This window comes from Vipera ursinii (genome assembly GCF_947247035.1).
Source record: "Vipera ursinii genome assembly, chromosome: 2".
Lineage (NCBI taxonomy): Eukaryota > Metazoa > Chordata > Lepidosauria > Squamata > Viperidae > Vipera > Vipera ursinii.
This window is the reverse complement of record NC_139513.1, coordinates 173105013-173342336: the sequence shown is the minus strand read 5'-3', so window position 1 is coordinate 173342336 and position 237324 is coordinate 173105013. Positions and strand designations below refer to the sequence as shown.

Here is a 237324-nt window from a genome sequence, read left to right as displayed (position 1 = left end):
ACTAAAAAACCAATTAAAAACCCATATTCCCCCATCAGGCCAGACCAGCTAATTCAAATAAGTGGGTCTTCAGCCCGCGGCGGAAGGATCGGAGGTCTGATGCCATCCGGAGCTCAACCGGCAGTTGGTTCCATAATGCCGGAGCACCCACAGAGAAGGCCCTCCCCCTGGGAGATTTGATAGATAGAATCAAATCTCTGTTATGGTCATAGACCAGCATAAGTAATAATAGAAAGGGATAACTGGGGTTACAACGTGCTTCTTCTTGGTGGATCAAATATACTTTTCATGGGAACCAAACTCCCAAAAGGCATCATGGCTTTAATGGAAGTCTAAGAATATTTTGTGAGTCTGTCTGTGTGAACCAAATAATTCCTGGTGTAAAAGGAAAAGCAAAAATGGTCGCAAAGGTGAAATAACAGGAAAGCCTATCATATCTTCTTCTCATCACTGGAAAATCATTTCCTAATGCCTTCAAGCACTTTCACCGAGAGTAAGGCTTTTGGATGCTTGTCATATTTGTTCAATGTTTTCCTGCCCTCCCACACAGTCTTGGTTGTCCTTGACAAAGTCTAATATTTCTCCTCTATATTTGATTTTCATATAATGGAGCCACCTCCGTTAACAACAACTGGTCGGGACAGGTATATTACAGTGCATAGATTAGGCCTCACCTGGTTTGAAGGAGAAGAGACAAAAGCTGGGAGATGTTGTTATCTCTTTCAATTGCTGCGTCCTCTTCAAAATCATGATCCACAATTATTCCTAGTTCATACATAATTCATCTTATAATACTCTCTATATTAATAATACTATTCAGGTATTTTTATTAATGTCCAGTTGAATTGAAAAAGAATCACAGAAACAAAAAATTGGGAGGAGCCATGAGGCGATTGAATCCAGCCTCCTCTTCCTCCTCCTCAGTGAAGTTCATATTAAAGCTTCTCAGACAGTTACTCAGATTCCCACTTTTTCAGTAACTGGTTCCGTTGTCAAATTGCTCTTACTGTTGAGATTTTTTTTTCCTCACATTCAATCAGAATTTGATTTTCTAAAAACTTTTATCCATTGTTCTGTGTCCTACACTTTGGAAGAAAACAGGTCTACACTGTCTCTGTGGCATCTTTTCAACAATTTGAAGAGTGTAATCAATCGTTTTTCTTCAAGACTAATCATGCCAGTTCCTTCACAGTTTCCAGTCCTTTATCTTCATTGCCATTCCTGAAAACTGTTCCAATTTTCAAGAATCCTTCAAGTGCAGTATTTAAAACAGGATACAATACTGTAGATGTATTCAAGGCAGATAATAGAAAAAAATATGTCCTGTTATTTGGAAATGTTATTCTATTCAGGCAGTTAAAAATTGCATTTGGAACCACATTATATTGCTGGGTCTAAATTTTCTGGCTCCAAGGACAGGCAGCAGTGGCAGTGGGGAGGGGGATTGTTTTGTGCATGCAACCTAGGTCCCACGCATACACAAATGAAGTTTTGTGTGCTCCCCCACCACTTGCATAGCCCAGTTCCCAATGAGCCATGGATTGGTATCAGTCCGCAGCCCAGGGGGATGTGGACTCCTGGTCTAAATCACTTTGCAATCAACTATCTTTCCCCCCCCCTCTCAAATACTATTACAAAGCCAAGTGTTTCCCCATACTATATATGTGCATTTGATTTTGGTGAAGAACTCTGCCCTAGCTTCTACTAAATTACTTTTGGCCCATTTCTCCAACTCATCATGACGTTTCTATTCCTGTCTTGTAGGACATCAGCCATTCCATCCAACTTTATCTGCAAATTTGGTAGGTTTTCCCTTCTCTCCCTTCACTCAAACAATTAACGGAATTGGAAGGGGCCTTGGAGGTCTTCTAGTCCAAACCCCTGCTCAAGCAGGAGACTCTATAACATTTCAGACAAATGGTTATCCAATCTCTTCTTAAAAGCCTCCAGTTTTGCAGCACCCACAACTTCTTCATGAAGGCAAGCTGTTCCACTGATTAATTGTTGTCACTGTTAGGAATTTTCTCCTTAGTTCTAGGTTGCTTTTCTCCTTGATTTGTTTCCATCCATTGTTTCTACTCTTGCCTTCTGGTGCTTTGAAAAATGGATTGACCCCCCTCTTCTTTGTGACAGCCCTCAGATGTAGGAACACTGCTATCATGTCACCCCTAATCGTCCTCTTCACTAGACTAGACATACCCAATTCCTGCAACTGTTCTTTATATATTTTAGCCTCCAGCCCCCTAATCATCTTTGTTGCTCTTCTCTGCACATCTTTTTTATATTGCGGTGATCAAAACTGGATGCAATATTCCAAATGTGGTCTTACTAAGGCTTTATAAAGCAGTACACATACTTCAAATGATCCTGATTGTAACTGTCTGTTAATGCAGCCTAGGATAGCATTGGTTTTTTTGGCTGCTGCCAAAAATTAATGAAAGTGCTGGAGAGTAAAGGACTCAGGAGTGACTCTTGCAGAACTTTGCTTGGTATCTCTCTCTAACTTTGTAAGAAACCACTGATAATTAATTTTTAAGTAAAAGTACTATGAATCTACCCCTTCATGGATTACTGCCTTGTCGTGGCGAAGGGGCTTGCATAATTCAATGAAGCTATGAGCTATGCCGTGCAGGGCCACCCAAGACGGACAGGTCATAGCAGAGAGTTCTGACAAAACGTGATCCACTGGAGAAGGAAATGGCAACCCACTCCAGTATCTTTGCCATGAAAACCCTATGGACAGTACCAAAAGGCAAAACGATATGACGCTGGAAGATGAGCCCCTCAGGTCGGAAGGCGTCCAATATGCTACTGGGGAAGAGCAGAGGGCTAGTACTAGTAGCGCCAGAAAGAATGAAGCGACTGGGCCAAAGCCGAAAGGACGCTCAGCTGTGGATGTGTCTGGTGGTGAAAGGAAAGTCCGATGCTGTAAAGATTTTTTCTCCATAGGAACCTGGAATGTAAGATCCATGAATCAAGGAAAACTGGACGTGGTCAAACAAGAGATGACAAGACTGAACATTGACATCTTAGGTATCAGCGAACTAAAATGGACAGGAATGGGTGAATTTAATTCAGATGACCATCAGGTATACTACTGTGGGCAAGAATCCTTCAGAAGAAATGGAGTAGCCTTCATAGTCAATAAAAGAGTAGGAAAAGCAATACTGGGGTACAATCCTCAAAATGACAGAATGATCTCAGTTCGAATCCAAGGCAAACCATTCAATATCACAGTAGTCCAAGTCTATGCCCCAACCACCAGTGCTGAAGAGGATGAAATTGACCAGTTCTATGAAGCACTACAGCACCTTATAGAACTAACACCAAAAAATGATGTTCTTATCATCATGGGGGATTGGAATGCTAAAGTAGGAAGCCAAAAGATAACTGGAATAACAGGCAAGTTTGGCCTTGGAGTGCAAAATGAAGCAGGGCACAGGCTGATAGAATTCTGTCAAGAGAATACGATGGTCATAGCAAACACTCTTTTCCAACAACCCAAGAGATGGCTCTACACATGGACATCACCAGACGGTCAACACAGAAATCAGATTGACTATATGCTCTGCAGCCAAAGATGGAGAAGCTCTATACAGTCAGTAAAAACAAGACCAGGAGCTGACTGTGGCTCAGACCATGAGCTTCTCCTTGCAAAGTTTAGGCTTAAACTGAAGAAAGTAGGGAAAAGCACTAGGCCAGTCAGGTATGAATTAAATCATATCCCTGTTGAATATACAGTAGAGGTGACAAATAGATTTAAGGAATTAGATCTGATAGACAGAGTGCCTGAAGAACTATGGACAGAGGTTCGCGACATTGTACAACAGGTAGCAACCAAAACCATCCCAAAGAAAAAGAAATGCAAGAAAGCAAAATGACTGTCTGAGGAAGCTTTGCAAATAGCTGAGGAAAGGAGGAAAGCGAAAGGCAAGGGAGAAAAAGAAAGATACACCCAATTGAATGCAGAATTCCAGAGAATAGCTAGAAGAGATAAGAATGCCTTCTTAAATGAACAGTGCAAAGAAATAGAAGAAAACAATAGAATAGGGAGGACCAGAGATCTTTTCAAGAAAATTGGAGAAATGAAGGGAACGTTTAATGCAAAAATGGGCATGATAAAGGACCAAAATGGCAGGGACCTAACAGAGGCAGAAGAGATTAAGAAGAGGTGGCAAAATTACACAGAAGAACTATACAAGAATGAGCTTAACGTCCCTGATAATCACAATGAGGTGGTCACTGACCTCGAGCCAGACATCCTAGAATGTGAAGTGAAGTGGGCCTTAGAAAAGCTGAGCAACAACAAAGCTAGTGGAGGTGACAGTATTCCAGCTGAGCTATTCAAAATCTTAAAAGACAATGCAGTAAAAGTGCTACACTCAATTTGCCAGCAAATTTGGAAAACTCAACAGTGGCCACAGGATTGGAAAAGATCAGTTTACATTCCAATTCCTAAGAAAGGCAGTGCCAAAGAATGTTCAAACTATCGCACCATTGCACTCATTTCTCATGCTAGTAAAGTCATGCTTAAAATCCTACAAGCTAGACTTCAGCAGTACGTGGATCGAGAACTACCAGAAGTGCAGGCAGGATTTCGAAGAGGCAGAGGAACTAGAGATCAAATTGCCAACATACGCTGGATCATGGAGAAAGCTAGGGAGTTCCAGAAAAACATCTACTTCTGCTTCATTGACTATGCTAAAGCCTTTGATTGTGTGGATCATAACAAACTGTGGCAAGTTCTTAAAGAGATGGGAGTACCAGACCATCTTATTGGTCTCTTGAGAAACCTATATGCGGGTCAAGAAGCAACAGTGAGAACTGGACACGGAACCACTGATTGGTTCAAAATTGGGAAAGGAGTCCGGCAAGGCTGTATACTGTCGCCCTGCCTATTTAACTTATATGCAGAGCACATCATGAGAAAGGCAGGGCTAGATGAATCAAACACTGGAATTAAGATTGCGGGAAGAAATATCAACAACCTAAGATACGCAGATGATACCACTCTAATGGCAGAAAGTGAAGAAGAACTAAAGAGCCTCTTGTTGCAGGTGAAGAAGGAGAGTGCAAAACTTGGGTTGAAACTTAACATTAAGAAAACCAAGATCATGGCATCTGGCCCTCTCAATTCCTGGCAAATAGATGGGGAAGAAATGGAGGTAGTGACAGATTTTATTTTCCTGGGCTCCAAGATCACTGCAGATGGGGACTGTAGCCAAGAAATTAAAAGACGCTTGCTCCTGGGGAGGAAAGCCATGGCAAATCTAGACAGCACACTAAAAAGCAGAGACATCACCCTGTCAACAAAAGTGCGTATAGTCAAGGCTATGGTCTTTCCAGTTGCAATGTATGGTAGTGAAAGTTGGACCATAAGAAAGGCTGAGCGCCAAAGAATTGAGGCCTTTGAACTGTGGTGCTGGAGAAGACTCCTGTGAGTCCCTTGGACTGCAAGGCGATCAAACCGGTCAGTCCTAGAGGAGATCAATCCTGACTGCTCTTTAGAAGGCCAGATCCTGAAGCTAAAACTCAAGTACTTTGGCCACCTAATGAGAAGGAAGGACTCCCTGGAGAAGAGCCTAATGCTGGGGAAGATCGAGGGCAATAGAAGAAGGGGACGACAGAGAATGAGGTGGCTGGATGGAGTCACTGAAGCAGTAGGCGTGAGCTTAAATGGACTCCAGAAGATGGTAGAGGACAGGAAGGCCTGGAGGAATGTTGTCCATAGGGTCGCGATGGGTCGGACACGACTTCGCAGCTAACAACAACAACAACTATGAATCTATATGTCTTGCTAGCCAGTTCACAACAATCTAGTCAAAGATTTCAGTTATAACCATCCTTTACCATTCTTTTCCCACTCACTTGCCTATTGGAAGAAGTGCTCTATAGATGATGCACTTTCTTGTATGGTTCATCTTAGCTTGGCGCACCTGGAGGAGAAGAATACTCATGTGCAAATCCTGTTTGTTGATTTTAGTTTGGCATTCAACATAATCATTCCTCAGCATTTGGGGAACAAACTGGGCCTATTAGGTGTTAATACTCCTTTATGTAACTGGACACTTGATTTCCTTATTGATAAGCCTCAGTTTGTGTGAGTTGGAAGAAAAGTTTCCAATTCCATCTCCCTGAGTATGGGTTCCGCATAGGGCTGTGTCTAGAGCCTGCTACTGTTCACCTTGATGATCCATGACTGCTGTGCCAAGTCTGCTACGAATCATATTGTAAAGTATGTGGATGACACAGCAATGGTGGGTCTTCTCCGGGACGACAGTGAAAACTTTTGTAGGAGAGGTGAAGGCTTTGGTGGACTGGTGCAATAAAAATAACCTGGTTCTGAATGTTAATAAAACAAAAGAGATTATTGTTGATTTTAGAAAGAGCCAGCATAGTCATATTCCACTTTGTATCAAGGCTGCAGCAGTGGAGGTGGTCAACAGTATTAAGTATCTGGGGGTGCAGGTAACTAACAATCTGACTTGGTCTCATCATATATCATCTTTAGTGAAGCGTGCAAATTAGTGTCTGCATGTCCTGCGTCAGATGAGGAGAGCACATATTTTTCCTTCTGTCCTGGCCACTTTTTACAGAGGTACAATGGAGAGTGTTTTAAGAAACTGCATCACTGCATAATTTTTGGTCATGTTTATGTAGTGTATATTGGAGGTGGTTACTCTGAGAGCTGAATACAACAAAATTTCATTTTAATGTATGCTGATTAGTGTACATTTAAAGTGACAATTATTCTATTCTATTCTATTCTATTCTATTCTATTCTATTCTATTCTATTCTATTCTATTCTATTCTATTCTATTCTATTCTATTCTATTCTATTCTAAATTTTTGTTCTAGTTTTATGTCATCCATAGCTGTGGTGAATATATTTTTCATTCTTTCATTTAAAAATGTAAAAACTCATTCCTTCAACCTTCATGCGCCACACACCTGGATTTTCAAGTCTTTAGATTTTCACATAAGGTTTCTTGATATGTCAGATAGTGGAAGATATGAGTTTATTACAGGAAAAACCAGAAAATCAGATTTTTTCCCCTTGAATGCTAGAAACTGTAAAAGGAATTATGCAAGATACAGTGCTCCAAATGGAAGATCAAATTATTTTCTCAAAACAACTATCTTTTCAAACCTCAGCCCAAGGATGAGTAATCGATAGCCCCAATTATTTTGGCAGTCTCACCCAAGATCATACTACTGTGCTCTGGCAGCATTTAGCTGATTTTTAGTGTCATTTTTGTAATAAAAATGCATCAATTCCCTCCAAACTCTATTCCTAAATGAATCAATTGATTATTTCAGTTTTGCCCATCTTGAAGATATCACTGCATCACTTTAATGCTCCAATGGGCTTCACAGGCCTACAAAACATTCTTAATTTAAATAACATCCTTCCAAGACACAACTAATCTACCTCTCTCTGTCTTAATTAAATCTCAACTTCTCTCAACAAATTCAGAAAATGACAAAAGCAGACTTATCAGTTGGTCAAAAGGCACAAAGATATAGTGAGTACACTGCAAACTCAATCGTAGAGATTGCATGAAGTCTAGGTTATCCGTGATATTGAACCCGAGTACAAATTCCCCATTAACTTAGAAACAAAGTTTAAAGTGCATACAAGGATTTATTAAAAAGCATAAAATATTACGTGTCACATATGTTTGTGCTTGTGAACTTGCCGTCTAAATAATGCTTTTTTAATCCAAATTAAGTAAAATACAATGATTAGTAATGACACCACATAAGAATTGCAGTTAAACAAATAAGGTCATCACATTCATCTAGTAGCATTCAGCTCTTTATGACACGGCATTGGCTGGTATCTCGTCCAAAGTTTTCTGTATACTTAGAACACTCTTAACCATGGCATATAAAGTGCATAATCAAGCCCAAATTAGTCAAATGAATGAATGAATGAATGAATCTTTATTGTCAAAGTACAACCATGTATATATTGAGATTGGCTGAGCCTCCCTTCGTGCCCCCCCCACCTCAACTCACAGTGACAACAACAAACCCACCATCTTGTTACACCATGTGAGCTAATTGCACAACACACCGGCCTCGCAAGTCAATCATACATAAAATTATAAAATTATTTCCCATTCAAGAGCCTAACAGCCCACAGATAAAAGCTGTTCTTCAGCCTGTTGGTATGGCTGGCTAAACTCCTGTATCTCCTAGTGGATGGTAGGAGAGTAAAGACATACCGACCAGGGTGTGAGTCGTCCCCGAGAATTTTCCTCAGTCTTCCAAGAGGTACAAAATGTACAGAATGAGCCTGTAATCTTAGAGTAAGAAACTTCTAATTATAAAATAATTGGTAATCCTTTCTTTTCTATTTTTTTCTTTACTTTTTTCCTTTCTTGCACTTCTCTTTGATTTCTCTTTCTTTCCTTTTTAGTTTGAATTAGTTTTTGTTTTATAAAAATAATCATGTGTGTGTTTGTATGTGTATATAAATCTGCTGCACAGTTGAGCCTGAGAGTCAACAATCATATCTGCCTTATCTGAAGGACAAACCTGGTTTTTCAAATGACTAAATTCCAGTGGGGGGGGGGAGAAAACAGGCATAGAACAAGCAGCTGCACTGAATAATATCTGATTCCCCCCTCCCAGGGGTCTGGATTCAGATAGCATCACATAGCCCTCAATATTCATTACTTGATCCATATCTGGAAGCATTTTAAGAAAAAAAGTCAGTTCCCCACCTGTAATGTTAGACTTCAGACTTTTGATCAAAAACCATATTTTCTAAATTTATTTCCAAAGCAAATCTATCATTACTATTAAATTATGCATTATGCAATTTATACATTGGCCATTTAGAATTCTCAGAACTTTCAACATTATAGGCAGTAGTTGTGTTTGTTATATGCCAGTGTCAAACCCCTGTGGGCTTGCCACTAACGGCAGGGGGGAGGGGGGACAAGACTGTTGGATAGAGGTGTCTGGAGGCAGCGGATGGGACTAGAAGCAGAGATGGCAGCGACTGCCCTTTCCCTCCTTGTACCTGTATGCTGTATGCCGCCTTCCAGGTGGAGCCTTGGTAGAGGGGGCTGACTGTCAAGACTTTCAGCCCCCGTCCGACGAATCACCAGGAAGAATGAGTCCGGAACGAGAGCTGGTTCTCCTGAGCCACGTTTATTAACTTCACAAACAGACACTTGAAGACGATCGAAGTCAGCGTTGATTTCACAGCACAATCAACGCTGTTAAGTAGCCGGCAGAACCGACACCCACCACCACACCCTTAATTGCCTACCCACGCCCTCACCCTACTTAACTACCGCCCCCCTTGGCTCCTGCCTTTCGGCACCCGCCCCCAGGTACGTATCCTCCCCGTCCCCGTCCCACCACCACTGCAGCCGGTAAGCCACCCCCCAGCCCAGACCGCCCTCCTTTTCCCCTGAGCCCCACACGACCTTGCCTCCCCCCTCAGGTCCCCAAACCGCCGTGAGTTGCGCCGCTCGGACCATCTGCCGCTGGAGCCTATCACACAGTCCCTTAGCACGCAAGGAGGCTGGCAAAACAACGGAACGCGTCGTCTGCGGCTCTGCCGCCTCCTGGACCGCCCCGGCGCCCTTCCTCCGCCTGTTGCTCGGCCGCTGGGCAACTTCCGGCCACGTCTCCTCACGGCTGCTCCCCGGCCTTCCGGATGGCCCCGGGGCTGCTGGGCTCTCCCCCGGCTAGTCAGTGGGACGCAGGTGCCGGCGGCTGTTTCCGAGGCCTGGTAAGACGCCCTGCGGTCTCTCCAGGTGCGGGGCGGGTGGCCGTTGGGCCGACTCGGTGGCCGCGCTCCTCCCCGGCTCGACAGGAGAACGTTGGCGCTGTCGCCTGCTTACGTGGGCCGGCGGGTTGCTTCGCGGCCTCTCTGAATGACAGGCGGGTGGCTGCCGAGCCGTCTCGGCGCCTGCGCTCATCCCTGGCTCGTCGGGTGAATGCGGGCGCCGGCGGCTGTTCCTGGGGGCCGGTAAGTCGTTCTGCAGCCTCATCAGGCGTCGGGCGGGCGGCTGCTGGGCTGTCTTGCTGGCTGCGCCCTTCCCCGGCTCGTCGGGAGACTGCGGGCGCCGGCGGTGGGTCTCGGGGGCCGGCAGGTCGCTCCGCGGCCTCCCCGAATGTCGGGCATGCCGAGCCCGACAAAGACCCTGTGGGCTTGCCACTAACAGGAGGGGGAGGGGGGGACAAGACTGTCAGATGGAGGCGTCCAGAGGCAGCGGATGGGACCAGCAGCAGAGATGGCAGTGACTGCCCTTTCCCTCCTTGTACCTGTATGCTGGAAGGGGGACCCTGCGGAATGCAGTTGTGAGGCCATCCCACCAAGCAGCTGATCAGTGCGGAGAAATGGCGGGGAGCCGAAATCCTGCCTCGCTTCCTTGCCTTGCTGCCATACCGGCGCTCATGCCGGATGCTGGCTAAGTGGGTGGGGGGGGTGCAGCCAGGAGGCATCTATTTAGACCTCTGGGAGTCAGTATTGCTCCCAATGCTGACTTTGTTTGCTGTTTGTTTGACTACTGCATGCCGGAGCATTCTGTAAATAAACCGACCACCTGTGAACTCAACGGCTTGTTTCTTGTTGGAGCCAGGGGTGCGCCAAGGACCTCTGACAGAAAGTCAGCAGTCATTTCCTTCTGTCCCTACCCGTTAGCCTTGGTGTGCTGACAGTGTTCTGTACAGGTACCAGGGAATTGCTGAGGGCACGCAGGGGACGGCAACTGTGGGCAAAGGGGGAAAACCAGCTGTGGCTGGGGTGGGAGTGCCAGCATCGGATGCTGGGGACAGAGACACACAGCTGGTGGTGCGGCCCAAGGTGCATGAGGTCAGGGCCAAAGAACTGGCAAGCAAAACACAGGCGGTCCCAGGGATGGCGCAGGAGGCAGGAGCCTCAGGAGAGTGATCGCATAGCTTGGCTGTGATTGGCCCAGCAGCCAACCAACCATACACACTGGGAGCTTCGGGCCACCCATTGACTGAGTGGCAACAGAGGCGCCTAACGGACGATGATGAGGGGGAGTGGAGCTATTCTATGGTACTAGGTCGGCATATGATGGACATGTTGTGGGGGAGGTTTGGAGAGGCCAGGTTCCAAGATGCCCCCGTCGTGGTCACATTGGGAGGTTGGGGCTGAGACGGCAGCCTGGCAATGAACGGGACCCCAGCCAACCCAGACATCGTAGAACCGGTTCCGACTGGCCAGCCTGAAAACTGGATGCCAGACATGTCCGTGACATTCTGCAGGTGAAAGGCCCCACCCAGAGTGCATTCCTGACCATCCCAGCATGACAATCGCAGGCTGCATGGGATGGAAGATCGCTGTTGGCTCCAAGTGGAGGCCCCACCAGGTGTCTGGTTTGGTGGCCGGGTCAGCAGGGTACCGGTGTCGGGGATCAGTGCCCTCCGCTTGCTGGTGATACCCTGCAGGGTCCTGGATGGCCCATGGGGTTCTGGCCCCAGGGTATGTCCTGGGGTCCTCCGCCATTGCAGGCAATGTTCAACGGGAACTCAGACCATCTGGCATTGTTTCTAAGCCAGGTCATCAGTCATGTGGACCATTATGCCCGCCTTTATCCATCCCAATGGGCGATGGTGGTGGTGGTGACCGCAGTGTTGCAGTGTGAGGCTGCAGAGTGGGTGGCGGATCTGCATAGTGACCATACAAGGGAGCTAGCAGATGCCGGACTATTTCTGAAGGCTCTGTGAGCCCAATTTGAGGACGTCTCTTGTGTTCAATGAGTAGAGGGGGAGTTGTTGGCACTGAAGCAGCGAGGCTGGTCTGCAGTTGAATACATGCGGGAGTTCCAGTGGGTAGCCAATAGGTTGCGGTCCTGGCCGGAATGCCTACTGATCTACCAATTCTGGGTGGGTTTCGATTGTGACCTGCGCCAAGCATGTGTCTACCGTGGCATCCCAGGCAGGTTACAGGACTGATTCCATATGGTAGTGGACTTGGATGCAGGGCTGCATGAGTTCTGGTCCAAGGGGGATGGGGCACTGGGACCACGTAGGTCTGTGGAGAAACCAAGGGGCAAAGGAGAGGTAACCTCGGGCCCAGTGGTGGGTCCCTCCGCTGGCGCTCCTTACCCTTTGTTCATATGCTTTTGCTGCAATCAGCCGGGACACCGGGTAGCAGTTCCTGTTCCCACAGGGGAAACCAGGGACTTCTGGGAGAGCCGGAACCACAACCAAGAAGACCCCAGAGAAGTCGAGAGCTGTGCACCAGGCAGAGGCCCTACTGAAGGAGGCAGCGGCAACGGCAGTAACAAGATACCAGCTGGTCGCATACGATAGCAAGGAAGACGTAGCGGAAGACCCAATGGTTAGTGAACCCGTACGTCCATTTGTCATTCCTATTGCCTTGACGGGTCCACAGAGAGGCCACTGTGGGGAGTATAGGGCCCTGATTGATTCCAGCTGCACCCGTTGCCTTCTCAGTAGAACTGTAGTCACTGAGTTGGGGATCAGGGTGAGGAAACTAGCCAGCCCCATGAAATTTGAGCAGGTGGATGGTTCTGTTGGGAGGGGCTCCTGCTACCCATGTAATGGAGCCGGTACAGCTGGAGATGGGGGCCCATTGGGAGGTTCTCCAGTTTATTTTTTATTTATTTATTTATTTTATTTTAATCCCATTTATATCCCGCCCTTCTCCGAAGACTCAGGGCGGCTTACAATTTTAAGCACAAACCAATGTGCTTAGCAATAGCCTTCATTCTATGTATATGCCTGCTTATTTAGGGCTTTTGCCCCCCCCCCCAGCGGCATTACTACAAAGTCAGCTTATTGCCCCCAACAATCTGGGTCCTCATTTTACCTACCTCGGAAGGATGGAAGGCTGAGTCAACCTTGAGCCTGGTGGGATGCGAACCTGCACTAATTGCAGGCAGCTGGTTGTGGTCCCATCCATGACCAAGGCTGTTATCTTGGGGTTGGCATGGGTGGACAAGTGGGCCCTACAACCTGGTGGGGGGGCTACTGAAAATTATGAATAGGTATTGGTCCTCAGCCACCCCCCATTAAAAAGTGCAGAAAGGCATAGAGAGCAGAGGAGAGGAAGAAAAGGGGGAGGGAAGAACAGTGGGTACATCCCCCTTCCTGTCAGTGTACGCTGACCTTGCTGAGGTCTTCAGCGAATGGGAGTGCAACGTGTTACCTCCCATTGACCGACCAACTGTGCAATCAATATCCTACTGGGCGCCAAACTCCCAAAAGCCCAGGATGTACACGATGATGCCCAAGGAAATGGAGGAACTGTGTCATTACATTGATAAAAACCTAGTGCGGGGCTTTGTCCAACCTGCACGCTTACAGGTCGCAGCTCTGGTTCTCTTCAAGGAAAGGGAAGGACAGGACTCTATGCTTGTGTGTGGATTTCTGTGGCATCAGCAGTGTGTGTGTAGAGAACATATACCCCCTGCCACTAATGAAGGAGATGTTGGCCCCTCTGGCAAAGGGTAGGGTGTTCACCAAGCTGGATCTACATGAGGCATACTATAGGGTCTGTGTGAAACGAGGGGATCAATGGAAGACAATGTTTAATTGCTTGCTAGGGAGCTATTAGTTCCATGTGATGCCGTTTGGATTGTAGGGAGCCTCTGTGGTGTTCATGCAACTGATTAATGAGGTGTTGCATAAGCATTTGTACCATGGGACTCTCGTGTATCTGGACAACATCCTGATCTACACTACTAACATGACAGAATACATTCACCTAGTCCAGCAGGTGCTGGAAAAACTACTGAAGGCACACCTGTATGTAAAGCTGTCCAAATGTGAGTTCCACCAAACCCAATTGGACTATCTTGGGTACCGTACATCAGGTGAAGATGTAGAGATGGACCCTGCAAAAGTTAGGGCTACGCTAGAGTGGCAGGTGCCACAGATTCACCATCAGCTGCAGAGCTTCCTAGGGTTCGCTAACTTCTATAGACAGTTCATCCCCTTGTTTGCTAAGGTGGCCCTGCTCTTAACAAATCTGCTCCATATGAAACATACAGTGGGTAAACCACACCCCGGTCAGCCACTGGCAAGGATGTTAGCCTGCCAAATAGCCTTTGAAGACCTGAAGGCCCTCTTTGCAAGAGAGCCTGTCTTGCAACACCCCAACCCTCATCTGCCATTCGTCGTCCAGGCAGATGCCAGCAACATCGCGGTTGGGGTGGTTCTACTTCAGAAGAATGACCAAGGGATGCTACAGCCCTGTGCATACACCTCCCATAAACTGATGGAAATGGAATGGGCATGAGCGATATGGGAAAGGGGACTTTCGCTGTACGGTGGGCACTCTCGACCTGGCGGCATTTCCTGGAGTGGGCCAAATAACCGTTTGAGGTCTGGACAGACCACAAAAACCTTGAGGCTTTGCAGACACTGCGGCACCTATTCCCGAAGCATGTCCGATGGGTACAATATTTTCAACAGTTCCACTTTCACCTGAAATATGTGCGTCTTGGCGGACTCTGTCACGCGTGCCCCAGTACAATAGCAGGCAGGAGGAGATAGTACAGGCCATTATGCCTCCCTTCACGCAGTTGGCCGTTCAGATGGCTGCACGCAAACTAGCTGACAACTTGGTCCAGAAGCTGCAAAGAGCGAGCCAAAGTGAACCCTGGCTTCTGGAACATCAGGTCCTCCTGACTCAGAGGGAGGGGTTGGCATGGAAGGGTAACAGGCTCTACATCACACATGCGTTAAGGCCAAAGGTGCTACGGAAGTGCCATGATGTCAAACAGGCCAGTCACTTTGGGTTTCTCGAAACCCTGGACCTGGTGAGGTGCCAATTCTGGTGGCCTCAGATGAAGGCAGAAATTGAAACATAAGTACGGGACTGCCCCATGTGTGCTACCACGAAGCCTCGCATGGGGAGGCCGCCTGGGTTGTTGCAGCATGTGGCGGACCCGACGTGGCCGTGGGAGGACATAGCTATGGACTTCATTGTGAAATTACCAGAGAGCCACGGGTGCACAGTCATATGGACAGTGGTTGACCTATTTTCCAAGTAGGCCCATTTCATTCCATGCAAAGGGTTGCCATCCACTCGGAAGTTAGCAAAGATGTTCATCACACAGGTGTACTGCCTGCACGGCGTGCCCCAGCAGATAATTTCGGACCGGGGGGGTGCAATTCACCGCATGCTTCTGGAAGGCGTTTGTCCGCTCGATCGGCTCGTTCTAGGTACTCCATTCAGCCTTCCATCCCAGCACCAATTGGGTGGCTGAATGAGCCAATGCAATGGTTGAACGGTACCTGCAGTGTTACGTCTCATACCAACAGACAGACTGGATTGACCTGTTACCATTTGCTGAAGTGACATATAACAACACAGTCCACAGTAGCACTGGGTTTGCCCCTTTCCGGGTGGTTCATGGGGCGGAGTTTATCCTGATTCCCAAGTGCCCTCAGGAGGACCTTTCCCCCTGCCAGCCCCAGGACTGGATAGACCACATACAAGTGGAGGGGTGTCTGGGAGACTGTAAAAAGGGTGTTATAAAAAGCAGCAGAGGCCTATAAGGCTCAGGCCTATAAGAAACGGGCTCCCCAAAAGCCCTTTCAGGTGAGGGATATGGTGTACCTGTTGACTAAGCTGCCCCGTCTCTTGGGGAGGGTGCACTCGGTATTCCACTGCAGTTTACTGAAGCCGGTGGAAGGGTCCTCCTTTCGATCCATCAGGCAGGGACGAGGTCCTATCACAGAGGACCGATATGAGATAGACAAGGTGCTAGATTCCCAAATCCGCCGGGGTCACTTGCAGTACCTGATACAGTGGACGGGGTACCCTGTCACGGACGCATTGTGGGTGGGGGGAAAGGACATAAAAGCCCCATTTGCTGAAACTATTCCACCGACGGAATCCCTGTAAGCCGGTGGGGGGGGGAGGCTAACTGGGTTGACTGCCATAACTAATGACTAATCACATGTCTCTCCTTGCCTTCCAGGTGGAGCCTTGGTAGAGGGGGCTGCCTGTCAAGACCCTGTGGGCTTGCCACTAACAGGAGGGGGAGGGGGGACAAGACTGTCAGATGGAGGCGTCCAGAGGCAGCGGATGGGACCAGCAGCAGAGATGGCAGCGACTGCCCTTTCCCTCCTTGTACCTGCAGAACACAGCTGCGAAGCCATCCTGCCGAGCAGCTGATTGGTGGGGAGAAACGGCGGGGAGCCGAAATCCTGCCTCGCTTCCTTGCCTTGTTGCCATACTGGTGCTCAGGCCGGATGCTGGCTAGATGGGGAAGGGCAGCTGGGAGGTGTCTATTTAGAGTGCTGAGAGGCAGTTGCTCCCAGCACTGACTTTGTTTGCTGTTTGTTCGACTACTGCATTCCGTAACGTTCCGTAAATAAACCGACCATCTTTGAACTCAACGGCTTGCTTCTTGTTGGAGCCAGGGGTGTGGCAAGGACCTCTGACAGCTGGTTATTATATTCCCTCAATATTTCAAATGATATCCATTCCTTTAAATATATTATGTGCACATGACTTTTTCAAAAATTGTTCTGTTGACATAGTTTCCTGTCCACAGTTCTTTTCAAATGTTATTGGTTCAGTCATATTGGTAACTTTCTTTCACAGAGAGAATGGCTAAGCCATTGTGCTATACTAGAAACAATTTATTTTAAACCCATTAGATAAAAAGAAAAAAGAAAAAGAAAACAAAAAGAAATAAATGATTGATTAGCCTGATGTCCTGTGACGTGTATATTCCCGGACGTCCAATACCTTCATTACCCTTTCCTGGTTCCCCTCTCATTCTTGTGGGGATTCTCCTGATCAAGGCAATTCTGCACCCATCTCACTGCACTCAGTTTCAAAGCTGGCTGCTCAGAAATGAGGATGGGGGACTGTGGCTATGCTGAGTGGGGCAATTCATGCCAGAAATTGAAACCTCCTGTTTCCTCCTTGGCAACTATGGTTCAGCTATCGCAATATGAACAGGTAAACCTTCATTGACATCTGTTGCAGTTCTGGATAGTGGAAGCTCCATAGGAGTGGTCTCTAAAGGTGGCAAAGGCGTAGGTGGAAATGTTATACTTATTTGTGTGACAGAATGTGGTTCAGCTGTGAAAGGTAACTTTTTGGTGAAAGATTTTTTATGGGTTTCATCTTGGACCGCTGTAATAGTTAGATGTTTTGACTCTCTAGTATTCCAAAATGGCTGTTTTGTCGTGGACATTTCAACAATTTCTTTGCGTGTAGAAGAGATTACAGATTGAGACTGGTGTGCTTTTGTAGATATTGCAGGTAAAGGCTCTGTAAGTATAGAAGAGATTTTAGATGATACTTTTGTGGTTGTTGTAGAGGTTCTTTGGGTAACAAAAGATATTACAGGTGATGTCTGTTCTGCTGTTACATTCTCAGGCTTTTCAGTTTGGGGAAGGAACTCCCTTGATGTTGTAGATGTTTCGTTATTGTGGGCTTTTGTAAGAGATGCATATTTGGCCACTGGTAGTGATGTGGTTGTTTGAGAAATTGGGGCTGCTGTTGATACTTGCTGAGTTGCTGAAAGTGTCTTGATCATTGTTTTGGATGTGATCGATACACCTGGAGTAGCTAAAGGTAATTCTTGCTGAAGAGGATTTTCTAGGGAACCCTCTTGTATTAGCCATTTTAAGTGGGTTAAAAGCTGGGCAGCCAAAATAGGACCAGAACAATTGTGTAAACTCTGGCTCACAATGCCCATCACTTCCCATTTTGATATAGCTGGGTCATTGCAGATCACTGGAGTACCTACTGGCACCTGCAGTAGAAGAAGGCATGAAAATCAACTGGGTAACTCAAAGAGAGCTTAAAATACTTGCACTTGTGTGCTTTTTTTTTTTGCTGGTGGGTTGGCTAGCCAGCTGAGATTTTTAATCACTGACACTGTTGTAGCAGGGATGGGCTCAGCCAGCGTAACAGGCTTCTGACACATCCAATGATTTCTAAAAATAGATTTTCTTGGTTAGCAAATCCAAAATTTTCCAGCAAAGTTTCAGAACCTTAAAACATTAAAAACGTGGAAACTACACTGAAAACAGATTGAAAAGGCTTTACTCCCTCTTTGAAACAGTAAAATTCAGGTTTTAATTATGTGGATAAATAAGAGGGTCTTGGGATGAACATTATTTCAATGACCTTCATAGTTAAAATAGTGAAGGAAAGCAAAGGGAAAATTTATTCATCCATAGATTTGACCCTTAGTCCATTTATATAGGTTACCTTGCAATTTGCATGCCTAGGAGGTTTTTTTCTTTCAACACACAAGTTCCGTTCATTTGTAGATCCAGGCCAGTGCTTGGAACACTCTAAGACACTCAGACTCTCCACAATGGTTATCTTTAACAACAACTTTGTGCTTTCTACAGGGAGGGAGAAAAGATCCTCAGCTATCTGAACTGTTATGCTATGTCAAGGTTTCCTGCAATGTTTCTTTTTCCTTAATATATTTATGATTATATATGTGCAATATAATTCTTTAAATATTGGTACTCTTTTTTATTTTTAAATTATCAAATTCTGGAAAAGCTGCTTATCCTCTTTTCTGGTTTTTGCCCATATTTTCAAATATTTTCAAAGTAGCAAGAAGGATAAACAAGTCCCTAAAAATAATATTGATTTCATGTCAAATACTAGCTGCTATGCTTATCCGATAATTCTTTACAGCTATGCCAAATACTGTACACTGAATTCTGCCCTTAGTTAGCTGGTTTTTAAAATAACCTGAAGATATTTCTACTTGTGGCATTGATTCTAACACATTTTTCTGAGGTCCAAAAACCCAAATGGAATGCTCCCAAACTCACCATTATTACTTTGCTCCAAAATCCTGCATTCCTCTGTTATGTCATAAGGTTTTTGTTCTTTGGGGATACAAGCTGGCCACATGTCTTGCCTTCTTAAATCAACTGGCTGACCAAGCAAGATTAGTCCCAGGTCATTATTGGGTGCTTTATTCCAAGAACTGAAGCCCCGATGTAGCAGAAATTGGCTCACTGTATTGGTGGAGAAACGCCCATGAGATCCCGTCAACTCTACTTGGCTCGGATTCCTACAAGACATACATAGTATGAGCTAATCAAGTATGCTCAGAGGCAAGACTTTCCCATAGTCTGGAAGTTGTTTGGTATTATATTCCCTTGTATGCCAATCATTCCTGAAAGGAAAAAGTGTTCCAATTTCTTCCATTACTCACATCAATAGGAAGCAGTTGGCTGCCGTCAAGACCCACCAACTGCTCAGGATAACGCCCTGGCATCTCCTGCCATTGCCATAGATGTTCACAAGCCACGGTACTTCTGAGCTGTTATTATGTTCCGAGTGTTCATGTTTGTCTGATTTGGTCTGCATATGCTGAAGATCACAAACTGTAGGAGATCAGTAGATTATTGTAGGAAACTCTAATCTAAACGTCTTATCTGTGCAATATAACATACTCTTCAGTGATGGTAAGCTTTAGTTCTGGTCCCACAGAGATAACAAGTTTACCAAAACTAGAATTAGTGAAGAGATTATTCACTCACCAATATCCAGACAATTAAGGGAATAAATAGCAGAGCTTCATATAATTCTTTAACAAAAAATAAGAAAATCAAAATAAGGGTCTGGAAACAGAATTCCAGATTCTATATAATATTATTAATAGTAGTAACAGTAGTACATGAGGAGGATAAGAATAATAACAACATAATCATGGATAAAAATGTCAAATCAAGTCTGAAGATCTGGCTAACTGTGTGAGGAACCATAATAGACCCCTGTTGAGGCACTACCTTGGTGTGGTTGTGGGACTTATGTGCTCTGAGAGAGATGAAAGCTATACCAGAGGTTGAACCATATTGGAGAGATCGCACCACAGGAGCCAGATGAAGAGAGTCTCTCCCATAAAAAATATGGAGACATAATTTACAAAAATGCATACTACCTTAGTCATCACCCAGGTCAACAAGAACCACGCTAGGTGTGGAGTTCCTTGACATCTGGTAAAAAATGGGCTATAGGACTCAGGACTGTTGGCTGAGCAACCAGGGCCAACAGCTGCAAGACAACTGGAAGGAAAGACGTTTTACCCATTGCAAATCTACAGAGATTGAAAACAAAGAGGTTACAGATCACATCCCACGAGAAGAGGATTTTTGAAATAAATGCACCCGTCCTGGAAAAAAAACTACAAAAATCAGAAATAGTAGAAGGGAGGCTAGCAGATGAATGTTAAATTATCATACGAAATAAAGTATTCACAGAAAGAGAATTGGAAGAGCTGCAGAGGTCTACTCAGGACAAAGAAAACAAAGCCTCGAGAGAAGTAACTCAGACAGTTGAGGCGATCCAGGGGCAATCGGCAGTAGAAGCTGCCAGCACAGCTACTGAATATTTTTCATTCGGAAACCAGGCATCCTTCCTTCTGCCTCGGAAAGAACACAGCCCCTAACTAAAGAAGTAGAAAAATTGAAACAAAGAACAACCGAGCAGCTAAAACAGCAATAGAAAACAATAGAATAAGGTTGCTTGCACTGAAGCTCGTTCCAAAGAAAACGCTAGCATAAGTATTAACGGAACAGAATAACAGCATGGGAAAGGACCTTGGAAATCGTCTAGTCCAGGGGTGTCAAACTGCCGGCCCATGGGCCGGACAAGTCACCCAGAAGCCGCGCCCACCCCATTGCCAACAATGGCGAAACAGTCCCAATACGTCTCGCGACATCACGAGTTTGACACGTCCGTTCTAGTCCAACCTCCTCCTCAAGTTGGAGAGCCGCCCTATGCCATCTCAGACAAATGGCGGTCCAATCTCTTCTTAAAAACCTCCACTGCTGGAGTACCCACAACCTCTGGAGGCAAGTCTTTCCGCTGATTAATTGTTCCAACTCTCAGGAAATTTCATTTCCTTCATTGATTCATTGGTACCTGACAGATATCATTTACCTCAAATATTATGGGTTATTTTTTAATTGCTAGGTGTTTTAGATCTTTGCATACTGCCCAGTGTCACTTCATTGAAATGGGCAGCTACATAAATTATCTAAACAAAAAACCCAAAAGCCTTACCTATTATATCATTGTCTCAGAGTAGCCATGTCTACTCTGTCATGCTCAAGACTAAGCACCTGGAAATGCACCTCTAGGAAGTCAATTAATGAAGCAGAAAACAATAGAATACATGGAAGTTCACACTGAAAGGGGATTAGGCTAGCATTTGAATCCCAGGCTAGTCTTAATGATCTATGAAATGGCTATGAAATTTAGCTGCATCTCTTAAAGCTTTATATTCCAAGAGCATTGTGGATGCTTGGGATAACTATTTTCTAATTGGGCCTTTGAAAATATTGAAATTGCTTTTTTTTCCCCTTCCTGTTTTTTCTTAAATTATTTGAAGATCACAGTTTTTGCAGAATGTGACATTTCTTGAGAATATGAATATGGGATATGTAAAAAGCTATGAATAACTTTGAAGGATACTTTTTTTTAACAGACCTTCATATGTTGATACATTTTCAGCTCAAAGCCTCTGTTTTAATACAGAATCAAAGTGCTTAGCAAGAGTAACTGCAAATGCTTAATAATGAATTATGCCAACACTGTGGGCAGTCATTGTATTTATTTGCATCATCCTTTCATACTTGATTATCATAAGCACCAGCTCACTACAAGAAACTGACCGGTTGAATAAGAATAAAAAAGAAGTTGAAATGAAAGAACTTGTAATAACAGAAGAAATGGGAGAGAAAAAAAGGAAGGATGGTCAACAAATGATCAGCACCAAGTGAAGATAAACTACTTGAATTTTGGTTGAAATATCTTACTGGTCTACATTTACTCCTTGCCAAGCAATTAACACCATACTGTAAGGAGATGAGATTGAAGAGTGGTAACATCTGGCAAAACCTACCTGATAATGAAAGTTCCAGCAAAAAGGGTAGCAGTAGATAACTACAGGCCAATTACCTGCTTACCAACAACTTTCAAATTGCTAACTGGTCTTGTAGTTGATGGAGTTCAACAGCATCTAGTTGAAACAAGTTCTTTCCACCTGAGTAGAAAAGAAACCACCCAAACAACAGAGGAACAAAAGATCAACTCCTAATTCACAAGATGATTCTGGAAAACTGCAAGAGATGGAAGACCAACTTGAATGTAATATGAATTTATTACAAGGAGGCATTCAACTCCTGCTGTACGATTGGATAAACAAGTGCCTTGATATAACAGGCGTCAGCAAAAATATCAGAAGTTTTGTGCAAAGATCAGTGGTCAGAATGGAAGACACTATGAATGGTGATAGACTTGGAGATGTTAATATTAAAAGAAGAATCTTTTAAAGAGACTCGCTATCACCTCTACTATTTGTCATTGCATTGATTCCTCTGTCAATTACCCTGAATAACTCAGGCTATGCTATCAAACATCAAAAACATCTGCCATTTTTCCTATCCCCTTTACATGGATGATCTGAAGCTGAATGGAAAAACACCATCTGAAATAGAGTCACTGGTCAATACTGTCCATATAAACAGCCAAGATATTGCAATGGAGTTTGGACTGGACAAATGCGCCATGCTCACCATTAAATAGGGAAAAATAGTGAAAAACCAAAGGAGTCAAGATGCCCTATGGAAATGAAATCAAAAGTCTGCATGAAGATGATCACTACAAATACATAGGTATTCTTCAAACTGACATAATCAAACACACTGAAGTCAAGAAAAAGATTAGAAGTGAATACATCAAAAAAATGAAGATCTTAAAGTCCAGGCTCAGTGGAGGAAATAACATCAAGGCAATTAACATGCAGACAATTCCAGTCATTACATAGCTGTAATAATGGAGTGGGCTCAAGCAGAACTAAAAGCCATGGATAAGACTAAAAATAATGACAATTAATCATGCCCTTCATCCTCCAATGATGTTGACAGACTCTACTTACCAGAGAAAATAGATGGGTGTGGAATGTTTCAAGTACAGGAGATGATTGAAGAAGAAGAAAAAGGGCATTGGAAGAATATTTGAAGGACAGTGAAGAAGATGCACTGAAGCTACTAGTATACCATGAAGACTTACTGAGTACTGAGGTGTTGGGTATTTTGGTTTATTTAGGATGGTTGTTTACTTTTTCAAACACAAGTCTATTGAAAAACTACTCACACCAACCTAGTGCTTCACTGCCAAAATAACCACCAAACCTCCCATAAGAGAAGCTGTTTCCATTGCACAAACACATTGCAGCAACTCTGAACATCAGAAAAAAGAATCAGAGCATCTATACAAGGTCTTCCAACAAAATGGATACCCATGCAACTTTATCAAAAAGTGCCTGACTACTCAGTCTACAATAGCTCAACCAATACAAGCTGTGGAAAGGATAACATTGCCATATATCAAAAATATCTCAGAAACCACCAAGAGACCATTATGACCACATGACATCACTGTAGCACACAAACTAACTAAAGCCCTCCAAAGCATCCTAAGTAAACCATATAAGGACTGTAACAGCCATTATGTAAGACAGGGATGTCAAACTTGCAACGTCATGTGACATGTTGCGATATATCGTGACTTTTTTGCCATTGCCAGCAATGGGGTGGGCGCGGCTTTGCTATGATGCATCCGGCCTGTGGGCCGGCAGTTTGACACCCCTGATGTAAGACAAACAGGCAGAAGACTAGCAGAACACATCCTTTGAACATCAACTAGTAGTCAAGATATGATGAAAACCTCTTACTTTCACAACCCATGGACAGACTCAGCCACAGTTTCAACTGGGAAACTCTCAGCAACCTAGATCCAGCCAAGTCCCCAGAGACCAGAGAATTCCTGGAGGCCTGGCACTCAGACAAACCATCAACAGGCACAGAGATAAACAACATTTACATACCACTCAAAAGAGATAGTCAAAGAATGCAAAAGGAAACAAAAAACCCTAATGTACCTCCTCACCAGCAATCAATACCCATATAAGGAGAGAATAACCCCAACAATCTAGACCAACAGTCAAGAAGTAAACAATATCTCAGTCAAGCAATACCAACACAGACAAACAAATTAACAGTAAGCAAAAGCCTAATCAAGCAACCACTAAGAAAACTGACCAGTTTGATCGCCTTGCAGTCCAAGGAACTCGCAGGAGTCTTCTCCAGCACCATAGTTCAAAGGCCTCAATTCTTTGATGCTCAACCTTTCTTATGGTCCAACTTTCACAGCCATACATTGCAACTGGGAAGACCATAGCCTTGACTATACGCACTTTTGTTGGCAGGGTGATGTCTCTGCTTTTTAGTGTGCTGTCAAGATTTGCCATGGCTTTCCTCCCAAGGAGCAAGCGTCTTTTAATTACTAATGGTGATCATATGACCCTGGGACAGTATAACTACTAAATAAATGCAAGTTGCTAAGCACCCAATTTCGATTATGTGACCATGGGAATGCTGCAACAGTCGTGTGAAAAATGATCATGTCACTGTGAACAGTCACTAAACAAATGGCTGTAAGTCAAACACTACCTTAGTATATAAAAATAAGAGCAAACCCCACTTCCTTCTTTAACAGACAAGCACCTGCCATATGAGACTTAAGTTAACAATTGTTGATAAGTAAGACCAAATAACTATTGTGGCAAAATAAAGCAGAGATAGTATCAATAGTCATAGATCCCTTTGGGTGTAATCCCAAAAGATCTGGAATATCACTTGTACACCATTGGCACTAATAAAATCACAGTTGATCAATTGCAAAAGGTAGCTTTATATGAAACAGCTTACATCCTGCGACCATAATATCTTTAACACCATGAAACAACATCTGCCTATCCTAGGTCCTCAGGAGGACTGGATAGGTGGATAAAAATTCCAAATCCAGTCTAAATATCTGGCTGACTATGCAATGAACCATTATAATCTAATAAATTATAATAAATTATAAATATCTTACAGGATGACTCATTATTACCTTATCTGTTATTGTTATAGTCTCACTTTCAGTAATTTTGAAGAAAAGAAATCTTGGATACCAAACAGCAAAATAAAATGCTAATAAAATCTCTCCTTTGTTTTAGATGGACGTTCAGAAGCTTTAGGGCAGTGGTGGTGAACCTATGGCATGCGTGCCAGAGGAGGCACTCAGAGCCCTCTCTGTTGGCATGCACACTACTGCCGCCAGCAGCAGGTCCATCAGGCTGCTGCTGCCGCCCCCAGGAGCCGCCCGCAGGAGCCCCGCCCAGCACAAAGGAGGCGAAGTGGCTGATTAGCAAGCTCGAGCAAAGGTGGTAGAGCAGAGGTGGTAGAGCAGAGGTCACCAACCATTGTCGATTGGTGGATTAGAAGAAAAGGGAGGGGGAAGCATTTTACATGTGTGCGTAAGCGCACAGGGCTGCGAGCACCCACATGCTGCAAATGGGGCGGGGCTAGTGCCTGTGTGATACTCACTAGCCCTGCCCCGTTCTTGCGTGGTGCAGTGCCTTGTATCTGCACCCTGCGGCGCAGTGTTGGGCATTTTTGCGCCTTGCAGTACGGTGGCCCATTTTTGCACCCCCAGTTTTTGCGTGCCAGAGGTGGCACTCACAGGTGCCTCTCTGCCCCCCACCCCGAGGGCATCACAATGCTGATACGGCCCTGGCACTTTGCAATACATAAGTGGGTTCTGAGTTGCGGTTTGGGCACTCAATCTCTAAAAGGTTTGCCATGGCTTTGGGAAAATCAGATATCAAAACCTAGTAATTAAAAAACACTATTTTAAACATTAAACATAGATACAGCAATGCAATTTGACCTAGACAAATGTGTTACTTAATAATAAATTGGGATAAAATCACAAACGATATTGCAAATGAAATAGTGAATGCCCAAACCATCAGGAGACATCAGGATAAAGCCTACAAGTGTCTGGGCATTTTACAGTTGGATAATGTCAAGCATGGAGAAATTAAAAATGTGATTACTAAAGAATAGATCCAAACAGTGAGAAAAGTGCTAAACCTGGACTATACCTGTGTTACCATACACTGCTGGAAATATTAAGTAGACTCAAGCTGAACTGGACCAAAAAACAAGAAAATGGATAACTATTCACTATGCATTACATCCTGTAGCGATATTAATTAACTATACCTGTCCCACAGAAATAGAGGCAAAGGTTTATTTCGAGTCAAACAAACTGTCAAAGAAGAAAAGCATGCCTGGCTGATTACATAAAAGACAGCCCAAAACAAGCATTGATGCAATTTAAAAATTACTGAATGTGCAGGAAACAAAACATGAATATCCAAATAACGTAATAAAAACAAGAACAGCATGATGGCAAGGAAAAGTAATATATGGTCAATTTTTACAAAAGTGTGAGGCGAAAGTGGATAAAGTTAAAACCTGGCAATTGTCAGGGCTTACAAGTGGAATATTAAGAAAAAGAAACTGAAGACTTCGTTTAGGCTGCTCAGAAGCAAGCTATTCAAACTAAATAAATAATGCAATCAAGGCCACAATTGAAAAAAATCATCAAATGATTCAAAGCACAGATTGTGCCAAGAGGCAGAAGAAACAGGAGATCATATATTCAGCTCGTGCAAGAAGTTGCATAAACTGATTATAAACAAGAAAATACAGCTATCAAAATGATTAGCTGGAACATCTGTAAAAATTATCATGTGCCAGTACTGTTCTAAAAAGTTGTAGGAATATAGAGTTTAAAAAGCAGTCAAAAATGAGCAGGTCAAAATTTTGTGGAATTTCTGAACACCGATATCACAGAGTTAACAGTGTTAAAAAAAAGAAGAAATAATAGGAGATAATAGAATTGAACACAAAGAATTAGAGATCACAAATTATCCAGATCTGAAAATCAAAACCGAAAGATTATGGCATAAACTGGCTATGGTGGTCCCAATGGTTATCACACACTGTGTACCATACCAAAAAAACTTGGACAGCATTTAGAAAATCTGCATTGACAAAATTTCCATCTGTACATTACAGAAGGCCCCATTGCTTGGATCTCCACATATCCTATGCCAGTAGATTACAATATTCTAGGTTGTTGGGAAGAACTCAATGCATATGAAGACCTACATTAACTAAAGAATTGGCAGCTGTGAATTTACATTGCTGAGTATGTAATAATATAGTTCTAACTTCTAAATAATATATTGTTTCTTGAGTCTTCCAACTTAAATATATCACCTAACTCAAAAAATATGAATATTGAGGTTGCCTAGACCTCTCTCTCAGTCCTCCCTAAGAGGGAATAGGACTCAAGTCTACTACATTGGCTTGTTGTTGCTTACAGTGGGAAGAGGAAGAGGAAGACAGAAGTAGCTGGAAGATAACATACAGCCTGAATAGATGCCCTATCTTCATTTCTGTGGCTAAGGCCACTGAGAGAGAACCTAAGATATCAAGGATGGAATTTTTGAGCTCACAAAAGGCTAATCTGTGACCTCAACACATAAAGCTCTAATGTCATAGCACATAGTCTTCAGTATTATCGGTACCAATTCTTCTGATAATCCTTAGTCCTAAACTACCATAATTTGCATGCACATTTATTTCAAAGATGCTTCTATTACCAGCACAAGTGTTCTATATGTGTACTGTAAATGTAGTGCTGTGATAAAGTGACATTGTTGCACTATTAAAAATTGCAGATACAAATGATATTTTATGGCATTTGATAATTTAGCCTTTAAATGGCCTTTACCATTTAAAAAAGGCTTAGCTGGCACTATTGCTACATGAATACAATAATTTGTAATTTGTTGGAATTTGTAATTTATTGGAACGCTAGCAATAGAAAACAATCCAGTGTGTTAAACTTCAAAATATCTGACTTTAACAAACTTAGAAAGAACCTAGGAAAGATCCCATGGATGAAAATCCTAAAGGGGAAAACAACCCAAGAAGTGTGGGAAACTCTGAAAAACGAGATCATAAAAGCCCAGTTTACCACAAAACCACCCAAAAAGAAAAACAAGAAATTCAAGAAGAAACCAGCATGGCTGCACAAAGCTCTCTCTGACAAACTGAAAGACAAAAAGGACAAATACAAAAAATGAAAAGAGGGGCACATAACTAAGGCCGATTATCAGCAGACAGCCAGAATATGCAAAGATGAAGTCAGGAAAGCAAAGACTCAGAATGAACAAAAACTTGCAACAGAAATCAAAGATAATAATAAAAAAAATTCTTCCAACATATTAAAGAAAAAAGGCAAGGAAACTGTAGGTCCACTAAAGAGAGAAGATGGCAAGGAAATAACAGGCAACAGGGAGAAAGCAGAGATGCTTAACTCATACTTTGCATCAGTCTTCACACAAAAAGAAACTATAGCACAACATACCAAAAAAAACCCACTGCAAAACACAAACTAGAAACAAAAATTAAAATAAGCAAGAAAATGGTAAGAGAACACCTATCCGACCTTGACGAGTATAAATCACTGGGACCCAACAGATTACATCCCAGAGTTCTGAAGAAGCTGGTAGATGTTATCTCAGAATCATTGCACCATATCTTTCATAAATCCTGGAGCACCGGGCAAGTACCTGAGGATTGGAAAAGGGCTGATGTGGTTCCCATCTTCAAGAAAGGGAAAAAAACAGATTGAGGAAATTACAGACCAATCAGTTTAACATCAATACCTGGGAAGATCCTAGAAAAGATAATAAAAAAATAGATCTGTGAACAATTCAAGCAAACAAAGTTATAACTAGTAGCCAGCATGGGTTTGTTAAAAACAGATCATGATAAAGTGACTAAACTAGTAGACCAGCGAAATGCTGTGGACGTAGCATACTTAGATTTCAGTAAGGCAGTTGATAAATAGACCACAACCTACCCCTTTGTAAGCTAGAAAAAGGTTGAATAGACAACATCCCCACAAGATGGATCTGTAGCTGGCTTGCAAACCATTCTCAACAAGTAGTCCTCAATGGCACCACATCCACATGAAGAGAAGTAAGCAGTGGGGTACCACAAGGCTCCATCTTAGGCCCAGTACTCTTCAATATCTTCATCAATGACTTAGATGAGGCAATTGAAGGGGAACTCATCAAATTTGCAGATGACACCAAACTGACAGGAGTAGCCAACTCCCCAGAAGACAAACTCAGAGCAATAGAGCAACCAAGATGATCAAAGGTCCAGAGATTAAAACATATGAAGAACAGCTGTGGGACTTGGGTTTGGCTACTCTAAAGAAAAGAAGAAATAGGGGAGACATGATAGTAGTATTCCAGTATTTGAGGGCTGCCACAAAGAGGAGGTGGTCACGTTATTCACCAAAGGAGCAGAGGGAAGGACGAGAAACAATGGTTGGAAACTGATCATAGAGAGAAGCAACCTGGAATTAAGAAGAAACTTCCTGACAGTGAGGACAATTAACCAGTGAAACAGCTTGCCTCCAGAAATAATGGGTGCTCCATCACTGGAGATTTTTAAGAAGAGACTAGACAGTCATTTGTCTGAGATGGTACAGGTTCTCCTGCTTGAGCAGGGAGCTGGACTAAAAGACTTCCAAGGTCCCTTCCAGCTCTATTCTATTCTATTCTAGTTTCAAATTAGCATGCTAATTCAGAATTGGCAACTCTGAGCAGAAGTCTGGATGGAGAAACTTATTTACAAATATTGCTAATTCTCTTATGGGATTGATAGACAGTAAAATGATTGATCTTTTAAAAAACCACTCTATTTCAATTGGACAGAACAGAAAAGAAAGCATGGTGGTAGATGGTTTGACAAAAGCAGCAAATTACATTATTTTGGTCATTAGGAAACAAATCTCTCATAGTTATGAGTTGGTATTGCATATTCATACTCTAAATGCAGTGGATATTACACTGTATGGTAAATCATTTGATTATTGAAAGCAATTGTATTTTTTTAAAAATGCAGGAAGTCTTGTGCAGATTCTCCCCACTACCTGAAAGTGCAAATCACATTTTTCTCTTTTTTTAGCACCAGACTTTCCAATTACAAACATTGGGAAGAGAGACACCCCTACCATCATTTGAATTAGAATGGGCCTCACATATCATACTGAACCATAGTTTAGTTAACCATGACTTTTCAAATAAACATTTAGATGGATTCATCCTAGCATGCTAGGCCATTAATCATAGATATCAAGTCACAATGGTGGCATTTGAACAATCTGCTAAGGTAAACCAAACAGGCTATGTTTATTATTTATTTATTAATCAGATTTATAAACTCAACATTATATCACTTTGTACAATGATTACACTTACACAGATCTTAAAATCTTCATTGTTTTACTATAGTGGAATTTTGGATTTTCATGCTAATCCATATTGAAATAGGGTATGTTTGAGCAAATATTAATGCCATACCCAAAAATATTGGCAAGAAAACTGCATGGACTTGTCCACGTGATCACCAGGAGTCAATACAGACTCGAATGGACAAAAAAAAAGTTGTGCAGATTTTAGCTTCCTTTGTATCTAATTTACAAGCCTTCCCCGAGCCAGAGCTGCGTTGGACTACAATCCCCATAATTCCTAACCAGCACCGGCCAAGATGTTAGTCTAGCTCAGGGGTAGGCAACCTCGGCTCTTTTATGACTCATGGACTTCAACTCCCAGAATTCCTGAGCCAGCCATGCTGGCTCAGGAATTCTGGGAGTTGAAGTCCATGAGTCATAAAAGAGCCGAGGTTGCCTACCCCTGGTCTAGCTAGCGCAATGAAAGTAAAATAATTCATTTTCAGTATTTTAATTTAAAAATACAAGGGGTGACTAACAAAACAGAGGTTGCTGGAAGCCGTCATCAGTTTAACCGCCGCTCCGAAAATGATTTTGCTAGTCGCCATTTTACAAAAAAAGAACTCTTGGCTGTTGCTATGGTTTCGGTTGCTAAAACCTTTCTATCTCTTGTAACTTTGTCTCTATGGTCGTATATTTAAAAAGCGTTCGAGATGGGGGGGCATGATTTGTTCCCTAGATGGCCAATGAAAATGTAACCTCGCCCTAGAAATTTTTTATTCTCCGAATAGAGCTGAAGACTGACTTGATGGACAGACGAATAACCTATAGGAATCAAGAAGGTCGAAGATCATGAGCAATACAGCTGGGGAAAGAGGCGGGCAAATCGGGGAATATTTCCTGGTTGTGGAGTGAATGGAGCTGTATCCGGATTCAGGGTAAATATTCTAAGGGTGAGTGTTAGCCCTGCTTGGATGCTGGGCTCCGTTATTTGGGCTAAATTTGTCGGGAACGGCTCAGGCCCTTCCTTGGAGAAATGAGATGGCGTGCTCTTTGGAGGGGAGGGAGAAAACAAGGCTGCATGGTGGCGGGGGGGCGGGTTCCCGCGACTTCCAATTTTCTTTTGGCTAATCGTCCTCTACTTTCTAGGGAATAAGAGCCCCGTTCCACGAGCTGCACCTTCGTCATTATGGAGACTCTCATCCCTGTGATCAATAAGCTACAAGAGATTTTCAACACAGTGGGAGCCGAAATCATACAGCTGCCCCAAATTGTGGTAGTTGGCTCTCAGGTGAGATTCTGCCTCCACTTAAGAGCCTTATCCATGCCCATTCTAAATAGCGCGGCTTGAGTCTGTAGTAGAACAAATGTTGGTTAAACCAGTGTGTAAAACTTTTTGTCAGCTAAGCAAACTTCAATTTAAAGATAAGTGGGAGCTGAAAATATCATCTGCCCTATTAATGTGCAAGTTTGAGAGGATCTCATGAAAATGAATTTGTGAGTATGCAAGGAGGTAATCAACATTATATAATATGTTCTTCTTCTAAACAGGTAAGACACTGCTTTTTCTTTTTCCACCTGTAATGCTATTTGTTTTCACAGAGTAGTGGGAAGAGCTCGGTGCTAGAGAGCATTGTAGGTCGGGATTTCTTGCCACGTGGCTCTGGAATTGTCACACGGCGGCCCCTTGTCTTGCAGCTGGTCCATGTGCCAACCCTGGAGGAGAGGAGGCGGAAAGCTACTGGAGAAAGTGGTAAGGGAAAAGTTACTTCTCTTAGTGACAAAGTAAAACAGATGTGAGCATCAGAACATTACCTCTTTAACTCTGATCCAGAAGATGGAATATTATTACCTAGAAGGGGCTGACTTGATCTTTGCCTTCCCAATACTATAAATAACATCATTTGTTGACTGAAAAGGTTGATCACCTGGACCAGAGGTTTAGCCTTCTGAGCTTTCAGACTCGTACTGGAGCCAATCTTCGGGGAACTTCTCTCTAGCAGTTCTAGAAACTCCTTCTGCTAGTGAGAAGTTCCCTAAGGATGAGGTCCAGCATGAGTCCGAAAGCTTGGAAGACGAAACCTCTGGTCCCAGTGACCGACCCAGGTTAGATTCTGCAACATTATCCCGGGACAGGTATATTTGCATTCATTTGTGAAAAGGGTTAAGTTAGAATGAGTTAATTTTGTCATCTCAAGAGCTATATTGGCTTGAGAGTCCTGCATAGAAATAGTACTGTATGGGTATGGATGTCTGAAATGTTATCAAGCTGCTGCTGCGATTTATTTTTTATTTATTTATTTTAATTCCATTTATATCCTGCCCTTCTCCGAAGACTCAAGGTGGCTTACAAGCTTAGCATCAGACTTTGCAGTGCAAGTACATAATGCCATTGGTGTGCCTATACCCTCATTTTGTTGTTACCGCAGTTTGCTGCAGATGCAGCCACACGATGTCAGTGGACATGCCTAAGTTCCTTCCTCTTCCCATATCTTTTTCTTCAGAGGAATGATTTACTGAGGGAGAATATAAAGATTCTGCATTCCCAGTGAACATTAGTAATCCAAAACAGTTCCTTTGCATGATGACAGACAAGAATTGAGCAGCAAGCAACCTCTAGAAATGATTTCATTGAGTACAGGCTAAAAGGCTGGTGCTGCCTGATTCTGAATGACTATACTATCTAATGGGTGGAATGGGAATAATGGGTGGAATGTTGTTGCCTCATAGGGAAATAGTATGTTTGGTAGGATTTTTGCATCAGTGAGCTGTCAGTTTTTCACTGGCTCAACTGTACTAGCTATTTTATCTGACATTTTTGAGAGAAGCAAAATCAAACACCAGCAGACAACATAGGAGAATGGTTGTAAACATCAGAATAAGGCTATGGAGACACAGGTTCAGATCCTCGCTTAATTATAAAGTAAACTGACCAGGGCATAGTCTTGTAAGAAAATGGTACTGAAAAGAGTCTCATGTCTTTTGTTTTATTTTGTTTGTCTGCAGTTGCCCAGGCAGAGGAATGGGCCACTTTCCTGCACTGCAAGCACAAGGTACTGAGTGGGTGTGGTAAATGTGGAAATATTTATGGTTAGAGTCAGCTCGGGCCAATTGGCAGACTAGATGGGAAAAGACAATCTGTCTTTTCCCATCATACAATAACTTTGTTCTACGGGTATCCATTTTTCTCATTTTGTAAAAAACCTGAACATCTCAATCTTCTTGTAAGAAGAGATAAAATGAAATCCTTGGGGCAGCCCATATCAGGAAGAGGCATTCCCTCCTGCTACACACTGCAAGATCATTGAGGTGGAGAGAGAGAGAGAGAGAGAGAGAGAGAGAGAGAAAGAGTTACACTTATATGCACAGATTTGCTTTGTCCTACTCGTGCCTCTTTGTATGTTTGATGGCTGGATTCCTGCATCATGTTGAGTGACGGCTTTTAATGCTTGTTTGTTGAATAATCCATGTTGTATACACAGCCCATTAAGATAAGGGTTGGAAACGGCTAGAACGATGGGCCATGGGAGTGGCCGATCCTTTCTTCATTTCTCCGGAGAGCTGCTCCAAGGCGACGGGAGGGCTGCTGCCCTTCTACCATCGACCGGAGAGTCCTCTCCCCTGCTCATTGCCCCTCCTGGGTGACTTTTGACCCCTTTACAGCGGTCCCCCAGCAAAAGAAATACAAACAATGTGAGGAGCATTCTCTTTACACATCTGGCCATGCCGCGATCCAGAACCGGAAGGCTATTGTTGACTTTTTCCCTATGTATCTCCTGTTACTTGTGCCCATTCAGGGTTCCCCTTTCCTGTTTAATCATGGATTATAGGGCCAAAGAAGAGAGGACAAAGGCATGCATACAGTGAGTTTCTCTTAATTGGTGGAAGAATTCCTTCCTGTTACCAAAATATTTTTGTTATGTTATCTTGTACAAATATTAAGAAAATATCCCAATGGTGGATGCCAGGCAGAAGGAGACCCAAAAACTGGGGAGGGGAAATAGACATTCATTCCAGTCTTTCACTAAGCAGAATTTATAATGTCAAAAACCTTGATATGTTGGAGAAATGAACTGAAGATAGTGATAATAATATTACAGGCAAATACAAAGTTCTTCACTTACGAAAGTAAAAAATCTATAGACGTAGGAGATGATAGTGATATTTATGAAAAGGATCTTGGAGCAAACATTGTTTGCAAACAGAATGTGAGTCAGCAATGTGGTGTGGGGCTGCTGCAATAGAGAAATACAGCTTTTGGATGGATCAACAAAAATATAATTTGTAAATTACTGGAAATAATGCTTCTTAATTCTGAGTGGTCGGATCTTCACCTATTGCATCCAGTTCTGGGCACTATACTTTCAGAAAGAAAGAAAATGACTGCAGTGGGCCAGGAAGATAACCTGGGAACTAGAAAAATAAATTCTATGGCTAGAGATTGAAGGAGCTGAGTATATTTAGCCTTGAGAAAAAAGAAAAAAAACTGAGGAGAGTATGGTAGTGTTCTTCAAATACTTGAAAATATGTCACACAGAGAAAGGCTAAGGCTTATTCCAGAGCACAGGACTCAAAAGAATGCATTTAAATGATAAGAGGAAATCTGATTAAACGTTTTAATAGAAATCTCTTCCTTTCCCCTATGTTGAGTGTCTTCAAGTTGAGGCTGGATAGCAGTCTGTCTAGCGGGGATGGTCTTGATGGCTTGACTATCACCTTCCCATTACATGGTACTGAAGGGAGCAGCCAGAAAAGAAATTCTGTCTGAAAAGGAAATCCAGTAGTTATCTTTTAATGGTTTGCCTTTTCCACAGAGCTTTCTTTTGACTGCTTCACTTACTATTCCTGGAAAACAACTTTCTTCATCTCTCTCTTCTTTCTAAGGTATAAATGTAAATAAATACATAGAACATGTAGATAAGGATTTGTTATCTTCCAGATCTTACAAATTTGTTAGAATAAAGCCTGTCATACGTGTGCTTAGCGCTTACCTAAGTAAGTTGACTCATTTTGGCATGTTGTAACTTATATATGACTTATAGACACTCCTCCATGCCGTGCTAGGTGTTGATCCTCAGTCTACATCTTCAGATTTTATGGCCAACCAAAGGCATTGTATGTGTACACTGCCAAAAGCAGTGATTCCATTCTTTATGAAATTTATATATAAAAGTTTTATTATGATTTTCAGTCAGTCATGTTGAAAGACTTATCAACTTCTACACATTTTTCTTTTTAAATTAACTTCTTCCCAAGGTTGTGTCTTCTGTGCCTTTCCTAAAGCTCACTTGGAATTAAAGCCATTCTTTTTAACAATACGTTTATGGGATGGAAGCCTAGCACTTCCAAGCCCCACATCTCTCTTCTATTCTGCAGCTGCTGAATTTTTTTTTTTTTAAAAAAAATTTGCCAGTAAGTTTGGCGGGTTTTGTCTTTACTTTTTATGCAAAGCTATAACGTGATATATTTTATTATATTATGTATTAAAATCTTTGAGGTGGAGAACTTACGCTCTATTCTTTCTTGGTTTCTCCTCTTCCGCTGTCTATTCCCCGCTCTGGTTCTGCCACAAGCAGGAAAGATGGGTAGAAGGATCAATAAAAGAGCGGGAAAGCAAGTGCCCTTGCCTGTTCTCCTGCAGCTCTTTCTGTTTGTTCTCTTTCCTCAGACTTTTACTAATTTCAGTGAGATTCGGCAGGAAATTGAGATTGAAACCGAGCAGATGACTGGGACCAATAAGGTACTGACTCTCTTTGAGTCCTTCTCCCCTCTTGTGAGAGTCCCTTTAGTCCAAATGCCTTTTTTGTGTCTTCCTCTTAATAGCTTTTCTTGCTTCCAGGGAATCAGTCCAGAACCCCTGTACTTGAAGATCTATTCACCTCATGTGCTTAACTTGACGCTGGTAGATCTTCCAGGAATCACCAAGGTGAGACACTTAGAAATAGTGCTCTCCGTCGCCCATTTCTTAAGAGAGACCTAGAAGCTACTGATTATTAGTAGGCTTCCCAATGACCTTAAAGGCAGAACTTCATCAGCCATATCTGGGGAATGTGTAGCCCTGGGCACCAGTGCACCAAGTGATGGGTGGTCTCCCTCTTTTCTCTACCACTTTTCCCTTGGGAACGTTCCTTTTTAACCGTTTGCACATATTGGACCAGAAGAGCTGGGTTACAGTGATGGTGAGCAGAAGATAAAAGAGTGTAAATGAATAACAGATGTAGAATTGACTCTCCTTCGCACACCGTTGTATTAGATTCAGAAAAGAGTTTCAGTTGAAGGCCTGACCTTTCACAGGAAAACTCCCCAAATCCTCTGGCTACAACTGGAGGGTTGTGTGATTTGAGACAAAATGTCTCCCACAGGCTGGCATTTCGCACTATCGCACCACAGGCGATAGAAGCGATATTGGTAGCTTTGTTTTAGGTAAGAGTCAGGTTCAGTGGACAGGTGTGTTTACTTGAGGCAGCCTCAGTGTTTGCATAAATCTGGGCCTAGTCTGGAGCAAAAGAATCTCATTTCCCACGTGAATCTCCAAGCTTCTGCGTCTCACTGGTGTACATTTGTGCTTAAAATAAATATGTATTATTATTCTGCAGGCTATATAAAACAGATCAGCATTTGCGATGCTTTTGTTTAATTTGTTTTGCTTATGCTGAGTGTGGAGAAAGGGCATATAACAAACACCTCTCAGCCTTTTTCAGTTTAAACATTCCTTGACCTCACATGCCTAAATTTATTGTTGCTGCTAAATCAATTCTAAAGCATGTTTTGTTAGTTCCTAGATTCTAGGATAAGGTTCTGCACCCATGAGGACTAGAAACATGTCCTTCCTTTCAGTCTACAGAAATATTCCTGGATTAGAGGATATGGTCTTCGCTGAAGATAATACAGTTAGGAACTGGAAGGGCATATTTCTTAAATACATGCATCCATGTTTTTAGGCTACAGATATGAATTCAGGAGTCCTTTTGCATCTCAGACCTAGTTCTGTTTTTCCTCCTAGAGTGAGACATATGAGTCCTTGCTCCCTCTCTTGGGTGGAAACAGCAGTAAACAAGAGAGCTTAATATGGTGTGATGCAGTTAGTATTGCATTATTAGCCTTCTCAGTTCAGAATGGAAGTAAACATAAGGAAGTTTTCTAGGTTTGTCCTTTTCTAATTTCATAGTAAGTCTGATCTCTTAATACAATGTGTTATATTTTTTTACATTTTACTGCATAATATTTTAGATCTTGGGTGACTTATAAATCTCTCAAATCCAACCTCTGCAATATCACAGGTGCCTGTTGGAGATCAACCCCCTGATATTGAGAATCAAGTCCGAGATATGATCTTATCCTACATCTCCAACCCAAACTGCTTAATCCTGGCTGTCACTGCTGCCAATACTGACATGGCCACATCAGAAGCACTCAAACTAGCACGGGATGTTGACCCTGATGGTATGACTATATTTGTACTTGAGGAGGCGAAATCAGGAAAATGTGGAGAACCGTGGGATGTTATAAAATAGTCCTCTTTTTTTTTGAAGCTCAGGGGAGTTTGATTTAGTAATACCTGCAGAGCAGAACTGAATATTTATTTGCTGTCTGTTAAGATCCGTTCTTAACTGATGGGTGATTATCAGGAAGGGGAATAAAGCAGGAGGGTGAGCCGAGGGAGCGTTTTTCTCCCCTTCTTTACTCCCATTCTGTAAGATCCAACACAATAGATTTGCCCCAAGTTCCATCTGTCAGGTGAGGCCATCTGAGTGGCCTAGGAAGCCTGCCTCTCTGTTATAACACCTGCCCCCTGGAACACCCTCCCTGAAGACTTCTGATGCTCACTGTTTCCAGTCTTGAAAAATCTAACTTTCCCCCCCAGGCTGTGGGATAGAATGGGGGAAAAATATGAGTGGGTTCCACTCATTTATAGTGTCTGCTTATTCCTCCTATTACGATCATCTTGTAGTCTTTTTGGTTTAATGTACTACAGTCTTGTTTTTAATTTGTACATGACCCAGAATCTCTTAATGAGCTGGGCAGTCTTAGAAATCTAAATTATAAATGCATAAATTGAACGATTTCAAAAGATATGCAGCCTTGGGGGGGGGGAGCACACAAGGAATAAAGCAGCAGCTCCCAACCTAGATTGCTTCTGATATATTCTTGCACCCCTTACAAAAGTTGAAAATAATGAATTATACATATGCACTATAACTTTGAAACTTCTAAACCCATGTTCTTGCACCCCCTGGAATATCGTCTCGCACCCCCAGTTGGGAACCCCTGGAATAAAGGAACAGCCTGTGTCACCCCTCCCCCTTCTGATATCACTAACTGGAGAAGAGTTTCTCTGCAGGGCGAAGGACGTTGGCTGTGATCACCAAGCTTGATCTGATGGATGCTGGGACTGATGCCATGGATGTACTGATGGGCCGGGTTATTCCTGTCAAGCTAGGCATCATTGGTGTGGTCAACAGGTCAGTGGTGATGCATGCAGTAACCAAAGAACCTAGAGTGGGCTCCTATGTTAGATGGAGAGGGCAGCTGGTTGCAAAACCTCTTGTTTTGCCAGAGCAGGATGTTGCTGGTGGGTGAATCCATCAGGCAGATTTTGTTAATTAGATGGTTGTTTTTTTGCTTCCTGTGCTAGGAGCCAACATGATATCAACAGTAACAAGAGCATCAGTGATTCTCTGCAGGACGAGCAAGGATTCATGCAAAAGAAATACCCTTCACTTGCCAATCGCAATGGCAGTCGTCATTTGGCCAAAACTCTCAACAGGTGAGAAGGAACTGGGTGTGGTTAGGGGTTGATCAGGAAACCCCCAGGTAGAATGGGTCCCACTGCTTGGGGATGCTTATCTTCTATGTAGAAAAGAGCCACTTCTGTCCTTTACTCTGAAGATGAGAGCCTTAGTGGATTAGACTAAGACATCTCTATTCCCTCTAATAGATCTAATCGTTGTGACCTCGAGCACTGAAAGCCTCATATTTAGTTTTTTTAGGAAGAAACACACAGACAGCATCCCTGTGTCCCCAGGACTGACATATTCATTGGGCATATAGTGTCTGGTGCCTGTGAAAATGTTTAGCCCTGCACATGCCAGGCTTTAAAACAAAATCTCGAGTGTGGAGTCCTTAGTGCTCTCTGAGCATGGCTATTTGCTTGTAGATGATTTCATTACCCAGCTAGCTATCATCAGTGTGAGTGAGTGTGGGGTTCGCTCCCCGTTTATATATAATAGTTTGGCCTCCCAGTGTTGGTGGAGATGTACTTTTCTCCTTGGCAATTCCTTGATTAGGGTATTGTTTTCTGCTTGATTGATTGCCTAGTGTTAACCCCTGCTTATCTGGGTGAAAAAAACCACACGCTGCTACCCTTGCTGGTAAGGCAAGCTACCATATAGAAACAGGGAGCAAACCACACATCAGCAATGATGGTGACTAGGGTAATGAAAGGTCAGCAAGCAAATAACCAAGCTCATAGAGCACCCCTAGGACTCCACAGTTCAACCCTGAGCTACATTTACTCTCTTCTGTTAAAACTTCAGCTAGCATTAAAATCGCAGAGCGGAAGCTAGGAATTGTAAGACATATTCTGGACAGAAATACTGGGAGTTATTTTGAAGCCAGGAATTGTGTGTGAGCTCCTCTTTGCCTTGCCACAGCATTTGTACATGAAAGGAGAATCCCACAGAAGTGTTTTCAACCTGAGTTGCAACTTTCCAGAATACCATCCTTCCTGTTCCTAACATCATTACACCGCTCAGCAGTAGAGTACAAGTATAGCATAACAAATAGATGGTTGGAATCGATTCAGGTTTCCCCCAGCTTAAATGTTTTTTTAGCCAGGAAGTGAAGATTCAGCTCAAGTGAATGACAGGAGTCTTTTTTTTTGTTGTTGTTGTTGTTCACCTGAATGCTGGCCTGTTTGGCCTAGTACTGTCCTCTCCAGCACTTTCCCTTTGGTCATTTGGAATCGTATTCCTTGAAAGTAGGATGTTTCCCTTAAAAGGCCAAGTTGATGCCTTTCTACCTTCTCCAGGCTATTGATGCACCATATCCGCGACTGCCTGCCTGAACTAAAGACGCGAGTGAATGTGCTCACAGCTCAGTACCAATCAGTGCTACAGAGCTATGGGCAGCCCATTGAAGACAAGAATGCCACTTTGCTTCAGATCATCACTAAGTTTGCCACCGAGTATTGCAACACAATTGAGGGTACAGCACGCAACATTGAGACTTCTGAGTTGTGAGTGAAGCCTCTAGTGAACAATATGGTGATGGAGCTGAATGTGGGATAAATAAGCTGGCAGTGGGATGCTGGGGCTGATCTGCTTCTCTGCTGGCCAGATGCGGTGGTGCCCGGATGTGCTACATTTTCCATGAAACCTTTGGGCGCACTCTGGACTCCATTGATCCGCTGGCTGGACTTACGATGCTGGATATTTTGACAGCCATTAGAAATGCCACAGTAAGTTAATATGATCAATCGTGTACACCAATGGAAGGTTGCTTTATCCATTATCCTTCACTTCCACCCATGTTCTCCTTTTCCAGTTAGGCCCCAATTACGTAGGTATATTGCGCAAGAAAATGTTATAGTGTAGTAACAGAGGTGTTGGGAGTTCACATAAAATTTTGCTGCTCCTGTAATTTAAAAGGGAGATGGGTACAAGCCAAGTTTCCTTCCCCTGCCAACTGCAGTAATGGGTAATGAGATCTTGGCTTGGAGCATTGTAAGAATTAAGAGTGGTTGCCTATCCTACTGAAAGCATGACATTCAGTTGCAGATGCTGCAGGCAAACTGTTCATTCATGTAGCCAGAAGGACAAAATATTCCCAAAATATACATGCTTTGATAGATATCTGTGGATATTATCTCAGTATTTGTAGTTTCCAAGCAAACACCCAACCTATTAAAAGCCAGGCGATAGAATGGATCTTGTCTCCTGCTTCAGTAACAACAGAGGACTGGTAGAGGATTAACAGAATAACAGAGTTGGAAGGGACCTTAGAGGTCTTCTAGTCCAAATTCCTGTTCAAGTAAGAGACCATATACCATTCTGGACAAATGGCTGTTCAATCTCTTCTTAAAAACCTCCAGTGATGGAGCACCCACACCTTCTGGAGGCAAGTCATTCCACCGGTTGATTGTTCTGTCAGGAAATTTCTCCTAGGTTGGTTGTTCATCCAGTTTCATTCATCATCGTTTCTAACGATAGATGTTTTGGTCTACATCTAGAAGAAGGAAAATAGGGAGACTGAGTTTGTCTGTCCCCAACTTAGAAGTAGGATAGCCGAAGGCAACCATTCTATGTTTTCTTGGCAAATTTAATTTCCCCCAAGATGTCCAGTTCTATATTAAATCCCTTATTTGCTTCTGGAGTGTCAGATGTAGCCTTTCTCGTGCAGGTCTTCTTCTGTACTTTTGGTACATTATGAATTTGTCTCCTTGAAACCACTATGCTGGCTAAATTATAGAAGACGTCACTGCCTGAAGGACATTTTGTTGACTGGGCAATCCTATAACAATACTTTGGCTCCGTCGTGTGAGGCAGTAACAAAACGCATGGTAAAGTTAGCAACACTGGAAGCGTGTATTGGACGTCAACGCCAAGTTTGGGGAGACTGAGCTACTTAGAACATCAACTGACCCACGAGTCCCTCTTGTATAGGCTTTTCCCCCCTGCCACCAGTTTTTAAAGATGCTTCTCCATCTCTCTGGCAGGGTCCCCGCCCAGCTCTTTTTGTTCCCGAGGTCTCTTTTGAGTTACTGGTGAAACGTCAGATCAAGCGACTGGAGGAGCCAAGCCTTCGCTGCGTGGAGCTCGTGCATGAGGAGCTGCAACGCATCATCCAACACTGTACCACCTACAACACACAGGTACCGTCTCGCTGGGCTTAGGATCGGTCAGCCCCTCTGCCTCCGTCCCCAGAAGAAGGGCTTTCAAGTGGGCTCTGGACCCGCATTCCGGTACATGTGAACTCTCAAGGGCTGGTTGTTAACCTTTCCAAATGCCCAACACTCACAAACTTTTTAAGATAGCATCCTTCAGCGAGGGAAAGCTCCACTATACAGATGATCCTCAACGTAGGACCACTGTTGAACTCAACATCTTTGTTGCTAAGTGGGACTGTTGTTAAGTGAGTTTTGTCCCGTTTTTACAACTTTCTTGCTGCAATTGTTAAGTGAACCGCTGCGGTAGTTAAAGTTAGTAACACAATTGTTAATTGAATCTGGCTTCCCCATTGACTTTGCTTGTCAAACGGTGATCCCATGACCTCAGGACACGGCAGCTGTCATAAATATGAGTCAGTTGCCAGGCATCTGAATTTTGATCACATGGTCATGGGGATGCTGCAGTGGTTTAAGTGCTGAAAAACGGTTGTCACATTTTTCAGCGCCATTGTAACTTCCAACGAATGGTTGTAAGTTGAGGACTACCTATGTTCAGTTGGTCTTACAAGTAAGGAAAACGTATTTATCTAAATAAATACAATTTTCTATCAGATCAGTTGTCATAGAGGGAACTCTTTACTGGGTGGTCTGTAATGACTTCTCTTAAGGATCCATTGGTAATTTTGCTCTGCATTTATTTTCAATAAGTCGGTGTGCAATACAGTGATGCATTTCACACTGACTGTGATAATAACTCAGATAATAGTTTAGACATCTTGATTTTATAAGTGTGTGTGTGTAAAACTAAAAACAAAACAAAATCTTTAGGAGTTGCTGCGTTTCCCCAAGTTGCACGAGGCCATTGTGGAGGTGGTGACAGGAGTCCTTCGCCGGAGGTTGCCCATCACCAATGAAATGGTAATTGGGGCTTTTTTGCTATGAATAAAAGTGTGGAATGGTCCTTGCTGCTAACATTTCTTCCAGACGCTTTGAAGCTAGTGGCCGTATCTGGAACTTAAGAGTGTATAGTATATGCGCTCTCATATGGCAGCTGTTTCAGTAGACATGGCTAGTCTGAAAACACCTCACAGCGAAGTAATAAAGTTGCACTTTATTGCTCCCTCTACCTACTTCCTACTATGAGCCCAGGATGTTTTCTATCATTTCAGCTAACTGCAATGTTGTCTGGGGAGCTGAGTATACTTCCAAATGACATATTGGGTTATTTCTATTTTTTTATTAACTCTTCTGGGCTCTTTGTGAGGCCTAGTAGTAGTCTTGGAAATAAACATACTTAAGACTGATGTTTTTGCTTCAAAGATCTTGGGCATTATTGATCTTGGAACATTGAGCACACCGTCACCTCACCAGATACCCTAGGCCTAATAATGCTTCTCTTCTAGGTTCATAACCTGGTTGCCATTGAGTTGGCCTACATTAATACCAAGCACCCTGATTTTATAGACACAGCACTGGTCTCTGCCTCAGTGAGCAGTTCTAAGGTAACTTTTCACAGATAATCTCTACCCTGTCCCTAATGCCTACCTTTGTCTTAACGTGCAGCTTATTCTTGTATTTCTTCCAATCTAGAGTGACACTACTATAGATGGTACCTGGCGATGGAAAAGTGAGAAAGCAGAAGAACCTGCCACTGATGATAGGCCTAAGGGATCGTGCCACTCTTTGGTCTATTCTAGCCCCAGCTGGTCGCATGCAGTCAATCTACTGGACACGGTCAGCTGGGAGGAATAGGGAGGGAGAAAGCAGGTGGGCTGGCTAGAACTTAAGCTAGTTTCAGGAGCAAAGAATGTTGCAAGGAGTTGCATTGCAGAACTGGAAGAAGTGCCAGTATTTGCATACGAGCTACATGAGCTTACCGTTGGTTTATTGCTTTTTGGCCCTACTGTATAGACAACTTTGGTTTGTATTTATGTGGCAAGATGGGTTACTGCAAAATAAATCAGAATAACAGAGTTTGAAGGGACTTTGGAGGTCCTCTAGTCCAACTCCCTGTTCAAGCAGGAGACCGTATACCATGTTGGGGAATAGATATTTATCATCATCTCAGCCAAGGTGTAGAATCTTAAGTAGCTGCTCTCCCAGTTAAGCTGCTATTGCATTTGGTGAACACTGCTCACAGCCATTTCCCCTTCCTCTCCCTAGCCCATGCCAGCAACGAGGAAGCTAAGCCAGCGTGAACAACGAGACTGTGAGGTAATCCGGAGGCTTATCAAGTCCTACTTCCTCATTGTGCGCAAAAGCATCCAGGATAGGTAAGTGGTTGACAGGAAAATTAGGTTAAGCATTAACGACGTGAGCTGTGTCATCTGAATTTAGTACTCCTTCAGCAATGGATATTCTGCTTGTGGAGGTTTGAGAATAAGCAGTGACTAGCCTAATATTAACAATGGCAAAAATTGATTTTATGCAACTCCTTGTAGAAAAATTAAGACGTTAGCCATTTTTAAATGAGTGGACAGCCTTTCTTCCTCAACACTTAAAAGTTGTTGGGGGGGTGGGTTTGAGAAACTCCTGTTCTCAAAATTCTTGGTCAGTTTCTGACAAATTTTAATGTATGTGGTTTCTTGTTGCTGTAATCAGAATATTTCATTTTCTACAGGCACATCAGTTCCCATGATATGCAATTCAAAGTATTTTGAATAACAAAGCATAATTTCAGAAGTACTACAGGTGGAGATTATCTAAGTCAAAAGTGCTATAGTAACCTATTTCTGCTAGCAATAGGAAAGATGAAATTATACTTGAACGATAACTGTCAATAAAGAAATTGGTGACTTTCTTTTAAGAATTTGTGTGTCCAAATCAATTTATCTGCTTTCCATCCTGTAGTGTTCCCAAAACCGTGATGCACTTCCTTGTGAACTACGTCAAGGACCATCTCCAGAGTGAACTTGTGGGCCAACTGTATAAGCCCCAGCTTCTAGACACACTCCTAACAGAGTCCGAGGACATGGCTCAGCAGCGTAATGAGGCTGCCAATATGCTCAAGGTGATGGAGGGCAGGGTTGCTAGAGGTCAGCTCTGGTTCAGTGATGGCAAAAGGAAACTATGTTTCTGGCTCACCTGGAGCAGAATCAGTTTGCTGCTTTAAATCTTTCCTCAAATTGGAAGCAGCAAGAACCCGTTCCCCAAAGACTGAAAATGGCTGTGTTCCAACCTTTTAAAAGCCTTAAGCATCCCAAGTAGCCTTTTCCACCTTGGCTTCCTCCATGTGTTGTCTAGCTTCATTTCCGAGACTGAAGGTAGTGTAAGGTTGGGAAAGATCCAAGGAGCCTATTCCAAGTCCCATCACCATTACCTCCAGTCTTTTTTTTCAGATCATTGACAAAGCACCCACTTCTCAGCTACCTAGCTGACGAGTATTTTACCTTTGTGCATATACAGTGCGTTTTCAGTACCACACTTTAATGAAACTATTCCGTTCCCTAGGTTTTGACGTGCACTTGAGTCCTCAGCCAAGTCTTCTGCTCTTTTGCAGGCATTACAGAAAGCCAGCCAAACAATATCAGAGATCCGAGAGACTCAGCTCTGGTGAGATGCACTTAAAGCTTCAGAAGTTTCCATGTTGCAAGAACATTACTCGCCCAGAACCATGTAAATGTTCAGCTCTTGACTCCCATCTGAATCTTTACTGTTTCCCAAATGGGAAAGAAATTGTGTCCTCAGTGATCAAGTTCTAGTTTAGAACAAGAGTGTGTCCCTATTTTAACTGCGTTGAAATGTCCGTGGTACACGGATAGCATTTTGGAGCCTGCATATGGTGGCTCTCTCCTGCTACCTCATCTGTCTTCCGTATTTTTCCAATGTTGCTAGATTCGTCAGTATTAAATTCCTGCTTTGATTGTCAAGCTTGCATCCTTAGCACTTGCAGAATTTGGCCAGTCTTTCTTTATAGCAGATTTAATCTAGCTCTAAGTTCTACATATTTCCTGAATCTGGTGCATTTGGTACATGTACTGAAATGAAACCTCTTGTCTTGTGTTTGCTTAACTATTAGGAATACATTGTTCCGTATTTGGCCTTGTAAATGTCTTTTATTCTTGTAACTGCTCTACAGGTAAAAAGAGGAGCCTCTTTTGATAGATTAAAAATGCCTGAGTAATCTTGAATAAGATAAGTGGTGCCTGACACTAGAGGGATTCATCTACTCTGGCCCAAACAAGGCCCTGATAATGCTGGATCTCACGCTGGACTGTGCTTTCACAACACGTTTTACCCAAGAGTCATGTGTAATAGTGTCACTTGTGGGAACCTTAACCTGTTCCTGGATGCTTGATGGGTAGGGATGGGAATCTGAACAGTTCCAAGTTTGCACGTATCTGAGCCAAGCAGGGACCAGGTTTGGCTTGCAAATGTTCATGAAATAAACTGTGGAAGATTGTACAGTTGGTGTGTTCTGTTTTCTTTAAAGGCAGTCCAAAACAGATGATAATTGTAAGTTACTATTAGGGTGCCTGGATCCCGGCAACCATCCAAAAATACCAAGTGCCGTTGCCGGGCTTACGTTCTAGATCCCAGAAGAAAGGGCTAGAAAGCAAAAGGATTTGAACCGTCTTACAAAATGGATTTTGTAGAGGGTGGCATAGAAGTCAAAATATGTATCTGGGGAATCTGAATCAATTTGATTGACATGGATTGAGTTTTCCTTACACAAGTTGTCCAGGAATAAACAAGTCATTATTTAAAAAGGAGGATATCTGTAGCTCAGGATTGAAATGAGGCATCATAACCTGATGATCTGGTTCATTCATCATACAAATGCCTTTTCAACATTCAGCGGTTAGTTCAAATTGGTGTGCAAAATTTCTATGGCACTTGGGGGCTGGAGCTGCTACCCTAAGGCCCTATGTGGTCTTTTCTTTGTTATCTATCCCTTGAGCTTAAAAGGTTAGTTAACTGACACTGGAGTTACACAACCAGTTGCTGTGGTCTGCAGCACCCTCTGTAAACAGGTGGCTTGACGCTTCTGCCCTTCTGGATAGTAACCATTTCTGCTTGTAGATGCAGGTTCATTCCCAAGACATAGACTGGGCTTAGAAAAGCTGCACACATGTAAGGATTATTGTGAGGGGGATCCATCAATAGGTGCTGCTCTCCTACAGCCTGCAGGGGCATAATTTAGGTGGAAAATGCTAAAAACAAGCTCGCGGCTGGCATCCTGAAGGGTGGAAGGTCTGTTGAATCAAGTTTCACACACGCTGTCAAGTTGCTACGTGGCTGATAAGGTAGACAAATAATGGACAAGACAACGCTTTTTCACACAGCAAGGACATTTGATCAATTTATGAAGCATCAAATATACATTTTCATATATACAAAGTGGAACTGATTGGGTGAGGGGGGGTGAGAAGGAAAGGAAACAAAAATACAGTCAATCTGAGAGAAGGGGCAGAGGGAAAGCCCCATGCTATAGAAAATACATGGGCTGGAGAGACCACCCCCCTCGTAAAGGCTGGTATTTATAATATATATTATATACATAGAAATCTGTACAGCAACAAACCCAACACAGGAAGTGCAGTGCAGGGCAGGGACAAAGTGCATGCTCGGGGGTGGGGCACAGGGTGGGAAGACCTGACATGGGTTATGATGTGGGGGGGAGGAGGAACCCAGGACTTTGCAAGGTGGCACACGGGAGGCCTGAGCTGCCACCTGATAAGATTCCTGGCTCTCCTCTCAAGGCTGTGGAGCATAATTGGTTGGCAGAGGGCAATGAAGCCTAGTGCCTCAAATCTGTGGGAATCAAGAAACCCTAAGCCTCCTACCATTTGCTCCTCTCCCAGTCTTCCCCCTTCCTCAAAGGAGCGAGAGAAATCTCACCTCTCACTTAGCCGGCTCCCCTTAGAGCAGTCACTTCTGGAAGTTTAACAGGGCACTTGAGCAGAGCGTATACAGGCCACAGCAAACCATTAAGCCCCCGCCCCCTGACGTTCTCTGTACCACTGACTGAGCAATAATCTTCCTACCTCTGGCTGGGGAAGATGGCAGTTGTAATTCAGAGAATGAAGAGGGCAGCGGGTGCGGCCAGCTGGATGAAATATTTTTAGCTTGGGCAACCTCTGAGACTAGCCTAAATTTCTGCAGCCCAGTAGAGCTAACCTTCAGAGGTGCCTAGTCTGCATTTTAGTATGGGTCACTGCTCTACTTTCCTCTTCTAGGCTAGGGGGGGGGAGAAATAGTGTGCTTCTATTATTAGAAATCTGGGGAGCACCTCTTTGCATTGTATTAAGCAATAAAATAATTTCTTCCATCCAAAATCCATAGCATCTCCTTAAAAATATAAAAACAGGCACTGTTAATTCAGGCATCATTTCCTTACTTTCTGAAATGATGACTTGATATCGTTAATCCAGCCTTTTCTCTCTTTGTCCAAAGCTAAAGCAAGAAGACCCTAGGAGAAGCCCACCTCTTAACTTTACTAGGCAAGGTAGGTGAGTGGCAGGACAACGTAGCACCTCGAGAGAAGGAAGAAGGTGAGGTCTGGATGTGTGCCCCATAAACCTGATTTGGGACAGCAGAAACTGGACGCCATCTTTTTCTGGAAACGCAGCGCACAGGGATTAAAGTGCATCTAACTTCCCAAAGGAACTAATTGGGAGAGAATCCTACTCTACCTCCTCATTACCAGGCATCAATGCACTGAGTGGATGAAAAACCAATTTAGGAGAGAAGAGATCACAACAGTTTACTCTCCACTCTCCAATTCAATCAGGGGTGGGTTCAGAAAGCCCAAGAATATAGAAGTCTGTATCTTTAAAAACAGATTCAGTGCAAACCCCAGAGCAGGGGTGGGGAGAAGAAGGGAGTTAAAATAGCCCTTTATGAATAAGAACCGAGAGGGCAGGACACATTCCCTTCCCATATCCCAGAGTTCTCCATACTTTGGACTCGTCTCTTCCCCACAGATCCTTCACATCTCCCATCCGAATCTCTTTCCTTTCTCTACTTGAAACAGCAGAAAGTCACAAACTCTGCAAATTACCAAGACAGCCTCTCTTCATCACCTCCCCAAAAGAGTAGGGGGGGGCAAGGACTCGTCATCTCCACACACTGCAGATGACTGACAGATGTTTCTTTCTCTCTATGGAGCAAGTCAACAGGTAAGACAGCTTTGAAGAGGAAGAGCCTATTTTGTAAAATACAAAGTATTGTGGTCTAGTAATTGGTGACACTAGAAGGGCAAGAGAGGTAAGACCGATTGAAGGTATCGAGGACACCAAAACACAGAAGCATCTTTGAGGAGCAACCTGCGCAAGGGGCATGGTGATACCCACAGTGCTGAAGGAATGTGTAGGTAAGTGTAGATATTGCCTTTTCAGATATAATAAAGAACCTGCCTGAGGTGTTTTTTTTCCTGTGGTAATGAACCACCACCCCCTTGATAGAGACAGGAAGGCCTACTCCCACTAATATCAAAGTCAGAAGCTGCTCAGCAAAAACAGTTACTTAGCACTGCAGCAGTTCCATGTCACAGTTTGAAAGTGGGCATTAAATAAAACTGACTCCAAGTCATGGCAATAAAAACATTATAGGTGAGAATGGGCAATATGATCTTTTCCTTGCTTGCTTATTCCAAAAGGGGCTGCTTTTCCCCAAATAAAGACAGATGGTTGGGGAAAATGGAGGCTTATGAGGAGTTGCAAGGCGAAAATGGCAGGGCTAAACTACTTCTTCTGCACACACATTTTCTGTGCCACTTTGCAGAATTTGGCAGTGAACAAAGTAGTGTATGTAGCCCCAAAGCTTCACCTATTGTCTTTAGAACTCTCTTCCGTTTTCTGCATGCACTAGGGCTGTTTGCAATGAGGAAAAGTGAGTTCATGGTCCACAGGACCTATTAAAATCTAGGTTAATCAGACTGAAAACATGTTTGGGGTAAAAAAATGAGAGATTCTTCTTCAGTCATTCTTCTGAGTAAAAATTATCATTAGAAAGCAGGATTCATAAATGCCATTTGCGGTTTAAACATGACACACAGAAGGCAGCCAGAGGGACTATCTGCTACCTATTAAAAGTTTAAAAAGACAAAGATTTTCCTCTTATCAGCAAATTCTGAAAAGTCTTGTTTGGATTAGTGCTTTCTGGAGAGAGGATCTGAGCAGCTGAAAATACAAAGTCCTTTGCACAGCTTCCTCTGCACATTAGAAACCACCACACGGGGCAAAATTGCCTGGGAGACTAGCCAGTATCCCACATACAGCAGGTAGTATGGTCATCTCTGCCCACTTCTGACAATGGGAGCATGTAGCAAAATCATATGACTGATTGCTTCACCCCTTCCTTCCTTCCTTCCTTCCTTCCTTCCTTCCTTCCTTCCTTCCTTCCTTCCTTCCTTCCTTCCTTCCTTCCTTCCTTCCTTCCTTCCCATCACCCCAACATGATGCTATCAGAAAAGAATTTGCTGCTCCCAAACACACAAATGTGACTAAAAGTTGGGATGAAAAATTTTACCTGTTTGGCCATACTCCTAAGACAACACAAACAGAAACTTGCTTTCCACGACACTGCAGCTTATGCTTTTGCCGTCCACGGTCACCACAAAACTACCCTGCTGTCCACAGATGCTCAGAAAAAGATGGTAGGAGTGGGGACAGATGACCCACAAGGAAAAGAGGCAGAGCTCCCCAAAGCAAAGCCCATGTGAAGCTGTGCCCCCCTCAGGCCACGCACGGCGTTGCAGGTCCAGATTTTCTTCCTTTCCAAGGGATGCCCTCTCTCAGTTCTGGTCCTAGGAGAAAGAGGGACGGGATGTGGAGTGGGGAGGAGGAAAGGGAATGGCCATAAAACCTAGACACCCTCCTGACCTCCATCCTTCCCCATCACTTCAGCTGCAACAGGGGAGGCCCCAAGCTCTGTTATTTATATATTTATAGATCTGCTATCAGTTCCATTGTGGTGGCGGCTGCTCACACAACGGTGCTGATTCTGTTGACCGGCTTAGGCTTGGGATTTGGGGGCCCTGGAGCAGGCATGGCTGGAGGAACCCCCTGGTGCATGGGCATGTGCTGGGCCAGAGGGGACGTAGGAGCGGCCGGAGAGTGGGGGCTGAGAGGCGTATGGGGCGATGGAGGGGGAAGAGGTGGGTAAGAAGGGTGCGGGGGAATGGGAGAATGAGGTGGGGGCATTGGAGGCTGGCTGTGGTGTGGCTGATGGCCGTGATGCCCAGGATATGGTCCCATGCCAGAAGGCAGAGGAGGTCGCTGTAGGAGCTGTGCGGGATGATGGCTGAAAATAAAGTGCTTTGGGGCCTGCTGCCTGTGCAGGGTGTGCTGCCCACTGACCCCTGACTGATGCAGTTGCTGGGGGTAGGTGTGGGCCAGGGCATGCTGAGGGGCAGGGCTGTAGAGGGGCAGCGGCGAGGTGGGCTGGCGCCCATGAGGGAAGGGAGGGTGCTGGGAAGCGGCAGCAGCCATCTGGTGGCGCTTCTGTGGCCCAGGCCGACCGAGAGTGTAGTGGTGGTGGGGTTGCGGTGTAGGGAAAGCAGGCACTGCCTGCTTCTGAGGGGGAGCCGAGAGAGGAGGCTGCTGGGAATGGTGGTAGCGCGGAATCTGAGGGGGCAGAGGGTTGGAGGGCAGGGCCAAAGGTGGGGGTGGGGGAGCTGGCTGCTGGGGGGGCGGGGGCTGCTGGGGATAGGGGGGTGGGGGCTGGGCAGAGGTGCCATGGCAGTACTGGGCATGAAGTGCCTGCAGCTTAGACTGGTTGCCATCAAGGAGAGAGGGGTGGCTGTGATGTGGGTGGTGCTGGGGCAGATGATGGTGGGACGAAGATGCTGAAGAGGAGGATGCCGAGGCCTGGCCGGGGGGAATCTGGAAAGGGCCCTTCCCACGCTTGCTGCCAAACAGGGAGCCCAGGAAGGAGGACGAGTTCGAGGGGGGCCGAGGCTGGGGCTTGTATTCCTCTGGAGGAGGTGGTGGCGGCACCCTCTGATGGGGATGTGGGCTGCTAATGATAGACCCCTGGAGGCCACAAGGGATATGGGTGGAAAGGCAGAAGAGGAAGAGAGGAAGAGAAGGGAGAGAAAGACGGGGCATTAAACAACCGGTGTCTATAAGCCCCCCTAAGCCGACAGTCTGGGCTTTCCTAGATTTGCTCAGGCAGGTTTGGCTCAGATTAAACTAAAAAGTTCTGGGAAAGGAAGCCAAGGCTCCCACAGTAAGGGAAGGATGCACGTGGCCTTTGACCTCCCTCTGGAGGTGGACAGAAAAGAAGAGACAGAAGCTGCAAGGCAGAAAGCGGGAGAAGGACAGAGGGACCCCAGCTGCATCCCTCTCCTCCCTCCTCCACCCATCCTGGGCTGATCTTCCTCTAGCCCACTTACTTCAATTGTGCTGTCCAAGGATCCCACGCTGTTACGGCGGCCCCGCTTGCCTGCAACAGAGCAGGGATTAGCGAGACCTGAACTTCACCCCTTCCCTTTGCGCCAACCCTCCAATTCTGAAGGGGGGAGAAAGTACCCCCATCCCATCCCACCAAAGCAGAGCAGCAGAGCAAAGGCAGAGTTAGCAGAAGAAAAGAGGGAAAGAAGAGTGTCTTGCCCTCGTTCACCTCATTTTAGTACATAGCAAGCCTCTTCTACTGCAGTAAAATTACTTGGGTCGGGGTACACAAATATCGCGCACCCATCACCCCTGACCTCTGCATTCCTCCTGAGACTCAGAGTGCAACTACATTTCTTCCTCACTCAAAGTTTGGAAGAGAGAAAGATCCATCCATCCATTCATCCATTCACCAGCTATTGGATAAATTCTTACATTCCAAAATCCTTAGGATTTCTTATTCCTAAATCAGTTTTATGGAAGAGATGTAAATGATGGAAATCTTTTTCCAGACATAAAGGGTAGAGGGAGCCATAATAATTATATTTTGGAGATAAACTGATTTCTGGGATGGAATTAAGTTACAGTTTGAATGGAGCTGGGTTTTTAAGAGAGCTGTGACAGAGCCAGTTTTAACAAATTCAAGTGCTAAAACCTTTTCCTTGGCTGCATTGCTCCAGCTTAAAGGTGGTGATGGGTGCTCCATCTTGAAAAGCTCCCCTCATGCAAAATCTTCCTGCAAGTAGAAACCTAGGAAGCCAAGGGAGAAAGGTCCAGTCTGAATTTCTCCCTATTTTTTTTTTACTTGCAGGGATTTCTCTTTTTTGTAAGAGAGCACTGAAGTAAACAACCATTTAAAGCAGAGGTGGCCAATCAACAGCCAGGACCCCACAAGCCCACAAATGCTACCAAAACCTGGTGGCACACTAACACACCATTTTGAGGTAGCGTATGTATATTCATAGTTAGCTACAAAAGAGGCTTTTCATAGTTTTAAATAAGAACACTTTAAATCCCCCTCTGCCAATCCCAGAAAATCAAAAAAAAAGAAATCTCAAGTCTATTGATTTAGCCAAGAGCCACAGCTCTGCTCACTGTGGCCCTTGGCTTCCCCAAAATAGTTGTCCACACTCAATCCAAAACCTGAAGTAATACAGTTTAGGAACTGTCCCGGCAGGTCCTGTCTAATGCATATATTGGCTCAAATTCTGGAACCCAGAACCTGGATACCAGAAGGGCAACTAAGCATTGCCAGCTGCATTCCTAGAGAGGCCTCCAGGACACTGATGATGTCATCTGCTACATTCTGCCACACATTTCCGTTTCGTGGAATCTGGTGATATTCCTCTTAGGTTCTCCTCAGCATAAATGGAGAAATTCTGGTTCTTTCCTGATCTTCATCCCAGCCCTGAGCCTCCCACGGTCTCTTCTCCTAGAGCCATAGAGAGAACCTAGAGTCCTGAACCCCTGTCCCTCACCAGCATCAGAGAGGTCACGCAGGGAGCTATTGAGGGCACTTCTCTTCAGGCCCTCTCCCATAGTATAGGCATCCTCTAGACTGCTCCGGGTCAGGGTGCCATTCACGGTGTCCTTAGGCCCAGAAGAAGGAGAGGCGTTGGGGCGCATTACTCCTTTCTGTTTTTCAAGTTCCGCTGTGATGGAAGAATAAGACAGAAGAAGACTGATTATTTACAGATCTTAGGATGGTGCCTCAGCCTTGAGTGACAGAGCAACCACATTTCTGATTTATAATGATGCAATGCAAAGGCTACATTGGGAATAGACAAGTACCATGAATATTTGTGAAATATCATCCCAAATGGAAGGGCAATGACTTCTAAACACAGGAAGCTTATGCAATATTCCCACCTCAGTTCTAAGCTTTCGACTACTTGCCCATTTTCAAATACATTCCCTGTAATAGCAATCAACCCTGACTGCTCTTTAGAAGGCCAGATCCTGAAGCTGAAACTCAAATACTTTGGCCACCTAATGAGAAGGAAGGATTCACTGGAGAAGAGCCTAATGCTGGGAAAGATTGGGGGCAACAGAAGCAGGGGACGACAGAATGAGGTGGCTGGACGGAGTCACTGAAGCAGTAGGTGTGAGCCTAAATGGACTCCAGAAGATGGTAGAACAGGAAGGCCTGGAGGAACGTTGTCCGTGGGGTCATGATGGGTCGGACACGACTTCGCAACTAACAACAACAACAACAATAACAATCTGGCCCACAGCAGTTCCTCACTCACATTCCACACGGTATTTCTCCATCTCTTGCACTTCAGCGATGGACTCCCGCAGGTCACTTGTGAAGCGTAATCGGTCCTGCAGACTGGGGGCATTGAAGATGATCAGGACTTTTCGTTCCCCACCGGGGACAGCTGAGAGTAGTTTAATCCCATACTGGTAATCTGGTTGGAAGAAAGTCAGATGCTGAATGATGATGAGTCCGTGACAAAGCAAGGATGGCAATCATGAAATGGGCCAGAGGGATGGGTTATTCCTGAGGGTTAGCCCAAGAATGAAGAACTGAAGGATATACAACAGTAAAGAGCAAAGGTCCTTCAGAAGCTGGCTTACAGCAGGGAAGATAAACATGCCTGCCCCAGCTGGACAATTCCAGGCTAGTTTGGGTTGCATTCTCAGCCTGTCTGGAAAGCACAGGACAAGAAAGTTCTGGGTAGGTAGGGGATCCAATGAATCTGTTGTTGCTGTAGTAGGCACTAAAGGTCCAACAATTCTTCTTTAAAGGGGACTTAAAGGATCAAGATGGGGAGAAGGAGATAGATTATAATAGGAGCAAGTATATGAGCCCACAGAGAGGTGACTATAAGGCCTCCCTGTTGGGAATTTGGGCAGGGACACTCACAGGAATTCTGAAAGAGCTGTAGCTGCATCTCAACAAGTGGGAAGCTCTGGCGGAAACTGTAGGTCACAAGGATCTTCTTCTTCTGGAAAATCTTTGTCACCTAAATGGAGGAGAGAGAACCATGAGTCAACCACCATGCTTCATTTCCTAATCTAGGGCTCATTGAAAAAATAACGTATACATTTATGTAATACTAAAGATATAAAACGGAATCTCCTTTCATATGGCTGGATGCAATTGACTCTAGCAACTTTTTAAAGGAAGTGCCACATGAATCAGTCCAGTATTTTCATCTCACATTAGTCATAAACTATACAAAATGACTGTCTAATTCATCGCAAGTTTTCATAGAAAACTGAGATGTAGCTGCATGGTGGAAGCTCTCGTTGATATCTCTCTCAGACACAGCCTTGAAATTCTAACTTTTAAATTACTTTCTAAAAAACAATAATTTTACAACACTATGATGGCACTACCAGTCAAACGCCTTTCAAATGGGCGTGAATTTTAAAAATTTCACTTATACATCTATCTTTTCTTCTTAAAGGGCTTCTTTCCTTCCCAGTAAGCAGTTTTACCAGAAAGCCCATTTTCATTATTCTAATCCATCAATCTATCTCCAGCACTGAAATACTCTCAGTATTTCCCCTGTGACGTTGGCTCAACTAGGTAGGCAAAAGAGAAAAAGAGATCCAGTTTGTGGCAAGCTGGCAAATGGCCCAGTTTGATAGAAACAGAGCCTGTCTAGGCCCCTTTGCTTCTCGACAATGCCCATCTTGTTTCAAGCCTTTCATCACCTGGGTTTTTCAAAACTTTTGCATGAGAAGACGGAAACTTTCTCAACTCTATCTCTTCCCAAAGAAGCTGAGTTCCCTCACCCCCCTTGACCTTACCACTAAGAGGTCATTGAAGAGGAAGACTTCCCTTTGGTGCAGGCCAAGCCTCTGGGGCCGGTTGGGATCGGGGACCTCATACAGCTGGCAACAGCACACCAGGCGCCTATGGGGCAGAGAGAGAACCTGGTGGGATAGAGAGGAAGAACATGATGGGAGCAGATCTGGAAAACAAGTGCTTGGCAAAGCTCTCTTTGCAAACCACAGTCGACCATTCCTGAGGACAGTTTCCACTCACCGGCTTTTTGCCCACAATCATGCGCTCAACTGCCTGGACCTGAGAAACGTGATCATCATTGGTGCGTAGTTCTCGGCTCTGTATCCGCTGGTAAATCCCTACCAAGAGGTCACGGGGAATATCCTCCCCATTATCGACCCCTGGCAAAGAAACCAAGAGGAGGAATCAACAGAGAACAGAAAGGCCACATTTAGTCTGACGAATAATACTGTACCCACACAGCATAATATTGTATGTTTTAGGCCTTGTAGGCCAGTCACAGCCTTATGCTTCAGTGTAATTTAAAAAATGACTTTTCGCAAGAAATTCATTCAGATCTCTGGCAAGATTTTATTTCACAGGTCCCTGGCAGCATATCATGAGGAAGGGAGAGGGGGGGGGGAAAGGGGAGCAACGTGCCACAAAGAGAAAATGAATGACCTGTGTAATAAGTGGTGACTCTGTTCTTGCACCATTTACCTCAAACCTGTCCTTTTCCATCACATGGCCCCATAGATTGCATACTGACAAAAAAAGAAATTTTCACACGGAAAAAAATTGTTCAAAATAAATCTACATATCATTTTCAAAGCCTGCAAAAGCCCTGAAAGATAGGCTAGTACAATTCCCATATTGGGAACTGTGAGAATATATACTGCCACCAAACAGCCTACAGTAAATTTCAGGAAATAATAATAAATAGCTGCTTTGGAATTGCACCCAAGGTGCCTATGACTATTGATTCTTTCTTTGCTTTCTTTGTCCTATTTCTATTTGCAGGTCTTTGTATTTTGTGATTCCCCCCCCCCCCCCCGTTCCTTCTCCTAATCTTCTGCTTAACATTTCCTACCGTCAGGAAATACCTCCAAATATTCAGCCTAATCTTTTTTTAAAAAAAATAACCAAAGTCAGTGTTTGTTCTATCTCCAATTTCAACAGAAGGCTAATCTCTTCTATTTTTCACTGGACAGACTTCTCTTTGGAAGCTAAACATGATTGTAACTGGGTTTTTTTTCCCCATTCCTTAGTTTCCAGAGACCTTATTGTACTGATAATTCTCCTTGCTTCACCTTCTTCATGTCCGGAATTGAACAATGTACTCCTAGTCCTGGAAGAACATTGTCCATAGGGTCGCGATGGGTCGGACACGACTTCGCAGCTAACAACAACAACAACAACAACTCCTAGTGCAGAGTAATCAATGCAGAGCTCAAAGATATGATTACATCCCACAGTCTGGATGCAGTGCTGCCTAAGATTGTGTCAGTCATTTGAACTGCTGCATCACTGTTGGCTCATACTCAGTTGGGGGTCCACTAGGACCCTTAGACCTTCTCATATACACTGCCATCAAGCAGGTTCTCTTCAATCTTCTTTCTCTGCATCTGAATTTTCCTACACAGATGAACAACTTTACATTTATCTTCAATGGATAACCATTAGATTTGTTCCAATATTCAAACCTTTTGAAATATTTTTGAATCACAATTTTGTTTTTTAAGGTGTTAGCTATTTCCCCTAGCTTGAAGTCATTTGCAAATTTATTATAATAATTTGCTTTTTATATATTTTTATTTTATTATTTTTTCATAGTCCATTATTGGTGAGTCACCTCTAAAGAAAAAGGAGAGGCAATGTTTAAGATGACACCATCTTACTATTTTCATACCAAAAGTTTTGAGTAGCTTGTATTAAAGTATTGACAAATTATGTCTAGGTATTATAAATTTTGGACCAAAACAAGCAGTACTCTGGAATGTGCAATATCTTTCTTGCCACGTAATTAATTTCTTATTACCTTAATCATTTGCAATGATTAATGGCACTGAAGGCATGTCTCCAAAATTGCTGCAAACCTTTTCTTGCATCTCTCTAGCTTCTGAGATTTTACCAAGCTTGCTCACAAACTTGCAAGCATGTATTCTCAGCTTGGAGAACAAGGAATTGCTGGGTTTAAGGCCCAATGTTCAAGCCTTCTGAAATAATTTCAAATCATGATTTTGTTCCTTAAGATATTAGCCATTACTCCTCCCCCTAGCTTGATGTCATCTGCAAAAATGATATAACAATTTGCTTTTTCTTTACTTTTCTTTATTATTTTTTCATAGTCCAGTATTACTGAGTCACCTCTAAAGAAAAGAGAACTAAAAACTTTCAGAAACCAAATGGTGCATTCACCAGTTCACCATTTTCTGAGCTCCCACAGAATTACACATAAGTAGAGACCGAAGAGAGCAGTGAATGACATATATTCTGCATGGGAATCAAAAGAAAAGCAAAGAAGCAAAAGCAACAAAGACGTTGGGAGTTCCAGAGACTTTTTTTTTAAAAAAAAAAGAGGATTCTTACTTACCCCGCAGATTTTTTATGAAGTCATCCAGCTTCATCTTCCTCTCTGCTTTGACACTGGGGCTATACATGTCAGTATTGAGAAGAATGATGGCAAAAGCTAAGATGAAGATGGTGTCAGGGTTCCGAAACTGGCGCACCAATGGGGCATTGCATACACAGTAGCGCTGGCTGGAGGAAATGGGGTTGAGGTTATGGCAAAGAAGCAAACAATTCAGATGGAAACACACTTCTCAGTTCTCATGAACGGGACATTGGGCTCAAACCAAAGCCCACCATTAAAAAATATTGGTCATAGATACTATTTGAATATCTAAATAAATCTTTAGCCATGAATTTGCAAGTAATAGATAAATATATGGGCATATTAACCTATTTATCAGTTTTAACATATAAAATCCATTTTTGTAATGCTAATCAACTGAAAATTTAGATCATGAATCTTTTGATTAATCTGATTAATACAGCCTTACCAACGGATTCATATATTAATATATTCAAATATTAATTGGTAATTTGTTAAATTTATATGCCACCCATCTCAGGGAAACTGAGTGGCTGAAACAATGCTGAAACACTAGTGCCTGGTAAACCATGCAACCATTAGATAGAAATGAATACTGACTATCTGTGAGGTCAAGGAAAATGGAGATTACTAACAACAGACTTGTAACAAATTGTGCTTTTACATCTTGTAGCAAAGCTCATTTTGATTTAACTTAACCAGGAATTCCAGTGTCACTCCAAAACCTGACTTCATACTTTCCACTGAAGAAGGAAATTCTAGCAATGTTTTAAAAAGGGTAGATTTTGTGAAGGTGTTTCACAAATTGTGAATGCAAGGCAAGTAAGACAAATGAGGAGGGAGAGACGCTCATATTCTCAAGGCTACTCCCAGAATTTAGGGAGTTAAGCTCCATTTCTGAACATGCTTTCCCATGTGAACTACACCTCATTACTCTGTCCAATTCTCTTGATCTCTGCTTCTTAAAATAAATTCTCCAGTCCTGCAATTATTTCATAAAAGTGCAGCTGGTGGTAGCAAAAGAAATAAGACATGCTATGGTATTCTTAAAGACTAAGTTCTTCACCTTAAGCCTGACAAATTACTTCACTTATTCAAGGTGAATAGCTGGGAATCTTATCACACGCTGGCCTGTGGTGCATTGTCTTTCTCTACAATGGAAAAAAGACTGCGGGTTTTTTTTTTAAATGTGAGCATCCTTTCAGTGTGAGAGTAGATAATTTTGTCAGGCTCATACATTCGCACTCTACTCTAATAAATGGACTGAGTGGTTGAAATGGATGCCAGTGCACACAGGCAGACGCAGACATATTAAACAGATCACAACATGTTTTACACACTATGGAAATAAGTCTGCACACCTAGGAGACTTGTCCATGTTTTACTGTCTCTAAAACCTATGCACAAGAATCAATACACAAATATTCCCTTTCATTAGCAAACCAACATCTTCAGCCAGCCTGATATTGGAAAGAACCAATTAGCAGAATATACCAACAGGCTAGCATAAGCTCAACAAGAAATCTACAGGAATGATAGTTGAAGAACAAAATTTGATCCAAGGTATTGGAATTACAACTTCCACTAATCATATCCAGCATCATGAATGTTTGCTAAGTAGGACAAAGGAGACAAATGACTAAACTTACATGATGATATTATAAATATAAATTAGGTAGTTGCATCAGACATTGGGACACCAGAACATAACCATAGCATTTACATCAGGGGTTCCCAACCGGGGGTGCTCACACGAGACAATATTCCAGGAGGTGTGAAAACATGGGTTTTCAAAATTATAGTGTATATGCATAATTGTTGCTGTTGTTTTGATCTTTTGTAAGGGGTACAAAAGTGTTCTAGGGATGCGGGGTATAGAAAAGGTTGGGAGCCACTGATTTACGTACATGATGCCACCATCATACGTGCTAAATTGAGCATATGATTTGCTGCAGAAGCTGCTGTCAAGCATGGTCATAGACAATACAAGTTCACAGGAATTTTTGGACAAAGCCATACATTTCTATTGCGTGTGGTCTGTTTTCTAGACTAATCTGTCCTCCCATACTTCCAAATGCTGAAGGAAACTGTGGAAAGATGGTTCCACCTTCAACATACCTGAAGGCCTCAATGAGACGCTCCACCTTCTGGGCCTCACCTTGTACCCGAATGTGTGACTGGAACTTTCTCAGGGCATCATCCAGGTCCATGCTGGAGAAGTCCATCTCATCTACAACACAGCTATGAAGCAGAAAAATACAGGGAAGAAAAAGAGACATATTGGTTCAGTATGAATAAGGTTGACCACCGTGAGCTCTTTTCCCACCTTAGACACACAATGAGTTGGGTGACCCTGAGCTAGTCACTCTCTCAGCCCTAGTAAGGAGGCAATGGCACACCATTTCCAAAAAACCCTGCCAAGAAAACTGTAGGGACTTGTCCAGGTAGTCACCAGGTGTCTACAATGATTTGAAGGCGTGCACGCACATGCACACACAAACACAAATGTATAAGGATATTCCTTCCTTTCTTCATTTCCTGTAAAATGTTCATATAAACAGTAAGGCTTAATTTGAAGAAACTCTTAGAAATCCCTTCACAATTTTTAAGAGCAACTTGTAGTAGGATAAGAAAGAAAATAATGGATCCCTTTATTTAACTATCTCTCTCAGCACAAAATGCACTACACCCAAAATTAGTAGCTGATTCTTCTAGAGACCATTCAGAAAGAGAAATTCCGCAAGCACGATTACTTCTTTGATGATGTTTAAATAGTTGCTTTCTTGTAAAATTTGTTCATTTCTCTCTTCCAACAGACATCTTTTAAAAAATCTAAAAATAAGTAATACGTCTTCTTTTCTAAAGGCCAAATGTTTTATCTAATCTAAAGTCATTCTCTACAAAAGTTCTCTTGTCTTCAATAGCATGAAAACAGCAAGTTAATATTAAAAACAAGCAAGTTATAGTTTTACATAAGGCTTAGGGTCCGGGTGGAATGCATGAGGCAAAATTGTGACAATGGGAAGGAAAAATGTGTAGATCTCCTTACTCAAGTACATCTCGGTTGAACTGCTTCTGCCGGTTGCCAAGAAATTCTCCAATCATCTGCCGGCTCAGCCCCTTCCGCTCCAGGATAAACCGGGCCACGCCCACCGGCGTATCCGACAAAAAGCCTCTCTCAATTAAATACTGGATCCCCTTTTCTGGTTTCCTGCCAGTGGGATGAGAAGAATTCATGTACTCATGCTTGCCTGAAATCACTTTTGTCCCAAACCCATTTTCCTTCCATCTGTTTTATTAGAGAAGAAACACTGACCCTTTTCCAAATAAGCTTGTTTCCAAAAAAACACTATTAACTTTGTCTCTACTGTATATTAAAATTCTAGATATTCATTATGAAAGTATCCTGATGCCCAGCCTGATATATTTTCGTATCATTTATCTGGGAGAAGAAGAAAGCTAGTGAAAGCGCCCTTAGTTATGCAACGTTAGTTATATTTATTGCAGTTTGCCAAACATTATAGAGAGTTAATGAGTTTTCGTTCATTTTGATCTCTTCCCTGAATTCCATCGGTCACATTACCAGATCCAAGACTGAACTAGATTTAAAATGAGATTATGCAGAATCAGATATTCCTCCTTTAAAGCAGCAACAGAAAGCCCCACCAAGCTGATGTATGAGGTTTCATTGCCATGGTTGGCAAAAGTTTGATGATCCCTCAGGTGCGCTTACTTAAAGTAAAGGTAAAGGTTCCCCCGCACATGCGTGCTAGTCGTTTCCGACTCTAGGGGCCGGTGCTCATCTCCGTTTTAAAGCCGAAGAGCCAGCGTTTGTCCGAGGACGTCTCCGTGGTCATGTGGCCGGCATGACTAGCACGGAACGCTGTTACCTTCCCACCGGAGTGGTCCCTATTTTTCTACTTGCATTTTTACGTGCTTTCGAACTGCTAGGTTGGCAGAAGCTGGGATGAGTAACAGGCGCTCACTCTGCTACGCGGCACTCGGGATTTGATCCACCAAACTGCCGACCTTCTGATCGACAAGCTCAGTGTCCTAACCCACTGAGCCACCGCGCTTACTTACACATGGTATAATAAGAAAGAGCAGGGGTGAAGATGTAGGTGAGGTGGGAACTATTTATTTATTTATTTATTTATTTTTATTACTATTGCTAAGCACATTGATTTGTGCTTAGAGTGTAAGCCGCCCTGAGTCTTCGGAGAAGGGCGGGATATAAATGGGATTAAAATAAAAAAAATAAAAAACTAAGCCATCCCATTTACACCTACTGCCTTCCAGATGCTGCTGCTAGCCAGAGTGCTGGAGAAGATGGGATCTAAAATCCAAAATCTATGGAAGTCACCAACTTGCCTCCACTGACTTGCGTCAAAGGGAAGAATATTAATATTTCAAATAAATGGACTGTTCAGATGGCTTGATAGATAGGCTAATGATTATTTTTTTAGTATAATTAATGATGGCACCTGAGAAAGTAGGGCCATTCTTTAAACCCTCTTTTCCACTTGGGGTGAGAGATTGGTTTTCTAAAGCCTTCAATAATAAGGAAGGAAGGAAGGGATTATAAGGCTGAACATTGCCATTTGCCACTGAATATTCACAGTATGATCCTATAGAAAAGTGGGGGAGGCTTGGGAAAAATGGAATGGGGGGGCAAGTTGTTCAGCCACGCTTTAGAGAAATGGTGATCTGATATCTTGAAGCTTCAGTAACTTAGCTGATGAGGAACAACGAAGGCCACAGGAGGCAGAAATATTCAACATCTTTTTCTTCCGGAAGTCTATTCTGTCACCAACTGAGCTCCCTTACAGCCACAAGATGTCAGCATCACCCTTTTCGTTTTTTTCTGTTTCTCCAAAACACATCCTTGAGATTTTTGAAAAGAGGTCAGGGGGGAGGGGGCGGAGGGGGGGCAGGGGCAGACAAGGAATTTCTGTATCCACAAGAAATTAAGTGGAAAGCAGTCACCAAACAAGTGCCTTACCAGATTCTTTTTTCTGATTGCCCAGAATGTAATATTTTAAGGGACAAGTATGAGGCATTAAAGTAAAGGTGCTCCAGGGATTGCATGTCCCACTTGGTGCTGTTAAAACCCTAGAACTCCAAACCAGAGAACATAATTCTCTGAGCTGAAAAGAGATAAGCAACAGGAGGCAGTGAGCTTAGACAAGTGGGCACGAGCAGCTTTTCCTCACGATTACGGGTTTTAGAGCAGAGAACTTCCTCACGGACCGTTGTCTGCATCTATTAATCTGTGTATATGTCTCGGGGAGGTTTAGATTTCCTGCCTTTGGTACCAAAAGGCCCTATCATGGACCAGACTAATTCCTCAGTTTGCCAGATTGAAGGATGCACACCGAAATAAATGCTGAAGGATCGCCTCCAGGAGGAAGGGCACAGAGATCTCCTACCCTGGCACATTGCCCCAGGCTTCAATGTGAGTCATGATTCCAGCTGGTTAATGTGATGTGACGGCGGGCTTCCCAGCCCCCAAGAGCCTGTTTCCTGCCAGTGAAAAAGATGCTGTCTGATTCAGTAGCAGTTAAAGCTCTAAGGACCAGAGGTAGCTAAAACCTAAGCCTTCCACTATTTCTTTTGCTTTGGCCTAAAGACCTGATAGACACCGTAGGAGCAGCTGCCCAAATGGAATAGCTGGGGAAAAGCCAAGTCAAAGCAAAATTAGGTGAGGTCTCCATCTTCAGACTGGCAATGGTCCTGTCCTTTAAAAAGATGAAACTCTCCCCTTATCATTTATCTGACACCATCAGGCTGGGGGGAAAAAATCACTTGCTTAAGTTTGGTATAGCAAAGCCCATCTTTGTTTGTTTGTTTAAGGTAGCAAAAGGTAGCAGTAGAAATAGGTAAAGAGGAGGAAATGCTATATATTTAGGATTAAAATCTCATGTTTCAAAATTTGGGGACGAGAGAAGCTAATTCACAACTATTCTGAGAAGGAAAGAGAATCAGATTTTTGGAAACCAGAATTCTAAGTAGAATCCAGTTGCTAAAATAACCATCCTTCAGGTTGTCTACTGCGTGTCTGTAGGAAAACCTTCAGAAATAGAAGGCTGCATGTATGAAGATTAAGAATTGTTGCCCAAAATATACTGTGGGTACCCATGTTTTTAAAACTCCATAAAATACCCAATTTTTTACCAGCAGAAATCCTGTTTATTTCTTGTAGACCACATTTCATTCAGAAGATGCCCAGACCATTAAATTCTGCTCCTTGTGTGCTATTCATATACTCCATTGGTGATCCAGACTATACAAAGAAGAGATTCTTCCCATACTGCCTATCTTTTGGAGAGCAATTTGGAAGTTACAATAGGCAGAAGGAGCTCAGTCAAATGGCCTTGCTTCAAAGAGAAGGACGGACACAGCAATTCTGTAAGACAGCTGGACATGGGTATATACCCAGTGCATTCTTGGTGATAAAGACTGGGCTTGCACCAGGGAGAGCCAAATTCAAGTCTCCCCTTGACCCCTCAGCTCACTGGCCAGCCATTCTTTTTCATTCCAATCTAACCCACAGGAGATGAAATTAGTCATGTGTACAGCATGTCACTAGAAGCCCTCTGAGAAAAGATGATAGATGTAAGTAGCAAAAAAACAAAAGTGAAAGAAACACTAAAAGCTGACATAGCACCTCTCTCCTCAAGTCAAAGAGCCACTCAAAATCATCCCCCCAACCCATGCTAAATCCATCTGGATCTCTGATGCCTGTAAAGCCAGACCAGCTCTGGAGCATAACACAGCCTTCTGCTGAACATGCTTAAACTACTGTTTCCCTCATAGCGCTCTGCCCAGACCAGTCATACTTGTTGAAAAGGTTGAGGCCGATTCGGTACTGGCGGCGCTGCACCACATCATTGTTGAAGGCAGGAGAGTCCCAGCTATGCCGCGTCTCACGCTGGTAGGTCTGCTTGCAGGGCCCGACAGTCGTGGTGGTGGCTGGGGCAGGTGGTGGCGGGTCACGCAGGCTGTCCCGTGAGGAGGATCCTGAGCTGCAGTTGATGGTCTCGTTGGAGTTGGTGGTGCTGTTGAGGCTGTCATTGTCACCATCTGAGTTGTCCGGCGGAGGAGGCGGAGGCAGGCGGCTTGGGGCCTGAGGGGGTGGGATGGGCAAAGGTGGAGGAGGCTGGCTTTGCTCAGGATGATAATGGCGGTGTGGGTGTGGGGAGCGGGCAGGCCCGCCAGGATGTTTGAGGGTGCCATGGGGGCTGCAGCCATCTTGCTCATACATGAGCCCCCGACTGACTGAACCCCGATCAGAACGGTCGCTCAGATCCACTGAGCTGTCACTGGGAGGCTCAATTGTGAGCAAGGGCAAGTGAGCGCCCCGAAGGCGGTAGTCCCGGCATTCCATGCAAGGTGTGCTACGCCGGCTCCCGCCCCCATTCTCCCGGCTGTCCTCCCGCTGGGGCACCCCCCAGTACTCCGGCCGTGGGGGTGGTGGGAGGGGCACTCCCGGAGCAGGCTCTGGGGGCTCAGTGCTGGGGGGGCGCTCCAGAGAGAGGGGTGACGTGGGAGCGCCTTCGTCCAGATAGAGTGTGACATCACTGAATGAAGTGGCAGCACTGTCACCCTGCTGCTCCTTGGATTCACTTTTTTCCAAAGTGGGGCCACCAGGTCCTCCCTCCTGGCCAAGTGGGTGGCAGTTTAAGGCTTCATCAATCGATTCTGCCAAGGACTTCACCTATGGAGAGGCAGAAAAGGAGGTCAGCCGGGGCAGATTCTCTTTGGCACTGCAATAGTGCGGGACGCTGGAGGAGGAGCCACAGACTGGACAGCAGTCAGATAAGATGCAGCTGAGTTTGCAGAAGGAATGGGGACATAGCAAATGTCTCAGAAGGGAGCCTCCCTAATTTCTTTGACTCTAAAAAAGAGGGGGGAGGGGTGTGTTTTCAGATTTGCAAGATTCTATTAATGTAACCTTATCATAAGGATAGATCTAATACTTTGGGGTGTGCTTCTTAACTGGACTACCTCGCAAGGCTGACAGGGGTTCAGTACATATTGTGAGAAAGAAGTGGGGAAAAACAATCCTCTACTAATTAAATCAATCCTGTACCTTATTTTAATTAATGAACTCCCACTTGAATAGTCTTTTATGAAACATATGGTACTGCAACAGTGAGAAGACAAGTAAGTTACCAATGCAGAATGCAGAATTGTTATAGTATCAAACTCATTATAGTATTGATGTACTGAAATGAAATCTGTGAACGCAAGTCATCCAAAGCATGATTTATAGGCAAGATGCAGCTAATAGTTTTATTCACACTAAGTTCCTTCAGTACTGCTGTGATATTGTTTTTCTTCCATTAACTGGAAAAAAAAATCAAAATAAGATTCCATACAAGGTTTTCATATAATCTATCCTATTTGCAAGGACTTTGTATGACATTTCCTTCAGTGCTGTTGGGTGGGGGGGGGAAGTCATCTGCAGTGCAATGTCTATTTGTGCTTTTGCTTTCCATGAGTAAGTCTAAGACACAGAATGGCAACCCAAGAGAAAGAAGCTAATGTGAACCCCTTTGAGTTTCATTGCTATCAGCTGCAAGATTCAGCATAATAAGATGAAGTGAGAATGGAAATATTTTCCATTCAGATATTCAAAAACACAAAAGACACCTATGAATTTACCTGAACTTACTTATTTGGTACCCAGTATTTCAGGCTTCAGAACAGTCTATGACTTGGAGTGAGTAGAGACTGCTTCCAGATCAGTAGGTACCATAAAAATAGTGGTTATACATTATATGAGAAGGCATTTTGAGGGAGAAGTATTGAGCCCCATTATCATCTCTTTGTTGTCTTGTCAGAGAAGTTGTCCATTTTATTACTCATTTGCCAAGGCTAAAGATCAGTGCTTTTTAAATGAGACTCGAGAGGCTGTGTTCTGTGCCAAGGAATCCCTAGATGCAAATCTCAGACAAGTCCTGGATATAACTCTTCCCTGCCATTTAATGGTCATCTGGGTTTTTGCAACCCAAACATGGTACAAAAAGCTCTGGGAGTATCTAATCCTGGGCAGAGCATGAAGAGGTTCTAACGTGGTGAAACAACAGGAACTAACATAAATGGTAATAAAAGGAACTCAGATTATTAATTGGTCTATAAACATAATTTTAATAACACTAAAGCAGGGGTGTCAAACTCAATTTCATTGAGGGCCGCATCAGCATTGCGGTTGCCCTTAGGGGGCCGGGTGGGTGTGGCCAGGGTGGGCGTGGCCTACTGGGTGGGCATGGCTAGAGTGCGTATGGCCTACTGGGTGGGTGTGGTCAGCTCTACATCGTTCGCATCAAGGGTGCCTATGGGGGCCTGGGCAGGAGTGGGACAGATCTGAGGGTCTCTGGCAGAAGGAGGGTCTCTGGGCCAGGGCCAAGGCAGTGGGGGCCGTTCCCTTACTTTTTCCAGGATGGCTTCGCGGGCCACATGAAACCACTTCGCGGGCTGGATCCGGCCCCCGGGCCTTGTGTTTGACATGTCTGCACTAAAGTATGTTATTTGATGCTGAACTTGATTGTTTATCCCTGTACTTTTGCGCTCCACAACAGAAATACGGCATTAATTCTCTGAGGAGTATCTATTGTGTATGAATTAGTTGCGGTTCCTAGGAAGAATCGGTAAAATAGAATTTCAGAGAAGGGGTGAAATTCTAATGAGGGATTTGCTAAGTCATGACCCATTTTTTATAGCTTGTCTCTGTATATACAAAACAATTATTCTTGCTGCTAATAAGAGGGTGAAACCTTGTGGCTAAGAATTATGATTGTAGCATATTCAAAACCAACAAACCAGTGAGCCTTGCCATTGTACTCATTAGTTTTCCAACGTTTTTTTCCCCATTTTTTTTTCTGAAAGAGGCTTACAAAGTAAAAACCACTACAACTGAAAACTCAAGTAATATCAAGGCAAAAATCAAGAAATGTTTCAGTTTACAATGCAATCCCAAATGGGATTATCTTTTCTAAAACGGCTCATCCTGATTAGGGGCAGAGGATTTGTGAGGACACAAGGTTCCCTTTGCTTGCCCTGTGGGGTTATAAGCAAATGAATTCTGGCTGCTTTGCCCTGGGGGTGGGGTGGGGAGATGTGGGTGAAGTGGAGCTGCAAAAACAAATGAAAACATCAGCTTTGCCAGCTTCAGCTGAGCCTACGTTGGAGTGGAAACCTGGACCATGATGAAATAGAGCAGCTTTGCCCATCCTCTGCCTCTCCTCTACGTAGATGAAACAGAGCCTAGATGTAGCATAAGAAAAAGGCCCTTCAGGCCAGACATGAGACCCACAGGCTGGGGGTCTCCTTCTATGCATTGGCTTAGTTCGGGGGGCAGCAGAAGATACTTTGATAGCAGAGAAACAATGAGGTTTTGGAAAGGTCTGAAGAAGCATCAATCAAGCTGGAGAAGAGAAAAAGTTCTCATTTGGGCAAAGAGTTTTAGAGTTTCAGGGAAAGCTACCTGGAAAGGTGCAGTTTGGGCCGTACCTGCTTGGAGAAGGAATCCTCCAGCTCCGTGATGTCATTGCAGAAGCCTCCAGAAGAGGAATGCAGGGAGCTACCGTCCAAGCCAGCCCGGCAGGAACCAGTGTAGGGAAGGCCATGATCCAGCAGGTGAGGTCGAGCAGTAGCCATGGAGCCCTCATCCAGAGAGGCAGGTTTGCCTTCAAAGTAAGGGGCATTCTGGGCCTTGTCAAATTCCTCAAACGAATATTGCATCCGCATGTTGGACAGGATGATGCGCCGTGACATACGGCTCTCTGATGCCGAACTTCTTAGACGCTCAAACTTTTTGTTCATGCGGTACTGGCGAAAGGCTGTCTGAATTGTACGAGCTGCCCGCCGGCTCAAGAAATAGCCCCCATACTTCCGCTCCAGCATCTCCACCTATGATGGGTATCAATAGGCAGAAGGGATTCGGAAAAGACAAGAGGGAGATGAGTGAGGAGAATAGGAAAATTGGAACACGAAGCTGAGAACAAGCCAAACAGCCAAAAAAGCTGGGATCTGAGCAAGATATCACAAAACGGACCACAAGATATTGTCAATTTCCTCCAAAGAAATACATGAAGCAAGCTCAATCCGAAGCAGCCTATTGGTATAGGGATGGCTCTTATGTCTTCAGGTACTCAGGCACAGGCTTTCCCTCACTTGTTTTTTAACTGGAGGCGCTGGGGATTGACCTACAGCAATGTTTCTCAACCTTGGCATCTATTATATATTATGATGCATAATATTATATGTTAAGACTACAGCATGTGCTTTGCACATGGAAGGTTTGTAGGTCAGTGCTTCTCAGCCTTGGCAACTTTAAGCTGTCTGGACTTCAATTTGCTGGCTGGGGAGATCTGGGAGTTGAAGTCCAGACATTTTGAAGTTGCCAAAGTTGAAAAACATTGACCTACAAGACTCTTCATGTGCAAACCATATGCTCTAGTATCAAGCACTCTTTCTTAGGTTTTCTGCCTTTGTCTGCCCTTCCAATTTACAGACTGTTGTTGTTAGCTGCGAAGTTGTCTCTGACCCATCGCGACCCTATGGACAAACTTTCCTCCAGGCCTTTCTGTCCTCTACCATCTTGTGGAGTCCATTTAAGCTCACACCTACTGCTTCAGTGACTCCATCCAGCCACCTCATTCTCTGTCGTCCCCTTCTTCTCTTGCCCTCAACCTTTCCCAGCATTAGGCTCTTCTCCAGTGAGTCCTTCCTTCTCATTAGGTGGCCAAAGTATTTGAGTTTCAGCTTCAGGATCTGGCCTTCTAAAGAGCAGTCAGGGTTGATCTCCTCTAGGACTGACCGGCTTGATCGCCTTGCAGTCCAAGGGACTCGCAGGAGTCTTCTCCAGCACCATAGCTCAAAGGCCTCAATTCTTTGGCACTCGGCCTTTCTTATGGTCCAACTTTCACTGCCATACATTGCAACTGAGAAGAATTTACAGATATTAGATCTTTAATCTTTTAAAGGGCTTTTGTGGGACCATGTTTTCCTATTTCATAGGTAGTTCCCACACTGACTCAATCTACAAAATCCTTTACTGCAGCCTTCAGACAACTCCCCAAATGCCCCACAATAATGCTGGCTCATTGGACTTCAAGCAAGTCACAAGATCTTATTCCTGCACACCAGGAACCCCAGAAGCAAGGGGTGCTCTCAAAGCTCAACACAATCTATGACCAGATACCTTTTTGTCCTGAAGATCCGTTGAGAGCTCATAGCTGTCTGATAGTGCTGATCGTTTGCTATCCTCTTCTTCCTGCTTCCTCAGCGCCACGCTGGCTGGCTGTAGCCGAGCTCGCTGGGCCCACGGAAGACCTGGTGATGGAGCGTGACAGACAGAAGAGGAGGAAGATGGCACTAAATCGTAGTGCTCAACCTTGGTCACCTCAGGGACACATCGGTACGGCTGACTGCCCACACTGTCCACTATAGTTCCTGCCTCACTTCCTGGAGGGTCTCCTTCCACACTGCAAGAAAGAGGAAAAAAGGCTATATGAATGTGGATGAACAAAGGTTTTTTTAAAAAAATCATAGAGATCAAGACTGTACCAACACCATTTCAAACTCAGAACACACCTCATAATGCTTGAAACCAGCCATTTTGCACTTGCAAGCAGTCACTTTCTTCTCAGAATGGCGGCTCCATGGAAGATTTTGCACTTCCTTAGCAGCAACTCACCAATACTGTACTTTTGTACTGTTTACTGTACCTTTATCTCACATTATAGACTGGCCAATTCAGCCATGGAAAACTACAATTAATCTGTTGCACAAATTCTTTCACTGAATGAATCTCACAAGTCCCTACTACAGATAGTCCTTACTTACTGCCTGTCTTATTCCCTGACTGTTCAAAGTTATGACGGTGCTGAAAAAGTAGCCCTACAATCAGTCTCGAAAACTGCAGCATTCCAACAATCACGTGATTGTGGTCTGGCTGCTTTGTAATTGGAATATATTTATGATCATTGCAGTGCCTTTTAGGTCATTAAGCACAACATCCTATGATCAAATTTGTGTGTGTGTGTGTGTGTGTGTGTGTGTGTGTGTGTTATTCTGTCTCTCACCGTTAAAATAAACTTACCATTAAAATTATACACTGTAATTTTTTTGTCAGTGGGCAAATGTACAAAATCAGCAGGGATCAAATATTTTTCCCCTCACTGTATGAATCATGAACATTTCATCATTTTGATGCAAACTCTGGATTCATCTGGATATCTTGGAATGCACCTGTTGTGTAGCTGGTTCCTTGCAGGCAATAAGCGAGACGGAAAGTTGCAAACAGGAACATGCTTTATTCAGGCAAACAGGAACGGAACTGAAACAGAGGTTGCTCACAGCTACTTATACAGTTGGCCATTAGGCAGTGGCCAATAGGTTTAAAGGAACCCATTCCTGCCCAAATCATCCAATGATTTTCTAGGAAACAAGAAGTCTGGCTTCGTCAGTGACCGTTACACAGACACACCACTGAGCAACCTTAAGCAGCATTTAAACGGACACTTGAATCAGTTCAAGTAAAAATCCCAATACAATATAATCTTGTAGATATTGTGGTGGTCTATGCGACTGTTCAGAATGACTGGGGGATCCAGGCAGCTCCCGGTTTACCAGCTTGCCCGCCGGGCTGGGTAGACCAGGACTCTTGGGTTCACGTGAGTTGGATTGACTCAAGTTCCTTTGGCTGGCCATTCCTGGTTGGCCTGAACCAAAGTCCAATGAGGTAGCTGTGTCAGCGAAGCTGCTGCCTTGTTCGGTTTCAGGAGACCCATGTTGCACTACCGGACTGTATCCATCTAAGACCACCTCCCCGTTAAAATGACTGAATGAGTTCTAAGAGCATGTGAAGTGCTCTGTTAGGGTGCCGGTTTCCGGCTCTGGTTACGGACCCGCTGTGAGGTCCTCGCTTAGTGGCCATCCTGCAAAACGCCTTCGCAGCTGATCAATATGTCAGTGAACGACTCGCCTGCCATCCAGAGCCACCTTGAATGAAAGGGGTCCTGAGATTTTAACAATTTTACCTGGCACCCACAAGTTCCCATGCCTGTAGTTCCGGGCCCACATCCAATCACCCACTTGCAACCCCCTTGGTGCCTTTAGGCATGCGGTGTCTGCTGCTACCCAGTCAGGATGCAACCTGTCCAGTTTCGTGATTAATCTCCTTCCCCAGCAAAGCTCTGCTGGGCTTTTGCCCGTTGCTGTGCAAGGCGTAGTGTGTGGCACAGCAAGAAATCAGCCAGCCTATGGTGCCAATCCCGAAACAATGCGCTTGAGTGACTCTTTCATTGTACGCACCATGGGTTCAGCCTGCCTGTTAGTCGAGGGGTGAAAAGGAGCCGACGTTGCGTGCCTTATGAGGTTAGCCCTCAAGAAGGCCTGAAATTCTGCTGCTGTGAACTTGGCCCCATTGTCCAAGACTAAGACGTCCGGCAGCCCATGTGTGGCAAAAAGCTTTCTAAGCACATGGATGGTCCTAGCAGTAGCCATAGTCAATATAGGAATTACTTCCAACCGTTCAGAGTGGCTGTCGACCACTATCAAAAAAAGCTGTCCCTAAAAGGGCCCAGCGAAGTCAATGTGAATCCTTGACCACGGTGTATGAGTCTCTTCCCATCGGTGGACAGGGGCCTGCGGCATCTCTGGTCTGGACTGTTGACATGTGTAACACCTGTGTACTTGGGCCTCGATAGCCTTGTCCAGGGGTAGGCAACCTTGGCTCTTTTATGACTCATAGACTTCAACTGCCAGAATTCCTGAGTCAGCATAGCTGACTCAAGAATTCTGAGAGTTGAAGTCCATGAGTCATAAAAGAGCCAAGGTTGCCTACCCCTGGCCTTGTCTAACCCTGGCCACCAACGGTAGCTCTGTGCCAATGCCTTCATCCTGACTATGCCCAGATGGCCCTCATGAAGAGACTGAAGCACATGGTGCCTTAATGAACTGGGGACAATAACCCTACTCCCCCATAAGATGCAGCCTTTATGAGCTGAAAGCTCATGTCTCCATGTGAAGTAGCTCTGGAACTCTGGTCCTGGGCTATTTTTCAGCCACTCGGTGTGAACCCATGACAACACTCTGCTTAGAATTCTGTCTGCGGCAGTTTCCGCAGCAACATCCCCAGCATGGAGGGGAAGTTCAGGCAAATCTTGAATTGACAAGATGCGTGCTGCTGGAGCCAGATCTGGCTCCACGTGTGGCAATGGCAACCTGCTAAGGCTATCTCTGTGGCCCATGTCTTTGCTGGGTTTGTAAACCATCCTGTAGCTGTAGGCTGACATAAAAATGGACCACCTTAACATTCTAGGGGAAAATATTTGAGGCGTCTGCCTGTCTGTGGTAAATAACCCCAACAATTGCTTGTGGTCAGTGAAGACCGTGAATTCTTGGCCATACAAATAATCATGGAATTTTTTTCATCCCGGCCACGATGGCCAGAGCCTTTTTGTCAATCTGAGCATAATTGCGCTCGGACAATGTCCCTGAATAATAGGCAATGGGCACTTGAGTCCCATCATTTGACAAATGGCTTAGTACATCCCCCACCCCATAAGGGGATGCGTCATACACAATGCATACAGGCAAGTTTTCATTAAAGTGCGTAAGCACTCGATTTGAGGACAGTAGTGACTTTACTGCCTTAAAGCTATTTTCGTGAACCTTGGTCCACTTCCACGGGGTGTTTTTGTCTAAGAGTCGGTGTAACAGCTCTGCCACTGCAGCCTTGTTAGGAACACATGGTAAAAATTCAGGAGACCCAGGAATGCCTGGAGCTCTCCTTTGGATCTGGGGCTTGGTGCCAGCTGAATTGCCTTCAGCTTCTAGTCTGCAGGATATCTTGGAATGCATCTGTTGTGTAGCTGGTTCTTTGCAGGCAATAAGTGAGACAGAACGTTGCAAACAGGAACATGCTTTATTCAGGCAAACAGGAAAGGAACTGAAACAGAGGCTGCTGCACAGCTACTTATACAGTTGGCCACTAGGCCCCAAATCATCCAATGATCTTCTTGGAGACAACAAGTCTGGCTTAGTCAGTGACCGTTACACAGACATACCATTGAGCAACCTTAAGCAGCATTCAAACAAACACGTGAATCAGTTCAAGTAAAAATCCCAATACATTATAGCACCAAGAGGAAACCAGGTTGGAGAAGGCTGCTCTGTTCAACTATTGCATCATAACTTTGACTTAAACAAGTCCAGGCTCCCCTGAACAGATGCAATAAGCATGCATGTTGTACACATCTGGTTTAGATAACAGTATCTGCTCTAATAAAATCAAATATACATTTCTAAAACTTCAGCAAATTTAAAATCCACAAATTCAAACAAAGCTCACTTGGCATGTTTGCAAATAAAATATGTACATTGGTGCCAAGGGAACTCTGGGCAAGATGGTTGCCAGGGACAACCAGTTATCCGGCAAGGGATGAATTCTGACAGGATGTGAATGTGAAATGTGGGGTTTCCTGCATGCAGGGGTCCAGACAGACCAAGACATGACACTGGGTATTTGCCAACAGCCTCATTTGGTAGTCTCCAGGAAACAAAAAGCAAATGACTGAGAATGAGCTTTTACTGCCATAGAAAACTGATAGATCACAAGTTATTAAGGCCTGCTTCAGGTTTACCAAACCAGGAAGAGATACTCACTCTGTTGGGTAGGAGAAATTTACACTAGAATCACCCCCATCCCTAACTGTATCTTCAGACACCACCCAAATGCGTCCTCTCATCATCATCATCCCTAAGGAATCCAGTAGGAAAAATGTTCCTCAACATCCCTATAACAGTCACATATGCAAGATGGGCAGCTGTACAAACTGAATAACCAAATATATCTTAGAAAATTACAGTGTTGGCTGTGCCCCACAGGGGGTAGATTAGTGGTGGCCAAAAAATCTGCTTTGCCATTCCTAAGGGATATTTTTTTGTATTTTTATTATTAACAACCATAAAAAAGAAGGGATGAAAGTGTTACTGTCAGAGCAAATTGGACTAAATAGGTCAGAGGACTGATCCAGGAAACTCCAGGAGAGTGCATATATTATTGTTCTTAAAAAGTAAAATATACGGTAGATAAAAAGGAATTTTAAAATGTTGTGGAGGATACAGTTTTCCAGTACATCATAAATTAGCTGTAAATAACTGATCATATTAAAGCACATTCACATTCTAAGATAAAAATTAATACCAATAACCAGGATCAATGCAGTGTAATTTACCAAGTAAATTATAAGCTATAATAAAATTCAATCCATATTACTAAGAGTCTGTTCTGATTTAAACAAACTTGTAAAACTGAATTATAGGCCATATACATAGAGAATTGTGCATTTTGGGTGTGGTACAATTCCCTAAATTAAATTGTAGTTTAGGAATGGTTTCCAGTTGAGTTGAATTCCATGTCAGATTTACAAAGTTATTATAGACATCAAAGCTTACACTCACAGCTTGGTTAGCCATTTTTCCACAGAGGAGATCAAATATCCTTTTCAGTAAAAAGCTTATAATATCCTTGTTATAGTTAGCATTGACAGAGATAATTCAGCAAAATTACTTTGAAAGAATATATGTTTAGTCAGAATATTGCAAGTTGAAATGGAAATTGAACTTCGTTTTTTTATGCCCTTCGCACCTTCTAGAATGGCCAGAGGCCAAAGGCTGAGTTGTTCTTCATTCCAACTGATGTAGTAGTGGGATTCAGCGAGTTTGCACCACTTTGGCAGAACCGGTAGCTATTTTTTTGTTACCCAGGCCCAGAATGCGCTTCCAGAAGCGGCATCCACACAGAGAACCGGTTGTTCACATATTTGAATCCCACCACTGAACTGATGCACAATAAAAGGAGTGTAAGCAATTCTACTTTGCCATGAAACTTACACCTGCCGAAATCCCCAATTCTTTATAACAATCATACAGCCAGTGAAGAATCCCTATCTTTTCTTTTCACTTTTGCACATTCATTCTACTTTTAAAAGCTCTTGAAAAGCTGAGTTCTTCTGCTTAAAAGTATAGTACTGGTACTTTATCCTCATTGGACTAAAGTGCTTTTTCCACTTTTAGCCCCAAAATACATTGGTTCTCCTATGCAGATCTTTCAGACAATATAGGAGAGTGTAGATTCTTCTCAGATTGAGATGATGGCCTGTAGAAGGCCCTGGATAGGAGACATTGTTGGGGTAGATTCAGCCAACTGGATTAGATGTCTACGTCATTCCTCTACATTCCAATCTATCAATCTTAACAATATCTAAAAGAGACTACTCAAAGAAGCTGACTTTACTAGCCAGAATATAATTTATTTTTTTATTTATTTTAATCCCATTTATATCCCGCCCTTCTCCGAAGACTCAGGGCGGCTTACAATCTAAGCACAAATCAAATGTGCTTAGCAATAGCCTTCATTCTATGTATATGCCTGCTTATTAGGGCTTTCGCCCCCCCCCCCCAAGCGGCATTATTACAAAGTCAGCTTATTGCCCCCAACAATCTGGGTCCTCAACAATCTGGTGCCTCTTTCTCTGTTTACACTTCTGTGGTGTGTTCACATATGCTTTTCCTGGTCTGGTCTGGCTTCTACTCTAAACACTTATTGCAGCTTTACCAGCACTACAGGTATGAGACTCTGGAAGGCTCCAGACTGGAGACAGTTGACTTATTAAAAAAAAGTTATCTAGCAACCAACAACATAAGCCCATGCAATGACTTTTCTGGTCTGAAATACCTACAAACCTAATCATTCATAGCACTACCAAGTCACTAAAGGATGCACTACAATAAACAAGCGGTCTGTTATATGTCTGACTCTAACACCTGATCTTGTGTTTGCAATTTCAAGCAGGGAGGCCGGTAGGCCGAAGCAATTCTAGGGATCTTCTTGTGCCACGATACATAGGCGAGGGATAGTACTCTACGTGGCAAATCACAAGCAGTCTAAAGCCTGATCTAATATGATGCCTTAACAGTCAACCTCAAATGGTGACATCAATACTCTCACAGGAGTCTATTTTATTTTAACAATATGGTTTACAAAATGAAAGTGATAGAAAACTACGATTAAAATAATAGTAATGAAATGAACTGGACTAAGAAAACACATTAGCACAAGGACACAAAGTCGCTTGATTCTTTACCGTCACTGCCCAAATAGTTCCACAATGCCTTAGCAGACAGTTTAAAAGACAGGAGGCTCCATGAAGCTCTCTTACAAGGGGTTCCTATAGCGTTAGAACTGCAAAAGTAAAGCAAACTTGCTGGCTTGAGGTGGGACGGTTGCTCCCACAGGAATTAAGCTCCTAAAGGCTCAAAATATTCAATACCAGCATTTCGAATTAGAGACAAAGCACTGCAGTGCCTCCAAATGGTTGATTAGTTGACACTGTATGTTATTCTACAGTATAACAGGGATCAGGTTTGTGGCTTATTAGATGATGCCTTTCAGAAGCAAACTGCATTTCTTTCCGAGATGCAAAGAGTAATAGGAAGGGGAACTTTAATTACAGGTGAAACTCAAAAAATTAGAATATCGTGCAAAAGTTCATTTATTTCAGTAATGCAACTTAAAAGGGGAAACTAATATATGAGATAGACTCATTACATGCAAAGCAAAATAGTTCAAGCTGTGATTTGTCATAATTGTGATGATTATGGCTTACAGCTCATGAAAACCCCAAATCCACAATCTCAGAAAATTAGAATATTGTGAAAAGGTGCAATATTCTAGGCTCAAAGTGTCCCACTCTAATCAGCTAATTAAGCCATAACACCTGCAAAGGGTTCCTGAGCCTTTAAATGGTCTCTCAGTCTGGTTCAGTAGGAATCACAATCATGGGGAAGACTGCTGACCTGACAGTTGTGCAGAAAACCATCATTGACACCCTCCATAAGGAGGGAAAGCCTCAAAAGGTAATTGCAAAAGAAGTTGGATGTTCCCAAAGTGCTGTATCAAAGCACATTAATAGAAAGTTATGTGGAAGGGAAAAGTGTGGAAGAAAAAGGTGCACAAGCAGCAGGGATGACCGCAGCCTGGAGAGGATTGTCAGGAAAAGGCCATTCAAAAGTGTTGGGGACTTTCACAAGGAGTGGATTGAGGCTGGAGTCAGTGCATCAAGAGCCACCACACACAGACAGATCCTGGACATGGGCTTCAAATGTCATAGTCCTCTTGTCAAGCCACTCCTGAACAACAAACAACGTCAGAAGTGTCTTACCTGGGCTAAACAAAAATAGACCTAGTCTGTTGCTCAGTGGTCCAAAGTCCTCTTTTCTGATGAGAGCAACTTTTGCATTTCATTTGGAAACCAAGGACCCAGAGTCTGGAAGAAGAATGGAAAGGCACACACTGCAAGATGCTTGAAGTCCAGTGTGAAGTTTCCACAGTCTGTGTTGATTTGGGGAGCCATGTCATCTGCTGGTGTTGGTCCACTGCGCAGGGTCAACGCAGCCGTCTACCAAGAGATTTTGGAGCACTTCATGCTTCCTTCCACAGACGAGCTTTATGGGGATGCTGACTTCATTTTCCAGCAGGACTTGGCACCTGCCCACACTGCCAAAAGCACCAAAACCTGGTTCAATGACCGTGGGATTACTGTGCTTGATTGACCAGCAAACTCACCTGACCTGAACCCCATAGAGAATCTATGGGGCATTGCCAAGAGAAAGATGAGAGACATGAGACCGAACAATGCAGAAGAGCTGAAGGCTGCTATTGAAGCATCCTGGTCTTCCATAACACCTCAGCAGTGCCACAGGCTGATAGCTTCCATGCCACGCTGCATTGAGGCAGTAATTGCTGCAAAAGGGACCCAAACCAAGTACTGAGTACATATGCATGCTTATACTTTTCAGAGGTCCAATATTGTTCTATGTACACTCCTTGTTTTATTGATTGCAGGTAATATTCTAATTTTCTGAGATTGTGGATTTGGGGTTTTCATGAGCTGTAAGCCATAATCATCACAATTATGACAAATCACAGCTTGAACTATTTTGCTTTGCATGTAATGAGTCTATCTCATATATTAGTTTCCCCTTTTAAGTTGCATTACTGAAATAAATGAACTTTTGCACAATATTCTAATTTTTCGAGTTTCACCTGTATACTGGGAATGGTTCTTCAGGAACATCCTGATTTGATTCCTGACAGCCTCCTCCTTCATATTATAAAGATGCATAAGCATCAGCTATTCTTGGCACGAACTAATAGGAAGGGCTTAATTCATGAAGTGGAAATAACAGAATACTAGAAAAATGACATATAATGCTAGAATACTTGATCCTTGGTTACAGAATTGAAGTATCAGCGAATACCTTGAACTTCACAAAAGTAGATTTTAACGAAAAAGGAGTAATTAGATTCCACTGAAATCCTATAAAAGAAGAAACTTAAAGTCCAGTTGCTAACAACTCCAGTGAAGGGAAGAAACAGAAGACAGCAGAAGAAGCCAATATGGGCATAATATAATAAATATTAGAAAACAGTATTTCATTTTAAGCACTGGACAAGAAGCCCCATGTCTATCAAGTCAAATAAGTGTGAGCTAGAATCCTTGGAAATTAAACAAACAGAGCTACTCAAAATTTGACTCAAAGAGGACCTAACAATAGTTTCTTAACGAAAAGGGTGGAGGTATCAAAAAAGAGGTTCAGTCTTGGGTCCTGTATTCTGCAACGTGTTTATTAATGGCCTTACTAAGGAAGTAAAAGGTGCTTTGCACATGACACCAAATTGGGTGGAATTGATAAAACCCAAGAAGACAGAAATATTCCAATTTATATGACATATGATAGCTTGAATAGCCCAAACTAAGAGATAAATTGAACGTTCTTCACCTAGTAAACAAAAATATGATGAACAGATGCAAAACAGAATGGAAGATACTTGGGTTGTCAATAGTATTTGTGAAAAAAGATCTGCAAACGAAAGCTAGCTACAAACTGAACATTATTCAGAAGTGTAATGTGGCTGCAAAAAAGGCAAATGCAATTTTAGAATGCATCAAAAGAAACATATTTTCCAAATCACATAAAGTAACAGCTCCACTTTATTCCACAATGTCCAAGAACCCATTTTAAATACAGAATCCAGTTCTAGACCCGTGGTAGAGAACCTGTGGCACACAGAGCCCTCTTTGTAGGCATGCGCGTTCTCGCCCCAGTCCTAGGCCTTCAGCTGGTTTTTATAAAACCTTTTCACTTTAGTCTTCCACTGCTGTGTGCAAAAAAAAAAGGTTCAATCAATCAATTTCAATTTCAATTTCTCACTGAAAAAAAAAAGATTTTTCAAAGTTGGGATTGATTGATTGAACTTTTTAGTCCCACCCAGTCTGCCATTACCACCGAAGCCATGCCCCCTAATAGGCCACACCCACCCAATAGGCCATGCCCACCCGGCACCCGACGATACATAAGTGGGTTTTGGGTTGCAGTTTGGGCACTCGGTCTCTAAAAGGTTCGCCATCACTGTTCTAGACAATCCACTTTAAGAAAGATTCAGAAAACTGGAACAGGTTCAGAGAAGAGAAATAAAAATTAACAGGGAATTAGAAATTAAATTCAATGAAGACAGATTAAAGAAGCTAAAGGGGGTGATTTGATGGTGCTCTTTAAGTAACTGAAAATATTATACAACTGCGGTTTATTCTATACTGTCAACAGAAATATAGAATAATGGGTTTGACCTACTTTGAAGCAGATTCCATTTGGATTTTCAGAAAAACTCCTCCGCTGTGAAGAACATTTTGAAAGTGGAACCTATTAACTAAGAAAGTGTTGGTCTCTCTTTTAATCTAGCATAGGCTAGATAGCTGACTGTCAGTGGTGCTCCAGTTTGGATTCCTAGGCTGCCCATAGTTAAAGGTGATGGCCATAATGGCTCCATAATACTTTATGATTCTATGCTGCCTTCTCCTCTAGCTGAAGTTTTAAAATTGCCTTCCTGTCTCAGATCAGACCAAGAACATGCCATGCAGGGATCAGCCCCAAACATGGGGCAAATCTTTATTTCCTGTTTTCAGCCTATCTTGAAGGCCATCGAACAGGCTATAGTCACACCGGACAGTTCATATATTTGTGTAAATTAATTCTTTGTTAGTAATTTACACACACACACACACACACACACACACACACACACACATATATATATATATATAATCTTTACAGCAGTTATAAGTACATGTAATCCTCAACCTACAACCATTTGTTTAGCGATTGTTTGAAGTTACAACAGCAAAAAAAGTGACTTATGATCGTTTTGCACACTTAGGATTGTTGCAGCATCCCTATGGTCATGTGATCAAGCTTTGGAAGCTTGATAGTCGCAGTGACCGTCCTACAAGCAAAGTCAATGAGGAAGTCAGACTGACTTAACAACTGTTTTACCAACTTAACGCCTGCAGTGATTCACTTAACAATTGTGGTCAGAAAGGTCATAAGGGGGGAAATTCATTGAATTACTGTCTTGCTTAACAGCAGAAATTTTGAGCTCAATTGTGGTCATAAATCAAGGATTACCTATACAACTATGGATTAACCTCTTTCTCTAAAGTTATATTGGACTCTCATCTTTCTCTCATCTCCTTTATCTAATAATCAAAACCATATAACTTCATTTTTTCCTATTTAAGCAAAAATTCCATAAAAGGTTTCCAATCAGCAACAAATATCAATGTTTGTCTTTTCTCTCTAGTCAGACAAATCAATTTCGCCATCCCAGTAAGTTACATTTTTGCATTTTGCTTGCCACAATGTGCCAGTTACCAGTTTGGGCATAGCTTTCTTTGTGCAATTATAATGAGATAACTTTGAGTTACCTGAAAGAAGGCTAAAGCAAAATTTAACAAAATAAAATTAGGACAATCTGGATCACAGAGAAACTTTTATATGAGAAAAGAAACGAACTTTTCAATGAGAAAAAGAGATCATCCTCACTCAGCACAACTTATCACGTTATTTTTCCTCTGTTTTGTGTCAGCAGCATACAACTAGATGACTCAGTTCGGCATTAGTTGGTCATTTTTAAAAATATTTTCAGCTTTTGGAAAGGAGTCTGGGAATCCCTTTTCTACATCTCTTTTTAATTCCCCACCATCAAGGTATCAATGCCTAAATCCAAATTGGATGATTTATCATAATAAACAGCAAACAAATAAATGAAGAAATAGAACTTAGAGAAAGTCACAAGATGCATGCTAAATCGACAATGCCACAATTTATTAAACCTATACATTCCTACCAGAAGACCAGCAGTAATTATATGTGAAGTATAATTTAACATATCAGAATCTTTAAAATTAGGTAATTGTTTAACCAGTAATTATATCATTAAATTAAAATCAACCCAAGCAGACAAGAGAGGGACCAATTCATTACATATTCAATAGATTTTGGTGGAAAAGAGCTCTCCAGAATGGACTACAATTTGGACTAGCTGATTCCTTGAAAGAAAAAAGATGATCCAATAGCATTCTGGTGAAAATCACAAAGGCAAACAATGAACTGTGCTGTCTTGAAGGGGGAAAAATGCTATTATATCAAAGGCGAGTTCTGTATATCTCATCCAGTTAAGCATACATAAGTATAAGTAAGATGCTTTTTAATTTTTATCAACACAGTAACTGTGTTTTGAAATTAAACATATTTGGGAACAGTATACATTTTATAAGATGAACATCTTATAAAATTATCTTATCTTATTATGTCTAAGAAAACCAGGCTCAAGCCTCAAGAAATTGAAGCAACAAAGGAAATATATTATTTAAAACAAAGAGATATAAATAAACACACAAAATTCAGCATGGAAATTACTAAAGAAAATATATACAAATAAACTGAAATATCAGTAATAGAGAAAAAACACACCACTATGGAAATCCAAATAAAGTGCATTATCCCAGCATATTACTCTATTCTGACAAAACACCAGTGCTCAAATACTTGGTGACACTTTCCTGAAACCAAGGTTCAAATAGAACCTATTTGTAATTTTTTTTTCATCAGCTGAAACAGCCACTTTGATATTTGAGACAGCTGCAAGTTCAAATCCTGACAAAGCCCTACTCTCTGCCTTCACTTGGTCAATGCTGGAGCAGTTGCTTCTTCTGCCTGAACACACCTTCCAACAGTCTCAATTCATTCAACCCACATTCTATTCTATTAAGTTCCTGGCAGTGTCCCAGTCCTTTAAATACCCTTCCTTCTCTCCCCCCACCCCCAAGGTTTCGTGGAGAACCAGAGTGTTCCTTGATTTCCTGCCTCCAAATGTTATGGGGCTGAGAGACGGCAGTTGCTACAGCCCACCCCAGAGGCAGTTGCATCTTGCAGAGGGTTGAAATGTCAGATGGCCAGCTTCCAAGCATGAGTTCCCTTGGAGCCAAGATGAAATGTTTGGGACCATGTGTCAAGCTGTTTTCCTTATTTTATTACTGGAGGCAAAGAGGGGACAAGAGAAGAGACATCTTGGCACTCAGATGGCCCCTCAGATTCTTGAAGCTCTGGATTCACCTGCTGGTAGAACAGCATACTGAAGATTACAACCTTTCGCGTGTCCCATCCTTTTCCAAAACACAGAGACTTCCAAACACAATTTTGGCTGCTTTTGGCAGTCTTTGAAAGAAAAATACTTCCCCTTGCTCTGCGTGAGGAATTTATGCTATTTTCCTCTCTCTCCCCATAACATTAGCGCTTCTGTGGACCTTCTGCAGCTGAACCATTCAACTTCTAGCTCAGCCGGAGCACAGGAGGAATCAGAAGATGAGCTTTTCAGCCATAACTCTTGAGCTAGACTTGGGGAACACAGTTTCCCATTAGTAGGATTTTTCCCCCTGTTACACCACTTGGCTCCTCACCTCCCCAATCGCCTATGCCAGAACAGCCTGGCACTTTGCTACCAGTTAATTGTCACAAACTCTGCAGAGGCATGTCTGTTTCTTCTAAGCAAACAAATGTGAATAAGGGTGGGACACTGGCTGAATGCTCATGTTTGTGTTTTCTTTTGGCTAACTACACAGGATCCAATGGTAAGCTCATTATGAATTCTTTGAATGAGGAAATGATGTAAAAAGTCAAACAATGATCAATGGGAGGAATAAGCAGATACCACAATTTGGAAGGGAAAACAAAGAAGGGAAAAATATACCACTGTTGCTTTATGCAGGAATATTGCTGGTTAGCAAAGCATTCATTTCTTATATTGGGGTCTCCTAGCATAGTGATGTCAACTAATGCCAAGCAATTTTTTTTCCTAGAAATTTTCCTACTTCTTCTTGAGCCCGTGCAAGAAAATGTGTTTTTAGAATTTGATTGAAAAAGTCAATAAAATTCTCATGGATGGGGTGAGAATGTGCAGGTAATATCCCTATACAGTAGTTACTTATTTACAAATTAGTCAAAAGGAGTATATAAACATTCATTGTAATAATAGTATCTCCAACAATCTGCAGTCATCTGACAAACCCTTTTTAATATCGTGAAGGAAATTTTCCCACTGGTTTTTCCCCCAAGTATCTCTGTCATCACTAATGGGAAAAGCTGATCTTGAAAAATTGGTGGACAATTCCTCCTTCCTTTAGAGAAATTGTCCATTCAATTTTTCTGCTCTTATAATTGGTGGAGAATTTTGAAGAGCCTTTTGAGCCTACCTATGACGTCAACAATATCTGACATATCAAGCTGAATTTGACTATATTTTTCCAAAGAAGTGTTACAATATACTTTACTGGAAGAATGTAATTTGCCTGCAACCAAAGTTTCATGCTACAACAAGCAAAGCAGCTACTTCAAAACACAACCCTAAGTGAAAACACTTAATTCTTAAGAAGTTTTTAAATGTCTGTCTAGTTTATGCCATTCTACTGAAGAGAAGAAGGCTTCCTATTTATCAGGCTTCCTGTAATATTTTTTCTTTCCATTAACAATCCACAAAGGAAGAGAAAGGCAGATTAGCTGCAAAATATTTTTTAATAGGCACACTGCATTTCAGCCTAGAAGTATCCCAGAGAGAAAACATTATGGAAGAATAGACACTTGCAAAGATTATCTGTCTACTTTGAAGTAAAATATAAATGCTAAAAGGAATGGAAGCAAACAACTAGCTTAAAACAAACCAAACCAGAAAAAGCATATATGCTAGGCAACAAAACATATGCACTTTTACAAGGATATTCCAGCTTCCAAGATTTTACCAGTATTTCATTGTGCAGAATGATATTAGCCTTTCCATCTATAAAAACATACAAACTGCTCTTACATTTAGAACTGCTGAATTTTTAAAAAAATCAGCCTCAACTGATTGGTAGTGTGGCTAGATGTAAACAATAAAGAGCAAAAGGAACAAATAAACAGCCTTTTGAAATACAGATAGTCCTTAATTTACAACCATTTGAAGTTGCAATGTCATTGAAAAAAGTGACTTACAACTAGTCCTTGCATTTACAAAAATTGTAGTAGCCCCACAATCAGAGGATTAAATTTTAGGTGCTTGCACAGAGCATGCCTTACGATGGTAACAGGGTCATGGGGTCACCATTTGCAACCTTCAGACAAGCAAAATGAATGGGGGAAGCCAGATCTGTTTACCAACTGCCTGATTCACTTAACAACTGCAGTGATTCACTTAACAAGCATGGCAAAAAGTCAGAAAATTGGATGCAACTCACTTAACAACTACTTTGCGCAACAATGGAAATGGCTGGTCCTAATTGTGGTTGTAAGTTGAGGACCACTTGTAATGCTTAATTTGATAGCTACAATTTTAAAAGGTTTCACAATTAGGCAATTGTATATATACATGCTATAACTTCTACTGACAAGCACTAATGTAAAACAGGCACAATTCTTTATGTTGTATCTAGGGGGAGATTATTTCTCTTCCAACGATGATGCCTGTCATGATGACAAATATACTTACCATCTAAAAGCAAAATTGTGTTGCCTATGTATAATTCTATGTAATCTTAATGGATTAACCCTGATTACATTAAGTTCATATGATCAGTTGACTGAATGACTTTAATTTTGGCCTATGATGCTAATCAGTATTCTTTTCTCAAACTGAAGTCTATTTGGGTGGGATTTGTTCATCTGTACAACAATGAGAATCTATTTTTTGAAAAAGAAAAAAGAAAGCATATCCCCAGATGTCTGCTGAATCTGGACTAGAACAGACACAGAAACAAACAAATAAATCCTGCTAGTTAAACAGATGAGACACAGAATCCCTCATTATCTCTCTCCCTCTCTCCCTCCCTACATCTCTCTCTCTCTCTCTCTCTCTCTCTCTCTCTCTCTCTCTCTCTCTCTCTCTCTCTCTCTCTCTCTCTCATCAAGCTTAATAGAGCTTAATCAAGCTTCATAGTCTGCACAATGCCTTTTGCTTTAAAAATACCAACAGAATACTGACATCCCACTGATCTCAGTGAGAGTGTGTTGAGCCCATAGTTTTACTGAATTAATTCAACAGCCTAGATTCATGTAAAAGCTCTGCACCATAAATTAATTGTAACGGTTGGGGCAACCCAATACACTGAGCTAGAAATTAGCCAAGCATGTTGTACAAAGCCAGGCTTAATAACAGGTTCAGGACTACAGGCAGACAAAGCAATCGTAAAGGAAGGTGTAATTACAAAGCTTGGCCAGGTCATGCTTTTCAAAGTAAGAGCCCAGTAGATCTTCATTGTTTTAGAATTCCAATCCCACAAAACCAGCAGGAAATTTCAGACAAGATACAGTATATTTGCAGCCAGCTAGCATAATTACAGGAGCAGATGTGGAAGCTTATTGGTGAAACAGAGGAAATCTCACCATAAAAATACCTTTGCTGTAAGATCTATTCCTGGCAGGAAAATACTGATAATAAATTTGTGTTTGCAAAGTTTTGTATGAGCAGAGCATACATTGCTGAAGCTGACATGCACTCAACATAAATGGAATTTTGTTATAAATCATTACTTGATAGTCAGCTAACCTTTTTTTACAAAGTAAAATAACAAGTACCACTTTGGTCAATCTTTCCATGATGTTTTCAACCTTAAGTTTTCATCATCCTGCCTTGTTTATTCAGGAGGATCAAAAAAAGTTTAACGCTTTATTTGTTCCTGATATTTACATACAATATGTAATATTGATATACACCATTCCTAGCATAAACAAAAAAGTTCTCCATGTGTATGTATGTATATATATATATATATATATATATATATATATATATATATATATATATATATATATATATATATATATATATATATATATATATATATATATATATATTACTTTGGGCGCTCATTTAAATGAAAAGGGAGCCCTGTAAACTGTAGAGATTGACCATTTCATATTATTACCACTTTTATTCTGCAATATTTATCACTTTGCTTCATTTAGTTACTTTTTATAAAAAGACATAATGTGAGGGTACTGAAGATTACTGTTAGCAAACATGGATATTCAGACGCATCAAATCTTTGAAGAGATTTAGCAAACATTCCCCCACAGGACAAGTCAGATCAGGGTTGTCTCTCATTCTTTTATGGATACTAGGATTCGTAGGGAATTTCATCCAATATCAACCCCAGCACTTTTTCTTTGCCCCTATTCCTAATCAAGCCGGTCATATATAAATTTTCCAGCTTAAAATATTAGTACCGTATCTATATCTATGTCAAAAGAGCTGTGAAGGAAGAAAGATGAATGTGGATGGAACTGATTTTATTGCTACTGAGGTAATAGGAATACCAGATTTTTGGCACACTAATCCATTCCCCCTGCATAGTTAGTTCACTTTTGGGACTTCTGTAAATTCGGAAATCCAAAGTGGAGAATAAGTTGTTTATATAATAAAAAATGACTAAGAGAAGCCGAGTCCAACCTTTCGTTCAGAAGATATGATATGGAAGACCTTGCACAGAGACCAAGGACCTCAAGAAATTTTTTTAAAAAAAACTGGATATGGATCTAGGCTTGCCTTTTTGTGAGCAGAGAAAGGAAGCAGAATTCTTGGAGATTCTCCATTTTGAGCCATTCAAGTTAAGAGAAATTATATTCAATTAAATATTATTTACAAGGAGGGGTGGGTGGGGTTACACAGAGTGCAAAAAGAGCAGGAATGGTTATGCAGTTAGTGGGGATTTGGGAGAGGGAGGGTACAGAGAAGTTTCTTGGCAGGGTCTGTTCTGTGGATGCAAACAGATGAAGGAAGAAGTATGCAATTATGAGCAGAACACCATTATCAGCCACTAAATAGCGAATCTGGAGTGTCTGCCGAGAAGTCCAAGAACGTGAGGATAGAATCAGAAAATTCTTCCAATCAGATGGTGCTTCCTACCACTGGAAATATTCAGAAACAGGTTGTCGAATCTTCCAAAGGGAGCGCAGGACGCAAAAGTAAAAGAATTGAGAAGTGTCCTTCTGGACATTGCGGTGGCCGGTGAGATGAGGAAGGAAAGAATCGGGGAACCCGTTAACAAAGGCAGGAATCGGGCAGCGGCAACAACAACAAAAAAAAGAGTTTCTCTCGGATTATTTCAAAATTTCAGACAGGAAGGGGTGCCGAAGCCAAGCAAAGCTTCAGGAGAACCAATAATTATCCAGGCCAGAGGAAACCTATCGGGGAGGGGGGAAGGGAAGGGGAGAGGGAGAGAGCGGCGTTTCCTGCGGAAGAGGGCCGCTATTTTGCAGCCTGCAGCTCGGAGAAGGGAGGCCCTTCTCCGGCTGGCCGTTCAAATGCCTCGGCTTTCCCGTCTTCGGGCAAAGCGGGGCCCGTTCCGAAGTGGCCGAAGAAAGGGCATGGACGCGCGGTGGGTCTTTGGCGACGACGGCAAGAGCCCCCCCCCTCCCCGCTCCCCCGTAGGAAGGGGAGGGGAGCTTGCCAGGGGAGGGAGGGGGCGCACTCACCATGGCTGGAGCTTGTGCTGCAGCTGTCCCGGGCGACGCTCGGACGAGCATTGTAGGCACCACATGGCCGCTTGCACTCTGCAGCCCGGGACCGCCGCCGCCGCCGCCGCCGGCGCCGGGAATTGGTGAGGACGGGGATGGAGGATCCAGATTGGGTCTCAGCAACGGCGGCGGCCGCTCTGTGCCCTGAAGCTGCCCAACCGCCGCCCGGCCTTCGCCATCCTCGGCTCCTCCACGTAAAGCAAAGGAGGAGCCGGGACGCGGCGGGAGGGACCGCCTTTCGCCAGAGATTTCCCCCTCCTCCCTGGCCATTGTCAGCCCCTCCAAGGCTCCCCCCGTGCCGGCCCACCTTCCCTGCCTCGCAGCTCTCCATCCTGACGCCCGGATGCCGCTCGGGGTCCCGATGATGATGCCGCCGCCGCCGCCGGGGTGCTGCATGGCTGCTTTGGGAGCAGACGCGGCTCCTCCAGAGATGCTTTAGCCAGCTGCCAGGATTGTGCCCCACCTTGTCTCCAAAGAGATGCCTGCGTCGCGATTGCTATTCTGGGCCCGATTTCTTGAGACTCCGCTAAATCCGGGTTTCCAAGAACAGCCCCCAAAAGCTGCCTGGCTAATCGCAACCTCTTCCGCCGCTCCCGAAATACACGACAGCTGAGGGCCGTGTGGGTTGTTTTTTTTTTAACCGGTGCTACTTTAAACCTTCATTTTCCACGTGTTGGGAGGCTAGGCGCGTCTCTATCATCAACGTCCCCCCAGTCCAGAAATACAGACTTCTTCTCCTGCCTCCTCCTATCCAGAGCTGTGTTAGTGGAGGAGTGTGATTTAATGACTAAGCGGTGGCTGCCAGCCAAGATTTCCTAGATGCCTTTCCAAAATTCAAAGTAGAAAAAGCTTTAGTTCAGAAATGCAGCTAAGGAGGTGGAGCAGGGAACCCAGGATCCATGAATTCCACCCCAACCGTCTGGAAGAATTAGACCAGGAAGAGAAGATATCGCCTTTCATTGGCATTTTCTGGCCAGGAAGTTTTAATGGAAAGGGGGAGAGACATGGTAAGCCAAAGGTTTTGGCATCAGGTATGAACAAACGCTGGCTCTTCGGCTTTGAATGGCTCTTCGGCTTTGAAACAGAGATGAGCACCGGCCCCTAGAGTCAGAAACGACTAGCACGCATGTGCGGGGGAACCTTTATCTTTTTATGAATGTGAACTAAATCAAGGAACAGATTGATCTGACTTAAGAAGCACTTCATCTGCAAGAAGCTCTCTTGCACTACTCTGAGATTTTGCAAAAGCATCACTATGGGTTGGCACATCTCCTGTTCCTAAGTAGGTTTGCTCAGGAATATGTGCCCTATGCTGTTTTAATAATTAGAAAAGAAGTAGATGCCAGCTGATTTTTCTGGCTCGGGGTACCATGAAGTCTCAGGTACCATGAAGTCTCAGGACCAGCATCAGAAGGAAATCACAATTCCTTTCAACTAAAGGACAAGATCAAGCAGCAACAGGTCTTACTTACAGCAAGCAATGCCACTGACTCTCAGAGTCCTCAGTCTGCCCCAATGCAGATACCTTTGTTTCCGAGGAAGATGGCGTGCAAGAATGGTAATTCTCCTTACATCCTGGATTTTTCTGCCATAATCATGGAGGACCAAGGCTACCACCCCACCAACAGTCCTAATGAAGATATAAAAGAGTTTCTTCACTCCTTCAACAATTGTCCTGAATTAGGACTGCTAGGTGGACAAGGTTAAAATCCTCCCTAGTCATGATGTTAAAGAAATAAATCTACACTGTAAAAAAATGTTTTTTGGGGGATATGAAATCACCAATATTTATTATGTAGAGTTTCAAACATATTTTAACTTTTTGTCTTTTACCCAAATAAAAAAAAACCCAAGTCAAGATTTTATGAATCTGGACAGTAAAATGGACATTTCTATTCATCTTCTATCTTACTGTGGTCTACCCACCAGTCCTCAAAGAAAATCCTCTATTTCTAACAAGCAGCATTCTTTTTTCTAAAACAGTAAAAAGCAATAAATCCTCTATTTGATGCCACTTTATTTTCATCAGATGGACTTTTTTTTTTGGTGGCCTCAAGTCACTCTTGTCTCCTGGCAACTGTTTGGATGAGTCCCTGCATTTTTCTTGGCAAGATTGCAGAAATGATTTGCCTTCTTCCCAGGACTGAGAGAGATGGGCTGGCTTGAAGTCACCCAGCTGGCTTTCTGTCTAAGCTGGGATCAGAACTCATAGTTTTGTGGTTTCTAGCCTGACACCTTACCCACTATATCAAACCGGCTCTCAGGTTGGACAAAGGATAAGAATATATTTTTAGGACAAATTCAATAGTAGTGGGACAGAACAAGGGATATATACTGTGATGGTCTTTCTCTTTTATTAAGAAACTAAAATCAAAGTGATAAATGATTTTCCAATTCTTCTATCCTGTACTTAATCTAAACCAAGATTATGTTGTTCAGTGTTCTTGTTCTTAATAGTTGCCACTTTAGCAAGCAGTTGGCAAGTAGATCAGTAGCAAATCTCTATGCCTCCCCCACACACACTTTATAGTTGCCATGTAGAGAAACAAACACATTATCCCTAAGGGCAGGTTGGTAATTTGATTTGAGAAAACCAAATAAAAAAGTATCCTATGCTAGCAATAGGAGACATATCCCAATGCAAAATTTTCTAATCATCTGTGTTATGATTGCAATGCAGACTGATTTCTTTCCTCAAAGCTGAGAAGAGCAGGAGGGGGAGAATCCTCTATTTATATTCCTTTTTCCCAGCAACCAGCCCCAAGACAAAATTTAATAAAATCCAATGAACAATCCTTTTCTGTTGGGTGGTTAAACCACCCAAGTTGTTGAGTGTGTACGTCTAGTACTATAATTCAAAAGCCACTTAACACAAGATTTTTATTATTGCCATCGATAGCTCATCTTCTATGAACCAATTTAGCTTTAAATGTTCTAATTTGCACTAAAAGATTGGTCTCAATGTTCAACATTCCTTTGAAAAAATACCATATTATGTAGCCTTCCTGATAAAAACTAAAAGTAAAATAAAATCCCTGAATCAGATGTGTTCATGTGGTGTGATTCTAAATGTCATTGGAGGATTAAAAGGCAGTACAGCAATGACCATGAGAAGCAGACTTGCAGGAAAAAGAAAAAAAAATGGCTTCTGTTTGATTAATCATACAGTCACATGTCCAACCATGAGCTGGATGCAGTGGTGGGATTCAAATATGTGAACAACCGGTTCTCTGTGTGGATGCTGTTTCTGGGAGTCCATTCTGGGCCTGGGCAACAAAAAATTAGCTACCGGTTCTGCCGAAGTGGTGCGAACCGGCTGAATCCCACCACTGGCTGGATGACCTGGAAATGATAGCCTTCAGAGCAGTAACACTGTGGTAAGATCAAGCAGGCAATGCAAGCTGCTTAGTTTCTCAGGATAAAGCATAACATAGACCAGATGCCACCAAAGTTAATGCCTATGTAATTAAAAAGTTATTTCAATAACTTTTGATTTGAAAAAAAAAGCAAGCAAAATCAGGCTTGATTGGAAATTGTATAGGAGACTACAAGCAGCTCTTACAGCTATACACCAGACAGATAAAAAGTAAAATCCTAGAAGGCACTGATAATTAGCTACTTTCACATCTCCTCCAGAAAAACTATACAATCTGCTCCTGGTTGTCACAGTATTTAAGTTTGGGTCAAGAGAGTCTTTTATGCAGAAATTTTCCAACAAGCTCAAAAGAATGTTTTTGTATTTAAAATCCAGGAAGGAGGGAGCTATTTAAAAAGAAGTTGACAAGGAAAAAGTTACATCTGAAGTTTATCCACAGCAAAGAGCTGAATTTAAGTTTGGACAAATGCTTAGAAGTGAAATCTGTTAATGGCAAGTAGTCATGATGGGTATATATTGTCTCCAGCGTCAGAAGGGGAAGACAGGCCTCAATACTAGGTTTCAGAGAACAGAAGAGGAAGAAGGGAACTTGTGAACATGTAGTTGGAAATATGGTACTCTACTGGGCAAATTCAGATGCTGCATAACTTTTTATTCTATTTTATTTTATCAGATTTAGATACTACATTCACAGCGCTAGTCTGGGCTACCATTAACCCCCTTTTAACTCTATATTTATTTTAATTAAATTTGTCATGATTGCACACTCCAGTAGACTTTGGATGGCTTACAAAATCCATTACATACAGTTAACAGTTACAAATATTAACAAAATAAGGCAGCCCAGACTAAAGAAAAAACCCCACAATAATAGATATATGTCAGCACTCCAATCTAAAAAAATAATAACCCCAAGCCTGGGAACAAACCATGTATAAAAGGCTTTCTGACACACACACACCCCGGGAGAGGTGGGGGACAACCTTTTCTCTGGAGGAACCCTATCTCAGAAGATGGAAGTTGCAAAACAAAAGGCGCACTTTCCAGATTCCAAATCTGGCAAAGTTTGATAGAAATTACCTGAGGAGCACCCACTCTGTTGGAAGATCAGGGGGGCAGAAACAATTGGAGAAGAGCCATTTTAGTGTAGTGGTTAAGGTGCTAGCCTAGAAACTAGGAGATCATGAGTTCCAGTCCCACCTTAGACATGAAATCTGACTGGGTTACTTTGGATCAGTCACTCTCTCTCAGCCTAACTCACCTCACAGGGTCCTTGTTATGAGGAAAATAGGAAGAGGAAAGAGTATTAGGTACATTCACCACCTTGAGTTACTTATAAAGTTATACATTTTATAAATTATACATTAATAAATTTCTTAGGTAATCAGACGTTGTGCCATGAAGGGTTTAAAGGTGACAATCAGGACCTTGAATTGCACCTGAAAGGCAGCTGGTAACCACTGCAGTTCCCATAGCAATGGTGACACATGGGCACAAAGACAAGAGTCCACAGCTCATACTGCTGTATTTTGAATTATCTGTAGCTTCCAGATGGTTGAGTGCAGCTCCATTTAGAACACACTGCAATAGTCCAATCATGAGGTGACCAGGCCTGACTGACCATCTGCAAGGTCTTCTGATTGAGAAAAGGGCACACCTGGCACACAAGATGAATCTGTGAAAAGGCCCTGCTGGTTACAGCTATTACCTTCTCTGATAATTGTTTAGTTTTATGCAGAAATGTTCCTTTTGCTAACAAATCTACATCTAAACTATTATCTTCACCATATCCATATTAAGAATGTGAATATACTGTATATATATGTGCATTTGTGTGTGTGTATGTGTATATATGTGTGTGTATATGTATATGTGTGTGTATGTGTATATATATGTGTGTGTATGTGTGTGTATATATATTTACTTTTGAGTAAATATTCATAGAATTGCATTTTAATTTGTTTAGCATCACAAATTCTTTGGCCGTTGGAATAGGGCAGGCTGCAATAAATCTGGGCACATATAAATATACAAATGCAAAAAATCATGCATAGCACAAAATCCATACATAGCATGATATAATGCACTCAAAAGCTATAAGAAATGCCTTCCTGTTCCTTCACATATATGCTAATAGGGGAAGAAACACAAATTTAGTACTCTCATGTCATTCCCCTCTCACTTCACATCACCCCTGCACACAGCCTTAAAAAAAACTTGGCAATTATCTTCCCTCCCCCTTTCTTTTCTGAACTGCAGCTGCCCACCCCTCTTTTGTCCCCTACATCAAATAAGAAACAGCAACGCCAGAGTTAGAAAATTATTGATGAGGCAGAGCAGGTCTGTGAAATGGTTGCCATAGGGATGAAGGGAAGGGTGAGATACTGGGTTGCTATGGATCTTGCAAGAAGGAGGATGGGTACCACTATCACCATAGTAATGCAACAGTATGGGAGCTGGGTGGAGACACTCAAACACCAGCAAAGAAAGTGTGACAGCCGCTGTTTGCAGGAGAAATGTCTCTAAGGTACACTGGGACCACTCCCTCTGGGGATGGACTAAGACAGGGCATGCCTATCTCAATGTCTGAAAAAGAGATAAAATGAGGAGTGGAAATTCACTCTCTGCAGTTCTCGTTTCTAAAACCTAAAAGAAGACATAAAGTGAGCGTTGGAGGTCTTCGCCAGCTGCAATGTGCAGCAAAGGGGTGGAACGTCTTGGAACTGGACTTCCACTCTGAATCTGAGGAAGAACTGGGGCAAAAGGAAACAAGTTTGGCTTTGGATTGTGAGTTTGCATGTGGAAGGAAGTGCCTTATATATTTCAGCAAAAGCCTAAGTGATAATAGGGCTGGTGACAATAAGAAGGAAACTTTGGAATCGAGCATCACGCCTTTTTATTCCTATTATCAGGTATTACTTGTGTCATCACTTGTATCTTCCAAATAGCATTTCTAAATAGACTACTATTTTTGAGCCACCATAACTGTATTGTTGTATGCCTGCCTATCGTCATGGCAACGCCTCCAAAATAGATATTTCAGGAAAAGAAAGAAAGGGGGATATCAACCTGTTCAGTGCCAACTTGGTTTCTCCTTGTTATTGTAAATGCTGCTAGGCCTAAGGTAATCTCCATTGCTTTTTACAAGTCACATTGCCTCTAGGAAAGAAGCACTCATGTTGAGAACAGTTGGCCTTTGGTGTGTCTGCAGACAGACAGACAGACACACACAGACACACACAGACACACACACACACACACTTGCTAAAGCAAATACTGACATACACCACCATAGAGGGAAATGCAGATGCTTCCTTACCAAATGCATGTATACACACAAATCTATTAGCATGACTTTCTGCTATAATAGGTGAAACAATCAAAGACACACCTTGTTTAAAAAGAGTCACGCTACTGTGATATTAGCATAAGACAACAGGAATCATATGTACAAAGTACAAGGCCGAAAATATATACCAACTTAACCTTACCTGACATTAGGATAGTTAAAGACAGCTAATAAATAAACTCATTAACCATCACTAAGCATGAGAATTGGACAGTATAGCTCTGAACATTAGGGACAGAGCAAACAGGAGACGACACTGCTGGAATTCTAAGTGCTTTGCAGGCACTATTTGTACAACAGTTTTGAAAAATAAATCAAGGTTAATCTCAGTGTCCCATTTTATAGATAACCTCAACTTACAAGAGTGTATTTAGAGACCATTCAAAGTTACAACCTCACTGAAAAAAGTGACATGACCATTTTTCACACAACTATAGTAGCATCCCGGTGGTCATGTGACCAAAATTTGGACACTTGGCAACTGGCATGTATTTATGACAGTTGCAGTGTCATGTGATCCCCTTTGGCAATCTTCTGGCAAGCAAAGTGATTGGGGAAGCCAGATTCACTTAGCAACCGTGTTACTAACTTAACAACTGGAGTGAGTCACTTAACAATTGTGGCAAGAAAGGTCATAAGATAGGGCAAAACTCATTTAACAACTGTCTCTCTTAGCAACATAAATTTGCTAAGGTTAGGGTCGTAGATCGAGGACTACCTGTAGTATACACTGAAATTGTGAGACTCGTAGTTCTAAACTCACTAAGACCAGTTTAAATTCAGAGCCATTGTGAGAACTCAAATGAAGACTTTAGTAATTACAGCTCTTTCTCATGTTATGTCAGGTCTCAAATAACTGAAGTTCATCCATCCATCCATCTATCCTAAACATAACTGTTAGTGATCTACCATGAAGGAAAACACCCACTCTCTCCAACATTCATCAGCAAAAGCAGATGGATCTCAGCCTGAATGTATGACACAACTTAACCACATTTACAGTCTAGAAATAGTGCCGTTCTTCAAATCTGTTTGCAGCATGTAAAATCTGCTTCATATAAGTCTCCTTCCTGCCAGCCAAGGTGTGGGGGGAAAAAGAAAGCTGATAAATCTGTCAAGACTTCCCTGCCCCAAATGTACACAATGAGCCAAAACATCCCAACTCAAGACCAGCCTGTTCCTGTTATTTTGTTTATCCTTGTGTTAAGGAGAATTCACCTCTGGAACTAAGATTCTGTGAAGTCCTTTGTCTGGAAACTTCAGCATTTTTTGGAAACAGAAAACCAGTACATAGAGTAAAATGGAACTGATCAATGAAAAACATTTAATGCTTTTTTCAGGTAAAGCTAAAGTTGTCTGGTCAATCATGTTCAAGATCCAAATAAGTGAAAAAGAAAGAAAAGAAAAAAAGAAATGCTAGACTACTAAGAACTCCAGGCTTCAAATTTCACTTTCAATGGCTCTGATTTCTCTCTCTCTCTCTCTCTCTCTCTCTCTCTCTCTCTCTCTCTCTCTCTCTCTCTCTCCCTCCCTCCCTCCCTCCCTCCCTCCCTCCCTCCCTCTCACACACACCTGTAGTAAGCCAAACCCAGGACCTTATTTTGCTTACTGAGTTGAAGCCTCTCTGTAATGATCCACAATAGACGTAGCTGCAGATAAGCTCTCAAAGGAGACTCATAGCAGGCTGGGTGGTCTTGTGATTCCCTGCCACTCGAGTACTAAAGCAGAAGGTTGCCTGTTGGTGGCTTCAAGATATTCCTGCTAGGCCTGTTAGGGCAAGAGAAACTTTGCTTCAGCCTGACATCTATTGGTCAAGTGAATTCCTGCTAAATGCATCTGACCTAACCAGAGACAGGGATATGTTCAGTTGTGGCAGTCAATGGCTAAGGAGGACACCTCCCAACGAGTCATATCTGCCTGTGTTTCCACACCCAGCTTACAAAGGGCATGCAGTCAGGCAGGCCGCCTATAATTTCTTCTATATGCCTAATTAAATTCATACCGACTGTGTTTGCACAACACACTTAACCCGGTTCTTGAGCCGATTCCCTCCTCTGCCTTTATACACCACACATAGAGCAAGAAACTAAAACTAATCAAATTAGATGGGGTTCACCCAAAATGCACAACCACAAAAAGCCAGACCAAACTACTAATCCTGTCTGCATATTATACAAATGTCACTAGTATTATAACTGACCAAGCATATTGTGAAAAGATAGCCATATGATTGTTTCAATAAAGTCCTAATACTATATTTACCTAAAAGCAGTGCTTTTTTTGTAAAAAAAAAAAAAAGGTGCCGGAACTCACACATGTCATACAACCCGCCTTGCCTACCCTACAAGGTTCCATCTCAAAAAGGTCCCAGAATTCCGTTCTGGGTGTTCAATGACAAAAAAAGCCCTGCCTAATAAGGAAACTACTTTGAAAGTAAGATGATCCCTACACCTATTGGCGATTAGAGAGAGAAAAAAACTACTTATATTCTTTGCAGTATTCTCAGTGAATCTAAGATAATCCTCCCGTTTAAAGTTAAAGGGGAGTGGGGGGAATTGCCTTATTTTCATATAAATCCAGTGTTTGCTTTGGCTAAAGAAAGAAAAGTCCAACTTACATTCTCTCTGTCTCTAGAATGTTATCTTCTCTGACAGCAAGAAATAAAATCGAGGTTCATTTGCTTTTGCCTTCAGAAATAAAAAAAAGTCCTAGGTCAGTCTCCTCTTTGGCTTACTTCTGATTCAGGAGATAAACCTGACTTGCTTTGCTTTAGCGGATAACAGGAGATTATCAACAAAATACTCTCTCATATAAAGGCCAATTACATAGAAACCTGCAGATTGGAACCTAGCATATAAAGGAGTTGCATTCTCACTCTGTCTCCAAGATGCCTAGTTTCTACATGCTGGCTTATCCGTTGAACGGAAGAGCATTCCATCCTGGGAGGTCCAATCCACACGCTAAATGGTCTCTTTTCAGGAAGTGTGCTAGAGATGGAAAAATACAGGATACTTGCTAGCAAAGCCAAAACTGAAGAAGGGCATCTTTGAAAGCAGAGCAGATGGATAGGTTAGTAGGGTGGTAAAAATGCAGCCTTTATCCTAATGCCTTTTGCTCAGGGCAGCTGTCAACGTAATAAACCATGCATGTTTAAAATGAAACAAGTCCTCTGTGGTTCATGTTTGTTATGATAACATGGTCTTCAACCTCTCATTGGTTATTGATGCAATCTGATATGGAAAAAAAAAAGATTATGCATCCCAATGTTTAACCAGAAAGTACCACTATGTTCTTGAAGGAAAAATCTGAAAAAATGATAAGAGAACTACAATTTGAGATGTTTTACTTCTCCCTCAGTGGCCAGCATTATTATTGTGTTCTACCCTTTTATAGCAGCCTGACGTGGAGCAATTTAGGCAGCGAAGCATTTCCTACCACTTCTGTGTCAGGAGAAATGTCAATTTACAAGTGTCTGTGTTGCAAAGACACTAGTAACAAAGGCGTGTGTGTGTGTGTGTGTGTGTATAGGGATGCGGTGGCTCAGTGGGTTAGGATGCTGAGCTTGTCGATCAGAAGGTCAGCAGTTTGGTGGGTCAAATCCCAAGTGCCGCGTAACAGAGTGAGCGCCTGTTACTCGTCCCAGCTGCTGCCAACCTAGTAGTTCGAAAGCACGTAAAAATGCAAGTAGAAAAATAGGGACCACTATGGTGGGAAGGTAACAGCATTCTGTGCGCCTTTGGCGTCTAGTCATGCCGGCCACATGACCGTCCTCAGACAAGCACTGGCTCTTCGGTTTGGAAACGGAGATGAGCACCGGCCCCTAGAGTTGGAAACAACTAGCACGCATGTGTGGGAGAACCTTTTCCTTTACTTACACACACACACACACACACACACACGTAAAGTTTCCCCCGCTAGTCGTTTCCAACTCTAGGGGCCGGTGCTCATCTCCGTTTCAAAGCCGAAGAGCCAGCGTTTGTCCGAGGACGTCTCCGTGGTCATGTGGCCAGCATAACTAGATGCCAAAGGCGCACGGAACGCTGTTACCTTCCCACTGTAGTCGTCCCTATTTTTCTACTTGCATTTTTACGTGCTTTCGAACTGCTAGGTTGGCAGAAGCTGGGACGAGTAACAGGCGCTCACTCTGTTACACGGCACTCGGGATTCAACCTGCCAAACTGCCAACCTTCTGATTGACAAGCTCGGCATCCTAACCCACTGAGCCACCGTGTCCCTTACATATACATATACATATACATATACATATACATATACATATACATATACATATACATATACATATATATATAAAAGGCAGCTTATTCCTAAGTCTGGAAATGGAATGGTAACTAATAAATTAACATTGATGGGCTGGAAATTAAAAAAAACCTGAGTGTTGATTTGCATGACATGTTAGATGTGGGTGGTAAGTTTATGCAACCCTGGGAAAATTGGATTAATTGAGTAAACCAGGCACAGCATACAAATACAGTGCTGGGTTTATAGAACATGCGTCACCAGGTCAGTTAAAAAACTAATTGCTACACAAACTACTAAGATACTGACCTTTAATGTTAGGTGGGAAGGTTACTTTACATGTGACACAAATCACAAATTCAACTTGTTGAGTTCCTGGTTCAATGCCTTATTTGATCCCCAAAAATGTGAATTTAATAACAAAATGTGAATTTAATAACAAAATGTGAATTAGCATGAATCTAGCTGAAAAGTTTTATATATAAAGCGAAGCAATAAGGCTAAGAAAAGTAACAGCCTTGATCTTGTGTAAACCACTAATTATAGTCTGGAGAATGAGTTCTCTGTAAATGCATAACTTTTCACCAGAACTCCAGATGGCATCCAGGATTAAATCTGAAATCAGATTTGCTCTCAGGAGCAAAATCACCAAAATCCCATGAGATTTGGCTTCGCATAAGATTTAACTCATTTTTTTTTAAAAAAACTGAGTGGGTACTTGAGCTGTTTGTTACACAGGATCACATACTAGTATATGGGATCTAATCAGGTGTTAACTCCAGTTTACAGGCAAATTCAATCAATTTTGATTTATCCAGTAAGCTCCTGACTACAAAAGCAGTAACTCCAGCTACTTACAATGAAGTTCTACTACCATATGTTTGTGTAACAAATTGTACACTATCTTACTGCACAAATATTTTTAAAGGAAGGAGATTGCTGACAGGAATTAGGGCTATTAGAGGGAAGACAATAGATTTGTAGAGGGAATAATGGACAGTTGGGAAAAAGGAAAAAACATGTTTGCAATCTCCAAATGATGTTTATGTGCAATAATTTAATATGTTTTAATTGAACAAAACAATTATCTAGATTTGTGCCATGTGAAGCCATCACCCAAAATTTACAAATTAATCCCCCATTATACTATGATTTAGCTATTATACATAAATCCATTGTGTTACTGTTTCCGATTCCCTCCATCTCTCCTTTAGGAACTAAGAATGAATTATAGGGGCAGGGAGCATTCAGTCAATCTGCATAATCTATATTCAGATTCATAGGGAAAGTCTAATGCTCCACTACCAGCTTCTCTAAGAGAACAAAAAACATGTATTTTAGCTCCCCTTGAAAGGCATTGTTGGGCCCTGACTCAGCCTTTTGAACTTGGATCTGCGAGGTTCAGTTTTGCTGGCATTGTTTGTCCTAAAAACAGTAATTGCTTCCTGCACTTTTTTGTCTAACACCAACATCATACTTGTAAAAGTTGTCACATAGGCACAACCTCTGCTAATGACATAGTAGCTAAACCACTTCATTCCAAGTTGCCATTTCTTCATTAAAGTCTTCTAGTAATCACCACTCCACCCCAAACCAACCTCACCTGTTTATCCTTCTCACCTTTACTTGATAAAGTAAAATTCCTTTGTTGCTGGGACCTCACCAAGATGAAGCTGATTATTCTATTCTTATCTAAGCACTTCTCCTTTCCAGTTCCTTTCCAGTTACACCCTAGTCACCCAGTTTCCTTGGCCACAGATAACCATCACATTGCTAAATGAGACATCACATTATTACATACAGTCAGGAGAAGCAGTGTGCTACTGCTGTCTCCTTTAGCCCCTGCAGCCAGTCACAACGTATTTGCAACTAAGATGGCAAAAACCAAGTGGTCCCAGTAATCCACAATTAATAGATCAGAAGCACAAACCTCACCCAGATTCCCTTGCATCACTCTCATTCATTTAACCCAGGGGTCTTCAAACTTGGCCCTTTTATGACTTGTGGACTTCAACTCCCAGAATTCCTCAGCCAGCGTGCCTGGCTGAGGAATTCTGGGAGTTGAAGTCCACAATCATAAAAGGGCCAAGTTTGAAAACCCCCGATTTAACCTGTACTGCTACAGAAACAATCTCTTCTTGATGTTGAAGGATAAGTCAAGTGCCTTTGTCCTCTGGTCTGCTGCTTCATGGTACTCAAATCAACACCTCACTTTTTCACCTGGCAAGCTTTTAGATGGTTGCAAAGGTGACCCAAACGTCAGCGGAACAGCCAAGGAGTGCTCTCAGCAAGGGCCAGCATAGCTTGAAGAACCAGTAGACATCAGGATCTGTGACCTGCCTATGTACATTCCTGTCATAACAGAGAAGGAAACTCTATGTCCCGCCCGCCAGGCAGTTCCTCTCTTTCTGAGTCACCATTTCCTCCCCAGCAACTAGAGGAAGCTTGTCCTCCTCATCCCCATGTTTAGCCTGTCCTTCTTTCACACCCTTCATGCTTATTAGACAGGCAGCTTGCCATTCAGGGAATGAAGCTGTGCACTTGGGTTCTTCTCCTTTGGGTTCAATACCAATGTTCCATGGGGCTGTATCACCTAAGCACCTTTTCTTGAATAGTAAAGTCTACACCAGGGGTAGGCAACCTCGGCTCTTTTATGACTCATGGACTTCAACTCCCAGAATTCCTGAGTCAGCTATGCTGACTCAGGAATTCTGGGAGTTGAAGTCCATGAGTCATAAAAGAGCCGAGGTTGCCTACCCCTGGTCTACACAATGTCCAGGCCAGCTGGGTCCATCCAATGGTCAATGCCACCAGTCTTTTTTTTATTTTATTTTTATCGAAAAGTTTTAAAATACATTTTCCCTTTAACAATCCCCCCCTCCCCTCCCCTACCTATCCCTCCCTACCCCTCCCCCCTTCCCCCCCCCCACTTCCCAGAGCTAAGTACAGGGTATAAAAACAGAAAACAATCATAAACATCCATATGCTAACCACAATAAACTCTTAAATCTATCGCTCTCTAGCTCATATAAGATAACTACAAACAATATTAATATTACATATAAAAAGAAAGAAAAAGAAAAAAAGAAAGGAAGATTTATTCAAATGCTAAATGAAACTTTTTAGTCCCATATTTCTTCTGGATATATTCAATCCATTTTTTCCAGCCACCAGTCTTTATTATCCTTTATATTGCTCTAAATTTGCATGTTGAAAGAGTTCTTTACAGATAGTTCTCGGCTTACAACCATTTGTTTAGTTAGCGACTATTCAAAGTTTCATCAGCACTAAAAAACCTGACTTATATCTAGTCCTCAGACTTATGATCATTGCAGCATCCCAATGGTCATATGATAAAATTTGGGCACAGGGTAACCGGCATGTATTTATGATGATTGCAATACCCCAAAGCGACATGGTCACCACTTGCCACTTCCCAGCCCGCTTCTAACAAGCAAAATCAATGGGGGAAGCTGGATTTGCTTGACAACCATGTGATTTGCCTAAGAACTGTGGCAAAAAAATTCATAAAATTGGGTGTGACTCATTTAACAGCTGCCTTGGTTAGCAGGTCTCAGTTGTAGTTGTAAGTCAAGGAGTACCTGTATATTTGACTCATGGCAAAATTCAAACCATCAGAAAAACCAATAATGAAAGTGAGATCAGATGGATGAGCAGCAGCCAAACACAGAAGAACATCTGTGTGGCTGATTATACAGCGCTGACATGGGATACAGCTTTAAATTGGAACTGAACAATGGACCCATACTGGCTGGGATTCAGGTCTCTTACTTACATCTCAGTTGCCTAAACTGTGCAATGGGAACAGTACAAAGCACAAGGGGCCATGGTATCACGTGACACTGCAGATATGAATAATGGGACAACAATGTGCAATAAGCCCATTACAGACCTAAGGATAAGCTAAATATGTGCCAAATAATGTTGAAATACTACATTCAAACAAAAAAAAATCAGAAAAGGCAATGAGGGAATGTTCCAGCTAAACTTCCAATTGAATTCCTCTGATCCACTGATATTTTACTACTGCTGTCCATAAAAAAGATTTTTTTTTCATTTCATTAACCAGATTGCTTTTTTCTTCCCTGAGGAGCCAGGCTGAAATTCTGAGTATGCCCTGAGAAGGATAAATAGCTTAGGATCGTCAACAAGCCGGCCTGGCCTGATGGGGGATGTGTTGGGGTTTTTATTGTGTTTTTTTACACTATTATTTATTGTTTTAGCTCGGGCTTTGTATTTAATTCTTTTAACTTTTGTACTTTGTATTTTATATGTGCCCTGTTCACCGCCCTGAGTCCTTCGGGAGAAGGGCGGTATACAAATATAATAAACTATAACTATAAACTATAACTGAGATGCAGATTGAAGGACATCTTTCCATGCCATTAAAGAGAAATGTTTCCCATCTCACCTCAATCTAAGATACAGAGGAATCTGCATCTTGGATTGAGGTGAGATGGGAAATGTTTTGGCTGAATTTTTGCTGAATTCCCCACAAACAGCCTGCATGGTTCTTTCCAAGAGTATTAATTCCTCCCAAAATGTCTGGGCAAAAATTAGGCTTTCTCTCCAGACTTCCAGCACCATGCAAGTGAGCAGCAACAGTTGTTCTAAGTCAGGGGTGTCAAACTCAATTTCATTGAGGGCCACATCAGCATTGCGGTTGCCCTCAGGGGGCCGGGTGGGTATGGCCAGGGTGGGCGTGGCCTACTGGGTAGGCGTGGATAGAGTGCGTATGGCTTACTGGGTGGGCGTGGCCAGCTCTACATCATTTGCATCAAGGGTGCCTATGGGGGCCCAGGCAGGAGTGGGACAAATCTGAGGGTCTCTGGCAGAAGGAGGGTCTCTGGGCCAGGGCCAAGGAACTGGGGGCCATTCCCTCACTGTTTCCAGGATGGCTTCGCGGGCCGCATGAAACCTCTTCGCGGGCCGGATCCGGCCCCCGGGCCTTGTGTTTGACATGTCTGTTCTAAGTGGAAAATGCCAGTGCACTCAGATAACCCTCAAGCAATTCAGAATTACACAATTCAAACAGGCCTTCCCTGAATCCTTGTAAGCAGCTCCCAGCATCCTCCTCATGTTAAATGTATTCGTAATCAAAGCAAGAGACCCAGCCACATTGAAATCATTTTCTACCTCTCTCAAGGGACCTTTTTGTTTTGGGTGATCTAACGTGTATAGATTTTTGAACACAGGATAACAACAGCAAAGGGTCTTGTGGCATCTTTAAGATTAACACTTTCACTGAAGCATAAGCGGCTGTGGATTGACGCAGCCCAGTTGTTCACATGTATAAAGAGCCCTTGTGATGTACAGTAAAAAGAATTATGACTCATTATACAGTAAATGTTTATCAAGCCTAATTCTATACAGACAGATTGTGACTTCAGTATTTATCTAGTGTTAAAAAAGAAACTCAAGGAGCCAAATACACTTTATATTGGTTCGGAGGTTTGGGACATGTCTCCTGGCGGATATCCCACAATGATTCCACTACAGAGCAAACCATACCTATCTGGCTCTTTAATTCAATTGCCCCAGTTGTTTAGAAAGAAAACAGTAATTGTTTTCAGCAGCATATCCTCTGTGTGTCTGTCTAGTTTGTTGCTAACTTGTTTCTTCTATCTCATCCTGTCAGTCTTAGTTCTTAGCTGAGCCCTGATCATAAAAGTATGCATGGCACGGAAAAAAAGTATGTAGAGTCTTCAATGTAGAGCATACAGGGTAACTGCTTTTTTTGTAAAAGAAAAAGGTGCCGGAACTCAACACATGTCATACAACCTGCCTTGCCTAACTAACCTACAAGGTTCCATCCAAAAAAGGTGCCGGAACTCCGTTCTGAGTGTTCTATGAGAAAAAAAGCCCTGGTAACCGTAAGCTGGAGGGGGACTTCTGCTATCCTATACCTGGCTTTTGCTGCTAAAAATGACTTTCTCTGTGTCTGATAGAATCATGCTTAAACATATAGATCTGCTGTCAGAGAATCTGATTTGGTGCTGCTTCCTGAGACAAGCTTTTCCTTGGTTACAAACTCACAAGGTGGTTCTCACCTATCGTTTGTGCTCTCTGTAGTAAAGGGATTGTATCATACTACAAAGACTGTAGTACAGAGATTATGATACAGATTGCTAACCAGCTATCCAAAGATGACTGAGATAACATAGATCAGACATGTCAAACACAAGGCCCGGGGGCCGGATCCGGCCCGCGAAGTGGTTTCATATGGCCCGTGAAGCCATCATGGAAACAGTGAGGGAACGGCCCCCATTGCCTTGGCCCTGGCCCAGAGACCCTCCTCCTGCCAGAGACGCTCAGATCTGTCCCACTCCTGACCAGGCCCCCATAGGCACCCTTGATGCGAACGATGTAGAGCTGGCCACGCCCACCCAGTAGGCCATATGCACTCTAGCCACGCCCACCCAGTAGGCCACGCCCACCCAGGCCATACCCACCCGGCCCCCTGAGGGCAACTGCAATGCTGATGCAGCCCTCAATGAAATTGAGATTGACACCCCTGACATAGATGAACTGATTGGAGCAGCCAATAAAGTTTTGAATTCTTGCCAGCGTTATTGAGAGTGATACAGAAATACCTGGCGGCATGGGAACACGATGCTGCTTGGCCATGCTACACACACACACACACACACACACACACACACACACACACACACACCACCAGACCTGCTAGCATGTTTGATCAAGTAAGAAACAGCACAGGATTCCCACAAGAACTAAGTAGATTGATCACAACTCCTGGTAACAATGACAAAATGCATAGCTTTTCTCTCCAGTTCACTGCTGCCCCCCCCCTTTTCTTTATTTGCTAAACATGCAAATAAGTCTGAGATGGCAGCGGGGGCTAGAACATTTCCATATGGTCATATGCCACAAAAAAGCGCTGCTAGCCCTCTGGAGCAGAAAATAATTGCTATAAGAAACATTTTCCCTATGAGTTTTTTTTTATGAACCACATGGCTGAGTTACAGACTCAAAGCACATTCATGAAAACATATCTGCTTCTAAAAGTACTGGGTTTTTTTCCAAGAAAGAATTGAACTGATTGACAGGCAATTGGACACAAAGAATATATTTACTTTAAAACTAGCTTCACAGGACCCATCTCAGGGAATCCTGAGATCTTAGTTCTACAAAGATTGTTAATGATCTTTAATTAGACATTTCATTATTCTTACCAAACTATAATGTAATATAAATCTATCAAGTGGTTATTGGGAGCTGTAGTCCAGAAAATGTGGAAGGTAATGGGTTAGGTTAGAATTGCTCTAGATCGGCCTAAGAACATAGTCCTGTGAATAGGGTCAGGCTTGGCTGGAGACATGACCTCAAGTCCCACACTCGGTAATAATTGCACCATACAGCAAGTCACCGCCATCTTGGAAATTAGGAATTCAGGCCAAACTGCTAAAGCTATATGGATCTGGTTCCCAGATTTTTTTTTATTCTTTTTAAAGGAAGATCTACATAAACTGATCTACATAAATCTCTTGCAGATTTATGGATAATACATCTGACATCCAATTTACCCAAATATGAGCCAAATTATTTGCTAAAATATTTACTGCAAAAGCAAGCAACTCAAAACTAAGTATTTATATATGGTAATTGCCAGGTAATTGAAAAGTATTTTTAACATTTTGACTGTTTATTGCCTTCTGAGTTCAAATCAAAAGATTGTTAATACCTTGAATTGCCAAGGCTGAAATTACTGGTTCAGTTCATTGAACTGAAATATGGTTGTTTGTTTTGAGAATATATGTAACCCCACCTATAATCGCTTGTGAATCATGATTTGAACATGTGCAATCTGCATACAATAATATAAATAATTCATTTTTTATATTTTTTTATCAAGTGCCCACAGAGTCATTGAGCGTCCAGTGGCAAACAAATACAATAAATTTGCTTTACTGAATTACAGTATTTTTTAGAGTTGCTGCCAAGAGACAGACAGCCCTATAAATAATAATAAATAAATAATAATGAAACTGTGTACAGCTCTCTGTGTGGTAAAACATGTTTGTACTGGGTGGCATTGAGGGGGAGGAGGAATACTTCTCACAGGATTGTAACATTTGGATATGAGATTCCCAAATGCCAAACGTCTATGCCTCTCTATAGTCCTAAATGGCACCCATTCCTGGTTTTCTTAACAAAAATACAGAGCTGAGGGGTCTGATCCTTTTATAATCCTTATTTCCAAGTATTCAACTGAAAACAATGATAGTTCTGCAGAACTGTTTACAGTTGCTCCAAGATGGGTATTTCTAATTCCAAATTTAAATACCTGAGAAGAAATATCCTTCATAGATGTAAGTTGTGCTCTATATCTGTATCAGCCATGACTGGGCATATGGATGGGCAAACCCAGAACTACAATTTCACTTTTACTTTGTCCTTCTTCATATGGATGTCTGAAGCATATACTGATATCCTCCTATGCCTAAGGTAATATCCCACAAACTGCTTCCATTCACCTGTGCCAGAAGGGGAAAAAGGTGACTGTACATGATTCAAAATTTCCGCAAAGAAGCATAGCTGCATTTCCATAGCAACAGCTAAGCTGATTTCCCTCTCTACTGTATAGGGATCTTTCCATAAAGAACCACTGGGCAGTGGGTTAAAATGCAAGTGGTCCTTCTATCTGGTCACACTTAACCATTGGAAATAATGTAAGAAAATGGGACTCCATTGTGGAGTTTCCTCCAACCCAAATTTCAGTTCAGTTCTTCATATTATCCCTAGAAGTACAGATAGTCTTTGACTTATCACTGGTCGCTTAGCAAACATTCAAAGTTATGACGGACCCTCCAAAAGGTACTGATGGGGGCAATTAAGCTGACTTTGTAATAATGCCGCTTAGGGTGTGTGTGAAAGCCCTAATAAGCAGGCATATACATAGAATGAAGGCTACTGCTAAGCTTGTAAGCCGCCCTGAGTCTTTGGAGAAGGGCGGGATATAAATGGAATTAAAATAAAATAAAATAAAATGGTATAGTAGTTAAAGTGCAGTACTGCAGGCAGACACTGCCTGCAGCTTCGAGTTTGATCCTGACAGGGCTCAAGGTTGATTCAGCCTTCCATCCTTCCTAAGTCAATAAAATGAGGACTCAGATTGTTGGGGCCAATGTGCTGACATTGTAAACTGTCCAGAGACTGCTGTAAATGAAGCAGTATATAAGTCTAAGTTCTATTGCTATTCCTATTGTATAATCCAGTTCCAAAGTTTGAACGGCTGCCCCACCACCACCATCACCACCACCACCATCATTTCAAGTGCTCGGCAACTGGCCTGCATTTATGGCCTTTTGCAGTATCGCACAGTCATGAGACTGCAATTTATGGTGTTTTGCTGAAAACCGGCGTTTACTCCCAGTTTTCCTCAAAAATGCTTCATAGCAAACAATGGGTTCAGTTAACATTTATATGCTTAAAATAAAACTGAGAGAAAAGGACCACATGGTGATAACCAAGCATGCAGAAATGGATGAAGAGCAGAGGAGAAACGACAGCATTCATGCATTTGTTTTAACGCTGTGGTAAATCATAATGTAGTGATTAGTGTAACTTCTGAGTCCAGAATATATATATATATTACATTGCAGTTTTAGGGGATTATCTAAACTATAGTTTGTAACCATGCCTAGTAATAAGTTTACCCACCTAAATCATACAGCACGTCATCCAAATATTAATGTGGATGAATGCTAATCCCTGGTTAACTTTGTCTTCCACTTCCTGAAAGAGTGATGTATGATAGCCGGCCTGCTGTAATGTTGCACTAGGACTGGGGAGATCCACCTTCCAAGTCCCCCATCAGCTACAGAAACTTGCTGGGTATCCTCAGGCCAGCTACATCCATTCAGCCCCCTCTGCCTGCCTTCTATAGCTGCTGCTATCTACAAAAATGGAGGAGAGGGTACTGGCTAGACTGCCTCTAGTTCTTGAGTTCCCAGCCAAAAATCAGGATATAAATCATAATAAATATAGAGAAGAGCTACCAGAGGTGGACTACAAAACTCTGGATGACCAAAGAATCAGGGTATCTATTTGCTGTCATCTACTGGCCATCCAGATTTTTGCAACCCAGATCTTGTAGCCCTGTGTGATTGGATAAGCCATACATCTCTGCTACCATATTCCCATTTTTTGCAATCTTTGCAGATACTTAAGAGGATAGCATAAGAACAAACAATGTAGGCCACTATAGTATGATATTGTCTCTGTAACATGTAGAAATGTCTACACAGGAAATTTGCTAGCTAGCCAACCACAAGCATGACAGGACACGAGCTAAAATGGAGGGTAACCAGGATGTTGTGGCAGCTGCCAGGGGCAGCATCATCTGATTCATCACTGAAAGTTAAACAGCCTATCAGGGATTAGTGCCAAACATAAATATGAACAGGCTATTGGAGAGCCCTGCCACCTTCTGAATCTGCTAATACACGTGTAACTGATGTGGCTCCTTACTATCAAGGACAAGGCAGGGCATCTGGCCTTGAAGCAAGATCTTAATTCAGCTAGAAAATTTTGGTAATTGTATTAAAAAGGCAAATGTGCCATTGTGAGAAAAAGCAACATTGCTTCTCTTTAGTTAAGAATGACAATCAATAGATGCTGTCAGGCACAATAAATCAAGAAGCAAGGAGGTTCAAATGACTATAGGCTTATTGCATGCTAACGCTCTTCAAGAATCTGAACTACTAACAGTCAAAGCAAACTGGTGCTATCAATGGATTTTCTATTGGCAAGTCAACGGAATTATAGATCTTATGTTGGCGCAAAGGGACTTGAGACTGATGACATGCTTGACCCCTTCCTCAGTTCTGCACGTCATTTCACACAGATGTGAAATTAATTTGTTTCGAACATTGTCCCCAAAATTCTCATCTATGAATTATGAGGTTGAAAACTTCACTGGATGTTCTCAAAGCATCTGCCAATTTCTCTTTAAATATTTGACTGGATCTGAGTGCCTATTTTATTTTGATATTAAATATTTGACAGTTGACATTTTAACAAAACTGACATAGAACAGGAGTTCCTATCTGGGAAGCAACAGCTGAGGAGATTTCACACTGGATGCCTTCTGAAACCAAAACAAACAAACAAATGATGCCAAAGATTTTTATCACAAAGATTTAAAATCAAGTATTTCAGACAGTGATCTAAAAGTATATTTGTTATCAAAATGGTAACATTACATATTCTGAATACTGATGACTTCAGAAACCTCAGCATTCTCACAAAGGAAGTTATGAACCGTCAGTATTTGCATTTGAGATGTTGATGTTCTCACAAGTTCTCAGTGAAGAATGCTGAAATCTTTCAACATTTGGCAATTTCGTGAGATTTCTGCCATTTTATAATACTATAATTTATTTTATTTGGAGACATTCCAAATTGCATTTAGGAGTATGGTAATGCATTATCATTTGCAGGCCTTCCATAAGGCCTTGAAGCCCTCTGCCCTTAAAGCAGAGGCCCCCAACCTTTTGAGCACCAGGGACTGGTTCCATAGAGAGAGGTTTTTCCATGGACCAGAGGGTGCTTGGTTTTGTCTGCTGCCTGCATCTCACGGATGGGGCTTTCCTTGTTTGTGCGGCCTGGCTGTTGGCATGCCGTGGCCCGGTACTGGTCCATTGACCGGGGGTTGGGGAACCCTGCCTTATAGTGCAGCTAGATAGCAATCTCTATTGCCAGTTGATTGAAACCACATTTCATTGTTGAATTGCTTTCTGTCGGTGTGAGAATGCAGTTCACTCTTACACCCATCAGAGTTCAAACCCACCCTTCCTTCTTCTTCTCTTTCAAATTACCAACATGATTCATGACTTATAAGCTAAGTGTTGTTCATTACTGTCATAATTGCCCCGAAAGTTAATGGCTCTTGGTTTATTACTCACAGAGAAACTCTACTATATCAGAATATCCCGTTTCTGATTTATGTGAACAGGGATCATAGGAAAAAGGAAGGTGATTATAGAAGGACAGCCCTTAAGGTTAAATAAAAGAACAAAGGCAGTTTTTTAGGTCTGGAGTTTGTGCAGAAGGAATAATTTTTGATATGCCGAAGTTTCATCATGAAAACTTAAAAATAAAAAAGGTGCACATGCTAAAATCGCCCTCCCATTTTTTTTTTTAAAAAGTATGTGACTTGTAGCTTCAGTTATATTGGTTTATCAAAGAGCAAAACTGGAATTTATTCAGAGCAGAACTGGAGAAACCTTTTTAACAAAACAGAAAATAAAAATCCTGCCTGAAGTGTTCTCAGAAGCAGTTCTCACTGCCCAGAGTTTACAAGTCTAAATTCCTGTTCCACCCACCCCATCATCTCCATAATGGAGTAGCATAAAGGGGCAGGATAGTATTCATATGTGCCCTACTGTCTATCTCTGTCTGAATGTACAGTTCCTAAACTGGCCCCAGTTTAATAGCTATTCAAAATGAAAATTAGAAGGCAGATTTTGCTGCCATCTGGTGTTAAGAATACTGTAGCGATAACGATATACACTGAAAGCATAACTTGAGTATATATCCAACAATCTAGCCTTCAACTGCAGGCCCAGACCTCAGTAAATCGGAAGAATGTGAGAATAGAATTATATACTGTTTCCAGAGAATTAAGATACCAAATGAAAATAGGGGAGCATAAGTCCACAATAAGTTCTTCTTGTGAGGGAGCCTTCTTCTTTTTTAATTCCTCAGCAGAGATTCAATGCCATCAATAGGTGCAGCTTTGCTAGGGTTTACCATGTGGTGCAGAAAAGTACAGCTGAATTTCTGGCTACGATGTGGTAATTATAGCCATTGGAAATCTGTCTCCCCCCCCCAACACCAACACCACAAATCTACTATCAACCAGAAAGTCTTCAGCTGCAGGCTTGTTGCCCCACCAAAAAAAAAGGAGGCCTATTGGTTGGCATTTATATTGATTAATATACATGCATATGTAAGCCTACCACATTGCTTAATGCCAAGTGTTGAGCTAATTGAGGAATAAAAATGCAAAAAAATAAAAAGATCCAGCAGGGTGAGAATATGCCTGTTTTTCAAAATGCTGTAGAATTTCGGGAGTTGCTCCTTCCTACATCTCTATAAAACTGTAGCAGCATCTGCTCATCCTCAGAGGACCTTTGTGTTTTACCATCAAATAGTCCTGTAGGGGAAGTTCAAGAACATTCAGTTCCAGCTCATGCTCCGACACAGCAACTGAAACAGTTTGGCGTGCCTCATTGTGTTGCCCCATCTATTATCCTTGATATTCTGGTTTGCTATTTCCTCCATTCTCTCCCCTCACTCCTACCTGACTATCTGGGCTGGCCTACAGAAGAGAACTTTTTTTTTTGTATTGGCCGATCAGTCTACAGAAAATTCTTGGAAGGTTACCTGATTTTGCTCAGTTATGATCACTGAAAGAAAATATTGAGTCCATGTTTGTGTGTCTGGTGTCATTTACTACAGCTCATAAGACTTGTTAATTATAATTCATTTTACCAACAGAAGAGAATATTTGTAGCTCAGGATTGAACTGTGGGGTCCTTGGTGCTCTCTGAGATTGATTGGGTTTGGGTGTGTGTGTGTTTGGCATACATTTCATTACCAAACCATCATCAAACCGATGACATTACATAGTTTGGTAATGAAACTTCTGCAAGAAAACAATCAAGCTCAGAGAGCACCAAGGACCCCACAGTTCATTTTGTTGATTCTTTGATTCCTGTGACCATATTGAATTTACATCTCATTTCATTAAATTTTATTGTTGGTTTTTGGTCCTTGGTCATAACTAAATAATAATAATAATCCTAGGAGAACATGAGCAATCTAAGAATGGGATTTGAAAAGACACCAAAGACTTCTACTCTCACAATTCCCCCATCAGCATACGAGTAGAAGTCCATACACTTCTACTAAGCACTGCCTTAGAGCAGGGGTGTCAAACTCAATTTCATTGAGGGCCGCATCAGCATTGCAGTTGCCCTCAGGGGGCCGGGTGGGTGTGGCCAGGGTGTGCATGGCCTACTGGGTGAGCGTGGCTAGAGTGCGTATGGCCTACTGGGTGGGCGTGGCCAGCTCGACATCGCATCAAGGGTGCCTATGGGGGCCTGGGCACGAGTGGGACAGATCTGAGGGTCTCTGGCAGAAGGAGATGGGACCGGGGCAAGTGCCAAGGCAGTGGGGGCCGTTCCCTCACTGTTTCCAGGATGGCTTTGCAGGCCACATAAAACCACTTCGCGGGCCGGATCCGGCCCCCGGGCCTTGTGTTTGACATGTCTGCCTTAGAGGATTGGGGAGAGAGTGTTTAATGCATTAAACAATGCATTTATGCAATGACTAAACAAACCCAAGCAATAGTGAAAATGCAATATTGCTGGAATCAGGGAAAGGATCTCCACTAGAACTGGGCCAAGCTAAAAGGGAAGGTTGCTTAGCTGCAGGGAACGGTTTTCACACATGTGTGGAGTGGGTGCTAAGAATGTCTGGGGGTTGCTAGGAAAGTAAACCATGATCCACCACTCAGTTTCCTTCACTTCCTTCCATCCAGAATTATGTTGAACAGCCTGCCTCCCCTTACTTTTTCTTTGATACCAGCAAAGGCTACAAAACAGGCCTGCATTCCAAAATCATTACGAAGTATTTGGAAAATAGTCTGATAATATCATTGTGCAGCATTACAATATGCTTAGGGATCTCAGCAGCAGAGAAAATAAGAGGTACATATTTGCTTTGAGTTATTACCTTGGGAGTAAGGCTACTGGCTACTTATCTTCTCTCCCACTATGCATGTTCCCTCCTAGAGTGGAGACATGTTTCAGATTCAAATGCTGGGAAACGAAAGTAACAGAGAAACATGCCAAAAGTGTCAGGTAAACAACCAGCTCTGTCCTGCTCATGTAAGGCTTGTTTTGCTGGTCTCTGCTACATAAAGATCATGACCATGCCACTTTGTGGCATAAAAGCCCACCAGTCCTGAGGCTGAGCTCATAGTTGGTTCTTTTGCACAAATCTCCATTTTGCTTTCTCTGGTGCTTCCATCTCAAATCCCAATGTGATACAAATTATGAACGCAATGCATTCAAACACATAATGGAGATCTAAAGTAGCTATTCCCCACCTGTATTCTCCAGGTTCTCCTGTTCTTCTCCCTTAATCCCTTGGATCCCATATCCTGTTCTCCTGCTCTCTGATTGACAATGATGGGAGAATGGAGGCCCAGATATGTAAGCATAGAGAAGATTGGGACAGAGAGCTCAAGGTCCAACTGATTTACTCACAGACTTGCATCTCCAAATAATTTCAGCACTGAACTAGATGGGATGGGGTTTCCGTAGGCTCATTTGATCCAAAATTACTTACCCAGTGTAATGGGCAAATTAAGAATTCCTACCTCCTTGATGTATCTCATTCTCAAAAGCTGTTGCTATGCCTATGATGACATAGAGAGAATTTAAGGACCAAATTGGTATCCCATAAAAAAGAAGTCCCAGGGTGTAAAAGCTGGAAATTGTCAGACTGCAAACAGCTAATTATAGCTATACAGGACAAGTGAGATCCAGCCAAGAGACAAAATAGAAGAGCCATTACATTTGGACAAGATTCTGCAATAAATATGTTACACCGGCTTAGATCTGTCTTTTTCTGATGTAGCCTTAGCCTTTCCCTTGGACCTTCTTAAACTAATGCTAAGCACATTGATTTGTGCTTTAAATTGTAAGCCACCCTGAGTCTTCGGAGAAGGGCGGGATATAAATGGGATTTTAAAAAAAACTATGGCTAAGATAACCTAGGAAAGCATCAAAGCTCCACTAAGCACTGGATGATTTCCAATTGCACACAGTGATTTGCCATCAGAAGAGAATTCTTCTGCATAGCAAAGTGATGAGGGCTTAATGGGTCCTGATGCTTTGCTTTAAGCGATAGTTCTACATCACTGCATTTTCCCCTTTTGTTGAAACTTCAATTTCTTTGTTAATTTCCAAGCATGTCTTTTCCTGATATGCTTCACATCAAAAAGCTTCTTCGTCTCGCTACATGGCCGTTAGAAATGAAAAACCAACGTTATATATATTGGACAAGCTGAACGTATAAAAAATATACTTGTCACAGCTTTTCCCAATCCAGTGCTTCCAGATGTGCCCATATTTGGACTATCAGGGTTCCCAAAGAGCATTGCTGGACGTCTCAGGCAAAACAGACCCAGAAAACAGTGCTATAGAAAAAGAAAGTCAGCAGGACACCCCCCCCAAAAAAAAACCCCAAAAAAAACCCCAGGCAAGTGAAAAAAGGAAACCACTTCCTTTCCTGACACCATTCACTTTTCCTCCACTTACGGACCTCCAATAGACCCAGCCAGGGTTTCAAGAGCCACCCATTTCCCATTTGGTTTCTTTGATTTCCAAATAATGTGAGAACCAACAGAAGAAGTGAGGAGAGCCAGAAGTCATCAGAGAGGTCCATGTAATTGTTGTTGTCTTTATTGTTTACGTCAGAGAAGACAGAATCTTTTCATTTATTGACTGAAATTGTTTGATACACAAGAGCATTTGTTATAAAGACTTTTATTTCTTATTTACATGGATGGTTCAGGGGGGACATGGAGTAATGGGCTTCCTGAAGCAGCACACGTTGATATGGCACAGCCCATATTTGGCAGGACACTGGAGTAGCTGAGCAAAGAAGGAACCAGGGAATGGCCCCCAAGGATGTATCCAAGTCATGCAATCCTAACAAATTCCACAATGGAAGGGAAGGGCTTCTCTCTCCAGCCTCTCCCCCTGCGGCATTGATCTGTACTGCTATGTCTGCATGCACAGATGTGCATTTCTGTGATTGGCTATTTAGTGAGTAAGACAAGGCTGGCCAAGACCAGCTGGCAACTTGACATGTAATCTTTATGTCTGCTTTTTGCGATACAGCCCTTTCTTGGTGCGCAAAGCACACTTGCTTTGCATCCTGGGATAATGCAGAGTCTCACACAACACACTTGAGGTCCAAAAGGGACTAGAAACTTACTCATTTTGCATACCTGCCTAGATGTGGGTTAGAGGAAGAAGGAGAGGCAGGTTATTACAAAGAACAATAAGTTATTACACACCTTTTTTCATACCTATAAGCTAGCGTAGAACTTATTTTGCACGCTCAGAAAGTACGTGATCAAAGGAAATCATTTTCTTTTCTTTCTTTCTTTCTTCCTTTTTTTTTGCATACCTGAATGGACAGTTCATTTATTTCACACAGCTGCTATATGGAAAGTCATGCACTTCAATTACATAAAAGTGAGAGGAGAGATGACACTGTTTATACAACTTGCAGTAACATACAGTATCATCTTTTTGAGGCAGGGGAAGGACCAGGGGAAAAATGGTTCTAGAAATCTGCCAGACCCAGAGTTGGACAACAGTATGTTTGTGTTGTATGGCTTACTAGAATGCAGTATTTGTGGAATCCTGAGAATCTGAGCTTTCTTTAAAAACAGCAACAGGCAAGCAAGCACCTAGCCCTATGGTTATGGGGAATTGATCAGAAAACCTACTGACCAAACCTGTAGCAGAGTCAGAATGGAATCTTGACACAGAAAATTCTAATTCCAGCCTGTCTCATCTACAAATACATTGTATTATCTGCTAAGCTGTCTTCCTCAGGCCTGAATTTTTTATATAGAAAAAAAATGCACATTAGCTGCTAGTGCTCATTACTTTCTCACTAACATTGGTCACAGTTTTTTACCCTGACCTGAGATGGCATCGATTCTCTCAGACATTCCCCACCCTTGATCAAGTCATTGGTGCCGCTTAAAGGGAGGTGATGGGGAAATTGAAGGTAACGTTGACAGAATATTACTGGGCATAAATAGGTTGGTGACAGTCACCTAATTCAAACAGCATATAGTGTGGGACTCAGTCCATAATAGAAAGCTGGTGCAGGAGTATAACTCCTGATACTTCAACTAGGATTGGGAGAACCAGATTGGCTTATAAGATTGGATGCTTACCACAACCATTTTAATCTTTGCTAAGGACATTTTCTCCATTAACTTCATTAAAGCATAAGGCTAGAGCCGCAACCACCACCACCCCAACTTAATTTATTATTTATTATTAATTTAATTTGTATACCGCCCTTCTCCCGAAGGACTCAGGGCGGTGATCAGGTTATGAAACAAGCTTACATTCTTTGTAAGGGTCATTTTTAAGCTCAATGCAATCATAATATTTGGCCATGGCTAAGATATCCTGGGGGGATGGGCAAATAGCCTGTTAGCCTATAGTTGATTATTAAATGACAGCTAATATATCAGGATAGTAGGGCTACATTAGCAGAGAGAAAATGTATCACATTTTCCAGAATGCATCTGGGAAAAGGCAGATGCAGACATTATAGAGCCAAAAAGTGGTAAAACAGGCCAATACACTTCTTATCTGTAAATTTTATGTTGGGGTATTCCAATCACAGCAGATTCCAAACCAGAAACCAATCAGTAAGGAAAATAGCATGGAAACATGTATCCACAATATCACATGTAATTATAATAGACTTCTATATTTCACTGACAGCAGGACAAGAAGCAACGGATGGAAATTAACCAAGGAGACAACCAACCTAGAACCAAGGAGGAATTTCCTGACAGCGAGAACAATTAACTAGTTGAATGACTTGCCTTCAGAAGTTGTGATCGTTGGAGGTTTTCAAGAAGAGATTGGACAGCCATTTGTCCAGAGTGGTAGAGGGTTTCCTGCTTGAGCAGGGGGTTGGATTAGACGACCTTTGAAGGTCCCTTCCAACTCTGTTAATCTGTCTGTTAAAATGTGAAACCAAGCAAAACATCATGTTTTCCTTGTGAAAGATCTCTTATGTCTCTAGCAGATTTCCGATCCCTTGATACCCGTGTGATCCAAAATACCTCCCCTTGTGATTGGACTCTGCCCAGAAGCACTGAGATGGAAATGCAATGCTGGCAAGGGATTCACCATGATCTCTCTTCCCCCAGATGCTATAGCTGCACCCTGCAGTCCCAACCACACCGATCTGACTGGAAAAGATGTTGCCGTAATAAGATAACACTCAGCACCTCCCTGTTCAAATAGCAGTTACTTACTCCCATGTTAACTCTTGTAATAGGTTACATCACTGTCAGCCTGGTAGTAGCACCTGGCTGAAAAATGTCAGTCCCATGCCCAGCCTTTCCCCCGCTTTGTTTTCTCCAGATGATTTGGACTACCGTTCTCACCATCCCCAAATATCCTGCCTATGCCACGTGAGAGTGTTAGGCACTGTACGGCATCTCATCTGGTGGGCCTCAAGTAAAAGAACCTTTGCAGAAAGAAACAGCATCGCTAACTGCTTCCTTTAAAGAGGTCATCCCAGAGGTGCTTTTCCAAAAGGCAATTGGACTTTCTTGGGTTTTTTTCTTGAAAATATTTTGCTTTTCATCCAAGAATCTTCTTGTCCAAATTAGAGTGCAGACCTTCCCAACCTGGGGCCCTTCCAGAATTCCTAGGCTGTATGGGAATTCCAGGAGCTGCAGCCCCAGGATAGCTAGAGAACACTACAGTAGACTGAAGTCGATAAACTGAGGGCCAATACATTTTTCCTCCTTGACCCCCAGATCTTCCTAACTGAAGACAGATATGAAACCTTCTGCAAGAAAACAGGTCATTTATCAAAGATGTACGGCCATGTCCCAATTTCTGGTCTACATCACGTTATTTCCTGAGGAAAATACATGAAGGTTAGTTTTGTACAGAATTCCAGATTCTCCAACCCCTCGTTGATCAGGTTTGTCCAATCCCCTCAGCTGGAATACAGCTTTCCTGTGGCCCTTGCACATACAATCTTGCACAGCCAATTCTACATCACAGGGTTTTAACTTTTATGCATTTACAACTTGAGGAAAAAGTAGGCATTTTCATCATGCTGGGTTCCAAATCAAAACACATGTCCAATAAGATCTCCATCCCACATGCTTTCCTCCTCCCTCCATTTATCCACTCTTTCTTCCAGTGAATCCATAGGCTGCCTGGATAAGAGCGCAGCATCCTGTGTGTAATGCCGATGCAGGTGACTGTACAGATACAACAGTGCTGATGCACCCATGGCATAAGAGCATACAGTCTCCATACTGCACAGGCCTGCAAAATCCTCTGAAGATTTGGGATCCGGGATTCCTAGCTCGCACCCAGTCTGCGATTGCTGGAACAGTATGCCTGATTAAGTGGAGAACTGTTGCCTCCAGGTGCTTCCTGGGGAGATGGAGAATAGGTCCTAGAGCCCAAGGAAGGAAGGGTGCTGAAGGGTTATAGTCCTGCAGGCTAGAGGCTGGTGTACTGTTTGGGCAGAGTGCCATAGGGAACAAGCAATTGAAGCTGCTTCCAGAGAGTTCCTTTTTGGTAGATTTCAATGTTCTTTTGGGCAGCATCCTGAAAGCAAGGAAGGCTGACGACAGAGCAGCAAAAGGCAGGAAAAGTGCATGTAAGGGGACCCCTAAGGGCCAGTGCAAGATCTGCAGATAGGTGGGAAGGGAAAAGATTGTTGTTCGGAGACACACTTATCCTCCCATCCTCAATGGGGTGGGGATGGCAACAAAGCAAGAATGGAAGGGGTAAGATTTAAGGCTTATGCGTCTGCATAGAAATATATGTAAACTGATTAGAGCAAGAGACTAAAGGAGTTATTAGGCAGAGCCTGTTCCAAAGACCAAGGGCCATTCCATACATTATGCGGCAGGGGAAAAAACAGGTTTGTCACCCTGTGTAAACTCAGCACAGAGCTGCAACCCTTCCCAGATCTCTGATACGTTTGCCTGTCCAATGCATGTAGCCATCAAAGAATTTGCTCTTTGCAATTTTAAATGCACACCAGAGAAACATAATGTGTGAAGGGTCCTAGGAAAGGCTGACAAAGCATGCAAGCAATGAAACAGAGATGTACTCTAAAGGATGCAGTGGTGAGTCAAGACTTGACCTTCTTCACAAGTAAATCAGGAAACACTTCCTTGAGTATAAATATGGCCAGGATTGGGCCTTGAACTTGTTCTCTTTGTAAACAATTAATTTCCAGCAATATTTTTAACCAAAACAAATATTCATTAGGAAACTGGTTAGGTTTTATGTATGCCTTCAAAACTGAAAAAAAACCAGTAAAAGTCCACTCAAGATGTAGTTCCAGACTGATATGTCAAATGAAATTCTAACCAGGCTTGACTTGAATTTGGCCTTGCTACTATCTAGTTGTTTCCAAACCAGCCATAGTCCCTCAGGATAGGGAGTGCGCCTATGGATTATTATCCCATGAACCTATGGATTGGCTTGGAAACGCAATTCCTGAGAACATGTGGAGCACCCTTTCTTGCTATTGAGTCAATAAGGCCTCTCTTCACAAGTGGGTATGGTAGGCAGCTTTTTATCATGGCCTCCACTCATTGCCCTTAAAGACAGCATTTTCTCCCATAAAGTCTAAAGCTTCATTAACTTGGGTGTTTGTTTTTTTCCTCTCCCACTTGGCTGCCATTAGTGGGAGCGCACTGGCAGCCTAACATTTTTGAATTTATGAAGTGGGCCTCAAGCATAACTTCAGGAAGGGTTAAGCCCAAGCATGTGTTTCTTTTCAAGCAAATCAAAAACAACTCAAAGAGAAATGGCAGAAGCAAGCCTGAGCTAAAATAAGAGATGAAAAGTCAGAGGTTAAAGTTGAAGCGCGAAGGAAGGTTAAGCACGAGGAGCAGGATTTTGCACAACATAGGGGCTACCACATCTGGGCTATAAATGCAGGATGACCACTAGACAGATGGAAAGAGACACAGGAAATTTTCTCTCTGCTGCCATGTCACAGAAGTCTGGATTTTTGCAATCCAGGCATGCTAGCCTTAGTTTAATTTCAACATCATTTTTTGACTGGCAGCTGCCAAGAGTTGGATAGAAGATAGGAAGCTGTATAAATGTTTTAAATAAAAAAATAAAATAAACAGGCTTGTTGCTCCATTTATACTAGCAAGATTCCTATGCTTTGAACAAGCAGCCTGATGTGAAAACTGGATTCATATACTGCACTAAGTCATGGCTTTTTAAACCATGGTCTGTGACTATGGAGATTCTGAGTCATCCAGGTCATGGTTGACTGCTTTTTCATGAGGCAACTGGACTTTCTTATTTTTCTTTGAAGACGTTTCACTTCTCAACCAAGAAGCTTCTTTAGTTCCCCACCATCCAGTCAGAGCTGAAGAAGCTTCTTGGATGAGAAGCGAAACATCTTCAAAGTAAAACAAGAAAGTCCAGTCGCCTCATGAAAAAAGCACCTTTGGGACATGGTCTGTGGCTTAAGCAATACTTTTTAAAAAAAAAAAATACAATTTCATCATAGCTTTTCATTCTTAAAATTCCAGAGCAGACAGCCTGCTATGCAATAAAATGTGCTTTTTTCCACCAGTGTGTTTGTGTTCACCCAACGTGATAAGCCAAATCCAAACAATCACTTTCTGTGTTAGTGCAGTGTATGAAAGCTTACATCAGAAGCTTTTTTCGTGACATGGAAACAAAGTGATAGGAAAAGCAAAACATCGCCTGATTCAGTTGTGTATCTGGGTATCAGACAGCTATGAAGAAAAGAGTCGGGCCAGTAAACAGTCAGCAAATTTAAGAATATAAAAAATACAAAACAAACGATCTGTAAATGCACAGCCCAGAGGAGGAGCCTGGAAAATTGTGTTCGAAGTGGCTCTAAATTAAACGTTAAAGCAAAAAAAAAAAGGGGGGGCAGGAAATATGTGAAAATAGTCTTCAAATAAATAAACTTTGTCGCTTCTATTGGCCTTCCTATGACTATCAAAGAAAGAAACAAGGAACATTTTCTTTCATACTCCTAAGGTAAAGGTAAAGGTTCCCCCGCACATGCGTGCTAGTCGTTTCCAACTCTAGGGGCCGGTGCTCATCTCCGTTTCAAAGCCGAAGAGGCAGCGCTTGTCCGAGGACGTCTCCGTGGTCATGTGGCCGGCATGACTAGACGCCAAGGCGCACGGAACGCTGTTACCTTCCCACCGGAGTGGTCCCTATTTTTCTACTCGCATTTTTTACATGCTTTCGAACTGCTAGGTTGGCAGGAGCTGGGACGAGTAACAGGTGCTCAACTCTGTTACGCGGCACTTGGGATTCGACCCGCCAAACTGCCGACCTTCTGATCGACAAGCTCAGCGTCCTAACCCACTGAGCCACCGCGTCCCTTTTCATACTCCTATGAGAGAGTAATTTTAAAAAGCTTTCTCTTAATTTTCCTGCATGCCTGGTTTAACAGAAAAAACAGGAGCAAAGGAAAAGGAAAAAAAAAAGCTGGGGGGGGGAAGAACCCGCTGGTATCCCAGCAGCCAAAACTGTGGAGCAAGGCCAAGAGACAGGAGCTGCCTAAGGCACGGGATGAGACCAATGCATACAGTAGGAGCTTGCAGGCTGAAAAGCTGGGTGAAGACAACTGACTGATGTTCACTCTTGCTTGACCTATGCAGGAGGAGGCAAGGGGTGTCTTTGGAACGGTCTCTGAGCCTATTCCAAGGAGCCAAGGGGGTGAAGCTGGTGTGGTGAAGTTTCAGGGCCCAAGTTAGAAGTGCAAGGCATGGAAAGGGGATAGCTGTGCCCCCTCCAGGTTACCTAGAGGAGGGGCTGCTGCATTCAGAGGCAGGGCAACAAAATTGGTGGACGTCCTCAGCCTCGTCATCATCCCTAGAAAGTGGGGAAGGGACAGACAAACAGACAGAGATGGATTAACACCCCAAGGACACACCCACCGTGATTAGGGGCAGGGACAATGGAGTGATGGTTGAAATGGGAGATGGAGATGTAATGAAGCTGCAAGAAGGAGCAGGGAGAGTGTGCAAGGGGACTTGACACTTTTGACTTTTCAATGTCTTCTACACACAAACACTTTTGGGGTCGCCAAACCATAATCCACGGAACCTCTTTTAGATCTTCAGCTTAGCAAACCTCCCCTAAAGCTACAGAAACAGATACTTATTCCCAGCTTCGTAACCACTTTTTCTCACTTTTGCTGCAAAGGAACCGGACGTACTGTTTTGCTTGACTACAAAGAGGCTACTCAGACTAGAGTAGGAGGATCCATAAAGGATCTCACGGTGGAAGAAATTGAAATAGTTCTGTACAACCAAACTAAGGGATATGAGGTAAGATGGCAAGGAAAAACGGCCTTGCTCTGGTTCTGTTCCTCCAGGAACAGCTCAGATTTGCAATTAAAGAGATCAACAGAGGAAGCTTTCCACGCATAGAAATAAGCATATATTTTTAAAAAAAAAACACAAACAAACAAACTGGTAATGCCTGAACATGTGCAGCTGTTACAAAGGTATCCTAGAATATGTGACAATTTTAAACTAACAAGGTCTTAAACTGCCAAGCCGTTGTCTATAAATCTACCCAGTCCCTTGTGTACCAAAAGAGGTATATACAGTTCGTCCCTCTTTATCTTCATCCTGCAAAAATGATCAGGGGTTCAAAACACAGCTGCTAGTGAAGCAGAAAGGGAAAGAGGACTGGGGGAGAAACCCATTTCATTGTTTAGCAATTCCGATCCAAGTTACCATTTGGGTATTTTATTCTACAATATAACCCACTGTAACTTTGCCCAATACACCCGAGTTTGCTTTCTTCTTCTTTTCTTTCTTTCTTTTTTTTTTTTGCATTCATCTTTTAACTGTTAACATACATGGAAACATAACACCTTATTTATGTGCCAGATCATTACTTCAGTTAGCACTGAGGTCTCCCGAATTGGGCTGTAGTATTTAATATTTTTTAACTATTATATATTGTATTTTATTGTATTGCCCTGTACACCGCCCTGAGTCCTTCGGGAGAAGGGCGGTATAAAAATTAAATTATTATTATTATTATTATTATTATTATTATTATTATTATTATTATTATTATTATTATTATTATTATTATTATTATTATTATTATTATTATTATTATTATTATTATCCAGAGCACAGACAGTAAGCACACTCAGTAGGATTATTTCTGAATTTCTGTGAACCTTTTTCCCCCCCTGCTTAACACAGCAGCAATTTTGCTGCAGTTCTTGTAGCCTGTGTGTGAGTCCACTTTCGCTTGAGGTTATTGCACTTCTAGAGAGCAGTCCTTAAGATCTTATCTTTAAATTTGCCTTCAGTTATCTGTATTATCTGGGTTTCACCACATTTATATTAGTTTTACTCTGTTTTGTATGCGATCCTGACTCTCTATTGCGCAAAGGAAGCTAAAAATACCGTGACATTATTTACTTTGGGAGGATGTAAAGGAACCTTCCGCTAGGTGGGAATGGAAGGATCTGGTTTGGCACCTGTTACATACCCTTGTCCGGTCAGTTTCAAGAACATAACAGAACCATCTGGCCCTCAGTTCTTTCATAACACAATGGCCACTCACACGTCTTTTCTCCTAGTTATGGCCAAAAGAATACAAATGTTTGCAGATGCCAACAGATCTTGCTTAGTAACTTGAGTAACTGGATAAACCCAAATGCGTCCCCATGTTTTGAATGTGCTACATAGCTGTGAGTTCAAAAGAAAGAAAACTAGAAATAGAGGTGGATGGAACATGGCATGAAATATAAGACTTAGCTACATAAACGTACACAGCCAATCACTCGGGGACTTTGCACGGTTGCCTTGTCCTACCCCTTTACTGTAATTCTTTGAGAGCTGTCAATGCCTAACTTCAGTGGTTCTCAACCTTGCCAACTTTAAGACAGGAGGCTGGCTGCGGAATTCTAGGAGCTGATGTCCACCTGTCTTAAAGTTACCAAGGCTGAGAAGCACTGGCCTACAGAACTCCCACTGGAAACCACCAGTGAGTGAATATCCTCTATAGCAGTGATGGCAAACCTTTTAGAGACCGAGTGCCCAAACTGCAACCCCAAACCCACTTATGTATCATCGGGTGCCGGGTGGGTGTGGCCCTTTGGGTGGGCGTGGCCCTTTGGGTGGGCATGGTCCATTGGGTGGGCGTGGCTGCGGTGGTAACGGCAGACTGGGTGGGACTAAAAAGTTCAATCAATCAATTCCAACTTTGTGAGAACTTTTTTTTCCCCCTGTGAGAAGTTGAAATTGATTGATTGATTGAACCTTTTTTTTTTTTTTTGCACACAGTGGCAGAGGCCTAAAGCGAAAAGGTTTTATAAAACCCAGCTGAAGGCCTGGGACTGGGGTGACGGCACACATGCCCACAGAGAGGGCTCTGCGTGCCACCTGTGGCACCCGTGCCATAGGTTTGCCACCCCGGCTCTATAGGGATAAGTATAAAAAGGTAGAGGTTTCTTGCCCTGAAGAGGTACTCCTTCAAATAATGTCTCCTTTTCACTCACTTCAGGAAATCTGTCTGTCTCTCTCAAATTTTACATTGATTCTATACAGACATTCAGGATGCCATACGTATATTACACAGACATTATGCAGCCTGCATATAGACATTTGCTACTCACCGCTCTTCGTTTCTTAGGAAGAGAATGCTTGGTTACTAATTGATAAAGGACAGATATGTGGTTTTGGTTTTAGATAAAAAGCGTGAAACACTTCTCCAACTTAAGGTGGAAAGAGAATTAAAAACATTAAGGGTGCTTCACAGAAAGTGAAAAAGCTAAAATATTTGGGTATATATTTATCAGCTAAGTGCACAGAAATACTTATTGGTAAGAATGAGGGTCCTCAAACCCTTCTTTAATTGGGATTAAAGATTCATTTGGGCTGCCTTTTTGACACACGACACTACTGTCATCCTCACTTATCATCTTCAGAAGGAAGCCCAAAGCACTTGTCCTGATAGCTTTCCTACAGATGCCCAATAGTTTTTTTTTTCCTTTCTGCTGCCTTTAATAAGCATCATCTCCAATCATTTTCAGTGACTCTCCTCCAGGGCTTGAGATAAAATGGGGCCTTTTCACCACTGCTCCCTGAAAACCTCTTAACTGGAATCTTTAGGAACTCAACTTGCTCATTTCTTCAAAACAGGTGAAACACCCACTGCACTTTTTGTTTTGGTAGGCCTTTCTTAAATTAACCGAATTCATTTAGCCACTAAATGGCATCCACAAAGTGGATGCTTCTGTATTGCTTTATTGCCACCTGGATTGGGTAGGCTGGCCGCTTGTTCCCCTCTGGGAAGCTGCACTTGTGAAAGGGCAATCTGCTCCTCTCTAGAACTGTCTTGTGACCCAAGAGAAAGGAAGGAATGAACTCTTACATAGAAAATGAGCTCCACGTTTGAAAATGCAGTTAAGCTAAGTGCTTTTTGAAACGGTCAAGCATTGTTTGTGGAAGCAGAAAGAACAGTACAATTGCCTTTTGCTCAAAGAAATTCCAGTCCTCTCTTTTCACATCAGGGTACAGACACACACGTACAAATGGGCTTTTTTGGAGTGGGGAAAGAAGTAACAAAAGGACTGACTTTTCCAAGCCACACTATCGTATATATGGAACATGAGCAGGGCATTTACAGATTAAAAAAATAGCAATTCTGTCTACTGTAAGAGTAGTTAGAAAGGCTTCTGCTGAAGTTATGCCACCTTCTCCTGATCATCCGTGCCATGTGTCATTCTGTCACTGGTTATCTTTCACTATAAGACCGCATTGCTCACAATGGCTAAACTGCATGAATATATTTCAACCTAAGCTTTGGTGGATGGTTATTTATTATTATTATTTATTTATTATTTATTAAATTTTTATACCGCCCTTCTCCTGAAGGACTCAGGGCGGTGTACAGGGCAATAAATATCAAAATGTAAATACAAAAGTTAAAAAAGAGATTAAAAAGAATTAAATAATTATGCCCAAGAATACAATACAAAAAGTGTGTTAAAACTTATTTAAAACCAATGGGAATTGAGTAGTACAGGTAGTCCTCTTTCAGGGACCGTTGGCAGTTACAGTGGTGATGGAAAAAGCAAATTTACAACTAATCCTTGTATTTATTTATTACCTTTGCAGGTTTGTAAAGGAAAGCTGAAATACGACCATAAGTAAATAAGCAAACAAGCAAGCAGAGGGACAGTTTGACTTGGTGACTGCTTCGCTTAACAACCAAGTTGTCAATCCCAGCTGGGGTTGCTAAACAAGGACAACTTGTATGGAAGCCTCAATCAATCAATCCATGTGTGAAGCAGTCAGTAGGCCAGTCTGCAGCATAGATGGAGGTGTGTAAGACAAGGCCTACTAACCTAAACACAGCCTACCAGCTACATCTTGTGCCATGTGCCATGTGTTCAGCAACCTCGTTTTTGCCTCTCTCAGACAGATAGAAGGACTTTCTTTCATGCCTCTGGTGGGTTCTTCTTTATAACTAGAACGTGCATGAATTCGGATGGGCCACAGATCATGGGAATGCATCAACAAACCTTCTATCACAATCATTCACGCATGCTACATTCCTGGGCCACTTGGGATATTCATTTTCTAGTACATGTGTTATTTCTGGTTAGGCACCATATTTTTAAAAGCCATAAAACTAACAGAAGACATGTTGGAAATAAAAAAAAAGATCAGCAATCAGAAAAACTGAACAGTCATGAAAGTGTGCTGCAGAAGTAACAAAATCTTATGGCCTTTGAAAGACTCACTTACTTTGCTTTATTTATTATGGCATGAGCTTTTGCAGGTTGGTGTCTAGCTTATTAAACACATTTAATAAGTTAGGAGTCCAACAACATTCCAGAATAATATTCTAAATATGTAATAAATATTCTAAAAAGTTAGAATAATATTCCAAGAATTTGACGAAATGGTCCAAAGCTCATTTCATAGTAAACCCGTTAGTGTCACAAGAAAAGCTATGCCGGTTTTACAAACAAACTTAAGAAGTAATGGTCCACATCTCTAAGGACTATTACTGCATAGAAAAGTAGGAACAAGTTTTAAATATACACATAAATGCACACATATAAGCACACTTGCATGCCAAGAAAAAGAGAAAAAATAAACAAAATTAGCAACTCCTCCATGCTGAAATTCAGTGTCAAAATGCACTTCTTGATACAGATATTCTTGTCATTTAATGGTCCCTTAATCATGCTGCCATAGTCCCTATCTGAGACACTTGATGTATATTCTTACAAGCCTCACAAGCCTCCTGTGTTCATATCCACAATTTCTGCCTGAGCCCCCTGAACAGAAAACCGCAGGGTCTCAGAAACTTACACTAAAATTATTTTTCTTGCCTAACCTAGGCTGAAGGGAGTAGAATGGGGAGAATGAAGTAGCTTTTGATGAAATGTAATTGAAATCAAACATATGGGACAGCAGGAATTGGGGAAGACTGAGCTGTGACAGGGGTTAGGTATAAAAATGGTGTGATCATGGAGAAAATGAAATCCAGAATTCCCTTATGCTGGGGAAAAGCCTCCTCTTTTCATCAAGCTGGCATCAGAGTTGGCAGCTACGGCCAAGGGAATGCCCACAGCAGAGCCCTGCCTCTATAGTTCCAGCTACTGTTATTGCCTGCCTTGAAAGAATAAACAACAGCTTCTCCTTTGGTTGCCCATCCCCTTTGGAAGGTTCACAGATTGGGCCGAGAAAACAGCTGCAAGAAAATAGACAGCAATAGTGAAAAAATAGGAAAGAAGGCAACTTTCTGAAAAAATATCCCATCCAGGGCTCACCTAAATGTGGCCTGGCTGAGGTCCCTACCCAAAGCTGTCGTGGTAACTCCAGAATCCCGGTGGCCATGGGATTCTGGAATCCTGACTTGGGGATCAGAACGGCTTGCCAGGAGTGAGGAAGATCCCAGAAAGGCCAAGCTTTTCAGTGCTGTAAGTCTCCTTCCCACCTAGGGCTCCGGGTTGTGAATGGTGGAAATGGTAGATCAACACATCTCCTCTGCAAGAAGGCCCTTTCCCCTCCACCCCAGCACTGCCTCAAAAACCTTCTAAGGGATGCTGGATTTGTGGATCGGGTGGCATGTCAAGATATGACAATGGCTTTGAGTGAGGACGTGGGTGGGTGGGTGGGTGGGGATTCTCAGTGGCTTACCTGCAGCCTGTGTGCCTGGCAGGGGAAGCTAGTTGCGAGTGGAGAAGCGACTGAGCAGAGCAGCAGTACTGGTGCAGAGTGGGACACGTGGACGACCTACAGAAGGCAGCAGAGACGGAGCAACAGAGAGAGACAGGAAAAAGAGAGAAAGATAAGAGGGGTGGATGGAAGGAGGGGGAATAAAGGGGGGAGTTTGATATATAGGAAGATAGATGAAAGGTGCATGCCGAAATGGGGGGGAAGAAAGAAAGGGAAGGAAAAGAGAAGAAAAAAAACCACAGTCAAGAAAAAGAAGGACAGCACTAAACGAACAGAAAAAAAAACATAGCAACGCCCCCAAGCCAAACAAAGAGACTCAGCCACACACACCAGGCCAGGGAAGAGAGGAAGAAAGGAAGAGAGAGAGAGAGAGAAAACAGACAGCGGCAGTTCCCAGGGATAAGGATGTGAGGCCCAAAATGCCACAGGAGCTAGGAGCAGAAAGGAGGTACAAGGGCACCCCAGACCAGCACACAACCATGAGCGGCCTAATGCGAGGGAGCAAGAAAGCATTAGGAGTCAAGGACATGAAGAGGCATAACAGTGAGCCACTGGCTGAGAGACAGCCTAAAGCATGGACCACTTTCAATAAGGGAGTTACGCATTCCATAGGAAGAGTCAAGAAATTGGGTAAGAAGTACCAGAGGTTGGACATACTTTTTTTTGTTTTGTTTTTTTTTAAAAAAAAAAACAGCGTACGGGGGAGGGGGAGCTTGAATGACAAGGTGACCTAGAGATCCTCTGTCAGCCTGCTACACAAATTTATTAATTTATTTATTTGTTTGTTTGTTTTATATACCGCCCTTCTCCCGGAGGACTCAGGGCGGTGTACAGAGCAATAAAGTAAGAATACAATAAAGCAATAAAGTGAGAAAATTTTAAAACCCAAATCCATCAGGCCAGGCCTGCTTGTTGGAATAGATAAGTTTTTAGATCACGCCGGAAGGAGCGAAGGTCGGGGGCCATCCGGATTTCAGCTGGTAAGCGGTTCCAGAGGATTGGCGCACCCACCGAGAATGCTCTCCCCCTGGGGGTCACCAGCTGGCATTCTCTGACCAGTGGCACCCTGAGGAGGCCCTCTCTGTGGGAGCGCACTGGGCGGAGGGATGTTGACGCTGGCAGTAGGTGCTCCCATAGGTAATCCGGACCCACGCCATGTAGGGCTTTGTATGTCATCACTAGCACCTTGAATTTCACCCGGAAGGCAACTGGAAGCCAGTGCAGCAAACAGCATAGTCTGCAACAGAGGGAACCTCCTGGCCCCTCCCTGTGATTCTGCCTTCCCAGCTCAATGACTATTTGACCCACAATACCCTCCCTTCTTCCCAGAAAGGTACAGGATGCTTCTTATTTTGAAGACTCAAGATGGGGACACGGACTGGGGCATCCAATGGAAAAAGGAAAGCATGTAACGTGCAGCTAAAGACTCGGGATTTACTCTCATGGCTATACAAGGTTAAAAGAAAGGGCCTCCTGAAAAGAAAGCCAAAGAAGAGGGAAACCAGCAACTTTTGGACTAACCCCAAACAATACCACACCCCCTGCAAGTCAAGAGAAATACACTGGGGAGGATTGCAGTCTAGCCCCAGCCAGGCCCCAGAAAGAGAGAGAACGAGGAAGACCACACCACAAAAATCCTAGGATTTTCTCAGCCACGTACTATGAGATAACCGGCATGGGGAAAGGAAAAAACAATGACTTGAGGACCATAAATTTGCAAATCCTCGACCCACCCACAAATGAAGAAACCAGTTTGGAGGAGGGGGAGCAGAGGAGCCAAAAAAAAAGAGGCTAAGGTAAGCCCCATCAAAGGCTCTGCATTCCAGCCTCCAAAGACACAGAAAGCTTCTTCTGCTGTACTTAGCACAGGGATTTCAACAGGGCTCAGGTCCAGAACCTATTTTTAACCATAAAACCTGAGTGGGTGTGTGTATCCTCCGATTTATTAAGATCAAGTGCTGGTTTTTCAATTTCACTTCACTCGCTGTCCCTGCTGCCAAATAAAGAAGCAAACAAATCAATCAATCTTAAAGCGGGTGAGATGGGGAGGAGGTAAATTCCAGATGGGAATGGCACTCATTTGCTATGGATCTAATTCAGTTATGGAACACAGAATGAAAAAGGGCAGCAAATGGCAAAAGCAGAGACAGGAGAGATTCCATGCCGGGTACAGCTTTATTTCCTTCCATATAAGGACTGACTTGTATTCATTGCTGTGGGGAAATCTCATTTGGAGCACTCAAGGCTACCCCACCCTCAGCGCTGTTGAGCGTATATAGGCCCCTGCCTTCCCCTGGCCTATCCTAAGTATTGCACCAGGCAAAAAGGAAAAATAAAAAGTGCCATTGCCATGTGCAGAATGCCTTTGCTTCACTATCGAGTAAACCTTAACATTTCTGGGTACCTTCTACAACAGGAGGCAAAGCTAGCAGGTGGGATGTGTGCACCAAACCCCTGGCTTTTAATTAAAGGACATACACTGGAAAAGTACTACTTTTCTAGATGGGTTCAAGGCTGGGATAGCTATGCTGCCCCAACTGCCATCAGGCTACAAGTCCCATTATTTCTGATCATTAACCAGTGTGTGTGTGTGTGTGTGTGTGTGTGTGTGTGTGTGTGTGTGTGTCAAAAATTCCCTTCTCACCCACTATGGGTAGCATCTGTCTTCCTCAGTCCCGGATCCTCTACCAGAGGCCTGGGAGTTTGAGGGTTCTGTGAATTCTTACCTGCTCCTAGCACTGCACTCTTTTGAGGTTGTTCCTGGGATCTATTGGAGGTCAAGAGCCTTGGTGGAGCAGTGGGCTAATGCCTCCTTAAGTAACACCAGCTGCCTGCAATTAGTGCAGGTTCGAGTCCCACCAGGCTCAAGGTTGACTCATCCTTCCGAGGTAGGTAAAATGAGGACCCAGATTGTTGGGGGCAATTAAGCTGACTTTGTAATAATGCCGCTTGGGGTGTGTGTGAAAGCCCTAATAAGCAGGCATATACATAGAATGAAGGCTACTGCTAAGCTTGTAAGCCGCCCTGAGTCTTCGGAGAAGGGCGGGATATAAATGGAATTAAAATAAATAAAAAAAATTTAAAAAAAAATTCTCCCAGCTGAGGAGTCCCAGTCCCAGTCCCAGGATTATTTTGGCCTTTACTTCCTCTCTAGTTCTTCCTTCAGGCCCTGATACTTCTCCAACTTTTCATAATCCTTCTAACTGATGTTACTGACACTTGGCTCTGCTACGTCTATCACCACCTTATCTATTGCCATGATGTTTGGTTGATTGGGTAGTATTTGCCTGTCTGTCTGGATCTGGAAGTCCCACAGGATCTTATCCCATTTATTCTCCATGGCCTTCTACGGAATCTCCTGCCTGGATTTGAGAAGATCTAGCCCATACGCTATACAGATGTTCCTGTATTCAAAGCCAGCTACTTGATTGTGTTGTTCAATGTATACCATTCCTGCCTGCATCTTACACCCTGTCATTATGTGTTGAACTGTCTCAGAGGCCTCTCTGCATAGTCTGCACTTTGGTCCTATATAAATGTGGTAAAGCCCTGTCTCTATGGATGTGGCACTTAGCACCCATTCTTGTGCTGCCGTGATCAGGGCTTGATCATTATCATAGTCCCTAATTCTCATTTCCAAGAACAACTGAACAGATGCTACTAGTGGAAGCAGGATCTCCAAAACATGGATTTTTATATCATAGCCCTTTGTATGTGACCAAAATATAGGAGCACCCTAGATTCCAGCTGATTCTCTTTTTTTTCTTTCTTTTTCCCCCATTCAACCCACTTTTTGCTACACTCCGTTGTTACTCAAAATATTCTCAAATGGCTCTCTCGCAATTTCTTTTTCCTTCTGACCTCAGATCCCTCTTCCTTTCTACTGCAGGCTCTGCAGACTACAGAGCTGTAAACATGCTCGGCTTCCTGGTTACAACAATGTGCACATATCACTGAATTCACTAATGTGACTTGCTGATGCAATTCATAAAGTGCAGCATGAGAGGGCAAGAATGGGGAAATGAATACTGCGACAGCTTGGTATGAAAATACGGCTCTTAAGAAGATGAAAAGTAAGATGAAGATATATTTCAGTCACACCATTGGAGCCATGGTGTCTCCTGAAAGATGTGACCTGAAACCTAAGAATAATAGGATCACTGAAAAAGCCTTCGTTTCCAATATTAGGCTACTTCCTCATATCCATTTGCCATATTTTGCTCTAACAAGCTTGGGTCATTCGGTAAATCTGACATTCCTTTCAATCTCACATACCTCTATTTCCTCCCCTCCCGGCTTTTTCCCCCACAACGGAAACATTCCTTGCAGGCACAGAGAAGAAACTGACTGGCAACTTCCCGCAGGAATTCTTCACCTTTCCTCCCGCCAAGCCTAGATGACAGCTAACAACTTGCACCTCTGCCTTTGGATCTCTCTAATTCCTTTAGGAATACCTCAAAAGATTAGCAAACAAAAGAGCAAGTTTCCTACTAGTTCAGCATTAACTACTCCAAGTTGGCTGAGCGCATCCACTCATTTAAGGGAAAATACACCTCCCCAGCTGGATCTGACCAAAGTCCCTCTCTAACATAAGACTCAGCCTTCAGCAGGCGCCAGCAAACACCCATCAGCAATTGGCCACTGCTTTACCAATGACTCCTCCCCCACCCCTTCCTTCTGATAGTGGCTCTTCCTGATTGGCAACACTGTACTCTGTAACATTGCCCTGGATCGATCAGCAGCTGCCTTCAAGTTCCTTACGTATCCCACACTACATCCATCCCTAGCAGGAGAAATAGTTAAGGATTCACTCACAGGTCAGACTCCATAACCCTTCTGTGCTTCTTCGTGGGGATCTTCTTCCTGCAAACGTCTTCCTTCTCACACTTGCCCCACCCACTTCTTCAGAGCAAGGGGGGGATCCAAGGGGGATCCAAGGAGCCTAGAAAAGGGGCTCAGGTCATCCCTCTTTGGAGGATGCGTGGAGGCACAGAAACATGCAGGGTGTAACTCTCTTCTCTTCTCTCCCACCCCATCAGCTGATCATGTTAGACAGAAGTAGAGGGCTGGGACAAAGGGACCAGGCAGGGAGTACCTCTGAATTAACATGTTAAATGCTGGCTTTTTTGTTCCTAAATGTTTTGAGACAAGCTATGAACCTGACGAGAGGAAGGATTCTTTCCAGCTTGACAAGGTAGACTAGCATCTCGCTGTTTATCTTTAAATAACTTTAAAATAACATTAAGTGATTTGAGAAAATGGTTCTTCAACATATATGCGCAGCAGTGTGAATAGAAGGCACAGAAAAACTCATGAAACGCAAATGCCAGTGGAAAATAAGTATCAATTAAATAAAAAGGAGGAAAAGAAAGAAAAAAAAGCCACACAGAAAGAGAAATATGGGCACGGAAACAAGTTCCACCATTCCCCACCCAAAGTAGAGTGAAGCCTAATGAAATATAATGCATCTTTCATAAATTAAATAATCCAAAATCTCAGTACTTTCCCCAGCCTATAGCTATTCTTCTTACAGACATTTAGCACCTGAAAAGAAAGACACTTAAATGACCATATGCATATGGATATGCTTACCATTACCATTTCTACTTCAATAACAAATGTATCCCCAAATGAAAATCCTGCCATTTCTGAGACAGTGCAAGATCTGCAAGCGCAATTGAATCTAGATATTTCCCACTCCAAAACCTGGTGTCACGGTTCCAACAGATGAAACTCTTCAAAGGATGTCAATGCTGCTAACATCAGATGTTCTTGCTTTGACACCTAGAATCATCAACTGATTTTTAAGAACGTGGTCTGCAGAAATTAGCAGGTAATTTCCTATTTGTTTATTTATTTTCCACCTTTTTATTATTTCAATAAATAACTCAAGGCAACCATCAGATCTAACATTTTTTCCTCCTCCTGTTTTCCCCACAACAGCAACCCTGTGAGATAAATTGGGCTCAAAGCGTGTGACTGGCTTAACGTCACCCAGCTGGCTTTCATGGCTAAGGTGGGACTGGAACTCACAATCTCCAGGGTTCTAGATTGGTGTCTTAAATGGGAATGAATAAAATGATTGTCAAATTTAGCAGTTCTTAAAGGTACCAGATCCAAGAGAGGTTGATCATTCTTCTCCCTCTCCTTAAGGAGACTTACAATTGTTCAAGAATTCCTAAAAATTCAAGTTTTTCTTGAATTCTATAATTTAGTGGGTCTTTACATACAAAAAACAAGCTACCATTCGACTTAGCAAAGAAATACAGAAATTCCTAACTCTGCTGCCACCTATTGCTTTTCCAGATTTTTGACAGCCTTGTTATACCAACTATAGGACAGATTCTGCCTTCTAGTCAATGCAGCACATCCATCCCCAGTCCAATGCCATCTGCCAAGTCCTACAAACAACAGGATTGTCTGAAGATTAGTAGATTGGGAAAGGCTGGTACAGTTGTTACTGAGCTCTAGAGAAAGCAGGTTGGCTATAAAGTAGTTTTCAATGTGTATTAGCTCAAATTTTAGTTTAATGGATAATAAAACATACGGTACTTGCAAATACTGCAATTTTCTCATACTGTATCAACTTGCGAATGTGCTTTTTGGTTTGCAAGCAAAAGGAAATGCTTTGAGAGTAATTTTTCAAATTCCTTTGACAGTCTGTAACAGATCACACACACCATGAACCCAAGCATAAAATGAACACACAAGGTTTTTCTTCGCTAGAGGCTATCTGAGGATAGAGGGAAAAGGGAAATGAAGATCCTCTTGGAATTTCATATATGTGAATTCCAATATGAACTGATCAATAGATCAGAATCTAGTTATTACTGCAGGTTGCTTTTTCCTGGAGGTTATGATAATGCTCACAGAATGTTCCCTTCTCCATGATCACTAGCATATTTGTGAAATAAAGGTAAAAGAGGGGACCCCCTGAATTTGTTGAACACTGATTTTTATCATTCAATGCAACTTGCCCATTAGGATTTGGATGATGGATGAGAGCCTTTGATCTCTACCCTTTCCCAATTGGATATCCAGTAAATGGATCAGGAGTACAATTTCTACCACTCCCCAGCACGTCTGAAATTTCAGGGTACTTCTGGTAGTCCAACACTATCTGGAAACATTTGATGGGGGAAATGTTTTTGTAAATCTAGCCCAAACAACAGATAAAACAAGAACATGATGCTAGAATTTTAAGAAGGCAGTGACATCAAGCTCTTTTACAGCACAGGCATCATAAAAAAAATCTGAAAATTAAATTTGCTCCAGTCAGTTTGTGTCCCTTGAAAAAAGTCCTTCTTTTGAGGAGTGTTTTCCAGAGGGCCGCTTTCATTGTACAGAATACCCCAACACTGAGATGCTTTGAACCCCAATTTCCCTGAATTTCTTTTCTATCCTTAATGTAAACCATGAGAACCTTCAGCCAAATATTAAGAGCAAAATTGAAAGGCAGGGTCCATCTTTTGCAGACAAGATGTTTAGGACTCAGTTCTTTTTAGGACAGTGACATTACTCACACTTGAAGATACTCATCTCCATTGCTGTTCCATGGCACTGAATAAATCTCACATTCAGACGTAGTAAAACTGGAGCTCTTACTGTTTTTTCCACAATTCTTCCTGTCTCAGGTAATAATTAAAAAAGGACTCAGCTAACCTCCCTTTGTTATAGCTGATAATCCTGGTTTCCTAGCTACAACACAAAATAAAGCTTTTTTCCCAAGGGAAGTCAAAGACAAATGCAACCTCCTGGCTACAAAACAGCCACAAAAGCTGTTCATATAAAGTATCCAGACCAGCTTGGTTCCAGATATTCCAACAAACTGAGGCCAGGGCTGGTTTGCTTGGAAGTAGGATCAGCTGACATTCTTTGGTTTATGAAAGTTGTAGTCCCTCTGGACAGGGTGGAGGAGACACTCTGGTTACAAGAATCCCATCTGCAGCAGTTCCAGCATCTTGGCTAATTGTCTAGAAGATAAAGGTTGATCTGCCTTGAAGAGGCTGCTTAGAAAAAGTTTAAAAACCAATTTGTTATAATAACAATAGCAATAACACTTAGATTTATATACCACTTTATAGCCCTCTCTAAGTGGTTTACAGAGTCAGCACAACAATCTTGGGCTTCGTTTTAGTGACCTCAGAAGGATGGAAGGCTGAGTCAATCACAGTATAATATAATATGAATATTTTTTGCTTTATGTCAGATGCAATTTTTAGTATGAATAATCCTCAGTATTCAGATTTACTCTCTTGAAACCTCAAGTTGTTTATTGCATATTTCTGGGTTATTCCCTAAACTGTTTTCTTCCAGGAGTTCAAAAAAAATGTCTTTCATACCCTTTCAGGTTGGGGATGGGTACCAAAGCTTGTGTAACGGTTATGCTTATTTCTTACATATTTGTATCTCAACTGTATATGTGTGTGTTGTTTATATAGTTTTATGTTTTAATATTTCTTATGTTGTTAACCGCCCAGAGTTATGATTTTGAGACAAGCAAGTGTATAAACTGAACAAATGAATGGGGGGGGGGATGAATAATCTTATATTAACCCTCATACTTGGATGACATCAGAAATGAAAGTTAAGGATGAGAGTTTCACTGCAGAATTTGGGCAATAGCTGCAGTTAAGGCATTCCACCTTAATTACAGCGTAAACGCAGCCAACAAGAAGCACTCAGTTGCCCCTCCCTCCTGTATAATTCTTCAGTCTATCCTTCTCACTTGTGACCAATGAAGAGTCACAAGTTGGCAGTTCTGGCAATTTGCTTTTCATATTTCCCAGGTACTGCTGCCCTCTGGTGACAGAGCAACATTACTGCTTAGAAAAAGGCATGAGAAATTTTGTAAAATAACTACCAGGGGGGGAGAAAAATAAAATCAGGTCTAATATTCAGGCAGAATGTGCTAGTGTAGTTTTGATAGATTTCTGCAGCTTTGAAAGAATACAATTAGCTGCCCAAAGTTGGCTGGAGCTGGGCAGCATTCAAAGTGAATAATAATAACAATGCGTGCATTCATTTTTCCTTCTTCTCCACCTGCAAAATTGATTATCTTCAAAGTAATTACAATAAATATGCATCTAAAACAAGTTCACATTTGTATAAAGTAAATCATGCTACTCGTATATCTGTTAGCTCTTAAAATATTTTGATATAACCAAATGGGGATATACTTCCTATGATTTGACATAATTACAGTTTGTCACACTTACAGTTACAAGACATTCTTTACAAGCAGACCATATTTGTTAAATAACCACAGTGGGAAGAGTATATGCAAAGTTGAAAAATCAGGAAGATACCTAATTAATGTTGCTTGATAAGTAATTATGAAAAGATGAAAATTAAACTAGGGATAGTGTTGGCTTACAGTGCAATGTATCGTGCATAAAGTGGAATATATCTGCCTCCTAAATTATTCCCATCCTTCAAATAATTTTTCTCTGACATGGAGGGATTGAATCACACTTATATTTTGTTTAGCATGCTTCTTGGCACTGATCAGCATTTAAAACAGCTAAATTACAGCAAGTATCTTTGACAAAAAGAGATGGATAAATTTGCCCTGTGGTCATTTATTTGTGAACACAGGCAGAACTAGTGGAGAAAAAGATTTGCATTAAGTCAAGGTTAAGTTAATAATGGCTTATTGAATAAACTACAGTGGCTGAGTTTACACATAATGCTCAGTCACAGATACAGTAACCTCCCTCTCCCTCCCTCCCTCCCTCTCTCTCTCTCTCTCTCTCTCTCTCTCTCTCTCTCTCTCTGAGCCCAACCCACCTCACAGGACTCTTATTGCAGGGAACATGGGAAGTAAGAGTATTAGGTATGTTCGTTGTCTTGAATTATAGATACTAAAAATGTGAAATTGAAAATCTAATAATATGAAAACTGATCTTTCTGCAGTTATCTTAGGAATCTCTAAGAAGCAAGACTCATATTCAGCAAGTTCATTTAAATCAGGGGTGTCAAACTCAATTTCATTGAGGGCCGCATCAGCATTGCGGTTGCCCTCAAGGAGCCAGGTGGGTGTGGCCTGGGTGGGCATGGCCTACTGGGTGGGCGTGGCTAGAGTGCATATGGCCTACTGGGTGGGCATGGCCAGCTCTACATCGTTCGCATCAAGGGTGCCTATGGAGGCCTGGGCAGGAGTGGGACAGATCTGAGGGTCTCTGGCAGAAGGAGGGTCTCTGGGCCAGGGCCAAGGCAGTGGGGGCCGTTCCCTCACTGTTTCCAGGATGGCTTCGCGGGCTACATGAAACCATTTCGCGGGCCACATCCGGCCCCTTGGCCTTGTGTTTGACATGTCTGATTTAAATCAATACATATAGGTTGCCTAATTCTGATTCTATATCTGCACTACAGGCCTGCCCACATTTATTTTTTTGAAGAAACCATAACTAAATATACATAGAAGAGCAGGCAGAGCAGGGAGCGGAGTTAAGCATGTCATCACCTTAGAATCATTACGTTGTTACAGAGATCCAAATCCAACTCCTCTTGAATTCCATTGACCCTTATCAGGCACCAATTTAGTATTGAACTTTAGTTGAATAGAGTCTTATGTATAGGGATAAATCCATGAACTGCAACTTAATGTAAGGTCTTGATCCTTTGCACCTAATATAAGATTTGCATAATATTCTAAGCCAGTGATGGTGAACTCATGACACGCATGTCAAAGGTTTTGGGTGACACATCAGCATTCACCAACACCCAACAACTATTCTCAAAAGTACAACTTTTTCTTGCACGACTTTCGGAGGCTGTAAAGGCCATGTGAGAATAGCATGTACTCTCACGCAGCTTCCAGACCCTCCAGAAGTCACACAAAAGGACACTCTTTCACAGCCTCTGGAGCCTCTGAAAATTGTGTGAGAATACAGTGTGTTTTTGCAGTTTTTGTAGTCTAGAAGCTACAGAAGAGCATTCTCCTAAGCTGCTTCAAGAACAAAGACCTTGGGTGAGCTGGACCTACCTCAGGTAGATCGCAGAGCATTGTCAACAATAAAAAAGAATATCATCTCAAGGTAAGTGGCAAACAGAAGAACCTAGGAATTACACACCATTGGACCGTTTTTTTAAAAAAAAAATGAATATCTAAAGAATTGGTTCTCTTTTGTTTGGGAGAAGGTTTATGACATACCAACAGATTCCAGTTAAGCATTTTCTAAATGTTGGGCATCCCAACACTGTTCTAAGCCAAAAACATGACACAACTGGTTTAATGTATGGTAATATACTAAGCCAGAATAACCTTAGGGCTTAATATATGCACACATTGTGATCTCTGATTTCTGCCTTAGAGCATGATATTTGTCTGTGTTTGCAGGAACCCATATTCCTTATCATTTTTCCTTCTTTCTCTCTTACACATACACAATTACACCATAGATCTGGACACAATACCCCAAGATTATTACATTGCATTTCTCAGATATGCTGCATTTTTATTTGCTCATGCAAATCTTTCAGGAATGCATTATTAACATAAGAATGTTGAGGCAGATTTGTTATAATTACTGTAAGACTCACTATAATTATATTTGTCTCTTCCCTTCCTAATTTTAGCCTCACAACAATCCTTTGAAGTAGGTTAAATTGAGAAGCCTTGTATTTAATGGTACTCTAAAGCGGGAACGAAGAAAGTAGTTTTGTTCCAAAGAAACAGACGTGCTATCTTACATTTGCATCTCAAGATGTAAATCTATGTAATTTTAAAAAGCGTGAAATTTTAAAATACTGGATTTAATTTTGTAGTGTTATTTTTTTTTTAAACGATGCCCCTGTCTCAGAGTACACTTAGGGTTGTAAGTAGAGCTACTTACATCTGCTATTACTTCAATGCTGTTGCTCCTTTTAATAATGGTATTTTCGACAGCTTCAGCAGTTGCTTCGTCTCGTTTTATTGGAGCACTTTAAGGACTGAAATAATCTTTTCTTGCAATGCAACTAGTAAAAACATAGGAGTTTTCTTCAGGATAGCAAAAAGAAAAATTCCATGAGAATCACTGCAGGAGAGAATTAACTGGCACAGCCTCTTGTCACTAGTGAGTTTTTACAACAGAGTTACAGGTGATGTTGTGTGAAAGCCAGGAGAGGCATATGGCTGGTCTCACTGAGCACCACAGGCCATTAGATTTGCCCTCTATTATTTTGGAAACGAGCCTAGATGGTCCTTTTAGAAGACAGAGATGCAATGACTTACACAGGAAAGAAAAGTAGTCTCTATTACAGACATGTCAAACACAAGGCCCGGGGCCAGATCCGGCCCGCGAAGTGGTTTCATGCGGCCCACAAAGCCATCCTGGAAACAGTGAGGGAACGGCCCCCACTGCCTTGGCCCTGGCCCAGAGACCCTCCTTCTGCCAGAGACCCTCAGATCTGTCCCACTCCTGCCCAGGCCCCCATAGGCACCCTTGATGCGAACGATGTAGAGCTGGCCACGCCCACCCAGTAGGCCATACGCACTCTAGCCACGCCCATCCAGTAGGCCACACCTACCCTGGCCATACCCACCCGGCCCCCTGAGGGCAACCGCAACGCTGATGCGGCCCTCAATGAAATTGAGTTTGACACCCCTGCTCTATTAAGAAACACTGGAGAAGGTGACGTTCTTATGTGATTTCAGGTGTCTGGGAAGGAAGACCAAGTCAATGTTGCAATGACTACATTTATTGATTAATAGTTAAATATCTCTGGACAGGTCGAACACTAAACACTTACCTTTCAAAGCTTTTGTTTTCCTATTGTAACAGTGGTTTCAGTATTCCTGCTTTAAACTATAATATCAGGTATATCTGCTACAGTAAGTACATGCAAGAATATTGGAAATACACTTGTGGGCCCAGTTAGAAAGTTGTTACTTGGCACCTTTCCTGCCATTTTAAAACAAGGGTTATTACAAATTTCCCATGAGAACTAAGGCCAAATTTTAATTTCTCACTCAATAATGCCCAAATACACCTAATCTTCTTAAGTGCTTAAAATATCATTGTATTATTGCTATAACTGGAACCAAATATTTGCAAGGATTTGAAAAGTGCTGAACCCACTAATTTTACACACAAAAAAATTGGGGGGAAATGGGATAGTTACTCTTAATTACTTGATCATTAATATACTTTTAAAGGTTTTAAAAGGAATATAACTTATCCCCAAACAGCTGAAAGGCAGTACCGGTATATACAATTAAGAGTTTCGGTTATGCTCCCTGCTTGGGCTAAATGCTTTAACATCCTCTGAAACTCCAGTAATTTTGAGTGAATTGGAACAGGTTTTATAGAGGCTAATCCCGTGGTGGCAAACCTATGGCATGTGTGCCACAGGTGGCACGCAGACCCCTCTCTGTGGGCACGTGCGCCATCACCCCAGTCCTAGGCCTTCAGCTGGGTTTTATAAAACCTTTTCGCTTTAGGCCTCTGCCGCCATGTGCAAAAAAAAAGGTTCAATCAATTTCAACTTTTCACGGGGGAAAAAAAAGATCTCGCAAAGTTAGAATTGATTGAACTTTTTAGTCCCACCCAGTCTGTCATTACCACTGCAGCCATGCCCACCCAATGGGTCACACCCACCCAATGGGCCACGCTCACCCAGTGGGTTTTGGGTTCCAGTTTGGGCACTCGGTCTATAAAAGGTTCGCCATCACTGGGCTAAACTATTATTACCAGCAAATAATATTTTTTACAAAACAAATTTGGCAGAAGAAATTTGGAATAGAGTTTTGGAATATTCTATATTACAAAACATTTGTTCTCAGGTTTTAAGAAAAGGTAAGTATGTTTCTATGACTAAAAATTAGGCTAATTCAATAACAGCAGCAACAACAACAACAAAGCAACCCCAGTAGATGTTTTTAAAAGGTTGGCTAGCATCCTTTCTCTGTTGGAAATTTAATTCATTTGAAGGTATGTATGTACTATGTATGCATATAGTTTGGTTGTGCCACTAGTGGTTCCTTTTTGGTTAGATATAATCTCTGTGGTGATTAAGATTCTTGGAAAGCAAAAATTTACAAATATTAACATGCTGTTAAATTATATCCCCCAAATCTGGAATTTGTTCATTTGTGAAAAGCTCTGGATTCATAGTGCCTGGACTGTAGAATATAAGCTGATTGTGTGTTCCTGGAAGGAAAAATACATATTGTACCAGATGAAGAGGTTTGATTTAATGACATTTATCACTTTTCAGCAGCTGAACTGTTGAGGCTGTCAACAGAAAAGAAAGGATGGATGATATTCTTCTCTATGGTCAAGGCTCAATTTTTCATTTAAAACCTGAGCTCTAGTGATTCACCCAAGGATATAATGATTATTTTTTTATTGTCAAGTAGGTTGATAAATCTTTATTTTCTTTTTTTCCTAACCTTAAAAAATTCACAATTTTTAAAATTTATATTACTTAGTTTTTATACATATATATATAATCTTTTTTGTGCTGATGAAATTTATAACTTTACTATCTTTCTTTCTGTATTTCTTTTTGTAGTTTCAATAGAAGTTAACCATATATAATTTAAAAAAACCCAACCAACTGACTATTTTAAAAGCCTCATCTGTAATTACCACTGTTACAACTTATGTCTGCAGCATTTCAAATCAATTCATGCTCTGCATGGAAGAAAAAGACAAATCTTTACCCACAAATTTCATAATTCAGATAGAAAGGAGTTTTAAAAAACAGATGTACTGAGCAATGCCAGGATAGTGATATGCTGTCCTGATATATTGTCCTGATTAGAGGAGGGAGATAATATTTTTTGAGGGCAACAATTAGCTGATAAATAGGTAAAGGTAAAGGTTCCCCCGCACATGCGTGCTAGTTGTTTCCGACTCAATACTACTCAAAGCCGAAGAGCCAGCGCTTGTCCGAGGACGTCTCCGTGGTCATGTGGCCGGCATGACTAGACGCCAAAGGCGCACAGAACGCTGTTACCTTCCCACCGCAGTGGTCCCTATTTTTCTACTTGCATTTTTACGTGCTTTCGAACTGCTAGGTTGGCAGAAGCTGGGACGAGTAACAGGCGCTCACTCTGCTATGCGGCACTCGGGATTCGACCGGCCAAACTGCCGACCTTCTGATTGACAAGCTCAGCGTCCTAACCCACTGAGCCACCGCGTCCCTTATATCTGATAAATACCTAATAGTATATACAATATTGCCTTCTCTCCCTATAGCAGGAGTGGGCAATAAATTTTTCCAAGGAGCCCATGAAAAACTGGGACTGTTGTGAGGGCCGAACCAATATTGAGCAGATGTGTAGGTAAATATGTAAAGTAAAAAAAAAAAGCAGTTGCCTCCAAAATAAAAGTAATGCAGTTGTGTTGTATGCATGCTGTATGCTTATTTGCATTTGATTTTTAATTTCCAATTGGCCTCACACGGGCCAGACAAGACAACCAAAGGACCAGATGTGGCCCAGGTGTCAAAAAATGTCCAGATCTGCCCGATAAGCTGATTGTATGCATAAAGGAAAATGCTATTGATGACTTCAACAGGAAAAGTTGGCTTTGTGTTGATTTAAACAGGAAAACTATTTTCTGAAACCTGAAGAACCAGCATAACATTACGGAAATCTTGCTTTGCCCAAATGGTTATTCTGCCAAAATAAACAACAGGTGAGTAAAGAATCCAAACGAAAAATAGAAAAGCAAGCAATGTAGTCTGTATTTACTGAGTATCAATTTGTCTTAGGGTTGATAGGCATGCTCTGTAATCAAAATGCACAACGGGAAGACATTTGGAGGCTTGAAAATCCCAAGATTTTCCTCTAGGTTTTGAAAATGAAAGATGGATTGAGGAAACATTGAAAGTATTAGAGGAGGACTAAGCAGACTCATGGGGACCCACTGATTAAATGTTTTGTGGGAGGGACACAGAGAACTGGGAGGAAGGAACAGCAGAAATTGGACGAAGATATGGCTGGCTGGCCTCATGTGTGGGACAATTCCATGTGGCAACATTTTGCTGAATGGAATAACTCCCACCTGTATAATTTATAAGGCAGTGGGACTTCATAAACACAGCAAGTATTCTAAGTAGATGTTTTGTTTCCATTCAAACATTCCAAAATGGCTAGCTGATGGTATTGATTTTAGCTCTCCTTTGTTTCCCCCAGGTCAATTTCGGGTTCCTTCATCTGGAAAATTTTTTGCTGGGCAGACGCCTATCCATAATAGCAACTTTCATTTCACATATAGATCAGGAAAGTGTCTCTCCGCAGTTAAGTCGGTACGTTTTTTGTGTTTTTTTTTTGCTTTGGATTTCTCGGGTTTGTTTTGTGCAAAACTATTGTAGAATTTAGACCTGCTTTGAATAGAGCTTCTTAACTCAGGCACAATTAGAATGTATGTTATATAACCGTAATGCATATCATGGAATTCGTGGTTATTTTTGCTCCGGCAAATGGCCAAATTTAGAGCAAACATTTGATTGGTAATACTGCTCGAGTATAAGACTCTGTAATTCTTTTTCCCATTTATGGGTTTAGGATTGAGTTGTTTGCTTTCTTTACATCAGTTTATTCTGCGGTTGTTTTTTTTTTACATATTTCTATGCTTTTAACTATAAGTTCACGTTTTCATATTTTTGCTCTTTTCCCTTCATTTTTACGTTCTACTCTTTTTAAAAGCTAATTAGTATTAATTGATTCCCATGTGCTTGAAGATTTCTTTGTACAGAATTAAGTATATACAAAGGATTTATAATCTATAGGATTTATGTAGAAAATTGAACTTACTCGCCCTATCCTGTTTAGTGCATCCCCATTTATGATGATCATATTTGTTTTACTGTGTTGCTCTTTATATAACCCAAATGGCTCTGTGTTGAACTAGAAGCATTAGTAGGCTTGTAGAAACCTCAAGGCCTGTCAAAGTAGAAAAATAGTACCGTATTTCAACCAAAGAAATCAAAAGTTGCTAAAGCAAACTAATAAGAACAGAATGCTGAGTAGCTGATACAACACAGAACAAAAATCAAGATAACGTCTAATTCCATGAGGATTTGCTGATGAGCTTGTGCACAATTGAATACTGTATTCTGCAGAAAGTGGTTTATTTACTGGCTAGTTCACCAACTACATTTATTAGTCAGTTTTTCACAAATGATTGAAGCATTGTACAACCACTGTAAAGTAACAAATTACAAACCAAAGCCAAACAATATAACAATCAAACCATCTCAATTAAAGAATTTATTTAACACCCTTGCCCCCACCCGCCCCAGCAACGCTCATGCCTAAAATCTTGTCAATCTGTCATAGGTGAGGCAGAACCACTGACTTCTTTCCAACTTTCTAAATCCAAAAAGAAGACTAAGAAGAGCGTTCCAAAGTGATGGCCCAACATAGCTAATTGACCACCTTTTCCGCCCCCCGCCATTCTTATAGATAAGGCTGTGATGAAGTAACACATTTGACTATATTAACTGGTAAGCTGATATTTATACAAACATACATCGCACATCACACCTACGTACAAGTATTTATGCATCTCACAGCCTCTTCTGCTCCCTGTAGCTAGTCTGCAGTCCTTAAGCATCATATTAGATTCAATTTCTAGTCTGATTAAACCAGTGGGTAATTTTTTGTCCTTCACTTCAGTCAATAAAATATCCTTGGCCTTTCCTCACGTATAAACTACATGCTCAGAATGAAGAACTGTAACTTTGGGGAGTGGAAAAACAAGAAAACCCAATTTATCCAATGAAAAAGATCATTAATGGTATCCACTGAATAATTTTCTAAGCACAGTTACATGGAAAGGAGACATATGCACATTGACCAAACTTTACCATCTTGAAAGTTACTTAATAAAATCATGCATTGTTCTAGTTTAATCTTCTGTGTGAAAAAATAAATCTTAACATATCAATTAGGCTAACAATACCTTAAGCACATCCTTCTCATCAAATTGGAAGATTTTGCTGTTATTTTTTAAGAAAAGAAGAAAGCATGTTTCTAACTCTTTAAAAAAAACACCTTTAGATGGACGAACAGATAGATGCACAAGTCCACAGAATAATACAGAAGCAAAAAATGTATCCAAGGCTCAAGAAGCAATGGAAAATTGGGCTGTGGTAAGATATCCTTTGAAGTACAGTACAGTTCATTTCTGAGCCTTACAATTCAGACAGGATGCTGATCAATGGAAAAGTTTCAGAGAAGAGTCGCCTGGATGATAAATGTCTAGAAGACAAACCGCATAAGAAAAACTTGGAGGAAACTGGCGGTTTTGCCCAGTAGAAAGGTTAGAGGGGGGTTGGTCGAAAGTTTTGAGGGTTTAGAAGAACATCACGCAGAAGAGAAAAGCTGTTCTCACAGGATCCACTAAGGACAGGATAGGACACAAAGCAACAGCTTAAGTGTGTCCCAACGGTTGCTGACTCTTGCGAGCCCGACTGCTATGGCCTTTATTGAATGGCCTTGGGTAAGTCACTCTCTGCCAGTCTCAGTTCCCCATCTGTAAAATGAGAACAGCAATGATCTTGTTGTGAGGGTAAATCCAAAGAAGGTCAAGTGTTCTGCAAATTATATTGTTCTAAGCTGCGTACATAATTATCAGCTCCTAATATTCTTCCCCTTTTTTCCCCATTGTGATCCATTGTGCATTAACCACTAAATGAGCCAAAGGGACCCAGGATAGAGGTAGAACTAAGGGGAGAGGAAAATTTGATGAAATAGAAGAGGGTAGTGGGTTGGGCTATAACTAGTCCTTCTCTTTACTCCCAAATCTATCTTCTTCTGTCAACACATACTATTTATTATTTTTCTTATACTCTGTTCTATAACTAGAATGCTTGGGGCAGCATACAAATCTGTTAAAACATGAAAGATAAAGCGCACCACATAAAACAAGATGATTAAGAAAAAACCCACAATAGCAAGGATAAAAATCATTAGCCGCAAAGACAGTCATAAGCAACATAAACAAAAGCACAGTAAAATCAGCAGCATGACTGCATCAGCCATAGGAGTATTTTCTAAACAATTTGTGTCTTTGTTTATGGCTTCTACCTGTGTCTACGCTCATAAATACATAAGGATAGCTGTGGATTCTCGTGCACACATAGATACAAATGGTGGGTTGCTTGTGAATTTCATTTTAAAAGCCCTTTAAGAGTAAAACTAAATCGCAAAATTAAAGAACAGTGGAAAAACAGCCAGAATAGTTTCAGTGTCCCATTAAAAAAAAGAGATTCTCAGAGAAGGAATGCAGAGAAGGCAACTGTTTCAGCCTCAAAAGCCCATTCCGTGATAGTTACCTTCTTGTCATGGCAGCGGTTCCAGAATCACAGAACATGCTTGCTTGTAGCCATGTCTTCCAAGTCTCTAGGGTGCTTCTTCCTAATTCAAGTCTGCCTCAGGGAGCATGGCATCTTTCCCATTGATCAGCTTCCCAACCTGATACTCTTCAAGCATGTTGAAATATTGGGTCATTTTGATGGTGAATTTGGGGAGTTGCTGTCCCAATGCATTTATTTGCAGGGTGTCAGATTAGGGGAGGCTGGGGGAGATGTTTCCCTAACATTGTAATACACCTAATTTATAGTAATTGCTGCATTAGAAAAACAATTTTGGATATCTTCGAATGACAGAAGGCCTTACAGTAGCAGTTCTGCTGTGCGGTTTATCAGTGTTCTTGGGTGACCTGTTGTCTCATGTATCCTATCCATTTCAAGACATACTCATTTCAAGGTGCCCTGAGAATGTCAAGAAATAAACTAGTCTCCAGGCAAACCACACAAACTTGGGGCAAAGCCTTGGTGGAGCAGTGGACTAATGCCTCCTTAAGTAACACCAGCTGCCTGCAATTAGTGCAGGTTCGCATCCCACCAGGCTCAAGGTTGACTCAGCCTTCCATCCTTCCGAGGTAGGTAAAATGAGGACCCAGATTGTTGGGGGCAATTAAGCTGACTTTGTAATAATGCCGCTTGGGGTTTGTGTGAAAGCCCTAATAAGCAGGCATAAACATAGAATGAAGGCTACTGCTAAGCTTGTAAGCCGCCCTGAGTCTTCGGAGAAGGGCAGGATATAAATGGAATTTTTTAAAAAAAAGGTCTAAAGGCCAGAAAGGGGTAAGCAAGACAATCCATTAATGAGCCTGAACTGCACAATCCACTAAAGCAGAGTTTCTTGAACATTTTGTTCTCAGGATTCCTTCCCACTTTTAAAAATAATGGAAGATCCCAAAAGAGCTTTTGTTTGTATGGGTTATATTTATTGATATTTACCATATAAACATTCCAATTGATGCCTTTGCTACCGCTACTGCTTCTCACAATTGTTCGGTGCGATTTTAATATTGGATTATTTTTCAACATAGGCTAGCAAATAATTTTGACTTTGTAGAGCCCTGGGAGGGTCTTGGGGCACCCCCAGAGGTTCCAGGACCACATTTTAAGAAACATCATATTAATCCATGCACTTAGTTAACCAACCACAACAACTAGTTTGGACAATACACTCAGTCAAAACAAGCAAACTACATTACTGTTTAATGGATGGCCTGGTTATTAGGCAAGCTGAAACATGAGTGATCTGAAGACTCAGACCTCTTGTTTAAAAGTTGTGCCAAAATCAGCATTATTTCCTGTCTTTTGAAAGTAGGAAATGTTTAAACCCACCCTCCCCATGCATACCTGCACAGTCTCCAGACACTGGGATAAGGAGGAGCCATTGTGGCGCAATGGTTAAAGTGCAGTATTGCAGGTTGACTATGCCCACAGCCTGGAGTTTCATCCTGACGGGGTTCAAAGTTGACTCAGCCATCCATCCTTGTGAGGTTGGCAAAATAAGGATCCAGATTGTTGGGAGCAATATGCTGACTTTGTAAACTTCTAAGAGAGTGCTGTAAAGCACTATGAAGCGGTATATAAATCTAAGTGCTATTGCTATTCAAATAAGACATTCCCAGGCATTGTTTCTTGGACAGTCTGGGATCAAGATCAGCTTACTGATGACAATGGATCCTGACCAATGATCTCACCCAGAAGATTCATATACTGTAGATGTTAGACGTGGTAGATGTGGTGAGGTTACCAAGCCCTGAGATACCCCATAGGTGAGGGGTTACAGGTTCAGCCTCTCTCCCCCATTGACACTAAAGGATCAAACCAGAGAAAAAAGTAGAGCCACATGTACTCCCAATCCTTGTAATCAGTCCAGAAGGATGTCATGATTGATGGTATCAAAAACTGCTAAGAGATCAAAGAGAACCATTGCCCTTGTCCAGGTCCTACAAATATAATCAGTGCTAGCTCCATACTGTGCCCTGGTCTGAAATCCAACAGAAATGGGTCCAGAGCATCTGTTTCTCCAAGCAGCCCGGCCACCTTTTCAACAAGTTTCCATAAAAACTTCCAACAAACTTGGAGGTTGGATGAAAGTTGTTGGAAAATTATAGGTGATTTAATATTTAAGAAATAATCAGAAACAGATATCTGTCTCCATTCCTCACCCAAAGAGGGATGCCCTAAATTTGATGCTTTTAGGGGCTAGATATCTAGCACAGAAATCTACTGGATTTCTTGCTTTAATTTTAAAAAAAACATGAGAAAGGCAACACTAGGTTTAGAATGTCCTCAGCTATTAATTCCCTTACTTTTTAAGTACATGGAGCTTTGTAAGTGAGCAGCAAACTATATGGTTGTTACTTAGCAACCTGAGCTAGCTTTTGAAAAGTTGTTGGCAGATAAATAGCGTGGTCTTTCATGCCTCTGCATGTACATGTGTGCACAAGAAAAAGCATGTGTATCTTTCATGAGATAGGCTTCTGGGTTAGGAATGCCAGAAAGACCCCACTGGATCCAGTCAAGAGGAAATTCTTCTGCATAAACCAGACTAACATAAATGAAAGCTGCACGTCCATTATGTATGCCTTCATTATGCAAAGATAAAATATGCATGTGGGAAGGAAACAGTGAGTGAAATACATGGCATTTATAGACTATTACCTAGACAATGTCTGTGGGTGTGAAACTGACATAGTACAGTGCAAAAGACACAGCCATAATAGGACTAGCCTGTGTGGTTAAGCACAGCTAGTTTAATATGCTGTGTTAATTAAATAAAATGCTTTTAATATCAAAAAAGTGTGGAAAAAGTAAACAGCACAACTCTAAAGACATTCACAGATTATCAGTAAAAAAAAAGACTTCACTGAGCATCCCTCCCAAAAAAAATCACAATAGAAAAGTTAGGAAAGTTGCATTGGGCAGAATTGCCACCACTGACAAGATAAGCAAAATTTTAAAATCTTTCTCAGATAGATAATATTGTTATTTACAGGACTGATAGAAATCAGACATATGTAAAAGTATTAGTGCCCAACCACTTTTTGCCTGTGCTTAAAATCAATTATAGGTTATTGGGTTATTGTTTGCTCCAAAGTACCAATACATTGTAACATTAGCCAGTAGTGCCTGCATATTCCCTGTTTTTCATAGAAGACAATACTTTGCATGCCAAAAATCAAATCCACCCACTTAAAAAGCAGACACCCACTCCCACCAACTCACAACTGCTTCACTGAGCTGCTCCCTGCAGTTCATGGCCACCAACCCCCTCCCCATCGTATCCAAATACAAAGTTATCTGACTGAACCTCCGTTTACAGGCTTTCTTCGTCTCCCCTCTCAAGGAATTGCAAGGACAAATGCCTCTTACCTTCAAACATGGTAAAATTTAGCTTGCAATCATGGTTGCACAATAAACCAGATATACTAAAAATAATTTAAACAATTTGGATTTCATTATAGATAAATAAGTATTTATTGATTAGCCCTTGGGCCATATCAAAGTGCAAAATTCCAGCAACAAATTGTTACTAAAATTTGATAAAAGCAATTTAAAATGGAATTTGATAAAATACAATTTAAAATGGAATTAGAATAAAATACGATTTAAAATGAAATGGGAATAAAATACAATTATTTCATTATAGAAATATGAACCTAGAATCTCTTTGGGGGCAGTTTATACAGTCTCATGCTACAGTGTCCCCATGCTGTTTCTCATACTGCCTTCCAAAGCAAGATTTAAATGCCATTTTTTATTATGGCAACTCCAGTATATCTATTTAGGTGACTAATTTAGGATTGTAAATGTATCATACGTTGATGCTGGCTTGTTTTCTTATAGCAGATTTAAGACTTAACAGCAATTTGTTCAATTTTGGATTAAGAATAAATTACAATTAATTAAAACTTTCTGATATAGCCAGTGGTGGGATTCAAATATGTGAACAACTCGTTCTCTGTGTGGATGCCGCTTCCGGAAATCTATTCTGGGCCTGGGCAACAAAAAATTAGCTACCGGTTCTGCCGAAGTGGTGTGAACTGGCTGAATCCCACTACTGGATATAGCCATGCAGAATACAGGAAATGAGGAAATTCTTGAACCTGATGCTAGTTCATTTAATACTAAACTGAAGTTTAATGTTACATCCTAACAAGACTGACTTTCCTATCTAAAAGAACCAGTTTGCATGGTTTTTAAGCATTAAAAGAGACAAAATATCATCTACATTATTTTTTATTTGATTATCTGCTTTATGTCTACCAAAAGCATCACATGGAACAATGCTCTATTACCCAGTGCTTACCAATCTTGTTTCTGTAAAGTTCTGGGGCTAGCGGAGATTTGAGGGGGGGAAACAGTGTAGGGTCAAGATTAGCAGCACCTTCTAGATAGCTAAAGGTTCTGGAATGAAAGTGGCCAGGTTAATCATGTTTGCTTAAACATCATGTCTACTTTGGCCCTTAATGATCTTCCCTTCGCTTCCTAGACATGGGTGTCTACGGGGAATGAAAGGGAAACAAATTACAACGCATATATGATAATAATCTCACAAATGGCCCAAATTACAAGCTTACAATTGTTGTCAGGACACAAGTTTGTACCAGTGGCATGTGCATGATAATGTCATTATACACAAATTGTCATTTGGTTGTCTTCAGGATTTGCTCTAGATACCATTATTCTTACATTTATTTTCACAATTCCTTCTGTACTGCTAAAGGCATATAACTAATTTGGCAGGAGGTTTCACAATATACTTCTGGGCAGGATAAAGATGTGGTTACAAACAGAGTCATTGGGAGTCAGGCAGAATACAAATTTAATAAACAATAACATTCTTTCACTGTTTTAGAAACTAATCAGCGGGCATGCTTCCTTGGAAACATAATGTTTGAAATGCTTATATTATGTGTGTTTATATAATTAAAGCTTTATAATAAATCCTTATAATGTGTAATGAGATTATACAATAATTTATGATACATTACAAATTAAGTATAATTTCTAATGCACTTAGAATTAGTATTAGTAATTAGATTAGTAATAGAGAAGGTAGGTTCAGAAAACTGAATGAGTCCCCAAAGTCTTTGTTTATTGCCTTTAGTAATCTAGTTTCTTCCAGATAAATTGGGCTATAACTCTATATTGCATGTGGGTACAACACAATGGAGGCCTTCAAATTGGGAAAGGGTGTCCTTTTATTTGGTCAGTCCGGAAAGTTAATCCATTTGGGGGGTTTATTTGGCATACAGAATCAATTTTATTAGCTTATGGGCATGGGAGCAGTTATGAAAATTCACTGTTACCTATGGCTTGAAGCTTGCCTTATTTTATTGTATGAATGCATAAAGAGAGGATTTACGCATATAATATGAATACTTGGTGTGCTTTTCTTTCAGCATAGCTCCGAGCAGTGCAGCAGTTTAGGTCAGAGAGACCCAGATGCGTCAAAGCTCTGGGATGGTGTCCAATGATAAGAAAAGAACAGGTCTAAATAATAGGAACATGTAGGGAGCTTCTCAACTATAGACTCATCTGATCAGCACACATAAACACACACACACACACACACACACACACCATGTTCTGCTCTCTGCGTATATATTTATTTTGTTGAGGTGATTACTTGTAAAAGGAGCAATTCTATGGAAGAAAGAGGAAAGTGGAACAGAGACACCACCATTCCTTATGGCCTGAAGGAGCTATTCTTTGTTTCTTTCACTTTTTTGGACATTTGAAAAATAAATCCCTCCACTCCTTTAAATAGTTTGAGGAAAAATGCACCCCGTCAATGGAAATGTAATAAAAAAAATAAGAGAACAACTATTACCAAGTTAACTTTAAGGCTGATTGGCCTCTTGAACCAGGAGCACATTAGCTGACAGGACAGCCTTAAGACTCAGCTTGCCTGCAGTGCCTTTTTATCTTCAACAATGCAGAGTCCTGGCTACAGATTTTCTGCAGTCTTTTGAAGGAAAGTAACGAGGATCCTCCCCAAAGAATCTACTCTTTCATAAGATCTGAAAAATCTCCTGCCTCCTAGGACACCCTCTTCAGAAGCACATTAATATGTCCAATTTATAAATGCTTGGTCATTTTTCCTGTGTGTTTCAGAGGTTTAATTCTAACCCTCGTATCTTCTTTCAGTGCAACTGCTGCATCTTGCATCTAACACAGTCATGTTGTGTTTTGGTTTAATTCTGCTGTGTTCAGTAAAGATTATAATCTTTAGCTTTTGTGCCTGTGTCTCATTCATTAGCTGACAGCCTTGTATTGCCAGAAAAACAAAACATCCCTCCCAACAACAGGTTTTGATAGCAGCCAAGTCAACTGCTAACCATTTGGCAGTTAAAACTTGAGCATACAGTCCCCCAAACACAGAACCTCTTTTTATGGCACAGGTCCAAGTGGTTGCTAAAAGGAGGAGAGGTTAAGCAGGACAAAATGAAAAATGAAAAGTCATTTTATCATTTTTGAAAGCCCAGGGTTCAAGTAGTACACAGGAAAGAGTAACCCTTTAAAAAGTGAAAGCATCAGTCCTCTTTAGCACATAACAGCCCAACTAGATAAAGAAATGAAAGAATTTGATGCAGCAATCAAAAGGAAATACTGCATTGTTTGGGGGTCAGATAGCTGCATATTGAACAGGCTGCATTACTGTACGCCCTTGAATTGAAATTACTAAAATATCTTTACAGCTCATCCGCTATGGCATTTATAAACTGGGGAATAAGTTCTTGTTTAAAAAGTAAAGGGAGGAAAGATAATGAAAATTTATTTAATTTACACCTTAATATGCCTTGACTCCATTTACACATTCTAAACTGTTACGTAAAACCTGGCATGCTATGCTTCAGTTTTCACAGTTCTCCAAATTATATTTCATACTGCATCATATTACGACGTGTGGTATTATTACTGTTTGGTTCGAATTGACGAGGACTCAGAGTGGTTAACACTGAACGAGTTTATTGAATACACAAAGTCAACTGTCAAATGTCAAATGTTGCAACCCTTTTATAGAGAAAGCGTTTGAACTGTAACCAATACAAACAGTCTGTTTTCCCGCTCCTTGGTTGTGGCGTCCAATGATTGCACCTTATTTTCCCGCTTTAAACCTTGCAAAGCTGCACAGTGTTTGCAATATCTTTTATGGCTTATTGCTAACTATTTACATACACAACACCCCTTACCCCCCAGTTGATGTCATTTCTTTACAAAGTCCATTAGGTATTTTGGTGGCCTATGTATTCTAGAAGGGTATCTGTTACTTTGGCTGCTAGGGACCCTTCTTCCTGGTTGACTGCTTGGCTGCTGGTTACTATGCTGGTTACTACTAGACCTGGGCTCAGGGTTACTGGCTTCAGATGTACTGCCTTGTGTATTAGGTTGTGTTTGGGATTCAGTTGTCACTGGCCTACTTCGCAGGGGTATTTCCCAATCAATTGGACTGAATTGTTGTTGATGGGCATCAGGAAATATGTCATCTTGCCCAACCACTACACCACTTTCTGGCCTAATGTTATCTGTACTGTTTGCCCTAACTGAGCTTTGGTCCCCCTCAGCTGGCACACACCCACTAGATCTTTTCCTCAGCTGGTCTATGTGTCTTTTACAGACCCTATTCCCTTCCCCCTCAATGATGTATGATAGGGGACCTAAGATTTCAGTTACCACCCCAGGAATCCATTTATCCCCTTGGGCGTAGTTCCTGGCCCAAATCAAGTCCCCCACTTCAAATGTTCTGTTAGGAATGTCTAATTCAATGTTTGGTTGGAGTCGGTCGGGGTGTAGTCTGTCCAACTTGGTCAAGATTTTTCTTCCCCACCTCATTTCAGCTGGACTTTTCCCTGTAGCCGAACAAGGGGTTGTGTGTTGAGCCAACAAGAACTCAGCTAGTCTCTGATGCCAGTCACCTCGAATGATTCTTTTAAGCGCGTCCTTCGTGGTCCTCACGTTCCTTTCAGCCAATCCGTTGGTGGAGGGGTGGAAGGGTGCAGAAGTCTTATGCTTAATCGAGTTGGCCTTGAGGAAATCCTGAAATTCAATAGATGTGAATTGTGGCCCGTTATCAGACACTATTAAATCCGGCAACCCATGAGTGGCAAAGAGGCCCCTTAATGCCTGTATTGTTCTGCCTGCCGTTACTGAACTGACCGGTACTACTTCTAGCCATCTAGAGTAGCTGTCGACCACTACAAGGAACGTTAACCCCTGGAAAGGTCCAGCGAAGTCAATATGAATCCTGGACCAAGGATTCCTAGCTAGCTCCCATTTATGTGTGCGGATGTGTTGTTGTTCAGGCCTGGAACGTTGGCACAGATGGCAATTGGCAACGCATTCCTCAATGTCTTGGTCCAATCCTGGCCACCACAAGTGACTCCTAGCTAGGGCCTTCATCCTTACTATTCCAGGGTGTCCCTCATGCAATTCAAATAGAATAGCTGATTTGTGGATTCCTGGGATTACTACACGAGTTCCCCAAAGTAAGCAACCCATATGAACTGATAGTTCATCCTTCCTTCGGAAAAATGGACTGTATTTTACGTCTGGGTTGACGTTGGGCCAACCGCTCATGACCCAGGCCATTACTCTCCTTAAGATGGGGTCCTTATTGGTTGCCTCAGCTATGTCTTTAGCAGTTAGGGGCAGATCAGGAATATCTTGTAGGGACATTACTTGTCCCACTGGGGCAGGGTCCTCCTCTGTTGTGCTAAGGGGCAATCTGCTAAGAGCGTCTGCATGACCCATGTCTTTACCTGGTCGGTATTGGAGGGAAAATGAATATGCTGAGAGGAAAATGGACCATCTCAGCATCCTGGGAGACATAATTTGGGGAGTCTGTTTATCTGTGGTAAACAGTCCCAGCAGGGGTTTGTGGTCTGTCAGTATTGTAAAGTTCCTGCCATACAGGTAGTCGTGGAACTTTTTAACTCCTGCCACTATGGCTAAAGCTTCCCGGTCAATTTGAGCATAGTTCCGCTCTGCCTTGGTTAGTGTGCGGGAGTAGTAAGCAATGGGTCTTTGCATTCCCTGGGTGTCTAAATGGCTGATTACTGCCCCAACGCCATAAGGCGAAGCATCGCACGCCAGGTAGATTGGTCTATTTTCTATAAAGTGGGTTACAGTTGAGCTACTGGAAAGGATATCTTTTAAGGTCTGGAAACTCACTTTGTGCTTTTCTTGCCAATGCCAAGGGGTCTTCTTATCTAAAAGCCTGTGCAGTGGTTCTGCAATGGCAGCCTTATGTGGCACAAAAGTGTGATAAAAATTTACCAAGCCTAGGAAGGCCTGTAGCTCAGCCTTGTTCCTTGGTTCAGGAGCCCCTTTTATTGCTTTAATTTTTTCAGGGGTAGGGTGGACTCCGCTTTTGTCAATCCTGAACCCCAAAAAATCAGTGGATTTAACCCCTATGCTACATTTTTCCTTTTTTAATTTTAATCCTGCCTTTCTAAATCTACCCAGTACCTGTTCCAGCCGCTCTACTAACATTCCTTCATCTTTTCCAGCTATTAGGACATCATCAAAGTAAGGGCATACTCCAGGTATGCCCTTTAAGGTCCTCTCCATCACTTCTTGGAAGATGCCTGGAGCAGCTGCAATCCCAAATTGCAGTCTGTGGACTCGGAACGCCCCCTTGTGGGTAACAATTGTTTGCGCCTCTGCAGCCTCTTTGGAAACAGTCAACTGTAAGTACGCATGCGCCAAGTCGAGCTTGGCGAAGATGGCGGCGTCCTGGATCGTGGCGAGGACCTGCTTCACCGTCGGGACCGGGTAAGCATGCTTTTTCATTCCAATGTTGAGGGTCGCTTTATAGTCGGCGCAGATCCTCACATCCCCATTGGGTTTGAGGGGTGTGACGATCGGCGTCTCCCATAAACCGCCCTCAACGGGTTCTAAAACTCCGAGGCCTACAAGCCGGTCGAGCTCGGCCTCGATTTTTTCTTTTAAGGCAAAAGGTACCCTCCGGGCCTTTAGCCTGATTGGATTTACTGAGGGGTCTAGGTTAAAATTAATGGGGGGCCCTTTGTACTTGCCTAGAGATCCATCGAATACGTCTGCAAATTCTTTGCAGACGGATTCGAGGGTCTTATTTCTAATCACCGAATTTATTCCCCCTATCCAAATTCCCAGGGCAGGAAACCAATTAAGCCCTATTAAGCTAGTCCTATTCCCCTCCGTAACTACCACATCTAAGACCCCCTTAAATCCCTTAAAATTAACTCTAAGGCTGGTCTTTCCCTTTACGATTATTGGACTTTTTTGGAAGTCCATTAATTGAATATTTGTTGGGCTAAGTGGAATTCTTTTTCCACTTAGTTGTTCAATTTTTTCCAGGGTTTCAGTGGAAATTATCGACACTGAAGCCCCAGAGTCGATTTCCATTCTGCAAGGAACCCCTTGCAGAAGGACTGTGATTTTTAATTTTCCTTCCGGAAAATTGTGCCCCCTTCCCTGCCTTTTCCGATTGACTCGGGCCACCTCCCCTGGGTTTGAAAATTTCGCCCGGGATCTAGGGGTCTCCTTGCCACTAGCATTGGGGGTTACCTTACCCTCTGGCCACACATCGACTTCATTCAGACGGGAGTCCCGGACGCGGTTTCTGCAGATGGCCTGGATGTGGCCGGTCTTGCCACAAGCCCTGCACTTGGCGGTGCGGAATCGGCAGGAAGCGCGGGGATGGTTGCCGCCACAGCTGCCGCATCGGTTCTGGGTGTCGTTGTCGCGCGGTCTGGTTGCGGTGTCCCGCCACGGTCGTTGTGCCCCGGTCGGTGGTCTCTGCGGTGTTGCGGGTTGTTGCCGGCGGCCGGGTTCGGGCCCTTCGCTTCTAAGTTGTCTGGGTGCCATCTTTCCAAATCGCCTGGAGACTTCGGCGATCTCTTCCTCCCACTGCTGATCCACCTCCCCGCAGTCCACATAGCCCTCTTGGTTAATTTCAGGTGCTGTCGCCATGCTACTGCGGGGGGGGTCGCGATACCCGGTTGACTCATACGTTAGGAGTTCGTCGAGCACTTCCTGTAAATCGCCAGTAGGTTTGGCAATTATTCTGTTTTGTAATTGTTCATCGCGTAAGCCTAGCACAACTCTGTCCCGAATCCTAATTTCTAAATTATCGTATTTGCAACGAACTGCGGCTTCCCTAACGGCAGCGACGAATTTCTGTATGGACTCCCCCGGTCTCTGATTTCTCTTCTCGAAGATGCGCCGCCAAAAAAGTTCGGACCTTCGGGGAGTAAAGTGCACCTTTAGTTTTGCAAGGAGGTCGGCATAGGGCACGCTGGAGACTGGTTGTGGCTGGCACAGCCCGACAGCGACTCTGTAGACCGGTGTGCCGCAAATTGTCAAAAGTGCCGCCGCTTTTTTTCGGTCGTCGGTGATTCCGTTCACTAACAGGAATCCTTCGACCTGACCAATATATTCTTCCCAATCTTCGGGGAAGTTAGGGTCAAATTCCTTCAATGACCCGATTTGCGCCATTCGGAGAATTTTTTTCCTATTCTGCCGCGGCCGCTCGGTTGACTGTGACTCGCTCAGACTTTGCCGCCTTCACGACAATTCTTCCTAATCTCTGGTCTTCTGTCAATCCCACCCTCGTCGCCAGTTGTTTGGTTCGAATTGACGAGGACTCAGAGTGGTTAACACTGAACGAGTTTATTGAATACACAAAGTCAACTGTCAAATGTCAAATGTTGCAACCCTTTTATAGAGAAAGCGTTTGAACTGTAACCAATACAAACAGTCTGTTTTCCCGCTCCTTGGTTGTGGCGTCCAATGATTGCACCTTATTTTCCCGCTTTAAACCTTGCAAAGCTGCACAGTGTTTGCAATATCTTTTATGGCTTATTGCTAACTATTTACATACACAACAATTACCTTTTCTGTAAGATCACAGCAATGTTGTAATTCTGTGGGGTTTTTTCCTACCTATTTAGAAAAATAGGAAAAATTGCATACCAAAACACATCTTTTATGAAAATGCTTGTTTAAAACAAAGCAAAACACATTCAGGGAAGCTATCAAAAGAAGTCTGCATTTTGTGAGCTCATGAAAATGCAAACAAATCTTTACGCAAATGAAGGTATTTACAAACTAATATAGAAATAGAAAAGAATAAATTTGTTAAAAAAATTAATGTTCTAAAACAGATTCATTTTTCAGAAGGAAAGAGGTGAATCACATAAAGACCACTTATATACCGTAAGCTGTCAATTCTGAATACCTAATATATTAATGTCAGTTGACAAAGTATGAACATAAATATTTATCCTGGGCAAATCTCTCCTCCCTGCTCACCAAGCCAGTTTTGAGTGCATTGCTGCCCTTTTTCTTAAACATGTCTGGAGATTTTATAATAATATAGATGTAAAATGATCTAACATATCTTTATCAATCTGTTTTTGAAAAAAAAGGAAAGAAAGTTTGTTGGAGTTTCTCTGGATGCTAAATTTTGTAACATCAAATATTGGAGAAAGCTTTTCCAAGAGACTGACACAGTTAAATTCAAAAATAGCCTGACAAACAGATTACTGGGGCAGAGATCCTCTGGATCAACAATCTTTCATTCATGCAACCTAAAAATAGCTAAAACTTTCTTCCCAAGCCCATCCTACTTTTATTGCAATGGTCATTAAGAGTTGGGTGGCATATAAATTTAATATAGTACATTATTATGATTGGTTATACAGTCTCCAGATGTTTAGACTGGATTTGGTATTTTTGTCCACTTGTCAAGTCCTCCCCCAAGGAGCTGGAATAAGCAGATGTTGTTGTTTTATGGTGTTAAAGGTTTCATCATAGGATGTAAGGTGTTCCAAGTAAAGTTGCCTTTTGTGATTGGTGATGATTTTGTCAATGCTGATGGTGTTCAAGTGGTGTTCCAGATGTTTTGGGATTGTACTGAGATGCCTAATATTACTGGTACTATGCTTTCTTTTGCCACAATTGCTTTACTTATTTGAGGATCTTAGTATTTTGTGATTTTCCTCCAGTTCTTTCTTTTCTCCTCTATTGGCTCCAGGTACTGCAATATCCACTATCCAGACTTTTTTGTTTTATAAAGACTTAATATTATAGGAACTGCTCAGAGAAAATTTCCCAATTCTACAGGAAAACTGTGGTATAGAGTTTATGGATCATTGCCTCTGTAGATTATAAAAAATTGGAAAATTCATAAAATATTTAATGACTAAGAGAATGTTTTCTCACCTAGGCAAAAGCTTCATTCTTATACTAACCTGGAAAAATCATGCTTTTACCATTAATCTTAATTCAATTTAGCACACAACTACCCATCCAAACTTACAATGTTATGATCCCTAGCAAGGCCACATTTTTTTAAAAAAATATCTTCCAAACTTTATGACTTTGGATTTGGAGATTTAATTTTGAATCTTCCCAGCTCTCACAGAAATATCCATAAGTCTCTTCCACCCTGAAGATGGGAGTTTTGATACTGGGAAAAGAAAAAGAGATGATTGGAAGAATGAAAGCATAAATCCAAAGTAGATGCTTTGGATTCATTCCTAATTTTCCACTCTCCAACCACACAGACCGTGAGATTACTTGCAGTATGAGGCTAGTCAAGAGGAAAGCTTCTACTGGCTCCTGAGCCAGGCAAGTATTTCAAGCCTTAGGCCTACCAAAAATACTGTACTTGAAAACTCATGTGCAAATTAGCTTCATGAGAAAACTGCTTCTTTGTTCATTTGATTTTGAAGATCTGCAAAATGTACATCTTCATGTAACAATCCTACCACTTATATAGACAGACTTATATAGACAGATGGACTAAGGCCCAGCCATGCTATAGACAGCATGTAACTAGAATGCCAGTGACTTGGTTTGTAGCCTTCTACATACAAAGCAAGTGATGAATAACGGGGTTATTATGTCCCTCCACAAACCCCTTCATAATTACATGGGGTCTTTTCATTTAACAACAGCCACAAGTGCAGAGAAGGCTGTTTAAAAGTCAAATATTAATGAGCATTAGCCGCAACAAGAAGCCTCTGCTCCATGAGCCCACCCCCTCTCTCCCTGCTCATAAGTTTCTCTTCTTCTTCCACAACACCTGCTTAAGTGTCGGATGTTTCAGCCCCTTGCACATATAGGCTGTGGAGGAAAAGGGAGCCCCTAGACCCTTTGTCTCCCCTGATTACACCCTTTCCCTCCATTTCTCCATGACTCATGCTCCAGCTACTAATTAAAACCAGGAAACAAGCTGGGGGAGCAGTTAGGATTATTTTAGAAACCATGCTGACTTTGGAGGGCACCAGTCTCTCGTCACCATAGAAACAAGGGCTTTTAAAAATGTATTTCCCACCCTTGTCTGCATTTCCCCAGCATATTTGCTCCCCGTCCTAGGAACCTTCCCATCTTATCCCACTTAATCCACTTTCTGAAAAGTCTCCTCTGAAGAGAACATACTTTGTTCCTTATTAGAACAGCTTTGTGAGTAGGGGTAATACTCATTCCCTTAAACTAGGCGATTTGAATTATTGATACATATTGAGATCCTCTACAGCAGGGGTCCCCAACCCCGGGTCCGTGGACCGGTACTGGCCCACTGCATGCCAGCAACTGGTCTGCACAGACAAGCAAAGCCCCATCCGTGGGATGCAGGCAGCACACAAAACCACGCCCCCTCTGGTCCGCGGAAAAACCTCTCCCCACAGAACCGGTCTCTGGTGCCCAATAGGTTGGAGGCCTCTGCTCTAGAGGCAGTTTGCCTGATTCAGCTTCTCTGACCTGCCTGGAAGGACTCTGAGACAGCTGGGTAGACTGCTGCTCTCAAGTTCCTTTCTGAAACCCTACATCAACTCTTTTTGCCGTGATTGCTGTGAAAACCAACAACGGTTTCCTGACATTTTAAGTGGGAAGAGATAAAAATGATATTAGTAGATCACAGTAAAAAAGCGAAAAACTCAAATTCCTCCAAGAACCAGCTCTGCCCATTGTGGTCTTACCCATTTTCCAGCCTTCTGCTGTCCAAAGCAAATAAACTGATCTTTATACCTCCATTTTCCCCCCCCCACTAAAACAGTATGGCATACATATGGGCCTGTGACCCTCCACAGCAGTGTTTCTCAACCTTGACAGCTTTAAGCTCTATGGACTTCACTCCCAGAATTCCCCAGCTAACATCCCTCACCATTGACATAACTGAATGAGACTGATGGCAGCGTAATAATTTGTGTGTGTGTGTGTGCACGCGCACACACACACACACATAATAATTTGGAGGGGAGGTGCACATATTCTTTCTATAGTGTATACACAAGTATACAGTTCATGAGTAATTCCCAAATATTGTAATGAATAGTGCAGAACACAGATACATGCCATTCACCTAAACACTGCTTATTTTCAAACTGATAAAAAATTCTAGAGACCAGAAAATTTTGGGAGCTGGATCCAAAAACCTGCAGGAAGATTACAGTATTTACTACAAGTACCCACTTTGATGGCAACATTTCTTTAAACTGCTAAATGATTTTGTTCAATTCAGATTTTATTGATTCTTTTATTCAATACTTCATTATCACTAATAATCTTCATCCTTACTAACATAGAAGACTGTAATTCATTTGTAACATATTATAGTATACTAACAAGGAGACTGCATCCTCAAAATTGGAGGAAGATTATTTGGACCCCTTTCAGTCGTTTCAGGCCCGGATATGGGACACAAATAGCATTGATGGATGGTCTCTGGAGGAAGTTAGTTGGAGGCAGTGCATCCATCCTTGCCCTTCTTGACAGCTTTCAATACCATCAACCAGGGTATCCTTTGGGCCAACTTAGGGAGTTGGGGGTGGGGGGCATAGTTTGGGCTGGTTCACCTCCTTCCTCCAAGACTAGTCCCAATAGGTGTTGATGGGGGGGAGAGAGATCCAACCCACAACCCTTATTTTGTGGGGTACTGCAGGACTTGGTGCTCTCTCCAGTTCTTTTTAACAGCTATATGAAACTGCTGGATGAGATCATCCATCATCGTGAGATGAAATATCATCAATGTGCTGATTCCACCGATTTATACATCTCCATTCCAGGTGAAGTAAGTGATGCTGTGGACATTCTCTCGCGGTTCCTGGAGACTGTGAAGGTCTGAATGGGAAACAAGCTTCAGCTGAACCCTGGTAAGACAGAATGGCTGTGGGTGGAGGGACCCCTCTGCATCTGGGAGTTCATCATCTTTGGTTCTGAATGAGGATGCACTGTCCCAGACAGACCCAGTGCATAATTTGAGGGTCCTTCTGGACTCACAAGTTCTGCTTAAGGAACAGGTGGCAGTTGTGATTAGGGGGGCCTTTGCTCAACTTAGTGTTGTGTAACACTTATGCCCCTTCCTGGGTAGGGTGGCCTTTCACTTGCTCATTCATGTCTTGGTCATCTTCCGTCTGGACGCCTGCAATGTACTCTCCATGGGGCTACCCTTGAAAAGTATCCAGAATCTTCAGCTGGTACAGAATGCACTCACATGACCAATTTTAGACAATGAAAATACAGAGCTGCTGTGCAAACTATATTGGGTGCCAGGTCCAATTCAAGGTTTTAGTTATGACCTTTAAAGTCCTATATGGCATGGAGCCAGGCTACTTGTTGAACAGTCTTCTCCCCATTACATTGACTCATCCCACCTGGTCAGGCAAGGAGGGCATATTGTGCATCCTACTAGTCAAAGAATTTCAACTGGCGGGGTTGCACTTGCTCTTTGGAATATTCTCCAGCATGCAATCTTGGGGTCGGTTAATGCCTTAAAGGCCCTCCACTCACCCTTTTCACACACACACACACACACACACACACACACACACACACACTTGGGCGAATCCATCAGGGTGGAGATCTCTATGTTTTTCTTGACTGATAACAGAGGAACTTGCAGCTGGTTGTTTATATGACTGTCTCCTGAATCTTTATCAGGCTGAGAACTGTTACATATATATGGGGTGGAGGCAAAGATCTCTAGGATTGGTTTCAGTGGGAGTTGACCACCCTAAGTTGAGAAGGTGGAGAAAGTGGCCATTGCCCAGGACTGTGTGCATTTCTCTTTTGTTTACTCTTATCTTCTCCAGCACTGGCTTCCTTTCAACATGGTACAGGGCTTTGAGATTCGTGTTAAAGCTATGTTCCTACATGAAAAAACTAAAGTTCCTCCACATAGAAAATAGTACTTGATATGCAAGGAATATTTCTATCTCTTCATTATGTGATATCTCTAGTTACAATCTTAAAATGGTACTACAGAGAAGGAGAGGGGAAGGGGAGGGGAGGGGAGGGGAGAGGAGAGGAGAGGAGAGGAGAGGAGAGGAGAGGAGAGGAGAGGAGAGGAGAGGAGAGGAGAGGAGAGAAGAGAAGAGAAGAGAAGAGAAGAGAAGAGAAGAGAAGAGAAGCCACAACACTACTGGCCTCTTTGCTAGGGTAGGGTATGATAACAGTTTTAAAAACAATGTGTTTCTCTCCTCTCAAGAAGGCAGGGAAGTCCATCAATGGGGAAGTGTAGATGAATCTACAGTGAAAACAAGGCTTCAGCTCAAAAAGGACTCCTGTCTATTTCTGGTCAGCATTCCTTGATTTTTCTAACTTCTTCCAATTCTCCAGTTCCATTCTATCCCCACATCTACCTCCTGTGGAAATGGACCTTAGCCTAGCTCTCCATTCACACTGTCCTTCATTTAGTCTGACACTTCAACCCATCCTGCAAAGAAGGCATAAAGTGCTTCTGCAATGTGAGAGAGGGATCTGTGTGCCTTCCCCGTGCTTACGTTAACTCCCCATTGCATTGTTTCATTACAATGCCTTGAATCTGTACCTCTGGCATTGGGAATTTTGTTTATGCCTGTTTGGTGATGATAACCTTATTAGCTTGTGTTTAATGTGGGTCAATGGCCTTCTAACCAAACCCCAGCTGTCCAGACCTTTCCCTAGAAGACTCCCTTAAGCGGAGTCTCCATGGATAAGATGCCTCAGCTCCCTTGAAGACCTCTGCTTCCCACCTATTCCTCTGAGGAGCCTGTCCTGCTCCGTTGGCTTTTGATGCATGGCCAGATGGGCAAGAGTTGGGAAGAGACAACTTTCCTAACACAAGAAAGTGGAGCACAGGAGACAAGCAGCAGGGAGCATTCGTTGCCCTAGCAGCCTTGTGCTGCTGGGTGATCCGTGGCCTTTCAAACCTCAGCATGGATTCTTTTGCTGCCCTGCTAGGCAGCTGGCAACCCGCAATCACAGCTAATTGGCCTCAATGCAGGTACCTGATTTAATCTCGCCTCCTTATTTATGGAGCCAACCAAGGAGGTGTCACTAAAGACTGGGGGTAGGAAGAGACACAAACAAGCTGGGAAGGGGTCAGATCAAAGCCCTTTGATATTGTGCAGAGAATCACGGTGGTAGTGAGGCCAAGAAATAGATAGCAATAAGCAGGTCAAAGGTCAGCTGTTCCTCAGAAGTCTCAGCATTGCAAGGCTTTCCACTACCACGCTAGGCCTGCTGGTCCTGAATTGAACAAAAGGAGCCGGCAAACGAGGGAGAATGAATCAATCTGTCTTTTATTCAAGCAGTTCATTTAAGAGTTTTGCAGTTCCTTCCTCTGAAATATTGCAGGGATATTATCTAATCCAGTCTTTTGTCCATAAGGGCAGGCGTACGTATGATCTCCTAGGCTGCCTCGTGCAACGGTGCTGCTTTTCTTGCCAGGAGCAGCTGCATTTCGACACTGAGCTGCCGGTGCCCCGATCCAAGCGGCTGCCCACACGGATTGAGGTGGTTGGTCTTTGCTACCTAAGCAAGAAACGTGGTGCTTGCCATGGAAACAGCTGTTGGAAAGCGGCTGCTGTGTATGTTTCTGTTGCCATGCCAATGTTTCCTGGCAGCAGTCCTGTACATTGTCACTCCCCCTCCTCCAAACTGTCATCTCTCTGCACCCCCTCATCCATCCCAGCAAATTCCTAGCAACCTGCCACTACATTAGCCTTGTTGCTGGCCTGCCCAAGCACTCACTTGGCAACCCCAGCCACGCACTCCACTGAGGGTGTGACCTGGAGTCTTGGCTCCCAGTTCTCTCTTGATTCCAACCTTGTGGCTCCCAGAGTTGGGAACAATAGTCCGGGGAGGGCATATGCAGCCTTTGTGTGTGGGGGGGGCTCCCTAACCTGTGACAGGGACCTACCTCTCTCTCTCTCTCTCTCTCCTCAGCATCTCTAGGTTTGGCTCCCAGCTCAGCTCCAACATATGAAGGCGGTACTTTGGGACTCCGCATTTGTAGCACCAGATGGGATGGGACGATGATGGGGAGGGACTGCAAAGAGCTCTCTCCCCTCCTCCACCTGACATCACAGGAATGTTATGTAAACGGGGGAGTTGTCACTATTTCTCTCTCTCTGCACATAAAGTGGCATTGAAGACAGGAGGACAGTGCTTGCTGAGGGGGGAAAAGATGTTGCACAACAAAATTGAGAAGAGATGGCTCAATCACACATTGGGTCCGATTATAAATTTCACCTCTCCTTCTTGCTTCACTAGCAGGACTGGCTTCAGACTTTTGCAAGCCTAGAGAAGTCAACCATCCTTCACTCATACAGGGTCCTGCTCTGAGAATATGCTGCTCACTGCTTCTTGGTTTCCTGGTGCTTAATCCAAATTTCCTGCAGTTTAAGATGTTTGTGAATACTTGGCAACAATGGGAAACAAATCAGATCTCAGGTTTTGCAGGCCAACACCCTTGTAAAATACAAACTCTGATCCAACCATCCAGAGACTGCTATTTGCTCCTGAAGGGCTACAGCCTACTAAACTCCTTAAACTCTCTCGGTGTTTTCACAACCCACATCTTTGACATGGTTCCCAGTTGTGAGAGATTATAGGAAGATGGAGAGTTGAACTGAAGGAGAGCTTGACATGAACAATCAAGAAACAGGAGCGCAGTCTGTTGATAGCATATTTAAGAGCCATGGTGGCACAGTGGTTAGAATGCAGTATTACAGGCTAACTCTGTCCACTGCCAGGAGTTCGATCCTGACCAGCTCAAGGTTGACTCAGCTTTCCATCCTTCTGAGGTTGGTAAAATAAGGACCCAGACTGTTGGGGGCAATAGGATGACTCTGTAAATCGCTCATAAAGTGCTGTAAAGCAGGGGTCCCTAACTCTCGGGCTGCGGCCTCTTCAGAACTGGCAGCAGACCAGCGTGTGTGTGTGCACAAAGCTCCCCTCACGTGAGCAGTGCCAACTGGCACTTGCAAGCTCCCCTTGCACAAGCGGCGGCTGTCTTGTGCTCACGCACAAAGGTTTGAGTGGTGGCCACTTGCGCTTATGTGCAAAGCTTCCTTTGCTCCCACAAATAGAGCTGTGCAAGCTTGTGCACACCCGCCTATCACTCACAAGGAACTATTCCCTCCCCCCCCGCCGCCAATCCAGAAAGCTTGGGGACTGCTGCTATAAAGCACTGTGGAGCAGTATATAAGCAATAAGCGCTATTGCTAGTGCTATTGCTATTTCATCCATATGGCCAGAAAAGTTTTTTAAAAACATTCCAAGAAACTCCACCTTAACAAACTCACCATTAGATGAGTCTTGGAAATTTCTCTTGTAGTTTCCAATATTTACACCTAATACTAGCATTTAAAGTGCTTTTCTCTAGTCAGTGTAATTCTTGCTTCCTTGATCTTGTCCATCTCTGTGAGACCTGAAACCAGTAAGGACAAGCATTGTAACCTTTGCTGCTGGTATTTGCTGAATACTGATGCAGAAACATTCAAGGCAGACTGACTCCTTTTTCCCTAATTCAGGATACTGGTCTTTGACCTTGAGGCACCATGAATCAAGAGATGCTTATGCTGCAGTAAACTCACATTATACAGCAATGTTCCCACTACACACCACTGTGGCACAAAATGCTATCTCTGTTTTTCTAGCAGTCTCATCAGAAAGAACATAAGCTAGACAAACTTGATCACGCTCCTCTTGAGTACTCATCATGCTTCTGTACCCTATTACTGCCATGATGTAATCACCTTGCCCCAAAGCATCACATTTCTGCTCCAATGTTTTTATTAGTAAGGAAGGTTCTTGTTTTGCCATAACACGTGAAATATGTGAAAGCCGGCCTGCTATGAAGCAACGATCAGGCAACTGCCTTAGGCAGCTGATTGTAGCTTCAGTTAAGCCTGGCCAAACAGGAAACAGAAAGTTGTAACCTATGATATAAGTCTGTATTCTGGAAAGGCCATATCCATAAGTCTAGTTGACGGGATCTGTGCAGGATCCTGCACAGGAATACTATCGTATTCCACTTCCTCATGGCTTCTTCTTCTTTCTTTAGAAACTGTCAGATCTGTAGTACCCATAAACAGCCAGAAAAATGGATGCAACATGAGCAATAATGGAAGCCAAAGTAGGAGGATAAAATGTGGCTTGTAATTAGCAAAATGTTTATAGAGCAAGATGAAGTAGAATGACACTCCCTTGGGCTTCAACTGTTGCTGCAGGATGGTGAAGTCCCATCCATCACCAAATATAGACAGGACTTTTTGTTTCCTCAGAAAGACTGAGCCCTGCCTAGCAACTCCAGTAGTTGGCACTGATTCACTGACTGTTGGAAGAGGAAATATGGTAGCTGTTTGCTTCTCCAATTGCAAATCCTCAAAGAGAGGATCAAAGTGTCCCCTCAGCTTTTGGCTGAAGGCAGGGTTAGTGGAAACCATGCTAGAGAAATGATTCCCAAACTGGAGACAGGGTTCTTCAGCAAATCATTTCACTTCCTGGAAGTCCAATGTGGAAAGGATGGCAACGTCTGCTTCTCCCCAGACTCGCTTCTCTTTCAGCCTCTGAATGAGGTGCAAAAAGTGTGAATCACTAGCATTCCTTGTAGGGACACACAAACTTCCTTGACTTGCATAAATCCAAGAATATTGCCCCTGGGTTTTGGGGTTTATTTATTTTTTAACATTTGGGAGATTCCAGATATTTTAAAGGAGTCACTCACCTCTCTCAACTCCTGTAGCCCACTTCCCAAATAAGCCTGGCCTTCATCCTTTTTTAAAGTGCAGCCTTTCACATGTACGATATGGTTCTCAAGATGAGAAAAATGGAGACTCTTTTCTTTACAATAAACAGTTATCTCATGCTAAGTTTTCACTTCCACCCCATTCCCAAGTGGTAGCATGCAAGGTAGCAAATATCAAGGTTGCAAAAGCCAATGCCAGACCTGATTCTGATCATGAAATGCTACCACATGTAGGTTGCAAAACTACAGCCATCCACCAGGTGGCAGCAAAGAATGCAGAAACTCCTAACGATTTGCTGCCCTCTGATGATCATTTAGAAGATTTTTGCATCCTTCATATGTTGTCTTAGATATTATAATATGGTGACATCTAGAAAAAAAAGTGCAGCGTACAGATTCTATCTAAAACAGCTACAGAAAAAATTAGGAAACTGGGTAATGAAAAGCAGCAGATCATGTTGTGGACAACACTCTGTTTCTTTGCAAATACTCTAATATACAGTAATGCCTGACCTTTTTCAGAAGAGGTGAAATAATGTCTCAACTTGATCATATTCTGCTGCCATGGCAGGATGAGCAAACAGCAACAATTTCAAGCATAACCTGCATCTCTGACAATATTTCAGTGCGACCCACTAAAAATTCAAAGGCTTTCAGAATACAGTGATACCTCGGCACTCATTAATTGCTTCTGGGAGGTGAAACGAATACTAAAAACAATGAGTACCAAATTTTTCCCATAAGGAATAATGTATTAATCACAAGGCAACTGACACTGACATTGAGCATCCAGCACCAAACAAACAATGAGTACTGGGACAAAATGTTCATGTCAAAATGAGTTGAGTACCAAATTTAATGAGTTTCAAAGCAGTTGAGTACGGAGGTACCATTGTATATATGTAGTCCACCTTCTCTGAAGTTGTCAGAGTAGGGAAATACAGACGTCTTGCCTTCATATACAGCAGACATGTCAAACACAAGGCCCGGGGGCCAGATCCGGCCTGCGAAGTGGTTTCATGCGGCCCACAAAGCCATCCTGGAAACAGTGAGGGAACGGCCCCCACTGCCTTGGCCCTGGCCCAGAGACCCTCCTCCTGCCAGAGACCCCCAGATCTGTCCCACTCCTGCCCAGGCCCCCATAGGCACCCTTGATGCAAACAATGTAGAGCTGGCCATGCCCACCCAGTAGACCATACGCACTCTAGCCACGCCCACCCAGTAGGCCACGCCCACCCGGCCCCCTGAGGGCAACCGCAATGCTGATGCGGCCCTCAATGAAATTGAGTTTGACACCCCTGATATACAGCATTTTATGATTTCTACATCCCTTTTTGGATGGGGAGTTCTTCTACTTTTATACAGTATATAACCTGTCTATTTTTATGCTATGTGGAATAGCCAAATGATCAATATAACTAAGAATTTGAATGTATTCTTAGAAAATAAAACAGAAGGTGGCTGGTACACAATTCCATTTAGCAACCCTTTGAAATTATAACACTGAAAAAGTCATAGTCCTGGCACTTAGGAACATCACAGTGTCCTCGTGGTCATTTGGGTGGTTGGCAACCAGCCTGTATTTATGATGCAGTGTCCTAGAATCATGTGATCATCATTTGTGACTTTCTCAGCTGGCCTCCACCAAATTCAATGGGTGAATGAAGATTTGCTTAACGATAGCAAGATTCACTTAACAGCTGCAGCAATTTGCTTAACAGCTGTGGCAAAATCAGTAAAATCAGTTGTGGCTTACTTAACAACCACCTTGCTTAGCAATAGAAATTCTGGTCCTAATTGTGATCATATATCAAGGACTACCTGTATAGGGATGTTTTGTGAATGGTCATAATCATACCCTGAAAGCCTCTGAACCATGTGTGAGCTTCCCATGAGATGCCCTCCAAATTCCTAATGAGCCCAATGGTCCAAAAAGTTTGAGAACCATCTCTTCTAAGGTCTGAAAACCCAGTCTTATTAAAAACTTGGATACATTTAGCTTGAAAAGAGAAACTGGAAAGTAGATAGGGCAACCATCTGCCATGCAGAAGAGGGAGCAGATTTGTTCTATGTTCTCCAAAAGACACGGTTTGAATCAAGAGATTGATACGGCAAAGCAGACATCCCCAACCTAGTACTCTCCCAACAGGTGGGGACTGAAAGTTTTAGCATTTCAATCCTAGACTTTTTAGCTAGGAACTTCTGCAGAGCGCTGTGTTACAAAAGGAGTCAGAAGAAAACTTCCTAATCATGGTACTTTTCTTTCATTGGAAGTATTTAAAACATAGCTTGACTTGACTTCACTGAGTGATCTTCCAGATACCCTCTAAATTAAATTTTTTACAAATCTCTGGTTTGGATGAACACAGATATTATATTTTAGCACATTTATCTGCTGAAAAAGAGACACCATTATAAATTAAAAAAAAAATCCAAAAGAGCTTTCGTTTTCAAATTCTATGTCTGGAAAAGAAAAAAATTACAGATTCTGCAAATCCACAGTGCAACCTAGCTCAGTGATTACTGAGCATAATATTACCATGACATCTCTCTCAGTCCCACTCCTGAGTGTAAGAGCAGTTGTCCTAAAATAGATATGTTTTACAATGAAAAAAACGAAGAATTCATGAACAATCCACTGAGAATTCTGTGTTGCTCAGAGCCCTTTGGAACTTAGTGGCATAGAAAGATCAGTAATACACAAATAAATTTCTTGCGCAGCTGCCGTATTGCAACATTCCCTTATTCGGAACCTTCCAGATTTGGACCTTCAAACTCTAATCTCCCTGATCTGAATTCCAATGGGAGAAGGCTACCTTATTCAAAAGGAAGTACAGCTGGGCCAAATGCATCTGCAACAAGACACAGTGACATCAAAACAACCCCAGATGCATAAGATCACTGCACAAACAACCGGTGCGTATTTGCATAATGATGTCTAACACAAGTACGTAACGTGCTTCATTTGTGCCATGACATTATGATGCACGTGTTGTTATTTTTCTCTGTTAACTCTTTACGGATGCCTACAACCGACGCTTGTGCAGAATTTTTCCATCAGTTCTGCTGGATATTAATAAGTAAGGTGAGCACCCTTTGGGTTGCTTCAGCTCAAAAACTGAAATGCCTTAGGTAAGGCCCTAGAAGAAAGGATATCACTGAACAGGCTTCAGTGTGTGAAAGAGAAAAGAGCTGGATGCCACAATTTTTATGCCATCAGCAAAAATCCTCTTAGTACATTTAGACAAGTTGCGATCAGCGCAGAGGGTCTGTGTTGCATTACAAGTGTAAGTACACACAATCAGCACGCCTGTCACAGGGAAAAGCTTCCATCTGGAATAAGAGAATATGTCATCATTCCAGATGAGCTAGGAAAAATGTATCACTAGCTCAGCAGGAGCAGGACCACTGTTACCTTTTCTTAAACACAACTATTCAACCCTTTTGAAAAGCCCTGGCTGAACCCAAAAGGGCTGCATACATGCAACACACTTAACCTGCATTCACCCATTTTTTGGTGCAATGCATTGTACCGTGAACTAACCCACAAAAGTTTCTAAACCGGGGAATTCTGGGAATTGAGGTCCACCCATTTCCAAGTTGTCAAGGTTGAGAAACACTGCTCTAAGCTATAGATTTAATATGAATTAAAGAATACATGCTGTGTGAATGGCCCCATTAGGTTTGTAAATGATCTCATTAGGTTTGTTATCAGAACAGAACCAATTTGTATCAGTCTCATGCCAATTTTAATTCTCATGGCTTCCTGGGAACAGCAATTTGGGAAAGGTGTTAGCCAAGACGTCTGATCTGTCCTCCTGTCTCCAATTCCTTACAATAATAGGTTATTCAAACACTCTGAATCCTTATTAATCAAGGTGCTTGGAAATTTCACACATTCAGAAAAAGGGTCCTCTACACCCAAATATGAGTGAAATCACAGAATTGTGGTTATATATATGACTATGTCAACAGCAAAGTGAAAAAGCCTATTTCAGAAGATCACTTCTAACTAATGTAAGCAACTCATCATCCAGCAACTAAAATTATCAACACTGAAGGGTACCATGCAAAGCTCCAGTTGTAACACACAGAGATGCACACACTATCCCAAAGGACTATTCCCTTTCGTCAGCACTAGTCAACAAAGGAGCTCTTATGAAATGAAACCACAGCTGGGAAAATACAGACATAACCTGAAAGCCACAGGGATAATGTTACCCAAATTCTTTATACAAAAGAATTCTGCATTGTTAAAAATGCAAACAATGGGGAGAAGTTAAAAACACGTTGCTGAATACCATGGCAAACCAATTCTTCATGTTTTGCTATCTTTCTAGCCTCCCTCATTATCTTAGGTTACAGTACTTGTTAGTCACAGCCAACAGTCCTGCTCTTTGTGTGATCGTGCCACATTCTAGTATAGATTTAAGCAAAGAAGCAATCCCAAACACAATGAAACTTGATTGGTGCATTTTTCAATTAATTATGGCTGTCGTAGTGACTAAAACCAAGCTAATAAGCAAATCTAAAGTAGCAGCCTCCCTTTCGAGCAGTTAGATTGCAACATCCATCATTCTCACTGAGCTCTGCCAATGTCTGAAGTGAGTGAGGACAATGGGCCTTGAAGATCACCACATCTGGAGCAGAAGATCCCATGCTGTGAAAAGCATTCATTAAATGAATTCACTAAATGAATAGACTTGACGTGGATTCAGTTCCAAATTCAGCCACATACAAGTAGGTTCACTGGGTGGGCTTGTATCTACCTGTCAGTGTAATCTAGTGTATGCAACTGTTGTGAGGCATAAATGTGTGGGAATTTCTGTTTATTGCAGCATTACCTTCCATGGAAAAAGAACAGGCTAGAAATGAACCGAAAAGTAGTACATATTCTAAATGGGAATATGCTATGTTATTCTACTCTTTTACTCTAGGACTGAAAATACCTTTATTGCCTTTCTGTTCATGGCTGTAAAAAATGTCCCACTAATAAATGAAATAACAAATAATTTGTTGCCTTGACATGAAACTCAAGTCTGCCACCTCATTTTGTGTAATGTGAAAGCAGACCTTGCCAGTGGGTAGCAAAAGGGGCTCAAATAGACAATTCCTTGTCCCTCTCCCTTGCTTTCTTAGTGCTTCTGTTTGATCCACTCTTCCTGTCACCTTGGACTGGATTGTATTGCACAGAGCAAACCCCAGATTGTGCGATCTGGTCCAGCTCTGCTGCACCATTTTTGCTGGCCACCAATTTAAGTTCAAAATCCAGTTGATATGTATCTGGGTTGGGTTTATTCTGGTATAAAGATGACGACTATGGAAAATATAGGTAAGCCTTATGTGTGTGTTGTAGGGAGGGGGGTTAATAACAACTTCTTGGAATTGTGCTTAATTCCTGATGTCTGATATGGACATATCTATAAAGTGTGTTTGACAGCAGTAGGCAAGTGGCTTGTCATTGCCTTCTTCTAGATATGTTACTGATGTGTTCACAATCTAGCCTTCAGCCTGGTATTTATATTAGGTGCCCATTCAAGTGTTAACCAGACCTGCAACATGGAGAAGTCACATTTAAGGATCACAAATTCCTGACATGTACCATGTTCTCCTCAAATTTTCTGCGTTAGTTGCTTACTTGACCCTGCAGAAACAGGTCAATGTCAAGCATCCAACAAGCTGTAATATACAGTTACTGTTTCCCATGGTGACTCATAGTATTGCAGTCAGCTAGCATATTAACAGAAATATCCACCAATCTTGGCTTGGTCCTCCTTGTCTTTTATTTTCACTACTCCACTCCTCCTTTCTTTTCCATGCATGGCTATGTTTGCACGACATCCTGAACCATAAACTAGTCCACCACATTTTAATGTGATAGGCAAATATCCCACATAGGATTAGTTTATGGTTCAATATAACATGAGCCTAAAAAACTGGGGTCACTGAGAAAACCATGCTTAACATCTATCATATGAAGGTAGCCATAATGTTTCTTTCAAAACCTAAGCCTTTTGGCAAAACCATATTTAATTACGTTTCCAGTGTATAGCATGGAGCAAGTACTTGATGAATTTGTATTACCAACTAATAAATAACCATAGGAACTTGCTTAGGCAGTTGCCAGGAGTAAACACTGACTTGAAGGCACACAAAATGTATATATACTAATTATCAAGTGGATGAGCATCTTTATCCAGTAGGTAAAATATCTACATTCTGAGACTATAGGAATTGAATTTAACCAAAATACATTTATTTTCATCTCCTACCCCAACTAAATTTCCCTTTCCCATTTAAAACCCACAACAAAAAAAGTCCTAAACTCAGATTTATCCAAGGAAGATACCAATATCACACAGGCTCTAAAAAGAATGCAGGCAACAGAGAGGAAAGGAGAAGAGTGGGGAAAGAGAAGCTAATTTCGAGAACTTATAAGAAAGGGATAAAGACAGCAAAATAATGTTTTCTTTTAAAAAATGCAACTGACCTGACAGTTCTTGAATTTTCCCCATCTGACCTGCAAAACAAGGAAACAAAGAAAGTCAGAGTAAAGCTAAGGGTCAGATTCAGTGACTGAGGGTAGTGGTTCAGACAATGCCTAGCACTAGGGGTGACCTTGGCTAGGTTTCAAAAAGACAATTAAGGTATGAATAAAAGCAAAGAAAACAAAACAAAAGCAGATTGTCCAAAATAGTGTGCTGGTACTGGCTTGATTTTAAGTTGAACCAGCTGTTTAAGAATACTTTGTTGGGAACAGCTGAGAGGCAGATAACAATATTTTTGTCTTGTAGCACATCAAAGATGACTCAAAAGAAAAGGATCTTTTCTGAAATCTTTCATATCCCCCCACCCCAAAACAGAAATCTTTTTTTTTGGGGGGGGGGACTGTACTTTCTGCTTTGCTCACGAATCGCAATGTAATTCCCTGGTGACCAGGAAACACTTCGGGAAAGGGCGGTATATAAATCTAAATAAAATAAATAAAAAATAAAAACAAAAGCAGAACATTCTCAACTGAAAAATATTTTGAAGGAAACATCATACCTTCCCTTACCAAAAATAAAAGACATAAGTGAAAAGTAATAACTTCAAGATGTTGTTTCAAAAATAAACTTATAAATGTTTATAAGACTCTTATTTTATGTCTATGGAGATCCTCAGTCATCCAGGTCATGGTTGTCCCAAACGTGCTTTTACCAAAAAGCAACTGGACTTTGTTTTGTCCTTGAAGAGGTTTCACTTCTCATCCAAGAAGCTTCTTCAGTTCTACTTTCACTTCTTGCACTTTGGGGGTCCTCATTTTATGTGCTGGGTATAGACAGCTAGTGTTTTGTGACAAAGGCTGAATTTTTTTCAGGAGGCAGAAGACTCCAGTGGGTAAAGTGATTTTTATATACACACACACAAACACACACACACACACACACACACACACACACACACAGTTAGCTGCCTTATCGGGCCTATGAGTAGGATATAAACTATTGAAATAAATTACCTTGTTCTTCCTGATTTGGGGCAGTTTCTTTTTTCTTATTTATTTAAGTTAACCCTATTTTGATACTTAACACTAGCTTTTATCAGCATCCTATCTTAAAAGGATAGGAATCAGAAACTGGGGTTGAAAAAGGTTGAGGATTGCAAAAATTGGACCCTTGGACATGTGCAGCCCACCCTTGTAGTTCTATGTATGTAAACACTGGACTGCAAAACCAGCTATTTTGTAAGCACATATGCTCCAGTTATTAATAAAAAATGCTTAATCCCAATAAAATGTGATTGCCAAGAAATTTAAGGCCACACCCCCTCATCCAACAACCTTCTGTCTGGCATCACTCAATTGGGACCAATCAGCTAGTTTGATTACTTCTAGTCTTTAACCGATTTCTTGTAATTGCTTGTATCTGATGTGTTATAATGAGGGAAGGAAAAGAAATTATTGCCACATGGATTTTTGCTAGAAAAAAAATACAATGACACCATTGCACACGATTCCAATAAACAGCAAGTCTGAAATTAAAAGTTGGGAAAGGCTTCCCAGAAAACAGGCAATTTCCCCCCCCCCCAACATTTTTGAATAGAACCTTTTAATACTAACGTGATCCCCTATTAAACAAAAGAAGCCTCCTATTTTTAAAATTTGGATTTTAATCAATTCAAAATAAGCCATGTAAGTGCACCATATCTCTCTGATATCTTTGCATTAAAAACACTGTAAGAAGGAAATGGATTGACTTATTATTCCTGCTGAACAAAAGGGCTACTTACATACTTTTTCCTGACATTCAAAGAAAGACTAGCATAGCAACTCTCACTTTGAAAAGAAAGAATATGGATAGGAACTGCAATGTGTGCACTGTCATTGGCACGGTGGCTGGTGAAGGGCCTCTGATGTCCACATCACAGAAAGGTTTAGAGAACATCCAAATTAGGTCTTTTAAACTATTCCTCTTACCAATGCCTCACTTGTGTGCACACTTGGCTTTGGACAATAGACTGGGGAAGTTATGATGAGATGATTAAGGTAACATCACACAATCGTGACTGAGAACAGAACATAAATGGAATATCCAAAATGCTTTAGTAAATGAATTTGACTAATGCATTTCTGCAATGGTTATCACTGCAGCTAACACTGGAAAGGACTTTGATTGGCCAGTCATGTCCACCCTTTTGAAGCCAGTGACTATCGCTGAGGATATCTCTGCTCCTTCCCTCCCCACAGACATTTGCAATAGCACAAATCTAATATTATGTCCTGTAGAAAGCCGTTACTATGATACATAACCAGCAACCTAAAAGAAAGTTTCAGAAACCCAACAGACTAATTTGGGACAACGGCTTTCCTTTCCTTCTCGTCTAAGCAGGAAGAAAATTAGGGCTGAGTAAGAGTTTTTTTCTACTTCATTGTTCCTCCTTCACCACTAAATTAGAATTAACAAATTTGGGTTGCTCCAAATCTAGAGGAACCTGGAGATGGCAGCAAAGGGATGCAAATGAAATCATCTTTGCTGCTACCTAGTGGACATCTCTGGTAACCATATCTAACCTAAATTCATCCAAATAAGCACCAGTCGTTTTAGCTTAACATCAGTGAAGTTACTGGTTCTTTAGACTCTGCATACAAATAAAAACCACAGCTCACAAGAGCAAGCTTAGCTGTGAGATAGGAGCAACATATGGGGACTCCCCCAGAAATTATCTTAGGGACGATTTCTAAGCAAATAGAAAATTTAAAAAATGAATCTTTTTGAACAAACTATGCTTATATAATCCTTCTGCACTTCATTTGATATATCATTATTTGTAAGCTCATCACCTACCTAAGTAATTGCTGGGGGGATTGAGGGGGGGTGGAAATAAGCCTTGAGTTATAATTCTACCAGCATTAAGTCAAGCCAAGTAAACAGAGAGTGTAACTCGGGCAATGTTTGCTACTAAGTTCACCCTGGGTTGCTTACTGAAGGATCAACTACACATAGGGAAAATAAAGCAAACTATACAAACTGTTTTTAACAATGGAGCAACTGTTCCAGTGAGGACAGGACAAAAAGCAATGAGGTTACACTACACATATAGATTTATACTAGGCAAGAGCAAAACTTTCTTAACTAGGCAGAGCTGTTCAGTGATGGATCAAATGTCTCACTTTACCCGCTCCCTCAAATCCTGGAGCAAAAGTCTATTGAGAAGAGGTTCCTAGAAAGAGAAAGTGACTGCTAAAATAATTAAAGCATGTAGTCTATATATGTCCCTTAGGAGTTCAGGATTTAATTTCCTGTAACTTGGAAGTTCTCTCAGAGGGGCTTACTAAGAAATACGTACTAGAACATATCTGTGGAAAAAAATAACTGATTTGAGAAAATATCAGGATGAGGCTATTCTAAACAGGGAAGCGAGCATCTGGTTCACTTTCACCACAGCAGCCAAGGAAAAACTGTATTGTTATAGCAGAATCACAAATGAAGGAAAAACAGTTGGCTTCACACATCACACAAAGCCAATATAGAGATACAACACTGTGTGAACCAAAGTGCAATTAAGCAAATCACAGTTTACAGCCAACCTCACAAGGGTGCTCTAGGGCCCCAAAATGGAGGCTAGGATTTGCATGTGAAATTAAGTCCAATGTCTCTGAAAGTGTGAAGAGTACTATTAGCTGTTTTCTACATATATGTGGATCAAGAATTGATTTCCATGTGAAGGAACCCAAGACTGACTTTTAAACCAAAGAGAGCCTCAACACTGCCATTTAGAGTTAAGCTAGTGTTAAGGCTTAATCTATTCATTCTTTGGGCGAAGACCTACATATTCAGAGCTTATCCACATTCTTAAAATATCAGAGGATATTTACATTTAGTTGCAGGCTAGTTTTTAAAAAAAAATCATACCAAACCTCTCAAAAATTTGAGCCAATTTAGCGATGAGCAAAACCAAGCTGTGGCTCAGAAGTTTATTTTGAAAGCTTTTTTAAATGCCAGGGCTGTGAGGAAGAGGTTTAACTTCCAACAGAGAAATCTCTCTGCACGAATGTGCCTTTATATGGCTGGGCCTCCGGAAAACATCTTTCAGAGCGTTAGGGGTTTTTGAGGGAAGCGTGATAGTCACCTAGACCCATTTTAGAAAGTGAGCAATATATTCAACACGTCTTCAGAACTGCGAAGCATATATGCCTAAGAAATGTGTGTTCTCTTCAGAAAAGTCAACTATCTCAAAAGGCACTATTCCCTAAAAATGGGAAACTTGAGGCAAGCAAATACCATCCCCCACTGAGACTTATCAAACACATTTAAAGTGAAGAAAATTATCTGAAAATCCTTCCTCCAAACGGGAGGATCTCCACTCTGCAACATGAGGCTACGGATCAGGGGCCACGTGTTAATAAAAGCTACCTCAACTCTCTTGGGAACGCTGCTAAACAATGTGTGACAAGCACAACTGAGCAGGTAAAAAAATCATTTTCTCCCAGCCTAAGATGATTACTTTTCCATGGTGCAAGCACATGGAAACAGGAGAGCTGGCAAGCAACAATCAGCCTCTGGGTTTCTTGATGAAAAACCAAACTAGGAAAAAACAAGTCATCTCCACCTGGTAGCGTGGGGGGGGAGGGAGGAGGGAAGCACTATCAGGCCAAAGTCCAAAAACAAGACAACGGAAGTTGATGCATGAGTTATTTTTGTCCCACTGCAGGCTTAACTGTAGATTAGCTTATAGAGCCTAAAACAAACACAAATAAAATGATGTATTTGTCTTTGATTGCCTTTCTCCCCTGCTTTCCTTTCAATCAAGGCTGGTTCTGATCTTTGCCCTATAGAAGCTCCCCTGCCAAAGAGCCCTGTAATCAGCTTTGCTTATCAGACCCTTCCTGCCTTTTAAGTTTAGCTCTTTTTTGGGAGGGGGGGGGATTTGATAGGATGCTTTTGACAAATTTCGATTCACATCATGCTGAGGCACGAAATGATCACGGGGATTAAACCAGCCCACTCCAACCTGGTCCCTTCTAAACACATCAAATTGCAAACTCCATAATTCCAAACCAACAGAGGTCAACAACCTTCACATACGGAGCACACTAGATGGGCTGCTTTGAGACTGTATGATTTAAAAAAAACACAGAATGAATATGGAATCCTAAAGACAACTTTAGATTTACTATGTCAAGCTATTCCCCATTATTCACTACTGCAATCTCTCTTGGGAGTATCCAGATGACATTTCGGTAACAGGGTTCTTGACGGGACCTGAGCCATTCTAGCCTCGGATCAAAAATTCAGTGAATGGAAAGAAGCCTTTACTTTTTCTGTCTTCCACACCTAGCCTTCATTTATAGAAGCAGCCCCTGGACAATCATGCCGAGGCTCTGGACCCAACCCCACTGATTGCAGGAAAGCAGCAGGCTGATTTCCTGAGAACAGGTGCTGCTGTGGCAGCAGGAAGCAGTTCTCATTGAACCCCCGACTAACTGGCACAGGCTCACTATCCTGGAGCATGCTAGCAGCACCATCTGCTGCCAGCTTTCTGCCTCTGAATAAGAGCCGGGCAACCTGTCCACTGATGTGAACTCAACTGCCCCTTCCTGACTAGCTTCATGCCCCGCCGGCCTTGCAGTTTGTCCACAGCTTTAGGGCCTGATGCCTAAGAAATTGTGTGGAAGGCACAGTTTCTTGGATGCTGTAGGGCTGCTCAATGGCGTAGCGTGGGTTGTCAGCACCCGGGGCAAGGCAAGTAATTTGCACACACCCCTCCACAGTGGGCGGCGACCCAGCGGCTCAGATCGGAGCGCGCCCCCCCAGATGTTGCGCCCGGCCCCTCCTGCACCCCCCACGCTACGCCACTGGGGCTGCTGCAAAGAGTACATGAGGTTCCGGTCTGTACATCCCCCAAGGGCCATGTTGACCTCTGCTCTGCAGGCCATTTTTTCAGCCAGACACTGATCTCTGTTAGGAAATCTTTCAGGGAGAAAATTGGCCAAACAAACTAGGGAGGAGGAGGAGAAGAAAATAAAAGAAAACAGCATAGATCAAGTATAAACCTTCCTAATCAACTTACTTGTGCCCAGCTCAAAGAAAACAGGACTACTGTCCCTCCTCTGTGGTGTGTGCGCATGTGCGTGCACGTGTGTAAGTGAAGGGTGATTCAGTTGAGCTCTTCAGTCTGGCCAGAGCTGATGACATTCGAAACAGCCCCAGGAAGCAAAGATCAGCATTCAGATGTGAATAAACTGGGGTTTCCTGGCAACCTTCCAAACCAGCTCTTGGAGTGGGAGTGACTTAATATTTTTTTTTAAAAAAAGAAACTCAGAAAACAATTGCACAGAGCCCACCAGTTAGTGAGCCAGCTGCCTGATCTGAGGCAATGTTTGTTATAAAAGAAATCACACACTCCCTTAAAAATTACAACTTTAGCTGCCGCTCCTAATGCTGTCAGTCCCAGTTCTAGAGCTACCTGAATTAGCCTAAGATCTCATTTCAAGTCCTTTGCCTTAACTAACTGGTCTTTTCCTTGATGTGAACCTGGATTGAAGCCAGCAATTCCTAAAGGATAAATTCCCCTAGGCTTATTTATCTTAATCCACCTTGCCCGTTTCCTCTAAATCAAAGTTAGTTTAATACTCAGGCCAGGAAGAGAGTATCTTAACATTTTTCTCCTGGAATACTTGAAGTCAGAGAAGGGGGCAGCCAGGGCCAAAATGATGTGGCCATAGATGCTAGAGGAGCATGAATCTCCTACTCCTTGGCTCTTACTCTCTGTTGCAACTGTGTACTCACTCCTAAAGCAGGGTGACATGAGACCCTTCCAAAGGCCTTAAGGCCCCCAGTGCTATGCCAACTGCTCTGATTTTTTTTAATGTGACAGAAAGGGAAAGAAATAGCTACAGAAAAAGGTACTCACTTCAACCGTATTTAATTAATGACCTTTCATTTATTTAATTAAATTCCCATTACACTGCATCAAAATCTAGTTTTCCTCTTGGCTCCCTTTTCTGAGATACAGGCCATGAGTGACCTTTCATGTGGACAAACTTGAACAGCCAAATGATTTCAACTTCTCAAGGTTTTAAATACCAAGCCACTCAGTTCAGGTATGAGAGAGAGGCAGGCCTGGAGGGGGAGGGGGAAGGAAGGGGGTAAAAAGTTGGCAGCCATGATCATGCATTTGAACCCCTCCCTCCTTTTTACATTGCAGCACGCATGCAACACACACCAAAATGGGAGGGGCTTCAATCACTTTCTGTAAAGGAACACAGATGTTGGACATGTAGAAGGAATGAACAAGCCACTGAGAAATGATAACCTGGTCCTGCGAAAAAGAAAAATGTGAGAAACAAATGCAAAATTATCCTATATTTTGTTTGATATATGATGAGACAGTGACAGGCTTTTCTGCTCCTGTACCCCACTACAATAAGAGCATTGTTGGAATAGCTGCCATGCCTGTTTCTTGACCTGGCGGATATCTAAAGGGGCCAATATGCCTATCTTGCCTTCTTTAATTCCTCCCAAACGGATGTCCTTTATAAGTGAAATCAAGGGAAAGTAAATGGTACCAGCATGACCATCAGATTAGGCAGCAAATTGTAATTGGCCAAATTGATAATTGGGAGAGCCCCTTCCCCTACTCAGAATCTGTAATGTAAATAATGGCTAAACTCTGTTTAAATTCAACCAGAACTTTCACTTTCATGGACCGATCATCATCTCCTGCGGCTGGTCTTCCATTTTGCCACCCCCCGCCATGGGAGTACGGAGCCAATTAGATGGTACCGCCCCAGACGCTTAATGGATCCTGATAGATTCCAAGCGGCGCTGGGGTCCCCACCTGCCTCCATTGCTCACAGCTCGACGGATGCCTTAGTGGAAGCCTGGGAAAGGGCAGCCACTGAGGCACTTGACCAGGTTGTACCCTTGCGGCCCCTGACCCGGCGCAGATCCCAGCGAGCTCCATGGTTCTCTGCGGAGCTCCGGGAGATGAAGCGTCGGAAACGGGGCCTAGAGAGCTGTTGGAGGTCTAGCCGATCCGAACCCGACCGGTTGCGGTTAAGAACCTATATTAGGTCTTATCTCGCAGCGATGAGGGTGGCGAGGTGTAATTACTTCTCCACCCTCATCGCGTCCGCAGATAATCGCCCGGCCGCCCTGTTTAGGGTGACTCGCTCACTTCTTAATCAAGAGGTGAGGGGGGATCCCTTGCAGGGTCGTGCCGAGGAATTTAGTCAACATCTGTCGGATAAAATCGCTCGGATTCGGACCGGTTTGGACTCCAACTGGGCAGAGTCTGGCGATCAGGACACCGGCGGTTTTGTCAATGTTACCTGGGAAGAGTTTGATTCTGTGACCCCTGATGAAGTGGACAGGATTATGGGGAGGCTGAGCTCCTCCACATGTTTGTTGGACCCGTGCCCTTCCTGGCTGGTTTATACAGCTAGGGAGAGGACACGAGGCTGGCTCCAGGCGGTTATATCTGCTTCCTTGAGTGAGGGTTATTTCCCCACCGTCTTGAAGGAGGCGGTGGTGAGACCTCTCCTCAAGAAGCCTGCCTTGGACCCAGCTGTATTGAACAACTTTCGTCCAGTCTCCAACCTTCGCTTTCTTGCGAAGGTTGTCGAGAGTGTGGTGGCGCATCAGCTCCCTCTGGTCCTGGATGAAGCGGATTATTTGGACCCCTACCAATCGGGTTTCAGGCCCGGGTACAGCACGGAGACGGCATTGGTCGCTCTGGTGAATGATCTCTGGAGGGCTCGGGATAGGGGATATTCCTCTGTCCTAGTCCTATTAGACCTCTCGGCGGCTTTCGATACCATCGACCATGGTATCTTGCTGCGGCGTCTCAGGGGATTAGGAGTGGGAGGCACAGTTCTTCAGTGGTTCTCCTCCTATCTCCTGGGACGCTCGCAGTCGGTGTTGGCAGGGGGGCAGAGATCGGCTCCTAGGTCTCTCGTTTGTGGAGTTCCTCAGGGGTCGGTTCTCTCGCCTCTCCTGTTCAACATCTACATGAAACCGCTGGGTGAGATCATTCGTGGTTTTGGAGTTGGGTATCATCAATATGCCGATGATACCCAGCTTTTCTTTTCGACCCCAAACCACCCCAGTGATGCCCTCGCTGTGATGTCCCGTTGCCTGGAGGCGGTTCGGGTCTGGATGGGGAGGAACAGACTTCAACTCAACCCTGACAAGACTGAGTGGCTGTACATTCCGGCATCCCGGGACATTCAAAATGTTCCATCTCTTTCTATGGTTGGTGAGCTCTTACCCCCCGTGGATAGGGCTCGCAACTTGGGAGTCCTCCTAGATTCACGGCTTACCCTGGAAGATCATATAGTGGCCGTGACTAGGGGGGCTTTTGCCCAGGTTCGCCTGGTGCGCCAGTTGCGGCCCTATCTGGACCGGGATGCCCTGTGTACGGTCACTCATGCGCTCGTGACCTCTCGCCTTGACTACTGTAATGCTCTCTACATGGGGCTTCCCTTGAAGACCACTCGGAGGCTCCAACTGGTACAGAATGCGGCCGCGAGAGTTGTCTTGGGAGTTTCCCGGTACTCCCATGTTACACCTTTGCTCCGCGAGCTGCATTGGCTACCAGTTGTCTTCCGGGTGAGGTTCAAGGTCTTGGTTATGATCTTTAAGTCCTTACATGGCATGGGTCCGGGTTACCTCAGGGACCACCTGCTGCCGGCGTCAACTTCCCTCCGCCCAGTACGTGCCCACAGAGAGGGCCTCCTCAGGGTGCCTCCGGTCAGGGAATGCCGACTGGTGGCCCTCAGGGGGAGGGCCTTCTCTGTGGGCGCTCCGGCATTATGGAACCAACTGCCGGTGGAGCTCCGGATGACATCTGACCTCCGAACCTTCCGTCGCGGCATGAAGACCCACTTATTTGAATTAGCTGGTCTGGCCTGATGGGGGATTATGGGTTTTTAAATTGGTGTTTTTAGTATTGTATTATTGTTTTTTAACTGGGCATTGGTTTAATTTTCTTTTAACTTTTGTATCGTTATTTATATATGCCCTGTGAACCGCCCTGAGTCCCTAGGGAGAAGGGCGGTATACAAATCAAATAAAACAAAACAAAACAAACAAACTTTCATTCTTGCAGAACTTCACATAATGAGAGAAAAGTCTACAGGCTTATAAAGGCGTTAGGACAAAATGTGCCAGGTGTGTCAACAGTTAAACCAATCAAAGTCATGACACTGTTTTTCTAAACGCTTCCTTTATTCTTTCTGTACAGGCAATGAGACCTGTACTTTCCTTTAGCTGTTGCATGCAGGGGAATGAAGGGATGCCACATACAATGTTACTGCAGATAATCACTACTGAATGCAAGGCTGTGAGCTTATGTAGGTATGTCAGTTCTTCTCTAGAGCATGTCCTGCCTTGCCAGGAGCTCTGCCTAGCTGCATATTACAGCCCTCTCCTGATGCAGCTCAGTGCCCCCCTGCTGCAAATCAAACCTTGCTGTCCCTGTCATGGCCAGCCAGCCAGTCTGCAATGGAGATGCTCCCTAATTGAAAACGACAGGCAGACTGATTCAGAAGCAGCCCTATGCAGCAGCAGGAGAGGAATTGGGCTGGGGGGGGGGGTGTTTGCTGGGAAAACAAAATAGCAACAAGGCCTGGGTAAGAAAACCACAGCACTATTTGGGGGATTGCTTTCTATGGAAGGAGTGCTAGATCCTGCCTTGAGTTTCATACCTATGACCTGTAGTCATTTTTTGCCAAAAGAGCCCACCGCATTTCCCCAAAGGATTTAGGCTGCCACAGGGACCAAGCTCACACCCATCCCTGATATATTTGTTATGATTTTACTCTATGAAATTCAGTTAAGAACAAAAAAACAAGGCAAACAAGCTTCATTTAGGACACCTTGCCCATCACTAACTATCCTCCCTGGTTAAAATGTTTGGTCAGAGAGAAACGCTGATCAGACTGCATTTTCTCTTCTCAGGGAGTAACTGCTGGGTTAACTGGCTCTGAGCATCATCTTCTGTGAACCAAGCATGTCCTCAAAACACTTTTAACCTGCAGAGGTTCAAAGGAAGATGCCAGAAGCTCTTGGGAAGAAATAGCCATAGCTAGGTTCATACATTGCACTGTGCCATGATTTATTTTAACCATGGCTTATTGAATAAGTCACAGTGGCTTAGCATACATCATGCTAAGCCATCAACACAGAATTACAAAACCAAACAAATCACATTATGGCTAAGCAGGAAGTACAGACCAATAAAGGTTCCCTGCTACTAGAAAGCTTATAAATAATTACTTCACATGCAACCACACCTTTGTAAATAAAACTAAGATGACAGGATTAAATAATATGGCAAATAAAGCTTTAATTCATGTATTGCATTAAGACAAAAGTAACCCACTATACCTGGGAGGTTTGTGAACTCACCCATGGGGGCTGGTAAATAAGAGTGTATGACTTACAATGTTGCATGAACCCAACCAACTGTGGTTTATTCATTAAAGCAGTATTGAACAAGCCATGTTTTTTCACATTTCTCAGACCTACATCTGTTTATGAAAGAATTCTGATATTATGGCAGCCTTACTCTAAATTACCCACCTCAGGGAAAGTAGACTGGAAAAAAATAAGATTGCAATGAGAGTTCATTTAGTTAATTAACTTCTAATAATTATGAGATTCTCCCATATGAATCTGTGTCTGTCAAATGCTAAGTAATCCCTCCTAGTCAAAGCAATAATCACTCTTCCCAAATTGACAGTCCGCAAGATTCACAGCATACGTATCATTGTGACCTTTCCTCAAGGGGATTTGCTATCCTGCCCCTCCCATGTTTTATTGTTATAACACATATCACCAGTGCTTTTTTGTAAAAGAAAAAGGTGCCGGAACTCACACATTTCATACAACCCGCCTTGCCTATCCTACAAGGTTCCATCCAAAAAAGGTGCCGGAACTCCGTTCTGAGCGTTCTATGAGAAAAAAAGCCCTGCATATCACCCTGTTCCCGGTAGGAATTCTGGTAATCAAACTATTTGAGGTCTTTTATCTCTGAGCCGGAAACACTTAACTCATTCTGGATTTGCCAGAAAGAGACTGGCTGAATGCTATGTCACCATTGTCTGTGCTGCCTTTTATAAAAGAATAAAAGAAAGAGAATTCTGGTTCAGTTGTTTGAAGAAAGATTAGAATAATATGTGTAATTCTTCCACAAAGTAACTCAAGCTTTGTAACCTGACTTGCACAACCTGTTAAATCATGGTTTGGTATAAAATTGGCTGGATTTGGATTTTCACCACTGAGAGAAATCTATACTGTGTTTTATAAGTTAAGATTTATTGTTGAATGACTGATTTAGTATAGGAATATCACTGTATGGCAGAGGTCCCCAACCTTTTGGGGACCGGTTCCATGGAGAAAGGTTTTTCCACAGACTGGAGAGGGCATGGTTTTGTGTGCTGCCTGCATCCCACGAATGGGGCTTTGGTTGTTTATGTGGACTGGTTGTTGGCATGCCGCAGCCCGGTACCGGTCCACGGACTGGGGCTTGAGGACCCCTGCTCTATAGCAAAAACGAGGATAGCTTAGTGCAGGGGTGTAAAACTTCCGGCCTGCAGGCCGGTTGCATCATATGGAGGCTGCGCCCACTCCAGCTCTGGTAATGCAAAAAAAGTCGCGATATGTTGCAACACATCACGTGATGTGGCGAGTTTGATAATGGTGGCTTAGTGCATACAAGGTCCTCTTAAAATTGCATCCAGGACAGTGATTGCATCCCCATCAATGTCACACCCGCTACCAAGACATACATATAGCTACCACAAAAGCAGGTACTATGAACTAGGGTAGTATTTGCATAATTTAAATAGCTTCATTTGTTTCTTTGATTACATACATGTGTGTGTTATAATGAAGGGCTTTTCTGAATTATTGAAGGGAGGAAATGTTATCTGAAGTAATAAATATTGCAATTTAATTAACAATCTGGTTTGCCTCAGGAAGAAGTAGGTTTGTGGGGGATTAAGCCTGGGTGTGGGTTACACCACTCCAGAATGCAGGTGGCAGCTAACATGTTAAATGATTAGATCCTATTTGTTTCTTTTGGAGGTAGCTACACAGAAAACTCCTGAGCTGAGAGGGAAGCTGAAATCTTGCCCCTTACAATTTACCTACAAGAATGGTGTATTTGTCAAGCTTAGTGATCCACACAAGATTTGGACTACTATATCTGGATCACATGAATTCAGACAACCTTAAGCAGCGCCAAGGAGTTTGGATTTGCTGTGTTCCTTTGTTGCCACCTAGCGGTCATCTGGATTTTTGCAGCCTAAACAGGTTTATTCCTAGAATTACCTCATCCAGGCAAATTGCAGGCAATGCTAACAGATACCCTGGGCTGGAGCAAGACAGTAGAGAGCCTCTTTAGTGTCATTTCATTGGCAGAGATATGACGCACGTGTCCAGGCCACTGATAAGCATTACAAAATGATATGGGATGACAATCTCCTTTCTGTATGCCCAAACAAATCTCAGCTTTACACAGCCTTAATTGTCAATTTTACCCAGTAAGTCTATTAACATACCAGGTGTGTTTGAACAACAGGATCATACCCAAGGACGGTCAGAAACATGCCTGCGAGCCTCTATGTGTAATGCAGCTAGGAAATAACCCCTCTGCTTCTTATTTAGGGTTTTCTAGGTCACGCAAGAGACAGCACAGGACACAATGCAAAGACTTCTTTGAGTCAAGTCAACTCTTCCTGGGGACTTCATTGATACAGCCCTGTGACTTTCCTGGGAGCAACATCAAAGGGTTTGCAACTGCTTTCTTTCAAAATGTTGGAGGTTTCCTTTACTTCTGAAGCTAGATTTCAGAGGGTAGGAGTTCATTCTCAGAAGAAAAAAGAAAGCTAGTTGTTGCCGAAACAAGACAAAGATGGAACTCGTCCTCCCACCCAAAGGGCCATCCAGATCATTGCATAATAGAGGCAGGAAAATAAATGCAAAGCCTGAACATTAAATCTACTGCGTGCAGTTCTCACTTTTGACGATTTTTTTTTATTTTTTATTTTATTAGATTTATATACAGCCCCTCTCCAAGGACTCGGGGCGGTATACAGGGCAAAAAACACTAACAACACACAAGATATAAAAATTAAAATAAGATTAAATCAATAGCCCTAAGTAATAAATACATTCTAAAATTTAAAATTTTTAAAATATAACTCTAAAATCCAATCCCTCAGTCCAGGCCGGCCTGTTCAAACAACCAAGTGTTCAGGTCGCGACGAAACGAGCGAAGGTCGGGAGCCATCCGAAGCTCAACCGGAAGCTGATTCCACAGGGCAGGCGCGCCCACAGAGAACGCCCTCCCCCTGGGAGCCGCCAGTCGACATTCCCTGACCGACGGCACCCTGAGGAGGCCCTCTCTGTGGGAGCGCACAGGGCGATGGGAAGTTAACGCCGGCAAGAGGTGCTCCCGTAAATAACTCGGACCCATGCCATTTAGGGCTTTATAGGTCATCACCAGCACCTTGAATCTCACTCGGAAGACAACTGGAAGCCAATGCAGCTCGCGGAGCAGAGGTGTTACATGGGTGTATCGGGAGACCCCCCATCACAACTCGCGCAGCTGCATTCTGCACCAGCTGGAGCCTCCGAGTGGCATTCAAGGGCAGCCCCATGTAGAGAGCATTGCAGTAGTCTATCCGAGAGGTCACAAGCGCATGAGTGACTGTGCGTAGGGCGAATAGCTATATGCACTACCATGTGACCAGTTTCAAACTATTTAGGATTTAGATAGATAGCCAGATGCTATTCTAGACAGCTTAAAATTTAAACCCACTATCAAGAACTGAACTCACAACCTTTCCCAATGTAGTGATTATATACATATTTAGCTTTAGGAACTATTCAGATCCTAGCATTCACAAGGGTTACAGGAGGGATATGTGGAAGTACTCGGGATTTTGCATACCAGTATTTTTCAACCTTGACAACTTTAAGATGTGTGGATTTTAACTCCCCAAATTCTCCCAACTGACATATAGGCAGTCCTCGATATATAATCAGCATTGGGACCAGAATTTCCACTGCTAAGCAAGGTGGTTAGCAAGATGTTAAGTGAGTTGCACCAGACTGTATGACCTTTTAACCACAGTTGTTAAACAAATTACATGGTCGTTAAGTGAATCCAGCTTTCCATTGATTTGGCTTGTCAGAAGCCAGCTAGGAAAGTCACAAATGGCAATTACATAACCCTGGAACCATCACAAATATGTGCCAGTTGTCAAATGCCCAAAGTCCGATCACATGACTGTGGGGATGCTGTAATGGACATAATGTGAGGACTGGTTGTAAGTCACTCTTTTCAGTGCCATTGTAACTTTGAATTATCACTAAACAAGTAATCATAAGTTGAGGACTACCTATATACTGTCCACTTTCTCTTGATCCCCTGGAGCAGAGAGATACAGTTGATATATAGCAAGTACTGGAAAGTGAACATTTGTGATTAACCTAAGATGGTGATGATGATGATGATGATGATGATGATGATGATGATGATGATAATAATAATAATAATAATAATAATAATAATAATAATAATAATAATAATAATAATAATTTGGAAGGGTCCAACCCCCTGATCAGGCAGGAGACCCTATACCATTTCAGGCAAATGGCTGTCTAGTCTCTTCTTAAAAACCTCCAGTGTTGGAGCATTCACCACCTCTGGAGGCAGGTTGTTCCACTGGTTAATTGTTAATTGTTCTAACTGTCAGGAAGTTTCTCCTTAGTTCTAGGTTGCTTCTCTCCTTGATTAGTTTCCATCCGTTGCTTCTTGTCCTGCTTTCAGGTGCTTTGGAGAATAGCTTGACTCCCTCTTCTTTGTGGTAGCCCCTGAGATATTGGAACACTGCTATCATGTCACCCCTCACCCTTCTCTTCCTTAAACTACACATACCCAATTCCAGCAACCGTTCCCTATATGTTTTAGCCTCCAGTCCCCCAATCATCTTTGTTGCTCTTCTCTGTACCCTTTCTAGAGTCTTGACATCTTTTTTACATCGTGGTGACCAAAACTGGATGCAATATTCCAGGTGTGGCCTTACCAAAGCATTGTAAAGTGGTATTAGTACTTCACTTGATCTTGATTCTATCCCTCTTTTAATGCAGCCTAGCACTGTGTTGGCTTTTTTGGCAGTCCAAAATGAAATCTACTGCTTCCAAAGATGGTTTAGCATTGTAACTACTAAGATTTATGAAACAAGAAAATGTTTATGCAAACATTTTCCACATGAGGCATAGAATCAAGATCATGAGAAGTATTAGTACCGCTTTATAAATCCCTAGTGAGACCACACCTGGCATACTGTGTCGGGGGTCTCCCGATACTCCCGTGTTACACCTTTGCTCCGCGAGCTGCATTGGTTGCCAGTTGTCTTCCGGGTGAGGTTCAAGGTGTTGGTAATGACCTACAAAGCCCTCCATGGCATGGGTCCAGAATACCTTGGGGAGCACCTGCAGCCGGCGTCAACTTCCCTCCGCCCAGTACGCTCCCACAGAGAGGGCCTCCTCAGGGTGCCGCCGGTCAAAGAATGCCGACTGGTGGCCCCCAGGGGGAGAGCGTTCTCTGTGGGTGCACCGGACTTATGGAACCATCTTCCGGTAGAGCTCCGGATGGCGCCCGACCTCCGCTCCTTCCGGCGCGACCTTAAAACCCATCTCTTTAAGGAAGCGGGCCTGGCCTGATGGGATGGGGTGGGTTTGTTATTATGACTTTAATTTTAAATTTGTACTATGGGCATTGTTTAATCATATTTTAATAATTTTAACTTTTGTATCTGTCTTTTACGTATTGCCCTGTTAACCGCCCTGAGTCTCTTGAGAGAAGGGCGGTATATAAATTAAATAAATAATAATAATAATAATACTGCAGCCAATTTTGGTCACCATACTACAAAAAAGCTGTTGAGACCTTGGAAAAAGTTCAAAGCAGAGCAACTAAGATAATAAAAGGCCTGGAGACTAAAACATACGGCTGTAGGACTTTGGGTCTGGCTAGTCTAAAGAAAAGAAGAAATAGGGGAGACATGAGAGCAGTGTTCCAGTATTTGAGTGGCTGCCAGAAAGAAGAGTGGAGTCAGCTTATTCTCCAGAGGGCAGGACAAGAAACAATGGTTGGAAACTGAACAAAGAGAGAAGCAACCTGGAATTAAGGAGAAACTTCCTGACAGTGAGGACAATTAACCAGTGGAACAGCTTACCCCCAGAAATCCATCACTGGAGATTTTAAAGAAGAGGCTAGACAGTCACTTGTCTGAGATGGTATAGATTCTCCTGCTTGAGCTATTCTATTCTCAGAAAATTAATATAAAACTACATTATTGCTTCTTTCAAAAGTTAGTAAAATGATGTATGCAATGTAATTTGAATAATCAGAGCATGATGTACATGCTAAGTACTATATCATGAAGAGTGTATACCTTTAGTGGAGCTATTTTTATTTAGGTGGCAAGAAGTGGGGCAAATCTATACAGAAGGGGGAAATTACAGTTCTCATGTTGTAGACTACATTGGATCTCTAAATTACTTAACAGGTTTTTTTTTGCAATGTTGCAAGATGCTGTTATATTTTGTTTAATTAAAGGTATGTAGACTTACTGTACTACAAATGTGCACTTCTCAGCTTGGGTACTCTGCAATTCCTGCCCTGCAATGTCAGGAGCCCAATTCACCCAAAGATAAGATAAGTGCACTCTAGGTATGCTCCAAAATGATCTTCTATTTATTTATGTCCCGGGCATCTGAAAACAAAGAAACAACCAGCCTCTCTTGAATCAAAGCTTTGCCTACATCTGCGGTAGAGCCAATGGAGCTTCATCATGCAGCAGTTTTACTCTTTCTTTGCCATATAGCTTCAATTTCAAATGTGTGCATCCTTCCTTCCATTCTGGGATTAAATCCAAGTTTAAAAAGACAGAGGCCCAAATCACGGACAAGACACATCTCATTTGCCATCTTGAAATAGCTCCTCCCCCTCAAACCGGGAAACATTTTAAGCAATGCATGCAAGAAAAGATCTGCAGTCCGTTCCTCTTTCCTCTCCTCCCTGAACCAAACCAATTCTCTCCTAACTGAGAAACCACCGCCCCTAGGTGGGACACTAACCTGCTTTCCTAAGTAGCATGGTACCAGTGCTTATGGTTTTCACCACTGCAAGTAAATAAAATAAATCACACATGCAAAAATCCTGATGAACTACCTTCTTTCCTAACAGCATGGGAAGCAACTAAATGTAAAAGAACATTTGATGGGGAAGATTCTCTTCTTCCTCTCCCTCTTACTTTGGGCTTCAAGAGAGATCCCTGCAAGGGCCTATCTCTCTGGAGAAGGCTCTGATGCTTCTTACAAAGGTGGAGAGAAGATGACCACCAGCAAGATGGATGGACTCAATTACAGCAGTGATGGGTGCACTGATGGAAGACCTGAAGGATCAGGTTAGGGACTGATCATCATAGAGAAAAATCTATCTATGTGGTCTCTAGGAATCAAAAATAACTGGATGGACGTAATAGCAATAGCACTTAAGACGTAGATACTGCTCCACAGTGCTTTACACTTTTACGTAATCAAGGGTTCCTTCCTCAAAAAGAGAAGCATAATACAGGCACTGCTTGGAATATGAAATTGTAGTTTCCAAATATAGTTCCAGCTGACAATTTCTATATTCTTGTAGTGTTTTGATACTACAATGTTATTTGGTTTTCTTGTGTTCAGCACCTCATGCAGAAAAACTGCAGTCAAGCGCCACCGATGAAGTACCATTGTGGTGCCAGACTGCTTCTTTTCTATATAGTGGGAAAGAAAATCCCACCTTGTCCATTGCCTTATCTCTCTTTTGCACTCATTAAAAACTTGTCCATTTGAATTCCCTTCCAACTAAGTTATCATAGATTATAATTGATGTTGATGGGACCTCCTAGTAAAGGGAAAGGGAAAGGTTCCCCCGCACATGCGTGCTAGTCGTTTCCGACTCTAGGGGCCGGTGCTCATCTCCGTTTCGAAGCCGAAGAGCCAGCACTTGTCCGAGGACGTCTCCGTGTTCATGTGGCCGGCATGACTAGACGCCAAAGGCGCACGGAACGCTGTTACATTCCCACCGTGGTGATCCCTATTTTTCTACTTGCATTTTTACGTGCTTTCGAACTGCTAGGTTGGCAGAAGCTGGGACGAGTAACAGGCGCTCACTCTGTTACGCGGCACTCGGGATTCGACCTGCCAAACTGCCGACCTTCTGATCGACAAGCTCAGCGTCCTAACCCACTGAGCCACCGCGTCCCCTGGGACCTCCTAGCATCTGGTAATTGCCATCGGGATTTGTAAAGGACAAAGGGGAGGCAAGTGGAGAAATACACGCCATGATATGTCTGTAATACCATGAACTGTATACTTGCATCAAACGTTGGGATACAAGTATTTAAGTATTTTAAATCGTTATCACCACACATATATTGCCTTTTTTTCCTTTCGAGGCTTGCTGCAGCAGACACTGCTATAAAATATTTTAGTAAGCAAAAAATATGTATTTTTTATTTTAGGGCACATTCAAGTCAGCAGGCTGTGACAGCATTTTAGCAGAAATTAGTGGAAATATATTGGAAAGGGATATAAATTCAGATTCGCATTTCTATCATTCCATTCACAGGACTTACACTCAAGTTTACATTTAGAATAATCTGATGGCAATCAAATAAATTCTGGCCTACAAAGTTATCTGAACGTTTTTTTTTACTCAGGGTTTACTTGCAATTGCTTTTTGGTTTAGGACTAATCCATGCTCCAACCTAGAGCTACTATCTATTTCAGACATGTCAAACACAAGATCCAGCCCACGAAGTGGTTTCATGCGGCCCGCGAAGCCATCCTGGAAACAGTGAGGGAACGGCCCCCACCGCCTTGGCCCTGCCCCAGAGACCCTCCTCCTGCCAGAGACCCTCAGATCTGTCCCACTCCTGCCCAGGCCCCCATAGGCACCCTTGATGCGAATGATGTAGAGCTGGCCACGCCCACCCAGTAGGCCATACGCACTCTAGCCACGCCCACCCAGTAGGCCACGCCCACCTGGCCCCCTGAGGGCAACTGCAATGCTGATGCGGCCCTCAATGAAATTGAGTTTGACACCCCTGATCTATTTTGTTAACAAGCCAGGAAGGAGCTTGCTCTAAAAGAGCTGGGTTGGAGCCTACTGAAGTATTGTACTACTGGCTTCAGATCCTATTGAAAGTGCAATCTGGGTGGGGCAATTGCAATTCATGTTTACTTGTTCAGGAATAAAGCACGAGGAATTCAGTGAGACTTATTCTCAGGTAAATATAGACCTGGTGACTGACCTATAAAAGATTCTGTCTCTAGGGATGGAAGAGAGGCAGAGCTGTTTATAAAGGGATGTATTGCTTTCTCAAGATGCAAAAAGTGGCTGCTTGCTGGAGAAACAGCTGCAGGAACAGCTGTTGAGCAACCTCCCCAAGGGTAGGCAAGATTGTTTTCATGCAGACAACCACAACACCCAGCAAAGCAGCCCACAATGCACCCTGACACTAACATGCCCAAACAATCCATGATGAGTAGCTATTGCCTTCTATGTTTGTAGAGAATAAATGGCCATAATATTATTGGGCTATGGAGAATGCTATGTAGTCTCAACAGTCCTGACAGCTGCTTTTTAGTGAAAGAGAAAGATTTTAAACTCTCGTAGGACCTTACTGACAAAAAGCTAGTTCATGCAAAAATGATCCTCTGCTTTGATCACTTAACATTGATTTGTAATTCAAGAAATTTACTGGTGCTGGGAAAAGAATTAAATCTAACATGATTCCAAGTTGCCAGAGCTAAATTTCTGTGAACAAGCTCTAAATGGATCATTCATACAGGCAACCCCCCCCCCCACACACACCCCAATGCTGCACAAAACCAAGATGTGAACACAGCTGTATGACCTCCTCCCAACCCCATTTCAGTCTTTAGTTAGGAGGCCTTTCATGTTGCTAAACAAAGTGCATGAGTTGGGCAGTGTAATAAGATGTATTTACTTATTGCCACCCATTTGCCCTACTGCCCAATTCTAGGTAGCTCCCAAACACAACAATGTTCGGTGAACTTAATGTGAGCATTTCAGGTCAAACTAGACACTGCGCTAAAACAGGCGGACCTTGCTTAAAAAGAACACCACAGTCCTGGGTCCATTGCCGAGAATACCTTTGTGCCCATAAATTACTTGTTTTTCCTCCAATGTATCTCCTCTGTTACCTTCTGTCCTTGGTGGTGTGCATATCAGAGAGAAAGAATCCATTCTTTTGGAGTCTGATGGGAGGGAGGGAGTTAGCAACCTGGAGCACCTCTAGATACAGGCAGCTTTTAATCTGCTCTTTGCCTACTGCTGTGAGACTATTACATGCACAAAAATGGAAATACCAACAGTGGAGAGGAATGGTTTGTGAAGACAATAGAATTAGCATTAAATTCCAATTTAAGGGGTTGTTTGATGATTAGAAATTTCAGGTATGCTAGGAAGGAAGGAAATGATGTAATCTTAAGGGGGGGGCAAAATGTAAATACAGTTATAACCATTGTTAAGAAAATTGGAAGCCATTTCTTTTTCATCTTTTTTCTTTCTTTTTCTTCCTTCTCCATTATTTTACTTATTCTTTTTGTTTCTTCTCTAAAATTTGTATTGTTCTTATCCTGTTAAAAATACTTTAATGAAAATAATTGTTTAAAAAAATTAAGCTGCTCTTTTCCTAATATTAAGACAGGATTAAAAATGCCTGACTGGCCATATCTTCAACACCACGGTCACCATGTGGCCATCCATTTTCTATTCTTATTGTGATCAAGGATTATACAAGTCGGTTACTGGCATAGTGATATTGCCTGAAATCCAACCTCATTTTTAATATTAACAATGAGCCTACCTCACAATGTATACTTCTCTCCTAGAAATGAAAGAAGAAAGGAAACAGGAGTAACTCCTGTTTAAAAAGAGCATTCATATTATTCTGAATGCTAAACCTAGTCATAAACTAGGCTAATGGGGTTGAGTTTGCACAATACAGAAGACCAAAATATATTTACGGTAGCTATGTTCTGATATGTTGTGTGAGTAGGTTCTGTATTTGAGAGTTGGCTACAGCACACGATAGAGCCCACAGATGAACTTCATTACAATTGCAGTGCTAACCCAATTTATAAACTCCCTGTATTAGATTTGGCTTCAACCACCCACATTCCTGGCTCTAAAAGATGCCTAATTCCCTTTGCCTTTTATCTCATGGTCTTGGGGTCAATGATCCTGTGTTTTGCCAGCATCACACAGTGAACTCCTCAGAAATACCTGATAAGCTATGCACAAAGCCAGAAGGGTGCTGAGGCAGAGAATCTATTGTTTCTCTTTTTCCATTCACATATTTACAAGCCATAGCAGGAGAGATCAATTAGTATGGCATCCGATCGATTGCTCTTCCTATGTCCCAAATCCGGCAAGGTATGTTTTATCGTGAACAGTTCAGTTTCCTGAATTAGCAAACCTGCCGAGTTAACTGCCTCTGGAACACAGGCTAGCCCAGTGCTTCTAGCAAATTAACCAGAACGGTTTACAAAAAAATTTATAAAAAGCTGTTTGTAAAAAAGAAAAAAAAGAAAAACCTGGGGGAGACGATTTGAACAGCCACATGTTTTGTCACATGCGGCAATCACAACAGACCAATGAAAAAGAAATTCCCTTGCAAACACTCCATTTGGAAGCAGTGTAAAAGGCAGTAGAGACAGACAGACACCCTCACCCTTACCCCACCCCCTCATAGAGGTTGATAGGGATTGGGTGACTGGAAGACTTCCACTGCTCTCTGCATGCTGTAGGAAGCTATTATTCACAACACTAAGCAACCACAGATGAAAATGACTATTTATCAAGGCAAGCATGCCTGTTTTCTCCTCTACCTTTAAGATAAAGTGGTATTAAATATCTCCCTATTGCAAACGAAGAGCCGAAAGATGAATAAAGGTTTAAGAACACTGAACAAGTTTAGAGCTGAAATGAAACCTGAAAAGGGGCTTTCAGATAAGGTGCATAAGCCACACTTTTAACTATTAAGCTAAACTGAGTTACTGGCTAGATCTTAAGAGACTGAACTTATTTCCCTACTCAGAATAAAAACAAAGGAAAGTCATAGTTATTAGTTCGGTTGAGGAAAGAAGGACTGTCTCTAGTCATTTCTAGCTTTCTGCCAGTGTGGAGAAGAGGATCAGTCATTTCCCCCCACCCCACCAGCATTGCTACTTCAGGCTTTTTTTTTTTTAAACCTCCTCAGTGTTGGTAGGGAGTGGGCGGGAATGGCAAGACACATTTGTGCTGATTTTAAGTCATTTGCAGCATCAAACCACTTTGCTAATTTCTAACCAGAAAAAGGAGGCGGCAATGAGGAGAGTGAGAAAGAACAGGAATGGCTGGATCCATCAATTCCTACCCCACACAGCCACCCCTATATCCATTCCCTCTGAGGGAAGATGCTCAATTCTTCGGGCCTAGTTGCTTGTTAGCTTTCAATCCAAGTTTGTGGACCACGAGAGTCGATCCTGTTCTGAAATCCATGTCCCAGATGCAGTGCTGCTGGCATTCAAATGCTGCGATTCTCCAGCTAGGAACTATCAATTATGGAGCACAGAGTCTAATGGCGTGGCGTTAGATCAGACACCCTAGTGCAGCATTCCCCAAACCGGTTCCCTCTGGATGGGTCTGACTGCAATCCCCATAATCCTCAACCAACCCCATACATAGCAATGTGGTTATGTCATTCACCTCAAAACTGGGCCACTGATCTTCGGCAACAGCATTGCCAAGTTTCAGCTAACCAGTCAGGGAGAGCTTAAATGAAGTTTAAGGAGAGACACATGGCTTGTAGGTTGTTCATTTCATCCCACAGAGACCATGGACAAGGAATCCCAGCAGGCTCTGAGAATCCTGAGGTAAGAATCCAGTAGTTGGAAGAAATAGAATTATCAGTTTGAAAATAATGCTTTATAACATAACCTAGCTTTATATTAGGAGGTAAGAAGATGCAAATGTTGCCTCTGATAACAGCTCATCTGAAGGCTTCAGGCACATCGCTGTTCTCTTGCAAATCTTCATTAGGAATATAATACCGCTGGCCAATCTTGCGTGGCTGTAGCTATTCCGGTAATAATGTAGATAGTGACAAATGTGTGATTATTATAATTGATTCTCACACACTAGTAACTACACTCACTTTTTCAAAGCTGTTTCCCCCAGAATAGATACATGATAATCACCAGCTCTTTTCTCAAACTCACTCAAAACTTATGCTTTTACTTGCACCTTAAATCAACTACATCTTCTCTTCCCCACCCAGGGATCACATTTTCCTGAACTCAATCCCTCAACACATGTCATGAACCACACAGCCCATGCAGTACCGTTTCACACCCACATCCAATGCATGCCTAGTTCCTGGTGCCTTAGTTCAACGCCAACTCTCTCTGCTGGAGCTAATTGAAGTCAGATCCCACCAGGCCCAGTTCAATGGCAGTGGGAAGTGTCCAGATTGTGAGTTACCCCATTAGAGGAAGCTCTGGAGGAAGACTGGCCGCTAAAGATGGGCAAGACGCAAAGAGACATGGATACAAGTGCGTACGAGTACTGCAAACTAGGCAGAAAGAAAGAACAGGCCTTACTAAACATGTCCCAAACAAAAGAGACAGAAGAACACAGTACGTAGGTAGCAGAAGAAGAGGATTTTATTCTATTGAAAGGCTCTTCCCTATCACTCCCCCAATATTGGCCAGGAAATAAATGAAAGAATTCATCTGAGGATTCAGGAAACAGAAGCTCACTGGGGTTGCTATGTACTTTCATTTAAGAATAACTCTTTGCCCTCTATGGGTTTCTATAGGGAGCGAGGGAGGGAAGAGCCACGAAAGGTGTGGAGGAAAACATGTAGGAGCACCAATATGAAAAAAAGAATTCACGAGTTTTTGGAAAGTATGAATATGAAGTTTAATTTTAAATTTGGGGTTTATAGGGGTGAGCCACACCAGGCTGGCAAGAGAGAGCACTCCCTGGAGTGGTCCGCTGCAGCGAGAAGGACCTTTTATGCGTGTCTTCCCTTCTCTGCAGAAAATTGAGAGAGTCAAGCCCCAGCAAAGTGTTGAAGGATTAAAAAATCCAGGTTGGCAAGTTAGGAAAGCAAAAATGTGCTGAATCAGGGAAAGTGGTGCTTGAAAGTAAGGTTGAAGTTTGAAGGGCCAAAGAAAGAGAATGGGGCCTCAGAAGCTTCTGGGCAACTGGCCAAGGAGCAGCCTGCAGTGGGGGGGGGAGGGGTCCTACGCAGGGTTCAATGCAGGGATCTAGTAAGGAAAATCAGCTGAGGAAACAAAACAGACCCCACTGAGGGTGGCATAGCAGAGCACCATCCACCTAATTATAGGTGATGGAGGCAGTTGGTGTATGTTTGTGTATGTAGGGGGGGGCAGGGTTTAACTGTAACTGTAACAAGATTCAAAAGCCTAGAATGGAGGGAAGAAAGTAGGGCAGAAAGGTGACAAGAGAGCAGACCCTATGATATTTTGATTTCCCTCCGCCGCCACCGCCACCCAAGCACTGCACCGCACCATCCTCCAAAGGGTTTCCCCGCGGTCCCTTGTGATGCTGCACGCACCCCGATTCTCTGACTGTAAACGACTCAGCCAGCACCACCAATGGTCACCTCAACCCCAAGGAACTCCTGGAATCTGCCTGCCCTGCTGGGCCAGAAAGCTACAGGGAAGGAGGGGAGCAGGCAGGGCCCTAGGTCAGGGGGCTGCAAAGGCTGGGACCAGCTTCTTACTTTCTCTGCAGCGTGGTGGCTGGGCTGGTACTGGCACTGGTGCTGTGGCCTCCGCCTGCCCCAGGACTGGAGCTCCGCGACGCCCCACGGTTCAGCTGCCCCCTCTCCCTTTCCCGGGGTGGTCGAGGGTACTCGTGCTCCTTCTCCCGAGCCTGGTGGCACTGCGGCGCCCGCTCTCTATGCAACTGGCAGGGCTCCCTGTAGTGGCTCTCCCGGTTCTGGTACTGCCCATCCCGGTTTCCATAGTGCTGTAGATCTCGTTCCTTGTCCCGATGCTGATACTGGTTCTGCCCTTCCCGGTCGGCTCTGCTTTGGTATTGACTCTCCCGGTCGGCTCGGTTGGAGTACGGAGCTTCGCGCTCCGTCCGGTTCTCGCGGTTGGGAAACTGGCCTTCCCGGTTCTGGTACTGCCCGTCTCGATCGGCGCGGTTCGGATAGTGGCTCTCCCTCTCTTTGGGGTGATACTGCCCGTCCCGCTCCCGATCTCGGTGTCGCTCCCGGTCTCCTTCCCGCAGGTCCCGGTTCTCTTGGCTCAGTTGCTCCAGCTGCCCTTCGAGCTCCTCGATCCGCCGCCGCTGGGTTTCCAAGAGCTTCTGCTGGCTCTCGATGATGTTGTTGAGCTCCAGCAGATATTCCACGGCGCGGTTGGGGTTTTCAGAGCCGGGCAGCCCGGGGCCACCTCCCGCTCCCCCGTCCATGGAGAGCGAGAGGAAAAGGGGCGCCCGGGCGCTTTGCGCTGCGCCCGGCGCCCGGCGCCTTCGGCTCCCGATTGCTGCAAAGGGCACCACCCCGCGCCAGCTACAGACCCGCCCCGCGGCCCGCAGAGGGCTGCAGGGCTACGGCCACCATCCTGCCTGCGGGAGTCCGAGGGGGAAGAGCAGGAAGAGGGGGAGGAGTCGCCGCCGCCGTCGCCGCTTTTACTGCCGCTGCCGGCGCCGCCGCCTGCCTTCTCCAGCCCCGAGCGAGCCGCCTGCTCCTCCGGCTCCCGCCGTCGTTGCAGAGGCACTGCGCACTCCGAGCGAGCCCTAGGCGAGCCTCAGCCCGGCGGGAGGGGGCAGAGCCGGCGAGGAAGCTGAGGCCTGCTGGGCTTTTGCCGGCGGACCCGCGGCTTGGCCAGCTCTGCTGGGAGGAGGAGAAGGGGAGGGCGGATGGAGGAAGAAGAGGCGGCGCGGCGGCGGCGGCGGCTGACTTGAGACGAGCGGCGGCACGCGGCTCGGCAAACTAAGTGCTGCCAAAGTGAGTAGGGAGGTCAGAGCCTGCCTCCACGCCCGTCTGCCCGAGCCTTTGGGAGAAAGGGCCAAGCGTTCCCAGACTGTAGGGTTGGGGAGGAAAAGGGGGAGCCTTCTGGGTCCGCCGCGTTGTCAAGCCTGGTGGCCTGCTTTCTCCGAATAGCTTTGCGAGGAGAGTTCTCCGCAAGGGACGTGACGAAGAATCCCAGTCTCCTGCCCGCCTCCCGCCCCGCACTTTCAACAGGACCCCCGCAACCAATCAAACAGTTTCTTGCTGGGCTGTACCTGTGGGACAAGTCTCGTTTGCGAAGACGTTAATTGCGTTGACATGTTGATAGTATGTTAGATGTCACCGGATGGGAGAGCAGCCTTCTGCCAAGTGTACCCTCCGGATGCGGCTTCCATGATTTCCGCTCAGCGCTGTCATTGGAGATTGTAGTCCAACACATCGTATTGGGGAAGACCCCAATAAGAGAATGTCTCAAGCTCAGGTTGGCTTGCAGACGTTTCATTTACCGGAAAGAAGTAACGTTACCTACTTTGATAATGATGAAATGTCTGCAAGCCAACAATCAAGGTTAGGGAGCACCAAGGACTTCACAGACCTCTTTGAAGTGTACAAACTGCAAATGGCCATTCAACTTCAGTACAGTCTATCAGGCCTTAATATAATGTAAATGCTGTTGCCTTCAGTGGAATTGATTTTGCAATTAACTACAGCTGTGTGGGGTTGAGAAATGCATAAAACATTTCAGAACTGAACTGTCACCATTTCAAAACGTCTCGCTTTGAGATTCCAAAGACAATTGAAATCCCACTCTGAACTGGCTGCTTCAGTCATTTTGGAAGTGTTTCAAGTTTGGGAAACACTTGTACGTGGCGATTTGAAAGTCACCTTATTTGTATGGTTTTGTTGACATGTTGGCATAGTGAGGCATTTGTCTCAACAGACGTCCGTGTCATGAACATATAGCAAATTGTTTGCTATTTAATTAATCATAATACATATTTTCACCACCAAAGATGGAAAGAAAAATATGTGGAATTTTTTTTTAATTTCAGGTGCCAAAACTGAGTTGGCAGATGCACCACTATTAAAAGCAACAAAATGCCTAGTTGTAATACAATTCAGTAAAAAGAAATAAAAGGAAGCCACATTAAACAATTCATATATTATTCATCAACAACCTGACATTGTTATCTAAGAGGGAAACAACATTATCTACAGATTTTGCCATATATGTGCATATTCATATATGTGTTCTATGGTATCCATATTGATTTAAAAAAACCCTATATTTCTACTATATATGCATAGATATCTATTTGAATCATAGTTATGCATCTTTAAAAATGTTGGCTTTGATGTGATACAAAACAGATATACCCACTTTATATTACTGTGACAGTACTGTGTTCATCAGCTTTACAATTATCAGGGAAAATATGCATGCAGAATATGCTTACAGAAAAATCACATGTAACAAACAGATAGATCTATGAGACAGACAGATTTAAAATATACACACGTATTTTGAACAACAAACATTTTGGAGCATCTTGAAGTCCATTGCTTTCATCACTGTTTTTAAAGATCAAAATGTAGTAATTACATTTGTTGGTCTTTAAGGAATATATGTAGCTTTTTAAAATGTGCAATACTTTTTTACTATGAAAGATCAGCATAGATACTTCTCTGGAACTGGTTAAGTGTTTTTGTTGTCAATAGTGTACACATGCTGACTGTACAAATTTAACAGATTATGATTTTCCTGCACAGGTATATAGCAAATAATAAATCTGCAGTTTTTCTCAAATATAGTTTGTTTGTTTGTTTATTTATTTATTTATTTATTTATTTATTTATTTTATTATATTTATATACCGCCCTTTCCCGAAAAACTCAGGGCGGTTTACAGGGTGATTAAAACAAAAAATACAAAAGTTAAAAACATTTAAAAAATTATATCCGTCCCTGAACAAATAAAACCCCATTTAAAATTAAAAATAAAATTAAAATTCTCAGCCTGGGCCAGAGAGCTCGAAGAGCCAGGTCTTCAGGTCCTGGCGAAACGAACAGAGGTCCGGGGTGGTCCTAAGCTCCACTGGCAGCTGGTTCCAAAGGGCAGGTGCACCCACTGAGAAGGCCCTATCCCTGGGTGTTGTCCGCTGGCAGTCTCTTAACGGCGGTACCCTGAGAAGACCCTCCCTGTGGGAGCACACTGGATGAAGGAAGCTTGATGCCGGCAGCAGGTGTTTCCTCAGATAACCCGGACCCAAGCCATTTACGGCTTTATAGGTTATCACCAGCACCTTGAATCTCACCCGGAGGGCAACCGGGAGCCAATGCAGCTCGCGGAGTAGAGGTGTTACATGGGAGTATCAGGAAAGCCCCATCACAACTCGCGCGGCCGCATTCTGCACCAGCTGAAGCCTCCGAGTGGTCCTCAAGGGCAGCCCCATGTAGAGAGCGTTGCAGTAGTCTAAACGGGAGGTCACGAGCGCATGAGTGACTGTGCGTAGGGCATCTCGGTCCAGATAGGGTCGCAACTGGTGCACCAGGCGAACCTGTGCAAAAGCCCCCCTGGTCACGGCTCCTATATGGTCTTCAAAATTGAGTCGTGAATCCAGGAGGATGCCCAAGTTGTGAGCCCTATCAACGGGGGGTAACACCTCACCCCCCATCGTTAGAGGTGGAATAGTCTGGTTAGCCCGAGATGCCGATATGCACAGCCACTCAGTCTTGGCAGGATTGAGACGAAGCCTGTTTCTCCCCATCCAGACCTGGACTGCCTCCAGGCAACGGGACATCACGGCGAGGGCATTGCTGGGTTGGTTCGGGGTGGAAAGAAAAAGTTGGGTATCATCAGCGTACTGATGATACCCCACCCCAAAACCATGAATGATCTCACCCAGCGGCTTCATATAGATGTTGAACAGGAGGGGCGAGTGAACTGACCCCTGAGGAACTCCAAAAACGAGAGTCCTCGGGGCGGATCTCTGCCCTCCCGTCAACACTGACTGCGAACGGTCCAGGAGATAGGAGGAGAACCACCGTAAGACGGTGCCTCCCACTCCCAACCCCCTGAGACGCCACAGTAGGATACTATGGTCGATGGTATCAAAAGCCGCTGAGAGATCTAATAGGACCAGGACAGAGGAACAACCCCTGTCCTGAGCCCGACAGAGATCATTCACCAGCACGACCAATGCCATCTCCGTGCTGTGCCTGGGCCTGAAACCCAATTGGTACGGGTCCAGATAATCAGTTTCCTCCAGGAACAGAGGAAGCTGATGCGCCACCACGCTCTCAACAACCTTTGCCAGAAAGCGAAGGTTGGAGACTGGACGATAGTTATTTAAAACAGCCGGGTCCAGGGCAGGCTTTTTGAGGAGGGGTCTCACCACTGCCTCCTTCAAGGCGGCAGGAAAGACACCCTCCTTCAAAGAAGCAGTTATTACTGCCTGGAACCAGCCTCGTGTCTCTTCCCGGGCCGCATAAACCAGCCAGGAGGGACACGGATCCAACAAACATGTGGTGGTGCTCTGCCTCCCCATGATCCTGTCCACATCATCAGGGGAAACAGGATCGAACTCAGTCCAGATAACATGCTCAAGACTGTCCGATTCCTCCACGTCAGACTCTGCCCAGTCAGAGTCCAGACCGGCCCGGATCTGAGCGATTTTGTCCACCAGATGATGACTAAACTCCTCCGCTCGTCCCTGCAAGGGATCCTCCCTCACCTCCTGGTTAAGGAGGGAGCGAGTCACCCTAAACAGGGCGGCCGGGCGATTATCTGCGGACGCGATGAGGGCAGCGAAGTAATTAGACTTCGCTGTCCTCATCGCCGCAAGATAAGACCTTATAAAGGTTCTTAACTGCAATCGGTCAGATTCGGATCGGCTGGACCTCCAACCGCTCTCTAGACCCCGTCTCCGACGCTTCATCTCCCGGAGCTCCGCAGAGAACCATGGAGCCCAACAGGATCTGTGCCGGGTCAGAGGTCGCAAGGGTACAACACAGTCAAGTGCCCCGGCAGCCGCCCTTTCCCAGGCATCCACCAAGGCATCGACTGGGCTGTGGGTGAGGGCAATGGGTATAGACCCAAGCGCCATCTGGAACCGTTCAGGGTCCATTAGGCGCCTGGGGCAGAACCAGTTGCATCCAATTTTGATATATTATGATCTCCAAAAGGGTGTGATAGCTCAGTGGTTAAAGACACTGAGCTTGTCAGCTGACAGCCCAGGTTCATGACCCAACCAGTGCACAACAGGATGAGCTCCTGTTATTTGCCTCAGCTCCTGACCATCTAGCAGTTCAAAAATATGTAAATATGAGTAGATATCTTCCCACCAAAGCGTTTCGTGCACCTCAGCATAAAGTCATGCTGGCCACATGATCACGGAAACATCTTCAGACAATTCTGGCTCCCTGTTTATTTGAAGAATTTGGCCTTTGGAGAACGCAAGCTATCCAGTTCCCTCCCTCTTGACTAACTTAAGAATAAACACAGCTGCTAAAGCCTTCATTAGAACTGCAGATTTTTTCACAGCCCAGTTGGTATTTCCATGCCAGGTAGAGCAGATCCTGAGAAATTCCAGAATGGATCTCAGCATCCTGGTCCGAAGAAGAAAAAGAATTAGCAGACCCTTTGTTTCCTTGTGGCCCAGACACAGCGCCCTCTGGTGGCAACCTGCAAATAACAGACTTGCATTTATATTACCTTCATACAGCACACCCTGGTGGCTGATCTGCAAATAACAGACTTGTATTTATGCCACGCAAACAGTGCACCCTAGTAGTCAAAGAGTGAACTTTGCTGAAGTTTCTATCCACGCAGACAGTGCACCCTGGTGGTCAAAGAGTGAACTGTGCTGGAACGTAGGTTAAAATGCGTTATAGCCCCCAATCCAGATAGTATAAACTCCACAAATTGGTTTTAAGCAAAATATTTCTTGATCAGGAATTCTATGCAATAACTCATGCTTGCTGTAGACACATATGACACATGTTCATACTTTGTCTAATCACATAGAACAGGCAGAGACATCTCAGAAACCCTATGACTTGAGGCAACAAAGAAAGCCTATTGAAGTCATGCGATGAAGATTGATGGAGAAATGGAATGTGCTCTATCAACATCACGAAAAATACTGGGAGAAGTTACGGAAACTCTGCGAAGCATCCAAAGAGAAGCTTTCCCCTGAGCGCACTCTCTCATTGGAAGAGTTTTTCTTAGTGGAAAGATTACGAACGCCATCTCAAAAAGGTCCAGTCACAGCTAGGGGATCCAATGCTCGAAAAGAAAATGCAATGCCTCAAGCTAAAAAACAAGGAACGTGAGAAGTTCCTAAAAAGTAGTAACTGCCTCCCTGAGGTCAAGCTACACATGAAAGACACACCATTCAAGAAGGCCAAGTCCGAAGTGTCCCATCCTTTCCAGGCATCATCCCAGCAGTCACACGTCACTTCCTCTCACTCCTCCACTTCATCCTCGTGTCCCAAGTCACCACAGTCTGAGGCGCAGAGCAGCATGTCACAGCAATCTCATGTCTCAGGCACCTCCCGTCAGTCTAATGCATCTTCTCACATCAGCAGCATGTCACAGCAATCTCATGTCTCAGGCACCTCCCGTCAGTCTAATGCATCTTCTCACCTCAGGAGTGTGTCACAGCAATCTCATGTCTCAGGCGCTTCCTGTCATTCTAAAGCATCTTCTCGCCACAGCCAAGTATCCCGAGTCTCAAGGGCAGAGAGCTTTGCTGCTCAAGCTGCACAAGCAAAAATTGAAGCTGAAGCAGACAAAGCAGCTCTACAGGTGGCGAAAGCAGAGCAGCTGCAAAAGGAAGAAATGGCCAAACTGGAGGCCAAAAAAAGAGGAAGAAATGGCCATAGCTCAGGCCAGACGTGAGGAAGGAATGGCCAGGGGTCAGACGAGACATGAGGAAGGAAGGGCCATGGCTCAGGCCAGACATCCAACAGTGAAGAAATGTTAGAAGCCTTCAATCCTGAAGACCACACTAAATTCTCCGACAAACTGGGGAAGGACTACTTGTGGTGGAAGCACATGTTCAAGCATGCCCTCCACAACAAAGGGTTGGGACCAGCCAAAGAGATTGGGCTTATGACGGCATGGCTAGAATTTGGAAAGGTAGTAAAGGACATTTACACATCCCAGTTAGGTGACCCAGACACTGCCCTTCAGCAAGCCTGGAAAAGTCTCGATAAGCGGTATGGCGCACCCGCATTGACAGAGTCTTCGTTCTTGGATTGTATCTACGAATTCCCTGATATCAATATCAGCAATCCTAGCCAGTTGTGGGAGTTCTCTAATTTACTTACACAGCTACAGACAGCACAAAAGGATCCCACCTTGCCGGGACATGGCTGTCTCGATCAGTTCGAGACACAAAGGCTTATCATTCAAAAACTACCAAGGCAGTTAAGTGACAAATGGATCGATTTAGCTGACACTCACGAAAAACAGAACCCGGGCACACACACCCTTTGCTGTTCTTGCAGAGTTTGTTACCTGCCAAGCAGACCGGTGCAATAACCCTTACTTACCTCGGCAACAGAGAAAAGTGTTTTCCTGCGGCCAAAAGGACCAGTCAGAATTCTGGCGCAACCAAGGGTCCATTCCAAGCCACAAAGGGCAAAACCTTTGTCTCTGTGCACAAGACAGAGGTCATGATCTGGCCAAAGAAAACTTCAGATGAGCAATTGTCCAAGAGAACGCAATATAAACCTCTGCAGTTAGATAAAGTCCTGATTTGTCCACTACATAAATCCTCACATTCTCTGAACAAATGCAGAGAATTTGGAAAGAAGTCCCTGGACGAATGAAAAGCTCTGCTCAAAGAGCACAAAGTATGTTACAAGTGCTGTGAGTCTACGGAACACATGGCCAAAGATTGTGCAGCTAAGGTGAAGTACCACCTATGCAAGAGTGACAAGCACCCGGGAGCCCTGCACCCAGATTATGAGCAGCCACAACAAGCAACTTTGACTCCTCTTACAACGAAGGAGCTTCCACGTGGCTCCAAAGAACACCCAGGGGCACTCGTCAAGGTCCACTGCACGTCAATATGTGGTGACTCACCACGCCCTCGTTCATGGGCTCACATCTGTTTAGCTAAAGTCTGCCCTGAACAACACCCAGAAGAAGCCGTGAAGGTATATGTAGTAATAGATACACAAAGCACTAACACAATAGCTAAGTCAGCATTCTTCGACCTCTTTGATGATCCAAGTGAAGAAACATTTTTCACAATATCAATCTGCACTGTGCCAGAGAGCACGGCGGGGAGGAGAGTCTCTGGACTCTGCATAGAGTCGTTAGATGGAAGTTCACGGTTCCGACTGCTGCCAGTGACAGAATGGGACTCCATACCAGATGACCGCAGTTAAATTCCAACACCAAAGGTGGCAAGACTCAGACCTCACCTGTCGCACATCGTGCATCACCTCCCCCCCAGATCCTGAGGCCGAAATTCTACTTACGTTGGGACAAGACACCCCCGACTCCTTTGCCTATCAGGAAATAGTGAGAGACCCATCAGGCACCCCAATTGCCCTTAAGACGGATCTTGGATGGATCATCACAGGAAGGGTCTGTATCAATTGGCTGCAAGCCCTGACCCAAGCGAATGTCTCAGCGACTTCCATTCTCAGTAATGGAAGAGCATCCCACATGAAACCATGTCAAGAACACTTCATGCTTTCAACAACCAAACCCGTGTTCCAGACCATCAAAGACAACAATGACGGGCCTTGTCAATAGAGGACAAAGAATTTCTAGAGCTCATGGATAAGGAATTCCTACAGGATATCACACGAAGTTGGGTAACCCCACTACCTTCCCGCACACCCAGGCAGCACCTGCCTAACAATCATGAGCAAGCTCTCTCTTGTCTCAACAGTCTGAGGAGAATCATGAATAGAAAGCCCAAAATGAAAGCTCATCTAGTGGAGTTCATGGAAAAGATGATCCAGGGTGGACATGCAGAGCTTGCCCCACCACTGAGGAAAGATGAAGAATGCTGGTATCTACCATTCTGTGGAATGTGCCACCCACAAAAGCCAGGTCAGATAAGAGTAGTCTTCGATGCCAGTGCACAGTTCCAAGGCATCTCTTTGAACAAAGTCCTTCTCACAGGGCCTGACCTTACCAACAGTCTGCTCAGCATGCTCATCCACTTCAGAAAGGAAGCTGTAGCAGTCATGGCCAACATCCAGCAGATGTTTTATTCGTTTTATGTCAGGGAAGATCATTGCAATTACCTGCGCTTCCTGTGATTCCGCAATGAACAGCACAGCCAGCAAATAACAGAATACAGAATGCGATTGCACGTTTTTGGAAATGGCTCTTCCCCTGCAATCGCTAACTACAGCCTGCAACACACCGCCCATATAGGCGTAGTCAAATACTGTGCAGACGCCAGACGCTTCGTAGAATGGTATTTCTATGTTGACAACAGCCTAAAATCTGTACCCACTCCAGCAGAAGCCATAGACCTATTAAAAAGGACACGCCAGATGTTAGTGGCAGCCAAACTTAGGCTGCACAAAATTGCATCCAACAGCGAAGAAGTGTTAGAAGCCTTCGATCCTGAAGACCACGCTAAGGGTCTACAGGACCTCAACTTTGGAACAGACAATCCTCTTATCCAACGCAATCTCGGTTTGTGTTGGGACTTGAAGAAGGACGTCTTCACCTTTAGAACTCCAGCAAAGAACACCGTCTTCACAAGAAGAGGAGTCTTGTCTACAGTGAATAGCCTGTTCGACCCTCTAGGGTTTGCAGCACCCATAACAGTCCAAGGAAAGCTTCTTCTGTGCGCACTCTCCCAAGACACCACAGACTGGGACAAGCCGCTTCTACCAGAGCAGAAGCAAGAGTGGGAGATGTGGCGCAGATCCCTAAGTTGTCTCCAAAGCATCCATATACAGCACACGTATGTTCCCAATTCACTTGCCACCATAACGAAGAAAGAGCTGCACATGTTCTCAGATGCTTCTATGATGCTACAATGTCGGTTTCGTCATGGGAAAGGTGAAACTAGCACCACAACAAAGTCACACCGTACCCAGGTTGGAACTCTGCAGTGCCATTTTGGCTGTAGAACTCACAGACCTGATAACGAAAATGATAGACCTTGAGCTACAATCCACAACCTTCTATACAGACAGCAAGGTGGTATTACGTTATATCCATAACTGAAGCAGACGCTTTTAAATCTATGTAAGCAACAGAGTAGAGAGGATCAGAAGATCTTCAAATCCTGAACAGTGGTGGTACGTGCCAAGAGATCAGAATCCAGCGGACCAGGCTACACAGTCCATTCCTGCATCACAGTTGGCAGACTCAGTTTGGCTAAAGTGTCCTGAGTTCTTGGCTCGTCCAGACAGCCAGATGTCAGAGAAACCAGAACATCACGAGCTTCTAGACCCAGATCAAGATGACGATGTTCGACCTCAGGTACCCAGCAGGCTGCTCAAACAGAATGAGAAAATGACCGTCCAGATCATCTGCTTGTCAACAAGGATTAAGGAGATAGGGAAACCATCTCCTAATCATTTCCTAGAACTGAGTTGCTTCAAACGCTTCTCCAGACGGAGACCTCTTGTAGTGGGCGTAGCAGTGATTGTTCGTTTCCTGCATCGCGAGATGAGCTTTCCAGACAGCTATCTCCAAGCCTAGAGAGAGATTATTCGAAGTGTGCAGCAAGACACATACCTAATGGAATTTGAATGACTGGAAACTAAAAGGGCTATCCTGAAATCTAGTGCATTGCTGAAATTGAACCCGTTCTTGGATAGTCATAACTTACTTCGAGTAGGAGGGCATTTAGATAAGGCTGAAATAGCTTCAAACATCAAACACCCTATCATCCTTCCTGCCTGTCAACATGTCACGCACCTGTTGGTCCAACACTACCACGAAACCGTACATCATCAAGGCAGGCACTTCACAGAAGGTGCTATAAGAACGGCTGGTTTCTGGATCGTAGGAGCCAAAAGATGCATTGCCACCATTTTGTACAGATGCCTGCATTGCCATAAACAATGAGGTGTGACACAACACCAGTTGATGGCTGACCTGCCACCTGAGTGCCTTATTCCAGGACCGCCATTTACCAACATAGGCCTAGGTGTATTTGGGCCTTGGCCCGTGTCTACTCGTCAGACCAAAGGTGGTCAAGCCAACAGCAAACGTTGGGCCGTTCTTTTCACACGTCTTAGCATTCGAGCTGTCCACACTGAAGTCATCGAATCTATGGACACTTCTTGTTTCACCAACACCCTAAGAAGGTTCCAAGCCTACAGAGGCCCAGTTAAAGTGTTTAGATCCAACCGTGGAACTAACTTTGTGGGAGCCTGCAAGGAACTGCAGATTGATGAAGGCATTCGTCCCAATTCAGAAATTGACAAATATCTGAAGGCCCAAAACTGTGCATGAACATTTAACCCTCCCCATGCATCCCATATGGGAGGAGCATGGGAACGTATGATTGGCATAGCTCACAAAATATTAGATTCCATGCTGGCAAAGACACCCACTCTGACACATAACGTCCTCACTACCCTCATGGCAGAAGTAGCAGCTATCATCAATGCTCGACCTTTGGTTCCAGTTTCCTCTGATCCTGAAAATCCAACCATTCTCACCCCGGCCACCTTGCTAACCCAGAAGACAGGTGACTGGCCAGCACCATTAGGGAACTTTGTTCCCAAAGACATGTATAAACAGCAATGGAGACAAGTTCAACTGCTCGCCAACACCTTCTGGAAGTGCTGGAAGCAAGAATACTTGTCTACTCTTCAGGATTGCCGCAAATGGAAGACCAAAGAGCCCAACCAAGAAGAAGGAGACCTTGTCTTGCTGAGAGACAAGGACACACATCGGAACTCTTGGCCCATGGGACTTGTGCACCAAGTTCCACCCAGTTCTGATGGACTAATTCGCCAAGTTGAAGTCCAGATCATGAAGCCACAAGAGTCAGGTCGTGACTCGCAGACTCTCACTAAGAGGCTTTACACCAGACCGATCACCAACTTGGTACTGCTGCTGAGGAAGACCGAACTTGAAGATTGATCCTTGAACTATGCATATTGTGTCTATCTCATGATTGCATTGTTTGATGTTATGCCTTTGTTTATCTGTTATAGTTATGCATGTTTTGTATTTACCTCATAATTGCATTGTTTTGATGCTATGTTTTTGCTTATTCTAGTTAATGGTTAGTTAATAGTGGAAATTGTATATTTCCAAGCGGGGAGTGTACTGGAACAGTATGTAGCCATCTGGTCAGAATGTATAGCTAACTTAGGAAACTATGCTGTTAGAGCACTTAGCATTTAATGGGTTAGATGCTGTCTCCTTAAGAGATGGCCTCTGGGAAATGTAGTCTAGTTGTTGGTCAGTTCTATTTATTTATTTTATTTATTTTAATTCCATTTATATCCCGCCCTTCTCCGAAGACTCAGGGCGGCTTACAAGCTTAGCAGTAGCCTTCATTCTATGTATATGCCTGCTTATTAGGGCTTTCACACACACACCCCAAGCGGCATTATTACAAAGTCAGCTTAATTGCCCCCAACAATCTGGGTCCTCATTTTACCTACCTCGGAAGGATGGATGTCTTATCTAGTCACTGGGAGGGTCTTGTGTCTTTATTACAGGACATACTGTTATGTGCCAGGTTTTTATTATCTCTCTCCATGAATCCTAGCCATGAGGCTAGGAGCTCCATAGCAGCATGTAATATTTACGTAGAATGGGGGAATCCATTATCCTGGATAATGGATAATCTGCGATGGGTCCAGATTACAATCTACATTTCAGAGGAACTTCTGCAATAACTGTGAGTTAATGTCTTGAGGATGCCTGGAATAAAAGTAATTTGTATGATTCATCCATTGAGTTTATTCTGCCTGTTTCAGGTGGAATCCAGCATCCTTCTCTGCATGAGACAGGAAACCTTGGCTAAGAAAAAGAGATGAGCACTTCCCCCTAAAGTCAGACAGGACTGGACAAGGGAAACCTTTATCTTTTATGATCTCCACATAAATGGAGGACAAGATCAGCTCCTTCAAACAAGACTACTTGCCTTACTTGACAATGACACTGAAAGGGTCAAAATGATATGTGTATTTTTTGCCTATTTTCTAGAGCTACCACACAAGAATATCTTGGAGATGCCATATCTGCTTACTTAAAACTTACTATAGCTCTTGCTGGAAGGAATTAGCAAAACAAATCACAATCCAGCCATAGCAAACCTATGGGAGCAAAATACTGAACTCCTACCACGATAATGGTTACAATTTCCATAGGAAATTTCAGATTTCCCAAATTCTTCACAAAATTTTCTACAACACTTTTGTAATGCAGCCCGATATTATTATTCTGGTGTTTATTGCATATGGTGAATTGAGGCTGAAAGAAACACTGCTTATCTATAAATACCTGGTTTAGCATTGGCTGAAATGACATTGAAAAAACCTGCTTTTCGACAGGTCAACAAATTATATTCTGCAAAGAAGGAAGCTGTCAAGAGTGAAAGAATCAGGTTAGATTTGTTTGCCTGACAGATTGATTTATATGGCTGTCCAACTCACAAATTGAGATTGGGTAATTAACATATGGTTGAGACAGAACAACCGACAAAAATAAAAGCAACAGAGAACATTGTACAACTGAGGCCAAACCACAATAATATTTCCAAATGATAGTACATTGTAGAGGAGGTAGGCAAATCTGGGTTTGATAGTGTGTTTATTGAATCTACATGGCTGCCCATCTCACTTGCATGTACCTCTGGGTGGCATGCACAATTAAAACACACCTAATAATCACAATATTCAACTCTTAAAACTACAGTTAATCAAAGCACAATAACAAAAAGACAGGGAGAGTGCAACAATTTAATGGGTTCCACATGTTAACAAGTCAATTTTTTGGTTCTTAGTATTCTGTAAGCTTGGTTGATTTCCTGCAGATGTTTCATTACCAGGCCAAGTGACAACATCAGTGCAGTGATGCAACTGCCAGAAACAACTTCAGGGAACACCAAGTTCTTACAAAATGTTACAGGCCTAAAACCTGGCCCTACACTTGGGGGCAAAGGCAATAGGATTAGGTTCATCTGAACCTTGGGATGTATGCCTCCTCTCTCTCTCTCTCTCTCTGTGTGTATGTGTGTACATATAATTTATATATATAAATTAAATTTGTATGCTGCCCATGTCCCTATCCAAAGCAACTATGGGTGGTTCCACCAAATGGCATTGTTTCATACAGTAGAGGGGACTTGAAGCATGCTTACCCTGTTGAATCTTATGGGATGGGCAGAAACACTAGGAAATAAATAGGAACATGAATTCTTATTTGAACATGTATCTGTAAACTGACTTGAAAGATGGATCGGATTACATTTCAGTGTTTGAATCCGCTAAGAAAACTGTTTGGTATAGGCAAATGAGTCAGAATCTCCAAATTCAGATCTATTTGGACTTGAAATCACATGTGTATGTATGCAAGAAGCATCCAAACAAGTGAGAATTGCTCCTTTAGCTCAATTAGTTGAACCATTATGCTGTGGATTGACTCAGAATCAACTACTTATACAAACCTAGTAAAAATACACTGATTCTGAAGGTGCCATACAGGTAGTCCTTGACCTATCTATTTATTTAACGATTGTTCAAAATTACAACAGCATTGAAAAAAATGATTTATGACCAATCCTTGCACTTAGGACCATTGCAGTATCCCCATGGTCATGTGATCAAAAATTGAGTGCTTGGCAACTGGCATATATTTATAATAATTGCAGCATCCTGGGGTCATGTGATCACTGTCAGACAAGCAAAGTCAATGGGAGAAGCAGGATTTGCTTAATGACTGCATGATTTGCTTAACAACAGGCAAAAAAGGTCATAAAATCAGGCGTGATTAGCAATCAAGATTCTGGTCCCAATCGTGGTCATAAATCAAAGACTACCTATAATTTATTATGTGTCTTTCCAATGATCTGAAGGCACATCTATTCAATAGGCATATGCTCTGTGAAGGCTTACAGTATAACTTTTATTGCTCAGGGATAATATCTGAAGGCAAGATAAACAAGAAAACAGTATACATTTTCTTCTTCACTCATTATATATTATGATCGTATAACAAACCAAAGCTTACGTTTTCAATAATCCTCTCTCTTCCCCTACTAGTCTCAGTAATCTGATAATTGAATAAATTGAATATTGCTCAGGGCAGGGCAGGGCTACTTTTTTATAACATTTACATTGACTATGTGGGAGATGTCTATGTGGAAGATGAAGTGGATAATCCCATTTGTAAACCAGCAGGGAAAGCCCCCCAACTAGTTAATCTAATGGATGTCGTGGTATTATAATTGTGGTTTAGAAGAAACAGATTCTTGTTAGAATCAAAGGTTTCCAACTCTTTTGCTATCAAGTTAAAGAGGCCATTTTAAGATTCCACACACCTCCAGCTATTTGTGAATACAGACTGATCGATGTTTCCTTCCATTTCTAAGAAGACAGCAGAATCAAAGCCCCCTCGGTGTTACTTTTGTTTATGCAGCAGAAGTGAGAAGCATCAGAAAACTTAAACTCTCTGACAAATGTAGGTACAGGACAGGACAATATGCTGGAAAGTTTTCCACTGTTGCATAAATGATCCACACGCTAAGACACAGGTCGGCAACCCGCGGCTCCGGAGCCGCATGCGGCTCTTTAAGCCATCTCATGCGGCTCCCAGTCACCCGGTGTGCGCACACCTCTCCAAACGGGCAGTGGCGCCGCCCATTTGGAAAGCTGCCGTGGCCCGTTTGCAAAGCTACCTCCTTCAGAGGAAGGTGATAGCCTGCAAACGGGCCGCGGCAGCTTTCCAAAAGGACAGCGCCACCGCCTGTTCGGAGAGGTGCGCACGCAGCTCTCCAAATGTTTGAGAGCTGCGCACGCACCTCTCAGAACGGGCAGTAACGCCGCCCGTTTGGAAAGCTGCCGCAGCCCGTTTGCAGGCTGCCGCCTTCCTCTGAAGGCGGTAGCTTTGGAAATGGGCCGCGGCAGCTTTCCAAATGGGCAGCGCCACTGCCCATTCAGAGAGGTGCGCACACACCTCTCCAAAGGTTTGGAGAGCTGCGTGCGCACCTCTCAGAACAGGCGGTGGCGCTGCCCTTTTGGAAAGCTGCCGCGGCCTGTTTGCAAGCTGCCGCCTTCCTCCGAAGGCAGTAGTTTTGCAAATGGGCCGCGGCAGCTTTCCAAACTGGCAGCAGCATGTCTGCAAACAGGTGGTGCCGCTGCCCATTTGGGTGGAGGTGCACACGCACCTCTCCAAAGGTTTGGAGAGCTGCGTGCGCACCTCCCCGAACGGGTGGCAGTTTGGAGGTCCCAGGGGTGGCTCCGGCGGCGCCTGGGCTGAAGGCGGCGCTGCAACCCAGCGCCCGTCGCCAGGGAGACCCGTCGCCACGCAGGTGCCTCCCGTTTTACCCATGTGTAAAACGTTTTTTGCGCATGCGCGTACGTGGACACACACACGCACATTTTTTGCGGTTCCCACTTTTGTGTGTGTGATGGAACCAGTTCTGAGTGGCTCTTTTGCTTTTTCCAGTTGCTGACCCCTGCGCTAAGAGAATCAGCAACAGGCAGATTCAAACACTTGAGACTTTTTGTTCAGACAGATTCAAAGTAATTAGGTCTACCTTGCCGCTTTCCATAACAGGCCCACCTCCTGCTATCTAGCTGTCTCTCTCCAATCATGAACTGGGATTTTGCAATGTCTCTGTGTAGCTATGGCTGCTATCACAGGGAATTGCTTCTCTCCTTCTCAAAAGTCATATTTTCTCCCTTGGTTGAGTCACGAACCTTTAGCACAATGTATTTTATTCAGGTCTCCTATCCAGTGCTACTGAAAGTATAAAGGACTATATAGATTCTATGGCTCCTCCTGATGCTCAGAAACAGTCCTTAGAAGAACATAAAAATAGCTTTCCAACAGGATGCTCAGAGGCTTACCTTGTAAGTTTGTACTTGACCCTGCTACTGGAACAAGTTGATCTGTATCATTGAATCTATAAAGAGGCAGGGGTCATATATCTCCTTCATTGGTTGGTTTCTTCCATATGTGAGGGTGGCATGTGGGTATCATTAATGAGAAAGTTGTGACTGGTAGGTTTTGACAGTGCTCACAGGGTATTGTGAGGTATCTGCTATTCCTACACCTAACTTTTCTGTGGTCTTTCCACTATTTTATGTTGATGCGCTTCCTTGGTGTTAGAAAAAGCTGCATTCATAGAACAATCTATTTTTGATTTGGTATAAAACATTGCAAAATAAACAATAGAGGCTACATTTATGCAATACCCTAAGCTGTACACATACATGCATAGACACAAGGCAAAGTCGAAACTAAGTAGATTTAGTATATTGTGCCTATGCAGACATTGGTTTGCAGCTGATCAGATTAAGTATGTTTTGGAAACCCAGATACTGAGCTTGTTTCATCAGACTTAAGTGGGGGGAAAATTCTTTATCAACATGCCTGTCATTCTTTAAGGTCTTTTTCCTCTTTGAACTGATTAGTAGTACATGAACAGGGAGATACATGTACTCTGTAATAAGATCTAGTGGACTAGAACAGAGCTGCCCAACCTTTTGGGCACTAGGGACCGGTTATGTGGAGAGAGATTTTTCTGCGGACCACTGGGGGCATGATTTTGTGTGCTGCCTGCATCCCGCAAATGGGGCTTTGTGCGGCCTGGTTGCTAGCATGCCGCGACCCGGTACCGGTCCATGGACCAGCTTTTGGGGTCCCCTGGCCTAGAAAGCAAGAGGCCATGAGTTCAGGTTTCACCTTAGCCATGAAAGTCAGCTGGGCTAGTCACTCACTGTCAGCCAAACCCACCACACAGGGTAATTTTTATGGGCAAAATAGGAGGAGGAAGGTATGGTGGATATGTTCATGTAAAAATAATAGGACAGATATGAATGAACAGACAAAAATTAGATCAATGTAGGGAATTCCGGGAGTTGAAGTCCATATATCTGAAATTTGCCATGTTTGAGAAACATTGAAAACATCAAAAACAAACCAATATCTCCAACATGTCCAGTTCCAGTCAGTACATCCACATGGATACAGTTGCAAGAAAAAGTATGTGAACCCTTTGGGATTACGTGGAGTTTTGCATGAATTGGCCATAAAATGCGCTCTAAACGTCATGTAAGTCACAACAATAGAAAAACACCGCTTAAAATAATACTACACAAACATTAGCTGTTGTCATGTTTTAATTGAAGATAAGATGGAAACATTCACAGTGCAGGGTGGAAAAAGTATGTGAACCTTTGGACTTAATAACTGGTTGACCCTCCTTTGGCAGCAATAAACTCAACCAAACATTTCCTGTAGTTGCAGATCAGACCTGCACAACGATCTGGAGTAATTTTGGACCACTCCTCTTCACAAAACTGTTTCAGTGTAGCAATATTCTTGGGATGGACAGATGGTCGTACGTTTTCCTGCAAAATGTCCTGGTAAACTCTGGAATTCATTTTCCCATCAATGACAACAATCCGTCCAGGCCCTGAGGCAGCAAAGCAGCCCCAAACCATGATGCTCCCTCCGCCATGTTTTACAGTGGGGATGAGGTTTTGATGTTGGTGTGCTGTGCCTTTTTTTCTCCACACATACAGTAGTGTTGTGTATTTTTCCCAAACAACTCAATTTTGGTTTCATCTGTCCACAGTATATTTTGCCAGTAGTGCTGTGGAACATCCAGGTGCTCTTTTGCAAACTTCAAATGTGCTGCAATATTTTTTTTGGACAGCAATGGCTTCCTTTGTGGTGTCCTCCCATGTATTCCATTCTTGTTTAATGTTTTCCTTATTGTAGATGTGTCAATATAAATGTTAGCATGTGCCAGAGATTTCTGCAGGTCTTTAGCTGACACTCTAGGATTCTTCTTTACCTCATTAAGCATTATGCGCTGTGCTCTTGCAGTCATTTTTACAGGACGACCACACCTAGGGAGAGTAGCAACAGTGCTAAACTTTCTCCATTTGTAGACAGTCTGTCTTACTGTGGACACATGAACATCAAGGCTTTTGGAGATACTTTTGTAACCCTTTCCAGCTTCATGCAAGTCAACAATTCTTGATCGTAGGTCTTCTGAGAGCTCTTTTCTGCAAGGCATGGTTCACATCAGACTGCTTCTTGAGACCAGTAAACCCAAAACAGGTGTGTTTTTAAAGGGCAGGACAGCTGTCAGCAACACATCCAATATCATCACACTGATTGGAGTCAAGGTTGGCTCACTCCTGGCTCCAATTAGCTCTTGGAGAAGTCATTAGGCTAGGGGTCCACATACTTTTTCCACCCTGCACTGTGAATGTTTACATGTTATGTTCAATTAAAACATGACAACAGCTAATGTGTAGTATTATTTTAAGCAGACTGTGTTTTTCTATTGTTGTGACTTACATGACGTTTAGAGCGCATTTTATGGCCAATTCATGCAAAACTCCACGTAATCCCAAAGGGTTCACATACTTTTTCTTGCAACTGTATCTTTGGACCTGCTTAAAAGCAACCTGGGAATCCTAGGTTCCTTGGAGTTATTGTGCCCTTTTGCTAAAGCCATACCAAATCAGCCTAGGTCTTAGGAGTATCATTTCTTTATTTCTACTTGTCATGAAGGGGTCAAAACATAATTGATGATCAAAACATCACCATTAAACTGTAAATGGTGCCAGGTAAAGAGTTACCTCTAGATTGGAATGAGCTTCCTGAGGCTGAAAGAAAAGTGATTTATCTAAGTAACTCTCGAGTTCACAGCTAAAATGAGATCTGAACAGGAGTCTCTTTGATCCACAGCTTAGTCTTCTAATTAAAACTCTACATAATCAATCTTTAATCAATTAGTCTTGGGCCATTTCCATGATAGCATATCACAGTATACTAGAACTACTTCATGAAGCCAAAAATCAAATAAATTGCATTATAATTCAGCATGATTGCAAACTCAGCTCATTTGTCTTATTTACCAAATCATGGTTAAAATGGTTTATCACAATAAATGGATTAGATGAGAGGATATGTACGTAAGTTATGTAGGACAATATTTTATAATCGAGTATTTTGCATAATCTTGGTGAAGATGCCCTTTTTAACCTCTTTATACAATATAGGATCATTTTCCTAAAAATGGAATACGCATTTCAAAATTGCAAGCAGTTCAGACCTAATATATCAGATTAGGATGAAGTCAGGGCATTTTCCTTTTTCAGGCAGAAAATCCAAGCAACAATGTTCTTCCACTAATTAATCTTAGCAGGAAATAGGTGCTCTTACAATTCCCATTCATTTTACCTCCCACTCTGTTGCTCTTAATAGTACCTGAAACCTGCTTTATGATAGTATCACCACTGAGAGAATTGTTGATACAGATTAAAGTGCAGTTGTTTCATTGTCCCTATGGTCTGTAAAGCAGAGTAAGCAAAGTATTACTTATCACACCTGTCCTTTTATATTTTAATTTTAAACCCAGCGACTCTATATTCATGTTGCAAATAACTCTCCTTGAAGGCTCATTTGTTTTCAGTTTTATTTGGAATATTTAAATGACAATTCTATCGAGCCAGACAGTGTTCTCAAGATTAGCAATCCCCTTTTAGCAGTACTGGGTTCATATGTCTTGTTTGGTCACAACTTGGTGTGATTTAATGAGCAAATTGCAATTCTGTGGGTTCACAAAACACACTGAGCCTAAACCAAACTTAAGAGCATTCTGATTTAGCTACAAAGAACTTTCCACTGAAGAGAAATCTACCTCTGTCTCTGGACTCTAGGACTTCTGGAGTCGCTGTACGATCATACGGTATTACTGAATCCTTCCAGACAAATTTCCTATTATACAGAAAACTAGTGTGGCAGGGAGAAAGCTTGTAATGTATCAATGGACTCTGTACTATGATTTTTAATTTAATTTTCTTATTTGGTAATATTGAGCTTTGTAAATACCCCAGCTACAGTCTGATTCACGCTCTCTGCTAAGCCACAACACCATTTGGTATTGCCTCAGCATGCTATCTAATGATAATCAAGCCAGTGGGGCTTCTGAATCATGGTTTATGACTTGACATATGGTGAGAACGCAGCCAGTTGTGGTTTGTTAAAGCATGATTAAACAAGTCATAGCTTAACACAATATGCAATCCTTGAAACATTATATCCTTGTATAAACAAAGTGGCCCAGGCTAAAATGTAGGGGTCTCTGGGCCTTATCAGTTCAGGAAACAATCAATTTCCCCAATGAACCAAAGATACCTACCCTGTCTTTCCACACTTAGTCCTCAGTTTGTACTGTTGCAGTCTGAATGCATCTACAAGTAATGCATGCTCGAAATCACTGTGCCCACAAGATCCCCAATTTTGTTTTCTTCATTTAAAGGGAAAGTGGCATGTTGCAAAAAAAAATATGTCCATCTTTTGCCCCGTTTTTAGTTTCAAGGACACTTCCATATCCCCAAGAAGCATTTTTAAAAATAAAAGTAGCAGGTGGCTACATCCAAATACTTCGTTTTGGAAGGTGCTTCCCCCACACAATTTTCAGAAGAAAATAGAACGGTAAGTTCAGAGCGGTGATATAGAAGCTAAAGAAGGTGGCAGGGATCAAACTCACCAGTTTGCCTTTGGATAATTTAGTGTTTTGTGACTGCTCATACAATCCACCCTCATGGTTGCATTTTTGTGAATAGGCAAGCCTGCCCATGGCAATCATTTTGTTAAGAGTGCACGTCACTTTGAGATGTGTTCACCAGCAAAGAGAGGTTTACCCCCAGGGCCAAGGAAAAGAGCTCTCGCCAAGAGAAATTCTTACTGTCTCATTTTAATCCTGATTTTCATGAGCCAATTGCTGCTCCTGTCCTCAGATATTATACGTTTATATAGCTCCAAAATCTGAAGGATGCCAAATTTATTATGTTTATGAAACTAGGGTAAAAAGGGTAGATTAGAAATGCCTTTAAATTATGAATGTTGCTATTGTGTTTTGGTCTGTTTTTTAAAAAAATGTTTTAATGTATTGTGTTATATAATAGTTTTAAATGTTTATTTTGGCTCACCTCTTTTTTATTTTTATTTGTACTGTGGACATTTTAGTGTAGTTTGATTTAGTTTAGCTCTCCAAGAATCTTTTGACTGGAGCTGATAGTTAATCAATTAGATAATTTATTAAGTAGGGAAGCCTAATTAAGGTAGTCTCCCAAGAATCCCTAATGCAAAGAAAAGTGGACAGAAAGGTGACCAGTAGCAAAGTAGATGGATTTGATTATAATGGTGATGCATGCACTGTTTGAAGACTTGAAAGGCCAAGCTGGGGACAGATTTCAAAGGAGAGGTTTCATCTCTGTGGTGGCTACAAGTTGATCCTGACCTAACAGCAACAGTTATGGTAATCCTGCTTCTTGCCACAATTGTGTCTATGCAGCAGCTAAAACTGACCGTCTCTTGCATCCTTGGTAACTTTTAGTTAAATTGGCCTTTCAAGTCTTCAAACCATGCGTGCATCACCATTATAATCAAATCCATCCACTTTGCTGCTGGTCACTGTTCTGTCCACTTTCCATTTTCCACTTTATATATTTGTTAGCACAACTTCATCTCTTTGTAGTACTGACTAATACAAGGAAAAGCAGTTTCCTAAGAACTACCGGTACATGTGGCCCAGAACATTTAAGTTTCTTGTTGGCACATTTTCCTCCACAAACTTGGTTTGGATATTTTCCCATTCTTGGCAAAAAGAAATTCTGACGGAGGGGGGTGGGGGTGGAGGTTCATCTCATCTTGCCTCTTGTTACTGTTAATGCTGCTGCCCTTCTTTCTTAAAAATTATAACAAAAAAAATGGTCAGCCTGGCTTAAAGACTGGCAGAATGGGAAGCTGAGCTCAGAGAGAATCAAATTAAGGAAAGCAGCAGGCGAAGAAAGTGGGCAGGGCCTGGGATGACTCAGAGCCTAGCTAAGCCATAATCAGTGTCAGGAGCCATGTTCCAGTAAGGCATATTTGCGGAGGCCTTCACCCTCACTAAAGGGATGAGTAACAGAAACAGAGAAGGATCGAAGACCAGTGCCTTAGGTTGGTAGTCATTTTGCTTGCCACAGTTTGGCAGCCAGCAAGTGTGACTTTCCTCTCAGGCTCCATTTAAACCGATAGTTTTTTCTGATCTGGAGAAGCACTGTTTCTAAGTAATCCCTATTCACTTTACTTGGGAATTTACTTGGATTGGGTCTTTTGGCCAGTTTGTAAGAGCAGGAGAGGATGCTGTCTGGATCATTCTCATCTCAAAATCCACAATGCTGTAACAAGGATAGCCTTTCTGCTTAATCAGTACAATCTTGTGTTTGTCATTGTGTCGAAAGGTCAAATTTCACACACATACACACCCCACACCCATCTCTTCCTGATAGCAGAGTTGTTCTGTCGTTATGGAAACAAGGCACACAGAATATTTTAGAAACATCAAATGTGCTAAAATATAATGAGTGGGAAGCCAGAAGATAATCAAGTCTCACCCAACATGAAGGTGTGTATGTATATTGGATGGCAGGGAGAAAAACTTTTCCCCCTAAATATGATAGGTAGTAGCCCTTATCAAATGGTCATTAGCAAGACTGTGCCGATGTAGTCAGTAACTTCTGCAAAGGGAATCTTATTGTTTACAGTCCAGAGGGAAAAAATATTAGTGGGCATCCTATGTTTAAACTTGCAATATTTATATATATAAAAAATTTGACTATCCTGAGGAATACCTGAAAATTCCTTAAAGTATTTACGATCACATAATATGCTCCAAGTAACAAATTAATGGGAATATTGCTATAGTAAGGATTATGTTACATAACTGGCACATTTTTGATGCTTTGGTACATACCCGTCTTTCCCCAAAAATAAGAACCGATCTTGCCTCCAAGAGAGGCACCAGGTCTTATTTTCGGGGGATGTCTTACCTGTTTACCTTAGGGCTGCTGCAGCCATGCCCCAACACCTGTCACGCCTCTGTTTGACTTCTTCTGTGGCTGCTTGCAGCCACTCACCAGGTAGCACATCACACCGGTGCCACGGCTTGTGGCAGGAGGCGCGAGAGTGGCATCCTGCATGATGCACCATGTGGCATCCAGCACAGAACTCGGGCAGCGGCGTGATAGATGTTGGAGTGTGGGAGGCCTGGCTGTAGCAGTCACAAAGTAAGCAGATATGGGGCATGTGGGGCAGCTCCACCTTACCCCCCACATACACAACCCTGCCCTAGCTTGATTTTTACACATGCACCACACCCCAAAACTAGGGCTTATTTTGGGGGTAGGGCTTATATTAGGCACATGGATAAAAATCAAACTATGGCTTATTTTCGGGATAGGTCTTATTTTTGAGGGAACATGGTATTACTTGGGAAGGATGGGGGTCTTGAGACACACTACCATGCTAGGCTTACTGAAACGATCTCCATTAATTTAGCTGAATTTTGTGACTTAGTTTACTGAGTGAAAAAAATAACTGCAATTTGTCTTGAAAGGCCCATTTTTTATATTCTTTAACATCTTGCTTGCACGAAGTATGTTTAAATCTTATTGGCTGTAACACACAACATGATCATATTGTTCCTATAGTTTATCTGGTATATGGTATCTCTCGTGAGCAAAATCATGAACTGCTGTAGCCAGTTATATTGCATCATATAGCCCTGCGGGCAAGAAAGAAAAAAGCAGAAACTTGAGGGGAAAAAAAATTAGAAATCAGTGTCACGTAGCAGCAACAGGAAAACATGTCGTAACTGAAATGTTTTGAATGCTAAGTGGGGCTTATTTTGTTTTGCATCAGATATTCCTATTTTAGACAAACAGAAACAGAGCAGTTAGCACAAGTCTAACCTGTGGCTACAGTTAACTGGCAAATATAATTTTAGGCTACATCAATAGAACTATAGTTTCAAATCTCAACTAGGCCCCTTTGCACTGTTTTATCAGATCTCATTCCAAGTACTATGTTCAGTTTTGGGGATCACATTTCAATGATGTTCAGAGGCCTGGAAAACTAAGTCATATAAAGAACCTGGAAGCATTTTAGCCTTGAGAAATCTTGAGGTGTGATATGGCAATTCTTCAATTACCTGAAACAATGATGCGTAGGTCAAAACCTGTTCTTCAGCTGTTGTTGGAATAATAGATCTAAGTTACATGATAGTAGACCCCTACTGAGTGTGAGAAGAAAGTTCCTAATACTGAAAGCAACTTGAGAGTACTGAAGAGCAGTTACTCAGCAAGAAAGCTAGTCTCTCTTTACTGCATATATTCTTCACTGAGGCGCGCTGTAACGGTAGCATTTCTGCACTATGCAAAGAGTTAAAGTCTATAAGAAAATACAAAGAATTGTGGAAACAACTGAACCTCCCTCCTGGCTTCTATAATGGCAACAGGAAAGTGGAGATCAATCTCCAAGTTTTATTCCTCATTCATAAGGACTGGAAACTTGATTATTCTAAAATAAAAAGAGGAAACGGCAACACCTGCCTTTTGCAAGAAAAAAACCACTATAAGCCACACAAGGCTTACATAGTATAAGGAGAATATTTTTATCCCAGATAATTTTATTACAGTCCAACAGGTCTCGAAAAGATCCACATACAGATCTTCCATGCTCCATGAGGCAACTACAATTCTGCACTGTTGGGAAAGTTTCTCTTCTTCCACCTAACAAAATAGCTTCTACCAGTAAAACAATCAAGGTGCCATAATTCCATAAAAAGTCAAGGGTTTCTTTTAGTTGAGCTTCATTTCTAGTATTTTCAGAGACATGATCATGTTATTTTCTTAGCAAAATACAATGGTGATTTGCCATTAACCCTTTAATATCCTTCAAATTTATGGTATTAATATTAGCCAGATTTAATTTTAACTTTTCAAGATTGGCTTAGGTAGACTAGTTGCTGTGCTTACTGTCATAAATACTGGTAGAGTACGTGAGCTGTGAAATGGCATAATTCCACAGAAGTCCAGAAAAAGTACAAAGTATTACCAAGCAACACAGTTCAACTGAGAAGCTCAATTAAAGTTTTGTTAAAAGAACCAATTTTAATCCTTTGCCAGGAAAATATATCTGAAAAATATGCTACCTCCAACAACCACAGGGATGAGTAAATAATCCTATTTTGGAATATGGTTAGAAATAAGGCTTCAACAGATCCAAAAGCTCTTTTCCCCTCCTAATGACTAGTAAAACCAGGATAAATTAAAGAGCCTTGGTGGAGCAGTGGGAACGAATTCCCATCACCCCAGTACGCTCACACAGAGAAGGCCTCCTCAGGGTACCGTCGGCTAGGCAATGTTGGCTGGCGACCCCCAGGGGGAGGGCCTTCTCTGTGGGAGCGCCAGTCCTATGGAATCAGCTCCCCCCTGAGCTTCGGATGGCCCAAAATCTCCAGTCCTTTCGCCGCGGCCTCAAAGCACTCCTTTTCCACCTGGCTGACCTGGACTGACAGGCATTTTAATTATATTTACAATTTTAAATTTATTTTTAATTTTTTAATTTTGATTTATTGCACAGATGATTTTAATTTTATTTTTATCTTAATTTCTGTACTTATTATATGTTTTGTTGTTAGCCGCCCTGAGTCCTTCGGGAGATAGGGCGGGATATAAATCCAATAAATAAATAAATAAATAAATAAAGCCTCCTTAAATGCCTGCAATTAGTCCAGGTTTGCATCCCACCAGGCTCAAGGTTGACTCAGCCTTCCATCCTTCCGAGGTAGGTAAAATGAGGACCCAGACTGTTGGGGGCAATAAGCTGACTTTGTAATAATGCCGCTTGGGGGGGGAAAGCCCTAATAAGCAGGCATATACATAGAATGAAGGCTACTGCTAAGCACATTGGTTTGTGCTTAAATTGTAAGCCGCCCTGAGTCTTCGGAGAAGGGCGGGATATAAATGGGATTAAAATAAAAAAAAAATTAGCAATTGAATCCGGGGGAAAGCAGAAAAAATACAGCTAGGAACATTCTGGAGTTTGGTTTTGCTAGGAACATCACTGTTTTGCTAGGTATGAAGTTTTGGAAAAGAAAAACTTGGGAATAAAATACAATATGATAATTCCTTTGATTACCAGGTCAGATCAAAGTGAGATTGCAGTTTAGATAATCAGTGCTGCTGTTATTGGCCAAAAAAAAAGTTTAATAGTAAGTTGCAAGGCTCCTCAGCTTCCAACAGGAAACACATTTTATCAAAGACATCATTGCTTTGAAGAGAGAGAGAGAGAGGGAGGGAGAGGGAGACTCCTCCAGACTTTCCTCCCAACACTGTCTGCAGAAGGACCCTGTTAGTAAATTACATCTGGCCCCAAAAGACTCATCAGCACTCACTCAAGATCTAAAGCTTGCAGGATTTATGGGGCCACTGGGGCTGGAGGAGAATGTTCAAGAAGCTCAGTGACTTTGGGCCAACCTTGGCACATCCTAATGGGAAGCCCCAACCTCACCAATGTTCCCTCCCCCCCCCCATTGCACCTTTGGTGCAAGGAAAAATCAGAACAGAGAACAGAAGTGAAATATTTTAATTTCAATCACACACAAAAACACACACATGATATTAAGTCTTAAAAAAGAGCAGAATTTAAAGCCACGCTTTAGGCGACAGCTTGGCACGAGAAGCATTCTCATGAAACCACCATTATTTTGGTCCTATAAAGAGTTTTATAAAGAGCAAAGTAGGTTACGCTGGAGAAAACAAGATTCCTCCTTTTCTCTTCTCCTATACAGCAATAAGATGCTGTCTTTTAAAAAGAGGGGTGAGACAGAACGTAGCTTTGCAGTTAAGTTTTAGAGAGAAGGGGGGGAAAAATCTGTCACTACAGACACAAAGATGACGGCCCCCAATGTAAGAGTGGTGCCGCTTTGTCTTTAAACATTTAGGTTAATTTCACCCCCTGCCCAACACACACCTGCCAGCAGTTCCATAGGAGAAATAAAGGGCAGGCAATGGTTTAAGGGCTTTGGAGGAGGGAAACAACAGCAACACGGGACTAGTAGAAGGCAAAGTTGGGAAAAGACAAGCAGAGGTTCGATTTCTTCTGTGTCTACTGCTCACTGGGATTTGGGTTGGCATCAGGATACTTGGTGAGATCAAAGGTCAAGACTTTGCTGATGACACAGTCTCCTTGCTATTGGGAAAGAAAGAAAAAAAGGAAAACGGTACAATATGTCATCCTGTTCTTGTTCTTCTACAGCAGCTAGATTCAAAAATCAAATATGAAGCTTAAAAAAAATAGTCCTTGTATTGCAACTTTGTTTGGGATGGGAATTTTCATCACTAAGCAAAGTGGTTGTTAAGCAAAATGTCACGTGACCACACCGCTTAGCAACAGCAGTGCCAGCTGTCCTGCTTATGGTCATCAGGCAAGGACCACACGCTTCCCCTGCCCTGGGCAACAAGTGCCCCCATTTTGATCATGTGACTATAGAGGCACTGGAATGGGTGCTGTCTGAGGACTGGTCGTAATTACCATTTGTTCTTTAATGTCGTAACTTTGAATGGTCACTTAATGTAAGGATGTAACTCCAGGATGACCTGTATCTTCCTTGTACAGAAGGTTTTCTTGAAGCAATACAAGCTCAGCTTTCAAAATTCATTCTTATCTTGAATTCAGGAAAAAGCCTCTGGAGAGACTGGAAGGGAACAGGGTTGATCCCTCCCTCCCATAAAAAAAGTCTTGTTGGAAGTGTCATATATTTTTTTATATCCCACCTAGTTTTCTTCCCTCATTAAAAGAAAAAAACTTCACTCCTCCCTATTTTCATCACTACTGTTTTTCCTCAGTACTCACAGCTTTCCTGAAAGGATATTATTGAGGGACCCTCTATGCGAATTAGTAGCCCAGCATTCTCTTGAAGGGAAGTTTGCCCACAAGCGATTCTCAATTCATCATCCCTAGCAATGCCTTTGGTTGCCAAAATGTTTTCACCTTGCTTTCTAGTGGGGCTGCCTTAATATGAGATCTCAGAAGTCTCCATTTCATTCAAGGGGAAAGAAGCATGATATTGTAAATAATGCTATCTGAGATACCACTATCCACATTCATAAAAGGTAAAGGTAAAGGGGGAGCACATGCGTGCTAGTCGTTTCCGACTCTAGGGGCCGGTGCTCATCTCCGTTTCAAAGCCGAAGAGCCAGCGCTTGTCCGAGGACATCTCCGTGGTCATGTGGCCGGCATGACTAGACGCCAAAGGCGCACGGAACGCTGTTACCTTCCCACCGGAGTGGTCCCTATTTTTCTACGTGCATTTTTACATGCTTTCGAACTGCTAGGTTGGCAGAAGCTGAGACGAGTAATAGGCACTCACTCTGCTACGCGGCACTCGGGATTCGACCCACCAAACTGCCGACCGTCTGATCGACAAGCTCAGCATCCTAACCCACTGAGCCACCACGTCCCTATCCACATTCATACCTCAGGGTAAACACCAATGAGACTCTCAGCCTTGGTGTAGAACTCCTCCTTCAGGGAAATAACAATGGCCTGGAAGTTGCAAGTTGACTGTTCTTTAATGTAATTGGCTACCTGTTTGGAGAACAGGGGTGGGGAGAAAAGGGTGAATTAGCAGCTGTCCAAATCTTTATCACAGAGGCAGTAAAGTTTGCCTGTCCGTTCAATCCTACCAACCTTTCCAATGTTGGTATTGTCCAAAGCAGCATCAATCTCATCCAAGACAAAAAATGGAGCAGGCTTGTAGCTGGGAGCAAAAATGGCAAACAATCATGTGAACACAAAGTTGTTTCAATGGAGATAAGCTCTTTTTTCAACTAGCTCTATGCTGCCCACTTTCACCTGCAGTAGATCACCGGCTAAATGTCTAAAATGTAGACCCACCAGAAAACCTATACCCTTTAAAGTGTTTAAAGAACAATGAGTCATCTCTACCATTCTGCTCTTCTCACCTCCCCCACCCCCATTAATGTTCCAAATCTCAAATCTGGATAATTCCAGCTCTAACCAGAACTTCCTTCAGAGCAAGTTTGGCCTCACCTGTGGATAGCAAAGAGCAGAGCTAAAGCTGCCACTGTCTTCTCCCCGCCAGACAGATTGTCCATTGGCCTGAAGCGTTTGCCTGGGGCTACGCAATTGTAATTGATACCATCCAGGTAAGGCTCTTCTGGGTTCTCGGGACCTAAAAAGGCCTGCAGAAAAAAAAAGAATGAAAAATATTGAGGGAGACCACCAAGTACCTTAATAACAAAATATTCATCATTTATAGTACATTCATCATTTATTATGTATTATGAAATTATAACCAAGAGGGGAAAAAGGAAGAATACATATAAATGGTCTATTTCCACGGACAGACGATGTTGGTAGGGTGCCTTAGAATGCAAACTATGTTCATAAGATCAAGAATTGTGACATTAATTTTTTCAAGGAAGGTATTAACATTTGTAGTCATTACCGTTGAAAAAAAAGAACAAAACACCCGTTCATTATATCATTATATCACTGATTGGAGGGCAAGAATGAGAGCCGCACTTATTTCCTTCTCTTCACAAACAGTGGTGCTATTTCAAATAACCATTTACACAGTTCTTCAGGCAGCAAAAGTTACAGGCAAACGTAATTGGTTCTGCGCAATTAGGACTCTGAGAGGGGATCAGGCTGTTGCCAGGTGTAAAAACTGGGGCAACGACAACACGGGGGGCTGCAAATCAAAGCCTCGCTCTTGGATAAATATTATACTTTGTATATGAATGAAAGTACAGCCACTAGCCTTTGATCAGTCTTCTGGCTGGTGAATGACATTTTTGCAAACAATTCTGTTTGTAACTGGAAAGCAAATCTGCATCTTCTACCTGACTCCCATGAGAATGAAATTTTGATGTCCAATTTACAGCAAGCTGGCTCTCAATTACACTCTTTCCCAATCAAAAATTGGCTAATTAGGGAAAGAAAACACAATGCTTGCACGCACACACGAACACACACTTGTTTGTTGAAAGCTTTATTCCATTTTAAGACACAGCATTCATTATAAGAAGGGACGCGGTGGCTCAGTGGGTTAGGACGCTGAGCTTGTCGATCAGATGGTCGGCAGTTTGGCGGGTCAAATCCCTAGTGCCGCGTAACAGAGTGAGCGCCTGTTACTCATCCCAGTTTCTGCCAACCTAGCAGATCGAAAGCACGTAAAAAAAATGCAAGTAGAAAAATAGGGACCACTATGGTGGGAAGGTAACAGTGTTCCGTGCGCCTTTGGCGTCTAGTCATGCCGGCCACATGACCACGGAGACGTCCTCAGACAAGCGCTGGCTCTTCGGCTTTGAAACGGAGATGAGCACCGGCCCCTAGAGTCAGAAATGACTAGCACGCATGTGCGGGGGAACCTTTACCTTTACCTTTTATTCATTATAATGACTCACAAAATGTTGAACCATAATGGACCCAAGGCAGAAATGTACACCTTGTGGCCTCAGGATCATTTGAGGTCCCTGAAATCCTTAGACATAGCCCTCTTGGCCAATGGAGAAACTATTACATAATTAAATAATGGAGCGTAATCTTATCGGCCATATTTAATTTAATTATACTAAAATGAATTATATCACTTTTTTCCTGGTCCCACCTACTCACATGTCAAATAGATCCATGACCCACAAAAGTACGCACACTCCTTCATTGAGGCACTGAATTGCGTGCATACTTTGATTCTGAAGAAGTGCTGAACTGTGTATTTGATGTGGAACTCAGCTTCTTCAGAATCTCTGATTTGCAATTTAAAAAAAGAGATGCAGTAGTTGATAGTGTTATGGCTGAAAGGATCTGGTCTGCAAACGCACAAAAGAAAAAGAGTGCCTCTGCAAGAGAGTGGGTGTATGAAGCATTAGGGCCTTACTTGCCTCTCTCCAGAAGTAAAAAGACCAGAATAAATAGCGCAAAAGAACATCTGTTGAAAAGCATGGTGCCATTTAAGCAATTATACAAAATCTGCACAATTAACGTAAGTCACAGAAACCTTTTTCTTGGTTCAGTCGCTGGATGAGCCGGCATGCAGCCCTCTTCAAAATATGGCATCCTCACCTGGGCGCTGCTATTTCGTGACAAGGCCTTGTAGATCTCATCAATGTTGGTAGCTACTGACTCAAAGCAGGAGTTGAAACGGTCAAAGCGCTCCTTTTTTATCTGTTCGAAGGCCTGCTTGGCTTTCTTTGCACGTTTCCGGGCAGCCTCAAATTCTGGTAGAAAAGGGAGCAAGCATAAATGGTCCCATCATTTCAGCAAAAGGCTACCGTGAAGTTGGGCATTCCCCAAGCTGATGCCCTTCTAAAGTACCGTATTTTCCGGTGTATAAGACGACTTCTTAACCCATGAAAATCATCTCAAAAGTTGGGGGGTCGTCTTATACGGCAGAAAATCAGCGAGCCCGGGAAGGCACGCCCTCCCCTCTCACTGTGGAGGAAGCAGGGCAGGCTGGCGTCTGGTGGGAGCCGGCAGGGCAGTCCTGCGCACGCGCACGCTCCCCGGCTGTTAAGGAGCAC

At 42.8% G+C, this 237324-nt stretch overlaps 3 protein-coding genes across 10 annotated transcripts in view; 1 reads left to right on the top strand and 2 right to left on the bottom strand.

Annotated features, from left to right (window-relative positions):
- The first annotated feature begins 31088 nt into the window (after positions 1-31088).
- Positions 31089-46479, top strand: LOC310634275 (dynamin-1-like protein). 4 transcript variants are annotated; one of them, XM_083352490.1, is made up of 18 exons: positions 31089-31141; positions 31338-31479; positions 31791-31941; positions 33195-33241; positions 35857-35928; positions 36028-36114; positions 37469-37631; positions 38530-38650; positions 38824-38955; positions 40219-40425; positions 40527-40647; positions 41905-42060; positions 42904-42993; positions 43479-43577; positions 43666-43809; positions 44239-44348; positions 44926-45085; positions 45575-46479. In XM_083352490.1, exons 2-18 carry the CDS (start codon positions 31378-31380, stop codon positions 45629-45631), a joined length of 2019 nt encoding a protein of 672 aa, XP_083208616.1. In that variant the 5' UTR covers positions 31089-31141; positions 31338-31377; the 3' UTR covers positions 45632-46479. The 4 variants fall into 4 exon arrangements, with proteins under 4 accessions (XP_083208616.1, XP_083208619.1, XP_083208618.1 ...); XM_083352493.1 differs by having other exon boundaries at positions 31091-31126; positions 31796-31941; XM_083352492.1 differs by having other exon boundaries at positions 31099-31141; positions 31796-31941.
- An 879-nt stretch (positions 46480-47358) lies between these two features.
- On the bottom strand, positions 47359-205657 carry IQSEC2 (IQ motif and Sec7 domain ArfGEF 2). Of its 4 annotated transcripts, XM_083357126.1 has the most exons (15): positions 204499-205657; positions 178618-178647; positions 70974-71256; positions 69281-69679; positions 65605-66482; positions 61815-61976; positions 60884-61006; positions 58745-58911; positions 56413-56552; positions 56175-56300; positions 55282-55381; positions 54662-54823; positions 53891-54064; positions 52415-52464; positions 47359-52052 (listed from the first exon to the last, which is right to left on the bottom strand). In XM_083357126.1, the coding sequence occupies exons 1-15, from the start codon at positions 205194-205196 to the stop codon at positions 51003-51005; spliced, it is 4542 nt and encodes a 1513-aa protein (XP_083213252.1). In that variant the 5' UTR covers positions 205197-205657; the 3' UTR covers positions 47359-51002. The 4 variants fall into 4 exon arrangements, with proteins under 4 accessions (XP_083213252.1, XP_083213249.1, XP_083213251.1 ...); XM_083357123.1 differs by lacking the exon at positions 47359-52052 and having other exon boundaries at positions 52231-53162; XM_083357125.1 differs by lacking the exons at positions 47359-52052; positions 204499-205657 and adding an exon at positions 184680-184684 and having other exon boundaries at positions 52231-54064.
- Positions 205658-232344: 26687 nt separating this feature from the next.
- The window catches only part of SMC1A (structural maintenance of chromosomes 1A), a 34227-nt gene continuing 29247 nt past the window's right edge, over positions 232345-237324 (bottom strand). Inside the window, exons 21-25 of one of the 2 annotated variants that reach the window (XM_083351432.1) lie at positions 236867-237021; positions 234830-234981; positions 234467-234536; positions 234254-234364; positions 232345-232966 (exon numbers count right to left, since the gene is read on the bottom strand). In XM_083351432.1, coding sequence (XP_083207558.1) covers positions 232883-232966; positions 234254-234364; positions 234467-234536; positions 234830-234981; positions 236867-237021 — 572 coding nt within the window. In that variant the 3' untranslated portion in view covers positions 232345-232882. Of the gene's footprint in view, positions 232967-234253; positions 234365-234466; positions 234537-234829; positions 234982-236866; positions 237022-237324 lie in introns of those variants that run through there. The other variant, XR_014491051.1, reaches the window with a different exon arrangement.

Coding starts and splice junctions, on each gene's coding strand:
- LOC310634275 (XM_083352490.1), top strand. CDS start 31,378: ATGGAGACTCTCATCCCTGTGATCAATAAGCTACAAGAGATTTTCAAC. Junction 42,994..43,478: donor TGCCCATCACCAATGAAATG/GTAATTGGGGCT, acceptor CTTCTCTTCTAG/GTTCATAACCTGGTTGCCAT. Junction 44,349..44,925: donor CGCAAAAGCATCCAGGATAG/GTAAGTGGTTGA, acceptor TCCATCCTGTAG/TGTTCCCAAAACCGTGATGC.
- IQSEC2 (XM_083357126.1), bottom strand. CDS start 205,196: ATGGACGGGGGAGCGGGAGGTGGCCCCGGGCTGCCCGGCTCTGAAAAC. Junction 61,007..61,814: donor TTCAACCGAGATGTACTTGA/GTAAGGAGATCT, acceptor TCTGCTTCATAG/CTGTGTTGTAGATGAGATGG. Junction 56,553..58,744: donor CTTCATAAAAAATCTGCGGG/GTAAGTAAGAAT, acceptor TTTCTTTGCCAG/GGGTCGATAATGGGGAGGAT.